The sequence below is a fragment of the Pelmatolapia mariae genome, linkage group LG17 (genome assembly GCF_036321145.2).
Source record: "Pelmatolapia mariae isolate MD_Pm_ZW linkage group LG17, Pm_UMD_F_2, whole genome shotgun sequence".
Taxonomy (NCBI): Eukaryota; Metazoa; Chordata; class Actinopteri; order Cichliformes; family Cichlidae; genus Pelmatolapia; species Pelmatolapia mariae.
Genome location: NC_086242.1, coordinates 12,315,327 through 12,538,083, shown reverse-complemented (window position 1 = coordinate 12,538,083; position 222,757 = coordinate 12,315,327). Strand labels below are relative to the sequence as shown.

The following is a 222,757-nucleotide window of genomic DNA, read 5'->3' as shown; positions in this document are numbered from 1 at the left end:
ATGAATAATACATACATATATTTCTTATTTTTCTTCTACTCAAGCTGCATATTCATTGTAGGAGAAAAAAGTCCGGCATTATTAACGTCACTGTTTGATTAGCAGTTATGTACAGACGATAACACAGACAACAACGTGCAGACCAGCTACTAAACATATATATATATATATATATATATATATATATATATATATATATATATATATATATATATATATATATATATATATATATGAAAAATTTGCATGTTATAAATTTAATTCCTAAAAGCTGTGTCGATGTGGCTCAAGAGTTGGCAGTTCGTCTTGTAATCGGAAGGTTGTAGGTGTTGTGCCAAAAAGTGATTGCCTGCCAAAAAGTGATTTCCAGTGTTTCTGTGTATTTTTTATGTGTAATATCTTTACGTATGTTGGTAAATAGACTTAGGTGAACAGGGTTTACAAAGGGATTATATATAGAATTCAAAAATTATCTGTTTTTCAAGTGTCTTTATAACTCTGTGTTATTGTACTTACATTGTAACCAATCCGGTCCTTTATCCCCACTTAAAATATTTTTACTGAACTATTGTAATATTTGCTGCCATTCCTGCTGTCCTGTTGGCCAGCTTACTCTTACAAAAGACATTTTAATGTTAATGAGATTTTTTTTTAACTGCATAAATAAAGGTTATATAAAAGTCACTGCCAAAAACTGATTGCGGCTTCTACCTTGTTACACGAATGTTGTTTGTGGCTCAAGATGACTTTATGTCATCCATGAGGGATGCATTTGACATATGTTTCACATGTTATAGCCCAACAAGTTATTTATAGCAGTTTAAATACGAGCAATCAGTTTTTGGCAAATACCGGAAATCACTTTTTGGCAGACAATCACTTTTTGGCACACCGGTTCGAGCCCGGTGCTCGGACAGTCTCGGTCGTTGTGTCCCTGGGCAAGACACTTCACCTACTGGTGATGGCCAGAGGGGCCGATGGCGCGATATGGCAGCCTCACTTCTGTCAGTCTGTCCCAGGGCAGCTGTGGCTACAACTGTAGCTTGCCTCCACCAGTGTGTGAATGTGAGAGTGAATGAATAGTGGAATTGTAAAGCGCTTTGAGGGTCTCGAAAAGCGCTATATAAATGCAATCCATTATTATTATTATTATTATTATTATTATTGATATGATACCCTAGGCAGTTTATATAGTAGCATCCAGATTAGTTAAGGCGTCTAGAAGTTAGGGTCCAAACATACATAGCTTACATACGCTATTATTCTACGATAATACATAATCGTGCATAATTTTATTCCATCTGACGACAATAAGTGCAATTTCTGCAATTACTTGCGCATAACACACTGAACTGAGATGGCCTTTGTGTGCATGTGTATGACATTACGCCGCTTGTTGAGTAAAATCCACGAGCATTTTCGTAGGGATGGTATAGCACATCCAGAGCGCGTGTGGCTACTTGTCCTTCAGGACACGCCCCTCAACAGAATGAAACTTTCCTGCAAACTTCGCTCATACAGTCGAGGAATTTCACCGTGGCGCTCGCTGCAAGCTCACTGGTAAGCTGCATCAATTCAAATCTCGATGAGAAACTGGAGGAAAAAATTAAATGCTATTTTTGTGCCTTTATCTCTTTAGTAAGCGTTATTAGGGCGAATGTGAGGCTCATCAGTTAAATTACAACGCTCATGATCTATAATTGCATGCATGCAAGAAAGAGCTGGGGGAGAATATAACAGGTATGCCATGATATTTATTTAAATGCTGTACAAAAGACAGAAAGGCCATGACTGAGGAAACAACCGGGAATGTTCCTGCTGCAGACTCTGAGGCAGAAAAACAGGCTCCTGAGAAAGGGGCTCTGTCGAGGGAAAAATGGGCCAACAACATGGAGTTCATACTCTCTATGGCTGGTGAAATAATTGGCCTCGGAACTGTTTGGCGGTTCCCCTACCTGTGCTTCAAGAACGGAGGAGGTGAGAGGTTGGGTTTGTGGGAGAGTTTTTCTGATGGAAACATTCAACTAATAGATAAGGATTAGGAGCGCCTTCATTAAAAAACAAAGAACGAAACAAAAAACAAACAAAAAAAAGAAAACCACTTGCAGATGAAATAGTTTGTGTCTATAATTTTAGGTGTCTTCCTCATCCCCTACTGCGTGTTCCTCTTCTTCTGTGGCATCCCCGTGTTTTTCTTGGAGACAGCGCTGGGACAGTACACCAGTGAGGGTGGGGTGACTGCCTGGAGGAAAATATGTCCCATGTTTCAGGGTAAAAATAAGGCTCACATTAAGGAACTGCATTTTTCTGACAGCGCTTTCTTCATGGAAATTGCAAAAACAATAGTGTAGCAGTTAGCAGTAAAGAAAGTCACATATGAGTCTATATTTCCAAGCTTCAGATCCAGTAGCTGACTAAGGTGTTATCTAACTTAATTACATAAAACAGAGGATTTATTGACCGTGCATGGTGATGGGAATTGCTTTTATATAATGTTTCTGTCTTCTTGTCATAAAAGAAAAGAAGACAGCAGCCAAAGATGTCCTTTAACTGTCTGAAATGTCACTTGTCCTCTAGGGGTGGGGTTTGCATCCCAAGTGATTGTGATCTATCTGAACATATACTACATTATTGTTTTGGCATGGGCTATCTTCTACCTAATAAACTCCTTCAAAAGTCCCCTGCCCTGGTCTACATGTGACAACTGGTGGAACTCTGGTAAGAATGCTTGCTTAAACACATCTGTATTTGATAAGCACTGATTTTTTTCCCCAAGAGAAAACAGCTAACATTCTCACTTTTATCCCTCTTTCTTTAATCGCTTAGACTCGTGCCACAGTCGCATGAGCATCTTTGCAAACCCCCAGCTGTTTCAGGCTGGGTCCAACTGGTCATTCTTACACAACGTCACCTCAATGGACTACTATGAGAATACAACTTAGTAAGTTACAGTTTGAGTTGTACAAATTAACTGTCCTCACATTGTCTACTTCGCTGAAAATTTATCATGTGGACTTGAAAAGAGTCTGACTATGAAAAGGTTAATAGTAATCATGGGATTAAACAGCACAATAGCATCTCTGAAACGCACCCATGCTTTACAGTAACATCTGTTCATGACACTTGCTCCACATTTTGTTATGTTAAAGCCTTATTCCAAAAAGGATTAAAGTCATGTTTTACATCGAAATGCTACACACGACACCCCATAATAACAAAATAAAAAACATTTGCTTGAAATTCTTACAAATTTATCAAAACAACCTGCAGCCCTTTGTTGCAAGTCTTCCTCTCTCTCTCCTCACTGTCCTGTCTATCTTCACTGCTCCACGGTCCAAAAAAGGTAAAAATGGCTAATTTCTTTTAAATGTCATGGCATTAAAAAAAAGTTTTTAACAAATTTGCAAGAATTACAAGCAAACTACTTTCACTTTGCCATTATGGGGTATTGTGTTTAGAACTTTAAGGTGAAAAAAAAATGAATTCATTTTGGAATAAGGCTGTAACTTAATTAAATGAAGGACAAGTGAAGCACCTTCCAGATGTACTGTAAATGTTTTTCAGGGTAGGAAATGCTTACTTACTCCTACCTTGGGATAATATAAGGATAATATGAGGGTGAAAAGCAACCCAATAAATCTGAAGGACTTGTCAAGCTTTAGTTTAATGTCAAATGTTTGAAAGGTGCCACATTTAAGGTATATTTAATGCAATGTCTTCTCTACATTATTATAAGCACTGCTTTGGATAGTCCTATTATCCTCATTGATTGGACATTTATGTGATATTTCTTACTAAAGTGGACCTAGTATTCCTTATTTTTTGCAATATAGACTCAACTGATGCTTCATCACGTACACCTTGTTACGGGTTCGAAATTGAGGACGAGAGTAAAACAATGATAGTCCAGAAGAGGTCGGTCAAACAATTGATTTTAATGAATGCACGCAGCGTGGAGAGGTGTAAACTGCAAAACATCAGTTGTACATCTCTACCCAAAATACACTCTAGATTGCTTTTATAACATCAGGGTATTGTAACGCCCCCTCATGCGTTTACAAGCACATAATTTGCATGTAGAGAACATCCATGTATTTTAAGAGATAACTGCAGACACAGAAGTTCCCCATCCATCCAAATATGGTAAAGATCTCAGGCCTTTGAGGTCCCCATGGACTGGACATCCTTTCGTCACCTGTAACTAAGCAAACTCAAATACCACAAGAAGCTGAATACATTCAGGCCTTTGCTCAGCTACTATTTTACTGTAACAATATACTCAGGCTATGAGTTATGATATATATATATTAACTCAATCATTTTAAAGTAGTTATAACTGCACCTGTAATAAACATGTTAATATTTAATTATGATAACCCCTGTGATACTAATTATAACATAATGCCAACAGCTTCAATAAATGCTTTGATGAAATGATAATTAATGTAATGATAAGGATGATGGTTATATACAGTTCAGCAGTGACCTAATTTCTTTAAATATTACAACCTGTTCAAATGGTCATTAATGTAATTATATAACAGACCAGTCACGTGACAGGGACTCTGTACATAGGCATATAGACGTCCAGTGAGCAGCAGTTATCTGGATGAAAATACCTTGTTGATGCTAGAGGTTATAAGAGAATGGCCAAGCTGCTTTGAGCTGACAGCAGGACAGTGGTAAAAAATAACCACTCATTACATCCAAGGTATGCAGAAGAACATCTTTGAACAGACAGCACATTGAACTTGAAGCACATGTGCTACAGCTGCATAAGACCACACAGGGTGCCACTCCTGTCAGCTGAGAACAGGAAATGGAGGTTACAATTTGCACAGGCTTGCCAAATTTGGTGAGCCTGTGCAGGCTATTGTTGGTGGTGTAATTTGATATTTTCCTGGCACACTTAGGGCCCCTTGGTACCATCTGAGCATCAGTTAAATCCCACAGACATACTGAGTATTGATTGTTGACCATGTTCATCCCTTTGTGACCATAGTGTACACATCCTCAGATGGCTACCTCCATCAGAATAACACACCATGTCACAAAGGTCAGATTTTCCTAATTTCCATAATTTGGTTTAATGAAGATGACAGCGAGTTCACCGTACTCAAATGGGCTCCACAGTCACCAGATCTTAATGCAATAGTGCACAAAAAGTCACTTCAAGCTTGTTCGTACTCACCCATCTTAGGCACAATAGCCCCATCTACCCTTTAAAGCCTGTTAAGATCCCACTTACCTCTGTACAGAAGTCTGGACTGGGTCTCCATTCAAAGGGTCTGAGTGTCTGATCCTAGGGGTAGTACCACAATAGCTTAGATGATGCACCACACTACCAACCCTGAATAAGGTACAATCAGTTTTGCCAGCAAATTTGGGATCTGTTAATTCTTAAAGGCTAGAATAACCTATAAGAACCTCACAAAAGTGGATGTTCAAACTCATACCAAAGTTTTACCTTTTCATTTAAAAAGAAAATCAAAAAGGGATCATCCACACAATTAAGTTTAATTGCAGATGTGATACTTTATTAAGCAATTTAACAAGGGCAAACCAAGCAGCTCATCAATTATTAAGAATAAAATCATTTTACATTTTAAACATTTCAAGAAAAGTAACACATTTTAAAATATAAAATAATGAAATCTAAACTGTTGCTAATAACTCATTACCAGTTTTGATGAGGTTTTAGTGGAGGACAGAGAGAACACCCTGGCTGTAGATGAGTTCTTTCAGAAATTCTTTCTGACGAGGTAGAACCCATTACAAAGTTCCCAAAACTTCCTCTAAGTCCCAATCTATGATTCCGGTAGTGAGCAGAACAAATCTCAAAAATAGTGAATTCATAGTGGGTTGGAAAAAGAAGGATAAATCCACTGGGTTGTCTTCTAATCTGCTCACTTCAACGATGCCCAGAGGAAAAAAACGGCTAATTGTTATCTGTAGAGGGTTTTTATACATCTGAGACAACCAACATCCCACGTTAACAACCAAGCACCTAGTGTGATGTGCAATCGCCTGATTTGAGACATATCGTGTTGTTCGGACAACAGACAAATATTTAGGCTGGGTCCTTAGATGCACACACAGAGGTCAAGGCCACATCTGCACAGAAAGAGTGCGTGCGCACACACACACACACATGCAGAAACAGTGTGGGTTGAAAGGTTTAAACATTAGATTTATTTCATTTTAAGCATTATATTCTTATTTTTTGATTAGATTTCCGATTACAGCAAGAATAACTCAAACATTTTGTTTGTTTGTTATGATGAAGTAAAGGCTTTTAACAAGTCCCATTATGATAAATATGGATTATTTCAAACTGTGAATCATGCAAAGCTACTCTAGTAGAGTTGAACAATAAAAATCTGAAGCCAAAAATGAGTACATAAGATCCACTTAAAATTAAAAATCCATTTACTATGAAAATAAACGTGTTTGTGGTCTTTATGAAGCTGTTAGAATGTTAAAGGATTAATTTCACCCCTCCTTATACACTTGTTTTTTTTTCTTTCCAGCAATGAAACAATATTGATGAGCACGTCACCAGAAGAGGAGTTCTGGAGGTTAGAAACTCACTCATTGCTTTATTTTCCTTGAACGTTAGAAGAGCTGGACAGTCAACCTCCCTATTTAGCTTGTCTTTGGGTGGAAAATTCCTCAGCAATAGCTTTCAATGCTTCCCAGATATCAAAAGATAATTGTAAGTTAGAAAACATGGTGTGAATAGTGAGCCAACAGAAGGTGAACCGAGGCCACCCAAATAAAGCAAGCAGCCAGTTACATTTCTCAAAAGACATAATAGCACTGAATAATAGCATTTTTATTGGACTTCCAACCCTCATTCAAAGTTGTTTGCTCCTCTCTCTTTTAGACATGTTGAAACATGGCTGCCTCTTTTCACATGATAACCTCCTGATTTGGTGTGAGAACAAATATTGGGAAATCGCTCAGCACTACAACTATGCTCCATAATGAAAACAATATGTGCTCTTTGCTGTGCCCATTTATAATGTAAACCGTATTCATCCAAAATAAACAGGGAGCAGTTTCAACATCTGTATTCATGATGAGATGCTTGGTGGTGTTCTTTTGACGTATATATGAGGATCTGTTTATTTGCAGTGGGAGAAGATTTTAAGAATGGGGTTTTTAGTGAGCATTCATCAGCATTTGGAGAGCATGCACGTGTTCATGTGTTCCCACATGTCTCTTTTTTCATAGTAACCGTGTGTTAAGAATATCAGAAAACATGTCTTTGGGTAAGATACATTGGGATCTGGCTCTGTGTCTTATGTTTGCCTGGATCATATGTTACTTCTGCATCTGGAAGGGAATCAAAACAACTGGAAAGGTAAGCATTTCCTTAACGTGGAGGATATCAGCTGTTAAAGCTGTCCCTGTTAAAGCTTTATAATTGTGTGCAAAGTTATGTGTTACATTTTTCCCGTTTGGTCGGTGGGTAAGAAGGGATTCTCAGTCTGCAAAAATATGTAGCTTATAAACCCTTCCCTATTAAAAAGGTGGCACAAGCTGTCAGTCAGCACTTTTAGCTTGCTTGTGTGATATTTCTTGGGTGTTTGTGACTGTTATGTTAATATTAACCAGAAAATATGTATTTGATGTGCTGTAGAGACAGATATGCTTCAGCTCTGTTGTTTTTACAGACCCCAACTGTGCTTTTTCTGGCTCAGGCCTACTGTTCTCATTAACCCCACTTCTAGCCGCAGACTTTTATCCCTTTCTATTACATGAAGACAAAACAGCTATAAAAACCAAGTTAATGACTACCCGGTATAAACAGCGGAACACATAGCAGTGTACGAGAAGTGTTTTTCCTGCAGGAGGTGGTGGTGGCAAAAATGCCATTACAAAAGGAACTGCCAGACAGTTGCAGCTTATAGCTTTGTTTATTCTAAAACTATTCATGTGCAACTTAAAACCAAAGGATGAGTGTATGAGAAGTATGCAAAACTACAACCTGCATTTATATGTTTGTAGGTGGTGTACTTCACTGCTACATTTCCCTACTTGATGCTCTTTGTGCTCTTCATCCGTGGAGTGACGCTCCCAGGAGCTGGAGAGGGCCTGAAATACTACCTCAAGCCCGACTTCACCAGACTTAGTGATCCATATGTAAGAGCTCACTCTGATTATCAAATGTTTATGTTGAAGTCTTTGGTTGTGAAATGCAAAAATCACAAACACAGCACATAGTACAACCACTTTACCATGATCTGAAAGCCACATTGTGAAGGATGGAGTGAGAACGAGTTCTCCATCTGCACTGAAAGTCACCAACAACCAGAACATCATCTGTCTATCTTCATTTCTCAACACAACACTGTCTGTTGGATTTCTCTCCGCTCTAACAGGATGAATACAGAGTCCTGTTATCCTCAGTTATGCACCCCTCCCCCTCCATTTTCTTTGCCATGACTTCTATTTCCGGTCCCAAGACATAGCCTTAACAAGAAAAGCAACCCAAAGATGATCTTCAGTAAGACTTATACATCTTCCTCACTAAGGAGAGTAAATAAGGGCCTGAAGTAACCTGTTTAAATACCTTACAAAAAAGTATTTTTTGTAAGCTGATTCAGTGAATCTTATTTATATTTGCATTTAAACAGCACACTTAATCTTCATTCTGTATTTTTTAGGATGTTCTGTCACTACGACACTTGGTTGTTCGGGTCCTGCAGGTCTTCAGCCCTCTCCACCCTAGTCTGAGTTGAAGCCCTTTGGTGTTTGTTTTTATCGGCTGTTTTCTCAGCTCTCTCCTGTCCAGTCTTTGTCTGTTTGGCTCAGCTGCTGTGTTACTATCTCATAAAGAAGAATCGTGTAAATCAGGGGAACGATCTGGTCATGTCACATGTGACCGTTTGAGTTAGAAGACAAAGTACTGCTACCCTTGTAGGAACCCAATAGCCCCAATGCAGTGTGGGAAAATGTGTGAAAATAATGTTTTGGAGAGGTGCAGGTGAAAGCGCTTATGGTTACAGGGCAGATTTATGCAGCGCCAGATCTAGTTGTTCTGGTTTCTAGACTTGCTTTAGCGTGCGAGTGTCTGTTTTCCCGTGCACTGCAGAGGAGTGGTTCAGTTCTGGCCCACATCTGCGGTCTGTTTATTGTGTGAATGTTTCTCCTTTTGTCTCCGTGTCAGTGTGCGTGTTTGAATATGTACGCGGAGAAGCTCAGAGGACTTCAAAATATAATTAATTCTAGGGACATAACACTTCCCTCTTTGTCCAGAATAAGATGTAAAGATCATTTGCCACAGTCTCAGACTTCCATTTCTGACCCGAGGCAGGGAATAAACCAAGCCCACCACTGGGTCAGAGTAGAGGCCTCTATATAGCTTTGGAGCCTTGCCAGGTCTATCATGAGCAAGCCAGAGCTGTGGCGTCTCTAATGTTATCCAGATGCTGTCACAACTGTAGCCTGCAGATAGACAATAGTGAAAACAAGCCTGCCCACATCCACAAGCCTCAACGTGCACGCTCTCTCATGTACTTGTAATTTATGACTGGGTAACAACAAAGCAGGAATATGCAAATGCTGTATACCTGGGTAATTTATATATCAAAACACAAAAAAACAGCTCTTAATCTGCTGGATCTGAAATGCCTTCAGTTATTTTAACAATTTCAGCTTCAAAACATGTCAGAAATCTTGTCCCTCTCCAGGTGTGGCATGATGCAGGGACTCAGGTGCTCTTCTCCTATGCTGTTTGTCAGGGAGTGCTGACGGCTCTGGGGAGCTACAACAAATACAACAACAACTGCTACAGGTCAGCCTCCTTAAAGGCAGACATCATCACATTTATTGTTTTTTGTTTTTTTAATTTTTCGATATTTTTGGCTTGTCTCTCTGTCCTGTTCCAGGGATTGCTTGGCACTGTGCTGTCTGAACAGTGCTACCAGTATCTTTGCAGGCTTTGCTGTATTCTCAGTGCTGGGATTCATGGCTCAGGACCTTAACATTTCATTGGAAGAGATTTCAGCCAGTGGTAAGATAATTGCATACATGAAGGAAGTAAAATAGAGTTTCCTAAATAATTACCTGATAAATTATTCCTGTAAAGATGCTGTCTTTAGTTTTTGTGTGTTAAAGTTTAAATTCATCCAATGCCCACAAGATGTCACTTTCTGTTCAGATAGAGTCAGAGGGTTGTGATGCTGTTTTTCTTCTTCTTTTTTTTCTCTTTGGGAATGAAGTGCCTCAAAAGATGAGGAGATACAGTTTTTCCCACAAAATGACCACTAACTCATTTGTGTCTGTCTATAATTTGTTTACTTTTTTTTGCATTAAATCTGGGATTATTTCATCTCTATGAGTCCAAACTCATGTACAGCTTAAAGCTACGACCTTAACAACGCCTTGGAATGCGTATGGCATGTTTTAATAGATGCATTCACATTCTTCTTACAGGTCCTGGTTTAGCCTTCATTGCCTATCCTACAGCTCTGTCATTGCTTCCTGGTTCGTCCTTTTGGGCTGTGCTCTTCTTCTTCATGCTCCTTTTGCTCGGCCTACATAGTCAGGTATTGTATGCAATGCACAATGCCCAAGATCAGATCAAAATCAAAATAAGCTAATCTTCAGTTCTGTGTTCACAGTTTGTGTGTGTGGAGAGCCTGGCCACAGCGCTCACTGACCTGTTTCCACGTTATCTGAGGAGGCCGTGTGCCAGAGAGATATTGGTTCTGGTCATTGCTATTGTTTGCTTCTGTTTGGGGCTGCCCTTCATTACTGAAGTAAGCTGGATGTGCACTATCAGCACTTGTTCAAATAAAGTAGGAAAGTGAACCATTCTGTTAAGGTGGCGTATTCTCTGGTAGTTAAAGCTTTTTCAATTTCATGATGCATGTATAGGGTTCTGATAATGGTGACATTAAAAACAGTACAGGAGAAAACAGCCCTTCTGACAGTTTTATCAGAAGGGTTTTTTCAATTTTTCTCTACTTGTTTCAGGGCGGGATCGTCCTCTTCCAGCTGGTTGACACATATGGTCCAAGTGGAACCAGCCTCCTCTTTATTGCTTGCGCAGAGACCATTGTTATTGGCTGGGTATATGGTAAGTTATTGGCTCTAAACTAGTACTGCAGAATTTATCCATGCAGAAGTAATTATCTTCCTGTAAGTTCTTTGAATCATTTCTCAAAGTATTTTCCTCTAAATGTAAAAATGTTTTTGCATTAAAGCGTACTAATTTAGCTCTTTATTAGTAAGATGACAGTCTTCTATAATAACCTAAGTAATAGGGATATGTGATTCACCGATTTATCTTCAGAATATCAACATCATCAGTACTGCAGTACATCCACAGTAGCCACAGAAAGGAACTTTATTATTATAGTTAGCTCATGCAATTCATACAGAAACCTTTGTTTCATCAGCATCAGCATAGCTTTTAGGGACCAACTTTGAAACAGTTGTTGGGGTCTGTCCAAAGTAAAATTAAAACAGCTAGAGGACCAGCATTAAAAGTGGAATTTTAATGATGATGCAGGGATAAGAGTATTGTCTGTTTATTTATGTTTAATATTATTTAATTTTACTTCTGCTACCGCACACGGTAAAAGCTAGATAACTTCTTCAAAGGGAATGGAGTATATATAACAATGTTCACTGACAGTGAGGCTCACTGACTACAGTTATTCACTTTAAACACAAGTACTGTGTAAAAGTCTTGAGTTGCTCAGGCAATGAGATTGATTATCTCACTCTTATTGCCTGTTCTTACTGTACTTATCTTCAACATTATGCTGCCTCTGTTGTATGTTAATTGCCCCTTGGGGATAAATAAAGTCTTCTGATTCTGATTATATTTTGCTTCCAAGATGCCAGATGTTCTTGTAATTTTGTAAAGTGGTTCTTCAGCGATAGTTCTCCGGGCTTTCTTTGGACACCAGCTGCTTTTTCACTCATTTTCAGTCCAGTTTTTATACCTGACCATTTTCAGAGGTATGTTTTTTTTGTTTGTTAAGGCACTTAACACTGATCTATAAATCATTCTAGCAAAAAACAAAAACAAAATGCATTTTACTCAAGGGATGAACATGTGTTACATAACAGACAACTTAACAAAGAACCAGTTTTAACAGGCTAGAGGCTTTTTTGTGGTTTGTATGCATTTTAGCCAGTCAAAATTGAAAACAGATTTTGCAGAAGAAACACACAATGGAACACTGCGTATCAGTCAAGATTGGTCCCCAGAGCTCGGATCTCAGCATTACTGAAGCAGTGCGGGATTGTTATGAAAGAGATCATCCAACATGCAAAGAAAAATTTTGAATATCCTTCAAGAAGCCTGGAGAACTATTCCTAAAGACTACTCAAAGACATGATAAGAAAGCTTGCCACAGTGCCACCAGCATTTTTGCCAGGTTCCTGACAAAATATAAAGAAATAAAGGTTGGCTCAAGTCTTTTGCACAGTACTGTACACACCCACTTACGGCTTTATTCAGGCATGCCTTTGGGGCCCATCACTGATTGGGCCCCAGAGGTCACAAAAAGTATAAAAGCCAGACTTACACACTCTTCATGATTTCATCTTTCTTGTTTGTGCTTCTTTCACTCTGGTGATAGATAATGCTCCCAGCACTGCTCTGATATGTCACCATATTTGTTTTTTGATAAAATGTCTTCTCTGTTAGAGTCTATCACTTTGAATCTTACCTTTTGCCAATGCTGTATTTTGTAGTATTTTTAAAAGACACATTTGACAAATGTATAGTCATTATCTGGTGCAAGCAGATCAGTAAATGTTACTGCATACACTTTTGATTAATGTTGAAAGTCATATACAAAAGTGTCATGACATGATTGTATAGCTAGTTATTAAGACTTATCACAAAGTCATTAGTGTACAATAGATCATATCTTTTGTCTTTTTTCTGGTTGATTCTCACTTCTCAGAGTCTCTGTATTTTATGGATCCAGGCAGTTTTCTTTCATGAGACTGAAACTAATTATGACTGAAAAGAGTTTTTCAATTTCCTGAACTGCTTGTTCTTTGGTATTCTTATACTCTGCTGAAGCACATGGAGATATTGATGAGTTTCTTCCTCTTCCCCCTTTTTTGTTAGCTGTTTATCCATTCAATTGGCCTCCCTTATTCTTCAAAGTGAGTCTACACAGTGTTGAGATACTCAACACAGCATAGTGCGAGGACACTCTCTTTCTGCCTCCGTAAAGCTGTAGTTAGTTTCAAGGTTGATTACTGTATCATTCATGGAGTTGTGTCTGCCTTCCTAAGTAGGTTTGGCAAATTCTTCAGCTATTATGCATTTGCAAAGAAATCAATATCTGGATGTCTCTCCATTCTGCAGATCGTCTACTTTCCAATCTCATAGAACTTTCCTCCTGTTTTTAAATGTCTCTGCCTCTTTCGGTAGCAAATGAAGGTGAGCTGCTTTCTAATCTTCATCTCCAATTGAACTCCTCCTCCTCAGCTCCTCATTAACCTATACACTGCTGTCCCATGCGTTGTCATTTTCTTCTCATTTGGAAAACTTCTTTTTTTAATACAGTTGTTTTGAGTTTTATTTCATGATGTTTATTGATTTGTTTGGTGTTCTTTCCTCTGCCTTCCTCATGTACTGAATCATCATAGATAAGCATTTGTGTTAGTGACGTTGTATTGCAAAATCCAATGTGACTGGATTTTTTATAGTCTACTTTTATAAACTGTAGTAATTAGTATATCAAGATGTATTCATACTACTGGGGAATATTTATAGTAATGTGAAAAAGAAAGTTTCCATAAGTAAGTAAGTAGAGTCAGGTGCTGCTAATCAAATGTCAGTTATTAATGGGAACAATGTCCTTTGACAGATAAGACTAAAGTGGAGACGTTCGTTCATAATGCACTGTGCCATTCTCGCGGGCGATCGTGGCTCAAGAGTTGGCAGTTCGTCTTGTGATGGGAAGGTTGCCGGTTCGAGCCCTGGCTCCGACAGTCTCGGTCGTTGTGTCCTTGGGCAAGAGACTTCCCCCGTTGCCTACTGGTGGTGGTCAGAGGGCCCGGTGGCGCCAGTGTCCGCCAGCCTTGCCTCTGTCAGTGAGCCCCAGGGCGGCTGTGGCTACAATGTAGCTTGCCATCACCAGTGTGTGAATGTGTGTGTGAATGGATGGATGACTGAATGTAGTGTAAAGCATTTTGGGGTCCATAGGGACTAAGTAAAAGCGCTATACAAATACATGCCATTTACCATTCTTAGTGAAAACCAAACATAGCATATCATCACAAACATGTTATATCAACTGTCAGCACGGTGGTGGTGGTGTGGTGTTTTGAGCTTGTTTTTGTAGCCATAACATCTGGGCATGGCACAGAAGTGAATCAATGTTGTAAAGAAGAGTGGACCTAAATTCTTGTGTGAGACTTAATGGATTCATTTAATACCGTATAAACGACCCTGCTTACATCAAAGTAATGTGACAAGATTGATTTCCAAACTAACAATTTAAGTAACTATTACAGCTACAGTCATGTAGGTAAAAAAAAAGAAATAAACTTAGTCCCGTGAAAATGGAAGTACGTGATATTATTCATTAGCTTGTAGAACCACTTTTAGCAGCGATAACTAGAAGTAACTGTTCTGTATGACTTTAATAAACAGTGTGAGTAGGATATACCATATGTAGGCATATAGTATATCCAGGACGGAACTAATTTGTGATCATACATTGTGTTTTAAAGCTGAAACAAAAAAGTAACTAGTAACTATGGCTAAATGTTGAAGTGAAAGTAAGTTATTAAGATGAAGCTTCAACTTCTCATTGTATTCATGAAGTGCCCTATGTGTTAGAGCAGTTCCTGTAAAACTGAAACAGTTCTGTTTCCCTTGCATTGCTGTGCACATTACAGGCGCGGACCGTTTCTATGACAACATTGAAGACATGATTGGGTATCCTCCGTTCCCTATGCTGAAGTACTGCTGGCTGTTCATCACACCGCTCATTTGCGGGGTGAGTCTTCACTCCTGTATCATATCTCTTTAATCTGATTGATTTGCTTTGTGCCTTTGTTCTGTCTTTCACACTGGATCTCTGCTTTAATGCCAATTTCCTCTCATCTTTTTATTCATATTCATTGTTTTATACCTGTTACTAATTCTGACAACCAGTTTTAGGTCGCTTTACTGCACTCAGATTACATTTGTCAGGTACAGATACGATTGTTGGGGCAGTGAACTAACTGCCAGTGAACTCATGGACTATGTATAAGAGATGGACATATCCATTATGACATCATCCATTGGTTTTTGAAGTCCCAAGGTTAACGCTTTCGCATCAGAAATTAACCTAACACTTCACTCTTTATCAAGATAGTAGAGGGTAAGGCTGGCTAGCTTGGTTAGAGAAATTCATACTCTTTCAACTGTGAAATACACAGACTAATAAAACACTAGTTTTTAATTTTACGCACCAAAAGCTGGAGTATAAAGTTCTTGAAAATTTTGTAATACACAGGAAGTCATATTATTTATTGTATTCTTCCATAAAAAAATAATCCAGAAGGCATTACCTGAACAAACATGAGCAAGAGATCCAATTAAATCTTCCCATAGTATCCCGCATAAATACACATACGGGAAGGAGAAAGTGAGGCTCGTGCTTTTACGTGAACATCGTGTCATTGCAGGCATGATCAGCACAATGTAATTTCAGAGTTGGAGGCAGTGAGTTTATAATCACAAAGCATCAAATGAATCTTAGAAGACAATGAGACTATGTGAAATCTCCAGAGAATTATATTTCAAGTCTCGACCTCCCTTCTTCATGGAGCTGCAGACTGATTTTCAGCTCACGCTATGGTTGGCCTGTGTTTTGATTCTCTGTCACAACTTTCAAGGTGTTGATATCTGCTGCACCAGACAACTGTTTTCAGCTCATTGAGCAGTCACATGTAGTCACACATTTGGTGATGTGTGCTGCGCCTGAGCATGTTTAATCCTCAGTGCAGTCCTTTGCATTATTGGGATGGATGTGTTCTGTGCCTTGACCTGCTTAAGGAGGTGTGTCCAGTCACTGTTGTAGTGGGATTGCCAGTGGCGGTCCTAGCCTGTTTGGCGCCCCGGGCGAACACGCCCTCTGGCGCCCCCCCCCCCCCCCCCCCCCCCCCCCACACACACACACACACACGCACACACACACATATATGACCCTATATATGAAGAGAGAGAGAGTATGCATAGTATGCAAACGGCTACCAAACAGACATCATAATTCGTCATACAATGAGAACAGGACAAATCAACAATTGACACTGACTAATTAATATTATATTATTGTATATATTGTTTGGAGTTTAGTCTGTTACTATTTTTACCATTTCTTCTTGGAGGAACTGTAACCCACATAATTTCCTTAGGGATTAAGAAAGTATTCTGATTCTTAATGTTTTAGGATACATGACCTGCCATTATCCAATGACACATCTGCTTACCTGTATCTTTTGCTCGTTTCTCCTTGTAGGAGCCATAATTAAATGTATTGAATTTTAATGATCACTGGGTTTTCATTTGTTTGGTTGCTATGGTGATGTGTAACGGGAGTCACATGGGTGCTAGCGGTGACATTAAGAGGGCGTTGTCAGTCTGTCATTCACTGGTTTGATTTTGACAGAGAGGAGGGCTGGGTAGCCGTAGTTTTTGTTGACCGCAGCACAACGAGTTTCCCCTTGTTGCATTAGAGCTGTGATGTTTTAAGAGTTTGAATCGCGAGTCGATCACATTGCTCTGTAAACTTTTCAAGCACTTTAATAAACAAGCAAGCAATTCCACCTCTCACATTATTGCGTACAGTTGAGAGCGCGTCAGGCAAATAGGCAGGCTCAATCCCCGGCCTCTATAGCGACTGTGGAAGTCGCTAAACTCCTCCTCTTCTTTTCTCTTTTTTTTAAACTTTAAAAACGGGTTGTGTGTGAGACTTTAAATCAACAAAATATAAAATATACATTTTAAATTGTTATTGATCCCTTTACCCCTGGTCCTAAAGTGTATATTTATTTTCTTACTCTTCTTATATTTATTGTTTGTTTACTTGCACTGCTGTAACTGGAGCCTCGTCGTCTCGTCTCTCTATATACTGGACTGTAGCGGAGATGACAATAAAGTTTACTTTGACTTCAGCAGCGAGCAGGAGCACCGAGGGCTCTCGCGCTCACTTTTCGCGTATAGAATTTCGAAAAAACATCGGTGCAAATTATAAGTCTGTATCATGATGTCTGCTGTTTTCGTGTTGTTGGTTTGTTTTTATTTTGTTTTATTTTGCAAGTTGGTTATTAGACGCTGCTCCAGCCACCCAGAGAATCCCCCGCCGCCCCGCCCTCTCCTCCCTGTGCCGCAAGCAGCAGGCGCACCTCGCAAACGGAGGGCGCCCTTACTCCCAGCAAATGGGAGTAAGGGCTCCCTTACTCCCGATCGGTACCTATGCCATCCCCAATATGCGCTGGCATGATGTCGGGGCAGCATGAGTACGAGCAATTTTTTTTTTTTTTTTGCTGATGCCCGTGATGCCGCCCCCCACCGAGCCCCCCACCACGATGCCGCCCTGGGCAACCGCCCGTGTCGCCCGTATCTAAAACCGCTACTGGGGATTGCTAACATAATGCTATACTGCAGATAAGATTACATTCATTATTTAATCAGCTACCACCACAGTGTATTTGCTGGCAGCTTATAAGGTCCAACTAACAAAGGAGTCAGTAACTTTCTTGTCACACAAAGTGGGCAGATTAAGGCAGATTAAATGGGAATATCAAAGTGTTTATTTGATTTTTTCATTATCCTTTTTATTTTTACTTGATAATAAAATTACACTTCCAAAAAAAGTTAGCTGGTTAGCTGGTTTTACTTGTGCGCATTTGGTTCATACAGTTAGGTCCATAATTTGTTGAACAAGGACAGTTTTTGTAGCTTTTGCTCTCTTGCCCACCACAGTGGATTTGAAATCGAACAATCAAGATGTGATTGAAGTGCAGACTTTTAGCTTCATTTCAAGGGATTTTCCAAAACTATTGTATGAACTGTTCATACAATATTTTCAGCAGCTAAAAGTAAATTGGATAAACTAACATAATTGCAAATATAGGGATTATTTTTAATACTTGGATAAAAAATCCTTTGCAGTCAATAACTGCCTGAAGTCTAGAAGATATGGGCATCAGCAAATGCTATTTCCTCCCTTGAGGTGAAGCCACTTTCAGTTGCTTTTTGTTTGGGGGTCTGTCCGCCTTCAGTTTTGACTTTAGTAAATGAAAAGCATGCTCTTTTTTGGGCTGAGATCATGTGACTGACTTTGTCAGTGAAGAATAAATTCTTTGCCTTGAGAAACTCTTGGGTTGCTTTTGCAATATGGTCATTTGGGCACTGGGAGGTTTGCAGCATTTGGCTGAATCTGAGATGAGAGTACAGTCTTAGACTTGAGAATTCTTCCTGCTACTTCTATCTTCACTTAACACTTGGTATTTCAGTTCCTCTAGCTGCCATACATATCCATGCCAAAACATTAACTCAATTGGTATGGTATATTTGGTATATATGATATGGTATGCTTCAGATAATGCTTGTTCCATTCTCTGTATTTTTACCTTTCTGATACAAGTGCATTTCTTCTTTTTAACCTTGTAATGGCAAGTGTAATATAAATATTTGATATTCAGTTTTTTAGAGCTCTACATCATTAATGGAGAAAAAAAAGAAAGAAAAAGAAAGCACATTTTTAAAATAATAAATAACATCAAAAAAGGCCAGATGTAGCAAATATGATACAAATTAAAACTCACATATGCAAACTGATATTTTATTTTAGTTTTTTAATTCACAAAAAAGCTTGTCATTGTCACCCAATTAATGTAAGCATCTACAAATGGGGAACTGTCTATAAAAATGGCTTTAATTCCCGTCCAAATAACAAACCCCCTTGAGTTAAAGCTCAAAGTCTGTACTTTAATTTCAAATCTACTATGGTGTACAGTGGCAAAACAACAAAATATGGTGTTTTAATCCAACAAATAATGGACCTAACTGTAAATTAAAAACCAATTCTTCCACTGACAGCCATGTACTCATATAGATGGATAAGCCAGTAGGATGTTAGGACCAAAAACAGAGATAAAAGTGAGTGAAAAATTGACTTACATTTGTAGAATTGCCTGAAACATGATTCCAAATGAATGTTAATGTTGTTTCATCTATGCTGTAGCGGTACCACATTTGTTCTGCTGTCTGTCTTTCTAACTTGACTCTTTCCTATCCCCTAGCTTACATTGCTGTATAACCTGGTACAAAGTCAGCCTCTTGTTGTATATGGTTTTGAGCCTGGCACCTGGGGAGTCACACTGGGCTCTCTGCTTGTTCTTACACCCCTGATATGCATCCCAGTATTCATTCTGGTCTCACTATATAGGGTGAGTGAACTCAGATCTTCTTGTATTTATTTCTTTAACTCTTCTATATAAGGTGACCTTGAGTGTTTTAAAAGGCATCTAAAATGAAATGTGTTATCACTATAATAAAATATTTTTTTATACAAATTATTAACTAGGATAAAGCTAAAGCAGTATTTTTCAGCACTTGTAAGATTCTTCTCTGGTGTGACTATCTCATGACATTAATTGCATTTCTCTAATAACAATCAGGATCCCAAAAACATGAGTACACCATCCAGTGACCTGCGCCAGAGTCGGCCACACAACCCAGCGCTCACATTGTTTAATTATGTCATAGTCAAGGCACAGGGGCAGCCAGACATGAGGGTGGAGTATAGAGAAGACAAGCTGGTAATGGAAGAACCTGGTAGTGCTTGATGTTTACTGATGAAAGTTTATGTTGAGAAAAAAAAATATTCCTTTTATATAAATGATTATATCTTAAGGGTCTTCAGGGGTATTTGTTTGTTATTTTGCTAACATGAGTTTTTACCTTACTACTCTTTTGCTTATGAATAATAAGAGTCCTGTGCATTGTACATGTACCTGTATACCTCTAATCCTGCATACTGTAACTGGATTAAAAGAGCACTCTGCTGATTTAACATTGTGCCTTTTGTAACACTCATGGAGTCATGAGGAATAATAGTTTAGCTTACGTATAAATTATCCCCAGTGACCTGCACCTCTCAAACACCAGCACCTCAACTTTGACATGCAAAATCTGTGCCTTGTCACATTAAAATATAATGCATTAAAACACGTCTTAATTCGAGTTCTGGTCAATTTTTTTACCAAAAACTGCAAATTTCTTGTCTTCATTAAATGCAATATACATACAGAACTGTCACATCCAGTGAAATTAAGGCCAATCGCATTGAATATGAATTGTTTGATTATTTTACTGTACAAGTTTTTTCATGAATTTAAAGGTTGCTATTTTGTAAAACATTTTTTTTATTTTTTTGAAAATATTGTAATCTGTCAAATCAATCAATAAAAGTGAACAAATTTGGATGATTTTGTGTTTTATGTGGTTGTAGCTTGTGCAAGCATATAAAATATCATATGTTAAATATAACCTATCAACACGCTAAATATCCCAGTCTATTCTATGCAAGTCAGTTTAATCAATTAAACTCATGTTTCCTGTTTTGTATCAAGAAAAAAAAAGTATTACATTTATCTTCCTACCGTGTTTTTTGTCACGCATGTCTGTGGTTACAAGAAGGCAATAATGCAGCGTTGATGTGTGATGGCACTGGATGTGTGTGACTAGCGAATGTGCTAATGCTCTGTCATTATGCCATGCTCATTCATCTGTGTGATCCAAACTGGCATTCAATTAACTGACAATTCCGCCCAGTTGTCTTCCACCTCTCGTCACCCTCAGTCCCCCCCCCCGCTCGTCCTACACTGACATAAAATGACCCTCACTTCTGAGTGTCACTCAGCATTGGATCCCCGCAGGTCTGCACTCCTAGCCCCCCCCACTGTACGCCTTGTACACCTATGACTGCACACCAACCCACCAAACCAACGTCATTGTCAAGTATGCCAATGACACCACCATTGTGGGCTCATCATTGATGGAGATGAGACTGCGTAGAGAACTTGTCCCATTGGTGCCCAGAAATTAACCTGAAGCTGAACGTCTTTAAAACAAAAGAACCACTCCCCTCCCAATATGAATGGAGAATCTGTCTCCACCTTCGGGTTTCTGGGCACCTATATATCCATCAATCTCATCTGGACCCACAACACCAACACCCTTGTAAAGAAGGCCCAGCAGCGGCTGCACTTCTTCCATCTGCTGAAGAAGAATAACCTAGACCAGAAGATGCTGCTGGGCCTCTACGGCTCCTCAGTGGAGAGCGTGCTCTCCTACTGCCTGGATGTGTGGTTTGAAGCGGCCACAACTGAGAACAGGAAGCGCAGGGTAATTAACACTGCCCAAAAATTAATTGTCTGCCCTCTGCCTGTCTCAGGAAAACCAGGGCCATTATAGGTGACCCCTTGCACCCCGTCCACCACCTGATTGGTCCGCTCCCCTCTGGTCAGCGCCTCAGGTAAATCAGGTCTCACGTCTCCAGACTCACAAACAGCTTCTTCCCCTGGGCCATTCAGACTGTCAGTAAATACTACCTCCTCACACCCCACCCCTGCCCACTCACCTCAGCAGTTTCAGCCATGGTCTGAGCAACCCTCATCACCCAGACCACTCACACATGGACTCTATTCAGACCAAGGCTTTTCTTTGCATTACTTCCAAGAACATTGCAACTTGTTCTCTAATATGTGCCTTGCTCTTATTTTTTGCCTCTCGGTGGTTCTAATCTTGTAGATGATTGTTCCATATTTTTATCAATGCACTGTATATTGACAGATCTGTGCTTATATTAGAAGCAGAGGATCCCTGAGGCCGAATATAGAACTATAGGTTTGCAAGTGTGCAGGACTTCCTGTATTTATAATTAGATCATCAACCCACAGGGCTTTACATAATAAGCCACTACCCCACTGTGACACTGAGCCAGAGCCACTGTAATGGAAAACCTAAACCACATGCCATGGGTGCCAAGAAATGACTAGATCATACCCCCTACACCCCCACCCCTCGCCCTTCAAACACACACACACACATGCTCGCACACACATGTCAAAACAAATACAAAAACAACAAGGTAAAAGGCTGGGAGGTCTTTAACAGATGATATGGAAACATGTCACACTTTAAAACAACCTTTAACCAAAGTGAATCTCTGCCTCAGCAACATAGTTTCCTATTTCCATAACATTTGTAGACTGATAAGAAATAGATTTGACAATGGATTGCTAAAATCATTAACAGAACTAGAAGGATCTTAATTCAGTGTATGAATCAAGCTCCAAAAACATTTCCCATTGGACTTTTCTTTCTTGCTGATTGATAAATGCTGACAACTAAAACTCGTTTCCAAATTTCATAAAATGAAGGGGAACCAAGTTAAAAAAAAAAGGTTTTCAAGTGGAATGCACCTGTAAGATTTCCTGAGAAAAGTCCTGCACCTATTTTCCATTTTCCTAGCAAAATCTAAAGAAATAAAAGATGGCTTAAGACTTTTGTGCAGCACTGTGTACAGGATTTTAAAAGCAGCTCTGTCTTAAGTGGTTCATCCTGTCAAGATAGCCTCCATGTAACTGTTAGTTTCAGACCCCTTTAAAAGAACCATTGGCCTCTGTCCGGTCCTGGGCCCCTTTCCAAGAAGCATCTTAAGACAGAGATTGTAAATCCATTTTATGAAATAATCACAGATTAACGAGTAGTTCGTGTCATATATGGCTAAGAGCATCTCCAAAAGGTCAATAACCCTCAGGATTCACTGTGAACTACAGAATTCATTTTGGGTTTTTATCTCTTTATAGCCAAGGAAAGTACTTCGGCAAGGAGACATCACTTGAAAGCAGAGTTCGAGTAATAAAAGTATTTTGGCCATCAGACTGCTACATAGCTGAAGAAAGGAAATAGGACAGGACCCTGGAGTATCTACACTCCAAGCTGACTGATGATGGAGACTTTGGACGAGACTCTCTGAACATCCAGGATAAGGTGAAGATGGAAAGGAGGAGAAAGGTTTCACGAATGATGGTCTGAAAGTAAGAATGACAGAATAGTAATGAGTTTTAAAGAACAGGGATCGGGGAAAGTTTAGCTCTGGGAAGGCGGGCAAGATCATCTTTGGATCAGAGTAGTGAGGATGAAATTAGTAATGAGGGGAGTGTGACACTGTGAAAGAGCTAATAAGCGAAAGAAAAGCGCAGCAGGAATAAAGGTAAATGTGAATTAACAGATCTTCTTTACTGAACTTGATGTTTCTTTACTGGTGTTATAACTACTAATAATTTGTGGTATGTATCACACCATTTTATACTGCAACATTACTAATAACATTACTAGCATGGAAAAGAATCATTGTATGTTAATATTTAATATAACATCCGTGCATTTTAATTGCATATAATTAGCCTGATGAAACCAAATAGAATAGATTGATTTCATAATTGATTAAATTGAATAGCTTTGCTCTACTTTGGTTTTGGTGATAGCCTAAAAGTCTTTTTATACGGCATGTTGCTTGCTTAGCTGAAATTGACAATGTTTAAAACACAAAACTGACAGTTTTGTTTCTAATTCTACAGAATTTAGCAACTGGGGATTGGCTGTGAGGGCCTCCAACGACCACTCCTCCTCTGCATAGTGGGTCGCTGGAACAACCGGCTCATGTCGATCTTTGGGGCCGACTGAGGCACGGCCACCCCTCATGCAACTTCTAGGATTCATGTGTTTTATTGTTATTCCAGCACATTTATTCACATGAAATGAAACAAAATTCCTGGTTAAGGACAACAACCACAACACACATCAAGAGAAATATATACAAAAACAGCAATATTTATAGTGTAGTATGAAAAAGAAAATGACTAATGTAAATACAAAAATCTAATAAGAAATGAAAGGTAGTTTCCAAGCATCAAAGTTGTATGCAGTGGATAGTGTAAAAGTTATTTGTGGCTGGGGGCAGCAGAGGTTACAGAGGATCACTACAGTTTAACAGTCTTACAGTCTTGAGGAAGAAACTGTTCCTCGGTCTGGTGGGTATGCTCTTGATGCATTGCAGCCTCCTGCCCAAGCGGAGGGTGGCAAACAGTGTGTGCTGGGTGAATAGATCCTTTCATATCCAGGAGGATCTTTTCCTGTGTCTGCTGATGAAATGTCTTGAGCATCTTCAAAAAACCCTTCTCCGAATCACTCTTACCTATCTTCACCTACTCTCATCTATGGGCATGAGCGCTGAGTAGTGACTGAAAAGAATGAGATTGCGGATACAACCAGTGGTAATAAGCTTCCTCTGAAAGCTAGCTGGGCTCAGTCTTACAATAGGGTGAGGAGCTCCGCCATTTGAGAGGGGCTCAGAGTACAGCCACTACTCCTCAACATCGAAAGCCAGCTGAGGTGGTTCGGCCATCCGAATAGATGTCTCCTAGGCCCCTCCTGAATGAGGCATGTCCTACCAGGAATAGACCCGGGTGGAGGTAGCCACGAGAAAATCAGTAGACGGATCTAAAACGCTTCCTTCTAAATACACATGACATTTTCGAGATGAATGACTTTTTCAGTTGCACATGCATCATTATGTGTCACATTTATAGCTGTCACTCTCTGCCAGTGTATCTTCACTGATGTTTAATGATGCTGTTGATTGCTAGCTTTGTTCAGAAAAAAAAAAGACAGAAAGAAATAAAGAAAATGATGACAAAAATCTCTGGCTATCATTCTTAAGATAAAGGCCACACATCATGCATCATAGTGGCAGATTTCTAACAGAATGAGCTGAGGGTTTTAAGGCTCTTTACTTCTTTAGGGCTTATATGGTACATAATGATCAGTAACACAAGGTCAAAAGCATTTGAGACACTTGCAAAGATAAAAATGACTAAGCTGTAATGGAGGAATAAAATTAAAATGAGGCTGTGATATATCTCCATGGGGGACAACACACTTTTTAGTGAGGACTGTGAAACTGTACTGCATTCTGGTATCAAGAAAACTGTAAATGCAGACGTGTCATTGGCCCCCTTCACTTCTCTTATCTGAAGTTCTCTTTCACACAGTTTTTCTTCCTGACTCCAGGAATGGAACGCTCTTCCTCTGTGTCTTACAGTCATTTTCTCTTTTCTTTGTATCTTTTCATCTCACTCTCCTCTTATCTACCAGGCTCGGCTGCAATATATCAGCTTTTCCATTTTTATCTCACTATCTTTTCACTCTGCCTCCCAACTCATATCTATACCTTTTCTCCACTTTCGTAGCAGAGATTGCTCTGCCCCTAGCTCGCTCAACTTTCATCTTTTCACCCTTTCCTTCTCATTAACACAATCATGCTGTCTCTGATGTGCACCTCGCCCAGCGTTTGTCCTTAACCCGTGGAAATTTATGCGCCGTACATCATCTCGCTGCAATTCTGGATGAAAATGTTAGTAATATTAGCCTCCCATCTATGCATGCCAATCGCCTCTGGGTGTTCCTTGCTTTATAATAACCCCCGCATCGATTCACAGACCACGGCACGTGCTGAGAATTAAAGGCAGATTGCAAGGAGGCCTCAAAGACAGCATTTTTCCCCTTAAACTGTTATTGAGAAATGTTTTTCATATAACTGAGCTGAACTGAAACATGCAAATCTACTACTTTGATGATATAATGGTTCAGCACTTGAGTTGCAGTGGTTGAAATTGCCTCATGCTGCATATAAAAATATGAAAGGATAAACTGTATATAGATTGTCTTATTACTATTTTGAGCACTTTTATTGGGGCTCATTTTACTTCACCAACTTTGCTGTTGGTTTTTGTTAAGATGTCTCTTATTAGGATAGAATATGTGCTAATATGTGGATGTGAGTAATGTATAATGTATTGTTATTTGACACCAAGCAATGATGTAATGTAATACAAATACAAATGGAATATATATACCACTGCTATTTACTAACAGTAAATTGTAATATATAATACATATATAATAATAAGTAATATATTCAATTCAATTCAGTTTTATTTATATTGCTCCAATTCACAACAGCAGTCACCTCAAGGTGCTTTATATTATAAGGTAAAGACCCTGCAATATTACAAAGAAAACCCAACTATCAAATGGTGCCCTATGAGCAAGAAGTTGGTGACAGTTTGAAGAAAAAACTGAATAAATAATAAATAAATAAATAAATAAATAAATAAATAAATAAATAAACAAACTCCTTTAACAAGAAGAAACCTCAGGCAGAATCAGGCTCAGGGAGGGGCAACTATCTGCTGTGACTGGTTGGGGGTGAGAGAAAAGGCAAGAGAACAATCTCAGAGTGATGCTGAAAAGCATATTTTTAATGATGTTGCACAAACTAACGAGTAACACTATGCACAACATTTTTTGAGTGTCCCTCCTTAAACTGGACAGTAAGCACATAAACAATGTAGCATGTGCTAATTAGCACACAGCTCAAGGTACAGTTGAAGCAAATGGGAATGTGCTTAGCTTCACTGTTAACTAGTCCCGCATGCTGACATGCCAACGTATGCAAGTTAGCACAAAACCCCTAAAGTAATTGAAATAAATATAAATAAACTTAGTTTTACTGGAGTATGGTCATGATTGTACTTTTTACACAAAAATGATTTTAACCCGTAGCCTTCGAGGTTGACTGCATTATGGTGGGGGTGATGAAGGTGATGTTCCATTTCAAAGACTCCTTCAAATGCAGCCTTCTTTTCCTGCACTTCAAAGGATACATGATGGTACCACTTGGATTTATAATCAGCACCAATCCATGCGTCCATTAGAGTTTCATTTCAAAGTGAACTAATTCTGATATTTCACTATGAACCAAAGCTGGGAACTTTGTTTACAAAGGCCTGATTTCTCAGGTTTGTTACGTGTGAGTCATTACTTTGCTTTACTTTCCTGCAATGAAATAATGCTGAGTCATCACAGAGACAACCACTTAAACAGAATAAATCAGACATCCCTTATCTATTGACCCCACAGGATTTACTGCAACAGAACGCTGTCTAAAGAAAGTTTCCAATTTACAGAGTTTAACTTTTTTTGAAACAGCACACATGATTTATTTTTGAATTGTATATGAGCCATTTATCAGCTTTTTGAGAAACAGTTTGTCGCTATGGGCACTCATTAAGTGGTGACAGGAACAGTGCTCATACATACAAATGACTTTACCATTGAAGTTTATCTAAACATGCAGAGTCAGCAAATGTCTAAAGTACCCTACTCGATAAGGCTGCTGTTAAAAGATTATAGATTTCCCATACTGTAAATAAAACGCATAAATATTTGAAGATGCTCAACAGTAGCTATAAGACTACTGCACTGAACTGCATTTGTACTTGTGTTTAAGCCCGAAGTACTTCTGTTTCAGAAAGCCGACAAGGACCACTGCGGCACTTTTATGGTGATAAACTGTACTTTTGGGCAGCGTGATAATCTCTGCAAAAGGTTAACTTCTCCCTTTATGATTATGAAGTGTTTCCTCTGTGTTTTGCAACCTTCTTTGCCCTTTTCCTCACTGTGTCGTTTAAAAAGAATGCTGACATTTATTTTATTATGAAAAAGTGTGACTAAAATTAATCAAATTGTAAAATAATCCTAACAACTCTGGTAAAGAAAGCCCCTTTAAAAATGTATTTACGTATTTTGATATTCAGCCTCTGTTGTCTACACAATCGCTCTCAATTATCTTTGGCAATAAATGCCCTGGAATTATAATCAGGCTGCACTGATCATGGGGACGCTGTAAACAGATTGATGAAAACCAGCTCTGACAACTCCAATCCACCCAGTTATCATCATGTGGGTCCACATGGGCAATAAACCACAGCAGAGATTGCGCTGAATCTGTTCTTGATGGGAACAACTCACTATGGGTGTAATTAAGCCTTAATATGATCTAATCTCTCACTTTTGAAACCCTGAGTCTATCAGCAATCCTGATCCACCAGCAAACCATTGGGCATTGTGGGAATGTTCATTAGTCACTGTAATTGGCTGGTGATAGAATATCTGGACCAGATATTAAAGCCAGGAGGTTACCTGCCAGGAGAAACAAGAAATTCACATCTCTTATCTAATTCCATTATTAATAACGGCAACAATGTTTTACTGTCCCTTGAGTAATTAAAAAGACAGTGTAGATAACATCACTCTATCATTATTGTAGCCTTTTTGTGCACTTTTGCGAACTTCCTTTTCCAGTAAGAACAAGGCAGTATAGGTACTAGATCCTAAAAAGCATAAAAACAGTCTCATATATATGTATTTAAAGAAGACTCACAATGTGACACACTCTTGCTGGAATGAGCAGCTGCCCTTAATATATATCATTACCAATTTTATGACTCTCTACTTGTGCTTGTAAGCGGTTTATTTAAGATTCATTGTGAGGATGAGCTTTAATAGCAGAATGTGAATTTGTGAACGTGCCTTGGGTTGCTGCTTTACTTAAAGATGCACTCAAAAATTGTTTTACTGCCATGTTTTACTGAAGCAGCAAGCACGTGATGTTGTGTATTTTCATACACACGTCCCTTTTGGTTATCCTATAAACAATGGTCATTTTTCAAACTGGCTGCAGAAATAAAACTGATTTTATACACCCCCTGTGTCCCATAACCCCTTCAAGAGAGGACATTGCAGATGGATATTAGGTCACTTTCTGCATCAGTTTGGTCAGAGTCTGATACTGGCATGACCACATTTGTGATCATACTTTTCCAGGGTCTCTGCCAGCAGCCATTGCTGGATTCATTTTCCAAAACTCCATGAGCTCTTTCACTGATCAGGCCCTTCTCTGTTGGGAAATACCATGGTAACGGCGCTGGCAAGAGCTGACCTTGGCCATCATAACAAACACATATGCATAATGCACAAACACACACTCTGCTGCTGCTGCTGCTAGAGTTCCCCACCAGAGCTAGGCAATTGACATACTGTATCCCCCATGGCCACGGGGCCTCACTAGTCAGAAGTGAACAGTAATCAAAGTAGACACACAGGTCGAACTTTATTATCAACCACTCGATACCAGCTGCAAGTCCTCCAACAGACAGCACACAGGAAAGAACAATTTGGATTTTCAGACACAAGGCATGGAGGATTCAACTTGATCCTTTTGGATGTTGAACTGAAGTTTCAGAACTTTAAGACTGCAAGTGTGGCACACTGAAGCTGATGACCTGACAAAGGACGTGGAAATCTCATAGGTAGGATGGGATTCATTCCCTCTCTTTCACACTTTGTTTTTCACCGTTTGTCACTGAGTCATGAAACAAGCTAAACTGCACTTTTTTAATGGCTGATTTTGTAGCAGCTGGGAAATGCTAAACCTTTGTGCTAATGCACACCAAAAAAGCTGGCATCCAAAAGGTCTGTACTGTCAAAAAAAAAAAGAACAAAAAATCTTTGAGATTAAATGGATAACATCCTCAAAGGGAATGTCTGATATTTTTATATTATTCCTTTGCCTTTGAAAAAACACTTGTTCTCACCTAGACAACTAGTTGAAAGTGAATATCTGATCATTTCATGGTGTTCTGCCCACTGAAATCTGATTAAATTACATAGTGTGGAACATGGTACATTTCACAGCATGAATATTTTTTGTATCCATGTTGATTATATAACATTTTGCTTGTTTTAATTTTTAAAAGACCCAACAGTTCGTTTTTTAATCTGAACATGTCACTATGTGTACTCTTTATGATATTTAGTATACGTTTCCAACAGTTTTCCTCAACATCATCAAAGGCTAGAATATAAATGAGGCACCTATGAACTATGGCTTTCCATTATGTAAGTTAAAGTACTCTGAAAAAGACAGAAAACATTAACTCCAATAACCAGTGTCACATCACTGAGGAACTACAGTTAAATTACCTGGAAAAAACAAATCAGAGTTGAGCAGAGAATGTTTTGTTTTTCCAGGAAATATACCAGTAAACAGTGCTGTAATGTTAATAACCTCCAGCAATTGGCATAAAACAATTTGGACATTTTCTGGGTCAATCAATATTTGCAAGCATGAAACAACTTACACCCAGTGCTTAGATTAACCTTACCATAAAATGCTATTCAGGCATGAAGAGATCATTCCACAGCCAGTAAATGAAAAATTATTACCACTTTCTAACAAAAAAAGCAGGTAATATTCTTTGGGCAGACAATAATGTGTGAGCATTTATTTAAGTTTCTGTAATGACTAACCCACCGGTATGTGCAAAATCACAGAATGTTAGTTTTAATGCTAAAATATAATTATTGTTGTTATCTGTGAATTTTCAAATGTGCTATTTTATAAAAAGGCAGAAGAAAGTAAAGCACTTTTTTTTGGTTTAGGATGTGAAATTACAGTTATTTATTTGCATTCCTGAAGAGAAAAATTAGTTTTAGCAATTGAATGTTAGGTAGTACTACTCCTAGGGATCTATGGGTTAAAGTTAAAGCAAAGCAAGTCTGTTGTCTGTCTACAGAAATCCTCTGCAAGCCTCGATCCTTCTAAGAATGCTGGGTTTGATTTTCGTCCTTTTGTCTAATTCATATTTTCTGGAACTACAGATGTTTCTCAGTAATTTATGTGACAGCCATTAGCTTTAGTTTTCAGAGGCAGTTGCCCAAGTTCATAAAAGGGCTCTAAAAGACTATAAAACTGTTTCAGTGGCAATAAATTTTGAATTGAGTGGTATTTCCCTCCACTAAAATATATGCACCACAAAGCCACAAATATTTGTATTAAATAATAACAGCAGCGACAAACTTCTTCTTCTCTACTTTCATTTTCAAACTTTACATGCGTCCAGTGTCAGCGCATCACCCTGAATCCATCCAACTGAGATCCAAACGCAGTGTGAGGCACTCAACCGCAGAGACACTACAGAAAGGTGGCTTCCTGACCCCATTGGTCCACAGTGGTCCCATAATGGGGAAGACTGGGCAAAGTACAGTGGACTTGAACTCCCCTTCAGAGGTCAAACAAGCAGTTCCCTTTGAGGAGCTGGATCGTGTGGCGCCCCCTGCAGATAATAAGAAGAATGTGGAAGAGCCTCCTGACAGGGGAAGCTGGAAGGGCAAGTTTGATTTCCTCCTCTCATGCGTGGGATACGCCATCGGTTTAGGAAATGTGTGGAGGTTTCCCTATTTGTGTGGCAAGAATGGTGGAGGTAAGAGCTATGTAATTTATTAGAACTTCAGAGTTTTTCTAATTCCTGTATACAAGATCTTACCAAATATATTTTGTTTGTCTGTTTGATGTGTTTGTATCAGGGGCCTTCCTGATCCCATACTTTATGACACTGGTCTTTGCTGGGATACCACTTTTCTTCCTGGAAACAGCTCTGGGACAGTTCACTTCAGTTGGAGGACTTGGGGTGTGGAGACTAATCCCTATGATGAAGGGTAATGTATAAAGGAAAATACGGATTCACATTTCGTTGTTTTCATTTAGAATTCACACATATAAAGTCTGAGTAATCACATCCCTTTGTAAGGATTATGAGCATTGTAAAAGCTATATACATCAAAAACTGTGTTATTTTAGTGACTGAACTTGTTCCCATTCTGTGAGACCTGAATTACCTATACAGGAATTTCCAGCGTCTTCTTATTCATCAATCTTTCCTGCTCCTTTCCATATTATTATTATTATTATTATTATTATTATTGTTGTTGTTGTTGTTGTTGTTGTTGTTGTTGTTGTTGTTGTTATCCACAGTTATCTTTGACATCTTGCTAAATGTGAAATTGCTTGCTCTCCTGTTTGGGGATAGCAATAACACCATTGCCCCCACACTAAAATAACTCGAGTGAGGCACTTCATTGCAGATCCTCAGGCAGCAGAGACAGCAGCAATGCCAGTGAGCATGGTGCAAAGCCAAAAGCAACTGAGCATTAGAAACAGCACAATGACAACTCTGCCAATAATAAAGATGATGATGAGTTACACCATGTTAATTTTTCTCTGTCACGCAACATCATTTTTTAAATTAGTTAGTAACTTGTGTATCTTTCCCCTCTTCTTTTCTTTTCATTACATGCAACCTTGCATGTTAGCTGACCTGTAAAACATTGTATTGTGCAACACTGACACTTGTTCTCCCTTCAGGAGTTGGTCTGGCTGCAGTTGTTTTGTCCTTCTGGCTCAACATCTACTACATTATCATCATTGCTTGGGCGCTCTACTACTTATTCAACTCTTTTGGTTCGGTATGTTACATAATCAGTAGCAAACCTGCAACACAGAAAAGAAGTTGTAAACACTGTCATACATGCTAAGTTGAGTCAACCTGTGCTTGTCTTTGAATCCAGCATTTATGTAGCAACTTCATTAGTTTTTGGCCACAAGTACTAATCTCTGTTATCTCATATTCTGGTCTCCAGCAACTTAGTTTAGTCTTCAAGAACTATCTTTGTCATTGACTTTGTCTATTTGGTATCCACTGAGCACAGTCTACAAATTTTGGAATAATTTTAGAACAAAGTTCCTCAATATAAAACAGTCAAGACTTTGAATATCTCATTGTCTATAGTCCATAATATCATCAACAGATTCACAGAATCTGGAGAAGTCTCTGTGTGCAAGAGATAAAGTCAAAAGTCAGCATGAGTACATGTTAGCTTTGTGCCTTCAGGAAGCACAGCATTAAAAACCTGCATCATTCTGTCATAGACGCAACATCCTCTGCACTAACAAGTAGAGGGATCATCTGGCTTGTTATTAGCACTCAGTTCCTAAGCATGTATCTTGCCAGGCTTTTGGACTGGGCTAATATTGCCAATGCCAATTAGGAATAGGGAGCTTGCTACAAAGGCACTGTCAGTGCTAAAGGATATATGGAGGTTACAGTACAACATAAACTCCCATAACGATGAGCAAAATAAAAACAAAATATGATTTACGAGATTTTATTTCCGTTTTAGTTACATTTTACACAGTGCCCCAACTCTTTTGGAATTAGGGTTGTTGGTCTTCATCAGCAGAAAAAGCTGTAAAACGTATTAAAATAAGAAAAGATAAAAAATAAAATAAAAATTTAAAAGTTTAAGTTTATGCCCTGTTTCACATTTTCCAGAGCCATCCAGTGGGCCAGACTGGAGTCTTTGCCAGGCCAATTCTTGCCCCCGGGCCTTATATTTGATACCTCTTCCTCCATTTATTTTAAAAGTTGATTTAGGTCCAATATGAAACCTGCTAATTTATACTAATCTTATAGTATGTTGGACTCAGTTTTCTTTTATCCCATTTTCCAGACATAGTTTTGCCACCTCGTCCATAAGTAAGGTTATTTAGGATTTGTTTACCATCTTTCTCAGTGTAAAATGGTTTTCTTTCTCTGCATTATCATTCTGCTTTGGTATTTCTCTGCATGACTGGCTGCCTTTAAGAAGCCCGATGGCAGAAATGTAAAGACTTTGCAGGCATGAGTTTCTTTTACTGGGAATAATACGAAGCAGGAAAAAAAGGGTTGTCATTGTTGTTCAGTGTTTTTAGCTGAAGGTCAAAAACAGACTGAGTTCATTAAATGTCATTTTCACTGTTGGGTGGTTTGCCTTTCTGTCTCTGTCGTTGTTTCTTTTGTTTGGGAAAGTCTTTGTGGTGCTGTCTGTGTCTCAAGGAGACTTTTTTTTTTTTTAAATTTACAAAGTTTTGTGTTAACTCTGATGGATTTTTGTATTGGGATACAGGTAATATATTTTGCAACAGTGAGTTTGCAGTTTTGATGATTTGTCCTCCTAGAACCTGTTTTTTTTTCATGCATACTGTATGCTGTGTATGCAGGAGCTGCCTTGGCAAAGCTGTGATAACCCCTGGAACACGGAAAAATGTTTTTCCAACTACAGTCTGACAGACACCACCAACTTGACCAGCGCTGTCACCGAGTTTTGGGAGTAAGTTAATACGAGATATTCTGCACGAGAATGTATAGAGAGGTATATCTGGAAGCTCTTGGTGCTTATCTCAGTCTGGATTCAAAGAATGCCTGTGTGTGTTTCTGAAGGCGTAACATGCACCAGCTGTCTAATGGCCTGGAGGAACCAGGAGAGCTACGCTGGCCCTTAGTGGGCACTCTTGGGCTGGCGTGGGTTCTTGTCTACTTCTCAATCTGGAAAGGAGTTGAATGGACGGGAAAGGTGAGTCTCTCTGCCCCAGGTTCTGTTAATTCTCTTCTTCTGTGTTGTTTAGGCTTTGTGTTTTCATCAGTCTCAGACCACTCGGTTTACACTGGCCAGTATTTTTATTAGCTCCTCTTTCTGCCTTCCACCCCCTGAATATTAAAGCTTTAATCATGAAAACATGACCAGACTTTGAGCTTTTCATGATATAAACCTCATGTTGTTGTTGTTGCCTGAGTTAGTGGGTGAAACCTAATAAAAGGAAACATGAATTCAGAGATATTAAAAGCTGAACATTTGTATTTTTTTTAGGACTACTAGCTGCAGCAGGCTATAAAGTTGGTACCTTCAGCATATTTGAGGGTGAGATGCAAACAGTGGCATGAAAATTAAGAAAGAATCTTCATTTTTCTCTTATCTGACTGAAGCACCAATCAGCTGAAAATTATGTTTAATTTTAAGTTTTTGTTTAAATGTATTTAAATCTTTTACGATTTCCTGACTCTTCTCTTAAATCATCTCTCTGTTTGAGTGCACCCTCTTTCATTACTAAGGTTTTATGTATCTGAATATAAAAGCTAACCTGGTCCGTGGCAGATCATAAAATTATTTTAATAAAACTTAAAAGGAACAGCAAAGTGTCATTATTTATGTCATTATTATTTTATATTATATAATGATGCAGAAGCTGTGTGTGAAAAAGTGCACCCTCACTCACTCTCTCCATAGGAATTGAGAGGGTATGTAGGAGCCAGGTGCTGCTAATCACATTCAATTGATTAATTATCAGCAAGTATGTGCAAGCTTGTTCATGAGTGCAAAACATTCAAGACAGTTGCCAGTCTTCCCAGGAGTGAACCTAGCAAATTCAACCCAAGGTCAGATGGTGCAATTGCAGACAAGCTGCATAAAAAACCAAGAGCTATATTTTAACCTTAGTTAACATTTTAAATGTTAAAATTCATAACAATACATTTAGAATAAATGACTGAAAGAGTTATGGCAGTACAGCTTAGTTACATCCAAACAAACTACAAGATTTCTGGAACAGATGAGACCAATGTGGAGATGTTTGGCCACAAGACCCAGTGCCATGCTTGGCAAAAACCAAACAAGCTTATCAGCACAAACACCTCATACCAGTTGTTGAGGACAGTAGTGGAAGGTTGCAGCCACATTTTGAGTTGACCCTGAACTCATTTGTATAGCAAAATATTCTAGCATCAAATGCAAAACCATATGATAGCTAAAGGTTAGTTGAAAACGGGGTAGTTGATCCTGAGCACAGCAGCATATTTACAACAGAATGTTTGATGTGAAAAAAAAATCAAGGTAATTCAGTGCCCAAGTCAAAGTCCAGACTTCAACCTGATTGAAGAGACTTTAAGAGAGCTGGCACAAAATTCCTTCACAATGATCTGAGAGACTGAAAAGTCATACAGAAAACCATCACTTCAAGTTATTCCTGCTAAAGGCGGCTCTATGAGCTACTGAATCACTGGGTGCACTGTTTTTCACACACTGCTTTTGCATTTTGGTTTAGTTTTTGTTAAATAAATAATGACAAAGTCATTTGTTGTTATTCATCCAACACTGCATTTAATATAGAACCTGCTAAGAACCAGATCATTGTTTAGGATGTCCTGATATCTTAAACCTAAGAACCGAGAGCAGGTATGCTTTCTTTATCACCATCGCAGTGAAGACAAATAAAAATCAATCAGTCAATGTCTTAGAGACAGTATTTTTTTCCAGTTTCAGATGTTTGCATCTGCTGCCATTTTTCTGTGCACATCCAATCTCTCTTTTACCATTTTATTCAAATTGAAATAGAAATAGCTTCAAAATGTAAGATTTGACTACTGCTGGACAATTTAGAGGTGATAGAAAAATCTTCACTTTGCCTACTGCCTGGGATTTCAAATTACAGCAAGTAAAGTATATGAGCAGAAACACATTTACACATTCACCGCCAGGGATAATTGGATTTTAATGTGCGGCATCTGAGAGCAGTGAGAAAAATGAATTCCCCAAAGGCCCTGGCCTTGATGGACATTACCAATTAAGGATAATCATTATGCACAAGAACTACGGGACACATCCTACAGATCTTTTGGCAAAGAGAAACTATGGAAATATTTCAGTAGGTGCCTCTTCTGTACACTGTTTTGCATCTCTTTTGATGTAATTATTTAAAGCAAATAGCGTGTTTGCAATTTTGATAATTTGAAAAGCAAAGCCATCTCAATATCTTAACAGAAATGTATTTAAAAATATGCAAACAGCATACTCTGTCCTATAAAATGTTTTTGACTTTTTAAAATTTTTAATTCTCTTTCATTTAAATACTTAAAAAGCAATCATTCTGTCTTTCAGGTAGTGTATTTCTCAGCCACCTATCCCTACTTCATGCTGTTCATCCTGTTCTTCAGGGGGGTCACACTCCCTGGAGCCATAGATGGGATTCTCTTCTACATTACTCCAGACTTCAATAAGCTCGTCCGATCTGAGGTTCATAGTTTGCACAAATCCACATCTAATCACCCACGCACCTTAACAAACAAACACCAGTAATTACACTATGTTGTCTCACAGGTGTGGCTGGATGCAGCAACTCAAATCTTCTTTTCATACGGACTGGGCCTGGGATCCCTCATCGCATTGGGAAGCTACAACTCTTACAACAACGATGTCTACAAGTAGGAGCAGGGAATCCAAAGTGTTGTAGAATCCTCTTTTGTAGATGATGCACAGACAATGATGTTCTTTTCTTCTCTGACTGATGTTTTTTCTTTAGGGATGCAGTCATAGTATGCTGCATCAACTCTTGCACCAGCATGTTTGCTGGATTTGTCATCTTCTCCATCGTAGGCTTCATGTCCTACATCACGAAGAAACCCGTGCACGAACTGGCAGCATCAGGTGAAAGTCATATTTTATAACTTATAAGAAATTGTTCACTATTCAGATTTGATTACTTCTGGATTAAATATTTTTAATGTACATATTAGAAGCAATATGAAGTTTGAAACTAAAAAACATTTAAAAAATAATAATATAATATTGCATACAGACACAGGCCATCGGTGGTCAAAGAGAGAAAAATATTTGATATGGTTTTACTAAATTAAGCACGAATTGCTACTATGTGCAGGTTTAAAATAATTATTCTCAATAATCAGATGGTAGGGTCAGAATTTAGCATAAACAACATGGAAGCACAGATTCATTGTGCTTTGCATCAACAGTTCCAGCTAAATGCTATTTGTAATATTTTCCTGGCACACATTAGGTCTCTTAGTAATACCTTAGTACCAGCTGAGCATGTTTAAACGGCACAGCCTTCCTGAGTACTGTTTCTGACCATTTCCATCTATTTATGACCTCAGCCATCTTCTGATGGCTGCTTGCAACAGGATTATGTGCCATGTTATGAAGTTTGAATCACCATCTCAAATGGCCTCCGTAGTTACCAGATCTCAATCCAGTTGATTGGTCCAAGTTGGTGCAATCAACAAATCTGCATCAACTGTCTGATGCAATCAAGTCAGTAAGGACCAAAATCTGTGAGGATGTTTCCAGCACCTTATTGAATCTATGCCAGGAAGGATTAAGGTACTTCTAAAGGCAAAAAGAGGTCAAACTAGGTATTAACAATGTGTATCTAATATAGTAATTCATATAATGTTATAAGATAAAGCATTTATAATTTTAATAATTTGTCTCGTTTGCAATTTTTAGGTCCAGGGCTGGCATTTTTAGCGTATCCTCAGGCAGTCACACAGCTTCCCATGTCCTCGCTATGGGCCATCCTGTTCTTCTCCATGCTCATGATGTTGGGCCTGGACAGTCAGGTACCATCAATCCAGATGTTGTAATAGAGATATTACAACTGATTAATTGGTGATTGCTATAAGTTTATAGATGAACTTAACTAAGATACTGGTGCTCTCTTTTAATAACAAACCACATTCTTCATGTCATCGTGTTTTAGTTCTGCACAGTAGAGGGCTTCATCACAGCTCTGATGGATGAATATCCCATGGTTTTGCGAAAGAGGAAGAAGGTCTTCATCCTCATTGTCTGCCTCATCTCCTTCATCATCGGCTTCTCTAACATCACGCAGGTGCTGCACAAACTCTGCATTAGGTCACTATAAAATGAACAAAGTAAAGAGGGTTTTAACCATCCAAAGAATGTGTATAAACCTGTTTAATATTATAAGAGGACGGTCTTGAAACCCAGCTCGTGTGAACTCTTGCACATTTTTCCGACACAAGGGAAAAGAGCTCTTGCATTATGCATAATGACAAAACGATCTCACAACAACCTGCGGTGTACTCTCATCATGTATATTTTATTCAATGAAGAGAGGGATGGTAATATTTGGTCTCTAAAGTAGTTATGCGTGTTCCTGCATGTGTGTTGAAATCTCCTAGGGTGGTCTCTATGTGTTCAAGCTGTTTGATTACTACTCCGCCAGTGGGATGTGTCTGCTCTTCCTCGTCTTCTTTGAAACCATTTCCATATCCTGGTTTTATGGTAGGAAATCCATTTTCTTTTCATTAAAAAAAAGAAGAATTAAAGCAAATATTGCAACTTGAAATTAAATGTAACCACATTGGTAATAATTTGAGTCATTCTGGACGAAATGTAACAATGACTCCAGCATTTAAATTTCCTACTTAGCTGTTCAACAGGAAATTACATCTATCTGCTACCCTTTCTGTGATAAATCTCTGCCATCTTGGGTTCCCTTCCCCCCCCCACCACCATCATTATGGCTTTGTTCTGGCAGTCGATATCTCCTCATTAACACCAACACTCCCTTTGCCCTCCTCTCTTTATGCCACAGGAGCTGAAAGATTTTATAAGAACATCGAGGACATGATCGGCTATCGGCCATGTGGCTGGTGGAAGCTTTGCTGGATGATCTTCACACCTCTAATTTGCTTGGTAGGAGAAAACTGATTATGGATTTGACCTCTATGACCTTCACCTAGAGGTGCTTAATTCTTTAAATTTGTAATTTTCAGTCAGGCTTTGTTCTTCTGTAAGGAAATCTAGGGATCCATCAAGCTAGAGCACTAGCCTTAGGTAGAGAATTGATCTAATTTGTATTCTAATTTGTATTTGACCTCATGGACGGTCAGGTCCTTTGGGAAATCTTGCAAAGCTAGTCCTGTATTGAAAAAGAACACTGAGGGAAATTTGGAAGAAATTGCAAACTAGACAATGCTTTGATAATCTGATTGTCTAAGACTAAGCAGAATGTTATTTTAACCAGGAACACTGTTGGATAGTTTGTCTGTTGTCTCATGTGGTCTAAAAGAAAAGCTAATGACAATTAACCTTGACTGGACTGTTAGCATGCTAACTCACGCAAGTCAATAAAGTACACATTGTACTTGGTGAACAGAGGTATTTCAGCAGGTAATTTTGTGAGCGGGTTAGCATGCTATTAGTAGTATTTTGCTCAAAGCATGGCTAAGTCTAATGCTGCAAACCCCATCAATCTACAGTATGTGCAAAAATCTTAAGTCAATACTTGTTTCTATATATTTCACATCTAAGGAGCTAGACCTTAGTGCCACTTTTGAAAGCATTTCAAGTTTAATCTCAAAATTTTAACTTGTATATAAAAAAATGTTTTTTTGTTTGTTTTTTCTTACATATATTTGCTTCCGTTGCGCAGCCATGTTTTCTGAACGTCTGTTTTGGATTTTGGCTTTTGGCACTCTTTTTCAGTTCAGTCCTTGTACCTGATCATTTTCAGAGGAATTCAGGTTTTGTTGTTGCTTATTAAGACATTTAACACTGACTCATTAAAAAATAAAGTTGGACCTGACAGGGAGCGAAACAAAAGGCATCCAACATTCAAAGAAGAGCTTTGAATGTCCTTGAGAATTAATCCTGAAGACTACTTAAAGAAATTAGAAGAAAGTCACCAAATACTTACCTTTACATCGTTAGACTATTTTTTTTTACCTTATTTGCTGTATATCTATGTATGTTTGCACATGTTGAATAAATTCCTGCAACCATCTCCCATTTTCCTAGCAAAGTCTTGGCTCAAGACTTTTGGACAAAACTGCTAAGCACAAGTTTCCTGGCTTATCTAGACTCTCAGGTTATGAATAATTACTGCACTGGAGTATATTGATATATGAATATTATAATTTTATTTTGTAGGGAGTGTTTACCTTTAGTGCCATTGAGATGACTCCTCTCACCTTGGGGAAGTATGTGTACCCCCTGTGGGGCCAAGCGATTGGCTGGCTCATGGCAATGTCCTCCATGGTACTCATCCCAGGCTATGTTATCTACATGTTCTGCAGCACCAAAGGCAGCATCAAACAGGTACAAACATCTTACACAACTCTCTCAGATTCTGATTTTAATCAACTCAAGCTAAAAGAAAATTATGCAATAAAGTGTTGAAAAGAGAATATACAGGTAACACATGAGATTAAAAATGGAAAAAGTCCTGGAAGGCTGAAGTTCATCTCTTATAAAGACTGTAGTTATTCAGGAAGAACAGAATTGATGGTTTTTGCTCAAGGCCGACATTATTATTCTGGTTTTAGGCAGGAAAGTATATTTTTGAAGATGTGCACTGCTTGTGACAGTAAATATTTACAAAGCAGCTTTACGTCTCCGCTGCTGATTCCTGTGAGATATTTGTAACTTCGGGCTAAAGAGCATATTTTGTTAACTTTTTACATTATTCATGTGCGAATGTAAGTACAATTTCACCCAGTACTCTCACCCGGGTTCAAATCATAATCATTTAATCATATTGTGATGTAATTGATTTTTATTTTTACATGTCCAGCGTTGGCGGAGGATGACAACTGCCCAGGAGGATGAAAGGCGATCAGGGCAGGATGAATTCACACACACAGACAGCGTGGGTGAAGCACCTGTCTAAACCTGATTGTTCAAGCTAAAAAAATCTGTCTGCCAGGACTTAATGTAGTTAATATTGGAAGTTAACAATTTGATGGATGGATAGATAGATGGATGGATGGATGGATGCAGTATTGTCTCTGGACTACAGTGTCTAACCATCCTTCAACTTGAGTTGAAGTAAATAAAGAAGATGAATAAGTATTTTTGATATAGATATTGTTTCCTTTTCAGTAAAAGTTATGGCAAGCAAGTGAATGATACAGGTCACAATAACCTGTATACAAAGCCCATATGTACAATAAACCATCATGAATGTAAATCCACATGCTCTTCATAAATTGCAGCACAATGAAGGCCTTTGTTTATAACGTTACTGCAAATTTAATGAATATTGTTGTACTGCGAAATGGAACTGTCTGGTAAAACTTGATTTCAAGTATAAAACTCTATTAATGGGGAACCCCAATATTTCATTTAAAGAACCAACCAGTTACTGTGATGTAGTTATTCTCAGCAACACAGTATCGCTTCAGTTGTCTGTAGGTCACATTTATCTGAGCAAGACCTAAAATGAAAAGTAATATTTCTCATGATAATCTTTAACATAAATAAGGAAATCTACACGTTATTTACCATATGCTGTTTTTCAGTTAACACAGTTTTGAAATACCTGTTTTTAGTTTTTAATTATGTATATTGAAGTTAAGTATGTATATTGAAGAGTTTGATTAAAATATTAGAGAACTGTAAATATAATTGTTTTGTTATATTTATGCACTGTCTATAAAACGTGGATGTAGGTCCAGGAACTGAGAAGTGAAGCCAATGTGGAAGTGCCTTAAACTTAAATTCATTCACCTGACCAGTAGGGGGCGACTACTCTGGTTGCCAGAAGAAGTTTGATTGTTTAATCTTTATTATAACATTACCCTGTTATTCAAGTAAACACTTTACTAATGGGTTTATGGTTTTAACCATTAGTTTTATGTCTTGCTTAATACAAGATAGTGTTTATTTTGTATATAATGGTCAAATTTAGAGTAAAACAGATGGTAAAATAGGGTGATGTCAAAAATGCAGAGGCGGAAGTCAACAAACTAGTGGGTTGGATACATCCATATTTTATAAACAGTCTATGTTTGTATTAAGTGTATTTTTAAACTATGAAACTTTTCATGATAAATGTTTTCAAACTCTGTTTTATAAGGTGAATGTGAAAACCAAGCATCTTAGAAAAGAAAAGTAAAAGAAAAGACACTTTTTTCATCTCCAAAATTGTGTTTGGTTTTTAAAAGCTTCATTAAGCTTAATTTTATCAATACATAAAAAACACCTAATGCTTAAGTATGTTTGTAAAACTTAAAATTACTGAATATAGTGAAGCAAGGTTTTCTTTGGACTGCAACTTTATGATCTGTATTAAAGATATACCCTGATATTGCTTCAGAGTTCATGTTAATAAAATGTATACCACTGGCACTTGGGATGTCAATTCTTCATTTCTCATCAGCTAGTTAGAAGTCAGTAACTTCAGTATGTACAGCTGTGGTCAGAACTTTACATATACTCCTCACAGTCATCAATGTTATTGTAATTTGACTTTATTTCCAGGGTGTATAGATTTTATCTTCTTATCTCTCAATTTTGCCTAAATAAAAATGATTTCCTTGATAACAATCATAGAATTGACCAACCAAGGACAAAATTCTGGAATGGCTTTCCCAATTCCCCAACATCAACCCTATTGAAAATGTTTGTACTATGCTTAAAAGCTCGGTTCTTATTCAGGAAATGAATCCATTTAAATGAACTCTACCAATTCTACCAAGATGACTGGTCAAATAGCTTGTTGAAGGCTACCAAAGCATGCAGTGTGAAAGGGTAGCGGATTAGAGAAAATCCAAAATAAATGTAAATTTGTGCAAAGAGCTTTTGTTTTCAAGAACATTAAATATGCTGTGTGAGCCCCATATTACCATGACATCCATGCCTGTGAGGAGTATATGTAAACTTCTGATCACTTTATTAAGGTAACTACAACTATATTTGCCTTTTCTCCTAAAATGACTTTTTTCTAAAAACGTCACCAACATGTCTTTTTAACATGGCATTAACTCAAAACAAAAGACCAGCTCAACTTTTCAGTATTTTACTTTTGTCTCCTGCACGGATTCGTGTTCTGAAATAAAAATGAGAAAATGCAAATCGACATTCCTTGCTATACATTGCCAGGTTCAATGTGCTGCGGTATAGCCCAGCTAAGCAATTCCTGAAAGTTCTTTACACTGTGACACTAAGGAAGGTGCTACGATGCAATACCTCCAGCACTGGCACCAGCCATGATTTCTGGTGTTACTTATAGTACAGCATTGCTTTATTTCCATGCATGGACATGCTAGTCCATGCGGTTTGTATATTTGCAACAGATATACTAAGATCAAAATTTTTGTGACAAAAACAAGATAATTTATAATGATAAAAATGTCTTCTTTTGCTGTCTCTTGGTGTATAAAAACAATGAGGTATTCTTACCCACTCCCACTCATGTTGAGCGTAGTTGCAAGTTTGACAAACCAGGTGACTCCTGTTGGCTCTTTTTTGCTCTCCCCCATAATCAAGGTACATATCTTGCTATTTTGCTGCTGTTTTCATACTGTGACATCAACTACTGTTCTATTCACTATTTCTTCCTTGGCAGGTAGTTTACTTTTTCAGAGAAAACACCTGCTTGCTACTGAAAACAATAAGACTCAATAATAAAGATAAGTTCCACATGGTGTCATAAAACTGAAGCCAAACTTACAGTATGTGGATTTACTACTAGAAGCATACACCTCACATAAAAGTAGTGTTATGATTCATTGTTCCATGTATTCTTTAGCTATTGTATTACTTTTCATAAAACTCAAAGTAGGAGGAAAACTATGTGTGCGGGTTTATAGTGTGTGAAGGTAAAATACTGTGTTGTGTGATGTGTAACATTTCAAAATAAGCATTTTCCCAGCAATTCAGAGTATACTGATCTTGCCACTGAATCCAATAACAAAGCAAACCACTGTGATGAATAGACTTAAATCATCTTTAATTGCATGTTAATATACCGCAAAGACAGGGAGAGTTTTTAAAGTCAACTGAGGGAGATGATGGTTCATGTTGCACTCAGTTTCCACCTGTCTATCCATAAATATTTCCTCTATTTGTATTTCTTTTACTAGTATGAGCAAACACAGTGGTGAAAAGCCAGACAAGATTCACATGTCATTCATGAAGCAGTGTACTGGTATGGCAGAGCCCTTTTGTGAGTTTCTTCATGAAAGGTACCCACTACTGCACTTCCATATCATCTGCTACACTCCCCAAATGCTACATTAGTTTCCCTGCAAATGTAAATCTGTCATTTTCAGTGCGCCTCATATTCATGTTTCTTGCACACGCAGCATATCTTTCACCTAAAATGTGCAACCATAAAGAAAGGGTCATAACATACATAGAAATAAGACAAAACAAGCAAAAATGGCCATGAAAGAGGCATTTGATTTGCCTCGAGGCACAAAAACATATTTGCCCAAAGAAGCCATTCGTATTTGAAGGGGTGTTTGTCATCGTAAAAAAAAAAAAGAATAAAAATCCATGTCTGTTTTTTAAATTCCACCACAAGCTTTCATTTTCATCATGACAAAAAGAAAAATTTTCACCTCCCACAGCAAAGTCAATCATGCACAAATTCCAGATTTTTGGGAGTAAGGGTTCAATAAGCTTTGGAACTGACATGCATGAGAAGAAAAAAAAATATCAATCATGTAATTTCTGAAAGCTGATTCAAACAAATAAATCAGCAACCGTACAATCATCATCAATCAAGGTAAAATTCATAATAGTAGAATAGTTTCTAAATTTTATTACATAACCTTCAAAAGTTCATTTCTACAATGTAGCCAGTAAATGTGTTAAATGAATCATCACAGCTCTTGATTCATTTTGAAAGCTGTAATTCCTCTCATTGTGTTATGAAATAATAGCAAAAGCAATTACGGGGATAAACAGGAGCGAGGACGGATTTGTTTACAGGAAAGCTAGGATGCTACTGTGAGTAGGTCACACACACTCATCTCTGCCAACCACAACAACAGACAGCTTTTTTTTTTTTTTTTTTTTGTGCAACCGCTGTCTTTTCACAGGGTGACATCCTAAGTAGAACAGGACAGACAGATGAGATAGAGACCTCCCTGCATTGGCTCTGTGATTATAAATCAACAAATCACACAGATGGAGGTCAGATGAGAACAGAGTTAACTGAACATCCATTTCACAGTACCTGGTGGGGGTTATGTATAAAAGATGAACGCATTCAGGCTAGGGCGGTCGCTGACCTATTTCAGAATGACGGATGCGTGACAGGGCGATAGCAATTTGAAGAGGCTAAAGGTAGCTTGCTTGTCCTTTCTGACTCTTTGAATGTGGTATTTACAATCTAAGCTGAGGTGAAATAGAAAGAGATCAGATAATGCATTCTTTTTTCTCTCTCCCCTCCCTTCCATTCTTATTTAAAGCAGGATAGCCAACAGCACAAACAATATCACTAATGCCAGCTTTTGCAGTATAAGCTCCATGTAGTTTTTGCCTTTTTGAAAATGTCAAAATGAAAGGTTAGCACGGCAGAGAAAACAGTCACAAGGATCTGGAACAAAAGCTGGCAGTCGTACCGACGTAAAGAGACAGCGTCTGGATGTTTTGTGGGTGGACTCTGCCCGACATTTATCCACCAACGGAAAACACACAATGATGGCACAATGGCAAATTAAAATAAACACACATCTCGACATTTAAAAAGTGTAGCGTCCTAACAGAAATTCTCGGGTGAGTTCCCGGAACAAAAAAACACATAGCGACGACACATTTGATAACCGATGACAGCACATCGTGTTGTTTTTTTCTGTTTTTTTTTAACATCTGAACCCACTGTAGCTTTAGAGCCATTTCAGACGATGAGACATTTTCAAAATGTTGAAAAACAAGACAAAACCTTCCCTCCATCAGCTGACAAAAGGGGCAAGAATTCCTGGAAAGCCTTAATAATGTTAGACATGAAGAGTAAGAGACAAGCATCAATCAACAGAAGCATCCTGGGCTAACTTTTTTGGCTCGGCAGTAATCTATATGATTGGTTGCCTTTGGTTCTTGTCATCCTTCACTGCAGAATGATCTATGGAGAGCAACAATTGGGTGAGAGTGTTTTCTGAAGATAGAGAGCCACAACACAACGGAGGAGCGGATGACAAAGACAGCTTATCGGGAGAATGTCATTTCTGCTTCTTTTTTTTTTTTAAAGTGGAGAAGAAGAGAGAAGGCCCTCCATCACATAAATAAATAAGCAACAGCGCAAATGGGTAGATAACTTTTTATGAAATATCAGTTTTGCTATTCTTTTTTTTTTTTTTTTTTTGCTCCTTGAACAAGAAGCCTGAAACGACTATTTTTTCAAAGCAAAGGAGTAGTGTTTTTTTTTCTTCTAGCCCTAGCATTTAGTCAAGTGCAAAGAAGTCAGTGTTTAGTGGAGGCATATGTATTTTGGCACAGAGTTTCAGTTAAGTGTCAGCTATGCGCACGTGTGCACATACAGCACAGTAGGCATGAGGCTTGGGATGATAAAAGCGAACAGAAGCAGAAGATCCTTGATGTCTTTCCATCCATTACAAGAAAAATTCAAAAGATTTGAGGGATTCGTGTGTTTCTGTTGTTGTTGATAAATACTGGAACTGGAAGGAATCCATCCATGAAGTGAATAGCAGTGAGTTTTCTCTAGAGTTAAAACTGACAAAAAGTTATAGAAATTTGTTAAAACTACATAATATTTCAAAATACATGTGGAATCAAGTAAAACTTTATATACGCACTATATTTCTTCTTATCTCTTTTAAAACCTTATTTTTTTTTATCTTTTTTTACTTAAATTTATGCATATAAGTGGGAGTTTTATTTTTTTCATTATAGCTTCATCTGTATGTATATATGTACAATATGTACTGTTAGATAGGAAGAGAAGTGATAGGGTTTATGTGGAAGTATGTGTCTGTTTTTCAGGGAGAAAAATTTGAATTCATTTATTTACACCATGCTCCGAGAGCCACTTGGGGTCCGGTGTAGACTGAGGCGGGGGTCTGGGGGTATGTACTGGTGCGGGTGGTTGTAAGGTGGAGGCGGGGGAGGCAGTGGGGGCTGGTGGCCATCGCTGCCGTGTGAACCGTCCGGCGAGCGGACAGGGGTGGACATGGCGGAGTGACTAAGCTGATGGTGGCTGTGGTGATGGTGATGCTGGTAGTGGTGGTGTGTGGGCGTTTGGCTGAGGAAGGCCTCCATGCGTCCATGGCTGCTGTTGTCGAGCATGATGACCTTGACAATTTGCTGACACTGGATGAGCGCCTCAGGCCGCAGGTCAGCCATGCTGACACAGGGCTGGTGGTGCTGCTGGAGGGGGAGATGATGGGCGGGAGTGCTTGCCGCTGACTGCAGCTGCAGGTGCTGTGGTGGAGGCGCAGGCCCTTGGGTTACCCCCTGGGGCCCCTGCTGGAAAAGCACCTCTCCCCGGTGATTAAGAAGGGCCGCGCTCTCGGGGCTCCGAGCCATGCTGCTGCTGAGCTGGTACGTCTGAAGCCTGTTGTGAATTGACACCTAGTTTAGAAAACAGCCAAGAGAACAGCATCAAATGTTATAAAACTGGTTCCTCCTCTACAATCCGTCAAGCCCTCTTTTTCTTTTTTTTGTGGGGGGAGTGAACGCACAGCACACACACACACACACACACACACACGGGGCATGCGTGGGGGCTTAGGTGTTAAGGATCGGTGGAGGTGTAAAATCCTGTGACTACAATATTCTCCCCTCCCTCCACCCCCACAGGTACTGGGAACAGTGCTGGATGCTGGGAACACCAGTGTGTGTGTAACTGGCGTCATTGGTAATAGTGGTGGGGAATGGGGATAAGAACGATGCTAGAGGACTGTCCCGGTGGTTCCAAAGGGGACACTGAGGGCCCCCGTGTCTCCCTTCCAAACCACTGTGTGGCACTACGGTGACAGCGAACACGAGGAGACTTGTGGGTCGAGGTAAGCAGAACATAGACCAAGGTCATACGAAGAAGAGGGAGAGGTGGAAGAAGAGGAGGAGAGGAAGTGAGCAGAGTGACAACCACAGACGTCCACAGGCAACAATCAATTAGAATGCAAACCTCCAGATGTCCCATTTGTTTCAGCACTCTGATTTCTATAGGCAGTTTCCCTCAGCTTTTTTCCCCTTTATCTCTCTTCCTTTACTATCTTTTTTATGCAGCGTACTTACAGAATTGTATAACGTCTCAGAGTTTCAGAGATGTGTATCTCCGAAAACATATGGCAAGAAATTCAAGGAACTGAGCACAATCTGAAATGCATACTGTGTACGGTGGACATAATTAATGCAAAAAGTACCCCGATGGTGTACTCATATAAATCTAACATTTGAGCATGGAAGTAGTGTGGACTGCTAGACAAGTCTTCAGTGATAGTTCTCCAGGGGTCTTAAAGGACATTGAAAGCTCTTATTTGGATGTTGGCTCCCTTTTGTTTTGTTCTCTGTCAAGATGATCCCACACTGCTTTAACAATGTTAAGGTTCAGGCAGTGGGGAGACCAATCCATGACTAAGAGTTCCATCATGTGATTTTTCAATCAGATATGCTTTAAATGCATTGGCTGTGTTTGGGATGACTGTCATACTGAAGCTATATATGAAAATGAAGCTATATGCCAGTGAGACACATTTCAGAAGGTATTGCATGCTGAATCAAAATCTGGAGATCCCCAACACCACTAGCTGAAATTTTTCTGGACACGCTATGGTATATCCCACGTTTTTGGCAAAAGGTACTTTGGGAATCACTGCAAAACTTTATTTTATTGCTCTCCAGGGGATAAAAGGCATGCGATATGATTGGAATTTTTCATGGATTCAGCTAAAGAACAAAGAACAAATTATGCTTTGACAGGCTACAAAGTGCCTAAAGATACCATTTAAAATTGGTTCTTTGCAGAATTGTCTGTTATATGCAGACACAACACTGATTAATTCCTTGAGTTATGTGGTGGAGTTAGGTTTCTGCTTGGAAGCAAAATATAAAGAAATAAGGTATAACTCAAGACTTTTATCACAGTACGTCGTCTCCTACGTGGAAGTGTATAATAGTGTATATTAAGAATTTGGGACTTTCTACATGTATTTTGAGCTTCTTAACCACAGCACAACTATCTACATTTGCTTCCAGTTTTAATTTCATATACACTTAATGTGTCAATCAGAAAATATTTTACCAACAAACCTCTTCAGAATGCTGGCTGTGTGAATATAATAGTCTTTGAAGTTGAAGTATCTTAAGGTTAGAAAGGTCTTACAGTAGTGTTCGTCCCTTCTTTTACAGCAGCTGGTGTGACTCTTGTGCGAAAGAACTCCATTAACATTTTCTCCTTTTGAATGTGCCAAGAGTCACTTCTTCTTGATTACTTACCATACAGTATCAGTGAGCTCTAAATCACTTCAGATAAAGAGTGAAGGATTTAACTGACTTTCTTGTGCCTTTCAAAAGTTTTTTTTTCTCAGTAAAAAAAATAGATTTGTTCAACAGATGGTCCAAATTAGTCAAAAATCACAAAAAGCTCATTAGTTTAAGCCCCAAATGATGCCTTTGCATGTATCTGTACTAAGCACAAGTTTGTCTTTGGGCTCTAAAGCCATTATTTTGCAGCAGGTGTAATTAGAGATTTGGATTTTTACATCTGGTTCTTCTACACTCAACAAGTCCAGCAGCTTGGCGCAAAAGCGACAAGAGGTGGCAAAAAGTCTTATAGAGTAACAAATCCAAATTTAAAATTTTTGGCTCAGATCATCATCAGTAGCCCTGCGTCAGACTGGTAGTCTGTTCAGGGTATACCCTGCTTCTCACTCTATGGATCATACAAAGACCTGCATATAAAAGCACACAATGGAACACTATCAGACATAGGTCCTCTCAGACCTCAACATTACTGAAGCAGTGGGGGATCATCTTGACAGAAAATAGAACAAAAGCCAGCCAAAATCCAAAGAAGAGTTCTGGATATCCTTCAAGAAGCCTGGAGAACTATTCCTGAAGACTACTTAAATAAATTACAACACAGCTTACCTAAGAGAGTGCAGGCTGTGTTGAAGAATAAAGGTGTTCATCCAAAATATTGACTTTCACGCATGTTAGACGTGCACAAACTTTTTGACTTATATATTAGAGTTCCATTTATTTTTGCACATGTTTAAATAAATCTTCACACGAAGAAATAAAAGGTGGCTCACCTGTGCACAGCACTGAATAAACTTCCTTTTTTTCTCGAAATCTTAAAGGCTCTGACAAAAACAGGATTTTAAAAACAACTAAACAGCCATTTTGTAACAACACAGTCAGCTTATTGTCACTGCTCTGAGGCAGATAGTAACGTTAGAATCTCATCACCTTATCAAATCTGAGATTAAAAGCTTGCCGCAGGATTTGGTATCCTTAGATTTCTGCCTCTAGTATAAAGAGGCTTTTCTGGAGTGGACCCTCCTGGTTTTTGAGATAAATGTGTTTCGACAGCTAGTGGCTCCCCACCAGCCCCTGACATTTAGGCTACTGTAGGCTGGATGGCAGAGAGCAAGATGGCTGGTGAAGGTAGTTCAGACAACCATGAAGACTGACCTGAGGTAGAACTGACCTGAGGCACACAAATGAAAAAAAAAAAAAAATGGAACGAGAATGACCTGAAGCCAACCCTGTACAAAGAAATGATGAAAAAAAAATATTGTTGGGATTGGAGTATGTCCAAATTTACTACAGCTAAAATCTTAGTCTTATAATTTGATTTGCACTCTAATTTTTCCTTGCTAGTTTGTTGAATATCTTTTGTATCACAAAGCACACTCTGGAATCTATAAAGCCAATGATGTGACCGCACGTGTTTTCAAATTAAAGCTGATAATAGTTCATTATTATGACTATGAAGCATCTGATAGAACTTATGAATTATGTTTGCTTGAGCCAGCACCTGAGCAAAAGACATACAGTGTAACATATTACCAGTGGCTGTGTGGAATTAAACAGCCACTGAATGTCAAATTGACCCTGTGTATTTGACTTTTCAATCCAAGCCTAAACTCCAGAGCCACAAAAAAGAGAGACTAATAAAGGTCACCTGATGCTTCAAGGATACACATACTGTGTAGTTCCATTTCCTGTGTTTCTTGCACAAAATGTTCACACGAGAGGTCCCCCTCCCCCCAGAGCTCTGGCAAAAGGGTGGGGAGGTGACCATTCCAGGTCAAATGAGCGTTAAAATTATCCGCCTGCATGCTGCTGTGTTAATTAAGGTCTCAATGCTGCACGCGGGTACACACACAGTAAATGCATTTCACACATGTCCTCAGCTTTCCCCAGCCTTTTTTTCGTTTTCTTGAAAGGCCCCAAAGGAGTCACAATTTCTGCCTGAGCTTGCGAAACTAATTACAACCTATTTCTTTTTTTGGCTTCCAGATAATATTTAAGCCTGATGTGTTTTCAGTGTGAGGACAACCTGCTCTGACCGCTGTGAGTGTATTAATTCTCCCGAGCCATCATATTTATTTTTTACACGACAAAGGAGTCCTTTTTTCTAATATTTTGTTTGATTGGGTTACCTCACATGCCCGCTGCACGTTACCCAGCAGCACTCGTTCTCTCACGCACTCTTCACCCACACTTGCTTGACGCCTCTAATCCTAAAGATACTCCTGAGTTTATCTTGTCCTACCTCGATACTGCCACTGCAAAGACTCTCACTGCACTCACTTACCTGTTGTTTGGGACATACGCCTATTATTAGGCCCTTACCTCTACTGCATTGTGTCCACTTCTGTCATCTATCTCCTGGTGTCCTGCAGGGGGGAAAACATAAGGGAAAAAGGTGGTGGCAAAATCACTCTTTTTTTCCAAGATAAAGATAAGGAATTTTAGACTTGCTTGAAGCAAGCATGCAATCAATCCTCAAACACACTCACAGAGCCTCACATACTGAACTGAAGCCACCGTGTAATCTCATTCAGAAGAGTGCCCAATAAAACAGTGTTTATTATTATATGTCTTTAGCATCAGCATTTTGTAAGAAGCATGAATAGACGATAAGATTTTGGTTATACAACCCTATGTGTTCATGACAAATAAAAGTTTATTTTTAAAATTACTTAAAAATGAATGCAAAACTTTTACTAGGTTTTAGGCTACGTTTTAGGATCTACTGCTGTATCTAGTAACAGCATAGTCGTACCTGGGTCAGTTACCCAGTGTTTTTGTGTTATTAAAAGGCTTTGATTTCATTAGTTTCATTCTAGTCTCTTGGTTTCTGTTTCTGTGCTCCATGTTCCTTGTTCCCTGTGTCTCCACAGTCAGTGTCAAGTCTGTGTCTTTGTGGATATCTGTTTCCCGTTTTACTTTGATAGTCTTGTGTCCTGTGTTCAGTGTTCTGAGTTTTGCTTTCCCTCTGTCTTATTATGTCTGATTAGTCCCAGCTGTATTTCCACCTGTTCCCCATCCTCTTGTCATCCTGCCTGTGGATTTTAGTCCTCAGTCTTCCGCTTGTTGCCGTGTTGTACCACGCCATCTGCTGTGCGAGTTTCTTTGTGTTTCCAGTTTCCATTGTTCATTGTTCCTAGTTTTCCAGTGTTTCAGTTCTTAGTTCCTGGTTTAGTTTAATTTGTCCTGAGTTCGTCCTGAGTTCGTCCTGAGTGTCTGCACAGTGCAATAAAGCTGCTTCTTTAAGTTCACCCTTCTGTTTGGGTCCTCATCCTGTCCGCCACAGCACTAAACCGTGACAAGTGGCAACAACCTTAACAGATACACTCACTAGCCACTTTATTAGATACACCTTGCTAGTTCCGTGGCACAGATTCAGCAGGGGCTGGAAACTTTGGTCCATATTGACATAATAGCATCACACAGTTGTTGCAGATTTGTTGGCTGCACATGCATGATGAGATTCTCATCGCAAAAGCGATCTATTTTTTGATCTCTGGTGAATGTAGAGCCCATAGAGTGCAAATGTTAAAGAAACCAGTCTGAGGTGATTTGACCTCTTTGGCATGGTTGTTATATGCTGGACGGTGGTCATAAAGAAATGATTGGGGGCATTAATGCAAGGCAGGATCGAGCTATGCTTTCATGTTTATGCCAAACTGTGACCCTACCATTGAATGTCGGGGCAGAAATTGAAACTCACCAGACCAAGCAACGTTTTTTTTTTCCCTGTTGTCTAATTTTAGAGCCTGTGTGAACTGTTGCCACAGTTTCCTGATCATAGCTGACAGTAGTGGCACCTTGTGTGGTCTTTGGCTTCTAGGGATGGGTACCGGTGTCCGGTGCCATGATGGCACCGGTTCTGACATAAACGGTAGTAACCAGACCGAAAAGCAGCGCACATTTCGGTGCTTTATTTCGGTGTTTTTTTGTTTTTTTTTCCTGAGCCAATTCTAGCCAATCATTTTACGTTTCCGAGGATAGTAGGCGGGCCCAGGTACGTACGTTCTTTTAGAGCAGAGCAACAGATTAAAAATGCCCAAGGCGAAGCGGTCAAAAGTCTGGCTGTACTTCACAGCAAAAGATGCAAACTCAGCAGCCTGCAACAAGTGCTTTAAGGTGATACTGTGCAAAGGAGGTAACACCTCGAATCCGATGAAACACCTGGCGATGCATAGCGTTTTTTTTAAAGCCGAGAAATGCACCGTGTTTGATAGCTTGCTGCGAGACCTCACACCGAGCACATCTACTGCGGGTGTGGTGCCTGTTATCGGACCCGGAGTTAGCAACATCCCCCAAGAACCCGAAGAGTAGAGTCCTGGCCCCTAGCCCTGCCAGTGTAGCAGAAATGATGACGGATGAGATTGGCAGCAGCAGCTGTTCTTCTCTGCGTGAGTAGCTTAATGTTGTTCGTGTGTAATTCACGTTGAGTAGGCTAACCACGTTATTAAATTAATGCATGTAAGGTGAACTAGCAAACATCATCATAGCTACATGCAGCTGTCTTCTTGTTTGATGGCAGATACTCCCTTCACCCTGGCCAAAAAGGCTAAAATGACCAAAGAAAAAGTGGAAAACAGTTAAACATGAGAGGTTTTTGGACAAAGTTTGTGTTTTTTCCATTGATTAAGCACTGCTTCCAGCCAAGAGTGATACCATATATGCCCTATAGCTGAAGAAAAGGCTTACATTGTTATCTTTTTACAAAAAACAGCTGAACATGAGAGGTTTTTGGACCAATTTTGTGTTCTCCATTCTTTAAGCACCGGTTCGAGCACCGTTTAAGCACCGGCACCGTTTCAAAAGTACCGGTTTGGCACCGGTATCGGATAAAACCTAAACGATACCCATCCCTATTGGCTTCTGTAGCCCATTTACTTCAAGTTTTGACATGTTGTACAATCAGAGATATTCTTCCTTATTCTGGACTTTATCTGCTGAACTCTGGCATCAACAAGGAATTTTAATCCAGAGAACTGGTTGTATGGGAAAATCCCAGCAGATCAACAGTTTGTAAAAGACTCAGACCAGGCTGTTTAGTACCAATCGCCATAACACCTTCAGAGTCCCCTAAATCACATTCCTTCACCATTTTAATATTTGGTTAGAACTTCACCAGGTCATCGTGACCATTGAGTTGAGTTGCTGCCATGTGATTGGCTGATTAGATAATTGTGCTAGCAAGGAGTTGATCAGATATATATCTAATGAAGAGGCCAGTGAGTGTAATTCATAATATGGAGTAGAAAGTATTGTGAGTACTATGAATATTTCATTCGTTCACGATCAAGGGGGGGAAAAAAAATCCCTGTTACACAAAAAAATCTAATTTGAATTCTCATTTATTGAGCTTGTATTCATTAAGTGTAGATCTAAGACCCTTTCACCTGGTTCTCTTTTAAAAATGAGACAGTTTCATAACATTTTGTGACAACTAGTAAGCTGTGAAAGAGAGAAGTAGAACTGAGAAGCCCAGTTTAGTTTACTTTGAGAAAGACATTGTTTGAAAGACTATACCCCATTACATGAGACTTTGGAGGACTAGTAACTACAGCTGAAACTAGGCAAGGCTTAGCTAAAGGTGATTTTTGCGCATTTATAGTCTTTACAAGCATTGCACACATCTTAAATTACACAGTGTTCTTGATGTTAAATGCTACAGGTAGTGCCTAGTTTTTGAAGATATGATCAAGTTCATAAAAACAGCAGCAGGTAAACAAATTAACAGCGCAGTTGGTGTCTCTCCAGTGGGATTCAATAAGCAACAGTACACACACACACACACACACACACACACACACACACACACACACACACACACACACACACACACACACACACACACACACACACACACACACCTGATGGGGAGCCCTGTTTACCGCGAAGCTCTAGCTGTGTGCCGTTGTTCTTTACCGAGTGTGTCTTGGCTCCCTGCTGCTTTTCCAGCTCCCCTGCAGAGAGCAGAAAACAAAAATGATCATCCTCATAATCACCATGACAGAGAGAGAAAAGAAGTTGATAGACTGGTGGATGATGATGGGTAAGAGCAACAAAATTAACCAGGATATGTTTTTCCTTCAAAAGCGAGCACATACACATACACACTCATGCACATTTCTCCTGTTGCCTCTCCCACCCACTCTCTTCTCCATTCTCAACACACCTCTTCATCTCGCTAATTAAACTTCACACTTGATGGTAATTGCATGTCATTTCCAATCATCATGACTAAATGTTGTTTTGTTTCCAACACAACACTGCATTCTAATTTTAATGCTGAGCCACTAAACTGCCAGGTGAGACTTTGAGGGTGCGGTATAACATTTCCGCATTCTGAGAATAAGAGATAAACGGAAAGGGGAAAAAAAAGGTAAGCTCAAGTTCCATCGATAGAAAACTAAAAATATAAATAACAGAATTTGTTTTCATTGTATTGAATCAGTAATTTACTTGCATGTTTCTTGTAAAGTCACATGTGCAATACAACATCTACTATGACTGATGAAAAATCCAACAATAAAACGATTGCTTGGGTTTGAAATGTAGTTGTACTTTCAATAAAATTATTATAGTGGCTATAATTATGTTTTTTTCCATTACTAAACATTATTAAAACACTATGGCTCATTACCAAAGCATTATGATTTTAATATGCACTTTTCCGTATTAAAGAGGGAAACTGTCCATAATGTAAAGTTGGATTAACACGCAGGACTATTCACTGTTTTTAATGTCAGTGATTTGTGTAACTTTAGTTAAACCCTGGAAAGACCAGTCTCAGTATTGACTGTACAGCAGTTGGACCAACCAAACTTAAGCCCAGCTGTTTTAGGTGAATGCATGCCTGGCATAACAGCATCTTAACAATGCCTAGCAGCATGCATTGAGAAGATACTATAGTTAACAATCTCTCACTGTCTTTAATAATAATTTGCTGTTAGCCAAACAGCTGTTAATAGTTTTGCTGCTTTTGCCAATTTGCTTTAAGGTTTGGAGTGTTGTGCATTCAGAAATGCTCTTTTGCATACCTCGGTTGTAACAAGTTACTGTTGCCTCTCCTCTGACCTCTGTCATCTTCACCACACCTGCATGTACTGAGTTGCCACTCGTTTGGCTTGATATATATCTGTGTACCTAAGATGTACCGAAGGTGGCTGGTGAGTATAAGTAGGAAAAAGCTAAAACTCAAAAAAAAGAAGAAGAAATTTTGAATATGCTAATGTACCTGCTGCCATTTGAGTTGTCAGCAGTTAATAGGATGTAACAGGATGATTTATGATGAACCATCAGATAATAAGAATTTTTTTCTGGACGTTGCAAAAGTATTGGGAGCTTAATGTAAGTACCTCAAAAAAAAAAAAAAAGCTAGATAAAGAGACTGAAAAGATATCAGGGACATTTTATTTTTAAAGGCCACAGTAGTAGGCATAAATTGAGCTACTCAGGGAGCCTCAGGATAATGAATTATATATAAAAACTGTCATGTTTTATAAGCCTTGAAAGTCAGCTTTAATATTTTTTAAGGTTTTATTTTGACAGTCAAGTATAATTTGGCTAAAATTATTGGAAAGGTGAAAAAACATGCAGAGTATGAATCGGACTATTGGAAAAGTGTTCAAATGTCATTTTTATTATTAATTGGATTTCATTTTGAAAGTCCAGAACATGTAAATACATTCTGTTTATATAATACTGGTCATAACAGGAACCACTAATGCAGCCACTACCTTTTATTATCCCAGTTAAGTGGTTTTAATATGTGTAAGCTTGTATTTTGAAGAATACATTCTGATTAGTCTTCTTTTAAGGATGAAACAAAGTGTAGACCGTGTGTATCCATCACCAAGTCTGTTTGAAAGCGACAACTAAAAACATCTGATGAAAGGCAAGTTTAATATTCGTGAGCTTTTGTTTTGAAAGTCCTGAAAATCCAGTGGTATTTACAGGCCCTGATAAGCAGTTTTTCATTTGAAAGTCTAGCAAAATTCCTGTAATACCTGTCAGTCAACAAGACTTTGAATAAAATTGATCTTACAGTGAACAACAGTTGTGCTGAATTGCATCAAAGCGTCAATAAAAACAGGACACACCAATCCCCACTGGATCAGCCATGATGAGTTTTAAATTGAGAGAAAGGGTGACACCAGTCACCAGTTGCTATGGTGATTAAAGTCCGTAAAAAGAACAGGAGGTGTGAGCCTACTGTCCAAACAACTGAGAGAGACATTGGAAGTGGGTCTCGAAGAAAAGTTACAAGTTATATCGGAAGAATTGATTCATCACGAGTGCCAGAGACTTCCCAAGTATAAAATACAAAAGTTTCACATTTGTATTGTGAAATTCCAAAACCTGTTTTATATTTATTGGCTATAAGCAAGGTGGTGGGAAAAGGCCGGGATATCTCTACACTGTTCTGTTTTAAATCTAATTCTTTATGAAACTTAAATTGCTCCTGTGGAAAGAAATCCAAAGCCTTGCAATCCAAATAAACTTTGAATTATGAATACGGAAATCTATAAGACAAATTGTTATCAAAAGCCAGAGCGCACTATTCTCGCTGGAGCTGTGGATCTTGGTATAACTTCTGTGGGAGGTTCTCAAAGCTGAAGGATGTCAAAATTTTAGGTGGAATAATAATAGCAATAATAATAAGAAGAAGATAAAATCTGACAGCTAATAAATAGTGAGCTTTAATGCTACTGACACACTCAATAAGAATAATAATGAGAAGAAGAAGCAGCAAAAATCTGAAGAATAATAAGCCTGCATGCTTAATGCTGTTGCACTGGCACACTCAGTCAGTGTAACTATTAGGTTGGGCTTAACATTCTGTGTACAGTAATTTGGTTTAAACTGCGGCGAAACTAAGAAATTCTGTGGTGGCAAAGAATTATGACAATATTTAATTTACCTTTATTAAAAACAGCAGCGAGAGGGGGAAAAAAATTCAAAGAGGGAAACTCGAAACAGAAGTGAGCTTGCCGCAGGCCTGTTTACTAATCTGCTGACAAAATGAAGCCCCTTGGAGGAAAATGATGGGAAGTTTGTCTGTTCAGGTGACAGCTCTTTCTTGTTTTCAAAATGTTTATCTATCACCACCTGAGAAAAAGTTTGTCTTTGCAAATATAATAAATGTGTCCCAACATGCACTCTCTTATGTTTTAGCACAAGTTATTCCAGCCTTTACACAGCTCCAAGAGAAAAATATTTTCCTTCTGTCAACACCTGCCTATCTCCGTATGTTGTTGCCTGCTCCCCCCTGGCTGCAGGGCCTCCCACTCTATCGAGGGTAAGGCAACTGCATCAAAACCCAGCAGGGATCCTCTCTTTGAAGCCCACTGGCAGGAGCTAGGCTGTGGACACCATGTGTAAGTTGCAGTGACTCATTGTCTAGAGAATTTCAGGCGCGAGCAAGTCCGAGCAAGTCAGATGCCTGGCTGCTTTGAGGAGCCCTGACCTATTTTCACCTCCGTATCATTGCCCCCCTGCAGTGTGTTTGAGCTGCAGTGCATCAGAAAGGTTTTTTTTTTTTTTTCAAAACTCTGTCTGAAACTACACAAATGGGACACAGACAAGTAGTTTGCGCATAATACCAAAAAGAAAAAAAAAGATATATTGATTCTCACATCTAAGAAGATCTCTAACACCCCAAGATATGAAATTATTGATTTGGTGCAAAATGTAATAGCATTTGACCCTTCTTCAGTTGTAGGGAGTATTGCTACAAAAGGAATAGACACAAAGTTGCCGATTATACTCAAACGCTCAACACACTGAAAGGCTTTACATCATTCCAAGTAAAAACAACAATTATATAACTGTACTATGAGCACTGATTGAGTGATATGGACAATTTAGAAAGATTCTCACACTCGATGCGTATCTGTTCCATCTCCGTCACTTCTGCGATTGATTCCTTTAGGTCTTCCACAAACTTGAGCAGCTCCTCGGCACTTTGAGCACAGAAGTTTAATACCTGCTTCTTGTCTGATCCGAATGGTGAGAGGATGGTGATTCCATGGGGGTAGTCTGTGGAGTACATTAAACTGTTGAGTGAAAAGCATATCTAAACTACTTTAGTTACAAGTGTGATCATAAAAAGACTTCTAAAGGTCACTCTGAGCTGCAAACTTGGACTTGCTTGCAAAAATGTCATGCAGCATGTACTGAATGGGACTGGGAGAATGACATTTCCAGAAATTGAAATGCAAGATAAAACTGATACTAGCCTGATGCTGTCAGAAAAAAATAAAAAGACTATTGTGCTTAAAATAAGCCCTTTAAGATAAAGCAACAAATTATACAGTCCTTGTTCGCTTCGAATTTCGACAGATATTTTTTTTCTCTGTGCAAGCCTGGAAATGGTAGGTATTAGCAATGACATATGGAGATATCAAGCGGGAATTTTTTTTCATACTAGCATTGTGACTTACATTCATTTTCAAAAAGGTGAAACTGCATGCCAAGTAGTCCCACGGCTTTGCAGAAAGTGTAGGCCGCGGAGCTCTTCTTCTTTGGACAAAGCTTCAAGATCTGTAGAAATAAACAACACCATGAGCCTTGTAGTAAAATGTTTGAATGACAGAACTGCCTATTTAACTTCTTGTTCCATGTTCTGAACACTTCCAAAAATCTTGCCAGAGATTTCCATATCGCATAACAACATCAAAGGCAGTTGCGAAAGAACAAACTATTTGAGCATTTAAAAACATCAAGAGCGGATAGTCAATACTAATGTACGCTACAACCTTCCAAGTGTTTCAGATTGCGCGCCAGTGCTTATATCAGGATATATCGTGGCTGTTAGGGAGCTCTTTTTTTTTCCACTGAATGACCTTCCAGATAGAGAAAGATGAGGCAAATCTGTTTTCCAGCGCTACTGTGAGGCATAATTTACCAGGAAAGGCGTATTAAACCAATACATCACATTGGCACTTTAAACACTTCTTGACATTTTCAAGCTGCTGTAATAGGGGCCAAATTCAAAGAGAAGTCCCCTTCACTTTCATCCCGTAGTGAAAAATGTTCAAAGAAAGCTGTCCCGCTTTCAAAGCTGTCACGAGAAAACATCCTTGCGAAATATATCGCTCCGCTAACTTTTAGTGCCAAATGAACAGAATTGCACTGTGATGTTGGACAATAGCTTCTTTCGTCTTTTACTTCAAATTGGACTTTTAACAACCTCTCCTGCAGGTCCCAATTACTTTTATGCCTCCATAGAAAGTGAAGTAATATGGCTATGCTGCTTTTTGCCTTTCCTGTATGTTGCGGCATTTGACATAATTATGAGGGCAGTTAAATACATTGGATAGATAACTCCTATGCGCCTCTTAATGAGAACATTATGTCCAACATTTAAACCTTTGATAATTCCCACATCTATATAACTTTGGATCAAATGAGCAGCTAATCTGTGCTGTCCTCAAGTGAAATGAAACTATATTACCATCCTTTGAAGCAGCTCTGTAGAGGACAGATCTTTGATTATTATTATTATTTGCTTACTATAATTAAAAGAAATGGCTGGAGACGCCAGAGTTATGAAATAACATAAAAAAGACGAGCACTGCGAAAAGCTGGACCCAAAGTAAGAATTGTTGGACTGCAGCTGTCATAACTAAATAAGCAACTTCAAAGTCTGATTGTGTGCAGAAGAAGGAAAAAGAAACTCTCAGGATGAAAACATGAGTATTTTTATACTGAATATCTCATAATGATTGTCAATTTAATAAAGTGTAAGGCTTTTCGTCTACTTACCACAAGGAGATCATTGAAGAGGAAGACTTCTCTCTGGTGTGCTGCTTGTTTTTGGGCCTTGTTGACGTCTGTCACCTCAAAAAGTCGACTACAGCACACTAGTCTTCTATGAGGGACGGAGAGAACCTGAATATGAACACAAAGGGACACCCAGCCATCAAAAATCATATTACAGACATTGATGGGATGCTTTAAAATAATTCAAAAATCCAGAAAAAGAGAAGCTGGAAGACCTAAATCAAAATTTCCTCCCAAAGCTAGAAGATACAAGACTGGTGCAGTAGAAAAAACTCCATTAAGCACAAAATGAGACAACTTAGTGTGACATGGACACTTGTTTCTTAGTCTTAAGAGTACTTTAAAATGGTAATTTATAGCAACAGCTAAGAGAGAGAATGGTTATAAAGCTTAAGAACAAAATCTGTGCCCTCTTGAGGAGAACATTTCCATAAATCCAGGTTTACATTTTAGGATTCTTTACTTAGGTTTGGTCTGTCTGATGTTCAGCGTTCCCTCTTGGCAAAGACGAATCCCAGCTTAATATAACAATAAAATAAAACACCAAAAGCAAATATATTTTGTATGTTTTCTTATCTAGCACATATCTTTGCAATGCATTGTTTATGAGAGCGAGCTGTTGGCGTCTTTGCACCAGTCCAAACAAAACTGCTTTTTATTGCTAGTGGGATTATAACAGGTTTCTTAAAAATAAAAGATGAAGAAGACAAGAGGAAGATTCACTTTCTGTGTTCCAAATGTCATATTTCGAGCGTTTGTGTTCCTACAGTGATGGTTGTTCTGCTCGATTCTAGTAGCTGTGGTAGTCCTCAAAGAGGGATGTTTTGCCACAGGCTGCTTGTACAAAAAGAAAAAAGAAAAATATGAGTTGTTGCCAAATCCTGTTAGTTTTATTTCTGCAATGTACTTCTTGATGTTTAGTTACTGGATCCTACATAAGACAAAACTCTATTAGCATAGAGGGCAGCCCTGTGCTTACAGGTGTGGGTTGTTTTTTTTTATTCACAAAATGCTCCTTTTGTCTGAAAATGTTTGGCATCCCCTCTTCAACTAAGGTGCTTTTTCAAGTTTAAGCAGATTACACTGCAACCCCCCCACCAAAAAAAACCAAACAAACCCCAAAACAGACTGCCTTCGGAGGAGTGATCTAATCATGTTGTCACCCTTTCACACACACTTGTCTCTGCCTTGTCTGGTCCAGCTTTCTGTGTTCTGCAAAAATCCAAAAAGCAGCAGAGTAGATGTGGAGTTGATCCCTCTTCAGGGTAAAATACAAATATACACAGCCCCTGTGCAATTTTCCCTGTGTGCATTTCAAAGTTTCCTTCCCTCTGCTCTGAGAGAATAATTTGCAATGCATGGAGTACACACATAGCCTCTGTCTCCTTTTCTCCTGCTCTCTCATCACTGCAGGGTATACCGACTCGAGCCCAGCCTTCCACAGCCAGCCCGCTTTCTCATTATACTAATGTCAGAAACATGTAAAGACATCATTAGCCTGAAATGCCTCTTGCTCATTCAAAAAAAAAAAAAAAGTATTATTAAGAAACAGCTTGACAAGAGATGCCAATATATTTATAGGCAAATGATTGACTTCAAATAAAAATATAAAATAAAAACAAATATAAAAAAATATTCACATGTTTAGATATAACGCTACCTCATCTCATTCATCAAAGGCTGTAATACGGCTTTCATCAAATCATCAATTATTTACTAGCTATACAGGAAAATTCATCATATTTGTGTGCCACTTCCTTCTGGAGTAATAGTAGATAAGGCGTTTATAATTCAGAGTACAGAGACTGTTGGCTGGGTTATTATTTCAATAGAAGAAACTTTATTTAAGACTCGTTCTTTTTATAGCAGACGGCCGCCATTGGCAGCAACAGTCACTTCCTATCACAACAATCCATCATTGTTTTGGCTTTGACAGCACTCCCTCTGTCATCCTATGGCTACTCATCGATCACTAAGAGACACTTAAAGGTGTAAGCCGGAAAAAAAAGATGGAGGGAATACTTTCAAAGTCAATGTCATTTGGAAGCAACTGCTATAATTGGTATTGAATTTAAAATTAATTAAAACATGAAGACTCACTCATTTCTTTTTGTGACATGGATGCACCAAGAAAGTTGGACCTTTTTTTATCAGGACATAATCAAACAGATGTGTAAGCACATCTATAAAACCAGAGCATTGGCAGTTTGCTGGTCTGGAGCATTCAGGTGTGTCTAACATGCCAAGGAAGAAAGTTAAGAAAGTTCTTAAAGAAACAAGTGTTGCTGTCCATCAATCTGGGAAGGATTATAAGGCCATTTTTATGCAAATTGAAGTCTATCATTCTACAGTGAGAAAGATTATTCACAAGTGGAAAACATTCAAGACAGCATTTAATGTTCCCAGAGTTGGACATTCTAACAAATTCATCCATGACCAAAGGTCAGACCATGCAATGCTCAGAGAAACTGCAAAAAGCCAAGGGCTACAGGCTTCAGTTAGCATGTTAAATGTTAAAGTTTAGGGCAAAACAACTCAAAAAAGAGAGAACAAGTATATCTTATATTGAAGAGCTACCTTTTCTCTCTAAAGAGAACATGGCAGCATGGCTTTAGTTTGCAGAGATGCATTTAAACAAACCACAAGACCTCTGGAACCATGCCCTTTAACATCCTGCATCACAGAAAAATCTGTAATAGACAGTACATTGTGTCTATTTCATGCTTTGCCTCTTCAAAATGTGAAACGGACACACATGCAGAAGTTGCATAACTGCATGCAGAAGTTGCATTACCATCAGAGGAAGATAATAAAGGCAAAAAACATATGCAGTGCCTTCCAGGGTCCTCAGCGATCAGAAACAATTTAACTAAGTGGCTAATATATATATACACACATGTAAATTTGTTAATAATGTCTGTTTAAATGCTTTCTTCTTATTATTTTCATGTTGGGTTGAAATTAAATATTTCCCTCTGCTTTTACTACAGCTTACTGCAACTTCTGCATTTGTGTCCTTTTAACAATTCAATAAAAAGTGTATAATGGACACGGTGAACCAGCATGATATCTGGTTGCCTTTAAACATACAACACCAAAGTGGAGATGTTTGGCCATATTGCACATCACCACGACTGGTGAAAACTAAACACAGAATATCAGCACAAACACCTCAAACCAACTGACTAGCACTCTGTTTATTATAGATCATTTTCAGACCTGGTGAGGACATTTTTTTTTATTTTATACTTATATGCATAAAGAATTGAAAAAGGGTGTACTTTAATTTTGCCATGACTGTACTAATGCAACATGGTAACGTTGAGCAGGTCAAATCTTTACAACTGTACTCCTCACAGTAGCATGCTAACTTTTGCTAATACAAGTGATTACAAAGCAGAGTTTGGGAACTACATCTGCAGGTTTTTAGTTTCGCTGCCACCCTTTTTGACTGGACAGCAGCTCCAGAAATATGTCTGATAAATTTCATGAGGCATGCTACAATATTTCAGTTGGGACTAAACCGCTAAACCCAAACTGCTAGCATGCCCTATGCTATGTTGAGACTTCACTTTGAATAAACTGAACCTGAATTCAATTTTGAAGGAATATCTCAAGTTAACTCTAGTATTTGGGTGCAATGTTTGAAGTGTTGAATAACCAAGCATACATGAGGAAAAATCTGTCTGTCTTGTCTATATTTCATTAAAAAATAAGACTGGGAGGCCTTCAGCTTTGATCGGATTCAAACAGAAGTCTCTTTATTGTTGCAGCTTTTAAAAAAAAACCTTCCAGTGTTACGAGCCGGCACAGACAGTACATTCCTATATGCATCAGTGCAATTAGTCAGTTATAAAGCTAAAGACTGCCTTTCTGTCTGCCAAGTCTACTGCCTTCAGACTTGTTCAGTCTGAAACAGACAAAACTGTACCAAGTGTCTCTGAAGTTGATTTTTAACTAAAGAACCTCCAGAGTTATGTTCAAATACATATTTCAGTTCATGTGCAATGAGGTTGCATTAAAGTCTTTTAACCTTAAACTGTTAAAAAATGAGTCTAATGATAGCGGTGGTTAATGATGTATCTAGCTCGCGTAATGACCTGAGGTAATGATTGAGCTGCTGATGAGACATTTAATGACTAATAAATGTGCTCTGTTAAAGCCACTAAGGCTAGGTGATAGTGATAAGAGCTTGACTAATGAGCGAGTGACTTGGCATGGAGTTAACAAGTGTGTCTGTGTGTGCGTGCGCAATCATATTCATATTTGGCAATCAGCTCAGTGACTACATTGTGTGTCATTTTTGTGTAAAGTCACTCATCTTTGAGTGAATTAATCCAACTAAAAAAACAGAATCTATAGCAAGCGTATATATATTAGTGTGTCCTTACTGTTTTCATGCCTACGATGGACTGCTCAACCTTGGAAACGTAGGTGACATGGTCTTCGTTGGAGCGCAGCTCTCTCTGTTGTATTCTTTCATAGATTCCCACCACCATGTCTCTGGGGATATCTGCTCCATCATCCACACCTAAGTCAGGAAGAGGCTGATTACTCATAAATACACACACACTTTACAACACGGTTGCTTTACAGGATATGGAGTCATTGCTTTTTTTTAACAGTGGCAGATGAACAAAAAGTGTGTCTATGCTGGCATAAATATAAATAGCAAAAAATGCAAATACTTTGTGTGCATGCTACATTTCTTTGTTCTGCTTCTTCATTTGATTTGTGCAAAAATTGGAAAAATGAATAGCGCTTCCTCGCTCTGTCCCCTCATGTGTCCTTCTGTCGCTTTCTTTTTTCCTTTCACTGTCTCCATTAAGTAATGACAGAAAGCCCCGTGAAAGGAGGTTAATTGGCAAGCGAAAGGTTAAGACCCAGCCTCATCTCTTGGAAGATTTTCTGTCTGGAACACAGTGCAGTTCAAGGCCGTGACATTTTGGAGCAGGTAAAGCTGCATGTCATTAGGCTGAAAGGTTGCCCTCGAGATGCTCCCCATTATATCGATACAGCTGCACCGCACTGTGTGGTACATTGAACCTTCAATGGGGCAGGATGTGTTTGGAGAAAATGAAGCTGCCACAAGTGACGGCGGTGTCAGTGAGGCACCCAGGGACACCGCTGAGACATCACTGCACATTATGGAGTCAGGGGGAGAGAAAGAGATGACCAGAGGGAAAAGTACGTAAACTGTCACATTAATAAGCAGCATTTTTTTTGCTGTTGATTGTCTCGTGTTCTCTCTTTTTCTTTGCCACTTTTTAGGACTTTAAGAAGAGTTTTTAGCCTTGCTAGCAGCAACCACTTTGAGCCAATCCCGAGTAGCTCAACAACAATTAAATTGATTGACATGACATTATGTGTACTTTTTTCTAATAGTAGGTTTCTTTAAAAATGCACTTTAAAAAATAAAGCCAAGGTGGAAGTAGCTTAGACCTGCTTTCTATGCAAAGGCTACCAGATGGTGATAGTTATGACAGCGAAATTACTTTTGGTCATATTGATGTCTATGGGAAAACAGCTATCTGACTTGATTACTATATGATCATCATGACACATAAACTCAGCATTAAAGTGTTTAAATGCTGAGTTTATGTGTCATGATGATCAAAAAATGTAATTCTATTTTGTAAATCTTGGTCACACTATGTTTTAAAATGGAAAGTTTTCTGTGGTATAAAACCACATGTTCAATGGCTAACGACTTGTCAGACTTCTTACGGTTTATCATCATCATGAAGATGTCAGCATTCTGTTAACACAGCCTTAGAGAGGTGCAAGTATGTAGACTCATACCAGACCCAGACTCTAGGAGTACAGGACAGGAAGTTATTAGTGTTTTTCTGCAAGAGAAAGCAATGCACCACTTTGTAAATAGAGACCGTAGGACAACAACAAACGCTAAATGATTCGGAATGACAAAATACTTTGGGGAGATGTGGTTAACAGGGTTTGAACATTCTTCAACGAGAACTGAAGGTGAGATTTTCAGTGTTAATCATCTCTGTCAACAGAAATGCGCTAGCTAACCTCAAGGGCTAGAGTGTTTACAGTTGCTTAGCAACTGTAAACACCATAAGCTGATCCAGACAAACCAGTACACATTAGAGGCACTTGTTGTTTTGTGGCCACTATTTCAAAAAGCCTCTCATTTCTTTCTTTCTCTCCTTTATTTGTGAAGAGTGCTCATATAATCATAATTTTAATCACCCAGAATTAAATATCAGATATGTCACAGATGACTCAGTGAACAGTTTAGGAGGCTTAAATGAGTGATTCTTATATCAGATATCTTGGGACAAACATCAGTACTGACCACAGTCCTGAACTAAATTTCTCTCCTGAAATTCCTGTAGTCCGAGTCTGACATTACTCATGTTTCCCTTGCAACTCTTTATCTTGTTTTTGTGCTCATCATTCTCAAGCTTAAATCTGGCTTTTCATGAGGTGTACTGATTAATGCCAGCCCTCTACAAGAACTTAGGAAGGGAAATGCATATGCTCTGAAAATATGAGACCATCCACCAAAAAAAGAGAAAAAAAAAGAGAAAACAGAAAAGAATCCAATATCTAAGATGTTACAGTTTTTCAGTGAGTTGAGTCACTAGATTAATTAGGCTGGTGTATATTGTGTAGCCCTATTGTGGAATGCTTTAACACTGACAGTCCGTTTTAATTGAGATAATGAATGTTCTATAGTTCTTCATTACTATTGGTTTCTGGTCCATAATTGCTTTTCACCTTAGCCAATTAGCTGAGTGAACTGCATGTTTTCTTCCATCAATATGTTTGACAGACACAGTGGAAGAGAAAAGAGGAGGAACATATTATAAACAAGTAAAGACAGATGAATAAACAGACAGCGTAATACTGTGACTGAAATCAAAACAAAACAGAAGAATGGATAGGGAGACAAAGAAAAAAAATGAGCAGAAGACAAATAGAGCGGCCAAGAGAGAGTGGCGTATCTTAATTTGCATGAGATGTTGAAATTGATTTTCCAACTTAATTTAATTGTGAGGAACAGTCTGGATGAATCTATTAAAGTTGTTCTGCATCGACCTCGGCAATCTCTGATTGATTGCACAGAGTGAGAGCAAAACTATGACGCTCCTGTCTCTTTCTCAGCGCTTGCCGAATGAGCATCTGTCTGCATACTGGAGACGAGATTTACAGGTGCTTTCTGTCGGTGCCGCTCTGAGTGACTGTGTAAAGCGAATCAGGCTGGAAGAGAAATGTAACCTAATCTTTATCCCCTGAATTTATGCAGGGAGGTTTGATTGAAACTGTTGGACACTCAGTTCTTCTGAGTCATGTTGGATTGGCTCCACAACAGGAATCTGTACCAGAAGTTACTGGTGAGGCAGAGGATTTAGCAGCATTCTCATCTAGAGAAATACAAACTTGTGTAAAAAAAAATCTCCTTCTGACTGTTTCATTTTTGGACCGTATGTAACTCAACTTATGGGATGTTGTTTGTCTCTTTCAATGCCCTTGCTCTATAGGCTATATTATATATTGCATAGTGCAACACATAACACAGCACAGATTACAGATTATTGTTCTAGATCTGTACACCCTGCTTGTGCTGCATTAGACACCCTTTTATCTTTGGAACTGCCTTAATTCTTCATGGCATTGATTCACCAAGGTGATGGAAACATTTCTCAAGCAACTGCTGCATGTATGGAGGATTAAATCTGCCAAATTCAAAGCATAAATTAGAAATATGATATAAAAGAATAATAAAATAGTGAAAGTATAAGATGGAAAATTAAAGAAGATTAAAACAAAAGCAATATACACAGTATATTCATAAACTGTACTAACGACATAAAGCTAAAAATTAAAACAGTGCTTTTTAGTCAACTTTCTTTTTGTGGCCATTATCCTGAGTCTGAAGGAAATTCTTCCTTGTTCCTCCTTGCAAAGACATCAGGTTGGGCACAGAAAGCTGAGTATTAGATTTACAACGAGGCCACACTGTCAACTATGCAACTCAAAAACCACCATTCCTCTTCTCAAGCGACCTAAAACATTCACCTACCGGCTTGAGCTGATTATGTCAGGTAATTAATGTCATTATAACTCCCTTAATGCTCATCTTCAGATGCAAGCTGGCCCGTAATGCGACCTCAACGCAACCTTGATGTCCCTTACCTCGTAAATTCCTTATGAAGTCCTCCAACAGCATCTTGCGGTCGGGCTTAATATTCGGGCTGTACATGTCGGTGTTGAGCAGAATGATGGCAAAGGCCAGGATGAAGATGGTGTCTGGATTGTGAAATTGCTGCACCACATCCGGGTTACACATGCAGTACCGCTGACTGTGGGTGTAAAAGAAAAGGAAAAAACAGGGACAGAAAACAGTAAAAATCTAAGGGTTGACAAAACATTACATGTTTTATGTAAGATAATATAGAGTGGGAGTAAAATGAATAAAGTTGGGGGTAAGGATGGTTTATCCATGTAGGAATGACAGAGGGTGGGACAGGAAATAGGACATATATAACTATACACAGGAGACACTTTTTAAAACACTGCATGCTATTAAAATTACAACATTAGCATAAGAGTGTCACACTGAAATGAGAGTTATGGCTTTAATTTTGCCGGTGGCTTCACATGAAGCTGTAAGCTGCCCCTCAGCACCAGTGCGTTGGTGAGGTTGTGTGAGCTCTGCTAAAACTCATTTCTCCCACTGGAATGAATACTTATATGGGTCATGCATCACACTAGAAACTGAGGGTGATGTTGCTGACAAAAACAAAGGATTTGACCTTCTTTTTAAGTGTTTCATCCTCTCTGTTACTTGCACTAAGCACCCCAAAATGCTGAAAAAGTCAAGTCCTATTCTGCAGTTAATCACTGTCTGACGTTTGCGGGCTTAGTTGGATGAATTTTTTGCAGATTGTCGTCGTGCAGAAGAGAAAATACTTGAATACTGAAATGTGAAATCTCTTACCTAGGCACCTTTTCTGCAAACAAAGGCTCAGTTTGATTTATTTTCCTAAGTATAAGAAGTGTTGTGCTGGAGTGTAGATTTGTAGATGCCTACTAGATGCCTGGTAGGTGTTTGCATACATTATATGTGTCTTCCTAGAAGCTAGAAGGTGGTGTGGTGCAAGAATAACTTCATGGTTAGGTGATGAATAATAGAAAAGAACATCCAACATGTATATGGAAGGCATATATAGATTAAAAAAGAAGGTGTGTGTGGACCTTGTGGGCTTTCTGTTGAAATACACATATACACATATATACATATATATATATATATATATATATATATATATATATATATATATATATATATATATATATATATATATATACACACATATATATATATATAGAGAGAGAGAGAGAGAGCATTTTTAAGTAAAGATCAGGGGTTAAAGAGCACAGAAAAGGTCGGGAGCAGCATTCTGGTACTTCTGATTAATAAATAAATACATAACAAATCCAAGTGCGTACATTTTCCTTGTGCTGCTTCCTGAGGTTTCTTTCAGGTGATGTCATTGAGACACATCAGTAAATGTCACCCTGTGGCTTTGCCCCTGCACTCAGACATGTTTCTGCACTCTCCTCCAGTCCCGATTGTGAATACAAGCATACAGTAAACGGCACTGTACTGTTACTGGGACACGTTACTTATCGTCTGCATATGTAAAAAGAGTTGCTTTTTGTGAAGTGCTACGTCTTTTAAATGCAACAATGCAATCAAACTCAACACATCACCAAAAAGTTAGGAAGTTGTTCAAATTATAAATGAAAATAGAACGGAATGATTTGTAAATCTCACAAGCACAGAAAATATATCAAATGTACCAGCGTACCATTTTACGAGAAACATAAAGTCATTTTGACCTCATAAAAGTTGTTTACCACTGTATAGCATGCCGTCTTTTTTTACAAGAAGGAATTTTCTTTCTTTTATTTGAACAGTTTCTTAACATCTGCAAACTGATGAGATTAGTCCCATTCTTGTATGAAATCGGTGTCCAGATGCTCAACAGGCCTGGGTCATTTTTGCAATATTTTTCATTCCATGATGCTGATATGTAATAGTATGTGGTTTAGTCTTGCTGCAATATGCATTTTCTTCCCTGAAAAAGACAACATCTGGATGGGTACATATGTTACTTCGAAACCTGTATATGTCTTTTAAGCTTGATGGTGCCTTTCCAGATGTGCAAGTTGCCAATTCCATAGACATTAATGCACTGCCATAACCATTAAAGACGGGTTATCTTGTTGTTGTTTTTTAACGGAGTGCTGATAACAAGCTGATGGTCTCACTCCTCTTTAGCCCAGAGGATGTGGTGTGCATGTTTTCCCAAAAAGGCTTTTCAAACTTTGATTCGCCTGACCACAGAACAGTTTTTCACTTTACGTCGGCCTATTTCAAATAAGCTTTATTAGACGGCAGTTTGTTGTGAACTGTGCTCACAGACAATGATTTCTGGAAGTGTCCCAGTGGTCACTGAGTGATTTCGGTGACAGAAAGATGCAGTGCTGCCCGAGGGCCCAAAGATCACGGGCATCCAAAATCAAGATTCAGTCTTGCCTCTTGCGTGTAGAGATTTCTCCAGATTTTCTGAATCTACTGATGATCATGATGATAATGATTACTGCAGATGATGAGATATTCAAAGTCATTCCAATTTTATGCTGAGGAACATTGTTCTGAAATTGATTTACAATTTGTAGACAAAGTTTTTTGCAGATTGGTGAATTTCTGTCCAACTTTACTTCTGAGAAATTCTGCCTCTCTAATATGCTCTGTATATATCCGATCATGGTATTGATGACTGTTGCTAATTACTTAATTAGTTGCTGAATGTTCCTCCAGCTGTTTCTTTTTAGTATCCCTTACTTTTCCAGCCATTTGTTGCCCTGTCTCAACTTTTTTGAAACCTGTTGCTGTCATCAAATTCAAAATTACGTTGTCTTTTTTTCTCTCAAAATGCTACATTTTTTCAAACATTTCATGTTATATTCTATTATATGGGTTAATGAGACTTAAAAATAACTGCATTCTGTTTTTAGTTACACTTTACACAGCATCTCAAGTTTTTTTGAATTGGAGTTTTACTACAATAATGGTTTGAAAAACACCCACCATAATGTGGTAGCTCATGTAACATCTAAAAATAAATTGTCAAACTGCAATCAGCATTATTCTACAACATAGTTGATAACTGTCTGTGTACAAAGAGTCTGCTAGAACAGTTTGCATTTTGGGAGTAATTTTTATGGTAGTTAATCCTCCCCTACTTTACCCACATTCTATATAGGTGTGCATGCATGTAGCTTCACGCTTTCTGTGCCAGTTTTGAATGTGCTTTCTAGGGCTCAGTCTCAATGATTACATATGTGCATGTCTAGATATATGTTTGAGTGCCTTAAATGAAATGTTTTGAGTATTTGTGGCGTACTGCATACTGTATTTGATTAGTGTGATAATCACAGGGCACACAGATGCTCATTCACACTCCCTGTCTGAAAACCGTGACTTGTCAGCAACCAATAATTACACCCTTGTCTGTGAATCCTAATGTTGCACCATGCAGTGAGAAAAACCTCCATTTATGTCGCTTTCTGAGTATGCTGTTACTCTTCACAGATAGGCATGGAAAAATGACTAAGTAAAAAACAAAAATGAGAGGGTAAAATGACATATGATGCTTCTCGCTGAATTGATTTGTCAGTTTTGGCAATTTAGCTTTTCTTTCAAATTGCCCTGAATGGTGTAATACATCATCATGCGCTCCTTGGGTGGATTTTAGTGCGAAATTACACAAGATGCATGGTCTTCATCGATGAAGACTGTAATATACAGGGCAGATACATAACACAGTGATTACATAGTGAGTAAATATATACAGATATCACACTGTAATACAGGAAGGAAAACATAAACTGAATATATCTGCTGCATTTGGAGATGATTCATATTTGCTCATTCATTAGTACACTGACGCAGCAGATACTGAGGCTACTGGGTGTTTTTCACTTTTTCCCCTCGCTGTTTTTCACTGCTGCTTCAAATCCCCTTCACTTACTTTTGAGACTTCTCTCTTTCTGTGGTGTGTGTGTGTGCGTGTGTGTGTGTTTGGAGGCATTTCAAAGCCTGGGAGCAAGGGAAGGCAGGCACAGAGAGGCAGTGGCGGTTATGCAACGCTGGATATTTATAAACCATCCTCCCTCATTCCTTTTTCTCCCCTTCTTCCCTTCCTTTTCTAGTCTCTGTCTCCTTAGCCCCTCCTCCCTCCTACTCTCTCCTGCTCCTGATAGCACGCAGAGCCAGCCTGATGTCCAAACATTAGCAGTGCCAACCTCCCTGCCCACTGCTTATGACAATGCAGCCATGTTTCTCCCTATTGGGAACCTTGACAATTGTGGCAGGTGGTTGTTACTCAAGAGGGGCGATGGCAAACAGTTCGCATTAACACACAGAGCCACAGCTGCACCGCAAATTGTCACCCTGTCGCAAATTGTGGCCAGAAATTATACACTGCCTCGCTATTCAGATGGAGGAGTGGATTGTCAACATTTTTTAGTTCAGCCACACAGAAGGGAAAGAGTAAAATGTGTTATAATCTTCATGTTCAATTAATGTTCATGTATGGCAATCCAAGACTACTCCGCTTTGTGTGTGCCTGTCTCTTTGCATGCACGAATATCAAAGTTCTCTGACTGAACTGTTATATACTTGTTTTTCTGTCCCCTCTTAACCTTGCTTCTCACCCAAAAAAGACAACAAATTCATATCTTTGCTTTTTCTGTATGGTACTTTCTTTAAGAATATTTCACGATCAAAACACTTGTAAACTGCATGAACTGCATCTTAAAGCATTACAACAACAACAAGTCTGGCCCTGAAGTAATTTCTTGAGTGATGGTATATAATTTGTTTTTGTTTTTTTTAAAGCTCGTTCTAGTCACACCTAAAGTTACATTTTAGTGGGGAAAAAATGTTGCCAAATGAGGAAAACATAACGTTCAAGATGATAAATATTCATATCCTGCTCTTTTGTTGCCTTTATTCTCTCTGCACAACAATATTTCTGAACATAAATAAATATATTAGCCATACATAGCTAAAGCTCTCTGCTTCTTGCTTGCTTCTTCAGTAAGAATTGGCTGTTCATTCATTCCCTAGTGGCTCTTTTCCTTCCGACACCTGTTTAGCCATCAGTTTTTATCTGTATGACCATGAAATCAAACTTCTCCTTGAATTCAGCAGGTTCATTACTAGGTTGTTATCCTGATTTTGTCAACCAGCATTGGTAGCAAGTAGCTAATGGACTTTAGTCCAGTTAGCTGGATAATAAACACTGTTTCTAGTTGAATTTTTAATATGAAGGGTGACTTACATTTAAACATGATCAAAAGTTTTGACTGCTACATACATAATTGTGCACCAAAATACTGTGGCTGAACCCACATGTAAGAGGCAAAATCATCCAGGAAAGTCAGCAGAAAACGAGTGAAAATGCAGCAAATATCCAAAGAAAGACCTTCAGAAAAATTGCTTAAAAAATTATTAGAGGCAAAATATAAAGAAATATGGGGTGATGGCTCAAGATTTTTCCACAGAACTCTATTCAGCCTGCATGACTTTTTAGAGCTTAAAAGTCATTTTTTCCCTTTTCTTTCCTTTTTGTTATTTCTTTTTTAGAAAAAACAAATAAATAAATAAATAAAAAACCTTAAAAATCATTCCAAAAATCCTTCTTTATCATAGAAGAAAAACATGGTTGCATAGTGTAGTAGTCACATTAACTGGACATTTTAAGTTTTGCAGCTTACACTAGAGTTGATACATACACCTTGACTATACTTTTAGTCTTGTACTTTTGCTTTTGGAGATGTTACAAAATAGCATGCTAACTTAAATACATGACTATGGCTAGATACCTGAATGAGGAGAGGTTTAGGGTGCAGTGAATGAAGTTTTAAAGCAAGACGATACAACTTCAGCTATTTCAGTTAATCATGTCATTGTGACATCACTCACACTTCAATTCTTTCAATATCTTTGATTGTCTTTTAAATAACTGGTATATATATATATATATATATATATATACATATATATATACATACATATACATACATATGTATGTATATATATATATATATATATATATATATATATATATATATATATATATATATATATATATATATATATATATATATATATATATGTATATATATATATGTATATATATATATATGAAATATCAGATTCTTTGATAACATGTCAAGCCTATTTTCCCCAAATTCCCAGACTCTCCTATTACTTAGCCTAAAATTGTGTACTTTGTGGAAGCTGAAGTGACAGTTTCTACTGCTACTTTTAAATTCTGATTCAATTATAAGGAGCTGTTGCACAACTACAAATCCATTTTTTGTTCTATTATTCATGCCCTCCTCTATTTCCCTGACAACCAAGACTTATGGATATTGTAGTGTTTACCTTAGTCTGCAATGCCAAGATGATAGATGAGGTATGAAACAAACTTGATAATAATTACATGTAAAACCAGCAGCCGTAACTCTGTGGAAACAGAAGCTGGTGTGCTCCCTACTTAATGGGCATACCGACTGATAAACATTTTCTTAAAAAAAAAAAAAAACTTATGTGAAAGGCTAGCTGTACTGTAAGTACCTGAAGGCCTCGATGAGACGTTCCACCTTCTGGGCTTCCCCCTGGACACGAATGTGGGCCTGAAACTTCCTCAGCGCTTCGTCCAGCTCCATGCCTGAGAAATCCATCTCATCCACCACACAACTGTGAAGCACAGAGAGGCAGCAATGAGATAAGCAAAGAGCATAGGAGATAGGAAAATATATTACAATTTATAGCCAAATTCAGTAGAGGTTGAGTAGAGGTTGCCCCTTCACTGGTGGGCTGGATGAATGTGTGGATGAACACCCAAGATAAAGGATGCAAAAGTCTCACTCATCTGCTTCCCAGTCACAGCACCACTCTGCTTACTGCAGGTATTAGCCACGCACGGACACCAGGGATAAGACTGGGCCCGGATATCTTCTCGTGCCACAGCTGCCAAGACACACATATACACACACATGCACACACAATGCCACAGAGCAGAAAATCCTCCTATTACCTGACAACCCAAACTTAATTACTTTAATTAAAAAAGCAAAATATCCTGTCCAATGAGTTCATGGGAGATAAATACAAGAAGGGCAATTTGAAGGTGAAATGAGGTTTGAAGTGGAAGGTGACTTTGGAAATACCATGGGGGCAGGGTTAAAGTTTTCCTAGCTTTGATGTGAGTTTGCCTATTGAGGTACAATTATAATTATTTATCCTGCCCATACCAATTCAAGATTAACTAGGTTAACTAATTAACTCACACTTAGTGGTTGTAGTGTAGTAGTAGTAGGGGTTAAATGCTTTAAAGAGAAAAGATAGCGTTGATAGTAAAATCGTCAATAAATAAAATAAGTAGCGGGGTCGTGACATTATCCTTTGCCTCTGATCTTTTCTACTTGCAGTACTGCGGGAAATAGGGAGATGCACAGACACACTCTACATTAAGATGGATTACTGTGAACAAAGGGAGTTAATGAGGTGAGTACTTGACTGTGACACATGCTGCTCCAGCAGAAAAGCATCAGATAGCTGAGTCTTCAGTCCTGCCATACACATACACAGCACTGCAGAGCACAGCAAATTCTGCTCACACCGACAACATCACTTCAGTGTTTGATGTCCAGGCTTTGGGGAGGCCGATCCACGACTGATAGTGTTCCCCTGTGCATGCGTGCGTGTCGTTTTTTCTAACCATGTATGCTTTTACTGCAGTGGCAGTGTGTTTGTGATCATTGTCATGCTGGAAAATGAAGCTGTTGCCAATCAAATGTTAACATTTGTTTTGATAAGACCCATAACACAAATGGATTCATAGGTCAGTGTTAAGTGGTTTAACCAACAAAACAGCATTCCTACGGAAAAGGTCGGGTAGAAGAAATGGACTAAAAATAAGCGAAAAAGCAGCCAGTCTACAAATTAAGACAGTTTTCAGTAAACCTGGAGAACTATTTCTAAAGACTACCTTAAAAATGATAAGTCTGGCTCCTTGTAAGCAACATACAAAGAAACAATTGCACAGTACTGTGCAAAAGAATTACTAACTGATTTACTGTACATCTCTATTACTACTTACAGGAACATTGCTACCAACGTTATTAATATTAATTCCAATTATTAATTGCAGTATATCTTGAAATAATTCTGCCAGTCAGCTCATTAGAGCTACTAATAATCACTAATAATCACTCTATCACAAGTCACTTAAATAAATCACTTTTAAGCATATTTGCACTGCACAAGACACTTAAATATGTGGATTGCACAACCCTGGACATGACATTTCTTTTATTACCATTTATTACTCGTACAGCTGCTCTTATTGTTCTATATTTCTTCATATATTCTTATATATTTTCTATATTGTGTATTTTGTTGTACAGTTATTTTATTTTTAACTTTAATTTTTATATTTTATTTTATTCTTTCCTAGTTAAATTTACCCTTTATTTTAATTTTCATATTTATTTCCTATCCTATTCATAGTCTTTTATTTTAGGTCATGAGCAGTTGTCTAAGCATTTCACTGCATATCGTACTGTGCATGACTGTGTATGTGACAAATAAAATTTGAATTTGAATTTGAATTTAATAGTGTGTAATGGTGTAGAAATTCAAGCCGAACGAGATAAAGACAAGTTTCTTCTTCTTATCGACTAACAAGAGAAGCTAGTTGTTTTAGCCGTGTGTTGCTTCATGCTGCTGTAAAGCACAGAAATAAAGCCCTGGTGTCCTCCCAGGGTGCAACATAACCAACCAAGTGTAAATGAACATAAACAGTGAGTGACAGCAAAACTTAAGTGATCTCAGGCGAGAGTCTCCAGGTCAAAAGTGTGTTTGTGTCCCCTTAGGGCGTTTGAACAGAGACTTAGCTGGCTGGTCAAAAGGCTCCAGGATGGTAGTGCACTGGTAATATATTGGTATTTTTATTTAGTTTTTTGCAGACCTATATTTACATGTTGTGGCTTCCTGCTACTTACATAAGTGAAATATGTCTGTAAATCATAGAGTGTATAGAACGCCTAATGGTTGCTTTGTGACTTCAGTAATTACTTTACTGTGAATTTAGGGACTCAGTCGCTAGTTTTAGATCAAATCAACATTTAAACTAAAGCAGGGTATGTTTTACTCTTCAGTTGACAGTTTGGTTTCACTCAGGTAACCTCTTGCTTGTCACATCTAGTTTCAAAAAACCAAGACAAATTTGTTCAGCCTGAAGCTTCACAATGAATCTTGGGTGAAACCTAGCTAAGCCTATCATACAGTTAATTAGTTGAATGTTAAGCACGATTAAAACATTGTTTCTGTTCCTTTTTCAGCAAATAGAAAGAAGCTGTTACAGCCACAAAGTTGCTATTCTTTGTACACAACTGCATTTCCATGGTTACAATGTTGGTTACATCTTTAAATGTACAGCTAAGCAAATAGACACCAATAGGACACCACAGGTTGGCCTTAAATGGTAACACATTACCATACATTTGTTTCAAGTATATTTGGTTGGGTCATTTATGAGCACAAATAGCAGACACGATCATTATCTAACCTTTTATTATCTATCCCTGCTCATCTTATGCAAAGTCATGGGCGTTTTTAGATATACCAATGAAACCTAATCTGCATGGTTTTAGAGAGTGCATAGCACAGATTCTTTCTGACCTTCACTGCTCAATGCTGCATTAATAGAGATAAGTGTAATTATTAATTGCACTAAGTAACAGACAGGTCAAATTGTGCATATTGTCAACAAATTATAGCACCTAGAGAAAAATTAAAGGCTCATAAAAGTTAAGCTCATACTATGTGCAGTGAGCCTGGATTGATCGTCTTCTTTATCAACTCGTCGACTGTCAGACCACCCTGATCGCCCTCTTCATGACTCACTTCCTTGCTCCACCACCTCTCTCTCCCTTCTTCCCTGGCTGTCACTCCTTGTTTATGTAATGTCAGACGAGATGCTCTTTAGCCTAAGTACATCAGCCCTCTCCTCCCCTCTTACATCTCTCCCCATACACTCTGGCATAATTACACATCTGCATGGGAAAACACACGCACACATAAAACACAAACACAAACACACACTATCGTTGACTCGCTTGCAGTGCCTTGGAGAGAAATAGACACATCTGTCTGCAGAACGCCACTTAAACTGTACTTTATGTTTACAAAGCTGCGATGGCAGGTATGCATACAGATACATATGAAAATAAAAAGACATAAAAGGCCAGATGGAGGCATATTTTAAGCAGCCAATGAGTAGATGACAGGCTGAAAACAAGATCTCATTTTTCATGCTAAACAAGTACACCGTGTTATCAGTAAATGAGTCCTTGGGGTGTACATTTTCTGGCACCCAAATCTATAACCACAAATTGGCTTAATTGTCTTGAGACACTTTAACTATTGTTGTTTATGCACCAAGAAATGTGAAGGGAATGAGACTTAGTTTGCTTTATGAGGAGAGGAGGGAGATACCATAACCACACACGTATTGATGCAAGGCTAGGTCACATGCACACACAGCCTCCCTGTACTTGAAAAATCACATGCTTGCAGACACGTGCACACACGCACGCACACACACACACACACACACACACGTACACACACACACACACACACACACACACACACACACACACACACACACACACACACACACACACAGACTCCCATATCCACACCGACTCATTCAGGCTCAGTAAATCACCATGAGTGATTTTCACATTAGACTGCTATCCCTCACCCGCTCTCCTGTGACTGCACACTTTATCGAAAGTGCTCTCACACACTTTTCACTCTATCACGGTCCTCTTCAACATCACTTTCACCCCGAGTGTTGCTGTTTGAGTGCTGCAGGGAAAATATATATATATACCAATATCACCTGCGCTGAAAATATATCTGTGGTGTGAATTTGAGCTTGAAGCCTTAAGAGCATATTCCTGTTAATAAAATGTCTTTGAAACCATGACAGTGTCCGTTTGAGAAAATATGGATATTAGATGAGCATGAGCTGGAATGAACAACTTGGTAGAGTGCTATGGAGTGTTTGTCTGACCTTGCAAAGACTAAGCCCGTTCTTGGTTTTGTAACTTGTACAAAAAGGCGGGAGATAAAAAGAAAGATCTTCACAACCTCATTGAGCTGATATGCAAATTTAGACATAATTGGTGAAGCGCAGAATTTAACAGAGTAGACACAATTAGTGAGATAAAGCAAGGAAGGTGTTGAAAGATGGAAATAACTGAGGACGAGGACGGGAGAGGGATCTTTGTACTTTAAAAGCAAATAAAAGGCAATAAAGTTAATGACCTGGAATTAATCTTGCAGGGGGAAGTGAGTTGTGTGTGTGTGTGTGTGCATATGAAGGAGACATTAGTTCTTGTTCTCTAAACCCCAAAGTTCATGTGTTTGTTTGTTTTTTTCTTCATTTATCTCATGTATCTATATTTTGTTGCACATAACACTTGTTTTTGAAAAGCATTCATAACCAAAATGCAAATCCATTCAGCTTCCAAATGAATTTTAGTGGACTGTGAGGTTCTTGAGAGGTTCTTGAGATGAATATACCTGTACACAAAGACCAAGAAATGTCCACATCAAATATTAACGTCAGATGAAAAGAGTCATTTTTCAGATCTTAAAAACAATCGCATGATGGCTTCTGTAACTCTCGAGGAGCTCACAATTATCACAATTATCTGGTCTGAGACTTAAAAAGATGTTATTGATGCCATACAGCTGGAGTTTTAGGATCCTGCATTTTGAAGTGAACCACACAGTGGGAACTCAGATATCTAAAGATATCTAAAAGCCTGATTTTGCTCTCAAGATGATCAGACTAAAGACGCTACTGTGGTGCACCATGGGAAGTGACCACATGAACCTTCCAGATGAGTGATAAACCACCAGGATATCCTGGTATTAGTTTCTGGTTTAATTTCAGCTATCCTATCGAAATCAAATTGATAGTTTTGTATTATTTAAATAGAATCTAATTATTGGGAAAATGTTAAAAGAGCTACTTTTGGTCTCAGCAGCGAACCATGTTTTATCTCACTGACAGCCATTGGAAAGCTGCCAAGTCGGCACCACAGAGATGGAAGGACTCAGTAAACAAACCTGTGCTATGGCCTACATGCAGTGCAAAGACTTTCTGCTGTTAGCAGTTATTATGAAAAGTGGACCATTAGCTGACCAGCTAATGAATGCAGCTGTCTTTGCTAGCGACGAAAGCAGTCACAAGGAGGTTTTTTTTTTTTCTTATTTCACCTAGTGGCCAGTGATCAAATTACACAGTCTCTATGTGCCTAACATGCAAACTCCACACAAGGACCCTACCTGAGTTTGAGCCCATGACTCTGGCGCTGTTACAAACTACTGTATTATCAGTCCATAGATTTCATAAGGAGTCAGCCAAAATGTTTTCACGTAGCATACAAGTAGCTATGGAGAGCAAGAAACCAAACACTTGAGTCAGACGCAGCCTCTCAATATGCCCAACACGTATCAGTACCAAACACACACAGATAAAGCAGTGCCTTATCTCCCGCACTTCAGTACATCTACCCTATGTTCTGAATGGAAATGGAAGTTTATGAAATCTCAAAAGTAATATTTATGTTATCAGATCACAGATAAACTGTTCCTTGTTTTTCACTTCTGCTCTATATTAACAACAGTTTTAACATGAATGTGATAAAGATGAGTAAAATGTTATTAGCCCAGGAAAATGTTACTTTTAGTTCATGTCAACCTCCTTTAATTTCTGTAGTAGTTCTTGCCCTACAAGTCAACCTACATTTACGAGCTGAAGAATCAGACAAGAGCTCATTTTTGAATTTTGGATCTTAGCACTTCAATTTGAGCTTATTTCAGATGTGTTTATGACAATGGAAACTATAATGAAATGACCGCAAAAAATCACACATAAGTGGATAGTGAAGTTATAATTTAGGCTTCACAATTGAGTTTCAGAGAATAATAAGACCCCAAGCTAGAGCTGTGCACAACTTGTACCTAATAAGGCTTCATGAAAAAGGATAGATTACTGAGAAAAGATCCCCCCAAATGATTTGGGGAATCAATATCTGCAGTCCTGTGGGCTACTCACTCTAGGACATCTCTGTTGAAGGGCTTCTTGCTGTTGCCGAGGAACTCTCCAATCATTTGTCGACTCAGCCCCTTTCGCTGTAGCAGAAAGTGGGCAACACCGATGGGCGTGTCTGGGATGAAGCCTCTTGAGATCAGGAACTGAAGGCCCTTGTCAGGGTTACTGAGACAAAAAGGAAAGGGGAAACGTCAGTGAACTAAAGTGAGCTAGTGGTGTGACTTGCATGATGTAGAGTGTAGATATAAACCTTCCAGTGGCCAGACTCTACATCTATATTTACAATCACACTGCATACCTCTCTTGTGCTATCTGTAAGTGAACGCCTTTCACAACAGAAAACAACAACAGCAACCACTGCGCTGCCAACTTACAGCACATGCTAAAAACTGCAAGTCTAAATGAAGATTTGGATCATGTAATAAGGCCAACTTGGTTCTTCTTGCAACAGAAAAGCCTTTTTTCCACCCTGTAGCAGAAAGATAATGGGTGCAGTCACACCATTCTCCAGCTCTGACACACTGCTGTGGAGATAAATCTGGCTATGTGAGACTAGCAGTGGTTTGATGCTGTGCAGCTGCAATATTATGTCTCGAAAAATTGGTGAAATTCATTCAGCCGTGACAGATGATTTTTTCTGTATCATATTGAACCAAAATTAGCAGAATTAAAAAGTCATTTTGTTCAGAACAGCGGTTAGAGACATCACATATGCCAGTGTGACAGAAACAGGAACAAAAATAACAAAGGTAATCCTTTGTTGCAGGAAGTTGTAGGAAGTGTTCAACAAGGATGCTATTTTTTGGTTATCTTTTAATTAGTCGAATAATAACTGGGCTAGAATTTATATCCACAATATATACTGTAAGTATTTCTTTGCAAAGATGAGGATTTTGGTCTGACAATCTATAGTTTCTGGGTTCTTACAGTGAACACCTACAGAGTGTTAGTGTAAATAAACATACATAAGGCTGTGTATAGTTACTCCCCTGCTGAATTACAACTTTAATTAACAACTACAACACAACACTCTGCTAAATTTAGAGGATATAACAAGAATCAAAACTGCCGCCTTAGGAAGCAACTTTAAATCCACACATATACACAGATATAAAATATAGCTCTACCATAGAATTTATTTCACCATGAGAGAAAAAAAACCCCTCAAACTTTGACTTTTGCTTACATTTTTCATTCAAATGTGATACAATTTTGATGAATTCATCAGTAAAACTAGACTGGCTATGTTCAAAACGATGCCCTTGTTCACTCATTTGTCACTAGCTTTATAGCGGACACACTTTTTTCAGTATTGAAGTATGTTGTATGAAAAGTAAAGTTTTTAGAGCTACTTTGTGAATGGCTATTAGTTAATGCTAAGAAACTATGAATTGATTCCAAATTCGTTAGATCACATCAGTGAGGCAGTTAGTATCTAACTCGTTGATGTAATTTATGTGCTCACTAAATGGTCTTATTTCGTTGTTTTTGTGTGTTATTAGGTTGAAAAATCTATCTATCTATCCTAGGTCGCTTACTGTGTACAGCAACTAAAACCTAATTACAAAGCTGTTTCTGCAAACATCAGCAACTTAGTGATTCATAATTTTGGTCAATTTTACAAGTGTCTCCTCCTCAAGGTGGCATTTCTGTAAATTTTGCCTATTCTGTTGGTTCGTTTTTCGTGTTATTCTGACATCACATAGATGTATGAACCTCCTTACCAACATGTGCTTATGTCTGTCTCAATCATTTTGAAAGTTTTTGAAGGAATATAAATGCTTTAGAAAGGATTTTAGTTTTTAGGAATAATTTTAGATTCACATCTTAAATTTAACAAGCATTTAAAGAAGATTTCTAAGACGGTCAAGGCTAATCTGAATTGTTTTAAGTTAATTCGGCACTATATATACCACTTTTGCAGCTCAGTTATTTATGCATTCCATGATATTCTCTCATTTTTCATATTGTATGACAGTTTGGACCCAAGCAGCACCATCTACAATTCAGCCTGTGGTATCCTTATATAACCAATCTTTAAAAATAATGGATAAAAAATCTGTTCGGTGGCATCACTGTCACATTTTAAAGAAATATAATCTACTTAGTTTTAAGAGTTTTAACCATTTGTGCTTTCTTAAATTAGTCTTTAAATGTATAAATAGGATGGCCCCAGAGTGTCTTAATAGATACATCCAGAGACAAGATAGTAATCGTATTACGAGGAGCATGGTGAACAGCAACTGCAAGATATCATATCGCAGATCTACATTTGGTCAGTCAGCTTTTTCCATAAAGGCTTGTCATCTGTGGAACACACTTCCAACCGAAATCAAATTGATTACAGACATCAGATCCTTTAAATTGAAGGTTAAAGCTTGGTTAAAGGGAAATCAGAGATGTAGTCATTTTAACTAATGATTTTTAATTTTATTTTAATTCATAGTCTATTAATTGTAATTGTATCTATGATGTAAATTATTTTTATGAAAATGTATGTTTTATTGTAAAACGTATCTATTTTGATTGTAAGCCCAACAAGGGACAATTGTTGAAAATTAGCAATAGCTATAAACTTATGTGCATTACATCAGTTTCATGTTTTGTACTTGGATTATGTTAAACTGCACTGTCCCTTTTAAATAAATAAATTCAAATTCAACTTGAATCTGAATAGTGGAAAGCTCAGAGATTTTGCGCCTGTAGCCTTATTTAAACTAGTGTGACTAGTATGCTAGTTTATGGTGGCTAATCTCAAAAAATGTTAACAAGGTTTGCAAAGTTAAATTAGAACTGGGTTTAAACAGACATCACTGCAATACTTTGTCAACTGTATGCTCTACATTTCCTCTGATACAGTATAGTTTAGATATAGATTGTATATAAAGGAACTTCTATACTGATAATTCTGTGGTTTTAGCATTGACTTTATATCCAAGTATCATGGGATCAAGTTTATTTATTTTCACTTTATTTTTACACCAGCAGCTGGTTTAATCTTAATACTCTGTTGCTCACATATAGCAGCTGCTACTGGCATGGCCATCTGTTACCAAATAAATACTGAAGTATTTTTTAACAGCACTTGTTGCATCACATGTATACTTTGTATTAGTTGTTGGCTAACATGAATTTTTCTTTAATGTACAGTCATTACATTACAGGATATTATACAAATATAGTCCAAGTTCTAAAATGAACACAACCTCAGAACAGCAACACATGACCTATGATAACACATGATGTGTAATTATCTATTTAATAAAAAGTACTGTAAGCCAAAGAAGCAGTGTGTGAAAAACAAAGTTTAACTTATGATTCATCAGCTTTTAGAGCCACCTTTAGGAGCAACACCTTTAAAGAAATGTTTTCTGTATGACTTCATCAGGTTCTCAGATCATTGTGGAGGACTTTTGGCCCACTCATTTTACTTCATTGAGATTTGTGGTTACTCATTTATGTAGGGCTCTCTCAAAAATTAGCTCTCATTTCAATCAGATTGACTTCTGGGCTTTGACTTGGCCATTGCAACACTATGATACTTTTCTTTTTCAGCCATTCTGTTATAGATTTTCTTCTGGGATTTGGATCATTTGATTGGTGCATGATTACATTATGGACAAACATCTTCACTTCGGTCTCCAGAAGTCTTGAGGTTGGTTCAGATGCAACTTTGGAAACCCAACCTGTGCTACCAAAAAAGACTGAACAATACTTGTTCAGTCTTTTTTAATTTGTACAGTAATGAACATTAACATTTAACATGCTAACGCCTGTAGAATCTAAGATGAAGCTCTTGGATTTTCTTTGCAGTTTCTTTGAACATTGCAAGGTCTGACCTTGGGGTGATTTGCTAGTACATGTGCTCCTGGGGGACTGGTCTTGAATGTTTTTCACTTATGAATAATCTTTCTCATTGCAAACTGATGGACTTCAGATTGTTTGGAAATGGTATTATAGCCCTTTGCAGACAGATGGACAGCAGTAGCTGCTTCTTTAAGATTGCAGCATTATGTTAAAACACACCTGAATGCTCCAGACCAGCAAACTTCCAAAACTTCTGCTTTTATAGAGGTGCTCACACTTGCTAATTATCAATTAGTAGCATTTGATTAGCAGCACCTATCTTCTTAGTGGCTTAGTTTTTGTTGTATTTGTATTTAACCTGGTAAGCACTATTTTTACAATTTTTTTTTATTATATCTTGATAGGTAAAATGTTCTTATAATGTGTTTACTCCTTTTCTTAGTTCGCAGTGCTTCATTCTGGTACCTAATGTGTTTAACTGGTGACTGGTGGTAATTCTTTTAACTCTTTGAAGCACGTAGGTATAAAGTCACTGTTACAGGACGAACACATGGTTACCTCACTATATTGCTCTTTTCATATTCCAGAAGAGGCATATCGTTAGCTTCATAGCATAAGTGCCTAAGTGCCTAACACAAAAACATGACTTAGGCAATTATGCTATGAAGCTAACGATATAATTCATCAAGCTAACGTATGTAAATGAATGCCAGTATCCCTTGGATACAGAGACAAAAACTCATTTGGGACTGTATGTGTTTAATGCATGAGTAGTGCATGGAAACATTTATTTTACTGAGTGATGAGGTGCACTCACATGCTCATGCTTCAGAAAATTGTCGAAATATCTCAGCGGGCCTATGAATCATTGTTTTCAAAAGAGAGTACATCTCCCTGTCCAGCATCCGTTCGGGAGATTCAAGAGCTTTCAGTTGACTACATGGCCAAAGTTATATATGAATACAGGAGTAATATCTTAACTATTTATAACCATATAGCTGCTCCGGGGAGGCTGCTGCATTATGGTCACAGCTGTCCCACTCCAGTCTTCATACAGTGTTTAAACTACAGCCTTTACATAAGAGAGTGTGTACCAGAGCTAATGGGTTTAGTGAGGCAAGGGCAGGACAGAGGGGAGGATAAAGGGCAGAATAGAAAGAGAAGACTGGAAGAGGACCAGACTGAGCAGATGTGCGGGAATGGGAGGGTGAGGACAAAGAGTGAGGGCAATGAGCGCAGACTGGACTGCCTGAAAGCATCTGCTGCAACAGCCTCGGCACACTCTCAGCGTCTCAACCTCTCAGCTGAAGGTGCTGTCTCGCCAAATGGATTTGGCAGATATCACTCATTTGATGTTTGCCCAACAACAGATGGATCCCACATGGTGATTATTACTCGTAATCAGAAAAAGATAGTGGGGGGGGTGAAGACTGCAAAATCATGCAGGAAGTGTAAGATTTGGATTAGCAGTGCAGAATAAGCCTGCACACATCAACTTGTCCAAAGAGCAGTTTTATTTTAAAAGAAATATTAAAGAATATTTGCAAACACTATGCTTTTGGTCAAGGGTTTTGCTGCACAGGTAAACTCATTAAGTTTAGATCGTGAAAGCACTGTTGATTCACTCTTGCTTTTTCATCCTTTCATCATGCTGTGGAGTGTTTTGCAATTTATTTTCTTTTCCAGAATGTTCCCTTACCAAATCTGAGCCTTAAGAGCAAAGATGCTATTTTTTTTTTTAAGATTATATGGGTCAGTATTTTATTTGAGGATTTTTGCAAGATAGTGCCGGATGTTATTCACAGCTAAGAACAGAAACCGTGTTCTTACAAAGTTTAGGTGTGACAAAAAAAAAACTGTAAAAAAAGAGCAAGAGCACAACATACACACAGCAAATTGACCCACACTCGTGTAAAGCATGGGGAAGGGAAGAGTAAGTGCCAGACAGGACCCAGATGTCATGCTAAAACAACAACTTCTAAATATAGTGCTACATTCCCAGGCGTCTTTCCCCCCTTGCCTCCTCAGAGCAGGCATAGTTTTTATTTATTTTTTTATTTTTATTTTGCAACATCTCGGTGTAGTAGGACCTCGTCATAAATACACCTCTCCCTTACCACCTTGATACCCTCTTTTATTGGCCCTCTATTTTATTGCTAATGGACAGATGTGCTGTCAAAACTGTGTTTTATGGGCCCTACAAGAGCTTAAGTGTCAGCACTGCATGTTGCCTATTTCTCCAGATGCACACATTTCTGTTCCATTACTAACCAGTGACAGGTTGATGGCCGGTTAGCACCCCTGTGCATTTCTCTGAGTGGAAACACGATTGTGTGTTGTACCTGTAAACGCTTCAAAACCCCAAATCATTAACATGGACCCACTGTTGCACCAAACTGCTCGTGTTCATCGAGCATGCTTTCGCAGAGCTTTTGCAGTCACATGCCTGCTTTTACCGTCCTTAGGTTGGTTGGTTGTTAAAGCACAAGTTTGCTACTTTTTACAACATATACACACAAAGATGACACGTTGAGTTTATTTATCTATTTAAGAGATAGCATTTGATAGCACTTGTTACAAAGTATTTTTTGTTCTAATGAAATAGGTTCACAGTTTTTTAAAAAAGCAGTATGGCCTGTCTTATTCTTTAAATATTGGGAGCAAATGAGGGTAAAAGGTGTTGGGTTCTGTGAGAAATTAAAATTGCTTCCTCTGTTTGACCATCTGGATTTCAGCGTTTGTAATTATGTGCTGGGTCATTTAGCACTGAGGGTAGAATGTTAATACAGGAAAGGTTTGTGTATGCCCAAGTAAACAAACAAGACCCCCCCTTGTGGAGTCCTCGCCTACTGATTGGCAGAAACCCTCTTGTGGAGTTGCTGTGTTAATTAGCCTTGCTTGATATGTCTGTCTCACATGCTCACTCTTCACATCACTGATAAATCTCACATGTCGCCATTTCTTCAATTTGAAAAGCAGTTACGGGTCTCCATTTTTATGCAAGCTGGGCCTCCTCTGAGGTCTAATCAATACTTTCACTACACCAGAATGTATGCGCGGGGAAAAGTGAAATAAGGACATGTCTAACTGAGCCGTATTAAGCTGAGAAGTCATGCATCCAAAAGAGAAATCTACTCAGGAATCTGTCATTAATGTCACACATCCTCCTGTCTCCTCTTTGCACATTTCCCTGTTGAAGACTTTCTACCAGCTCCCTTGTGTGATGGCAGTGTCCTTGGCACACACTCTCCTCACATAATGGAGTCATTGTCATTCCAGCCACACACAAGGTGGAAACTTTATCAAGTGGTCTTTCTCTCAACCTTTTCCCTGCGCTACCTTTTTGTGTCTCTTTCAGTTCCTCTCTGTTGCTTTTGCACTACATTTCCATCACTCACTTGTCTTGCCTTTTTATTCTAGTATGCACACATACAAACACACACACGCACGCATGCACACACCAATGTTTTGACTTTCCTCTGTTTAATTTACTTTCTACCCCAACCCTTCTTGCTCCCCTTGCAAAGGTGATGCATAGACCCCCCGCTGCAAGACAAACACAGACCAGTGCACACTCACTGTTTACACTGCCCAGTTGGATGCATATTTGTGAGCCTTTTTTGTCTGCATGATCAAGCAATACCTAAAGTTTTAGCCTAAAGCAAACAGCCCTGTTTAAGATGCAAAGGATACAACAGCAAAGGTATTAGAAGAAGGATACGAACTGGTGGAACTAATAAGCCACAAGCCCGATTTTCCTGCCTCTCCCTACCTTTTTTTTTTTTTTTTTTTGCTGCTAATTCATCATTCTATCTCCCTCTTTCCTCTCAGCCAATTTATTAAAAGTCAGCTTATCTTTCGAGGTGTTTGATCAGAAGACGATGACTGAAAGGCTACACAAGCTGCGCTCAAAAGTCACAGAGGCTCGTAATCAAACTGGGGGCTGCCATTAAACACTCAGTATCTCAACTGAGCAAACAGATAAATCCTACATCCAGTCTTTTTTCTGCCACTCCACCTGCATGTCAGACTAAAACTATCAAAGCAGACATGTTTGAAAAACTGGATTAAATGTACGTAGCATATCCTACATTCAAAGCCCACCTTTATTGTAACTGGATCTAGCAGGAACACTTTCTACACATAAATAACAGCTTGCTTTATTCACCTGGAATTATATCTATATTGGATTAATCTGCATCATTTATTTGCCAGTGCAGGAAGTGTCAAAGAGGCAATGGGTGGCTGCCATGTTGCATTTTAATGCTAAGAAGACTAAAGGTTGGATTCTTTTGTCACCTGTTTTTAAAATAATTTCGGCCAAAGTCTTTCCAGACGCTTTCTCAGGTGTTTTAGTTGCTTAATTCAAGGTACCACACATAGATATTAATAGAAAGGATTTTAAAAACATTGGCACTGGCATTAGAAATGTGTTTACACAGAATGTGTTCTGGGTTTCCACTGAATCAAGCAAAATTGTAGCTCAGGAAAAATAGTTTTTCAGAGGCTTTTAATGTTAATAGTCAGGTGGATTTTCTCATCATAAAAAATGGTCATCAAATTTGGATATATATTGATGTATTAGTTTTAGCAGAAACATAATAGAAAGTTGTAAAACAAAAAAAACTAAAACAATTTTAGTTGCAAAGCCATAACTACATCTAAATTATTTTCACAATGATTAACACATGCATTGTTGTCTTGCTCTCTTTATATTGGAGCAATGTCATCCTAAAAGACACCAGTCAATATAGAAAAATTTCAAATACATAATAAAGGTGATCACTCACCTCTAAGTAGACTAGCACTACCTCTTGACCCTTTTACTATGAGTGTCAGGTAATCGGGTTTTTCCTTTAATTTGTCACCAATCACAATATTAATGTGTTCACTGGTCTGAGTTTGTCAAATTGGCAAAATGTGAAATGATGTCTGCTGTCAATCAAAAAGTCAAAGATAAAACTAAATAGTATCGTTTGTAGCAAAGACTGCCATTAGTTGCTAGTGTTAACAGCTTTTTCACCTTTTATTTTTTGCTTTCTAAATTTTGGATATTTCCCACATTGGTATTCCTTCTGTGCTCACTCTTCACTAAGAGCACAGCTCGTTCCTTCTCTTGTTTCCATCGTCTCATTCCAGCATTGAGTCAAAGTTAATCGGCTTTATTGTGCACATTTATGGCGCTGCAGAGCTTGGCATTATAAGAAAAAAAGATAATGTGTGTTTATGAGCTCCAATCTCGCAAATATGTGTGACATGGCCTAATTGGGTGAATATCCTCACAAAATCTCACACCCAAGGGAGAAGAGTGTATTTTCCTTCAGTGCAAGATATTTTGGAAAGCGTGTAGAGCTTCTACAGAAATGGCTGAGGTGGCAGAGAGAAAAATCCAATCCTGCTCGGGCTGAAATGTTAACAAATTTTTCATCCCAGTTCCCAAGGTACTGGTTCACACAATGCTGAAGGAACTTTTAATTACATTCGCAACTCGCAGTAGAATGACTAATGAGAATTTTAGGCTTTGTGGATCGCTGCCATTATTTTGGGGGATTCATCATGCATTTAAACTAACTGTTACCCAGCAACTCAATCAGCGGTTGAGCTGAGCTTGCTACATGAGTCCAGTTCATTTATTAGAATATGTGGGGTGTTTAGGCCCTTTAGGGTATGCTCTGGGTGAAAGGCTAATAGGGCATATGGTAAATTTCTCTATTTATTAATGCCTTCCAAGTCTGCTGTTCGGTATTTAGCACACAGGGGTCACGTGGTTCCAGACATTTTTAAATGGGATTGCATAGTGGCGCACAAATTAAATATGGGATATTCATTTCCCTTGGTTTGCTGACATTACCTTTAACTTAAATTCTTCATATGTAAACTCTGTTTATGATTAAATGTTTCAGTAATTAATTTACTGATGGTTGGATGTCACCAAGCACACATCTCCAGGATTCATTGTTTTGTTTTACTTAATACATAAACACAAGTGCATTCCCCATGCACTGCACTGTTACCCTGGTAACATTTTTCTTTCTATCTATCACTGCCATATGACCACCTTGCCCCTGTCTGCAGGGCATTTTGGGAAGTTTTTATCTGGTTTTGACTTTGTCACTCTTCACTAGACAGCGAGGGGAACTGGATTCAGAATGAGAGAAAAGGTGCAACACCCCAGACATAAATAAGCTTTCAGAGCACATTTAGTTTTCTTTTTTTTTTCTTCTTCTGCTGACTTTATGAAGGCACGCAGGAAAATACAACAGAAGTTGCAAATGTGGTTGCAGTATGAATACCAGAGTGTTAATATTGGCAATTACTTTAGTATAAAAACTTGAGCAGATCTGAAAAGAACTATATTACTATGACTTCAACACCCAACAGTTCACTAATTCAAAAGCTATAAATTATACTGAGATTTCATCAACAAACCGGCAGCTGATTTAAATTTCTGTTACCATAGAACCATAAGCACTAATGAATGAATCTGCTACTCACACATTGAAGAGGTTGAGGCCAATGCGGTAGAGGCGTTTCCTCATGACGTCTGTGGACAGAGTGGGTGATTTACAGCTAGCGGGGTTCTCACAGTGGTAGCGTGGCAGGCTGAGGATCATAGCCTGCAACGCTTCCTTGGACGACGCCTCGGACGTCGAGCGCGCCTCCGTCGATGTGCTGCTGCTGCTCATCTGCTCTGAGCTATTGTCTGCCGTCTCAGAGCCACATCTCTTAACATCCAAAGGCTCCACCACAGGAGAGCTACCCAGCACTATAGTCTCCTGTGGTGGAGGGGCCACAGTTGGTTCTCTTGGTGGTGGCGGTACCACCACAACAACCTCCTCTGGGCTTTGGGGGAATGCCATCTTATCCAGAGGGGTCAGAGGAGGTTGCTCCATCTCCCCAAGCTCTTCTTCTGAAGGAGGTGGCGCAGGGAATTCAACATCCTGCTCGCTGCCTTCTATCTCTGATTCTGGTGGTGGTGGAGGCTCCTGGGGTGGTGGTGGGAGTTCTTTGGGCTCTGCTAGGATGTCTGCAGGTGGAGGAGGGGGTTCTTGTGAAGGACCGGGTGGGATAGTGGCTGGTGCGGAATTTGCTGTCGTGGAAGTGGTGGTGACAGTGCTGGAGGTTCCTTCTTGTTGGGTGCTGTTGAGGGTGACAGAAGTGGATGATTCCCTAACTGAAGATGAAACGCGGAAGTTCTGACTGTCAATCTGCACCGTCACATCTCGAAACGCCATCATCAGCTTGCTTGCACTCCTTGAGAGGTCGGTTGGGTCTACAGAGCCCTGATGAATTAACGAGTCTCGCACGTCCCCACCCCCACCTTCTCCACCACCTCCAACCCCTGCTGCCGCTGCTGCCGCTGCTGCGCTAAAGGAATCGGCACTGAACTGATAGTTGCCGCCTTCTTGGAGTGAACACATGGTCTTCAGACTCCAGTTGCTGAGTGCATCATCTATAGACTTTGCTAATGACTGGACCTGCTCAGTGAAGGAGTCTTCCAGGTCGGTCAGGGTGCCACCAACCGTGGCAGGCAAAGATGGTGAGCGTACCAGTGGGATGCCTGCCAGGTTACAGCCTTCTGCCAGGGCCCGTTCAGCAGAGAAACCCTCCGTATTTTGCACACGGACCTTGCGCAGGGAGATGCGTCGAGGCAGTCGACTCTCCAGAAGTGAATTGCGGATCTTCTCAAAGTTTTTGCTGAGCTGGTACTGGCGGAAGGCAGTCTGGATCTTGCAGGCAGCACGGCGGGAGATGAGGTGTCCGCCGTATTTGTGCTCTAACATTTCGATCTAAAGAAAATGGAAAGAGACATACAGAGCGAAAATAAATTGGTGAAACATTTCTTTTGTGTCAGTGATAGTAAAAGTGAGGACAGCAATTATTAAGACCAAATATGAGAGTCATAGTTGTATAATAATTTTTAAAACTGCTGAAAAAATACAAGATACATGCGAATAGGTAAAAGAGTATTATTATAATTCGATGTTAATGCATATAGGCGTGCATTGGTGGAATACTAATCAGGTGGAGATTTAAAGAAAAAATAAGTTTATTTAGTTGGAAAAAGAATAAAACAATGCCTATTTTTAGATACTAAAGATCAGCAAATCTAAATAATATTGTCATGGTTCAGTAAATGTATTTTCCATGCTGTTTTTGTTATGTATCCTGAATCTGTAATCACACTAATAGCTGAGTCATGGCATTCAGCTATTTCTTCAGCAAATAGAGCTCATAATCTACATGAATTCCATAGAGAAGTCTTCCACACAACTTTAAATTGTCTGAAACGGAACAGGCCGTTAATCTTGCCTGTGAAAAATTGCTCAAATGCTGTGGGAAATAGATAGAGATGTAATATAGCCTTCCTCATCTGACAGCAGCTCAAACACTAGATGAAACCTCTTTGAGTTTCCCAGAACAATCAGGGTGTGGGTATCTTTGGAAGTGCCCAGAAAGAGCGCTTATCTTCCAAAGTCCTTTTCATTCGCACCAAATCAATGAATATAATTCTGTTGCTCGTCTTACTTTATCAAGGGCATTAATGTGGAGGAGATTTCAGCTTTGAAAGAACAGCACCACCGTTTTACAAACAGAACTAGCACGATTTTTGTGAAAGTCTCATTCATGGTGAACGTTTGCCTTGCAGGGACTGAAACACCTACAAAAAACATTGAAAGACTCACCCACTTCCTCTCATGAGTGAGTGGGTGACTCTTTCAAAAAACAAAACAAAAAAACCCACTCAAGACATTTCTACACATGCACTGCAGCCCTGAACTTTTCTAGACATGAAGCTGCGTGTGAGAACACAAGTGTCTCTGTCACTTCACTAGAACAAAGTCCGTGTGACGTCTGATGGAGTCCACGTCGGCATTGTAGCAGCTAATCGCCTGGTGGATTCACAACAAATACATCCTGCCTGCTGCACGCTCCATCAAGCTTGTCTAAACAAAACTGAATACTTCCAGGACTGAGAACGTAGCTGAAGTTCGGCTGCATGACAGAAAGGACAGCTGAGGATGATGTCCTGAAGCGATTCTCCTGACTGGAGGTTGCAGATGGGCTACCTTTCAGTCATGTCTGTGAAGCTGGGACGTCAGTTACACCAGAACCAATTGAGTATCCAGACTGGTGAATGAAAGGGTGAACAAGAAACTCAGGCTACCTCTTTGCCTCGATTCAACTACAAACGGATCCTACCTTGGTCAAATGACTTAACAGCAATATAATTTTATGCAAAATAAGAGGTGGAAAACCGTTTTCCATAAAAAAGAGTTATAGTCCATCACTAAGAAACACAACGAATACATAAATGTTCAAAATATTTTGCATGAAAATGTACTTTATAAAAAGCAAAGTATTCATCTGAGAGAATTCACATCTTTGCTTTTTCCTCCTTTGATTCTCTTACGGATTTAGAGCTGAACTCTTATATCAGAGTGATGTGTACAAGAGGATAAATTTGGTCCGTACAAAATAACCTTCCTGTCAATTCAAATGCAATTGAGTGAATGGTTACTGCAGCTAAGAAGGATCAAATTGTGACTTTCAGCTGCTAATCTGCTTTCCTTTTAGTCCTGGACAAAGTCACCAAACCATCAGACTTCTGCAAAAGAAAAAAAAAACACTGATAGGCTGTAATGGCTGTAGGGTTTGCAATTTTTGATAAGTGGTTAATTCAGCAAGATGCAGCCTCTGTCATTGTCATTGGAGGAACCGAATCACATACAAAGCTCTTTAGAATAGTGGAATGACACTGAAAATCTATCTTATCTACTCCATTTACATTTCACTGCAGAGCCTCTGTGAGCAAAGTGAAACGTACTGAGAATATTAAGGTGGAGTCTGAATAGGATGCTGGTTCACAGCTCTACTGTATCTGCTGATGGCGACTTCTCAGTGGCTGTCATCCCTTGCAGACCAGTCGAACTCAGCCTGAATATTCATCGTTTTTTAATCTGGATTGTTCTGTGCTGCATGCACTCTTAATACGACAAGACGTTATCACCATGACTGTGCGGAAACTAAAATAGAGATTGTGTAGTCTTTTTTTTTTTTTTATAAGACAGGCGCTGAGGTAATATGATTGACCTCATTACTCGCAGAGGTGTCCCTCATCAAAACAAATTCTGCAGAGTTCCACTGCAGGGGTGCCCTTGAATGCGCAAAAAAGGGCTGTCAGCTTGGCTGCATTTGATTAAATGTAGCAGTCGAGCTTGTTTGTTTTGGCTTCCGCGTAAGCCGGGTCGGGGATGATGAATAAAGCATTTGGGTCACGTTGCTTTCGTTATTAGAGTGCGTATCTGATACACTGTGCCATTCAGATGGAATTACAGCCACCGGGACGAGCTGGAACATGATGGATGGAGGAAGAAAGTGAGGAAAGTAGACAGGATTTGATGGCAGCTCTAACGAGGATTGTGTTGGAACTGCAAATGCTGTGTACCACTTTCACTGGACAGTACAGTCAAAGGTGCAAAGTGCATGTTTCCAGAACACAATGCACAGTGCTTCTGTCTTTTATTTAATCTCTAAGGACCCATCAGACCCAGTGGAAGATGGACCTTTGCAGATTTAGCAACTCTGTCCTTGACCTTCTATGTTAACACTAGTCCAGCTTGGTTTATGGGTACTGAAGCGTACTAGTGTGGCTCTGTACATATGTCAGACTGTTACATTCTTCCTCATAAGTTTATTTCTCAGTAGTAATGTGAAGATAGAGCATAGATGTAGGTGGTGCTTGTGTCTTGTTTAACTGCACTGCTTAACTATTAACCTCTTAAGCCCCAAGCCTAACTGATCTCCTGCCTTTTGCCCCCGTACCAGGGGGCGTTGGGGCTTAAGAGGTTCTTAGAAATATGACTTGAATTCAAAAAGTCTAAAACCTTCAACCTTTTCTTTCTGCTAGTTGGACAAACCATCGTTAATTTGGAGTCAAGTTTCATGACACAGAGAAAATGTTTTTGATGTGTCTTCCAAAGCCAGCTTTGTTTGTTGGCTCACTGGTGCAGAGAGTAGCATGCAGTGGGTTTTTAACTCACAGCGACTGCCTGCTGTGTCCATTAATGTTACTATAAGACCAGTTACAGTGATGCAAAATGGTTCACTTGGTGACGATTGCACTGGGGAATCTAATAAATTCCAATTTACTGCCGAGTCAGCAGTAAACTGGACACTGATTTCTTCGTGTTAGTAAATCCTTAGCCGTCATTTAAAGGGCTGCATGCTAATCCACTCCAAATGTAATGCACATGGTAAAAGAAAAGGAGACACATGTATAAAAAAAAAAGAATGGAAGAAAGGTATAGAAAGAGGTGTTGAGACAGATGACCGTGCCAAGAATGGCATTGCTGAAAATCTTCCCCATTAGCCCTCTGTCACTTCTACCTCTGATCACTTCACTAAGCGCTGATGGAGGGAGAGATTATTCTGGAGACACAGTGGTCTGAGAAAATGGCGATGGCACCGCTCTCTCACACCACGTCTCTAAATCGATTCTGACGGACAGATCAGCACCATGCTGACCTCATGTTCCCCTCTGAATGAGGCAGACAAAAATGGAGAAAAACTATGCAACACAAAGCGGTGCCACAATGCAGAATACGCAGAATAAAATTAGAGTGTGCAATAACAGATTTTACTTGAACTTTGAGGTGAACAAAAAGAAGAGAAGGGGTATGTAAATATTTGAAGTCAAGGACACCAGTCTCTAATCCTCTTGAAGTCAAATAGACGACCCATGACAAACAGGGGGTTTAATAGAGGTTTAGCACATTAAGATAATGATCTTACTTAAACACAAGTGCGAATTCAAAATGCAAATTTCAAATATTTTTGGGCTGCGGAGGCAGAGACAGATTCTCGGCTTCAGATGCTATGGGGATGATAGATATCTTGGTTTGAAATACTTTCTCTGTCTATACATGAAATATTAATACCCAGGGGCTTTGGAAAAGGAATATGTTTTAGTCTGAAAGTTTCTGCTTCAAATAGAAATGTGTCTCAAAACCAAAAGGTCAACTAAAGGTACACAGCAATACACAGCTTTTTTTTCTGTTTTTTTGTTTTTTGCTTTTACTGGTTGCAAATAAATGCCAGTTGTTGCCATTTAGAGTCAAGTGCCATGATTACTATCTCCACCTCCTTCTACCGTATCATTATCACAAATGGCCTCTTAGAAAAGCCTCATCTATATTCAACTTGTGACATTTAAACCTAATTGTAAAACTATATATGTGAAGGCTTCTTAAAGAATACCGATTACCTTAATAATCAAAAATTAGTTAACCTCACTTATTCATTCCTGCAGAACGTTGAAGACAGCTTTGACTAAAATGCTTTCTAAACACCTTTTTTCAGTGGTAACATTTATCTCCTTTTTATCCACTCAGTTTTTGGGAATCACTCTTATTTGCTTCCTTTCATCTATGAGGCGATATTAGTTTAGCTTAGCTCGACTTTTTCTGAACACAAAATGTGCTGAACTGTACCTGCAAAGCTAAGTAATGTCATAGACTTGTAAAATACTACCCACCCTGAGATTAAATACTGCCTTTTTTTACAGTCCCTATAAATCAAACAGCCCTAAAATACTGATTCGTCGAGTTTCGTCCTTAAACGTGCAGGCACAGACTGAGCTGTGTGAATAAAACTGCAGATGATCTTTCACATGCTGCAGAAATAAGGGGTGGAAATTCAAACCATGATTATTAGCTTTCATGCTCATGCACAGTCTTACAGCGCAGAAACATCTGCATGATTAATGAGATGATTATATAACAGCAAAACTGGGACACAACTAATGCTGACTGTATTAGTAAATGAGGATGACAATAGAAAAGTCTTGATGTCATCAGAGGATGGAAATCTTTTTAGCTCATGCGTCCTTGACCAAAGTCATTTACAGAAAAAGCTCAGCGGTGACTAAATTTTAATGCAGACACTATCTTAATTTAATAGAAAAATAGAATTACACTGATGGGCCTTGGCCAAACAAAAACTGCAAGGAAAAAGTCCCAGCATGGCCAAAATCAGATGTAATCCACTGCTGCGGACATCTGCAGAACAATACCCCCCCTAAAATTCTAAATTTTGCATGAGCTGTTTAAAGAGAAGAAAAGTGATCATCTTATTGTGGAATAAAAAACAAACAACTATAAACCCTAACCTGGGCTTTGTGAGATACATAACATGCATTTGCACTTTTTAGTGTATTTATGAGTGAAGGCAGCCCATCAAATCCATTTTCAGTGCTCTTTTTGATTCTTGGGAAATATGAACTGCTGAAGCAGATATTAGCAGCAGCTACTGAGCAGAAGTAAAGGTCACATCACCTCATTATAAAACAAAGTGCTGTGCATTCTGCATGAGCTGTTTACTTCTTCAAGACCTCTCCATTTTATGAGCAACTTAAAGTACACACAGTTGTGTGTGACTAGGATTGTAGCTAGAAGAGTTTAAATTGACAAAAAATTAACTGAAAGGGCAGAAAGCAAATGTTTGGAGACTGTATTCCCCGCCCTTCCATGTGCACACATGGGAAATCAGCAGAGCTGTAGCAAGAACCCCCCAGGTAAAACAGCAGAACAAGCAGATGTAAGTGTAGAGCAAGCATCAGTGACAACAGATATGACACTGATTAAGTCAGACAGCATGAAAATGCCAAGCCTGAGTGGAGCAGGGTTGCAAAGGGGCTTGCAGGTATGCAGCAACTTTAGGCAGGCAAAGCAAAAGGCTCATCTTATATGAGTGAGCTATGAGCAAAACAAATATAATGTACATTTCCATGTAAGTGTATGTATTATTACATGGATTGACTAGTATTTAAATTTAAACCATTATGTATTTAAATTTAACCCTATTTAGAGAGAAAAAGTAATAGGGGGATCTGGAGGTTGAACGCTAAACTAAAGTGAGTTAATGCTCAAATACTTCATCATGAGGTCCTTCCCCAGTTATCAAGGTATTGCCCCACAGATCCAATTATTCTGACATTGATCTGGAGATCCATCAAGCCCCCTGCACCCCAGGTTGTACAGACAGAAGATCAATCTAGCTGATCACGTATCTCAAGCCTCGTTGACAGGGAGATAGCAGGAAAGGGGGACCTTCAGATGTAAGATTAAAAGAGAGAAAATGGAAGTGAGAAGGAGAAGGTTAAAAGAATCTTGAGCCTCAATTAGAGAAGTGACAACTGAGGAAATGCAATCAAAACTGAATGAAATGGAGCTGACAGAGAGCGAATATGGAAAAACTATCCAGTTCAGACATATTAGTTTCAGTGGCTTGGAATGAATGCTTTGCTGGCTTATCTGGCAGTTTTCTGTGTGTTCTTCTCACTCTGCGAATTTAAATATGTATTGGCAGAGAAGGACACAATCCAAATGACATCTCCCCTGTCACCTGTGAGCAAATTTCCTTTCACAGTGTGTCACTGGTGCTCTGACTCTGAGAAACACTTAACACTAGAGCGACCATGTTTACTGATTGTTCTGGGTTATTGATTAAGCGCAGCCAAGTGTGCCGCACAGCACTTACAGGGACAGTAATAGAAGTCAAGACTTGACCTTGAAAAGAAACAAATTGAACCAAGGGACTCGGCATACCTGGAAAAAATACCTGCAGATTCTACTACTGCAGCTCTTTTTTGCTCATTTGTTTGTTTTCTTTTAGCAGAAAGGGAGTGCCGGGTTCTTAGCTAGTTAGCAGTAGGAAGCTGGGTGAGCAAGATCCATCTACAGTGTTACTTGCTTTATACATTACACCTTGACACACCAAAACTGGAGCACATGTACAGTGTGTTAATACAGTTATTATTCAGATAGCTCTGTTAAAATGGCGCAAAAAAAGACCAGATCCACAAACACGGATTGAGAAGTGCACTTCACCTTAGCAGATGGTGAAGCCTAGCCAACAGCCAGCCCACTGACCACACCCCTAATGATGCATCAGTAACTTCAAGCCCTAATAATTTAACAAGTTAGCCATGAAAACGTCCATCCCCAGTACAACTGTCATGAAACGGAAAATTAACTAGAGAGACAACAGAATATACGGCTATAAACAGGTTTATTTTAGCTTTAAAGTTGGCCATGCTTTTATCAGCATCTATAGTTACTGACTCTCTTTGAAAGGCTGTAAATAAACAGCAGTTTATGGAAATGCATTTTTCAGCCCTCAAGGGTTCTTTTCTTACAGGCTGAATCTAAAAATGGATCTAAAATTCAGTGGAGGGCCCTTTTACATAATTAATCCAGCACAAAAACGGTGAGGAGCCCCACAGGTAGGGGCCTTACCTGCCATCTTACCTTGTCGAAGCTCGATGGACTGAAGAATGTTGTTTAGATGGATGATAATGAAAATTAATGTTTGATGGCTCTTGATGATTATGTAATGTAGATGATATCTGAGCTCCTGATGAACAGCGTGATAAGAACACAGACACGAGAACATGAAAATGCACGTAAAAAAACAGTCACTTTTTACAGTTCAGGACAAAGTCGGTTTAACTCGCTGCAATGAAATGTGCCTTTATTCTCCACAAATGTTAAGGCTTTTCACCATCCACTGATTAATATAAAGCATTAGAAAATATACAAATTTTAAAGGAGTCATGCAAATACAAACTTGCATTTTGTGACATTGTTTTTACATCGACTTTGATGGGTAATTGTGCATCCTTGCTAGAATAGTAAAGCAGCCTGCACCTGAAAACTGTTTAGTGTATTCTCAGAAAATAACAGTTTGAAAAAAACAATCCGGTTTTGGTGATGAAGACAACTGAGGATGTCAATGAGTGATGACATGGCATTGATGATGATGGTTTATGATAAAAGGAAATATTTTTGACAGCCCATAAGCGCTAATAGGGATCAATACATCGAACGAACAAAAACATAAACGAACAAATTTAAAAAATTAAAATAAAATTAAAAAGTCAGACACCAGCTTTTTCCACCAATACCACCTGACCTTCTCTTCAGACAAAAAAAAACGAAACACCACAAAAATGTCAGACCACAGGACGTACAATACACACAAGCCAAGCTACTGCACCTCCTGCCCTCCCCCTCCCTCTCCCAAACACAACACACCAACACTCAGCCCGCCCCCTCCCAACCCCAACACAACCCTACCTGCTTATTTTTGAGGTCAAGCGAGAGCTCATAGTCAGAGGCGGCGGAGTGCGAGCCGGCCCCGTTGCGCTGCACCCTCAAGGGCGAGGCTGTGTGGTGCAGACTGGCCCTCCTCCCCGCGCCACCTCCTTTTGCTCCTCCCCCTTCCTCGTCCTCTTCCTCCTGTGCTGCTTCACCCTCGCGTGGCTTGGCCTGCGCCTCCTCTACCTCTTGCTTTGTCTTTGCCTCCACAACTTCTTCTGACTCTTGATTCTCTTTCTCTGCAACCGTCTGCTCCTCTCGGCAAGGTGAAGGGGCTTTAGGGGCTTCCTGTGGAGCCACCTCGCTCGGAGCCTTGACTTGCGGCTGAGGCTCGGGCTCTGGTGCAGGCTGGGCTTTCGGCTCAGGTTCTGGCTGAGGTTTGACTTCGGGTTGGGGTTGGGGTTGAGGTTGAGGTTGAATCTGCGGTTGGGGCTCAGTCTGTGGTTGGGGCTGTGCTGGCTGAGTCTGTGGCTGAGTCTCTTGCTGCTGTTGTTGGGGCTGCGGTTGCAGTTCGGGTTGTGGCTGTGGCTGTGACTGGGCCTCACTCTGCAGCTCTCCTTCTCCTCCCTTCCCTTCCTGAACCATAGACGAGTCTGGAGAAAGGTCATCGCTGCAGAAAGGAGGAGAAAATGCAGAGTGAGGTGTCTGCTGCATCCGTGGTGAGCTCTGACCTCTTCTCCAGGCTGCCTGGGTTAGTGGTAAGATGTTGACCCTTTCTCTCTTTTTTTCTTTTTTGTGCCTCATCACTCAACAGTTCATCTGTCTGCCTGCTCTGTTATGAATGCCTTTCTTGTCTGTCTAGACACTGACAGACAATGAAAACCAGGAAAACATAGAGCACAGAGCAGCTTATAAAACCACAGTGTACAAAAGTAAAAAAAAAAAGAAAGAAAAAGATCAAGGCATTACTTCTTACAGCAAAATCTTTAGAAGAGAAAATGTGAAAAAAAACAAGATAGTTAACAGCCAATAGTGACACACGCTCCCACACACACAGACGTAGGGGGGACAGTCATGCAGCCAAAACAAATGTCTCACTGCCTCTTACACTAAATGTGTGCCTGCTTGTGTGAATACTTGTATGTTGGAGTGTTCTGGAGGTGTCGTTTTACACTTTAAAACAAAAAGAGGTGTAATAGGCATGTAATATACAGGAACAAATAATATATTTATATAATTTTTGTCCACATAGCAAATACCAGCTGTTTCTCTAATCATCTAATGTATTTGAAGACATTTTGATCTAACTGACATCACCTTGAGAGCAGTTTTCAATGCTCCCCTGTCAGCTGATAGAAGAACATGACTAAGCAGTCATGTTAGTGGCTCAGTAAGGCTGCACTTAATCTGCCAGTATCTTTTATCAGGAGTGCTTGTCAGACGGTCAAGAAGCTTCTGAAACACCTTTCCGTCACACCCTGATAACCGGGGCATTGGGATGTTCAAATGGAAATGCACACACACTGGCATCTGTGTTGAAGATAAAAGTAAGCATGGTTTAAACTGCTCTCACTGCCAGTTTTTCTTTCTTTCAGTTGGACTATTTCTGCCACTTTTAGACGTACAAAAAAGTGCCTTCAAGAAAGAAAAAAAAGTGATATTGACCACAAACCCAGCTGTGTAGAGTGTAGCTGTTATATTTGCAAAAATGTGCCTTTAAATACATGGGACTGACTAATCTTTGATTACATATTGATGAAGTTTGAAAGACACATTGACGTTTCTGTTTATTATAAGAACAACACGTATCAGCAGATTTTCCTGAAAGACTTACTATCAGTGTTTGGAAGGTTACTTTTAAAATGTATTCCATTACAGAATACCGAATACATGCCCCAAAATGTATTCTGTAACGTATTCCGTTACGTTACTCAATGAGGGTAACGTATTCTGAATACTTTGGATTACTTAATATATTATCATGCTGTTTACAACTACGTGAATGTACTATTGCTGTGATTTATTACTATTACTGAAGGTCCGCGGCTCCGAATCGTAGTAAAGGGACATCTGGCTAATATGTCGGGTTCCGTGTCGGGCTCGTAGCTGAAAAATAGCTTTACTTTGTTGTCTGGGTCAACTTTGCTAGCGAGAGACAGAGAGAGGCGTTGAAAGGCTGCTACGGAACTTATTTTTTCCGGAGGAAAACACGAACACAGTGTACAGTCGAGTCTTAATAGCTTACTTACAAATGGGCTCGTCAGGCACTCTTCTTGGCTGCAGTGATTATTATTATATTTACATGCTTCCAGCTCCCGTTTTTGCTCCGTGACAGCTCGGACTTTTCCTTTCTCTCCCTCCCTCGCTCACAGACACATTACGTGTATGGTAGTCCATTCTCGCTGCAGCACGGACTACACTGCCCATGAGGCTACATTCTTTAGGGCCATGCCTGTAGCATTCTGCCTTTTAGCTTAGCACAACAACAACAACAAAAAAGCGCTCTCTCACCCAGGAAACACGCAGAGAGAGAGCGCGTCACCCTGTAACCATGGCAACCGTAACGCCGCCTCCTGGAACAACAGAGCGTAGCTGTCAAACAAACCCAAACAATCCTGACCCGCGACAATATGAAACAGGAAAGTACCGCCGTGTAATCCATTTATTTCAACAAAGTAACTGTATTCTGAATACCACCTTTTTAAACGGTAACTGTAACGGAATACAGTTACTCATATTTTGTATTCTAAATACGTAACGGCGGTACATGTATTCCGTTACTCCCCAACACTGCTTACTATGAATTTGTGCCAGTTTTGCACACCAGCTAAAAGTAACTGTGATAACAACTGGGCATGTTGTTTCCAAGATTAAGATAAGACTTTCCCCCCTGTTATTGGATTTGGTGACAAGAATTGAATCACTGAGCATTAAATCACCACTTTTCATGCACAACTTCAGAAGAAAGTCAACACGATTTTTCTTCAGAGGAAGACAAAAGGCTCTGCAACAACAAACTTTTAGTTTGTGTCTTAAGTTGTCTATCTAAAAAAGCCTTCATTAATAAAAGCATACTTATATACTGCATTTCTGTTAATGTAGAGAGTTAATAATTAAAAAAAAAAAAGATTTGATGGCAACAAAAACCTGTCTGCCGCCTTCTTCTGCACAAGAGGCCTGGGTCTTTATATATATATATATATATATATATATATATATATATATATATATATATATATATATATAAATATATACATATATATATAAATATATATATATATATATATATATATATATATATATATATATATATACATATATATATATGGCAGCACATAGGCTTGAGAAATAAGTATTCTGGGAATGGGTATAGCTAGGTCTGCTACTTCTAAAATAGAGCTTATATGAGCAATGAATAATGAAGAGGGAAAGTGTGCTGCTTCGACATTCAGCTGCAGGTGAGCTTTTTCTCATGCAGAAAATAGACCTGCCTGGAAAAAACAGAAGACTTCTTTTAGGGGAAGAGAGCCTGCCATGATCCCTGCTTACAATGTTTCCTTTCATTGTTATGAATCTAAATGTAGTCGTTCCGATTTGCATTTTGCTAGAGCCCCCGTTATGGTGAGAGATATTAAGACAACCAACAGGCGGCATGCAGCTGGATTAAAGTCAGATTCCGATAAAAGGAACAAAAAAAAGAAGGAACAGGTGATCAAAGGGAATTATTTTTGAAGAGACACAAATAACCATGAAAAACGAATGCAGTCACTGACAACATATTGTATATGGATGTGTATGCATTTATAAAGCGAATATAAGCTCAAGAGTTAGTTCAGTCTCATTTGGGGTTTTCACATTCCTTCAGATGGACTGACATTCCCTCTGCATATCAACTTTTTCTATCCTTTTTATCTTGTCATCCTCTCTTTCCAACCATGCCTCTCGCACACACGCATCCAAACAGATGCACATATGGTATGTACACACATATATATATATATATATGTGTATATATATATATATATATATATATATATATATATATATATATGCAGTTTTCCTGCTGCTCTGTCTTTCCCAGGTAAGGGGATTGAGCTGTTCTATGTATCAAAGTGACTGACAAGGCAAAGACAAGGTCTGGATGCTTCCTCTCGTTTCCCAGTTTTTCCATATGTCAGTTCTGAAGATGGATGAGCGCAGTGGCCTCCATGCTTTTCATCCAGAATATAATTATAGTGTCCACTGACATCTCCAGCTCTCACTGCCGTGATTGCGAACAGGCCGGTACAGTGGTGTGACGCGAGTTTGGGACCGTCTGCTTATGCTGCATGCTGGGCTACAACCGCTAATATCAGGCTCATAGAAAGGGAATCTCCACTTGTCTAAAATAAAAAGACAATCCATGCACCTTAAACAATCTGAATGAAATTCAGTACAGTTTTATAACATTTAGAAGGTAAAAGAAGGCAAAATACTATACAATTTACAGGCGTTAAATTGAATCGGGATGCATGAGAGAGTAGTTTTTCTTTGACTTACAGTATTACAAAGTCTGGAAACATCTCTATGAATATATGCATGTCTTTATATTTAAGGACAGGCCCTTTGTTTCTGTACTGCATGAAGTAATAGTACAGAAGTCAGCAAAATGTACTTACTGCATCAAAGGAAAATAAGATATTCTACAGAGAGCTTGGTGACTGATATATTATCATACTCTACACTCTCTTATAGAATATAAAGTACCATATTGTTCCTTCAGAGGTACAATGGCTTGTCACTAGGGCTGTATCCCCCTAAGGTACTCCTTTTCTACCCTTGACAGGCTGTTTGTATCTCACAGAAACCGATCATAAAGCTCCAGTGTCAATTTTGCACCTTAATGCTACAGCACAAAAATGAACCTGGATACAGGAGTGTGCATTCTATTTTTACAGATTCTTTTGTATATATCATTATTTATTCAATACTCATTCAGATTCTTGGAAACGAACTCACAGCTGTATAGCACTTTCCTTGTCTTATACAGCACTCAAAGCTTTATCACATGTGCAACTACAGCCAACTTAAACTATTTAGCATAACATGGATGTCTTTGGACAGAGCACATGGATAAACCCCACTTGGCACAGGGAAAACACTAAGTTTCTAACTTTTATCTAACTTATCTAAGTTAAATGAATAAGAAAACTGGAAAGCCATAAAATCTCCAAGTACAAAATGTTTTGTAATTTCTGCCTGGGAAAAGTACAGGAGTTACCTTGAACTCTGGTCACTAGGGTACATTTGTATAGAAACTGGACAGAAACTGACTTTTGCTGTACCCTTATTTCTAAGAGTGCTTATCAGGTTACTTAATTGTTAATATTGTGTGTCAAAAGTACTAGTAGTATTTTAGCCCGGTGACACCCTAAAAGAATTAAAAGATAAATCTGAGAAGTAGGGATGGGTAATGGCACCGGTTCTGACATAAATGGTAGTGACCAGATGGAAAAGCAGCGCACATTTCGGTGCTTTATTTCTGTGCTTTTTTTTTCCTGAGATGTCATACACTTTGGATTCTAGCCAATCATTTTACCTTTCCAAGGATAGTAGGTGGGCCCAGGTACGTACGTTCTTTTAGAGCAGAGCTACAGATTAAAAATGCCCAAGGCGAAGCGGTCAAAAGTCTTGCTGTACTTCACAGCAAAGGATGCAAACTCAGCAGCCTGCAACAAGTGCTTTAAGGTGATACTGTGCAAAGGAGGTAACACCTCGAATCTGATGAAGTTAAACTTTGATCACAAGCTAAAAAGGTCAAAAACCACAGGTATCATATAGTTTTTGAGATTCATTAGAAATCTTAGCCAGATGACTCCACAGGCTCATCACAGTGTGGCAATATCCACATTATGGAAGAGTGTCTCTATCCCAGTTACAACTTCGGTATGAGAAACAGGGCAATCCTTCTGTTCATGATAAGAGGCCAAATGAAAGAAAATGTCTGAAATGCAAGAATACCAATCAGGTAGGTGCGGGTTGTCTCTGTTCCAAATGGACTATATAAGTGTCAGAGTCAGTGAGGACCATTTCAGTTTACGATAGCTCACATACAGCCCATATTCTGAAACAATGATTCTCTAGATATCAATTATTGTTTCCATTTAAATGTTAATTACCTGGGCACTCTGCAAGATTTATTCATATTTTCCAATAAAAATTGACCTTCAAGTACTCAAGGTATAGTTTAAATTGGACCTTTTCATTTCATCTCAGTATTCATTTATCTTTTTCTAATCTTCCATTTCCATCACTGGAAAGTTATTAGATTAGTTAATTAGTCTGATTTCTTGCTTTAATTAGACTAATTTAATTACTGCATTTTGGGGCAATTTCCCACCTATAGTTTATTTACTCTGGTCCGAATAGTTGATGGGTTTTCAAACTTGTGGCTTTTCCCCATGATTTGTTGTGTTTTCACACAGTGAAAAATCCAAGTGTATCCCAAGCAAATAAAAATGCGTCACTACACATCAAGTGAGACTATTCAGTTCTTTTATTGCAGAAGCGTCTGGGGCGGGAGCAATAAAAGTAAATACTGGAAGAAGGTGTTGTATCTGCAATATAGGAGAACATGGAGAATTTAGGTTCATTTCACAGCTAGTTGCTAGACCATACAGACCTTTGCGCATCTATAGTACCTTGCTGCATTACATTAAAGCATATGTGGCTATGGGAAGTTTTGGGAACTGCACCGAGACCAGCTCCTCAAAAGGGTCTCGGTGCACTTGCTCAAATGCGATTATTGTGTTAAATGGACTAAACACAGCAGGTGTGAAAACACCCTTAATAAAAGATACAAAAGCAGGTCCATCACCATGCTTTCACCTTCTCGTGTTAATGTTGTGAATTCAATTACGGTGATGCTGCCCAACAAAAAGGTAAAGTAATAAGATAGGAAAAATGACATCAGTAAGTCCCATCAGCGTGTGCCCCTAAAGCATAAAAGTTCTTTTGGCCTCATGGCCATCTTAGTTTCCCTCTAAAAAGCCTCCTGAGTGGCTCAGAAGCAGCTGTGCTCCATTTCTGAGTCCTAGCAAAGGAACATCAAGGAGATGCATTCTGGAGATGCTGCTCCACTGATATCCATTATTTCTGCTGTTAGGTAAAAGGGAGCAAAAGGGCAGCGGCAAAGAAATCTGTGTTCTTCCGACACGAAGCAACACTGACTGCAGACAGCATGGAAGTATATCAGGTTTTAAAGTCCAGGGTATCGGTAATTCATTCACATTGGCTGCCACATCTAAGATGTAAGCAAAAAAGAGCACATGCATTTGGAAGATGTAAAATTATTTAAGTTAAATGGAAGAGAATAATCTGGGGGTACTTTTTCTATATAGCATGGTATTTTTAGTTTCAGGCTGAGATGAAAAAAGATTAAAGGAACTGTCACTTTTTGGAAATACCCATTTGCTAAGCAGTTTTAAAGTTTTTACACATAAAAATTTGTAGGGATAAAACAAATGAGATATGTGGCGGTTCTGTGAGCGCTAGAAGTTTTCTTATGTCTGTGCTCAACTTCTCTAACCAGCTTTTGTGCTGTTTCAGATCAGCTGAAGTGTGAAACTAAAGTAAAATACTGAAAATTTTAAAGTGTAGCTGCTATAGTCTGCAAACTATTACACTGCTGTATATAGAATCTACGCTTTGCTATTCAATGCATCCAGTTTTTTTGTTTCATTTTACAAATTTGTATTTGTAATACAATTGTATTTGCAGTTCATTACATAAAATGAATAAATACATTACTGTGTAAAAGTTTCAAGGCACTGTTTATTTCTTTATATTTTACTTTCAAGGGGCCAGACTTTTTTGTAATTGTAAAGTAATCTCAAGCAACAGTTTTCCAGGGCTTGTGAAGCTCTTTTAAAGTTTTTCTTTGGATGACTCTAGGAATAGGACTAGGAATGACTCTAGTAAATACCAGACTACTAAATACTGTAACACACTGTAAGCAATGTACAGTATGTTAATGTTAATAGTTTTCCCAAAACATCCTGATTTACAGTATTCAACTGCATTTGTGAAGAAAGCTTTACAGTAAATTGTTACAGTTGACTCTTGGCAAGAAAGCAAATATGAAGAAATGTAAACCTATTACAAGTTTAGGAACAATGAAAGTAAACTCGAATGAAGAAATAAGCTATACCAGTCAGTTCTGTTGAGATTATCCATTACAGGGACTGTTTCATTTGGATTAAAGTTTCCACTGTAATGGTGGGTGGTTAGAAGGCGTGGGGGCCTTAATAGATTGATGTTAATGCTTGGGTTACTTTATTTTTCAAGATTTATTCAACTAGAAAAGTGCACCATAAGCACATTTTCACTGTAAAAACTGGGGTTCAGGAGGGTCAAAAAAAGTTAATGTTATTTGGACAGCCGATGACATCAGTGACAACATTCTTTAAATAAGCGATGCACTGATTATGTTTCCGCTGTGAACTCAGTTGCCTCATGCTAGTTTTACTTGATCATTAACCTTGACCGCAGAGCTTTTGCTGCATCATCCCCACAGAGGTGTGCAGCAGGAGAGATGAGTTATTGGACTGTGTGACCATTGGGGTTCAAAGGGTCTATCCTCTGGTGGACTGCAGCCAAGGAGTTGCTGAAGAGGGCATTATGTGAGCAAAACCACATCAGCAGAAGTCACAGCAAATAACATTCCTGAAGAAGAAGCTAAGCTATGGTTGCTTGAATTTAGAAGAGCGGCTTGCACTGAACATGTGTATCGTCAGTTAGCAAGCATTTTATTTTTGGCTTAATATTCTTTGTACTTAAATCATTCCTTAAATTAAACAGAAATGAATTCCCTTGTCACCTCTGCTGAATTCCTCTTCACTCAGTGCCTACCCTAAGTTTCTCATACTGCTCCCAGAGAATTAATCAGTTCATCAGGCAGAACACAAGGGCAGGCTGAAGAGCAGAAGCCTCTGCATAAATAAGCATATTTCTCCCTTCGAATGCATGGTGAGGATGATGTATGGAGCAAATTTGCTCAAGTGTATTTGAAATTCATCACAGTCGCTGCAAACAGGGAATGCATGACTTAGTGTCATATGTACAAAAGAGACTTGAAGCTGAACAGGAGGGCACTGAGGAAAAGCTGAGGAAAAACTGATTTTCTTACGTTTTCCAGGTTATTGTGCTGCACAGTTATGCCAAAGAAATATGCTGCATTGCAGCCAACTGACCTCAGTCTCACACTGATGGAAAGAAAAAGTTTCTGAAGTGTTTCTGAAACTGTTTAGAGGCACTAAGCCCAGATAAAGAAACAACAGCTATTAAAATGCACAATGTCAGCTTTCAGCCAATTAGCAGCAAAGGCCCAGGTCCTCTCTAATCACCAGGTCAAGATTAATCATTTTTCTTCACCCTTAGTAAAAAAGAAAACAAAAACAAAAAACCCAGCATGACACATTTCCGCCTTTTTCATCATTAATCTATGACCTAACCCCTTGCCAACCATGAACATTCACAATGCTTCAACAGGGGACGTTCCACTGATTTTTACTCAGAGTGTGCCACTTTTAAAATGCCATATGCTGATGTGACTGCTCAGGGCTATAAGTGGGAGACCTTGAGTGTGAGTACAGGGAATGATCTGTCTGCTGGCATTATGGCGCAGTTATGAGATGTATATTGCATTGGGAATGAGAAAAATGGGGCAGATTTTGAGGGTGCATAGCTCACTTTATGACTGTAATGGACCCATGTCAAATGCTTTATATATAAATGTTAAAGACAAGTTTCACTAACTTTACTATGAAAGTCAGTTTACTGGGAATGTAAGCTAAACCCATAGAGGCTTATCATTTAAGGACATTTGAAGATTTTGAGTTAAATGCTGACTCTAAAGTAAGTGATTTCCATTAGTTTTAAGAAATTTCTAAATATATCAATGTACATTTGGAATTTATGCTGGCTTAGTGAGACTTTAACTGCTAAAAGCTAAATGGCAATATAAAGTCGCTACAATGCTAACAATGATGTTAACATGCAGGTTTAACAGATACTTAAGTTTTGCAAACACATGATCACTAACCCTTTAAGATGCTTAACTATCAGCGATTTTCCATGTGTGACAAGTGAATAAAGCCCCATTTATTCACAGACCTAGAGACTGGTCTGTGACAATCTGGCAACTGGCTGTTGCTAGCAAAAAATTGTGTATTCTCCAACCAGTGGACAAAAATCTCCCTGTTATTTCATTGTATTATTAATGACCCAACTGCTAGCATATTGCTGTAGTCATAGCTTGAATGTATGGTCTTCAAACACTCAAGCTAATATTTTTTGCGTTCAAACTAAAAGTTACACCGTTTGAAATACGTTGGCTGGAGAACTTTACTTTGACAGCAAACCTCCTTTTCTAGACGAGTACTTAAGTGAGTATTTGAAGACAATGATGGATGGAAGGATGACTCTTAAGTAATTTATGCATTGAATAACACGAGAAACCTCAATAATTTTTACCATGTTTGTCATCTTAGTGTGTTAACACTGACAAATTTAAACCGGAATGATCAAAGCTGTTAAATTTCACGGTCGTATAAAATTTAATGGTGTGTATTTGAGCCCAAAGTCCCGTATGCTTAGCAGATGTTTCAAGTTCCTATCAGGAATACTTGGATGCAGTAGAAAGTCATATCTGATTCCTTCCATGACAGATAGCACTCCATTTTAAAGATAACTCCATGAACTGTATCAGTTAGTTAGTTAGTTAGTTAGTGTGTACATTTTTATTGTTTACACGGTAAAATTGATGATGCAAGTGTATTGGGCTATGAAACTTTAATGTGGTTGTTGATGAGTGAGGTTTACAGAAGTCAAGAAATCATTCTTTGGGTGCAGTGCAGAGGAATCTCAGATGATCTGGAAGTGTCTGAAAGTGTGGACTAAAATGGGCCATAGACAGGCAGCATTGCCATCCCTACAGTCAGGCTGGTAGATTACTAAAAACAAAACCACTGATTTTTAATATTTGGTTTTTGCAGTATTTACACCAAACCATTTTTTTAGTATAAATGCTGTTTTGTTTTGTCGTTTAATGCCTGACTACTTTCCTGTTATTCATACTGTGTGCAATATACAAGTATAGAGAGTTACAAAGACTTAAAACATAAATACTGCATTTTCTCTCTGGAGTTAAAGACATCCATCTGGCCTCTCTTCAGAGCCATATATCTTGTCTTTCAGTCTTTGTTTTCAATGATCAAGGTCAACTGGAGACATTTATCAGCTGCCCACACACACACGTCTGCAGTGCCATCAGTACGAGCCACCTTCTTGTTTCAAAGGAGAAAAAAAATCCGGAGAGGGACAGAGAAATAATTTTTTATGCTTTCTGCATATTGTGTAATTTACAGAAAGCTGGCAGCACTTTCTTGTCCATTCTTGTGAGAGAGGCTTCAGTGTAGGATGGATTACAAATATAGACATGACATGGTTAAATCATGAGATAGCCACAGATGAATCACATGGTTAAAGAGTATCTGTGTATTGTTTTTTCTTTCTTTTATTTTCTTAACAGAAAAGCTCATTTTGAATTCATTTTCTACAAGAAGATGTTATTAATATTGTTATAAGATGCAGTAAAATCTTCTCTTCACCAAAAAAGGCTGTTTTTAAATGGCTGATGAAACCTACCCTATGCAATTCACCTTCAGTGGACATGCAGTGATGCATGGTGTGGGGCATCACCCTTCTTTGTGCTGTGATCAATCTTGAATTGATTGATTATGTAGATGCCAGTCAATACTGTGCTCACTTGGGTGGAAGGACAGAGCTCATAAATACAACTGTTTAGCATGAAAGAGGCAAAGAGAGGAAAACATTTGATCCCTACATTCTGAGCAAGCAGAATAAGCAGACGACTAAGATCAATGCCAACCAGTTTGTGTCTCCGAAAGCAAAGAATGGCCCTTTGGCTCTTGTTAAAATCCCACACAGGCTCTTGGGTCTTTTGCTAAGGGCCAACGATTTGTATCACAGGTTTTGCAGGTTGAGGTGAGAATGAAAAAGAGTTGCAACACAAACAGCGCGTTGCCTCCTGCTATAAAGAGAAAAAAGTCAGAGTTTTCTTTATCGTGTTGAATTTCAAGAGTAAACAAGAGGATATTCACCCCAGAAGGTTGAAGGAACAAACTAGTAGCACATACAGTATGCAAGTACATACAGAGACCAGTAACCACAGGCATTCCCATGCAATGTCAATGAAACAGCTTCCCAGCAACAATAGAGTACAGGGTATAAAAACAGGATGGGCTCGTGAAATATGCAAGCCAGTATTTCAAATTGAATCTCTTCAAAAGCTGTTGCCCCAGGTTGTGGGTAAAAGCGAGAAAGACAGCAAGCAATGCGGAGACAGAAAGAGAGAGAGAGTGAGCGGCAGTGGAAATTGCATCGTAGATATACGGTAGACACACTGCAGTAATATATAGTTATATACACAGCTCAGGAATCATGGGCAGGACTTCAAGGATGGAAAATGACATACACCATCATTCAGTGGCATAAAATGTCCCCTATAAAACTGGTGTCAACCCTTCAATCTAGAAAAAAAAAAATGTTCCTACATTAACAATTTGCCTTGTGAATATGGAGAATTTGCTCAACGCATTAGTTTCAGTGTATGATGGACTTATACTAATTACTGCAAACCATACTATATTCATGAAAACGTTTCAAGCGTCCTGCAGCTTTCAACTTCAACAGGAGAACTGGAGGAAAATTCTAGAAATCATCAAATAATAATGAATGTTTGTACAAAATGTAATTGTATTCCACTTAGGCGTTGTACATATTTCAATCAGTGACACAGAGAAAGTGATTGACATTCCTAGAGTGATGGTTGTAAACATCCATTCTTTAAATCTTGCTACTGTGGTGCAATTACAATCACAATTTTGATTGCAATTACATCAATCAAATCAAAGTAAGCCAGTCGCTGTTACTTTGATGTGATGATTTCTTGCATATTTGCTGCTTTATGCAGAGATATGCAGTTTTCCCTACAAGTGTTAGAAAATGTTTAGACACAGATATATTGTCTGGAAAAAGAAGGGCAGATTGGCAGCACAAGTTGGTTTAAAAAGGCTAAAGTCTATGTGAAGCCATGACTCACTGCTGTCAAGCCTGTTTGGAAGCCTAAAATCAAAAGACTTATGATTAAGTCTCTTGGACGTCCAGGTTATGTTACCCTGAAGATTTTGAGTCATGCATCGCAAACGTCATTCAGTACTTGTTACTAACACACTGACCTCAGCCAAGTGCTTGAAACTACCTTCGCACACAAATGTAACACCACATTTCTTGTAAATGGATTTACTAGCTTCCCGTGAGCATGTGCATCATGTCCACCCTGCAGTCCATGTCACAAAAATCCTGAAAATCTGATAAACACTTACAGTGTGTCCACTGTAAAGAGTTCTTTAGAATCGTTTTCTTTCCTTGTGTTTGTTTCCCTGCTTGTTATTCACATCCTGTTACACACAAGAATCACGATGTTATTTTTATACCTCATGGCAAAAGCAGCTTTTTATGGATGCCTGACAGAAAGGCAGAGAGAAAAGGGGGTGCGTTCAAGAACTACAATGCCCGGAGAAAGATTCAGCGGCTGCTTCGCCTCGTTGCAAGAGGAACAAACAATTGAGCCCATCCCCCCCACCCAGACGATTTCACAAACTAATTGCCTATTATGTGGCCTGTCAGGGGGAAATAAGAGTGTTTTTCCTGTTTTTGGCTCTTTTCCTTTTTCACATATTAGAAAACATCCTAAGGCAGATTCCCCATGCAGGAATTTGTATTTGAACTTGGCTCTCTTTAGCGACACAGAACACTTGAAACTGAACACTTCAAGGATCACACGATAGCATATTTACGATATTTACAGTAACAAGAGAAACTTGGAAAATGCTTGTTTGGTGTTAATATGGAAAAAAAAAGTCCGAGAACTGTTGAAAATATATATTAATCTAAACTTCATAGACATGCAAGCTCTTGTGCTTAAGAGAATGGGACTAAATCACATGTCTCACACTGCCTGTTGTCCAAGTGAATCTGAAATGTTTCACCTTTCAAATTATTAGACAAAGGTGCTTATGAACTAATATGATAACTGTAATAGTTTGTAATATGCTGGCCTCTTTTTACTACCTTGCAACTCTACTGACAATAAAGAAATATGATTATTCAGCAAGCACGGTACTTGTTTCATTGTAATTCATCACATGGTTATGATCAAAGTGCTGGGTGTCAACCTGAGTTTGACAAACTCAGTTACATGTTGTCTGTATGCTGATGTGAAACTGGAACAAAAGAGCAGAAAAAGCCACTGATGTGAAATGTCAAGGTAAGTTAACTGTAAATTTTAGCTGTGAGTCAGTGCTGTACTGTAGTTTGAAGACAGATGTACATTTTCTGCAATTATTCACAGCTGTGTGAGCATATTTGTGGAAAATGCATCAGAGTGAAAAGGGATGGAATGAAGGAACATGAAATGATGTATAGATCATGATTCAATCATCCCCCCCCAACCCCGTCTAAATGAATACCACAAAAACACCACGTAAAAAGTCCGTCCTCTTTTCGCATGGTGCACAGTCATTGGTGAGTAACAATATTTGTCACCACTGAGATCATATTCCCTTTACAGCAAGCAAATATTCAACTTTTGAAAAAAGAATGAACCCTGAACTGTTATGAACCACACGTTTTTTTTACTGAGTATTTTATTACTCATGTACTTATTAAATCAAAGAAGGCGAGCCACCCACATCACTCACCATGATCCTGAATCTCCTGGGAGCTACTTTATGTCATGTGGGCGAGTGAACAGAGAGATATTATACTGGCAAATACAATGAAATTTAAGACTACCCTGATTAAGGTATTCATGTACGTTTTGATTTTCTGGTTGAGCTCGAAGTGTTATTTGTTGAATTAAAGGTTAGGCTTTCAAGGGTCCAAATCAGAATTTCTTTAGCAAACAGCTTTTTGTGCTAATAATCTATAGTCAATCAATCAATAGTCAAGAGGAGAAAAGTCAGATGCATTTGGTTCTTCACTAAAAGAAAGTCTAGGTTACCTGAAACTGCTCAGAACAGACTTGAGTCTAAATGGTTTTATACAAAATATTGACGTGAGTGACTTACTGATTACATGTGTAGTCCAGCTACTGGAAACAGAAGCTCAGCAGACAGACACCCACAATTACCAATAGGCCCAACTATATCACTCCAGCAATACTTCTAGTATTTACTAGTACAGCTTAAATCTACAGTCGTGTTAAAAAGAAACTGCACCCTCTTTCAGTTCTAATGTATTATGTATTAAACTATCATTATTTATTTTAAGTTACGCCGCAATGCAGAAGTAATTTGGAAAATTAAGTACAGTCCACTTTTTACAGCAACAACTTAAAGTAAGTTAAAATAATAACTTTATTAGTCTCAGACTTCAAGTGGAGGAATTTTGTCCCACTCTTCTTTACAACGTTGCTTCAGCTCATCAAGATTTGTGGATAATCTTTATATACAGCTCTCTTATGGTCCAGTTTGTGGCTGTTGCCACAAATTGATTTTCTTCTTCTTCTTTGTTGTTTTTTTTGCCACTCTGTTGTAGATTAGCTGCTGTGCTTGGGATCATTTTCCTGTTGTATGACCTAATTTGGGCCAAGCTTGAGCCATCAAACAGACAGCCCTAGTTTTGAGTCTAAAATTATTTTGTATACAGGAGTTGATGGCTGATTCAGTGACTGCATGTTTCCCATGTCCCGTGACTGCACCATCATGCCCAAGGTGTAGACATTCCTTGTAACATGACTGTATTTATCCTAAATTCTTTAGTGCAGCGGTCTCCAACTGGTACCGGTCCGTGTGTCGCTTGGTACCGGGCCGCGAGAGTTGAGGCTTGGGTGTGAAATTGATGGTTTTCAGGGTTTTTATCATTAACTCGGTCTTTTCCCATGTTGTATTTGTGTGTCTTATTTTGAAAGAAATATTTACGCGTTACCATAGCGGCCAGAGAGGATTAAGGGGCAGAGAGGAGGATGTTACTTTCAATGTTGTTGGCGCATTTTCAGGAGGTCGCTGCTAATAAAGTTACACAATTACACAATGAATTCATGTTTATTATTATATTTACAAAATACCACAGTTTTTGTCATGGTCGTATCATTTTATTTTGTTGTTTTATATCCGCGACACCTTAAAGGCCAGTCCGTGAAAATATTGTCTGACATTAAACCGGTCCGTGGCCCAAAAATGGTTGGGGATCGCTGCTTTAGTGGACTACTCGCAACTGTCTGCCACTCTGTTGTTTGCTAGTTTAGCATTAGCATAATGCTACAGATGCCTTATTGTCTGTTTTGTTTTTTTATCTTGAGAAAAATATAGCCTCACTCAAATAATCAGGAAGTAAAAGATGGTACCTATCAAATCAAGTCTCATATGCATTTCAGCAAAACAGTTCATTGGTTCAAGAATATGAATTACTAACATTACTTCTAACCTTGGTGGATGTTTAAAGGTTAACTAAATCTAAGTTACATTTACATTTGGTTTATAATGGAGCACTGTAACAAAAAAATAATTTCCCCCAGGGATCAATAAAGTATTCTGATTCTGATTGAGAGTAGTCCATTTGTTTCCATTACATTGTGTACGACAAGAATGGCTTTCCTCCTTGCTCCTTAGAGAAATTCATGATATTAATTTAACCTGTTCTAAATATTAGAAATGGTGGGCAGCTGCAGAACCAACTCCTGATATCAGCCAGTGCCTTGGTCAAGGACACAATGATGAGGAAAAAATTGGCCAGGATTTAGAGCAGGTTATGGAGTTGAATGTGAATGTACAATCTTCCTCAAGCAGTGGGAACATGTGTGTGCAACCTGAGGCAATACTTTATGTAGTGTATTCTGCAAAGCTGTATGTATTAGAGCTGTGTTTCTTGAATATTACGTGACTCTGGAGGTAGTTTTAGGGCCATCCAATATATCAGAATTCGCTAAAGTGTATTGGTAATTTGGGTGCTATCTTTTTTCTTTTCTTTTTTTTGATAATCTGGAAGTGTTTTTAATTTTTCGACAGCAGTTGTTAACTATACGTTATAGCAGAGTAGGAGAGTCAGAGGATGAAGCCTTATCAGGCACTATTTAGACTGAGTCACCAATGTCACTGAGAGGCTCACACACGTGTCATGAGGAATGAAAATGAAACTGCTCAATCGAAATATTAATACAGAGCAAAATACTGAGTGAGTGAGAAATTTCCCCAATGGTTAAAAATAACTTTGTTGTATGAAGAATAAAGATGAGTTCTGAGAGGATTATCAATACAGTGCTGAAACTGATTGTCTAAGAGATTACAGCCTAACAGAGAACAGAAGAGTACGGGGGATGAAAATACACAAATTTCCAGAATAATTTAGACAAAAAGGATGAAAGGCAGACTGAGGTACTGAAATGGAGGCTCAACTGCACTGATATACTGTAGAATATGGACCAATGGAGACAGAGATGAAGGTATACTGGGTAAAAATGCTGTAGATGAAAGGCCCGAGCCAGGAACTGACATGAAATTTGCAGCTCCCAATCATTTTTCCCCTTAAAAAATATCAGAATGATTCATCAGAAAAATATGCTACATGACAGATATCACAGTAAAAAGAGAAAATGCATGCATGCATTCAGCATGTTTACTCTTTTCAAATACATTGATTTTAAATCATTCTAAAATGAACATTTTCTATAGAAGTAGCATTGTGTAATGTTGGCCACCATAGTCCAGCAATTACTACAAAGTAATGATCTATGAGCTGCTGCTCATAGATCTAATTAGACTCTCACCAATACCAATGGAGCAACATTAGGCTCAGTGGCTTGACTGAGGACCATGAGGGAGGAGTTGGAGATCTTTTTAGCTTAGTTGGTCTGGCAATATTTTTATTTTGTGTACATGTTTTTTTCTGTGTATAACCACTGAGATACAAATTTTGTCATCAAGTTTGTCTACCTTGTTTAAAGGTTTTGGGCCAGTTTATTCTGAGCAGTAACTGTTGACACAACACAGTCTTATGAAACTCACCCATCCAAGTCTAATATTCAATCACTTTTTAGCTTTGTGTTGCTCTCCAACATCAGTTAAGGGGAAATCTCCAGCTGTTTAACTGAAAGTGCAACTATTCTCTAGCTAGCCACTAAGTTTGACAGACGTTCAGTTGATGCTGGACAGGTAGCATCTAGTGAGGGTATAAGACCTGCAAAATGACAGATGAGAGCAGTGAGAAGAAGCTAAAACAGTAAAGTTGGAAGATATAAAAAATAAACCCTTTTTTACTCTCCGTGTATTTAGACCTGTCTTTGTTGTTCTTGTTTTTTTTTACATTGATTAGCACGGCTTTAAGTAATCTGCTTTTTTGTTAGTAGATTTATCATTATGCTAATGATGCTGCTCAAAGTCAGCCGACGGGGGATTACATCTGTTGGATTTAAGGCATTTGTCTTGGTAGCAGCTGGCTGTGATATTTTTCAGTAATAATAAAAGTCATACAGTTACAAATTAAACACTTTTGCTTCAATGCTAAATATACAGTCATGGTTTAAAGAAAGTACACCTTGTCTTAATTCTAAAGTTTAACATCCCGTTTTACAGGTTGCTGGTCTGGAGCATTCAGGTGTGTGTTAACACAATGCCAAGGAGGAAAGACAAGAGCAAGCAGCTGTTGCTGCCCATCAGTCTGGGGATGATTAAAGGTCTATTTCCAAACAATTTGAAGTTTCCATCATTCTACAGTGTGAAAGATTTTTCACAACTGGAAAACATTCAAGATAGTTAAAACTTTTCCCAGGAGTGTACGTCCCAAACCCCGTTGTTCAACTGAGGTTTGGATAATTTTAGAACCTGGTCTTTTTGTTCTGTACTTATACAGTATGTAAAACCTTGGACTTGAAAGTGCATTTACTTTCTTTTACCATAAATGTAGAAAAGGCAAATATAGAATGTTACAGAGAATTGTCAACACATCGGTGGACTACCCAACACACACAAGGTGAAAGCTGTCCTGTACATACACGATGATCTGCTTGTTGTATGCAGAGATAAAGAGATAAAGGCACAAGCCTATGTCTAATAAAACACACAAGTAGGCATACCTATACACAGACTCAAGCCAATACAACCAAATAGTTGATAAAGCCAAATATATACACACATGGATATAGACATGATACAAATACGCACCTTGTTCATAGTACACACGGCCTCTATGTATACCCCATAGTGTCAAAGCACTTTCTGAACTGTACACTTGCTCTTACCGCAACTGATTAAATGTTCAAGGTCACACTGCTGCCTTCAACTGAGGTCATTTTAAACTGTTTCAGTGAACAACTAACATTAGTTTTACTAGAGAAGATTATATTCACAGAGTTTCAGTGTCAAGTTATTTAATTTCCTTCTTACGGGGTTTATTTGTCACCAGCACTTGGTGTTACGAAAAGGAAAAAAAATTGAGTGAAGAGGTCATTTATTGCAACAATGGAGCCGAGGCAGGAGAGGCATGGTCTAGCATCAGGCACACCATTCGCTCCATGCCACGTTCTCCATTATCTGTCACTGTTCTCACACATTCATACTTCAGTATCTCCTCATCGGTGAAATTGCTTTTAAAGGAATGGTGAAAAAAAATGTTTCACTCTGGTTATTCTAGGGTGGAAAAAAAAGGAAACTCCAGCTGTGGCCAATCTTATGTTTCCATTGACTCCACAGAAAGTGGCAAGATGCTATCCCCTCACCAGGATGATAAGAACTGGGCAAAATTCAATTACATCTCAGTGAAATGTGAAGATTTTTTTAAAAACCAGAATGGGAGTCACTCTGTGTCAGTGTGGGCTTTCACATTTATTCTTTTCTCCAGCTATGGTCTTCTTTGGAGATGATGCGGGCTGCTACTGAGTGGCCAGACTGATTGGTAATGTCAAAGCAGGTCTATGTCGAAATGGGCTTAGCAGGCTCCTAGAGAAACAAACTAATGATGCGTTTTATGACCAGGTGGGCTGAAAGAGTTCAATGAAAAGGAAAGGTCTGATCTGCTGCAGAGTCTCCACATACTAACAATGCCTGGAACATTAAAGACTCAAAGATAAGTTCAGCACAGGGAAGCCACATTAGCGCCACCTATGAGTCAGTAGCACTTTTTTCAGCTTCGTATTTGTCCTTTTATTTGAGGTCTATTAAACCATATCTTGATAAAAAGGGGAAAATCTGTGTAGACTGGCACCACTGGTCTGAAGTAACGCATGATGACCACCCATCACCTCTGCCAAGCAAAGCTAGAACTGACAGGGTATGACAGTCTGACATGCACACTGCAAAGATGACTCAACCCCCACCCTTCCCCCTTCCCACCAAAAATAAATCAAATAAATAAATAAAGAGCATCACTGAAGTCATGGTAACAGCTGCATTGTGCACAAAAGCATGACTAAATGTTGCCTTCTTTCATTTCCTTTCATCAGCAATGAATGGTCTGAAGGTGGCTCACATATTATAAATTAATGGGGAAAGACAAAAGCCAATTTTAAGCTCATACATCTTTCACATAAAGTCTTATCTTACCCAGCTGCTCAATATTTTCTATACTGATCACAGACAAGTGAAACGGAAAAGCAAAGCCCATTCAAATAAGATATTATCTCTCTGGAAACAAGTACCTACATCATTAAATATCTCACTATTCCTTCCAGCTCATTCTCAAAACTAAACCACGGCCCTTCACTCCCACTCACTTTCCTCGTCATCCCCGTCTCTCATTACACGGAGCGAGGTGACAGCAGAGCGAGGTAGCCTTGTCAGCAGTTTTCCGTGTCCTCTCCTCTTCCTCTACCACCTCCTCTTCTCCTCTCTTTTTCTTGTTGATCTACCGTCATGAGGCTGTCGGCTAGCTGTCAAGGACAAGGACTCTACCCGGTGATGTATGCTGAACGTGACAGAGTCACCCACACGTGGGGTACCTAATGTCATTTCACAGAGAATCGTGGTGAACAACCTCCACTCTGTTAGATCACTACATTGTTTAGTGTTTGTGTGAACAGGAGCGAAAGCCGAATATAACACATATTGCCATTTTTCTCTTTTAGCACCTCACTCTTATGATCAAGTAGTTATTTGGAAGAACCCAACAAACCCAGATGTGCAATGTGCCACATAAGCCCAGACACAATCAAGGATGGGTAAGTGCTGGGCTTTGAGATTTAGGTGTCAGAGGCTTAGTAGCAGTTTGAAAACTGTCATGAACTGCCTGTGTTTTAAAGTATAGATTTTTTTTTTAATAGAGGACTCACTGGCTGAAATGAAAAAAGAAAACCAATTCTATAAAATCTAATGTCAGGCTTACAAAGCCACAAGAAAAACAAACACAATAGTAGCATGGCATAGTATTACATGCAGGTGACTCTTAGATGTATTTATTATTAGATGTATTTATTTATTAACTCATGCATTTATTTACGTTGTGGCTGCTTTTGAATATCTGTGTCATGTCTTAATATCAAATCTAGCCATTCTTTAGCAACATAAGCCTGTTTTTACATTTAAATAACCAACATTTTTGTTTGATTACATTTTTAATAATAGTAGTCATAGTGCTTATTTTATTAAAAATTGTACAGCAAGTTTTGTCATGAAAAGTCACAGCCAAATTTAAAACCAGTTTAGTGGCCTGTTGATGTGTGTTTCAAATCTAGGTTGGATTATAGTTGAAAATAAAGTAACTGTCTGTATTGGAAGTTGACTTTTAATAAACTTGCAATAATTACATTTAATTTAGATCATCTTTTTTAAAAACACGTGTCTCTAAACCAAAGGTGGCAATACCACACATTCAGACATAGCAGTAGATGATGTTTTTAAATGTCTATTTTTATCAATAAGTACTATATGCACTTTCTGTTTCCATGCACAGCCATTAAAAATCATATTGTCTTCTAAATATCTTTTCTTTTCTTTTTTTTTTAACTTTCTTTGACCCTCTAGACCAGCTCTCCCCACATTACATCAATATCTTGCAAGTCTAGAAAAGCAACTGTTGGACAGAAAAACGTCAAATAAGTGGTAAATATTTTGGTTTTCTAATATATTCCTAATCTTCAGTGTCTTCAGGAATCATACTTTAGACCAACCCATTTTACCTCTCGTTTGATTTGTGCTTTAGCTTGGGGAAATAGTCTTTTTTTTTTACTGATCTTTTCTATCTTCTGCTATTAGACTTGTACTTTGCTGTTGTCCTCAAAGGAATTCCAGTAGTACTTGGTGTTGACTCCAGTAAATTCTACAAGACCTGCTGTTTAAATAAATACAAACAACAACAGTTTCGTCTGCATTTCTTGAAAGATCATATCCCACAAACTTAATTTAGAGGTACCATACTGTCTGAAATTTGTTTTGTGTCTAAATCATTCTGCAGGTCATTTCAAAGGTATATAGACACCTTGTATTTAAAATGAAAGAAAATGAATTCATTTTACATGTGTAGAGAAGACATTTAGAATGAAACGTTATTGGCCATGTTTGCGTGGTCCTTTTTTAAAAATGCTTTCATGACATTATTGTGCGTTCTGCGGCAGTCAGGGCTTTCGAGGCTGATGAGCGGGACAACTGAATGTCAACTCCGGGGACACTGGGGAGGGAACCTGAGTTAGTGGGTGAGGTTAAGAAATACTGACCTCAACAAACAGCTTGGACATCCGCAGGTGTATGTTCTTGAAAGGTGCTGAGCTATCAACTGATCACCATGAGTTGGATCAGGTGGCGAGGGAGGATACCAAACAGACCTGGCACACCCAAACGTATAGTGAGGGTGAACTGGGGACACGTGGCAGAGGCCCTGGTTCGGGAGATCTTCGAAAGCATTCTGATGGAGGCATTGAGTCAGAATGGATGTCCTGCACCTCTATACCTGAGGCTGCTGCAAGGAGCTGTGGCCGCAAGGTGGTCGGTGCCCATCATGGTAGTAATTCCAGAAGGGAGGCATCAAGCTGAAGGAGGAGTCCTATTGGGCTTGGTTGGCCATCAGGTGATGGACTGTATTATATTTTAGACTGTATATAAAAGTTTGATATACAGTACTCATTTAAAAAACAGTAAATTGAATATGAATTAGCGCTTTGACTGCGAAAATATTGTTTTCTTCTGTGTAATAAGTGAACATATATGCAAGACAGGGTAGTGTCCAAAGTTCCCTATTGCTAGCAAGTCTGATAGCAAGCTGCATCAGCAACTGTGTTTAGTCTAGATGTTCTCTACGTGTTTTTGTGGATTCTCTCCAGGCACTTTGACAGGGACATGCATATTGGGTTAACTGGTAATTCTAACTGGTGTATATGAATGATTCTGTGTGTGTGTGTGTGTGTGTGTGTGTGTGTGTGTGTACCCAGGGTGAACCCTGCCTCTTGCCCTTTGACAACCCTATGACATATGGGCTGCAGCTTCCCCTTGCAATCTTGAATTGGATGGATTGGTGGAGTTTATGGATCAATAAACTGTAGTGGTACAATGCAAAGACACACATACATGCAGACTAGCAATAAATAACAGACTAACAAAATGGTAGAACCTCACTTACTGAAACTGAAGCACTAACTCCCAAGACAGGCTATACTTTACAGCAGGCCATATTATTTGTCAGGTTATTTAATTTAAATGTTCTGAAAGTCACCAGCATGGCAAGGAGGTCTAGTTCAGTGAATTTAGTTAGAGTAGGTGAGTCTTACAGGACATCCAAAAGGGGAAAAAATCATGATGAATACTTAATGATGTAAAGTTGGGAATTTTAACATGGAGTCTTTGGGGACTGACTCGCTTTGGACCCAGCCTGGAGTGGGCATTAGGGGAACTGCCATTTTTGGAACTTTAAATTTCACAGTAATTAATTAGGAAGGAGTTCGGAGAGCACATTCCTCCATTAATACCTATGCCCTATTTTGTCATTTTAGATAAAGTGATCCATACTTGCATTATGGGTTTTTCCTATGCTTATGTTTCCCCCTTTCCCAATACGTTTCATGAAAATTAGCTGGGTAGTCTTGTTGACAGACAAAAGGACACTACCAGGCAGCAGTTAAAAAAATACCTCCACCATGGCTTGCCCTTTGACTGGGGAAAATAAGTAAGCATAATAATGTCATACCAAGTATGAAGTCAGTTAAGAGCAGTGATGGGAATAACGGCGTTACAAGTAACGGCGTTACAAGTAACGGCGTTACTAACGGCGTTACTTTTTTCAGTAACGAGTAATCTAACTAATTACTATTCCTATCGTTACAACGCCGTTTTAGTTACTAACAAGGAAACGCGGTCCGTTACTATTTTTCAACAAACAGACGGTTGAAGCTGTGTTCAGCTTACCGCATCTTATATCAGTTGCACGGAAGTAGCTGTAAGTAATCTGGACGCTACAGCTTTAAGCAGCTGCGCGCGCTCCCGCGGACGGCAATCACGATCACTGTCTAGCACAACACCTGGAGCTAAGGGGGCAAAACAATCGCATGAGTGCTGCTGTTTGACTGAGGAAGAATAAAGTATTCGTGGTAAGTCAATCACATGACCACTTAAAGACAAAGCAACAAGGTGATATATACCAGTTTATAAATTATGTTGATAGGCCACGTAAAACCAGAGTCATGATAAACAATATATACGCGGCGTTTTTACCTCAATAGTTTGGTCACGTTTACTGTCTAAGGACAGCACTAGCAAGCACTCTCAGCCTATGACCAAAACAAAAAAAACAAACAGCGGAAGTTTTAGGAGTGACGGCGAGAGAGAGAGAGAGAGAGCAGAAAAAGAGAGAGAGCGAGTTTTGAGATGTGAGAGATTTGTGACGTTTAGCGAGTTTGGAGTGTGTAGTTAATGTGTTGTCTTGTGTAGTTAGTGTGTAGTGTTGTGGATAGTTTTGTGTTGTGTGTCAGAACAATGAGGCGACTGCTGTCTCCAGGTAGAAACAGGAGTGATACACCTGCTGCTGTCAGACCTGCAGGTATCAGGCTGTGATGTTCTCCTTTATAGTGGACAGAAATATTTGGAGTGGCACAAATATCTTATTGAATGCAGAACAGCTGATTGTTCTGTAAATAGTTTGAAATGGTTATTTAAAAAAAGGGTAAAAGTAAACTTGTGCATAGGATTTTAAAATTGACAATTTATAGTTGCATTTAAAGTTATGAAATATGATTCATTAAAGATGTTTGTGGTTGTTACAGTAAAAAATATAACTTTTTCTACTCTGATTTTATGGTTTTTGTCTGATTTTAGATCAATTGCAGTGGCGGTCCTAGCCTGTTTGGTGCCCCGGGCGAACACGCCCTCTGGCGCCCCCCCCCCCCCACACACACACACACACACACACATATATGACCCTATATATGAAGAGAGAGAGAGTATGCATAGTATGCAAACGGCTACCAAACAGACATCATAATTCGTCATACAATGAGAACAGGACAATTCAACAATTGACACTGACTAATTAATATTATATTATTGTATATATTGTTTGGAGTTTAGTCTGTTACTATTTTTACCATTTCTTCTTGGAGGAACTGTAACCCACATAATTTCCTTACTTTTACTTTTCAAGCACTTTAATAAACAAGCAAGCAATTCCACCTCTCGCATTATTGCGTACAGTTGAGAGCGCGTCAGGCAAATAGGCAGGCTCAATCCCCGGCCTCTATAGCGACTGAGGAAGTCGATAAACTCCTCCTCTTCTTTTCTCTTTTTTTTAAACTTTGAAAACGGGTTGTGTGTGAGACTTTAAATCAACAAAATATAAAATATACATTTTAAATTGTTATTGATCCCTTTACCCCGAGTCCTAAAGTGTATATTTATTTTCGTACTCTTCTTATATTTATTGTTTGTTTACTTGCACTGCTGTAACTGGAGCCTCGTCGTCTCGTCTCTCTATATACTGGACTGTAGCGGAGATGACAATAAAGTTTACTTTGACTTCAGCAGCGAGCAGGCGCACCGAGGGCTCTCGCGCTCACTTTTCGCGTATAGAATTTCGAAAAAACATCGGTGCAAATTATAAGTCTGTATCATGATGTCTGCTGTTTTCGTGTTGTTGGTTTGTTTTTATTTTGTTTTATTTTGCAAGTTGGTTATTAGATGCTGCTCCAGCCACCCAGAGAATCCCCCGCCGCCCCGCCCTCTCCTCCCTGTGCCGCAAGGAGCAGGCGCACCTCGCAAACGGAGGGCGCCCTTACTCCCAGCAAATGGGAGTAAGGGCGCCCTTACTCCCGATCGGTACCTATGCCATCCCCAATATGCGCTGGCATGATGTCGGGGCAGCATGAGTACGAGCAATTTTTTTTTTTTTTTGCTGATGCCCGTGATGCCGCCCCCCACCACGATGCCGCCCTGGGCAACCGCCCGTGTCGCCCGTATCTAAAACCGCTACTGATCAATCGTGTTAATACAGTATGTCAAAATGAAAACATGACTGTAAATTCAGACACATGAGGTTGTGCTGAAAAGGATGATACCAAACAAGGCAAAGTAAATAGTTTTTAAAGGTGAAATGTGGAGGGAAAATCAAAAGTAGTTAAAATGGCCAGTTATACCCTGGACCCCAGAGGGTTAAACTTTTTTTTAAAGTAACACAATAGTTACTTTTCAAGTAATTAATTACTTTTAGAATATTGTAACTCAGTTACTAACTAAGTTACTTTTTTGAAGAAGTAACTAGTAACTATAATTGAATTACTTTTTCAAAGTAACTTGCCCAACACTGGTTAAGAGTCGGAGATTTAACAACAGGCCACCTCACTGATCATGGAATTTTGGAGCTCTATGCTTACAAATCACTTTGCTCATAATACAACCTTTGGTAGTGGCTAACAGACATTCTGGCTGCAGTTGCCTAGGTAACCATCTAATATATTTAACACCAGATCATACGTCAATCAAGTGTCCTACTTTCCTACTTACAGTAGTTTTAATTACTCACTAATTAAAGAAAAAAAAATCCTAAAATATTACTGAGGTAGAATCAGTTTTACTCATAACGTATTACCAACTAACTATATTTACTAGCTAACTATTATCACTTCAATATGTCACTAGATTGTCTTTTATTCTGAATTTCGTTCTCTAATCTCATCCTTCCATTTCCGACCTGGCCGTTCTCAGTCAAAAATATTTACCAACCTGACACACGATTCAAATCAATCCCACATCAAATTCACACATTAAAATCAGAAATATTCAAAACCAACATTGAAAAGTATGGTGACATTAGAATAATACTAATGCTATTTCCAACACCTTCTTGTTTTTACTTAAACTAATTTAGATTAACATTTTAATATACCCAATTAGTAATCAAATTCATTTCCATATGAAGAACCTGATTTAAGATACTACTCATACTACTCCTACTACTAATAATAATAACAATTTGGAAGGACCAAGTTAGAACAAAGCTCACTTTCTTAGAACATCTTAGTACCGTAGTACCTGACATGTCCTGCAGGAAGAAGCAGATTGTTAATCTGAGCTGACAGAGATAAACAGCCCACACTCTGTCCTCTCAGTTACCTCTGGAGCAGATGGGCAGGGCAAATGAAAGTGCCAGATGTCTGCTTTTTGGAAATTTGGCAGTTTTTTTTGTTTGTTTGGTTATTTGCACAGTAAGGCAAGAAGATTACATTAACTATAAGTTAAAAAGTGATGGCCACTGGACTCAAATTTAAACAGTTTAACAGACGGAGCAAAGATTGCTATATGTGGGAAGGTGGTGGTTAAAAAATATAGGCAGATGGCCAAAAACTAAAAGGTCAGGACAAAATGTGCAGCCAGCATGTGGACAGACAGATGTCTCTGACTGGCAGACCGTCTGCTCCTCATCAGCACCCCCTGCTGTCCAGAGGGGAAATGCTTTGTCCATTTGGGGAGCTGCAGACGAATTTAGAGGGACAGCTACATGCAGAGATCAGATAATTATCCTTGGATATTGTGCTCCCTTTTATTTCCAGTCAGCGCACAGTGTCTCTTGCATGCACAGACAATCACCTACTCGCAATGTGCATTTTATCACAGCACCGTCAGACTGTTGACCTGTCTCTAAAATAGAACTATGGACATTCTGGGACCGCTCAAATGATCAACACTAATAGGAGAAAGCAACAAAAGGAAAGCATTAGTGCTGCCAGAGCACATCGTGTGGATCTGTGCGCTTGCAGGTGTGTGTAAGGGGATTTGTAAGATAGTGGGAAAAAGAGGGGTACTAAGTTTCACAAGCCTATATATCATAAAGCTCTGACATTGTACTCAAAATCTTTATTATCGAAAGTTATAGGATGGGGTTCGAGAACACCGCATCCATCTGAGGTGCATGTGAATCAATAATCTGTATTCAGTTTGAGAACCAAAGGCACCATAATCGAAATAGAAATTCAGCTCATGATGACCGCCTCGGTTTTTTCTCAGAAAAATGGAAAACATTAAGGAAAATGTATATTTATTGTATTATTTCCCTGCGGTGACTCTGCCAGCACAGAATGGTTATTCCTGCATAACAAGTCATCCTGCGGCATATTTTAGTAGATATTATGGCAGTTGCTGTGCCTCCAGGGAAGTGTGAGCCAGTTTCTAGAAATGACCAGAGCCATTGCAAACATGTGTCAAAGAGTGGTAACGTATGATCAAATCAGGAAGGGTTGGAAAGCCCTGTATTAGGTATTTTTTTTGTTTCCTTTTTCACATTCCACCTATATAGAAAATCAAAAATTAATGTTGCATTTGTGACTGATTACAGAAGAATTTCCAGCAAAATGAAGCACTGGCTCTGCAGCAGAAATATGATCCATTTATCATACAGAATTATGATTTCCTGCTTAGGATGTGTTTTATTTGTAGCAGCTTGAGGTTCTCTCAGTTGCTGAGTTTAGGAGAAAAAAGGGCCTCATTTACTCACAGTGCGTACACAATTATTTTTAACATAATAACAATGATAATATTTATTACTAATGTCATTATTATTATTTCTTTTATGTACCGTTTTCCAAAACACTATGAATCACAAAATGCTAAGAATTATATTAGAAGATTAATAATTAAATCCCATCTTATCTCATTTTAAATTCTGTATATCATTTTGATTTTTACAAAAAGTGGCACATCATGGCTGGATTTCATCACTTACACTCTTGTCTTGTTCTTTTTGGTGAGTTTCTCATCTAAGGCTGACAAATCATGTGCTCCTGGTTTTTTTCTTTGTAATCTGTTAGTCTTTTTCATATCAGCTTTGATAGTTTTCATGTCTTTTTTTACTTGAGTCACACTGACTGTCGTAGGGGAAACAATATTCAAAAACTCTGTTATTTAGTCTTCCTCTTTGGACACAGTTGTTTCAGTTTCTTAAGGAACACCGTGCAGATTTAATAAATCCAATGCTAAATTTGCAAATTTTTTTGTGTGGGGTAAGAACATTTTCATGCACATATTAGTAAACGAGGTCCAGTGTCTTTTTGGAACAAGACAAAATAAAAAAAATAGGCCATTTAGAAACTGGTTTACTATAAAAACCCAAAACTACAAAAAGAGTAGGACAATGGACTGCAGTCAAAAAGATGGTCATATATTCATGTGACATCTTTATCCGAGAAGTAACTCTTACCAGATATATACAATATACAGTAAAATAGACTAAACACAAACAATTTTTTACCTAAACCCTTTCCTCTAGGCAAATCTTCAGTTAGCTGACATCATTATGACATCATTCGAGTGGTAAATTGACTCAACAGTTTTAAAAGACGGAGCTGCACTCCAAATGACCTGTAAACTAACTTTCATTATCTACTGTCTTTTATTTCAGAGTGCCTCTTTAAAAGTGTCAATCTGCTGCATTACTGTCAGCATTCTGGCTTTCACAGCAGTTTGCATGCATCAGGGAAGATCTAAGGACCCGGCCTTGGCATTTACACAACGGCTGAAACTTAAAAGATTGCTGATACACACTGAGATGCAAACATTTCAAAGCTCAGGCACACTCACAAACACACGCAGGCACTGGGTGCATGAAAGATCCTGCAGCAACTTCATCAAAATGTTGTGGTTTTATTAAATCTCCTCTGCAATAAAACCTTCCACTTGCCTCACAATGCTGAGATAAGCAGCAAAGCCAAGAGAAAAGAGGAGGAGAAACTCTCAGATCAGAAGAATCCATGAGTACCTACAGGCTGACACGACACTGTGCACGAATGCACCATGCAAAGTCTAAGAGTCTTCTTTCTGTGTGCTTGTGTATATTAAATGAGACAAAACAAGTGCACAACATCTCTGATCATGCAGCTGAGCAAGAAGAGATCTGGTGTCTTAGCTGTTTTGCATTAAGCAGGCCTTAGGGTGAAAATAAATTAGTCGGAGCATCACTTTAATTAGAAATTACTCCAAGCACTCGCACACTTTAAAGCTCCTTTCATTCATTTACAATGCTGTATTTCAATTTTCAAGCGAATTTAGGCTGCGCAAGTCCCAGAGGATGTGTTTAAAGAGGAATAAACTGGAACAAAACCAACAGCTGAATGGATGGACCCCAGAGGATAATGACACTGACAGAGTGCTTCTGATTGGCCAAGAGGCAAAGCCCTTTACGCCAATGGGAAGATGGCAACAGAAAGACAGGAAAATAAAAAGCTAAGGCTTATAACGAGGAAGTTTTTTTTTTCCTTAAAAAGGAGGATCAATGCATGTGAATGCTTAGACACTCAGGAGGTATCTGAATGCTAGGCTGTATGTTTCTGCTGTGCCCTCTGTTCCCATGACGACTGCCGACAAGGTCACTTTCGCTAGCCGAGGCAACGCGGTAGCCCAGCCATGGCAGGCAACACAGAAAGAGACAGAGGCAGAAGAAGGGGAGGACAAATATTAAATTATGGTGTGAAGAGGGTGAAGGAAATTTGATGATTAAGGACACCACGTGTGAAATTTCATTCGCAGCTGCACAGGTGAGACTAGCGCCGCGTGTGAGGACAAAAGCATCTGCGATCTCACACTTTAACGAGTTCAGCCTCGAATAGGTGTGCTGATGAGAGCATGTGCCCCACTTCCCCCACGCATCTCAAGGCCAAGTCCTGAATGACAAAAAAAAAGAGGCTCTAGGCATACTTTTTAACATGCCCCTGAACGTCCTCCAACAAAACAGATCAATCACTGAATGAGTTCCCCTGTCTACCTCAATGCGTCATGGTCCCTGTATTCCTGCCAGATTCTCTCAACAGATAGAAACTCTATTTGGGTTTCTCCCCAAAGTGGCAAAGCATAACCTGTTGTGTCCTTATTCATGCCGCCTCACCTTTCCATTTGGCAGACAGCAGGACTCCGGTAATTAGTGTAGTTTATTATTAATTCCAGTGATTAATTACAGAAAAAAGATGTCTTGTTGAGATGACACAGCTGTCTTACTCATGCCATGATCTGAGGTGAATTAATTTCCCGCTGAAACACCATAATTCTCCCCAGTGCCATCTCTCGGGGTGTCTGCTTCATCTTAACCACTCGTGGCATTTGTTTTATTAGTGCTGGCGATAAAGGGCATTGGATGGGCAATGACCCAAATGTGTTGTCCTTCTTTTTTATATTTCTCTAAAGTCATATGCTTGCAAGGTGTGACCCTTCCTCTTCTCTACTTAATCATTCTTTATAACCCATCATAAAAGATAAGGCTGTAAATTCTGATTAGGCTATGGGATTTAAAAAAGGATTGGGTCTAATTTTATCTATAAATCAGACATTTAAATTTTGGATGGCGGAATAGAGATACTGCCCAGCAACAACCAAAAAAACAAAAGAAACCAAACAGCTTCCTTAAATAAACTCTTTTTAATTGTCATGTGTTCATTAAGATGAAACTTCACGAAGAAGCTAATTTGCTCTCTGAAAATTAAATGGCAGATTGTGTAAGCTAATTAGCATTGGATACCTCATTAAGATGTTGGTGTGCGTGTGTGTATGTTTGTGCATGTCACTTGTAAGATGCACTGCAGGATAGCTAATTTAAAGGGGCTTTAGATAGTGAGCAATGTGTCAGTCTTCCTGTAAGCACTGTGAAGTGGTGGGGAAAAGCAGTCTGTTCGGCAGCCGAATTGCCAACACGATCACATATCGTGCCAAAAATGTGTGCCGTCACCTGCCAAAGGCTGACTGGTCAGTTTATTTTTAACTCTGGGACCAAAAGAGTGTTTACAAACCTATCAGCATCATCATTACGGTTCCAGCATGACACAACAACGACAGGAAAATTGTGTCTCTTGAGCTGTGCTATTTCTTTTACAAGGACAAAAAGTGACAGCACTCAGATTTAATAAATTGTGCCATATTTTTTGCCCTAAATGGTTTAACTACAGTAAAATGGCTTTATATTGCAAGAATGAAAATTGCATTTTTATGCTAATTGTGGTGAACTGCAATGCATGAATGAAATTTGTTTGATTAAAAACGAAATATTTGCTGTTACCTTTGAATGCTTTTGGGCATTTACTTGAACTGTTATTTTGAAGTATTTTACAAGGTTTTTAAAACTCTTTCTTCCTTGGAAGTTATAAAGTTGTGGTAATCTCCCCTTGACTTCAGTTCAGGATTCTTGGAGGAGTATGTCATTCTCTTATAATGTCGCTGAAAGAAGCTCACCACTTGCAACGCCTACATCTGCAGGTCTTAACTGGTATTGACATTATTCTCCTTCCCTACAAGGCCAGACAGCGGTATATCAAAATCATTTTCCATGCCTTTTTAAAGTATCTGGCTTTCTAAGCTTGTTAAGAAAGCAAGAGCCCCCTTGTTTGGATTCACCAGCTTTCTAAGATAAACACTGTCAAAACAGCAGGCGTTGTCAGATTTACCAAAGTGCTCGGTGTGATAAATCTGACCATCTGCAAGCTCTGCTAATGTATTATAGCTGGCTGCATAATTAAAATATGCTTTGAAAAACAAATCATTAAATAAATTGTGTAAATGAAAAGAAATAATCTCAGATAAAAAAATATATAGCTATCTTCCAAGTATTAATTCAGTTTGTTGCTATTATAGTGTGGCTTTTTAATGATTATTGAAGGATTGTTACGGGAGCAATAGCACAGAACTAATATAGTGCCAAACAGTGCTATACCATATTTCCTCAAATGATGGTTTAGTTTACCACAACAGAATAAGACAATCAGACACATGTTTGAAACAGGCTTTTAACAGAGGCGAGATTTCGTTCCTCTGCTTGACTGCAGAAAATGGTCAAGAACATGCAATAAAGGCCTGCTCCGATATTATTTCGTTTGCCCTATTAAAGTAACTGCCTACGCTTATTATAACATAACAAGTGACAGCTCACTCATTAAACAGATAAATTAGCTCCCTTGAGATTCTCCACACAATGACTTTATTTTTAACAACAAGCTGGGAATCAATTAACTCACAGTCATCTGCACTAGCATGAAAGGGGAAGGTCATCAAACTGGTGACTCACTGCACTCATGGTGTCACTTCTTTGTTAATCCAACATAATGGAACAACTTATTATGGCAGAACATGTTTAACTTTTCTTTATGGGTGCTTTGTATTTGTGACTAAGTGAGCAAAAAAAAATAAATAAAAAAAAGTGAACAAAGTAATATGGAGTATACCTAACAAAGCAAAAGCAGTTCATATTTCAAACTCAGCATGAGTGACACTGACTGACACTGACATGTGACATTTTGTGGGAAACATGGTTTGATATATGAGTTGCATTTATCTTTTCCAACTGATCTGGTCTTTTATGACGGATGAAAGAAAACAAACAAGGACTAAATGTTGAATGTACTTCAATAGTGTCTCTAATATTTTATATATTTAGTCTTTTCTGTGTGCGGTCTCTATGGTGGCTCTGTGTTTGGGACATCCCTGCTGCATTAGGCTGTCAGTCTGCCAGAAATTGCACAAATGCCTTTATAAGTTCTAGGTGACGATTATAATCAACACTGTCTAGCAATTTATTAAGCAGAGCAGAGTCCAGAAAGTTAGTGTACTGTCACTGATCTACTGGGAGTAGCAACACCACCCATGTACCTGCTGACAACAGAACAGAACAGCACTACTGTTAGCACCTTCTGCAAAAAATAATTAAACAAATAAATGAACAAATAGTTTGGAAGCAAGAGTGCAGATTCCCTGTAACATTTGTAACAAATGATTTTGGATATGATCCCAAACACTTGAGTAAACTTCACACTGTGGCATCAAAGTGTGAATATAAATGTATGCTCTGGGAGGGGTTTTTAAGAGGAAGTGCATACTGTTTTTTGTTGTGCTTCCATTCAGATCAAACCAATTGACTATAGGCTGCTGACTAGCTGAGATTTCAAGATTGGTATGCATTTGTAGTTACAGGCTTAGAGACTCAAATAAAACTCAATCATTGTACACACAGCAAATTCTACCTGCAGCTTGTCCATTGGGGATCTTTCCGAGTGCCATCTTCTGCTGTGCCTTTCTCTGTGCTGCAATATTCTAATAATCATGTTTTCCTTCCATTTATTAGGTTCCCGAGGCCCTGTGTGTTGACTACAGCACTTCTCAGTTCTGCTGGAAAGCAGAAAGTTAAGCTTAAGGTACCCTATGGGACTGTAAAAGTATCAACAGTACTCCCGAGTGCAAGTTTAGCACACTCCAACAAAAGATGGCTCACACTACTAATTGAAAGGCTGTGGCCATCCCTTCCAATCACCCCCTCCAATGACTGATTATATATCTGACTTTGTGACCCCGAATACAGATCACCTATCGTCTCTAAACCCTCTGGGGCCTCCTTAATGCATGGCAAGAGTGACCACACTGTCACAATGAATTTCCAGCCTCCTTAGAGTCCTCATTATATGTGACAGTAAAATCTTCACTTTCCTTTTCAGTTCTCAACTTTCCACTCATTTAAATGATGCTATATACACAGCATTGTGAATGCCTGTGTATTCCCTGCTTCCTGGCTAATCAGAAAAAAACTCCTTAGGTAAAGACGTGCACAAACCAAGAGCAAACAAAGCTTCAAATCAGTACAATTAGTTCTTATAGAGGCTCATGGTGCTGCCCTTTTCTAAGTTGACCCCTCTGACACAGAGGCTTGAATTACTCAGAGTAGAAAGAGCGGTGCTAATGAAACATCAATGATTGCACTTTGTCTGTCAGGTTTAGTGAGTGAACGAAGGCTTCATCCCGAAGCGGAGGCAATGCACAACGAGGCAATGAGTTGTCTTTTTTATATGTTAATGAGGTCTTTTCTGCTGTGAAACCCTTTTATCACTGAAGACAACTCGCTCTTGTTTCAGTATAGTCTGCACCATTTGCAGTTTGCATCAGATTTCACACTCCTCGTCAGAGTCATAACTCTGTCAAATCACGACAGACAGACATGACACCAATATTTTTAGATTAAATGTAATTTGTGATTTTCGATTATCTCTCATGTCATGCATACCATGAATAATCCTCCACAGAATGTCAGCTTGTACGCCCACTGCTTCATTGCCAATAAGTTCAAGCTGACCTTATTTGACATAATTGTATTGTTATTAATTTATCAAAAAGCCAAAAAACTCAAAGCTCAAGTAGCCCATAGTTAAACAAACATAATCGACACCATGAAGAATTAAGGTAGTTCTGAAGGCAAAATAAGATCCAACCCAATAGAAATAGGTGTAACTAATGAAGTGGTTGGTGAGTGCATATATGGCATGCTTCACCCTTAAGGATTATAAGTATGGAAAAAAAACAAGTAAGAAATCCAAGTGTTCAGTACAAGTGACATGGCAGCCTATTTTTAAGGATTTCTTTGCTGATCGCCAATGTTGTATGTTTTCCTGCATTTTATGCATTATGTCTAATCTATGCCATGTGTACCATAGTGAAATACTACTACAAACATGTATGTCAGCACACACAATAAGTGGTGCTCCTGGCATTAAATTCAAAATGAGCATCATCATCATCAAGACAGAGGTAAGTCAAAAATATAAGGATTATCTCCTAAAAGTTTCATGATTTCTGAATTACAGCCTTCCCTGATAGAGTTACAAACATATACTCATTAGCCAGTTTATTATTATGTCAAATATCTAATCAACCAATCACACGGCAGCAACTCAGTGTACTTAGGCAGGTAGGCTTGGACAAGACAACCTGCTCAAGAACAGGGAAGAAACGTCTTTTAAGTCACTTTGAACATTGCATGGTTTTTGGTAGCAGACGGGTTTCTCTGAGTATCTCAGAAACTGCTGATCGCCTGGGATTTCCCCACCCAATCATCTTTAAAGTCTGGAACTGTCTGAAAAAGAGAAAATATCCAGTAAAGTGGAAGCTATCTATGCAAAAATGCCCTGGTGATGTCAGAGGTCATCCTCCTTTGAGTTGACCCAAATAAACTCTCATTACAACCAAGGTATGGAGAAGAGCATCTGTAAACACACCCAATCTTGAAGCAGATAGGCTACGGCAACAGAAGAGCACCTTTGGGATGCGGTGGAATGAGAGATATACATTATGGATGTGCAGCCAGCAATTCTGGAGCTAAGTTGTAATGTTATCCTGTTAATATGGAGCAAACTGTCTGAGGAATATTTTCAGAAACTTGTTGAATCTATGCCACGAAGAATGTAGTCAGTTCTCAAGGAAAAAAAATATGTAACTCTGAATAGCACGGTGTAAAGAAAAACGAGTAAGAAATCAAAGTGTTCGTTACAAGTGATAGGGCAGTCTGTTATTATGGATGTCTTTGTTGATTAGATGGACAGTGTTGTATATTTTTCTGCATTACATGCATATTAATTAATCCATGATGTGTGTACCAAAGTGAAACGCAGCCACTCACACATGTACATCAGCACACACACACACACACAGACAGGGAGCTATGTTCTGATCACTGCCAAGCCGAAGCATGCAACATGATAAGAACTTCCTTTTTTCACATGAACACAGATGCAATACATGTGTCGACAAGGAGGCGCACCAGATTCCAACATGGGAAAGACCCTACTGTACACAGAGTATGTGTTATGGCAGTTTTACAAACACACTCAAGACTTCAGTTACATGGTAATATTCATACATGGCTCTTTTGAACTTAGTGTGACCACAGTGAAGAAACAAGCCCGAATGACGTGAGCATGAATGACGATGGATGCAATGAGGCGTGGGTGCCATGTGGAGTTATGTGATGCGAAGATGCCATGTGAGTAAATGATCGACCAATCACTGACAACAATGCGGACATATAGAAATCAACGACAACAGAATACAGCTTTCAAAAACAGATAAGACACAACAAGAAGAAACGAGAAAGGGCAAAACAAAACCACAAGCTGCTTTCCGTGTGGGCCCCAGAGAGTCCTGCTTTGAAGTGGTTTGCTTCAGATACTGGCACTGAGGGGAGGGGGTGTTTTGCAGGGACAGAGGGGTTGACAAGTTAGCAAAGACCTTCTGCTGTGCACTTTGCTTGTACCTTTTGCTAATGGCCCCAAAGCACAAAACAATCACAAAACACAACAGCCCCAAACACCCTCTATCAAGTAAAGTTCAAGCCGGTGAACTTGATCAATTCTGCTCTTTGAATTGCCCCACCCCTCACCAGTTTTAAACCCATGAGGGTCACTCCTGTGAACCTTTAATCCCTTCCAGTAGAATCACAGCATGTATTAAATAATAAAGGCTCTGAAGTGACTTTTGTAACAACAGATCCAGTACAAGATGTTGGGTTTCAGTAAGTCGGCAGGCTTTCTGAAGCCCATTTTTCTGCTTTGTCAAAACAGCAAATAAACCTTGTATAATATTCACAACTCTTCCTTCCTCTGCTTCTCAACTACACAGCCCTGAGAGGTATTTAGAGTGCGATTGTGTTGGTCTGCAGCCTTTTGCCACTTACTGTGTCCAGCACTGCAGGGGCTATGATTTGCTATCAATGGGCGTTTGCTTATCTGCTATTTTCTGCCAAGCTCAGACAATGCGGCAAAGCAATTCTGTGACACGTGCAGTCAACAACAAACAAACCATTTTGGGGCGGATGGCTTAATTGCTATTGATGTGCCTTGGCTAGATGAATATCATAATTTTCTTTCAAATTCTGGTGGTAGAGTGCACTTGGGGAAAATATAACCAGGAGGCACTGTCAATTTTGCTTGAAAGGGGCCAGATAATACCTTGTCAAAGCCTTTCATTAATTTTTTTGTTCCTACATGTCTAATTATATGTCTTAGAGACTGCCTGTACAACATTAAGTATTGATTATTATGCGTCCTCAAAACTGCCTAGCCAAAATAGTCCTACAAAAGTACAGTCATTACAGCAGCTAATTATTAGTTGCTGTGTTTTTTCATATTTCCCAGGACAGTGGGTGTAAATTACCCCATCAAACTGACTTCAGAGCTTTCAAATTACATGGAAAACTTGATTTAAATTAAAGAGCCTATTTGTAATTTACCACCAGTACTAAGTAACTGCATGGGCTAATCTGTCATAAAAAGATATCATCAGCATTATCATTCTGCTTTGCCTACTAAATCCAATGTAATATTTTCCCAGTTGTTCAGTTTTCGCAAGTACTTGACCATTGTCCAGAAAATGGGATGTTACTGATATAGATCGTATTACTGTGTTTCATTGTGTTTATCGCAGTAGCCTGACAAACATGGCACTAACAGTCGCTGGAAATAACAAATCGTATCCAGTGTATCTTAAATTCACTCAGGAAACAAGTTCAATCTCAACCACAACAAGACCCAAAACCCAAGCTGTTGTGACAAAGGACATTTAAAACCATGGGGAGTGACTCGCTCTCTGTGGCTCGGTGGCTATTTAAGATAGATGAGATCATGAAGGGGATGGAATGCACCTTGTCCTGGAAGAACCTGAAGCAGTTACAACCACTTCAACTTAGATACCACTGCTGGGGTACTTGTGTTGACTAGTGTAGCTAGGGCAGCACTGCTATAAACAGGATGCATGATACGTGGCTGCAATCAAAGTTGAACAAATAAATAAACTTAAATTAAAAAAAATTGAAAAGGGACAAAATAAACATTTGTGCAGATGTTACAAGGATGCAGTCATCTTACCTGGGAACACAGGCAGTGGAGGTCTCCCCCTCAGGAGCCTCTGGGGCTGGGCAGCAGAACTGGTGTAGTACTGTTGGGTTTCTGTGTGAAAAAAGAGTGGAAACAAAACAGACAATCATAGATTTTGTTTAAACTTTAGTTATTGTTTAAATGTAGAACAAAACACTATATATGACAGCAACTTTTTAATAGTGGCTTAGCCAGCGTGGCTAGTGGCTAAATCCCTATACACCATATATGTATAACACCATGAAAGTGTAGCAGAGTATTAAGGTTAGAGGATGAGGTTGGTGTACCTAGTTGCTAGTTGGGGTGTGAGCCCCACGTCCATCCTCTGTACTGTTCATGGTCTTAATGGGGTGAACTGTGTTATTTCCTTTACAAACATAGCTTGGTTAAAATGCATTAAAATGCATTATTTTTTATATGATTATAGTAATTGATATATATATATATTTATGTTTTTTGTTTGTTGATTTGTTTGTTAATATAGTTTAATGTCTCTTTCTTGTAGCTGTGTTTTAAGTGCTGCAAAGTTAGTTTGACATTACTTAGTATTTTTTTTGTTTAAATCTTTGTCTGCCTTCCTTTCTGACCAGCCAGTCATGAACTCATTTGACTGGTGGTTATACTATATAAAATAAGGCAGATAACCTTTGACCATGGTTGGATGGTATCACGTGAGAAACCTTTATAGTCAGGTGAATTTATCAGTCTCTAAAAGCCCACAAAAATGTTGACAACAGCTTGCAAACCCTACATTAAAAACTTTAATGTCTAAAAAAGTTTTTAAAAAATCCGGATGCTGTTTTAGAGAAGATAGACAGTGAATGCATTTTAATTTTCGACCGACATAGTGGTTAAAAGATCCCGTCAGTGTCTTATGATTTGCATCAAAATCTGTTTCCTGAGATCCTGAAGCCTGCATTTCCTCACTGCCCACTGGTTTTCCACTGTGGATTTCCCATTTTAGCTCATCACCTGATTAGTTTCCCACATACACATCTGCTTCCCATCAGTCATCAGCCCTGTGTCTCATAGCTGTAGTCCACCAGCACCTGCATATTTCCAGCTTCCTAGCTAATCAAATAAAACCAATGCCAGCGGGGGAAACAAGATACCAGCATGCACCCTGTTTCGCCTTATTCAACTCCTTGCAGTCCTTACAACCAGAAATGTCTGCTTTGTCTGTGTTTCAGAGTCACTCTCTAAGATACTGCTTTACTCAACCCAAGCTCAGTGTTGCTACAGAGTTTATTTATGGGGAGACTTTCAGGATTACCCTAGCATGAAATCACTGTGCTAGCATTGGTTAGGATGGCAATCTGAAGACAGCAGTGGCCTGAATTTGAGGCACTGACAGCTGACAGTGTGATTTTCAGCAGTCCACTAGCACTGAACTGCAATGAAGACTGATGTCTTTGGCCAAAATTGAGTCAATATAGTTTGAATGTTGGTATAAGCACTCATTCACTTTCTCAGGCTTTTACAGTATTCACAATTGCTAAATATTAATTTGTTTATGGGACATTTTTCTTCCTTTTTATTAAAAAAATACAAATAAATTATAAATGCATTTCACAGGTGGCTTTGTGTGGCTAGTTTGGTTATGCCAACAATCTCAGATATATTAACTCTGTCGTGAACAGCTTATTTAGCCTGAAACAAGCATTTCATAACAGGCTTACAGAGTTGAAAGTTAGCATACTGTCACATCATGTGATGTCTGATGGTGGGAAGGAACCTTCTTTACATTGTACTGAATGCATATATTCACAATGTTACAGCAAACTGGGCATATTATAAGAGTGCCACTGTATGTTTAAGTCATTGTTCTATGTTGTGAACAAAAGCCTAACTTTTTAATGCAGTATGCATTTTTCTTTTGAATTGAATTATAGCCCTGCAAATACTTACTCAGTCATTTTATACTCCATTTATTAAAATAGGCACTTTTTCTAAAAAAAAAATTGATGGTGGCGGGCCATGCTGAAAAATATATTACTTGCACTTCCTGACCTTGCTCCTTGTCGTTTGTGCAAAATGGCCACAAACCTGTTAATGTCAACTGTGCAGCAATTTGTTTTCGGAGAAGTCTAATTTGTTTAAGCGTAGTTAGTCGCACAGTGGCATTTTAAATTATGTTTGGCAAGCAAAGCAAAAAAGTAGTGCTCAAAAGAGGAAAGCTAGAAGAGAGCAGGATGTAAATGACTTTGATGAGCAAAAGGCCCCAAAACTGGAGTTCTTATAAGTGAGTAGTTTGTTTTTCTGTTTTTGTAAATGACTGAAACACTGTTATCATTTATATGTGGAAATTATGCACTCATACTGAAATATGTGTGTGTGTGATATATCTGGAAGCTGGTCCACGGGAAAAAAATTACTCAATGATATATTCTGTAAATGAGTTTGGATGTTATAAGGTGATCTTTCCAGTCACTTTTCTCTTTTGTTTCAAGCTTATTGACATTACAGTTGTCTTTATGTTACTTTAGTGAGAGAATGTGAGATGCTGTGTTTGCTCTTGTACAACAATATCTGCCCCGGAGCCTAACACAGGATTGTTACACTGTATCTATAATGTGAGTAAAGATGGTATTTGTTCAGTGCTCTGGGCCCTATTCCAGGAAGCAGGTTCAGCAAACTCTGAGTCTACAACTGACAACTTTGAGTTTTCAGTTCAAGAACAGCTGATCAGATTAAGTTCAATCAGCTCTGAGCATGTTCACCCTGAGTTAAGTGCATGAATGAGTAGAGACACCAAGCCATTAGTGAGTGTCACCAAGATTACGAGATTACATACAATTTTTGTACGAGCTTCAAACTAGCTGCTGAGCAAGACTTTTTTTGTCAAAGGACTTTGCTAACATCCACAACGAAATGAAGCATTACTACATAGAGCAACGCAGTTATGTCCATTATGGTAGTTCTGCCACATATTTTCCTGCAGGGCATCACAGTTAGCTCCTTTTATAGCAAAGAAAGGCAAGCACAGGAATCTGAGAGTGGATGAGTGATAAAAGAGATCCCTGCAAGCTCCTCAGAATTCCTAGATAAAGATGAGGAAATCATATTAAGGTAGCACGGCGAGTCAGTGAGCGTGGAACGAGGAAAGGGGAGGAGGGTGTGGAGAATATGGTTTAAAAGATGTGTATGCTGACAGAAATGATCAAATCAATTTAAAATAGCATGTATGAAATAAACAACCAGGGAAAAGAATATATCATTCCTCATCCAAAACATATTGCAGTGTTTGGATTTTTCTTTTAATCTTAGTAACATATTTATTTTAGGAAATTCAACTCAAGATTAAAAACATTACTTAGGTGAAAAACTATCTAATGATGTTTCATTTTAATAATTGTCCCCCATATCCTTTTCCATTCTTGCCTGTTTAGAGGTAACACAGGAGAGATGTCCACAGAAGCACAGAGTTGATATTTTGAATAAATCAGCACCATGGACAGAGACAGACCAGGCAACTGCGTCTCTGGGAAAAAAAACATCTATTCTCAACTCAACTGAAGTTTCTGAAAAGTAATCCCAGATGAAAAAAGTGCAGAAAAAAATTGTTCAGTTGTTTACAGAGCAATACAATGGGTGCAACAAACGGTTGTTTTCATTTTAAAAAAGTGCGCTCAGAGAGCGCAACGCCCCCAGAAGGGCAAAGACTATACTTCAACTTTGATGCTTTATGATGTTTATACTACAACATGCTGATGTTAGCATTGTTCATTTCACTGAATATCTGATGTTTAATGATAATAAAAGGATTCTGATTCTTATTCAAATCTAGTGTAGTATATTTTGTGTGATGTTGTGTGGCGTCATACTGAGAGAAAAAAAACTGTGTACAACACTCTTGATATGTTTTCTTTTTCAAGGCGAATGCTGACCTTTGCTTCCAACAGTGACGACAAAGATCAAATGCTTAAAGAATCTAGGTAGCTGTTACCAGGGTCTACAGTCACACAGCATTTAAAAATGATATCTTGAAAGCTGTGGACACTGGACTGCTAACAAACAGACAAACAAACAAATAATCAGAACCGATTACATATTCCCTCTCTTTGTCTTCACAATGATATTAAATTGCAAAAGAAATAATAATAAATTCCTGCTGACACTTTCAGTTTTGTTTTGTTTTTTCTAGTTCAAAACCAGGATGGCCATGGCGTGTTCCTTTTTTAACGGGTGAGAACAATTAATTGATTATCATAATAGCAGAAATTTTTGTCTTCTACCAACAGACTATAAGAGTCAGGCCATGCACTTCAAACTAATGCATTAGCAGGTTGGGCTGTGAAATGGTAAAATACTCCTCTCAGAACAAAGAGTTCTCATAAAGTTTTAGTAGAAAGACTGATTAGATCATTTGTCTTTAAAGCCGCTGACCAAGAACTCACTGTGTAAAAGTGCTTTTATTATACTAATACTGTGAAATTTTCCACTATTAGCAGTTCATCAAAACCTCTAAGAGAAAGAAATACAATTGACAGGACAGTGAAAGTGTGGCTCCAGCAAGTCTACTGATAATGCATCAAGGCAAGACATTCCCCTCCTTTGCTGGAACAGTCAATGGCCCTACAGTCATAGATGAAGGCAATACTGGCTTATAGTGAGGACAGAGCAAGGACTTAAAATTTTAATGTCAAAAAGCTTTGAGGGCATTTGCTTTTCTTTCTTCCTCAGTTTGCAGTTCTCTTTCAAAGTGGAAGCTACTTCACATTGTCCACATTCCTGACTTCCAGTCTCCATCATCCATCTCTTACTCCAATACCCCCCACACCCACATCTACCCCCATTCCGCTCCTTTCCTTCTGTCCTTTTAACACTTGGTTTCCATCACTCTCGATGACTCTCCATCCCCCTGTTCTGGGCGCGTTGAGCTAAAGAAGAATTTGCACAATTACTCTTGCTGTCAGAGGGTGTCACTGGTAAAAAGAGCAACCGGCCTTCCGTATGCCTTGTCGCATCCCTTGACCCAGGACACAGGGAAGGACAGAGAGATGAGAATCAAGACATAAAGGTGAGAAAGCAAGGCCAACATTTACAACAGCAACAATCCCTCAATCCCTTATTACAGCATACTAGTCTTTTGATCACTGACTGGAATCACAAGGAGACCTGTACGCCCTCTTCCAAACGTCCTTCAAGAGCATGACTACAGGCTCAACTTAGGAGTACTTCAGTCTGTTCCCTGTGAAGTGCCTTTGTGAAGTGCAATAGTTGCACACATTAAACAGCATCCTTGGGAAAAAAATTAATAATCATTTTTGGACTTTCCCAAAACGGCTCAGCCATGAAAGCACAGATTGTTGTACTGCTTGTGCTCCATAAAGTCAAGAAAAAAGAAGTGGAGACAGGGCCTCAAAAAAGCAAGGCTGGGGTGGAGTGGCAGTGGGGTGGGGGGACACAACAATAGCAGGCAGTACAGGGAGGGTATGACAGCAAATTAATTTCCATTGTTAATGGCTCCTCTAATTGTGTTCGCCTTAACGAGCATGACACCGCTGTGGCCGATTTTAATAGGTCCAGAACACAGGCGGTCTCAGAGGGGACACAGATTAGTAAGAGTGCTGGAACAGCAGAGCCACTTGTTCACATAGATAAAGGTTTTATATTCTGAAGGTCCATTAAAAAAATTATATGCACTTTGATAGTCACAATTCAGACGGGTTACATTAATGTTTAATTAACCTAATAAAATCTGTTTATCACTTTTGTACTATGACATTTTCAAAAAGAGCAAATCTTTTTTATTAAGAGTCGCACAAACAATGGCTGGCATGTCTTCACTTCTTGCATTTATGGCCAAATTGCATTAATTTTCTAACTAATGCTTATGCGCATTGTTGGCAAGAGTAAGATGAAAACAGTGTATGTATATGCTTGAAATGAAGTTGGAACCAGCTGCTTGCCTTAACACAATGTTGTGAATGGGTGGAGGGGGGAAGTTATCTGCCTCTGTCCAAAACAAGCAGCAACCTCTGGTGCTGAAAATTTAAGCCAGAGCCAAAATGTGCATTTTTACTAATGACCACTAGAGGCTGACCTGACTTTCCAGCAGAAATTACCATTTTTACAACCTTGCAAAGAGCAGCATGGTGGTGTGGGGGCTTCGGTTTCCTCCCACAGTCCAAAAAAACATGTTTTTTGGGTTAACTGTTTATTTTAAATTGGCCATGGGTGTGGATGTGAGACTGAATGGTATCTCTTTGTGCTAGCCTTGCGGCAAAATGTTGACCTGACCAGGGTGCATACCTTGCCTCTTGCCTGATGACAGCTGGGACAGGCTCCTGTGTGACCCTGAACTGGATAAGTGGAAGTAAATATACGGATGAACGGCAAACCCAAAAAACCCAAGATATTTTGGTGTTTTTAAAAGGCTAGTTTGACTAACGGTGACCCCATGAAGCACTGAGTGACACCATAAAACATTTTACCTTAACACTTTCATAACAGCTGTCTTAAATAAACGAATTGGTAGTTGAATACAATTAAATTTATTGTTACAATGTTTCTAAATCATTAACAAATATGGGTATTTGTCATTCGTGCACAAATATCATTATCTTATGAATTATTTCATTGTGGATCAGTGAGCCCCTTCTTAGTCAGTTCCCATAGTTTCAACTACCATGATTCAGTCAAGCTGCTAGCTTGGTTTCTTTTACCATTAGCCTTTGACACATACAGCTTAGTGAGGACAAGATCACTCCAGATTTATCATAATTCAATGCAGAAAAAGATGTTTTGGTGCCTGAACCTAGTTGAACACCTAAAGAAAGCCAAAGATTTTTTTTAAGTGAATGAGTTAAACAGGAAGTCTTATTATTTAAGCCATGACCATCTCAAGTGCCTATGTGATCGTTCTATCATAAACATAATTTACTACTTTATTGTAGTCATTGCTGTAATGTTTATGTTTATGTTTTTGACTTTGTGTCCCGATCGGTTCATGTACAGATGCAGGTAATAAACTCTAGAAAAACAACAGCCACAGCATGTGTGAGGCAGATCAGTTATCTCTGATGTGTGCACAGACACAGTCACATCTATATCCACGCAGAGGCAGACTGTTTCGATACTCTTAGGACACATACTCTTGATTTCACATAATTTGGGGGGGAAACACTGCACATGAAGGTAATGTGGGATGGAAAGAGGACGAACTCTTTTTATCTTTTAAAGCACATTTCCTTTCATTCATTTATCTATCTCTGCCTGCTTTGATCTCTGGCTCCTCACAGTTTTCTCTCCATTACTTTTACCATCTCTCTGCTCAGTTTTACTATCGCCTCCATCTTTCCAAAACAGCTTGCAAGCTTTTTATAACCGTTCTGGTTTATGAGGGGACTTCTAAAAGGGACGACTGCGCAAGAGAGATAGCACATATCTGACCCTGCGTACAAGTTAACTATGGCACCATATATCCTGAATCTATTCATGGTGGAAACAAGTTGCACTGATATGACAACACTAGCAGCTATAATTTCCTAATTAATCTCTATCTGTCTACGGTTGATGGCAATCCACTCACTCCCATGTTTAGGCTTAAGTGAAAATTTCCTCTACAAGACATCAACAGGACTTCTTCTCCACGCGTTTGAATTAGAACATTTGCAAGACTGCAAATCCTTGCCTCTAGTTTTGTACACACACACACTCACACACACCACCGGCAAGTAGCGGACTGTTTGATCAATGCGGGCACTGAAGATTAAACTGAACTCGCATGACCTGCTTTCTGATCTTCCACACCAATGACTCAGTTCCCCCCCTCATGGCCTGAGCTCACTAATACCACCTATAAAAAATCTATAAGCTTTTATAAGCTCTTCCACACACTGGCTCTGTGTGAGGGAGAGCGCAATTTGCGCACAGCAGTATCATTGTATTTTGTTTTAACTTGTGGTGTCTAATGTGTTTGTCGATGCGCTCCTCCCAGTGTTGAATCCAGCTTTACTGTGTCAATAGCTCTCTGGCTGAAGGCTCAAGGCGGAAAAAAAACCTGCATGCGCTGAAATGATACACTTCACAGCGAAGTGGTGGTGGTCTGTGTGTATAGGGGGGGGGGGAGGTAGATCAAAGCATGTGATAACTGATAGATTAGGTTTCGCACAGCATGTCCTGGCAGTCTGGAAATAACATATTAGGCAGAGTCTGCCTCTGAAGGCCAAACATGGTAAATACAAAAAGAATTAACCTTGGGGGGAGATATTAAGGCTAGCCGAAGACTTTTAGTTAGCTTTAAAGGGGATTAATTTCTGTTTTTTGACATTATTTTACACTGTGACATAAATGGATTTAAAATTCAAGGTGAAATCTATATGAAGCAACAAAAAAAATCTATATAAAGCACATTCATGATGTGTTCCATTGAAAAAAAAAGGCTTTAAAGCCAAGCAGCTCTGTCAGTGCTTCACACAGAAGGGAAAAAAAGAGAAAACACTGGTACTCTGCACCGCCATAGCGATCCTCTCAGCCCTTGAGATTAATTTAGGTTGGCTAATATATTATATGCATTTCGCAAGTCAGCTCATCCTGTGGCAGTATTATTGGAAGCACTTTGATCATGTTAAATAAAAAATAGAGACCCAAAATGTTTTTGCAATACTTCACCTCCATTTGGCAAATTGGCAGCCGCTCTAAGTGCTAGTTTATCACCGTGTTTTACAGGCTACAAGTGTGTAAGGCTTTCTGTGACGAATAAATTCAACACACATACCCAGTGCTTGCATCTGGGGGTGTGTTGGGGCATTAAAATTAAACATGATAGTGCAGTGGATTATTAGCAGGAAACTATCCTTAAACTAAAGCAGGCATCTATTATGAGTAACGCAGTGATCTCACTCTTCCTCTCTCTCTCTTTCTCACACACACACACCTTAAAGCCTGCTATATTAATTCCTCTACACATACAGACAGTGAATTAAAAAAAATCCCTGAAAGGTTTACGTCAGCATGGACTTATGGGCTCTCCCAAGCGGCTTAGCTCGCCTTCTTTAAACGGAAAGAGCTGGAGATGGACGAGAAAAGCAAGTCCAATTTTTCCAAGATGAAGCTAACAAAGGAGTTGGAAAAACATTCCATCCGCATATTCAGGCCCTCAAACAAGAATAAAAACCTCCAGGATTTTAGCTTTATATATACACTCTCTCTGTGTGATCATAGCCTATGTGATTTCCAGCATTTGACAGTAAACCAGTTCACTCTAAAGCTTTGCGTTTATGCCAAAACAAACCTCCAGTTGGTGGGAACCAAGCTTCCGAATGTGATGAGTAATAATCTTTGTCTGAACACTGAGCCCATTTGAAAGCTTCATTTGAATATAAACCAGGTTTTTCATGGTGTGTTGTCAGTTTGGGCATATTTTAGCAGCGACATGAGTTATGTACAAGGAAAAAAGATGTACGAAATATCAACAGCAAATGTCAAGTTTTGATATCACACCCCCTGAAATCAAAGCACTTTCCAGGCTCTCGACATTTTATGCTCTATTTTAACTTCACTCCCAGCTGTTGGTCCCTCTTCAATAAAACCTAAAAACCTTCTGATGAATAGAGGCACACCCAGTAGAGCATGAGAGAGCCCTTTCGACGAACAGGAGTGAACCACTTTCCAGAGTGCACGCTTGTCAAAGAGAGCTCCATCTCAGCGAAGATTGACACTGAGCTGGATTTATGTCATCTGGAGATGTTTGTGTGAGAAATGTTGTTCTTTAGCCAAATTTCATGCCACACTAAGACAGTCCTATGTGGCTTTTACTGCCAGAGAACACACAGGCTTGTAACCGCAAACCAGAAACTAGTTCATCTTAGAGCAAAATGGACCTGAATCAGCTGCTTCTTAGGCTTGAAAGCAAACGTTGAAGTTCTAAAAGTAGCATATGCAAAAAGGAAGACAAATTAATGGGGTGAACAAATGTGCACCTGCAAGTGTGAATAATGTAGTCTCACAATTGTAAAGTCTCTGAGTGCCACGTGTATCTTGATTATGTCACCATGAACTTATCGCTGCCTGAAATGCCCGTATGTGTGAGTAAAAGAAAAATTCCCATTCTTAGAATCACCTAAGTGCCTCAAATTGGACATCTCTTACATCTCATCTTGACAAAGCTTAATCTTCCTACAGAATGTAGGAAGAGTTATATCTCATTAACTACTATGCAAAGTCTTGAGCTACCCATCATTTCTTTATATTTTGCTTCTAAGGAGCCCCTTTTTTAAGTGGTCTTGAGCAATAGTTCTCCAGGCTTCTTGAAGGACATTTCAAAGCTCTTCTTGGGGTTTTGGCAGCTTTTGATCCATTCTCTGTCAAGATGATCCCACACTGCTTCAATAATATTGAGGTCCAGGCTCTGGGGTGGCTAACCCATGACTCATACTGTAGTATTCTATTGTGTGCTTTTCAATCCACGTATGCTTTAACAGTACTGACTTTGTGTTTGAGATTAAGATTAAACTGAAAAATTAAGCCACTGCCATTTACACAGATGGCTGCGGATACTCACTGTTGTCCTTCTTACCTGATTTTCTCTATACTAATTGATGACAATTTGAATCAAAAATGTCAAATTTGTATTCATCACTCCATAAGAACCTGGGACTGGTTTTCAACCCTGTTCTTGTGTAATCTTTTGTAATCTCTTGTAAGCTTTTCCTAATAATGAGGGTCCACATGCATCTATCAGGTCCTGTGTCAGCTCTTTGCTGGGTTTTTTCTATTTCTTTTTAGTTAGATACTTTTTTTTAGACAGACTCCTCCTGGTTTTGTCTTTGACTTGGCCAATTCCCTTGTATTTCAGAGGAATTACTTCACACCATGCTGAGTTTTGATCTAATAGCTCTTTGGGAATCACTTTTTGGGGGTAGCAATGCTATTTTATGCCCATCAAACACGTTTTTGTGACTGGCTGCGACTAACACAATGACCTAAAATTTAGGTCATTGGAAGGAAGAAATCCAGAAACAAGCAATGGATCGAAGAAATTACAAGAAAGCTTGCCTAAGAGAGTTCAGGTTGTGTAAAAAGGTGGTCATACCAAATATTGACAGTAAAGGCTGTTAGAATTATACTAACATAGTTCCTGCTTCCTTATATACTACATTTCCATAGGCTTGCACAAGTTTCAGCAAATTGCTCCACCTATTTCTCATTTTTGCATTTTATTTGGTTGACTCCTTTTATAGCAAATCATAAATCAATTTTCAAAATCAATTATGGACACAACTGATTTTGCTAGACTGAACTCTTTTGTCAGCCTGAATAAATGAAAAAATTGACAGATTCTCAGGCGCAATGCTAAATATGACAGAAAGACATTTCATTTCTCTGTCTCTCATGAAAGCAGCATTTTTTACTTATTTTTTTATTTATTTCCATTGCCGTCCATCTGACCTCCAGCTGGCGCCTCCACTATCGAGCCATTTTAGCAGCTCATATCGAGCATCAAACTGCACCGTATTGCTGCGGGGCCATCTGCTGAAGACTTGGCAGCGGGTCAGATTTTACAGATATTTTCCACACTTCATGCTGATGCTATCAAAGTGACATGGCTGTCATATCTGCAGATTTAATGCTGATGAGGAAAATGCCATGTAACAGATCAGCAGCAGTAGCTTTATATTTTCTGCGGATGTAGCTTAACTTATTCTCATGGATACATTCAGACAGCATTTGTGCTTTGGGATTTTCGCATAATTTGTACATTGTGTTTGTACGGTGGGGAAAATGAAGGCGTGGAAGCTCGGATCTCACATATATGACTCATACAGCATCCGTGTCCTGATTACCTCATTAGCTCGTTTTTAGGATTTGCTCCAAGTCGAAGCATCCAAAGACAACATCGTCTCCTCCCTATGGGACTGTGTACCTGATGATGTAATACTGGCGTCAAAGGGTTGACAGACAGGCGTTGATGATGTAACCACAGTGCAGGGGAAGGACAGAGTGCTTTTATGGTCGTACAAATGTGCGCACAGGCTATGATGGCTATGAAATATCACAGATCACAGCTGATACAAGTCACAAACGTTTTAGCAGCTATAAATTCTAAAAGCTTCATAAGTGAAAAGTCAAATAAATCAGGTGAAAAAATTGCACCTACAGCTGCAATAAATAATGCAAATGAGTGAATATGTGATTAAATTATTACCTGAATGAAAGTATTTCCTGTATATTTTTTCTACTACACAGCACAATAAATCATGGGTGAGGCTTGGTGGATCCGTTGAGAAGACCAGGAAAGGCGATTGGACATGCAGTGCCTGTTCCGATCAAGTCCAGAGTGCCTCGCAGGCTTAGGTGGATGGCTTTGAACATTACTCTGGCTCGTAAAGTTAACCATACCTGACATTTCCTTAGGCTAGCGTGCGCTTGTCCACAAGTGTTTGTGTGCGTGTAGCTGTGCGAGTATCTAATGCTGTACGGAGATTATGTTGGATAGAGAGCAACGGCCGATAAACGAACTGCAGTAATGTTCAGATTAAACAAAGTTTAAAAGGCAGGAAATGCATATGTTTCATACTTCATATTATGAATAAAATAAAAAAATATATAGCCCCTGTAAACATTTCCCTTTACTGCATCTTCCCTGTTATCTGTGTGCATCATCCTTAATCAATCTATATATCTATCTATATTTCTCATATTGCTTCTTTTTTTGCTTTTACTTTTTTGCTGAACTCCTCGTCTCATTTTTCTATTCCGTGCCTCCTTGTCTCGGGTAACCTCCATCCTCCCGCAGTGACACGGACATCAATCCCACACGCCATCTTGAAGGATGTCTCAATTCTGGAAATGCATCTAGAGGAGAGAGGACTGAGGGCAGAGGAGGCTTGCTGGGTGAGCTATGATTGAAGATGCACAGGTTTATCCTTTGCAAAATCATTTTTTACCCTCAACATATAAAAGAAGCGTAACACACAGCTGGACAATAAACACTCTGTAGTAGCACAAGTGGATCATATATATCTTTAGTTCTTTAACTAAATCTCACTACTGGACTCAAGAATGACACAAAAATAAATATTTTGTTAAAACTGTTCACCTCCAACACAACCCCATAATTTAACTGCTCGCCTAGGCTCGTTCGGACACACACGCCGATGCAGACGAGTGCACGTGGTGCTAAACAATCACAATTGTCTGTCGAGGGATTTTCTCTGCTAAGCTTTCGGGAGGTGAAATCTCTGTGACAGATGGGAGGACATTTTTCCACAACTGCTTTTACTTTCAAAGAACATTTTCAGGAGCTCACTGACCACTCGCAGACATGCCACAGCGCTGTCTGCCCTTGAGGAATTCCAGCATCTTAGCATGAAGGGCAAACACTAGAGCAGCACAGATTTAAATGAAGCATAACGTTGAAGACATTTAGAAGTGTTACGCTATGGTCAACAGATTTTTAAAACACTGCATATGTTAGCAGCTGTTAACTGACGCCTAAAAGCACATTTTAAGTTGAACGATAACACAGATTGCAATGGATTTTAAGGAGATTTCTTTTAAAAGCAAGCCACAAGGCATGTATTAGTGCTACTCTAATGACATCTGCACATCACTTATTTTCTTAGCTCCACTATAAAAAAAATAGTTTTAAATCATACGATTGGTAGGCAGCTGCTAAAGAGGCCAGCTCTTTGAAATATTATATGATTGTAGATTTTGTTAATGTACCATTAACATAATAAAAGTTATCGCAGTGATGAGAAAGCACAGATTTCAGAAGCAACTGATATTGATGCAAGCTTTGGTTACTTCATGACGTTATCTGTTTACAATATGCGATGGGACTGAGTGACACCAGATGATAACACTGATGGCATTTCCATTTGCAAACACAACTCTGAAATATGTAGATTGCATACTAATGGCGCGCGTGCACTCTGCTGATTGCTCATTAGGCCTGCTGTTCATTTGCATGGAGAAGAAATGAAATGCATCCATCAGATGTGTGAATAATTTACCTCCAACCATGAAGGCGGCAACTTGCTGCGCAGCTAGTGTAACATGACAAACTACAAAAACATGTCAAAATCCTGGGCAGAGCCACATTGTGGGTGTGCAATATTTACTAATGGAATGAAATGTCATATGAGGCATCTGGATGCGTCAAGAACGAGAACGGCACGTCTGTCTTTCAGCGAGTCGGCGTGTTGCCTGGGAAACAGTTGGAAGCCATGTTCAGGAAAAAAAAGAACAAGAAAAAGAACGGCTGAGCCAAAGTTTTTCATTTTGATTGATTAGGGAGCACGCAGATAGAGGACAATGAAAGGAAACTGTTTTGCACTTCAGCCTTGAGGAAAGTGGGACAACATTTGGGCTCCTCAGCCCTATGGGGCTTCTCAGTATGTGTTATGCAATTGTTTTGCCCCTGTTTTATTTTTTAATCTGTCCAATTATTTAGCCTGTCTGTCATTCTGGGGGTTTTTTTGTACACTGTTGTACTATGTGCCACATTATCACCCCTCTCACTGTAGCTTGAAACAAAACACCTGGCATCACCTGGAACGCAGTCAAAATCACCATTAATCAAACCTGACATATACAGTTACTGAACGGATCAAGTTTTTAGCTTGTACTGAAAAAATGGTTTCAGATTTTTCTGTGTAAAATAAATTAATTAATACATTTCTGCAAAAAAATCCAGGAAAACCTGTACAGTAACATATTGTTTTTGTGGTATAATACAGTTTCTTTTCTTTTTCAGAAAAAGTCACGCTTGAGTATCTCTTTTGCTTGAGTCCACATCAAACTCATCTGTGCACGATCATTTTTCATCCATTCCCAGAGTCAATGTAATGATACGAACTGGGCACCACCAGGATGACAGTTATGTACTGGAGAGTGCAAAAACTCCTACTAAATGTTTAACATCACACTGCAGTTCAGTTTTACAATATTTATATTGAGCAAATACATAACAGAGGTCATCTCAACTCTACTTTAAAAGTAGTGCATAAGTCATATTGGTCACAGTTATTTTTGTGAAAAGGAACATTTTCACAGGACTCTATGCAGGTCTGTTAACAGGCATAACAGTTAACATGCTAACTGAGGTCTGTAGAGTCAGAGATGTAGCTCTAGGGGTTTTTTTCTCTCATTTTTTTCTCTATACAGTCCTGTGAAAAACTAAGTACACCCCATAAAATTCAATAAGTTGTAGAACCAACTTTAGTTGCAGTACCTTCAAGTAATCATTTTTCTGCATGAATTTTTCAGTCTCTCATATCAAAATGTTGTGGAGGAATTTTTGCCCCTTTTCTGCGACATTGCTTTAGTTCATCGAGATTTGTGGGCTTTCATTTTAGCATTTCAGATTTAGATCTTGTCACGGGGTGCCGAGGCAGGCCGTGTGTGGATAGTTACGGACCCAAGATGCAGACTGCGTAGTAGTGAGTGAGCTTTATTTACAAAGGGTGAAGTACAACACAAAAGAAAGAGTGGCGAGAAGCAGAACCGAAAACACTCTAAACTGGGAAAACTAAAACTTAACACAAAACCAGAACACGAACGAGGGTACCTTGCAGGGAGAATGACCAGGAAGACGGAGGAACAGACACAGAATGACGGAGGGGAATAACACAGACGAACCAGCAATGAGGACGAGGTAACACACACTATAAATACACACGCCAGGAATCAGGGGATGGGAAACAGGAGGGGAACACACCTGGAAGACATCACAGCTGACGAGGCAGGGGGAAACGTAAACAGAACACTGACATAAGACACAGACCTTCACAATAAAACAGGAACTTACGCATGCAAGGACACAGACTAAGAAACGCGGACTTAACACAGGAATACATGGGCAGAACCGAATAAACACTAAACAGAGGAAGAACAGAACCAAAATCACAATAGAAAACACAAAACGCTGGGTCAAAAGGACCCAGGATCATGACAGATCTGGACTTTTACTGAGTCATTGCAGCACCTTTTTTAGACATTCTGTTGTAAATTTGCTAGTGTGTTTGTTGTGTTCATTGTCCTGTTGCAGGACAACAGCTTGTCCCAAACTGGGTTTCAACTTAGTGAAAGGCACAAAACCTCCTTGCTTACAGTTGGTTTGAGGTGTTTATGCTGAATTACTGTGGCACAGTGCATTATTGTGAAATATCTCCATGTTGGTCTCATCTGTAAAAGGACATTGATCCAGAAGTCTCTTGGTTTTTTTGCAATTTCTTTGACCATTGCACGGCCCACCATGGGACATCCACTTCTTGGTGTGCTGCTAACATGCATCTAAATCCTCCAAACCAGCAAACTGCCAAAACTTCTGCTCTCATAGAGGTGCTCACATTTGCTCAACGACAATCAGCTACATTCGATTAAGGGTGTACTTAGTACACCCTTAGTACTTAAAAGAACTGCATAGAGTCCTGCACTAACTGTGTTAATACATTATTGTCAGTGGGTAGTGTGTCACCATAACAAAGACCCCTTTACCAATTAAGAAAAGATAAGAAACCTAATGCATTAATAAGAACATACGGTTAAGACCCTGTTCACCAGGAAAGGTATAGAGGAAAGTATTTTTCATATATTATATTTATATTCATGGCACTTTAATGTAATGTTGATGGAAATCACAGACAGAGTAGGGACTCTAAATCAATAGTATGATGGCAACCAAATATTATGTTCTATACAACACAGTAATGTAACAGTTTTACGGTAATAAACCATTTGACACTGACAAATGCAACTGCCAGTAATTTGTTTTCATTTAAGTACTGAATTTGTTACAGAGAAAAATTGAACTGAAACTCTTTTAAAGGTGAATGTTTTCAGTCAATTATGCGAGCACAACAGAACTGATCAATTTCCCTGTGCTTCTCATCACACTTGTGAAGAGAACTGCCCATTCCATTAACTGTAATTTTATTTTATACCATTTGCAGAGTATGAGCAGTGCTGTCCTATTTATTTGCACTCAGTACAATATAATTCAATTTAAATTCAGCCACAGTTACAACTAAATTGGATCAAACCAGCACTGTAGACCAACAGTCCAGTGTCCGGCGAGGCAAATCCTAAAGAAGTTACACTCTGGATTACTACACATATCCACACACTGAAATAAATGTAAAGGCTTTGATATGTATCCCGTATATCTCAGAAAACAGCACTTTATGTAATTTTCTTACACCCTAACGCAAAAACAGTCACAATCCTAAATACATATGCACACATGAGTGAACACGGTTGGATTACAGACAGCTGGGACAGTCTTTCGACCCGCTCAACTTGTGCATGAAAACAGCTAATATTCTACCAGTGAGTCAGGAATCACCCCGCAGCTACATCCTCAGAGAAATGAAGCAATTTAAAAGCACTACGCACCAAATGTGATATTCATGATTTGGATTCCAGCAGCAGCAGTCACCCTGTCATAACCGAACAGACATGATTCCCATACAGAGAGGTGAGGGGGAAGTAGAGTAAAGAGCTCCAGTAATGGTACAAAGGGAAAAGGCAAGAGAAAGGGGGCTGAGAGAGAGAGAGCGAGAGAGCAAGAAATAGAAAGGACCATTTACCTCCTAAAATCCATCATCCACCCATCTACTTCTCTTGGAATCACTCCCACTGTTGTTTTCCAATACACAAACATGCTTAGAAGCAGTATTACTTTTCTGTCAGGCTCCAGAGACAGGAAATGGTTGTTCTTGAATCATAAATATATATTTTGCCATTTACCACCACTGGCTTTGAACTAGTCACATCACTTTTTGTGCCAAGGTTTTTGGTCTAGAAACTTGGGCAATCACAGAAGTGCAGAAGTGGAGCTACAATGAATACAGGTTGTATCACTCACAGAAGTTGAAGTTACGCGACTTCACTGAACCATTTTAAGCAATCTTTAAATCTTTTTTTTTTAATTAATTAATTTATTTTTTGCACTACAAAATTAATTTTCTTGTCATTTTAATCTTCAGGGGATTTTTTTTAATCACCTACTGGGTAAAGAACCCATAACTAAATTTGTATAAGCTGCTGAAGTGAAAACTGGATGCATGCAATAAGAGCAAGCAAACACTCAAACATCCTGAACACATTTTGCTCCAGCTCTATCCTGATAGAAAAAATAAACCAGCACTGACAAGTGGTAAGTTGAGATGCAAAGGTATCCAACATTTATTACGCCTAAAAGAAGATTTGCTGCTAATGTAGTGTTTTTCTAGTCTTCTTGACCACTCAAAACACTCTTTCACTGCAAGCTACATTCACAGACACACTTCCTAAGGACCCTTTGGCAAGCAGGCTGATTGAACCCCCAACTTTCCAAATAAGGGATGATCTGCTCAGTCTCCTGTGACACAATCACCCCAGAAGCATTCAGCATTCATCAATTTAAACACTCATTGTCACATATCTTTAGCAGTCTCTTTGGCTCTTAACCTTGTGTTGGTTGCACAGTGCTCCTGTAAAGTCATGATGAAGAATATTATTTGGAGAAAAGGCAGACAATAAATTTTGATAAAAGCAAAAGTCTAGCCTTAGAATAGAGATTTAATAGGATCAAGGCTAGCGGGCCTTTAAAGTGATGGCTTAGGTGTTAGAGCATGAACTGTCAAGCTCCAGGCTCATTGATCTGAGAGCATCAGAACAAGGAGCCGACGCGGCATCCAGCAGGAACACGGCGGGGTTACTCTAATGTATGCTACAATGTATTTGTGAGTGTATGTGTGTTCACTGAAATCCCGATCTAGAAGAGTTATGTGAAACGGTCGCAGGCAGGAAATGGCATGTGAAATGTCATACATTCTGCTCTCCAGTTGGTGCAGGCCCGGTAGGAGGGAAAACGAGGGCACGGTGGGTGCAGAGGGAGTTGCAGCCAATGTGGAAAAACATGCAGGCTGCCATGTGGCATGTCAGGGTTTTATCTGCATTAGTGAGCATTTTGTGTGTAAAGGCGAGAGGCCTATTATATCTGTAAGAGTGTGTGGGAGGTACAAAAAACGGTAGAGAAGCACCTGGAGCTAAGTGAGAACTCAGGGATTTCCACCTCAGTCGCCCCTATGAACACAAACGCACCACCTCGCCTACTCTTAATGTCACTCTCCTCGATTCCCTCCTGAACATACGTTTTAACACACACACACACACACACACACACACACACACACACATACTTGGCAGCCCCTATACAGAGCAGGCAGGGTGAACTGAAGTCTCCAGTCCAGTCAGGAGATGGTTTAAGTGGTGGAGAGCCTGATGGTTTGAGGACTGGTCTGAATACTGATTCAGACTGCAGAGGTGGCTCCTGAAGCATAAGCTGCTGATTAAGGGGGAAACGGGAAGTGGGGAGGGGAATGATGATATGAAGGCATGTGGAGAAGAGGAAATTTAAGAGAGGGAGTTTGAATGAAGGGTGGGAAAAGACAAGCAGACGGACAGCTGAGAATGGAAAAGAAGTAATGAGGAAGGAGTCAAAGATTGGGAGAATATGAACAATGGAAGCCGAGAAAGTTGGAGGCGCAGTTGACGGAGAAAGGGTGACAAGGAAAGAGGTGTAGCCAGGATTGCTGCGTTTAGATCACACAGGCCCTTTATGAATCTGCCTCAGACTGAGTAACACAATTGCAACACTTCAGACTATCTTTCTGAGAAGTTACTAGAAACAACTTTTCAGCCAAGTTCAACGCTCAAAGCTGAAAACAGCCTCGATTCGCAGTGCTAAAATAATGAAGGAGGCGAGAAATGCATGATGGGAGCAAGCAAGCATTTAATTTTTAATTTAGAGCTTTGCAAATGGATTTTCTGCTGTCTTTTAATCAAACAAAAACACCTAGTTGAGCTGGGAAAATGGCGGCTAAGCTGGAAATCCATTACATCTCAATAGTCAGGAATTATTTGTTTAATTCTGCAGTTAATGAACCTCTTGATGCTATTTGGGTTATTTTTCCTGAGATTTCTATGCATCTGTTTTGTGCAACTGTGCAAAATACGTGCATGTAAATATTTATGTCAAAAGACATACTGAGATACCGTGAAAATCCCTCCACATCAGCACTTTTGACTGCTAATTTCAGCTTGTTTCTTTGGGAAGCATACCTAAATGTATGCTTTTATAAATAAAACATGTTCATTGTTTTCACTGATCAATAGGCATGTGAACTTTGGGGAAATATATTTATTTGCTTTCTTTCCGAGAGTTAGATAAGATCAATACCACGCTCATAATGTAAAGCTACTGCAAGCAGTGGGGCAAATCTGAGTTAGCAGTATCACTGAAAACAGCAGAAGACAGACACCCTAGCGATGTCAGGAAGAAAGCCTGTACCCTGTTCTTTTGCTTAAGGGTGTGGCGGGCTTCCCTCATCATTTATTTTCCACAGACTTCTCAGGAGAAGCCACTTGTTACACAGCATTTACTGTGTGATAGGAATAACCAGAAGTCACTGACCAGCAAATAGAATAGATAAATATACAGGCACATTTACATGCACGGCTTATTAGGATGCTCGCAATGTGTCCCTGTCACCCTCCCATTACTCGAAATGTATCTATTCTCCTGCAGCAGTGACAGCGCAACGACTCACAATCTTGCCTGACCGGGATCAATGCTCTAAGTGGAAATTACGATGCTGCTTCACGTCTCGCGCATTTTATGTATCACCGCTTTTACATTAACGATGGGATATTGTACCATACGCTCTTTTGAATTCTGTCCCTCTCTTCATCTCTCTGTCTTGTTGTTCATCACCCTAGTGGAACTGTCAGGGGGCATGGTTACTGAATCAACAAATGAACCTACTTACTGAATCACATGCATTGTGTACAGTTCATACTGTGTGGGTTTGTGTGTTGCTGATTTTTTTTTTGTGTGTGTGTTTGCATGTGTGTGTACCATTCCTGCCCTGCACTCTTTAGAAATTGCGACTTAATGGCATGATGAATCAATCTGGATTAACAGAAACAATGCAAATGCAGCCAAGTGGAGCAGATGGGGCTCAGTGCAGTGCGCTGTTTCTGTAACTGTGCGGATCTGGAAGAGTCAATTCATGTGACCTTGATTGCAGGAGGCAAACAACATCAGCAGCACGGACACCTCTGAAGCGACTCCAGCGCTTTTTAAATGCGAAAGGTTTGCAGGTTTTATTGTTTTACAACACTGAATCAAAGGGGATTTTTGTAATGCCGATCAGAATATGCCATGTGAGCCCTGCAGAACCTGTGAGCTCGAATGTATGCTGTAAATGACAAAAAGGTACTGGGAAAAAATGATGCAGTTGCACCATACCTGGAATTTTGTGGAGGATTTGTTATCCAGCAAGAAGGTGACACAGAGGAGAAACTTTAAGATGCACAGAAATGGCATAAAAACAGTTGAAATGGTCAAACTAGTAATCTATTCAAGAATGAATGGCCTTACTCGCAATAGAAAACTGTAAGATTTACGTGCATACTAACACTCATCAGTCTTCTCTGTACATTTTAACTAAAGCTGCATAAAAGGAGGTCACAGACAATATGTATTTATTATACCTTTATCCATCATATGTATTGATTCATTTCTGATATAAGACATGTAAATATTTGATCCTTATTGACCTTTTACCGCCGTCCAAAATTTCACCTAATGCAGACAGTGTTTATTTTCATTTATTAATTTTTGCTCCGTTAATGTATTTGTTGGTGAAAAGTGCTTGCAGAGCCAACGCTTGTGTCTTTGTGTAGGTTATAAGCAATTTACTGTCAAGTAAGACAAAGACAAGTAGTAAATAATCAATGTGTAGAGAAATAGCTGCTGATGATTTACATTTTGGTTTATATGTTTTATTCGCGGTAAAGATGCCCGTAATTGCAACACTTCTATAAAAAGCAGAAAATTCAGCTTCAATCTGACGTGGCTGTTAGGCGATTTATAAACAGCCCCAAAATGTCTTTCTATCTTTGCTTTTATTCCTGCCAGATTGCTCCTCTTGTGTGTTTCCGTTTCTGTCTTAATGAGGAATATGCTGTTTTTACCCACAGCCTGCACTATCAAAGTTCCATGTAGGTGTGTTCCAAGCAAAATTGCTGACATTTCGTCTCAGAGTCAGTGATGTGCCTTTAGGAGTTGCTTGATGTTTTAAGATGGGTGTTTACGATGTCACCAGGCACTCCTGGCACCTGTGAAACTGCTACCTCAGCCGTGCCTAAAAACAGATGCATTTTAACAGATGCATTCTACAGTCAGAATGTGGAAACACGAGGGGGCACAGGAAAACAGAGCGCTGTAACCTCATCTCAAAGAGAACAGCTTTTGTACAGTGTAAAAAGAAAAAAAACGTCCTTTCCACTGTTGACCACAAAGGTGGTCACGTTCTACCTTGGTGCAAAATTAACCCGAAGTTAAAATGCCAGTCTCGGTCCTCGAAATCAATGTCCATTAAGTATTCATTTGATCTAATGGGACCGTGACTGAGTGAACAATGTGAAAATACAGGAGGAACTTGAATGAGAAAACTAGGCCTCAGCTTGAAAGCGGGATGTTAAGTAAGTCAAAGTGAAATCACATGGAGTCCAGCACTGAGCTCATACAGACACTGTGGTCTGTTATAGTGTGTGCGTGCACTGACTTGACATGATGGCTACTTAGGAAGGGACTCTATATATGCTATATTTAGACTGGAAAAACGGCAATAAAATAGGTAACGTCACAGTAATGTAATATGTAGAACAAATTACTCAGGTCACTGAATCTCATGAGAGGCAAGAAAGTCTGCAGATCTGGGGAAGTAGTGTCACCTGTTTGACACACAGAACAGTTTCTGTCATTTTAATTAAAGGTCATTTGGGAAAAGGCACATGGCTACACTTGCGTCAGGTAAAGGCGCTAAAAACAGAAGATGATTGGCTCTGATCCCAATATTTTTATTATCATCATCATTATTATTAATGTTCCTTTTTCGTTGAAAGGGAACTTTTTTATGCAGTGCACGCAGCACGAAAGCTACTTACTCCGCTTTCCTGGCCAGACCCACTGAACGGCAGAGAGTGGTTGGAGTCTGCGGAACAAGCGACTTGCAGCAGGGGCTCCTCTTGTCCTCCTCGGCGGAGTCGGGGCTGGCTTGGCTCGCTTTGGGCGACTGCGGCGAGGTGGGAACGAGCTGCAGCTGCTGTGGGTGGTGGGAAGACGGTGCAGGAGGAGTCGGGTGCTGCTGCTGCTGCTGAGGCTGAGGCTGGGCCGACAGACCGGTAATCTGCTGATGCTGCTGCTGCTGGGGTGGTGGTGGCTGCTGATGATGCGCCTGCTGGCCGAGATGAGCCGCAGCTTTGTTGCTCCCCGGGTGTTGGTGAAGGTGGGCCGGCGCCTGGGGACTGGCGCTGCGGTGAGTCGGGTGGTGGTGGTGGTGGTGATGGTGGTGCTGAGAGGGCTGCTGGACGTAGTGATGGGGGTCCCGCAACTGTCGGTTCTCTCCGATCAGGTCCTCCACCTTCCGCTCGAGTTCGTCGATGCGCTGGCGCTGCGTTTGGATCAGGCTTTGCTGGTTCTGGACGATAGTGGTGAGCTCCTTCAGATAAAGAACGGCTTTCATTGGATTATCCAGCAGGCTCTCCATTACTGACTGTAGCTGTGGCAACGCGCCCGGCTATGTTGACTTCTCCTTTAGCTGGTTCTGGAGCGGTGATCGGTCGATGGGGCCTCTGAACAGTGCGTAACCGGGATGCTGTGGCGGCAGTCTGACGCCTCTACGTTCTGGTGAGGTTGAGTCTCTCTCTCGCTCTCTCCCTGTCTCTCTCCCCACCCCCCTCTCTCTTTCTCTCTCTCAGTACTTTGCAAGGAAACCAGAAATGGTGCTGATGCAAGGGGGGATCAGCATCACCGGAGTGCGGAGGCGGGGCCGTAGTGGACCAGTGATGTCAACACGCAGGGCAAATAATCTAGCAGCTTTCACGTTTAACGTGAAAGCTGCTGCCCAACCCACAGGCAACAGTCCAGTCAGTTATTTATTTATTTATTTATTTTATTTATTTATTTTTTTTTTTTTTGGGGGGGGGGGGGGGGGAACTATAATGCCCCTCTAACGTGGAACCACCTCTTGTTGCATATCATTAGCTTATAGTCTTTTATCTCCTTGTCTGTGCTTTGTCCCATTTGTGATTCGTTTGTTTCTTGTTTCTTTCTCCCTTATTCTGTGTTTTCTACTCTCTCCCCACGTTTTCCTCCCTTTCTTTTCTTTCCTTTCTCTTCTCTTCTTTTCTCTTTCTCCTCAATGTCAACCAGCTGTTACAAATGGCTACACCTCCCTGAAAAGGGAGTTTTTCCTCCATACTTTCACGAAGTGTTTGCTCTAAGGGAGAAATTGCTTGGTTATTGGGGTTTTCTCCAGAAATAGGGTCTTACCTTGCAGTATAAAGTGCCTTTATATTATATATAAGCAAAACTGAACTGAATTGAAATAATACTGAACGTTAAGACAACCGTTCACACTCACGCCCACACCTGACATCTGTTTCATAATGACATACATGTCTTTGGGCTGTAGGAGGACAGCAGAGCACCCAGAGAAGAAAAAAAAAACCCAAGCAGGCACGGAGGGAAAATGCAAACTCCACACAGAAAGGCCCCAGCCAACCAGAAGGTTTGAACCCAGAACCTTCTTGCTAGAAAATAACAATGGTAAACACTGCACAACTATGCTACCCAGAAATTAAACATAGATCTTCAATTTAAACCAATTAGTGTATTCCATTTCAGCTCTATTTTGAAAATTGAGCCTTTTCTTTCCATGAGAGATTGCAAAATTGTTACTTATGCCCTTGTTTCCTCTCGCTTGGACTACTGTAATTCACTTTATGCTGGTCTCAGTCAGTCCGCTCTGTCCCCTCTCCAACTTGTCTGAAATGCTGCTGCTGGGCTCCTCACAGGCACCTGAAAAAGAGATTATATTACACCTGTTTTACCTTCTCCCCACTGGTTGCTAGTGAGCTTTAGAAACAGTTTCAAGATCTTCCTGTTTGTCTACAAAGCCCTTCGTGGTATTATTTCTTCCTCCATCTCTGATCTTTGAAATCAGGTAATATTTTATCATAATAAAAGCTGGGAGTTGCTGGATGTTTCGACGTCAGCATTTGAATTAGATGCAATTCCCTGCTCACCATATGAATGTGTGATGTGATTAGTATCGCTCATGGTGATGTTTTTGTCACACAGCAGTCTTTGTGTTTTAGATGGTGGCTTTTTTTTGGGGGGGGGGGTCCTCTGCTGGGTTGCAAAAGAAAGGCACAGTGGAGGATGTAATAGCTTCCTCCACATGCTCCTCACTTAGCAGCACAGTGATGATTTGATGAAATATTCATGTTCACCACTTTTTTGTTTTTATGCAAACAAATCTGAAGGTTTGTGGAGAAAAAAAAACTACTCTTCCCCTGCTGTGTAGATGGCAATGACCCCCCCTGAATTGGATCAGGAGACGTAGGCTGATTTTCACTCTCTGTCTTGCTCAGTCTTTGAAAAGAAAAAAAAAACTGTCAACAAAGCAGTTAGCATACAGGCAGAGCAAGGAAGGGAAATGCAGTTTTTAAACTTGTGGAGGTGATTCCTGGCACATATTAAAATGCATCTCACTGAGAGTGTCTTCGGGCGGTATTCAGGAGTTGCATTTAATCATTGCATTTTCATTCACTGAAAATGTGTAGGCAAACTTACTGTAAAGTTTTTTATGGCCTAATTAGTTTTTTTCTAGGACAAAACATTTGTCAAAATCTCAATTGTTTGTTAATCGAATACAGACGGTTCTTTATTAATCAGTTGAAGGTTTTATAATTCACCTCATTATTGACACCTATTCCTCTGCTGGAAGTCTTGCAGTGCCCCCTTCCACACTCAGCAGCTCTGTGATGTGATGTACTTTCTTGAACTTGATAAGATCAGCTATTCTCTCCAAGGCAAATCCCAAAAGTTCTTGGTTAAGTGGCAGCTCTTCCTGACCTAATTTAGTTCATTATAACCCCCATCTCATGACAGTGACCCTGTTCTAACTCTAACCCTAATCTTTTGTCCATCCTGTATTTATTGACCCTTTCTTAAACGTTATTTATTTATTTATTCATCAATTTTTTTCTTTCTTTTTAATTTGTCTCTGTGCAGTTGTTGTTGTTTTTTTGCTTTCTTTATTAGACTTATGCTAAATTAAAGAGAAGATTTAATATGCTCTATTAAAGGTTCTTTTATTTCTTGGTTTGTGAGAAAGACTTTTTACTATGTCAAACCATGTCTCGTCTTTTGTTCCCTCAATAAATATGTTGAAGAAAACAAAAAAACTCAATTGTTTATTCATTAATCACTTTTTATACACTATATTGCCCAAAGTGTTCACTTGTCTGCCTTAAAAATGCATATGAAATTGAGTGACGTCCTATTTTCTGACTATTCTTCCAGAAGAAAGTGTGGGGTCAGACACTGGCTTGCAGTCTCTACTCTAATTCATCCCAGAGGTCAGGACTCCATGCAGGCCGGCCAAGCTCTTTCCACCAAACCATTTCATTCATGTCTTTATGGACCTTGCTTTGTGCACTGGTGAGCAGTCATGTTGGAACAGGAAAAGACCGTCCAAAAAACTGTTCCCACAGAGGTGGGAGCATCAAATTGTCCAAAATGTCTTGGTATGCTGAAGCATTAAGAGTTCAAGCCAACTCCTGTAAAACAACCCCATGCTACAATCCCCCTCCACCAAATGTTATACTTGGCACAATACAGTCATGTTTCCCTGGCAACTGCCAAACCCAGACTCATCCATCAGGTTACCAGGAAGAGAAGCTTGATTCGTCACTCCAGAGCATCTCATGTCTCCACTGCACTAGATCCTATAGGCAGCATGCTTTAAACCACTGCATTTTGTGCTGTTTGCGCTTGGTGATGTTAGGCTGTATGCAGCTTGAGCAAATCTGAAGGCCACATAATGTTCAAAGGTCTGTAGCTATTGAGTTGCCGTCGTCATCAATAACTTCCACTTGGTTATAATAGCATTAACAGCTGACTGTGGAATATTTAGTAGGAAGGTAATTTTACGAATGACTTGTTGCACAGGCGGCATCCTATCACAGTACCGAATTCACTGAACTCCTGAGCACCACCCACTCTTTCACAAATGGTTGCAGAAGTGTGTCACAAAGTGTGTGAGACACTCACCTGTACAGGAGCGGCAATAACGATATGGTGTGATTAATGCTTTTTATGAGATCAGAGGAAAAAGTGAACTAGGCTCTTTTTTTGTCTCACAAAGCCATTTTAAACATTTGATTAAACGTTAGTGAAACAGCTTAGGGAGAAATATAAGTATCGTATGACCTTGAGACAGTGAAATATTATTACTGTAGTGGTGAGCCAGTGTGGGTGCAGCCAGGCCCTTCCTTCCATATGGCTGCTTTACAAGCTGCATGAAGTGAAAAATGGCTTTCGCGCCTGACCAGCGACACATGGCTGAATAGAGCCAAAAATGAGTTTTGTGGCTGGATTGTAAAAAGGGAAATAGTGCCAGTAGTGACTTTGGAGCTGGGCTGACATCTGCATGGTGCAGCCCCCTATACTTATTACGGACTCTCTGCTGGAAGAGGTGCAACCCACCTTTAACACCAATTATCTCACAGAGCAGTCTGAGGCCTGAGAGGGTTGCACATCCTTGATCTGAAGCGACAAGGACGGGACACAAAGTGTGACATGAATAATCAAGTTACCCTCCATCGACAGATGAGGAAATGCTACGTGCCTTTAAAAAAAATTGACAAAAGATGGATAAAAAAAACATCTCTGAACATCCCATTTTTAAACCCCATACAGGCATCAGGAGATCACTGATTGCAATTCCCAGTTCAAATTTCACATTAATAAAAGAGAAAAGTTTAAAAGTTGGTTGGCATTGTTAAAGTTTTGCCCCCTCATCGGATCCTCCTCCAGAACATCTAATTTCAAAGCTGCGTTATATCAATATAGGCTTACTCCCCAGAGTCCTGATGTGTCTCGGGTTTGTTGCTAAGTTGAAAGTAGACCAGCTGTATTCTCTCTCATTATTCAGCAGCATTTGATGCAGAGTCTAGCAGATGGAGACAAACTGTTGTGAACCCAAAGCAAGATTCAGAGAAACTTTTTTATCTGTGTAAAAAAAAAGTGTCATGCAAGGACTCTTCGTTGGTTTGAATAGCCATGTCACTCAGCACCTACATACATATTTAAAAAGTTTCTCCTTCAAGTAATGCCCCATCCCCTCCCCCTCCCCCCAACATCACTGCAGCATTAACAATGATTTCTTACTCTTCCCTGATCTCCAGACTCCACAATGAAGGAAAGCTGCTCTATTCTTCTGCTCTTTTTGGGGCAGGGCTTCTCATTAACACTGATAAATGGCTTGTTGCGTGCACTTGACTTGAGTCTGAATATGTGTGATTTTGCACCTCAAGATGACTTGGCATGAAATGTTTCAGAGAAAAAAAACACATTAAAGAAGGAATGAATTATCAAAATGGAGCTTTCATTGGCTTGGTGTGCTCGTAAATTATACCACAGAGGCAATTTCACATTGTAAATACCTGATAAAAAGAGGAAAGTTAAATCCTAATGGAGTGAAGAAAAGAATGAAACATTTTTCAAGGACTTTAGAGCATTAACGACATTAAAAGATGCGATAAGAGCAACCGACACGATAAAGCAATTAACGTCAGGTAGAGATTAATTACTGGCAATGATGCACTTCATTAGTGACGCTTTGCGGTGGTGCCAGTACAGATGAGCAAGTCAGCAAGTCACTGACACTATGAGCATCTGGTAAGAACACCACATTTAAAGGGATTGTTTAGTATTCACACACAGTGCACCTGCCTACAACAGTTAAAGGGTCTTAATTTCAACGTGAATATTATTACAGGAAAACTTTGGGCTCTAAAGGTCATCCTTAGCATAAACAAAACCAAGAGTCAAAAGCAATGCAAGCTGCTGTGAAGCACTACTTAGGCGCAGCAGGGCATGGAGTAGATTTCTAATGTCAGTATGTTAATATTCTAAAAAAAACAATGTTATGCTAATGATTAGCGGATATAATGTTTACCCTGTATACAACCTGAGGCAAGTCAGTGTGGTAACATTTGCTAATTAGCACTAAACATAGTGCAGCTGAAGCTGATGGGAATGTTATTCATCTGATTAAAACCAAAGTAGCAACAACATCAAATATGGATGTCAGGAGACACAATAAGATAATAGAAAAATTAGAAAGAGGTATTACGGAAATAGTTTATATTAAGGGGTAGAGGTGAGCACACATTATGCAGATCTTATCTTCCCAAATTAGGAACATAGTGAAATTCTGCACTACAATTGTGCAGCTTGACTGGGGATTTGGAAGGGCATAACCAATGGTGGCAAAGAGAAGACAGTCAGGTCACTGTGCCTCCAAAGTGCCTTTCCAAAATATAATAATGTACCACTGTAATACACAAAGTGTGTCTGTCTATCAGCTCCTACACGATCAAGAGTTGAGCACACAGGTACATCATAGGTCCCTAAAGGTTCTTATCCAAATCAGACTGTTCCATCATGTTGCCTAGAAACCATCTACCTAGCAGAGGGCAAAAATTACATGTTTTCTAGTATTTAGACTATATCTATAAAACCTTGTTAAAGAATTGTGTCATTGCAACATCATTGTTTTTTGATTACAAAACCATCCCATTTATTCCACAAAACTTCAGTTATGCATCTTTCTGTATTATGAGGTTGCCATGCGATAACCTTGCAATGAGTAGAAATTGCTTGTTTTTTGCCTTTGTGCAACTACAGCAGTAGGATCATATCATTTTAATTATTTATTCACAAAATCTCAGGCTGTGTAAAATGCAAATAAACAAAAGGAACAGTTTGCATTTCTCATAAGCCCAAATTTTGGGGCTCTTCTGTGTTCAGTGTAGAAAATAGAAAACATCAAATGCTTAAACTGACATATTTTAATGTTGGGTCATTTTGAATTTGCAATAACATTTGAAAAAAAGACTAAATAAGAAAGGGTAAAAAAAAAAAAGCTGGAAAAACAAGTGGTACTAAAAATAAACAGCTGGCACATTTTGCAATTATTTAGGTTAATTGGCAAAAAAGAACATCTCAGGAAGGGAGAATCTGCGAAACTCTGCATCTAAAAATTGTGAAACAATTTCAGAAAAACATTCCTCAAAGTAAAACACTTTTTATTACATGTCAGGCATCAAAATATTCAGAGAATCAAAATCAATATTGATTGACTGTCAACAGGCACGATTCCTACATGAAAATCATTGCATGGGATCAGGAACACAGTTCACTGAGCCATGCATAAATGCATGTTAAAGCCCTATCATGGAGAAAAAAGAACCCATACATTAGCACAATCTAAGAAGGCCCTGTGGCAACTTTTTTGAAATTTGTTGCTGCCATAAAACTCAGAATAACTGATTTTTATTTCGTGATTTTCATAAACTGGTGCATTTTTTGTTTAATAATTTGATATGTTTTCTATTGTTAATCAAATGTGGGTTCATGAGATTTCTGTTTTTACTGACATTTTGTGCAGGATTCAAACTTTCTGCAATTCAATTTGTGCATGATGTGTTATACTGTCATCATATGCCCTAGGAACCACGTAGTAATGAGCTATAATTACCATTTTTTTTATTTATGCACCTCATAAAAGCATTGTATCATTTTCACTTCATGGCCAACAGAATGAACAGGACAAATAGGATTGCACTATGATTGCACATTATTCTAGTATATAAAATATAATAATTGCATGCAATGGTATAAAATTGTAGAGATCACCAAAAGGCATTTCATTTCAGCCTGATGGGAATGTGAAAGATTTAAACATAGAGTTAATTATTTTAAGTAATTTAACTTCAGGACAAGTGTCTAAAGAAACAGCTGTATAAACAAATATGTAACATATAATACAACGTGTGTGTAAATGGATAGTATTGTTAATGTTATCCATCCTCACAAAACTGAAACTAACAAACCTATTAGATAAGCAGAGGTGTATGGTTCATTGAGAAAAATAATACAATATAACAGTCAAAACAGAAATTGCAGTTATCACTCTCAATCCATAGATGTGAACCTCTGCAAAACATAGGATTTTATCATTTATAAGATGTTTACAAAAGTAAACTAGAATAAGGTCACAAAGTCACATAATATGCAATATTACCAAATATTCTACTAAATATTTCCACAGTCAACTGTTAGTGGTATTATGATAAAGTGGAAGCTATTGGGAACGACTGCACTTCAGCTACAAAGTGGTAGGCCAAATAAAATCACAGGTGGGCATGTGCTTAGACACGTAGTGCACACAGGTCACCAACTTTCTGCAGAGTCAGTCGTGACAGACCTCTAAACTTAATGTGGCCTTCAGATCAGCTCAAGAACAGTGCGTAGTAAGCTTTATGGAATGGGTGCAGCCAAGGCTTACATCACCAAGCGCAATGCCAAGCCTTGGATGCAGTGGTGTAAAGCAAACTGCCACTGGACTCTAGAGCAGTGGAGATGTATTCTCCAGACTGACGAATCATGTTTCTCCATTTCACAATCCAAAGAATTAGTCTGGGTTTGATGGTTGCCATGAGAACAGTACTTGTCTGATTGCACTGTTCCAAGTATAAAGTTTGGTGTATGGTGTGGGGTTGTTTTTAGGAGTTGGCGCAGCCCCTTAGTTCCAGTGAAAGGAATTCAGCATGCTTCAGCATACCAAGACATTTTGGATAATTTCTTGCTGTCAGAATCATGGGAACAGTTTTTTTTTAATGATCCTTTCCTGTTCCTACATGATTCTCCAAAGGGCACAAAGCAAGGTCCATAGAGACATGGATGAGCGAGTTTGATGTGGAAAAACCTGACTGGCCTGCACAGAGTCCTGACCTCAACCCGATAGAGCACATTTTGAAGTGAGTGGAGACAGTGAGACAGCCCTTATCGCCCAAGATCAGAGTCTAACCTCGGAAATGTAAGTCTGGAAGAATGGTCAAAAATTCCAGTAAACACACTCCTAAACCTTGTGGAAAAGCCTTACCAGAGGAGTTGAAGCTGGGATAGCTGACATCATATGAAACCCTTTGGACTAAGAATGAGATCCCACTCATATAGTGTACATGTGAAGGCAGAAGAGCCAACACTTTTGTCAATATAGAAAAATTAGATTAAAGATCAGTGATTTTTAACAACAACCAGTAATTTATGTAAGTAAATTATGCAGTTATTTATTTAAGGCTCAAATGAAAGGATGGTAGGCAGGATAGGATGATAGGAAATGAAGAGTTAAAGTGAGAAATGAAAGGCCTCAACTTGAAAAACAGACCCTACAACTTTTCCATAGCATGGCAGTCGATGAAGTTGATGTGGCCGTGCTGATAATGTTAGATGAACAGTTTGGATCATCTGTCATCTGTATTAAAATTTCAGGTACAGAGGTATTTCAGTGGATAATTAAGACTGACAATGCTGAGTAAAAGCCAGGGGGTGTTAAAGGTGTTAAAGTTATTACAATTCATCGTGAAGAACAAAATAATGTTTACAGCACATTTACTGGCATAATTGTCAGAATGCGTCACTCAGAAAAGTTCATTACGTTTGGTGCATTGTTTTAATTTTGTTGCCACCTGCTTTTTGCATTCATTTTTGCTTGCCACCCAGGTTTAGCAGTGAGCAGAGAGATTACAATTTTAGATTTTTCACTCATTTTTATTCTGCTTTTAATTGTTATTTTCACTTCAGTCTAGTTTCACTCTGTTTCCAGAGTTAGTTTGCTTTTTTCCACATTTTTTTAAGGTTATAGGATATATTAACCTTGCCTTGATCAAGCCAGAATCAGCACTAAATGCAGCCAGAGGAAGCAATACATATAAATAATAGCAAGGTGCCCTAAAGATCAATACCTGGCAGGCAGAACAAACTCCTAACATCTAACCATACCATTGCTACCCACAGTTCCCAACTTCATGAAACCCAACAGTCCTACAAGGTCTCCAAAACTAACAGCAATCAGGATGAAGAATAAACAGTCATGCTTTGTGAAGTACAGCAAGCAGTGAACAGGCTGAATAGTGATTGGTCACCTGGTTGCAATGGAATTCAAGTAGAACCCCTCAAGCATAGAGGGTCAGGTCAGTCTGCAGAGTCTTATTTAACATCTGCTCAAAAGTGTGGGACTCTGAACAATGGCCAAATCTGTAGAGTGAATTGACTGTAACCTGTGAAAAAGTAAACAACCTTATGTGAGAACTACAAAGCAATACGGTTAATAAGCCAATCAAGTAAAATTCTACTAGAGGTCACAAGCCAGTGACTGCAACAGCATGCTCCTGGTGATTCCAAAACGTAGCAGAAGTAACACTGAACAAACTCTCACCTTGGCAGAGAAACATATGAAAGGGAAGGCAGAACTGATTACAAGTAGGCACATGATCACACACAGCTCCAAGTGCTTTTCAAGGTCTTGGACCACTGGAGCTTCCCAAAAACCTTGGCAATCTTAGTGTCATGAAAATAGTAGAGCTGTTTAGCAGCACTGTATCCTATCAGACTTATTTAACATTTGCTTGAGTAGGAGTGCTCTTCAGAGGGCACCTGTTCAGCAACTTCCACTTTGCTGATGACATTGCCTTTATTCCAGGGACATCAACTAAATTGCAGCACCAGCTGAAATCAGTTTGCTTAGTCGGTACTGGACATGACATGGAAATAAGCAAGTCAACAGCAAAGCTAATGTTCACCAGCAAAGAATGTGAGCTCTTAAATATCAAGCTGAATGGAAACGTCCTCGAACAAATGACTTACTTCATATATTTGACATCATGCTTAATACAGAACAACTCCAATGATAGTGGCATAAAAAGAAGAATTACTAAAGCATGTAAAGAGTGTTTAAAGTGAGAACCCAAATGCAGGACGCAAAGGCTGAGATCAAAAATAAAAAGTGAGCCATTTATGGCTGATAAAGATCTACGCTAAAATCCAAGACAGAAGGAAACCAAAGTCCAAGAAACAAAGTAACTCTATCCAGGCAGCACAGAGAAACACACACGGGAAGCAGGGAGGCACAACGCAAGAATGTTTAAATGAAAGTCTGGGGTGTATATACAGTATGCAAGGGGAGTGGAAACAGCAGGGAAACAAGAAACATGTAAAAATAATCAACATTCAGCAAGACAAGAAATTAAACTAGAAATAAGACCCCTAAGTCAAGAGAGCCAAAAAAACCCAATCATTATGGAAAGAGACAAGACCCGAACACACATAATCTTGACACAGAAAGATACAAGAGGAAAGGCTAGAAAAATGAGAAACAATTACACAAAATGATCCAAACTACAATACTAATAAATATTACAACTAGATAGCAACTGAAACAAAGAACTAAAGGGACAGAAAGGAATATGACAATCGAATATAATTGACATACAAACCAAGAGCCAAATAGCATTTTAAATAAAAGTCCACAAAAATTCTGGGGCTAGGACCCAGGATTATGACAAATAAATATGGCAGTTGGTGTGTGGATCTTTCTGTCTAGCTCTACTGCTACTACAAGAGTAGCAAACGATAATTTCTATTTTAAATCCCTATTTAAGAATATTTTTAAAAACTAATGGGAAACTGATTTGAGGAAAACCAATTCCAGACCCAAATTAGCCAAATATTTTAAGAAAGATTTCCACCTCTTCAGAGTGTGTTAGACATTCTGTGGTGCAGTTTGTAGTTGTACATCATCTTTATTGGTCTAAGGACAAATCAAAAATCCAGACACACCTTGATCATCCATGTGACCAATGCAGAGGGCTCCAGCTATACTTTTACATACGTTTTGATTATGTCCAAAGCTATATATCATTTGAAAATGCATTTTTGAGACTTTCTCTAAAATATATGGCCAAATGGTACATTCATCTCTGCTGATTTCACTTTTTTTTTCTTTTTTTTTTTTTTTTACATATTTCTCTTAGTGAGCATGATGCTTGTGATTTCCTTGTCTTCGTTTCTCTATTGCCCAGAAGGCTCATACTTTCTAAATAGAAGGATTCTCTGCCCACCATTTTTTGCCACTGGAAGAAAGGTAATGCCTCATTTTCATCTAGAAAAAATTATATATCATTAGAGGATCTTTTGGGAAATTGTATGTTACCTGGCAACCATTCACATCCTTTGTCGAAAGCATGGCAGCTGTCGTTATTAACACATAACTGTAATGTTATTAGAGTACTGAATGCATATGGGGAAAAAAAATGACAATTTATTTTTATATATGATTGAGTAAATATGTTAATGATGTCTGACTATGTTCATGTCCTTGATCTGCAATTCTAGGGGTAGAGTGGGAGACGTTTATAAATGGGTTCAAACTGGTTTATGAAGGTCGGTATTATATTTTTCTGGCACGAAATACAATTTAAAAAAATGACCTTGATAAAATAATGTCAATGCTTATATCTACGTTTTTATATTAAGATTGCCTTGTTTGAGCCACATATGCGTCTTTTTATTGTCTGCTGTTTTTGGTATTTCTATGGATATCACCCTTTATCTTTTACAGTTTCCTTTTAAAGAATGCAGCAACTCAGCCAAAAACATTAGGAATGATCATAGTAACAATGACTACTTATCGAAATTTATGGCAGTTTCTGGAGTAGTTCGATATTTTATTCCAGATGATGCAGGCTGATAAAGCAACACCGCCACCCGAAGAGCAGCCATGCTGGGGAGCAGAGTGAGGGCAGAAATACTGCAGACTCTTTCTATAAAGTGCACTGCTGAGGTGAGTCTAGGTAAAATCCATTATTCTTTATTGATTCTCCAAGTATCTCTACACGGAGGAGGAGATGGAGATAAAAGAGGAGCAGATGAGTAACAGAGGGAGTTTTAAGCTTTGTTACAAGTGAGATGTGGGTTATAAAAAAAAAGGGGGGGGGGGAGGCTGGGATTTAATGTTCTTAATATTTTGTAGATTCAGTTTAGTCAGCAGTTTTATTTAGTCCCAGAGCTGTCAGGGGTTTCTAAAATATGGAACAACTTATTTTAATACCCACAGAGACCTCTTGAGGTTTTGGAAAACAATAGCTTACACAATGTTTGGTACTGTTGCAAGAAAAAAGAGAAAGTTTGAACTGCCCTTTTCCAGCATTTTTCATCCAAAAATATCTATTAATAATGTGAGACAGGCTGTTCACACGGTTGCTCCAAGGAGACCTGAGGCAATGCAGAGTCAGCCTGTGAAGTTTCTCCCTGTGTGTCACAGGGATTTGAATCCAGCAGCAAATGTCAGGTTTCCCAGAGATTTCCATTCATTTTAAAATGTCTCAAATAAAGTTGACACTTTATTACTTAAAATTAAATAAAACTCAATTAAACCAATATATTTTATCAGAACTGTCTCCTTAAGTTAAATAGTAGATACTCCAATTTTAGTTGTAGGCCTTTCGAAAGCTTCCACCTGATTAAAAGAAGAGGAATCTATATTGGCTGCATGTTGTTGACTCCTGGCCAGCTTTGGTGTCCAAAACCAATACCCATCAGCCCCTTCTCCCTCCCTATTGGCTCACAGGAGATCGATAGTGAGAAGGCAGCAAGGCCACAGGCACGGATTGTAGATGAACCTAACCCATTACAAGTGACAGGAGGAAAAGTGAGGATGTGCTGGATGTACAATGGCTGCTTATATTTAGTGGAGATAATATGTTCTGAAGGTCTTTCTTAATAAGTCCCTGAAAACATATCGCATTGTGTGGCACTGTAAATCTTTGGTGGGACAGATAAGGATTTTTTTTCTTTAGAAATATATAAAGAAAGCAATTCCAAGAGTCCATTAAAAGGTGTATTAATTCTGCATGTCGCAGAAGAGAAAAAGTGTGCAGCTGCTTCAGATATTGACTCACTTTCCTCAGTGATTTTTTTTCTCGTTGTGCGGTGAATATATAACAGGAACGAAGACAGACCAAAGCACACCAAGGGTGTGGTGGTCGAGGCATGGCCTGCTGTGAACAACAGCTGAAGGTGATGAAACAGCCCTGAAACAGCTTTATAGAAGATGAAATAAATACATAACATACTCAGATGTGACAAAAGGCTTCTCACTCTTGTCTCTCTAATGTCTCCCTTCTGAAACCTCATGAAATATTTAAGCATTCATAAAAACATTTAAAGAAAATCAATGTGGACTAACTTTAACTTTTCTTCTATATATTAAAAGGAAAGCATGATAAACTGCCCAACTTTACAGCAGACATAAACATGTTTACAGCCTGGTTCATAACTAGTTTTTTTTGTCTATAGACAATATTACTTATTCATGAAGGGTGAATTTATGAAACACACCTGTAAACTTTACTAAGCTTTGAATTTACTGACAGTTGCCTTCCGAAGCATAGCTGAATGATAGGCATTACCTCGGCTAATAGTGCTCTTAGTGCCTTTTGTAGCTTTTTAATCCAACTGGCTGACATATAACATGGCTTTTCATATGGTTATTTCTAAAAACAAAACTAAATATGGTCACTTCCGAGTCAAAAAACAATGGAAATGGCCATAAAGCTCAAACTGAGGCCTGCAAATCCATAAACTAATAGACAAAAAGCTATATCTATCTTTGATACACAGTCTGCAAGTTGTTCTCATCAATGCAGTGCTTTAACCTCTTTTGTTTTTTCACAGTTAAGTACCCATAAATGTTTTTTTATTTATTTATAATACTTTAGCATATGAAAACTTTGACTCAGTGACGACAAGATGGCCAGGTCCTATATCCTTAATACTTTTTTTGACTGAGGGGAACACGGTGCAGTTTGCCCAAGTATGTGTGTGTATTTTTATGTCCATTTAAACCCTTGAATTCACAAGTTTAATTCTACATTAAAGCTGCTTTTCTGTGTCATTACCTCCAAATATAGACTATCGTTTAGAAAAGAAACAGGATTTGCCTCAAGCTGCTTATTTGACACATCACCCCAGGAAGCTATGAATATATACAGCTTCTAGTTAGTGCAGCAGAAGACCAGAAGCTAAAGAAATGGGCTTTACATAAAGGAAGGTTGCTAGTTTGCCGCCCTCAAAGTAATGGGAGAAAGTTGAAATGGTGATTTAAATGAATAAAAATGTATTAAAAACACTTTTTTGCTTTGCTATGAGTAAATGTTGCAACCCTAAATTCAGTGAATGACTGATAACTTTGTATGTAAAATGTTTACACTTTGGGGCCACTTAAGGCACAAAACACAAGACAACCTTATGAGAAAGGCAAACTGATAACCTTGAGATAAATACAGTAAAAACAAATAAAACCAAAAAGGCAGGTTTTCCCTGATTTAAGGCTGTATTAGACAGACAAATATCTGGCGTTACGTCGCATTGTGAGAGAGGCTTTAAGGCCTGCCCTTTAAAAGTTTCACTAACAAAATTGGCCTGGAACAAAAGGAAAGGACAGAGTTGACCTACATCTATCAATCCACCAATCCCTATCCTGTCTTAAAGACCTCATAGTATTATAACAGCCCACTTCTCTCTCAGGCTGCTGATTTATTTGTGATTCCTATGGTATTTAAAATTTATATATGCAGTGCAGCCTATGATTTGCTATCATTGTGCAGTCTACTTACGTAAAGCTTGATGCTGTGCCCAAGTTTATTAAATCCAAGTTGCACAGTTTGATTTGGAATAAGTGAAATCTCAGAGCCTGTAGGCATTTCTACTCCTCCAAAGGTTTTGTGTTCCTCATAAAACTTTCCAGATCATTGTCTTTCTTCATTAGTTTAACTGTTACCCAGCTAACCAGCTTCACACCAGGTGGATAGTGCACTTTATTGAGTTATTAAGTGCAACTTTATAACTCACCTCCATGCTTCCTATTTCCAAAGCATCTGCACATTCTTACAGTCTTTCAACCACAGTTCAGTATAAGCTACCGCTGTTTTATTAAAACCTGCTTGCCTGTGACCGTCCTCCCCATTGTCTGGATTGTTTGTCTGATTCTTTCTGTCCCAGAGTTCCAGACTGTCGCCTTGCTTATTGATCACAGTGCCTTCAATTCAGCCTGCTCTCACTGACTTTTTGCATTTTGTTCTTCTTTCCAGTTATTGAGTAGTTGCAACAAGGTACTGGCTGATAATATAATTTCATGATGTTTTATCTTTAGTACAAAGTGCTTTTCCATGGCCTGTGGGCTGAATGTGCCATACCGCTGAAAGAAACTTAGACAAGACTTCATACAAAGAACTGAGCCTGAGAGTCTCTGTCATAGGGCAGTGTGTCTAATCACCAGACCACCCTCTGTTACTGTCAACCCACCCCTGGTCCCTGCAGCAATAAATGCAACGCTTGTGCTTTATGTTGAAGATTAATGGCATCAATCATACCTCCTCATCAGGCCACACGCACATACACATTGCAGACACTGTAATCAGCACTGGCATTTTATTTTTTATTTTTTTTGCAGATCAACGCTCATTTTTTCTTTTCCTTTGGGTTATTCTGTGAGTGAAATGAACTGGCACTGCTTAGAGCCACAAGAGTAATTATTTATTGTCAGGCTCTGCTACTTCCATCTTAGAACTTACGAACTGTCTTTTACTCTGTAGAAGAACATGTGAAATAGTGGGAAGTTTCTTTAAGTTAGGTAGTTTCATTGACGTAATCCAGAATCACAGAGATCTGAGCCATGGGCAGGACCTGAGCCGCATACCCCAAAGACATGGAATGAGGATAGACTAGTCATGATTAGTCTAAGCTTATTCCTGGCACCACCCATCGGTAACACTTTAGAAAAGCGGTCCCCAACCCCCGGGCCACGGTACCAGTCTGTGAGTCGTTTGGTACCGGGCTGCGAGAGTTGAGGCTCGGGTGTGAAATTTATGGTTTTCAGGGTTTTTGTTGTTTTTTATCGTTATTTTTTTAATCGTTTTTATCATTAACTCAGTTTCCCTGGGTCTTTTCCCATCTGTTATGAATAAATCTTCTTTTTTGGTACCGGTACTGGTTTTATTTTGTTGTATTTATCCGTGACACCTTAAAAGCCAGCAAAAAAGGTTGGGGACCGCTACTTTAGAATAAAATTAATATCATGTATAGGTGACATCAATTATATTATATATTAATTATATATTAGTGCTAATAGTACTTTTTAAGCTTTCTGCATTGTATTTATTAACTGTATTAAGCCTTTAATGTACATGATATTCACCAGTTGTTTACAAACCTTATTAACAATAATCTGGATTTTTGAATGAGAATATGTCAATGTAGTTTCAAGTAAATTTTCAAAGCAGTAATTACTTTTCCCAGCAGTGGATTTATTAATGCTGTTGTGAGCTGCCACCAAGTGGCGCTGATAATGAAGTGCAAGCAGCACAAACGTGCTAACATGAGCCATGACTAATGCTTGGATGATTTCAAAAGTGCTCAGAAAGCTTTCTGACCTTTGCACTTAACAGTCATCATTATGTGGTGCTGACAAGTTGGGTGTCAGATCATATCTGGAACATTTGTGGTATATGAAAATAGGCACTATCTGTTCCTTTACATATACAGAGAATTTAAGCCTGTTTGTTTTGTTTGTTAATTTGTTTGATTTTTATTTATTATTAATATTATAAGATTGGTTTAAATGTAGAAACCATTATAAAACAGCTCTTTAACAACAGAAAGTGTGATTTTTTTATTTATTTTTTTATCAGCCGTCCTTTACATGCAACACTGATATGCTGCGTGCAGGCCTATCAGCTTTATTTAAAACACACACAGATGTTTCTAGTCCATAAAAGTATAAAACAGACTCACCACTTCCAGAAGTCATGAAACTATTGCTGGTGTTACTGTCACGCCTCAGATAACAATGTCTGGCTTTCAGCAACCAGACATCCCAGTCAAACAAAGAAGCAGTGCATGAATGCATGAAATGTCTAGGATGACAGTGTTAGTGGTCTTCTGAAGCTTTCTGGAGCTTTGATTTATAGAAGATGACATCATGGCTGAATATACTTTGTCAAAGTCTAAGGTGGAACATGTGCTGGAAAGCCTCTTTGTTTTACTTCTGCCATTAAACTGCTTTAAATGTTACTTGTCATAATGAATCCCTGTTAAACTTGCTTTTTTAAATTATTAAATGCTACTGTATGTCGAAAGCAAAATTATTTCCAATTTGAAAAAACTATTTTAAAAAAGGAGCCTTTTTAAAAAAAATTTTATTCATTTGCTTTGAGTTTACTTTAAACACAATCTTTTGCTTTCACACAAGGTCTATTTAAAACACTGAAACAGATACACAGAATGCAACTGCCACCTGTTGTTCCCCCTCCCTTCACTTTTCATCTTTCTTTTTTAATCCATCAACAGCCAAGCTGCTTGCCGTCCTTTGACGTGCCACACATAATCCTTCTGGTGCCAATAAAATGAAACACGATAAAGTCAAGTACAGATATGGAACATCACAGATGGAAACAATATGTGTTCATTTAAATCCTCTTTAATTGTCTTAAGGTGACATAACAAAACAAAATATTCTTTGGTAACAAAAAAAAACATGGGCTTCTACACTTTTATTTTACACTTTAAGTGCCTTGAGTCGTTACACTGAGTGACTATCAGGTAAAATGCAGCACAGGTGGGATTTATACTTGCTTTTACCTCAAACTAAACTCCAGCAGCTTTCGGGTCAATTTGTCTCCCGTTAGGTATTCCACTTTTTCTGTCTAGACAGCTTAACTTTTCCTGCTTTTAGAGGTGATCTCACTGTGCTCCGCCGCCTGTGTCGAACATCTTCTTACGGCCCTCCATACCTGACATGGCCTCCACATTCTTACGCCAGTCGCCTACTTCACTGGTAAGCACCTGAGAATGAAGAGAACCGGGAAAAAATAAATAAAAATCAGAAAAAATGTTTTGATACTGAGAAACACAAGAGATTAGGAGCTAAGATGTGAGAGTGGTGATTCTGGTACCTTGTCCTGTTTCACATCCTCTTTCTTCACAGACTTGAGGTTGGCTCTGAGGTCCATTGAACCTTTGTGTTTGGAGCCCAGGAGGGCTCTCATCATCTCGTCTGCTGACACCCTCACTTTTCGCAGGGCAGGCTTTTTGAACTTGCCCCCAAGGTCCTGTACCTTCAGCTTCAGCTCATGGATCTAAAGCATTATGACGCAAAATGTATGAAAAAAAACAGAAACAGGAAAAAAAGCTCACTTTGTCTCCTTATTCTTTAGTTATTAGGAGAGTACATAGTGTAAAAGTGCTGCAATAATATTTCAGGAATGTCTTTCTGTTATATTGGCCGGCCTGTTCTGGCTTGACCTAAATATACAGTTAATAGAGAATTTAACCCCCGATTTCAATGCAGACATTTGTTCAAATTATTGTTATTTTACAGATATAAAGGATATGCAGAGGTCTGGAGGATAAAAGAGACTTACATCTTTGTTATGCTTGCTCACTTTGGATTCACAGTCATATCTCTCCTCATCCACAATATCAATTTTTGTATGAAGCTGCTTGCACAGTTCCTAAAAGATCAGATGTTGATAACATATTATTATTATTATATTTTCTTCTTTACAAAAGCTGGTCTTTTGTGGCTTTAGAGAGCTTACTTGTAGTTCTTGCAGGGACTTTCCAGACAGTTGCAACGGAGGCAACTTTTCTCCTAAATAGCGTACTTTCTCCTCCTCCCTCTCTTGCCTCTCCTTCTCCAAATCCTCACAGGCTCTTGTGAGGAGCAGCATCTGATTGGACACAAATGGGTATCAATCACAGGACGAGGAAATTTTAGTCTGACCGTGACAAAAATGATAATTTATGTTGGTGTTCATAAACAGTATGTATTATGTTATATGGCAGTGAGTCAGGTGTGCACCAGGAGTTAATGAAACTTGCAGCATGTGCATGGCTCGTCATATTGTTCTTATATAAAATAGTATTAAATTAATATCAAGTTTTGTTGTCATGGGGATATATAGCAAACAAAAAAAGGTGTGTAAAGGCAACTCACTTTGAGGGAGAGCTTGCGAGAAGCCGAAATCTTCGACTTCGGCTGTGGAGAAAGCCAAAGCACAATCAGCTCAGTGATTCTAAATCAAATATTGATTATTTAGGTCTGTAAGGTGATATTTACAGTGTCCAGTACAGTAAATAAAAGGCTAACAAAGTACACTGTATCTTTCAACTAAAATTAAACATTGCACATTGTATGGAAAGACCTGCGAGTGTCAAACTTGACTCCACTTACTGCAGTCACACATAAAAAGATAACGCTTTATTATTAGGATGAAGTCAAGGGGAAAGCTCTCAGGGATGCAGATAACAATTCTGACAGATAACCACTGCCACATCTTTGCCATGTGTGCAAGGACAATGTGTCCCCTGTCCATGCATGGAGGATTAACACTGTGGAATATAGCTGGCTCACCTTTTCCCCTCTGGGATTCATCGCTCTGGATCTGTCGTGCTCCTGAAACAGCAAGCAGGAACAGATGAAGACGATGATCTTAAAGGCAATGGCAGGTTTACATGAGTGCATTATCTATTCTTATCCTTTTAGGAAGCGAGCACAACTTTCCCTTAAAAAACAGTTTCACAAATATGAATCATACAGCAGGCATAAAAGGAATTTTCTTACCTCACTTCAACTTCTTGAGCAGAAACAAACACATGGAAGAAAAGAAAGTTTGTATAAGTGACGTTTTGGTGTAATATGTCATGCCATTAAACTACACTGAAAATTGACCATGTATAGCAACCAGAGAAATTTACTCCATCATGTTGATCGTCATCCCAAATATTTATTTTTTCATTCTGTATTTTTTACAGTTTAACTAATGACAGCTGAGCAGATTTGTTAAGCGAGTACATCAGCTACAACATTTGTTCTGACAAAAAAAAGCGAAGCCAGACAGCAGCAGTTGCACAGAGATTTTTAAGATCAGCTCTTTGACAGCATTTATGTACAAGTATGTACAAATTACTATATTGTACAGCTTTAACCAAAACAACTCTGTCTAAGCACTGTCTTATTGTCTACAACATCTATTTATTTTTTTTATTTTCTGTTCTAAACTTGTAAGAAAATTAAAATTATATTAGTACCTTCTTATTAGACACTCTGGCAATATTCTGAGAAACCTTAACTAGGTAAAACACACAAAACAGCATCTGTTCTTTTACCTGTAAATGAGCGTCTCTGGAGGTGAAGAGAGTCAAACAGCAGCTGCTGAAGACAATGGGCAGCTTTTTATGTGGGGTCGATGGCGAGTGGACAGCAGATATAACGTCTGGTCCCAAGAATGTGCTGGCAAGAGACCAAGCATTAAATATCACCTCCCCTGACACTGACAACAGAAGGAAAGTGTAATAATAAATCCGTAGCATTGCCTTAATGGTATTGTCTAGAGATCAGCATTTGAAATGTTATCATTTTTCCCAATTAGAATAATTGGAAAAATACACAAGCTGATATATTAGTAACAAATATTGACATTATTGTATGTTCTCATAAAAAGGACATTCGAAAGCTTGCCAATTCTTTTATGTTGGTGAAGCCAGTAGCTATATAACCTAAGCAATTACATCAATTCATTATAGCTAAAGAGATTCTCTCAGTAATAAATATGCTGTTTATGAGAAACCTAAAGCCTTTACTGGGACTAGCCAATGCAGACAATCATACTCTAAGAATAGATCAGGCCTCTTCGCCATTGTACTCTGCTTTTAACCGAGTTAGCAGTGTCAACACATGCGGTAAGGTTTACTGCAAGTACAGTGAAAAAACAGAGTTTAATTCATTTTTTTTCTTTTTACAGACAGTTGCAAAGAATCTGGGGTTTTCTTATCCAGGGTCTTTACATGACTAAACGGTTTACAGACTCCAGAGAAATCTCTGTGCGTATCACTGTATGAGCTCAGGAACACTTCTAAAAGCTTTGTAGAAAGCAAAAATCACTGCAACCACAAATGGTCACTTGAGTCATCTGGATTAAATCTGGGTCCTTCGCACATCTGTCAAGACCTTGTTAATGCTGGGATATATAGACAGCTTGCAAAGCAACATGCTGTTCTTTAAAATTTCCAGGAAACGGAAACAGGAAGTTGGTAAAGACAAGAAAAATCTGCTGTGTGATAAGGCATGTAACAGCCATTCATTTCCTGGGGTGAAATAAGCATCTTAGTGTAGAAAAGTATGAATTTCAAAATATTTGTCGTTTCATTTTAGGGTCATTTTTCAGTGACATTTGAAAAAATGGCAAATTCTCTCTGTGAGAATCTACCAAAACAGTCGAAGAAATCCCAACAGAGCACACTCTTTAAATAAACTACATTAAAAAGCAAGGCAGTTGCTCAAAGCTGAAGAAGGCGCATATACAAAGATTTCAAAACGCAAACATCTACTGTCAACAATTCTTTGGCACAACCTTACAAAGACTCCAGAGTATGAGTGCTAATCTTGACCTGAGCGCTGACTCTTCTTGCAAATCACTTAACCCCTGAGCATCAAGTTTCTAATCTTTCCAGTGGCTTATACTGGAATAAAACTGATGCAAGCGCTAAGGTGTTTTTGGTAAACTGAGCATTAGCTACAAAGGGCATCTTCATATAGAGCCACATGTAACATGGAACAGTCAATGCTTCTTTGCTCTCTTGAGGGCTTCTCATAGATTAGAAATCATTGTGAAAATTAGTGAGAATATCTGTCAGCTAAAAGATGAGCCTGTCAGACATGGTTCCTTCTGACCCTACTTGACTTCACTGTAACGCCATTATAGACCGACCACATAATACCATTCAAGTTTAGCATCATGGATGAGTTTTGCATTCTGTGGCTTTAAGAGCAGTTCATTCAGCAGCTCTTAAGTTCAAGATAGAGTATTAAATATTCATTGCTAGAAATCTGAAAATTGCTTGCCAGTATTATTGTTCAGTTTGTTACATCTCAAACTTCTTTGTCTTCGCAATTTGTAAATTAAATCAATATATATCTTGCGTCAGCTTTTATTTGAATCATTTTACCCCAATAATTTCCATTAAATTCATAGACAACATAACTCTAAGAGCTTGGGGGTTTTTGTGCCAATAAATATTCTTATGGCATACACTACCAACTTACCTGTCATATTAGCAGTACACTGCTTTCAGCGGTGGGCAAGCTAAAGAGACAATACCTCAGTGCGTAACGAGTGTCAGTAAAAGGAGGAAGATGAAGGGGACAACAAATGTTCTGTCATATTTTTTTTCCAGTGATCCTCAGCAGGTGGGAGTGCTATTTCTGATGCAACCCAACTCCCTCCTGTCTTTGCACAGACACATGGGCACCCAAAAAGAAAAACTAGGCAGGCCTTGGTATCGGGGAACTGCTTGTAATGCACTTTCTACTGGTGCTGCTTTCACAAATAGGTCAGTTACTTTTGGGCTTAAAGGAAAGAAAAAAAGGAAAATTATTTTTTTGAATTTAAAGAAGATATTTCAAGTTATATTTTGCATTTGTTGTATTTGTCATATGTTCCATAGTCCACCTGAACCCATGGTCATGACATAACAAATTAAGTTATTGTGTGTATTGTGTATCAAATGTACTACATTTTAGGAAAAACAAAAAAGAAAGTTGGTTTTTTTTTTCATTTACAGCCCTAAAGTACAACTTTGAGTTATTTTAATAATCACGTATTAAACTTGAGCATCAGAATGAGGGAATACCATTTAAGTGACTTTGACCGTGGCATGGTTATTGGCACCAGATGGTCTGGTCTGACTATTTCAGAAACTGCTGATTTTCCCCACATGACCCTCTCTAGGATTTCCAGAGAGCGCTTCAAAAACAGGAACATAAAAAAACAGGAAATGAAGAACAGTCCGCTAGAAAAAAATGCTTTCCTAATACCAGATGTCAGAAGACAATGCGCAGACTTTTCAAGCCAAAATGACAGTAACTCAAATTTTTTTTTAAAAAAAGGTAAATGGCCTGCATTTGTATAGCGCTTTACTTAGTCCATAAGGACCCCAAAGCGCTTTACACTACATTCAGTCATTCACCCATTCACACACAGATGATGGCAAGCTACATTGTAGCCACAGCTGCCCTGGGGTGCACTGACAGAGGCGAGGCTGCCGGACACTGGCGCCACCGGGCCCTCTGACCACCAACCGCTTGTTACAACCAAGGTATGCAGAAGAGCTTATCTGAAGGCACAAACACTTCAAACCTTGAAGCAGATGGGCTACACCAATAGAAAAACCACATTGTTGTCAGTTAGGAACACAAAACTGAGGGCACAGTTTACACAGTTTACACTGACCCCACCAAAACTGGTTAATAGAAGATTGGAAAAAATGTTTCCTTTTTTCTGTAACATTTGAGTTTGTGGGGTCAGATTTTGACATAAACTGCATGCCAGTATGAATCCACCCTGCCCTTTATCAATTGTTCAGACTGGAGGTGGTGATGTAATCGTCCGGGGACTTTGGGTGTGTTCTTGTCAAATGAGCATTACTTGAATGCCCCAGCCCTCCTGAGTATTTTTGCTGACCATGCCTCCACAGTCACCAGATCTTGATCCAAAAGAACACCTTTGGGATATCGTGGATGAGCAGACTCACATCATGGACGTGTACGGCTCACAAATCTGCAGCAGTTGTGTGATGCTATCACATCAATGTGGAGCAAAATCTCTGGTGAATGTTTCCAGCACCTTGTTAAATCCATTCCATGAAGAAATAAGGCAGATTTGAAGATAAAGGGGGGTTCCAACTCAGTACTAGCAAGGTGTATCTAATAAACAGTGAGTATAGCTTTGGTCTAAAGACTTTTAATTTCTTTTATCAAAATATATTGTCTGCCTTGTCTTTACATAATATATTCCAGGGATACTTAGAAGGAACAGTGTGCAACCAAAACAAAGTTAATGTTTGGAACTGAAGAGTGTCAAACTGAATGATGCATCCTAATGCTTTTGGCTGTGGCTCAGGAAATAGTGCAGGTTTTCTAGTTATCGGAAGGGCTTCAAAATGCAAATCAAAGTTTCCCTGGGCATGGTAGCTGGAAACCATGCCCAAATACTCATTGTAAACACAATTACAAGCTGTTTTAATCAGGTACTTCATGTTATATTGTACTTCTACTCCACTACGTTAGTCAACACTTACTTTTCAGATTAGGATTATAAAATCCAAACTATTGTTAATTCACATAATGAGAATCATTTTTACTTAAAAAAAAACAACAACTCTCATCTGAAGCTACAGCAGTACAACTTGACTTTTTCACAATGAATTAATAAGACTTTTAATTAAGTGATATTTCAAAGCAGAGCTTCTACCATAGCAATATCAACATAGCAATAGAAATAGTGATTTTTTTATTTTATTTTGTTTTTACATTTTTCCATCCTTCCGTAGTGAATGCCCTTACACACTTTTTGGGTCTTGCACATACGTCCATAGTCTGCCCTTTTGTTTTCCTTTCTTTTCAAGGCACAGAGAACCGCTCACACGTGACTTCAGCCAAGTGACCAGACTTGGCATCCTTTTCCCCCTTCCCTTATCAAGCTACACTCTGATAAGAAACATTTGTGAGACTCTTTTTTCTTTCTTGTGTATTTTTAGTATCTTTTTTTAAATATATAAGTGCCTTGTCTTGAGTTCCCTTATAAGTATGTCATAACTGTCAGGGACCAGGTCAAAGAGGCATCCTGAGAGAAAGCACAGCTGGAAGCAAAGTTAAAAAGTTCAAGTTACTGAAAATCTGGTATGCCTACGCCCACACACCGGATTATTTTGGTGGGGATAAAGCAGTTACATAGCGAAGGTTTATACAGGAGGTTATACTGCAGCTGCAAGTACAGTCCAACTCAATAGAAAAATCCTGGGCACATGGCAAAAAATTGACGTTTTTGTTGAAAAGCAATCGTCTGAAGATGGTTAAGTCTGGATTAAAATGAGATCGCAAAGTGGCTTTAGTGTGGTGTTGGGGTGTGCTAATCTCACAGCTGCAGCAGCGTCTCATGTGAAATCCTATTTCGCCTGTGCAGGAGATGTCCGGCAGGGGGCGACAGCGATTCACATCAGCGAAGATGCTTGCTTTTACGCGTCAGTCATTGACAAGTCAGCGGTAATACAGACGTGACTCTGAAGCAGGATCTTTAAAATAAAGACTCTCACTCAGGAAAATTGGAGAAATATGTTGAAATATGCTGTAAAAGAAAAGTCAAAAGATTAAAAAATGTACAGGTAATATTATAAACAGTCACTTGTCACAGTGAGAAATGTAAATTACTTAGCAGAAGCCTTTCAGTGAATATTACAGTAGCATGTGGATGCTGTGCCTTTTACTTTATGAAATCAATCATCAAGATAGTGCCTAATAATCGAAAAATGTTTCAAGGCAAGTCCAAAGAAGAAAGAGAAGCGCTGATGGCTAAACTTGGTACAGCAAACTTTGGAGTCGCACGCTGAGGTTCCAGCTCCTTGAGATAAGAAGTCTTCTTTGGATTTTGATGTGTTTATCTGCTCTTTAAGCCAGAATGTTTAACATTAAGGTTGACAGTTAACATTTTAGTGTTAAAAGGACAGTACCTTCAGCTTCACCTTCTTATATGGGATTAGAATAGCATATTTTTCATGTAAAATAGATTAAGACCAACGGTAAAATGTGCCGTGTAACTGGTATCATAACAGATACAAGATTACACAATATGCTCTAAGGCAGTGGTCCCCAACCTTTTTTGCGCCAAGGACCGGTTTGTGCCCGACAATATTTTCACGGACCGGCCTTTAAGGAGTCGCGGATAAATACAACAAAATAAAACTAGTACCGGTACCGAAAAAAGAAGATTTATTCATAACACACGTGAAAAGACCCAGGAAAACCGAGTTAACGAAAAAAACGATAACAAAATAACGCTAAAAACCGGTAAAAACCCTGAAAACCATACATTTCACACCCGAGTCTCAACTCTCGCGGGGCCGGTACCAAATGACTCACGGACCGGTACCGGTCCGTGGCCCGGGGGTTGGGGACCGCTGCTCTAAGGCATGTGTTTTATGGCATTGCTTTATCGACACATTTGCAATTTTAAGATTTGAATTTATTCCCCCTTTTTTATTGACATTATGTGAGTGTGTTGTATGGTCTGGCAGAATGCACTGCACGCCTAGAAGCATTATAATCTTATAATATTCCATGTGCTCCTCGGTTGCATGTTTGCACATAAAAACATCAAAAGCCTTTGCTCAGCATGCTCTACAGTGCGGCATGCGTAAATATACTGTTAAATATTTAGTCAGGACTAAACCAAAGTTGACTTTTGCTTTATATATTTGTAGATTTATAGAGAGAGAAACGTGGCACTCCAACAGTAAGAAGATTTGTTGGAACATTTTAAAGGGCAAAAGGAACTTTCAGCAAGAGGAGAAAATCTACTACAAAGGTTGCATTACAACGACAGAGACCATAAAACCATTAAAAAAGGGTTATGTGATTAACTTATATAACATCTACTGTTTGGGTTATCCCTAAATAAACATGACGTGCTGGAAGAGCTATTTATCCATGATTTTATCTACAGTTTAATAAAATAATTTCAATAAAATTCAAACCTAAATTGTGTTCAGGTCCTTCTCAGCTTGCTAGGTGCAGGGGAAAAGTGGACAAGCGTGAGCCGTAAGGATCGCGTGTGCTTTTATTTTGAAAGCCGTTTTCCGTTGTCGCACGCGGTACTATTGGCATTGATGCGCCTCCGACTGCACAAGAAGCACTTTGTCTGAGGGAAAAGGGGTGAGGGAGGGGGCGGTGTCGATAGAAGAAAGACGGGGAGGTGGAGGGAAGCTGAGTGGGCTGACTGGGCTGGTTAACTTACACCGCAGACCCCCAGAGCAGGACCTGGGCGATAACGCGCGGTGATCGTGGTCGTGGGGGTCGAGAAAGAGATCCAGGTGGAAAGGAGTGGAACATACAGAATCGGGATGCAGCAGGACGCGGGGTTTGGAGGGAACACGCGTGCCTCCTCACGAACCGCGCGCTGTAATGGAGATGGTGATGCACCAAGAACAGAACAGCAGATTCCTGCAGAGCCACACACGCTGCCCCACAGCCCCGCGACCCAGCGCCAGCCGTTGCAGGGATAGACGCTGCCGCTTCTCGCTGTTAAAACCTCGCCAAGAAAAAAACGGATTTCCAAACTGATGTTTGAGCCAAACAACCGGATAACAGACTACCTTGCTCCTCCATTCATACCCCCACCGCGTCTGCGGGATGAGACGGGGATTCGGGACGGACAGAGAGACCTGCTTTGAAAAGACTGCGTTTCACACCACAGGCTTCGCTCTGCTGGTGGTTTTGAGAAACAAATAAGAAAAAAAGGAGAGGGATAGAGGGAAAATAAAATAAAAGGGAAAGATGTTTCTGCGATGCTACCGGGCCAAATTGTCGGCGTGGGCCGCTCTGTGCGTGCTGGTGCTTTGCTGGTTTTACGTTTTCCCCGTCTACAGACTGCCGAGCGATAAAGAAATAGTGGAGGAGGTGCTGAGGCAGGGGGAAGACTGGCAGAAGAACCAGACCGGCATCGATTTGTACAGGTTCGACTCAGAGCTCTGAATTTCCTTTAATAAGCTTCAAGCTGTGATTGGCATGGTGCCCCCCCGCCTTGGATATAAGTGTGTTTCAAGAGAAGATGAAATGATTAATAATAATGTTAAGGCTCATTGCTAAATGTAACAGATTCCCAGGAAAAATTAGGCCTCTAATTTCAGTTTCAATTTCGTAATTAATACATGCTTTTAATATTTTGGTGCTTTAAGACCAACAATTATGACAAACAAAACCATAATTCTAAAGGGAGTAATTCTAGTCTATTACAGTAGTGTGTCAGCCATAAAGATGACCACAGACAAAGCAAAAACAGAGCTCTGAGTGTGTTAGTTACACAGTAGCAGCTTTATTTATATCTTATTCAACATTCTCAGAGGCAAAGCTGATTACAGGGTAATCAGAGAAAGTGACCCCTGAAGAGCACGCCTGCTGGAGGATGTGATGCTCACTTGGAGCTGGGTTGTTTCTGTGGTTCTCTTTTAATGGAGCTATAAAGACCTTTTATATGTTAATGACTTAGGTTTGCTTGCTTCTTGGGAATTAACAGATGAGAGAAAAGGCAGTTTAAAATTAGCCTGATGTAATCATGTAATATAGTTAAAGTATCTAATTTAGTTTAGTCCTATGCACTAATCGTCAGGTGCCTTCCTTTGGGAAGATAGCTACAGATGTGTTATTGCCTGTCATTGTCTAGTTATTACCAGAAAGTATTTTAAAAACAGTCACCAAAATCGGTGTTTCCTCCTCTCTCCACAGGAAACTGCTGTCAGAATGCTGCGATCCGAAGCGGATGTTTGCAGTGACCAAGGAGAACTCCCCTGTGGGCAAAGTCCTGTGGTACGATGGCGAGTTTTACTACTCGCACACCGTCAACAACAACACGTACTCTCTCTTTGTACAGGTATACTGATAAGTAACACTCTTATGTTTCTCAGAAAATAGTGCTGTCTGAGTTGCTGTAACGGTCAGTTCACATAGGAGTCCTTCCTCTTGGTTTTATTGTGGGGTTTTGATTTTCCCACATCTAGAGACGCATGTTTTTAAGACCGGCAGCTGTGTCTTTGAGATGTGACTGAGACCAAATAACTGAAAATTGATTTCTGTCCTACCCGGTGCATTACAAATGTGTTGTGGTGACTGGTTTAGTGTGAAATCTAGCTGATCCATAATGGAGGAGGGGAGTGGGCAGGGGGGAAGATGGACATCCTCTTAAGGGGAGAGGATTACAGGTCTACAGCTCTTAGTGTGGACAGGAGTCAATATGAAGATGTGACGGGATTGGTGGTTTGGGGCAACTTGAAAGCTGAAAAAGATAATACAGAATATTTCGTTTTTTAAGTTATTCCCTGCAATTTCCTTTTTAACTTTTTTTTAAACATTAAAAAGGCTCCTGCTCTGTTCTTTTATAACACTCAACTAGATAAGTCTTGTTCTGGTTTTCTTTCTCCACTTAAGTCTAGGACAGTGTTGTTGCAACACTTCTTGAAACTGGAAAGGGGCGCGGCTTCAAGGTCTTTCTCCTTTGCTTTCTATTTTCACTTAGGAAAAAAGGAAATAGGGCTTTTTGTGTTCGTGAGTAGAAACAGCAACGAAAGGGGAGCTATAGGTGTAAGTGCTGTTGCTGTGTTTACCGTATTGAGTTCTTTCTCTGAGGCTTTAGATCTGCAGTCAAATATCCTTCTTGGTACATGTGATGAATATTTTACCCTAATTTCCAGGCATGAGCTGTGCATGTTCTTTCATGAAGGACAGGGGGAGGTGAGTGTGAATAACTAAAAGAAATGAGATTATGACAGGGACCAACCTAGGCACATGTGTTTGTGTGCATTTGCATTTAATATATTGGTTTAAACATAGACTTACTGTCACCGGACACTTTATTAGGTACAGTTTGTTAGTACTAGCTTGAACTGCCTTAATTATTTGTGTATAATATATTCAACACGGTACAGGTAACATTCATCAGAGATTTTCATCCTTATTGACATGACAGGATCACACAGTTGCTGCATATTTGTCTGCTGCACATCTATGACGAGATTCATCCAGTCCTCCACATGCAGAGTGCTCTGATGCATTGAGATCTGGTGACTGTGGAGGCTATTTCAGGACAGTGAACTTATTGTTATGTTCAAGAAACCAGTTTGTATTTTATTCAACTTTGTGAGAAGGTTCATCCTGCTGAAAGCGGCTATTAGAAGATGGATACACTATGGTCATAAAGGAATGGACATGGCCAGCAACAATACTTGGGTAGGGTGTGGCCGTAAATGATCCTCAGTTGATACAAAGGGGGCCTAGAGTATGCCCATAAAACGTCCCTCACACCATTATGTCACCACCACCAGCCTAAACTGATTTTGTTGCTACAAGCAGAATGAATTCATGCTTTCATGTTTATGCCTAATTCTGGGCCTGCCATAGTGTTGACATGCTTCACGGTCTGGTTTCAAATTGCAAAATAAAAATCACATTGATATTGAATCGTGTCGGAAGTATTGCGATCGTATCGTGGTGTTTCTGGGGATTCCCACCTTTAGTACATCAGCAATTGTGAATTACTCAAACCAGCCTTTCTGACACCAACAACTATGCCATGTTTAAAGACACTTAAGTCACCCTATTTCACCATTTAGTTTGACCAATGAGTTGCTGTCATGCGACTGTCTGATTAGATATTTGTGTTCACAAGCAGTTGACTGTACTACATGCTGCAACAACGCGATTTCATTGCAGATAAATCACTTGCAAATGTAAAAGAAAATGTTGAGCTAAAGAGAGAGATATCATCTGCGCTTAGCAGTAGATTGCATACTTCACCTCTCCTATTTCCTGTTTAGCAGAATCTATGCATTTTTGCTCCACATAATGTTCTAAAATCAGACTACATTGCTTTATCCAAATTAAATCTGGCACTGTGATTTCATTTGTGGAGATAAACCCGCAGCTGTTTACACAACCAATTACAGGAAAGATTTCTTAAGCAACAGTGGCATAGAAAGACAGGATCCTGTTTTTCAAATATAGATATGCTGGTTTTCTTTTTTTTTTAGATGATGGCAAAATAAATGTATGTGTTTTGGACAAATCAAGCAGTTTTCAAGACTTCGCCTTTTGTTTTGGTGATGTGTCAACTATAATCCAAATCACTGTTTATTTTTATTTTTTTAATTCTAATGGAACTATATACCTTGGTTTTGAGATTTCCGAAACAGCCCTGTTTCAATTAAGTATACTGGGAGCGTTGCTTTGTTTCTTACATTGAGAGCAGGGGTCTCAATCTCAGATGAGCTGGGGTCGTTTCATTGGAGGCCCACGGTAGTGTTCGAAGACTACAAAAAAAAAACCACAACGCTGAGTTTTACACAGTTCAGTCTCATAGGCTGTTGTGATGAGCTGTCCGGGATCCTGTAGATCTAGGTTCAGGATTTTTAGCTCCTGTGTCATGTCTACAAGGAATGCCAAATCCATTATCCATTTTGGATCATTGATCTCAGGAACATCCAGTCTTCCAATTTCCATGAAACGCTTCACCATGAAATCACTTCAGCTCTTAACTTAAAAAAATCTTTTTAACACGTTTCCCCTGCTGAGCCAACACACTTCTTTAAATTACAGTACATACAATGCCTTCATTTGTTCCCAAAATGCTCAGAATTGGCAATGTTTTAAACCTCTGCATCTGGTGTAATTTACACATTTCAGGAGAACAGACATGGTATGTTTACATGTCGAGCATTTGCTGCATGTTGATGTATAATGCAGTGCAGAACCACTGTTGGATCTCCATTTTCCTTCTCTAAGTTTCTCGGTACCAGTGCTAATGCCGGTGGTAATGCCCACCAATCTATTCCACTTCATACCAAGCCACTCAATAACAATACACAGCTGCTGAAATCTATCTTTAGCTTTGGTCTGGCCGTACAGGGGACACAAACTCAGCAACTTTTTTTCTCACCTCAAACTTGTCGTTAACACTTTTGATGAAAACTGCAAATCTGCTTGTTGCACATTGAATAAGCTCTTTTGTCAGGACATAGGAAACCAGCAACTCACAACATGCAAAGAGAGCAAAAACAAAAATCTAAAATGAGGTTTTCAGCTGATATCTTTAGATGTACAGATAATGTGTTAGAGTCTGATTACAGGCAAAGATGATGGAGTAGTTGTTTATTACATTTCCTGCAATGTATAGTATGTATATTAAACCAGTTTTCCACTTCATGTACTTGTTAATCGACATGTGTGGCAGACAGTGCTCAGAACATTGTAAACAGTGGAGCTGAACATTATTTCTTTAAGAAAACAGTGTGATAAGGTAACACGGTGGGTTTTGTGTTTTTAAGTGAACTGACTCTATAAAGTGACTGTTTTGCCCAACATTTCTCTTATTCCAAGTGTGTTTTTCTGACTAAATACTATGATTAGGTCTTTATATTCTATGTGTCATCTTTTCATTTCCCTGCTCCTCTCTAGAGCTGTGTCCTTGTGTCTATTGCATATTGTTATGGAGACCGTTTCACTTCCTTAAACCTATATTGGGGCTAGTTATGGTTCCCATTAAAAAGACAACTAATAGTTAGGTGGGATGTACTGTGCTCAAATTCAAACACACAAGCGCTCCCTTCTTCTCAACTCCCATTGCTGTGATTGCAGGTCTGAATGCAGACAAGCAGCCACGCTGCACCAAGCTGGCAGCAGCTACAGTATCTGGGCATGTGCCAGGGAATGTGCCAATTAGGGCTTTGACAGTTAATTGCTGGTTAGTTCAGTGACTGAAACAGAGCATATATACATGCAGCTCAGTGAACTGAGCAGTAGAGTCCTATAATTTTTTTTTTTATGTTTACTTAGTGATGTCTTTCCTTTTCTCTAGACCTTTGACAGTGTATGCAGCACAACTGACTGAGTGAAAAATCTTACATGCACATTATAACACCAAAAAATAGAACAGAAGTCCAACACTAACTACTTAAACATGCTTTCTCTTTTATATCATGGTAAATTTGTCTGTTCAGACAGTTGGATAAATCAGGTCAACTTAACAAACCAAAGAAAAAATCTGTCCACGTATTAGTAAAAGATTTGGTTTAATGTAAGTAGTTGGTGCTGTTGCTAAAGAAACAAGTGTCTTCCTTTAGAGCTTTACAGCTTTAGCTTGTTTTTCTGGTTCCTGTCCTCTTCTTGGTTTGCTGTTAAAGGTCTAAAAGAGACTCTAAGGGCAAAGAGTCTGTGTTTGCGTCTCTATACGTGTGTGTGTGTGTGTGTGTGTGTGTGTGTGTGTGTGTGTGTGTGTGTGTGTGTGTGTGTGTGTGTGTGTGCCTCAAGCCGGTGCACTCTGAGGGGAATAATGAGAACAATTGTTTCCACTGTCTCACTTAATCCATTCCCTTGAGTTAAATGCAGTCAATGCACAAAGAGAGGACATTTCTTTTGGGTGGTGTTTCAGTGTCTTCTGCAGCAGCTTTAATCCTGTCCTTAATAAGTTTTCAGCTGTGGTGATGGTAAGATAATGATTCACTGCAACAAAATTGATTACTGGTAGTGACATTTTTGTTGTCACTTCCTTGTTGGTTGTTTATTTCAAATGGACTACAGTAAAGTGGAAAACTGAAGATTTTAAAGTTGAAATTTTGGGGGGAAAACATGGACACCATATCCTCTAGATTAAAAAGGAGAGGGACTGTGAGGTGTATTGTCAGCGCTCACCAAAAAAGTCTGCATCTCTGTTGAAATGGAAGTGCTTTAGTGGAAATGGTTCCATGGAAAAGGCACCAGCAATGTTGAAAGGTTAGAGCAGTGCTATCCATCAATTAGAATATTGGTGATGTGATCCTTGGCTGCTCCAGTCTGCATGCCAAGATACTGATTCATAATTTGCTCTCTGATGCATTTATCAGAAAGTAGGAATATGTGTGTCATCACACACAGTTAGAAAGCACTTAGACGTTGACAGAAGTGCTTATGTGAATGGCTGAATGAGTGAATGAGGCATGCTGTGTAAAGCAGCGGACCCCAACCCCCGGGCCATTTGGTACCGGGCCGCGAGAGATGAGGCTCGTGTGCGAAATTCATGGTTTATCGGTTTTTAGCGTTATTTTTTTTATTGTTTTTATCGTTAACTCAGTTTCCCTGGGTCTTTTCCCTTGTGTTATGAATAAATCTTCTTTTTTTGGCACAGCTACTGGTTTTATTTTGTTTTTGTTGTATTTATCTGCGACACCTTAAAGGCCGGTCCATGAAAATATTGTCGGACATAAACCGGTCCGTGGGGCAAAAAAGTGGGGACCGCTGGCAGTGGCGGTCCTAGCCTGTTTGGGGCCCTGGGCGAACACTCCCTCTGTTGACAGCGCGTCAGGCAAATAGGCAGGCTCCATCCCCGGCCTCTATAGCGACTGAGGAAGTCACTACACTCCTCCTCTTCTTTCTCTTTTTTTAAACTTTGAAAAACGGGTTGTGTGTGAGACTTTAAAGCAACAAAATCTAAAATATACATTTTAAATTGTTATTGATCCCTTTACCCCGAGTCCTAAAGTGTATATTAATTTTTTTACTCTTAAATATTTATTGTTTGTTTACTTGCACTGCTGTAACTGGAGCCTCGTCGTCTCGTCTCTCTATATACTGGACTGTATGTAGCGGAGATGACAATAAAGTTTACTTTGACTTCAGCAGCGAGCAGGCGCACCGAGGGCTCTCGCGCTCACTTTTCGTGTATAGAAAAACATCGGCGCAAATTATAAGTCTGTATCATAATGTCTGGTGTTTTCGTGTTTGTTGGTTTGTTTTTATTTTGTTTTATTTTGCGAGTTGGTTATTAGATGCTGCTCCAGCCACCCAGAGAATCCCCCGCCGCCCCGCCCTCTCCTCCCTGTCCCGCAAGCAGCAGGCGCACCCCGCAAACGGAGGGCGCCCTTACTCCCAGCAAATGGGCGATAGAAAACCGATCGGTGCCTATGCCATTCCCAATATTCGCTGGCTGATGTCGGGGCAGCAATTTTATTTATTTATTTTTTTTGCCGATGCCCGTGATGCCGCCCCCCACCACGATGCCGCCCCGGGCAACCGCCCGTGTCGCCCGTATCTAAAACCGCTACTGACCGCTGGTGTAAGGCATTTTGAGTCCTCCAGTAGAGTAGAAAATCAGTATGTGAGAACTAGTCTATTGACCATTTACCATGCTGTACCCATCTGCTTCAAGGTTCAATGTGCTGTACATATAGAGATGCTTTTCGACATACTATAGTTGTAACAAGTGATTATTGAGTTATTGTTGCTGTCCTATCAGCTTAAAATCTGGCCATTCTCGTTGGATCTCTGGCATCAACAAGGCATTTTCGCCAGAGAACTCCTGTCAGGCAGTGGTTGTGTGGAAAAATCTCCATAGATCAACAGTTTCTGAAATTCTCTTGCACCAACAACCATGCCACGTTTAAAGTCCCTTAAATCACCTCCTTATATGCCATATGCCAGAAAATGTGTATGATCCATAATCTCTATTACTTCAGCCTGCCTCAACTCTTCTTATCACTTTGCTGGTTTTGTCAGTCAGCACCCGGGGGCTATAAAGGCACATTAGCATTAGGCCCGGGGTGTTACAAGGTGACTTGTGTTTTGGCCTCTGAAAAATTTACATTTGTATTTGTGCATCATGTCTTTAGGAGCTAGTGGCTGTGTGCATTCTAACAAAGCTTAATGTTGTCTCCTGTGCAGGAAAACCCTTTGCAGCTTCCCCTGAAGAAGTGTGCGGTGGTGGGCAATGGCGGCATTCTCAGGCACAGCAAGTGTGGCAGGGATATCGACCAGGCCGACTTTGTTATGAGGTAAGAAACAAAAACCGCTTCAGCGATGCTCCAAATTTGAATCAGCAGTGCCCCAGAGAGCTGCTAGATACCATCAGTGATTATAAGAGCTGGTGTCGATTTCAACAAAGAAGGAAGAACAGAGACAGAAAAATGGGCCACAGTGAGGATGAGAAAGAAAAAAGGTTAAGCAGCAAAAAAACCATCTGATGGGGTATTTCAGATATTTAGCTTCCGTTACGTTATACTAGGACTGTCGATTGTATTTTGTAAACAAGCTGATTGTCTTGGCATTTTTAAAAAGTAATCAAAGACTTGAGACTGAGGAGGAGACCAAAGGGGGAAAAGGTCACATTTTCATCAGTTATAAGGGCAGTAGAAGTTCAAGTTGAAGAACTAATGTACCATCAATAGTCAACAGACCTCGTGCATGCCGAAAAATGCATGACATATGCATTTCAACTAAAGGATGACCTTTGAGAGCGCCAGGAAATAGTGAATACTTCTGGATAAACACTTGATACAAGCTGCATTTGCACAAACGTCTTTTAATTCGTGGTCACTGACGTACTCTGGCTAGGTATGTGTCAGTCTAAACACAAAGCACAGCTGATTGTCCACCTCGAGAAAACACAACAGAGCATTTCTTTGCTTTAAGCGACAGTGAAGTGAAACTGTTTCTGTCTTGTTATGTTTAAATTAGGTTGTCTGTATAATGTTGAGTATGTGTTTTTTGTCTGTGTGCTTAGTGGTTATCTTTTGAGTCACCTCCTAAATTTACTTTGATTGTTGGCCCTTTTCCAGGAAGAAGGTTTAGGTAACAGCTGTATGTCTGTTAGGCTGTCTGTTAGCTTTGAGTTTTCTATTCCAGAAAGGGAGTTAACTTAAAGGTACAGTAAGCATTTTTTAGGTTATTTAATAGAAAAAAAATACTCTACTCATAAATATTCATTGATCCGTGTGCAATTACATCTTCCAACAAATCATGCATTTGCATAAACTTAGATTTCCGTCCATTAAAAATACAGAGGAGCGTCCCCCGATTTGTGGAAGCCACCATGTTGCCCCACCATCTTGATTGCTGTGGCGAAGATGAACATCACTTTTCCACCTAATTGCATTTTATTTCTGTCTAGAAACCGGACACATACATAGTACATCTTATAAATTACTCTTAACTTAAAAATCACAAATAACTCTTTCAAACTATACATGACTGTTTAACATTTGCACATATCATCATCTCTTTGTCATTATGCCTCTTCCTGCTCCAGCTCTGCTCTTTCTTTCTTCATCATTTCCACCTCATTTTGTTCTTCCTATCCGCGAGTCCTGTCAGCTCTGAGCCAGTTACCAGAGTTACAGACATTTTCTTCTATAAACTCGCTTTCTCTCTGACTAAATTTCCTTCCTCATTAAGTTGCTGTCACACTGCATAATACTAGAGTGAATAAATAGAGTGAATTAATTTAATTTACCACATTTTCCGCACTATAAAGCGCACTTAAAATCCTTACATTTTCTCAAAAATCAACACTGCACCTTATAATCTGGTGTGCCTTATGTATGAATTCTGGTTGTGCTTACTGGCCTCAAACAGATTTTATGTGGTACACGGTGCTCAAAAATCTGTCAAAAAATGTTTTGTACAACTTTGTAAGCTACGAAGCTGCACCGCTTGATGGATTGTTGGCGCATTATGGCTACCGTAGTCAGGAGCCTTTCTACTGAAAATAACCTAAATCAGTCTCAGGTAACAAAGGCTACGTTCACACTGCAGGTCTTAATGCTCAATTCCGATTTTTTGATCAAATCCGATTTTTTTTGTCTGGTTGTTCACACTGTAAATATAATGTGACAGCAAACTCGCTCTAGAGTGAACGGTTCACGGCCCTCAAAGTGGCCCGCATGTGCAAAAGAAGACGTCACACACAACGCGCTCTGTTTACGGAAGTAAAAATGACGGCTACAGAGCTAGTAGGTGTTTCTGCAGCAGTCTATCAATTTCTGCACAGTCATAACCGACAGAATTTTGACAAATTAATTAGAGAAAGAAGGACACTGAGAAAAAAAGAGAGCCCGTGCTTTAACAATGGCTTTGTTTGGAGCAGTGGCTGCTACCTCTGTGCAGAGGTTTGTCTTCTCCGGCGCTGATAATTGGCGTCTGTCTTGTGTCAGTGGCGTAAAAGACGGATTTAATGCGACATGACCATTCAAACAGCAGTCGCTTTCTAAAATATCAGATATTTATTGGATTCAGTACCACATACGAAAGTGACCTAGGTCAGATTTGAAAATATCGGATTTGTGCTGTTCAAACTGTCATACCATAATCGGATATGGGTCGCATAGGGTCAAAAAAGTCAGATTTGATGCGCTTTCGCCTGCAGTCTGAACGTAGTCAAAGTGACTCTCTAAAAAATTAAGTTTGGTAATAGGTGACCACAGAAAGTATAGTGTCTGTGATCATGAGCGGAACAAGCAATTTGAAATGACTCCTTTTTCCCTTCCTGTTTATTTAAAAAAAAATTTCATAGCCTATAGTGACCACATTGTTATTCCTCGGTCCACTGGATTAAAATGGATGCTCTGCTCTTTATTTACCTGTTGCTATGGTGAATCTCAGTATTGGAGCTCCATTAATGATGGCTTTCTTTCTCTGCTCACGCATGCATTTAACTTGGGCTAAACATGTCCAGAGCCATTGTCCAACTGAAAACTCAGACTCGTGTTTGTTCTGTTCATTTAGGTGTAACCTTCCACCGATCTCAAAGGAATATGCGGAGGATGTGGGCACAAAGACACATCTGGTTACAGCCAACCCAAGCATCATAGAGAAAAGGTAAACAAGTTGGAAACTGCACCCCTGTCGCAAACACTAAGCAAATGTACATTTGTCACTTGACCAGAAACACTCAAAGTCAAAGTCAGCTTTATTGTTAAAGACCATATGTACAGTCTTACACAGGAATTTGAAATTGCAATGCTCCCATGGCCCTCAGTGTAGGGCTGTGCGATATGACCAAAATCTCATATCCCGATATAAGACATCTATCGTCCCGATGACGATATAAATCACAAAAATTTAACATTTTCGGTAAATTCTGTGAATCTCGGGCAGCTCGACTTGCGTGAAGTGTTTCCAGCTGGGCGTCGTGTACCTGGAGTCAGGTGTTTTAACCAATGCATGAAACTATACATTTTTAGACATAAGTTGTAACGGCCGCCGTTTTCTTTGTGAGTATTTATTACACAGCATGCTGCGGGGAAAAGCCTGTTCTAACGTTTGAGCACCTGGCGGCTCTTTTTTGCTTCTCATCCGTAAACACTCTGCATACTCTTTCACGTGGTTCAGTTTATTTTGAAAAGTCTCAACAGGATCTTGAGCTTTATTGTGAAAGGTTTATGTGGAAAATAAACAAGCGGACACACGATGGTTTTACTGTCCTTGTTGCTAATGACACACGCATAAAAACAGTCGCTTGCCCGTCTGTAGTGTGGTTATATTAAATATAAGAGAAAGAGAGAACTTTAAGAAATTAATATAGCCACTACAGTAAACATCAAAACGATGAAAAAATATTGCCGTAAACACTTTATTTTGCAACACCACGAAACAAACGATAGTGTAAAATGAAACATAGATGTTTTTATATCGTCATCCGATATATATCGTTATATCGAACAGCCCTACCTCAGTGTACGCTAAAAATATAAAGACAAAAAAGGAAAAATAATAATAATAAAATAAAATAAAAGTCTTATGTAAAACACAATACAATACTATACAATTATTTAAACAGCAGTGTCCAAGACAATCATAGTGATTGTGGGCAAGTTTGTGTGGGGCAGTCAGTGAAAGGGCAATGGTGGTGGGCCAGAGTTTGTATGTTTGGGGGGGGGGCTCGAAAGCATGTTAGCCGGTCGAGTTGAATGGCGCTGTCGGGAATGTTATTGTTAAGCCAAGTTTCCACAAAGACGAAGACACAACACTCTCTCACTGACTTCAAGGTGGACCGAAGTAAGTGTACATGATCCAGCCTGTTGTCCAGGGAGCGCACGTTGAACAGGCGAGGTCTTGTGGCAGGGTTCGCTAATGGTAGATGCCCCCGACGTTTCCACTGTGGGCGAGGTGTAGTAGCAGGGGTCGCCGATGGTAGATGCCTCCGAAGCTGCAGTTCGTCTGTGTGGTTCGTAGCTCTTCTGTGATTAAAAAGTTAGTGGATTTGCTTCTCTTGATTTTGAGAAGGAGCTCACGACTATATGAGTGTTGTGAAAAACAAGAAAAAGAGCAAAACAAAGACAGGAACACTGTTTTCCGCGCCGCCATCTTTGATCATCACACAGATTGTAGATGGGCACAGGAAAGCATCCGTCTGAGGACCCAGGCACAGACAGATGGAAAAGACTAATGGACTGAGTTGTGGAATGAATGTGAAGGCATGAGATATGCAAGAGTTTACACATGGGTTTTGCAGAAGACACAAATTACAGCTGTAATATGCATAAGACAAGAACAACTCAGCCCAGAGCTACTGAACAATAAGTAGAATATTTGCAGAAGCAACACTAGGCATTGTAATCAGGGTTTAAAGAAACATAAAATACATCAAAATAAAAAATAACTTATACTAGCAGTAGTAGTACAAAGCCTTTTTTTTTTTCTTTGTCACATTGTCTGTTTACTCGAACCTGTTAAATGTACTTTTAGCAGTACTTAAAACCTGAATTTCCCCTGAAATTGCTGACAAGTGGTCACGAGTGTTAGTCCAATAGGCCATTGTAGTTTATAGATTTATTGCACCAGCATAGCAAGGTCGTTTCCTTTAACAACTGGCAGAAAGAGAAAGCAACTGAAGAAAGCAATCTTTAGTTTGCAGAGAAGTCACCAGGTTAGCAGCCACTCTAAAGTATACAGTTACACAGTTATCTTTTTATCACTCTTTCTCTCTTACTCAGATTTCAGAGCCTTCTGTGGTCAAGAAAAGATTTTGTGGATAGTATGAAGGTCTATGGCTCGAGCTACATCTACATGCCTGCGTTTTCCATGAGGCCTGGCACAGACCCATCACTGCGGGCATATTACACACTGGCAGATTCCTCCTCCAACCTCACAATGCTTTTTGCCAACCCTGAATTCCTACGCACAGTGGGTAAATTTTGGAAATCCCACGGTGTGCACGCCAGGCGCCTATCCACAGGGCTCTTCCTGGTGAGCTTAGCCCTAGGACTGTGTGAGGAAGTCACAACCTATGGCTTCTGGCCGTTTTCCGTTGACCTGGATCAGCGACCGGTCAGCCACCATTACTACGACAACATCCTGCCCTATAAATGGTTCCATGCCATGCCTGAGGAGTTTGTCCAGCTTTGGCATCTGCATAAAAGCGGCACTCTTCGTGTGAGGGTGGGACGTTGCGCCCCTCAGGAAGGAGGAAGTTAGAGCGCCTTGAAAAGTGAAGCGATCGCACACAGCTCGAATTTATTGGTCATGAAGAACCTTTAGTTTATGAAAGTGCCGGAAGTTTACATGAATAAATAAATTTGTGCTCGTATTCCTGCTGAAGAACCTTGGCACTCCATCTGTCTCCCTACGCATTCCTGCTGTAAACCCCCAATCCCCACCCCCACCCTGGCCCAGCTGATCCCTAATTACTATGAGAATGTCCTCCACCCATATGAGCCACACTAGGGAAAAAGGAACACAGTGACACATGCAGGCACGCACTCACACAGCGTAACATATTTACACATTCCTGAAACTAGCCATATCTACCTGTGTTTCTGAAATTGTGTGTGTGTGCATGGTTGAGTGTCTGTATGGAAAGCATCATCTGGGACTAATACATGTGAAAGTGTGGGAGTGGATGGTTGGGGGATGGATTTTGTGCACTGACTGTGTGTAACTGACAGAAGGGGCAGCTGGAGCACATTCCCCTCTGGGACTTTGTTAATCAAGAATAAAAGAAGTGGAGGGCGGAAGGGGGGACAAAAAAAAGACTGAAAGACTAGAGATAATGGTAGTTCCTAGTAACTTGAATAGAAGCTAAATTTAATAGAGGAAGGGAAAAAAGTAAACTTTGAAGTTGAGTCATTAAAAGCCGTCGGCCAAGATTTTAAATAGTCTAAAAATTTTACGTTTGAACCTGGACCTCTCTTCCACTGAAGATTACCAAATTCAGTTTCCGAGGGTCCGAAGTCCATCATTAAAATGTCTTAGCTTCACTTGCTGTCATCTGCATTTTATCCTCGTCAAGCTACATCTTTTATTGTTGGATTTAAATGTAAATTTCTTCTAAGGATGTCAGCTTTATCTAATAACGAAAACTCAATTGAGTGATGAGGTGAATAAGATGACTCTTGATACATATTCATACTTCAGAGTACACTGGATTAAAACAGGTGCTCTGCTGTTTATGTCCCTGTTGCCAGGATAGATCAAGGTATCATTAGCTTGATCAAGGAGGGCTTTTTTTTTCCACCACTCACATACATGTCTAACTCAGGGTGAACATGCTCCGAGTTGACTGAACTAAGTGTTATCATCCTTTCTAGAGCCAAGAACTGAGTTTTCCATCTTTTATTTAATCTGTTAGACTCAGAGTTTGATGAATCTGTCTTCTAGAACAGGACCAAGGGGAACATGGGAAAAAACTAGAAGTCACACACACACATACACACGAGGGGGGGTGAAGAAAGAAGATTAAAAGTTGTGTTTATAGAAAGATTTTTCTCTGCTTTCCTTTAAACAAGCACTGGGGTGCCAAATAGAGCTTTAGTTCAAAGTAAAAGCCATTAGAAATGTTGTCTTAAGTACGATATTCCCTAGAATGTTTAGCCAAGATGCATTTTAACCTGGTGTTCAAATGGTTTTCTTTGCCAAATGGGATTTTTCAGGACTATGACAATTATTTTTTTTAAGGTTCATTGTCAAGGGGAAAACATCTATAAGCAAAAATGAACATTTGCTAAGTAGACAAAATGAACACACACACATAAGTACCTCACCTTTTATTTGACTCTAATCATCAATGACTGAATCTTTGGTACGTTTCAACTGCTATCAGAACCTGTAGACCAAAAGAAGAAAAAGAAAAATGCACAGACAGTGCATTTCTTCAGAGGGGCTGCTGGAAATCGTCTCTTGGTAACTGTACTATACTTGTCAAGTGCCAACAGTGGTCTCTTTGATACATGATGTTGAATTGAGTGAGGGAGTGACAGAAAGAGACAGAGAAATCCTGTCACTAAGTTACATTTCAATCAGTGTTGTTTTTTTGTTTTTTTTATCATTACCTGAACTTATAAGGTAAGTTTTGTGATTTATTCATGCCGTTATTGTCATTTTACATTGTAGCACAGGAATAACTGAGCCTGTTAGAACAGTTTTTTTTTCTTTTTGTTTGCACAAGGGAAAAGTAACCTGCTGACACACAAGCCAACACGGCATATGTTTGTGTGGACTTGCAGCCCTTGCGGATTGAAAGTGGTGTACTTGTTTTGAAAGAGCTGTTTCTTAAAAATGCTGTAAATGCTATTTGAGAGTGATAAATGTGATCATGACATGCTGTTATTTAGCAACAAAGGATGACTAACTGGCAAGTGCATGGAGTGTACCACAATACTATATTCCTCTGAGTCAAAGTTGAACTATGTTCATAGGTTTGTGCTTTATGTTCTTGTCCATTCTGATACACTGAACAAGGTCCAGTGCCTTTATGCTCTACTAAGGCGAAAATAATAATTTAAACAAGGGATATTTCTAATGCTAATCATGTATCTTGATTTTCTTGGCTAAACTTGGATCAGTTGGACGATATGTGATATGTAATAATGGCTGATGATATGTAAATGTAACTTAAAATGAGTTGAACACATAGCTAGACCATGTTATAATTTGAAAAAAAATATGTCTAGTCAAAATACATCTGTTGCTCTATAAGACTTTGAATTTGGCTGAAATTAGCACTGGTCTAGGTAGGTGATTTATTACTTTCTTGTACTTTCTATTGGGATGTTTCATATTTGCACCTTTATTTCATGTTGTGTTTCCTGTCCAGTGTGGTGAATGAATGATATGTGACATATTTGAACTTTAGAAAAGCATGACGATCTTTGAATACGTATGTGCATTTGGTACCCAGAATTTTTATGCTGTGATGCAAGTTTTCATTTGATACTATGAGTGATTTGAGCAAGTGAAAAGACTATAAGCAAAGCTGCACTCGTCTGTGAAAGTGAAGTGAATGTTAATATGTGTCCATTAGCAAAATTGCAGGTCTGAAACCAGTTAGCTAGCCCTGTACTAAAACACCTATTTCACTAAACTGAGGGGACTCTATCACTAATTGTAAGAAATCTATGAGAAATATAATTTAAAACAATTTTCTTGTTTTCTGTGGAGTAAATATTTATCTACAGAAAAGTGTAACTAGTAGCTTAGTATACAGCTACATATCCCTGGCAAAATCACACCTTGTCCCATTTAACTACCCAAGATAAAACTAAACTGTGCAATTTCTGAAGTAGCAACAATACTAGACTTGGTCTGTTGCTTGTTGCAGAAAGTTGGGGGTAAAAACATTATAGGGAGAAAACGCATGATACTTGCATCCTAAAAAGTTGTTTGTTTTTTAATGAAATAGGTTTCCAATTTTAAAATGTGGCACAATGAATTTGACAAACTCTATTCTAAAACTCTTAATTATCAGTGTTGTTAATTTTATAAAAGAATTAAGGGCGTTTGTTTTGAAAATTACATATATATTAAAGCATATTAGTCTACTGTTAAGATACAGCTGGCTTTTATTTTGAAAATCCAACACCCACTTGGCCTTTCTGTTAATCATTGTCAGGGTTTGATGCTGTAGACTAATTTCCATCAGTATGTGTATGTGAGAAAGAGGAAGACAAGAGCAACTTTACATTGTGATTGGAAACTAGAAGTACTTTTGGGTTTCCCATACATAAATCAACCAGTCGGATCATGTTTAATCAGCATGTCAGCTGTCAAGTTGCTTACACTTGTGTCAGTGACACAGCACTTAAATGTACCATTGTGATTGTATTCTGTGTAACTGAAAAAAAGAGACGGCTAGTGGTCAGAATAACAGCTAATATTAATATTTATATGTAATGTTCTTTTATGTTAACCAACCCAAAAAGTGACTTTACAGATCTGTGTTTGGGTTTTGTTTTTTGTTCTTTTACCCCTAGTATTAAAAATTTTATCGTTTCTGGGTTTCTTCAAAAATTGCAACAAATTATGAAATAATTTACTCTTAAACTATTCCTAGATTGCAATTGCAAGTAATTGCCTCACACAGAGGAAGTCACTTTGGTGTGAAAATGGTGTTTCTGCAACAAACAATGTAAGGGAGATAACCATTGAGGAAAAAGTTTTAAAAAGTAATCTAATAAAAAAAAAAAAAATAGTGCTTTGTAACAGACCAAAGAGCCAATTAAACCACTTCACAGATCCACGCAGGTAGACTTGACAGAACCAATTTAACTGTTTTTAAACTGTTTTTACTAACCCAAGCTAAGTAGCACTAGCTGTAAATGTATCTTAGATTAGCTTAACTTACTGTAGCTCAGAAATAACAACTAAAGTAACTAAATTAAATCCACTAATAGTTAACTCACACTCTAATTTAATCTTTGGTCATCTGTGTATTTAAAAAAAAATGGAAAACAAATTAAAGATACCATTTTTATAGCTCTAGCCTATGGGCTTTGTAGCATTTGGACAAAGGCTGCTTGCCTGTTTTTGCTAAGCTAAGGTAACATGCTGCTGATTGTACCTTTAGGACACAAATGATATATATATTTCCTAAAATGTCAAACAAAAGACAGCATTCTCTGAGGTTTTTGAAAAAAGTGCAATTAAAATGGAGCATCACAGCATAAACACAAAAGCAGTATTGTTAGCAAATTCTTTCCTGTCTCCGTCCAGCATTTCCCAACAAGCGCCAGTATGTGTGGCTGCAGTGCACACTGTTAACACCCTTGTCATAGAAAGGTTACATGCTTTATCTGCAGTGTTTTTAAATTAGACACCTCCATGTGATGACAAAGTGAAACCTATGATTAGCTCTTAGTTCTGTAATACAGTTCCACGCCATCATGATAATGATATCTTCTGCTAGGAAAACAGTGTTTTGTTGTCATAGTGAGGGTTTAGTACTGCAAATCAGTACTCAGAGCAGTTCCAGTTGCTTGTGAAATCTTCACATTCGTGTGTAAGGGGAATAGTAAGGTGGGTCAGCTAGCACACTAAATAAACCAGCTGTGATCTGATCAATCTAATCAGCAGTTTCGCTAAGAAACTGCACAAGTTAATCACACTGTGTATAGGAGTTTTTGTTTTGCTATCTGCATCCTCAGTTCAAATAGGAAGACATTTTTATGCAACCCCTGAGGGTATTAAAAGGAAATCTTTAAAATTCCAAGACACTAGTCAAAGATCATTGAAACAGAAATAATCATGTGTAAATACAGTTTGCCTTCCCACACCCCTGTGTTTGGATTGAGATGTGTCCATAAAGTACAGCTTTTCTACACATTTAAATATTCAATGTTATGCAAAGCTTTTTTTTTATTTTTTTTTAATTGCCGTGTACATGTGTCTTATCTGCCTTGACTGAGTACATTTGATATAAAAAGATGAAGAAATCCAAACTTCTTGAAGGCGTTGCATTTTGCTTCACTCTGGCTTGCTCCTTGTCCGCTCATTGAAGTTATGACATGTTCCTGCCTCAGCATGGTAAAATAAAGGACTTCTGTTGGACTAGAACCAGTTTTATCTGCCACCTGGAATAAACTGTGAAAGATAAATAAGAGGGGGAAAAAAAACAATGAATCCAACTTATCAATAAACAAGGTGAATAAAGGAATCCAATAAAAAAAAGGAATATGCATTTTTTGTGTGGTTTTCTTTAAGAATATGAGTGTTGAAATGGTGCTGATGGTGGTGTTCTATAGCTACACACTAAGAAGGGCAAATTTTTCCCTTTTCCCATCCTTAGCGTACTCAATCTGCACCTAACATGTTTCATATAAACTTCCCAGGCTGCTCATACTCATATGTAAGGCTTTTCATCTTACAGTTTCACTGAAATTTACTTGCTTATTTTCTTTAGTTGTTATGAATATATCTGTTACACCTTCTGCTTGCTGCAGCCTACAGTCTGCATGCCTTATTTTTTCAGGCCATTAATTTTTTAAAAATGTGTCAGGAAAAGCTGCACAGTTGTCTCCCAGGCCCCTGCCCCCTGCTGGACCAACATTAGTTCAAGGCCCTTTGTCTGATAAAAAGAGAGAGGTAATAGGATAAAGCCTATTAAGAATGATGAAGATTTATTTAGGGAGGTTAGAGGGAATGTAATCTGAAGTAATGTGGCTTTATTTTTAACATATTCAAATACTATGACAACAAAGAAAAGCATGAAACAAACATAAGAAAAACCATAATCATAATTTAACACTCAAAAAGGAGTAGAAGGAAGGCAACTGCCCCCTTGCTGCTATATATATTATTGCTGTCAATAGATTTTAAAAAAAATTAACTAATTAATCTCACAATTTTCTGTAAGTAATCGCCAGTAATTGCTTACTTGATCTATCCTGGTTGTAATTACATTTTTCAACGATATATTTAAGCTTGTAACTGACATTTATGCAATATAATGAAGTAAATGCAGAATAAACACAAAGAATGTATGCTTAAATTCAAAGAGAATTTGAATAGTTTTCTTCAATCTTTTAGCACAGGTTCTCTCCTGTGAAATACAACTTTTTAAAACTCTTATATACTAATAGGTAAGTATACGCTAATATATATAATATACATATATACCAATATATATGTTCCTTCTTCCTGATGTTGCTGTCATTCGGAACTGCTACATCTATCACCACGGCCGTCTTCTTCTGTTTGTCTACCACCACTATGTCCGGTTGGTTAGCCATCACCATTTTGTCCATCTGTACCTGGAAGTCCCACAGGATCTTAGCTCGGTCATTCTCCACCACCCTAGGGGTTGTCTCCTATTTTGACCTCTTGACTTCCAGGCCATACTCGGCACAGATGTTTTTATATATACTATGACGGCCACTTCTATTACGGTCAAAAATTGACCTACAGTGGGGCCTACTGGGGGCCAAAATAATGCCATCCACAGTAATCTGTTAGCTTCAGCTTCGTGCGAATGTAAAGGTAGAATTTTTTGTTATTTTTCAGTTATAAATGAATCCACAGACCTCTGGGGAACTCCATGGCTACATTTTGAGGAAGACTCATTCATGGCCAAACTGAGAAGGCTTTTCAAAGAAGCACGGGGGATTTCCTTTAATCTCTGTCTCAAAATCCTGTGATGATGATGCATTACTGAGTCATAAAATAATACAAGACTAGATGAAACCTTTGCATGAGGCTATAAGAGGCTGCTGACTTTAACTTGTTAAATAAACTGCTGGAACAGTCTGACCACACTGTATACCTCCATATTTTAGTTTTTCTCTACTTGCTATATCCATTTCTGTTTTTACTTTTTGTTTCTGGACATTGAAAAACCTCCCCAGACACCCAACAGGCACCATGAAAACCTGAATAAAGGGGGGTTTGTGTGGTGAGCACATGCTGAAAGTTAATAGGCTAAAGAAGTTAAAGTCTGGTTACTCTGAAATTAGAGCTAATTTGATCAATTCAGTCTTTAAATTTCACTCTTACACAAGTTTACCATGTTTCTTTTTCACTGCACATTAATTTTGTTGATGTGTTACAAAGCAAATCTTCATTTTAGTCCTCAAAGGTGGTGCTGTGAAATATTAACTTGTGCAAGACTCCGGGGGATTCTTTCTTGAACTCATTTTAGATTAATAATTAGTTTTATTTTATGGTTTCCTCTAATGTGTTTTGATGCGATGTTACAGAATACAATCACACACCCAACACGCCCGTGCAGAGATGGTATGTTTTTCAACAAGTTCTCACTCCCTAAGTGTAATATTTTACGCTACGTGACGAATCCATGACATTTTACGCTTTCGGGTACCCAACACGTTCCTAAATGAGGACATCGGAAAAAAAAAATCTGAAGACATGAGAACCGTTTGGACTTAATCTACACATGTTCGTTCATTTTCTTAAAATCGCTTTGGAAAACACTATTTTACGTTATTTCAGTGCTGGTTAACGTTAGGAATATGGTTAGGGTTAGGGATAAGGTTAGGCTTGAATACATGGTTGGAACATGTATTACCGCGGGACCGTCATTCCACTGGAATTCATCCATAACCCAGCGCGTACCATAAGAACGCGCAAGGTGACAAAACGTCGGTATGCTACGCCCCGGGAGTGCACGGGCTGGTTTTTTAATTACAAGCAGCGTTGGTCAAGTTATTTGAAAAAAGTAATTTGTTACTAATTACTGATTACTTCTCCAAGAAAGTAATCCTGTTACTTTACTGATTACTTATTTTCAAAAGTAATTAGTAACTTTATTACTTAGTTACTTTTTATTAGTTTTAATCTTCTAACTTTATGCACATTGCATCAAGTAAAAATTAAATTATATGCAACCTACTTTCTGCATATTCCAGCATATAAAACAAAATAATTTTTGTGTTTATGCTCACTCTTTCAAATAGATGCAATTAAAACACAGCAAAAGATATAGATTTGCCTGGTGCCGCAGCGGTCATGTCAGTGGGGGGGGATCCAGGGGCTTCTCTATGAATTTCACATTCCTGTGGCAGCGTGCTAGGTGCTTGCTTCAAGTTGAAGTTTAATTTTTCACTTAAGTTTTCTTCCCATACAGAGTGCACAGTGGACACTAATGCTTTTGTCACTTTTTCCGGAATCAAACTCAAAGTAATGTCAGTATTTCAAAGTTTTAAACGTCTTGCTCTCTCCCGGACTCCATATTATCCATTGTTGTTTTACACCATTTTAAATCTAGACACGTCTGTTGCTGCCATGGATGTAGCACGATCGTACGTCATTGTCATGAGACACTCTCACAAACAAAATCACTGTTTAGTAACGCAGAGTGCTTACGGGAAAGTAACAGTAATCTAATTACTTTTTTGCAACAGTAATCCCTCACTTTACTCGTTACTTGAAAAAACTGATCGGATTATGAATTACTGCCCATCTCTGATTACAAGTATGCCAGATAACTGTTAAAACCTTCATGTTTGCAGTTAGGGCAAGGAATAATATTACAAAGTACAACTGAAAGTTCAATATTGCATTCCTTGCTAAGGATGTTGCATTTATGTTTATTAAGGTCATGTGATAATAAGCATAGTGTCTTTATTGCTATTTATTTCTCTTCCCACTTTATTGATTAGGTCCAGTTAGTCTCCTGGGTTTGTAAATGCAAATGTCTTGAAATATGCATGACTGTGCAGGGTTGACTGCAGCTCGGGAGGTAGAAGAGTAGATGTAGTGACATCTACTAAGCCTTCAGTCTGCATGTCTATATCCTTGGGCAAGATACTACCCCAAGTTGTTCTCCAATGCCTCCATCAGAGTATGAATGTGTGTAAATATTAGATAAAAAGCACATTAGAATGTTATGCCACTTTAATTCCTTCCAGTGTGAAGAAAGCTTTTAAAGCTTTTAAAGGCATGTGAAGAAAAAGACAATAGAAAAAGCTATGAAAGAAAATACATTTCTACTCTGTGTGTGTTTAATTTATTATGTTAATACAGGGCAGTATGCACACTCATATGCACATATGCACAGTGCATACACACACTCATGAACAGTGCCCTTGCCTGAGCTCCGTCCTTCTAATGCACGAGGGAGAAAGAAGAATGGGACAAGCCCAGTGAGGGGCCTTCGGGACATGCAAGCGCAAATACATTTCCACCACAGGCCCCTGATGTCAGGTCCGATTACATCCAGCATAAGGTCCTTGGGGCAATTAGGGCACATGGCTCTATTCCAAAAAGATTGTCACCCTTATTCTTTGTCAATATGTCTATATGTCCACACAACGGGTGGCTCTTGCTAACATTACAGACCAAAAATGAATAAGTTGACATCACAGGCCAAAAAAAACTATAAAGAAATAAGGGACACATGTGGAAGTAGAGCAAAGTACAGGAATATTTTAGTTAGACTGAAAGTTGATGGTTGTAGATTTAATGACCTTTATTCATTTCATTGACACTCATTTGAAAAGCAAAGAACAAAAAAATCATCTGTGTAGTTAATGCACTACTCATATATATTTCAGGGTTAGTTTAGTAGAACAGCATTCAGAGCTTCATCATTCATTTAACTGAGGAACAAAATGCAAATACTGACATCCCTCCACACACACAGACACAAAATACACAAACAGGATGCGGTTGAATTTTTCCTCTTTTCTGTGTTTATTTAATGAATGCCTTTGTATCTCAGAAACATTTTTTGTGAAATAAAATTGTTTTTCTTCTTACAAAAGCAACCAATACTAATGAGACAAAGAAAAGATCTCAACTGTGTCATCTATCCGTCTCTTCCTGGTGGCATGCCATTTACCCCTCCAACTAATCCATAATGGATCATATAGCCAAGTTTACGGGGGAAATAGAGGGGGTTTCAGAAAGCCTCTGGGATGCTTTCCAAGGCACAGAGCATAATTTGGAGATGGCCCATGTGGTTTATGTGAATGGACTACAGGAAAATTAGATTTATGGGATGCAGGACAACTTGAGCCACTTTGGTAATAAGCTGATTAAGCAGACTGTAATTCTGGGGCCATAATTCAAACCCAGAAGGTCTAATAAGGGTGTAGTGCATTTAGCAAATGCACAAATAAAATAATTAAGGCTTCTCTAAATGATTCTTAGGGTAATTTTAAAAAGAGAATGAAATCTAAGTCTGGTTTCCAGACATTTTAAACATGTTTCTCTAGTTTCACGTCCTCTTTAGACATTTTTAAATGCAAATTGGTTCCACATCTCCCAGCTGACCTCAGTAACTACTTTTATCAGTAACTTTTATTACCTGTTATGGTTTCTGAAAGAAAAAATAATCAGATTTGGGCAATGTTGACTTAAGCAATATAGAGTTTGGGATCTTAAGTAAATATTCAAAGAACTTATTCCTACATGTCTCAAACAATGTAAAGTGACAGTGGATAAGCTAACTGCCTTACATTTAAGGAGTATTATAATGGCTGACCAGGTTAGCAAAAACAGAAATTATACTGCACTACATCACATTTAATTTTCCTCATAACCTAGCAACAAGCATCAACATGGTATAGGCACTAATTACAATACTAGACTTAGAGCTTTTTATTGTCATTGTGCAGTTTCTTGCCCAGCGAAATTGGGTAGCTGGACCACAAAGGTGCAAAAGTAAGAAGAGAAAACAATATACAACGAGGGAAAAAAATGAAATAATAAAATAAAAAGCAATATATATGTATACACATACAGTGGCTTGCAAAAGTATTCGGCCCCCTTGAACTTTCCCACATTTTGTCACATTACAGCCACAAACATGAATCAATTTTATTGGAATTCCACGTGAAAGACCAATACAAAGTGGTGTACACTTGAGAAGTGGAACGAAAATCATACATGATTCCAAACATTTTTTACAAATAAATAACTGCAAAGTGGGGTGTGTGTAATTATTCAGCCTCCTTTGGTCTGAGTGCAGTCAGTTGCCCATAGACATTGCCTGATGAGTGCTAATGACTAAATAGAGTGCACCTGTGTGTAATCTAATGTCAGTACAAATACAGCTGCTCTGTGACAGCCTCAGAGGTTGTCTAAGAGAATACTGGGAGCAACAACACCATGAAGTCCAAAGAACACACCAGACAGGTCAGGGAAAAAGTCATTGAGAAATTTAAAGCAGGCTTAGGCTCCAAAAAGATTTCCCAAGCCTTGAACATCCCATGGAGCACTGTTCAAGCGATCATTCAGAAATGGAAGGAGTATGGCACAACTGCAAACCTACCAAGACAAGGCCGTCCACCTAAACTCACAGGCCGAACAAGGAGAGCGCTGATCAGAAATGCAGCCAAGAGGCCCATGGTGACTCTGGACGAGCTGCAGAGATCTACAGCTCAGGTGGGGGAATCTGTCCATAGAACAACTATTAGTCGTGCACTGCACAAAGTTGGCCTTTATGGAAGAGTGGCAAGAAGAAAGCCATTGTTAACAGAAAACCATAAGAAGTCCCGTTTGCAGTTTGCCACAAGCCATGTGGGGGACACAGCAAACATGTGGAAGAAGGTGCTCTGGTCAGATGAGACAAAAATGGAACTTTTTGGCCAAAATGCAAAACGCTATGTGTGGCGGAAAACTAACACTGCACATCACTCTGAACACACCATCCCCACTGTCAAATATGGTGGTGGCAGCATCATGCTCTGGGGGTGCTTCTCTTCAGCAGGGACAGGGAAGCTGGTCAGAGCTGATGGGAAGATGGATGGAGCCAAATACAGGGCAGTCTTGGAAGAAAACCTCTTGGAGTCTGCAAAAGACTTGAGACTGGGGCGGAGGTTCACCTTCCAGCAGGACAATGACCCTACACATGAAGCCAGGGCAACAATGGAATGGTTTAAAACAAAACATATCCATGTGTTAGAATGGCCCAGTCAAAGTCCAGATCTAAATCCAATCGAGAATCTGTGGCAAGATCTGAAAACTGCTGTTCACAAACGCTGTCCATCTAATCTGACTGAGCTGGAGCTGTTTTGCAAGGAAGAATGGGCAAGGATTTCAGTCTTTAGATGTGCAAAGCTGGTAGAGACATACCCTAAAAGACTGGCAGCTGTAATTGCAGCAAAAGGTGGTTCTACAAAGTATTGACTCAGGGGGCTGAATAATTACGCACACCCCACTTTGCAGTTATTTATTTGTAAAAAATGTTTGGAATCATGTATGATTTTCGTTCCACTTCTCAAGTGTACACCACTTTGTATTGGTCGTTCACGTGGAATTCCAATAAAATTGATTCATGTTTGTGGCTGTAATGTGACAAAATATGGAAAAGTTCAAGGGGGCCGAATACTTTTGCAAGCCACTGTATGTGAGTGAAACTATACACATGGTGTATGCGTAAGAAACAATGTGGGTCTGTATACAAGGGCAGTTATAAAATATAATAAATAAATAAGGGTGGAGGGGCTATGGTCATTTAGGGTGGAGATGGTAATTCCACTGAGACCAAAATATTGCACAGAACATGGAAAGACTGTGATGTTGCACATAGATCAATAGCAGTGTCAGAGTGGATGTGTTGGAGAAGTCTGATCACACTCTTAGTTTGCATTAGGAGTTCTGACAGCCCACAGGAAGAAGCTGTTCTTTAGTAAGACTAAAGAACAGCTGTTCAACTAGACTTATGCGTCCTTACTACTATGAACTACTACTATAACTATGTTGAAAGAAAACATCAGTAAAGTATGTAGTGACAGAAGCAAGATGGGTCTATCCCATTCAGCTTCTTTCACTGTGTAGAAATATGCGTGATAGTTGTAAGATCTAATCCGAAGGTTATCCAGTGGTATCTGCAGCAATTCAAAAGACATTTATAAACAAAAGTCAGCGTAAATGTTTATGGTGTCATTTTGTGTCTCCCTATTACTCCTTTTTTTATTTTTAAATTAAAAAGTGTTATCTAATGTTACTTTAAATTCAGCCCGTTCTCACTCCTGAGGCGTAATATAGTGACGATTTGTCAAGTCCTCAGGAATGCGAAAGGTGACCTTCCGCTTTCATGCTACATGCTCATGGTTATAGATTAAATCCAATAGAAGGATGTTCCCACGGTAATACACATTCCAGCCATGTATTCCAGCCCTAACCATAACCATAACCTTATCCCTAACCTTAACCAGCACTTTAATGAAGTTAGATAGTGTTTTCCAAAGCATTTAAGTAAAACGAAAGTACATTGTAGATTCATTCGGTTCTCATTTTTCCGATTGACGATTTGTCACCTAGCATAACATTTTACGCTTTGGGAGTGAGAACATATTGTTAAATTAGGCAGCTCAAATTTTATTTTCTTTCATCTACAGTCCTGTGCCCTTCGATACTTTACTGTCATCTTTATTTGTTAAATTCAGTATCCTAGATAGTAGCCTGAGAGCATGGCCAATAGCAGCAACAATGGAGATGGTCATCTTATTCCTTGCAGGACCCAGTTTCACCTCTCCACCTTCTCCAGATCATTAGCCATTTTAAGTGGTAATGTCAGGCTCACTAAAGGTTTTGGTTTTTCCTCTTACCTCTGGTTCTCATTTGACCCTCCAGTATGTTGTCGCTCTTACTGCTACTATACCTGGTAATTAACCATATAGGTTTGGACTTAATTGGACTGCAGTTCTGAAATTTGCTTACTTGCCTGCCATTCAGACATAAAATGTCCATGCAGTAAATAAACTTTCTGAACTGTTCCTTTGTTGGAGTCTGCATTGAAAAAATGCTCTTAAAAGCATTTTAGCCATAAGAAGAAAGGTGCCAAAATGCAACCCTTGACATATAACGCCATCCATATTTCTATTAGCAGTACTGATTAATCAGTAAGAGAATTAAGAGAATTGATGCTTTGGAAACTTGGAAATAGAAACTTTTGACTCAATCAGCTTTGTGTCGTAACTTTCAAAGGCTCTTCCAGGGAAGCAGCCTTAATCAGTCAAGAGGGTCCAATCCAGTCAAACCGACTTTGTGTGTCAGAAATAAACAAAATTAAACTTCTGATTCTCAGCTTTGTTTTTTTTTTTTTTTAAAGTGCTTTAAAGAAAAAGAGAGCTTTTCCAGTGAAGCAGATTTGAAGTTGAGCAGTTTGCCTTCACGTAGTTAACACAAGGTTAAAATCCATAGTTTCTATTTAAGGAAATTGACTAGACAAACATCAATTTGCAGCTGATAGGTGGTTGCAAGCGGACATTACAAACAACAGTACTCTTAATTATTACAGTCAGTCCCTTTAATCCACAGGCGTTGTACTCCAGTCCTGGAACATGTAAAAGTTTCAGGATACCACCCTTCAAGGACTGGAGTTCAACACCCCTGCTTTAATCAATCGCCATCACTAAAATTCACCTAATTTAATCTACAATGTTTGGCTGCCACGTCATTGCTAATTTCTTCCTATGTGTACACCCCTTGACCAAGTATGTTTGGTGCCTAAACCTAAAGAAAACAGGCTGAAGAGAAAACTTGAATAAAAGTTAAAGAGTAAAAATAGTGCCAGAGATGAGCTGATTCATCTTCTTTTCATAAGCCTTGCTTGATCTGATGGCATTCCATCAGCACAAGTGAGGCTTCCCTTATTAAATCTAAATATAAATTAAAACATTTCAAAGTCAAATGATTGCTCTCTTTTCACCCCAAACAGCACTGTCATTAAGCTCCTCACCTGTTTGTATGGACATCTTGTTTCCGCAGTCAGCTATTGTCACTGAAAGCTCCACATCTTTTGTGCTCATAGGAAACTCTATCTGTCTCCATTTTACCAGCAAGTTCATCAACCAGCAATCAGTTGACCTGGGCAAAGCTGAGATGCCAGCAAGTTTTTTCCTGCTGATATCCTCTTGCACATTTTAGATAAACCTCTCGTCTTTCCAGCCATTAGGAGAGCAGTGTGTGTGGTAAGCTGCTACTGGCTCTGCTTCCACTGCCCTGAGATCTGCGCTTTGTGTGGAAACATAGCCAGCATTAGCAAGTAAACAAGCTACAGTGATTTACAGTGAGGAAGAAACATCTGGAAGAACCAGGCTGAGGTAGAGGCAACCATCCGCCCTTTTGGGGGTAAGGGATGTGATAGGAAACATTTTATTTTTTATACTTTCTGCACAATTTTCCAATAATACAGTGTTATTTGCAGTGATGTCTTTTTCATTGCCTTTTTTCTGAAAAAAAAATTGGTTTTAAAAATTTCTCCACCACTGTTATTGTCAGCTAATAATAAATAATTTTTTTGCAATATAGCAGATACAATTCTTCAGCCAGGCAGGAGTGCAGAAAGATAAAAGTCGTCCATGACGCATGCAGACAGCCAGTGCAAGTACTATGTTTAATCTGACCTAATTTATCTGATTAAACTGTTAAATAGTGCAGGAAGATGTTTTCCTGCGTGTTGGCACTGGTGAACTGACTCAGAGATGTAGAGTCATGGTTGAAGATAAACTTCCTGAATCTGAACAAAAATCAAAGCAGAAATGATTTTATTTGGGGAAGCCATTCTTTTAGATGAGTATGACAGCCCCACTGGTCTTTTTGCTTTTTACTGTCACCCAGATGCAAGGAGCGATGGTGTGATTTTTGATTGTACTTTAAAATTTGATTAACAGATTCATTCAACTAAGGGTCCTCAGTAAGGTGAAGGCCTGCCTCCCGGCACATGATTCTGAGAGAGCAATTCACATTTTTATTGCCTCTCATTTAGACTATTGTAATTCTTGTTTGGCTTTGATGAGTTGTTACTTTTGTCTTCGTGCTGTAAAAAATGTAGCAACACGCCTTTTGAGAGAAAAGAACCTCTGTGATCCCATTTCACCTGTAATGGCCTACTTACACTGGCTTCCAATCAGTTTCAGGATCAACAGGTTTAAAATTTCATTACTTGTTTTTAAGAGTCTCAGTGATTT

General features: G+C 39.0%; 5 protein-coding genes across 8 annotated transcripts; 3 read left to right on the top strand and 2 right to left on the bottom strand.

The window, feature by feature from the left end:
* Positions 1-1,449: 1,449 nt before the first annotated feature.
* LOC134616048 (sodium- and chloride-dependent GABA transporter 2-like) lies at positions 1,450-23,835 on the top strand. Of its 2 annotated transcripts, none has more exons than XR_010091400.1 (16): positions 1,450-1,560; positions 1,777-1,977; positions 2,137-2,271; positions 2,578-2,718; positions 2,827-2,941; positions 6,531-6,578; positions 7,237-7,366; positions 8,014-8,148; positions 9,699-9,802; positions 9,897-10,021; positions 10,444-10,556; positions 10,632-10,769; positions 10,987-11,089; positions 14,890-14,990; positions 22,861-23,044; positions 23,635-23,835. XR_010091400.1 is itself a non-coding variant. In XM_063460819.1 (16 exons), the coding sequence occupies exons 2-16, from the start codon at positions 1,788-1,790 to the stop codon at positions 19,831-19,833; spliced, it is 1,893 nt and encodes a 630-aa protein (XP_063316889.1). In that variant the 5' UTR covers positions 1,450-1,560; positions 1,777-1,787; the 3' UTR covers positions 19,834-20,230. The 2 variants fall into 2 exon arrangements, 1 of the variants encoding a protein (XP_063316889.1); XM_063460819.1 differs by lacking the exons at positions 22,861-23,044; positions 23,635-23,835 and adding exons at positions 19,288-19,434; positions 19,666-20,230.
* A 5,222-nt stretch (positions 23,836-29,057) lies between these two features.
* slc6a1l (solute carrier family 6 member 1, like) lies at positions 29,058-42,555 on the top strand. Its single transcript, XM_063460826.1, has 15 exons — positions 29,058-29,268; positions 30,862-31,221; positions 31,325-31,456; positions 32,163-32,263; positions 33,837-33,946; positions 34,057-34,189; positions 36,548-36,682; positions 36,767-36,870; positions 36,969-37,093; positions 37,913-38,025; positions 38,166-38,297; positions 38,611-38,713; positions 39,027-39,127; positions 40,364-40,531; positions 41,007-42,555. Exons 2-15 carry the CDS (start codon positions 30,981-30,983, stop codon positions 41,100-41,102), a joined length of 1,794 nt encoding a protein of 597 aa, XP_063316896.1. The 5' UTR covers positions 29,058-29,268; positions 30,862-30,980; the 3' UTR covers positions 41,103-42,555.
* A 1,593-nt stretch (positions 42,556-44,148) lies between these two features.
* Positions 44,149-165,596, bottom strand: iqsec3a (IQ motif and Sec7 domain ArfGEF 3a). 3 transcript variants are annotated; one of them, XM_063500386.1, is made up of 14 exons: positions 164,737-165,595; positions 141,778-141,858; positions 102,642-103,272; positions 92,998-94,292; positions 82,699-82,860; positions 76,131-76,253; positions 69,608-69,774; positions 65,833-65,972; positions 61,424-61,549; positions 60,100-60,199; positions 59,537-59,695; positions 55,525-55,617; positions 51,986-52,029; positions 44,149-47,752 (listed from the first exon to the last, which is right to left on the bottom strand). In XM_063500386.1, the coding sequence occupies exons 1-14, from the start codon at positions 165,336-165,338 to the stop codon at positions 47,189-47,191; spliced, it is 4,287 nt and encodes a 1,428-aa protein (XP_063356456.1). In that variant the 5' UTR covers positions 165,339-165,595; the 3' UTR covers positions 44,149-47,188. The 3 variants fall into 3 exon arrangements, with proteins under 3 accessions (XP_063356456.1, XP_063356458.1, XP_063356457.1); XM_063500387.1 differs by having other exon boundaries at positions 47,565-47,735; positions 164,737-165,596; XM_063500388.1 differs by lacking the exon at positions 102,642-103,272 and having other exon boundaries at positions 164,737-164,763.
* Positions 165,597-183,505: 17,909 nt separating this feature from the next.
* Positions 183,506-185,198, bottom strand: tnni1d (troponin I, skeletal, slow d). The gene is made up of 6 exons (XM_063500497.1): positions 185,178-185,198; positions 184,761-184,802; positions 184,363-184,494; positions 184,186-184,275; positions 183,718-183,900; positions 183,506-183,607 (listed from the first exon to the last, which is right to left on the bottom strand). Exons 1-6 carry the CDS (start codon positions 185,196-185,198, stop codon positions 183,506-183,508), a joined length of 570 nt encoding a protein of 189 aa, XP_063356567.1.
* A 7,373-nt stretch (positions 185,199-192,571) lies between these two features.
* Positions 192,572-212,046, top strand: st8sia1 (ST8 alpha-N-acetyl-neuraminide alpha-2,8-sialyltransferase 1). Its single transcript, XM_063500496.1, has 5 exons — positions 192,572-193,330; positions 194,100-194,244; positions 201,057-201,166; positions 203,895-203,987; positions 206,105-212,046. Exons 1-5 carry the CDS (start codon positions 193,152-193,154, stop codon positions 206,583-206,585), a joined length of 1,008 nt encoding a protein of 335 aa, XP_063356566.1. The 5' UTR covers positions 192,572-193,151; the 3' UTR covers positions 206,586-212,046.
* The last annotated feature ends 10,711 nt before the right edge of the window (positions 212,047-222,757 follow it).

Excerpts from the sequence above, each read along its gene's own strand:
- iqsec3a (XM_063500386.1), bottom strand. The coding sequence starts at position 165,338 with ATGGAGAGCCTGCTGGATAATCCAATGAAAGCCGTTCTTTATCTGAAG. Across the intron at positions 103,273-141,777 it reads TCCACTGCCTGTGTTCCCAG|CGATGACCTTTCTCCAGACT; the intron begins GTAAGATGACTG and ends TCCTTTCTGCAG. Across the intron at positions 60,200-61,423 it reads TCTTCAATGATCTCCTTGTG|ATCTTGAAGCTTTGTCCAAA; the intron begins GTAAGTAGACGA and ends TTATTTCTACAG.
- st8sia1 (XM_063500496.1), top strand. The coding sequence starts at position 193,152 with ATGTTTCTGCGATGCTACCGGGCCAAATTGTCGGCGTGGGCCGCTCTG. Across the intron at positions 194,245-201,056 it reads CGTACTCTCTCTTTGTACAG|GAAAACCCTTTGCAGCTTCC; the intron begins GTATACTGATAA and ends TCTCCTGTGCAG. Across the intron at positions 201,167-203,894 it reads CAGGCCGACTTTGTTATGAG|GTGTAACCTTCCACCGATCT; the intron begins GTAAGAAACAAA and ends CTGTTCATTTAG.
- slc6a1l (XM_063460826.1), top strand. The coding sequence starts at position 30,981 with ATGGGGAAGACTGGGCAAAGTACAGTGGACTTGAACTCCCCTTCAGAG. Across the intron at positions 33,947-34,056 it reads GCTGTCACCGAGTTTTGGGA|GCGTAACATGCACCAGCTGT; the intron begins GTAAGTTAATAC and ends GTGTTTCTGAAG. Across the intron at positions 37,094-37,912 it reads GCACGAACTGGCAGCATCAG|GTCCAGGGCTGGCATTTTTA; the intron begins GTGAAAGTCATA and ends TGCAATTTTTAG.
- LOC134616048 (XM_063460819.1), top strand. The coding sequence starts at position 1,788 with ATGACTGAGGAAACAACCGGGAATGTTCCTGCTGCAGACTCTGAGGCA. Across the intron at positions 1,978-2,136 it reads GTGCTTCAAGAACGGAGGAG|GTGTCTTCCTCATCCCCTAC; the intron begins GTGAGAGGTTGG and ends CTATAATTTTAG. Across the intron at positions 2,719-2,826 it reads TGACAACTGGTGGAACTCTG|ACTCGTGCCACAGTCGCATG; the intron begins GTAAGAATGCTT and ends TTAATCGCTTAG.
- tnni1d (XM_063500497.1), bottom strand. The coding sequence starts at position 185,198 with ATGAATCCCAGAGGGGAAAAG. Across the intron at positions 184,495-184,760 it reads CTCGCAAGCTCTCCCTCAAA|ATGCTGCTCCTCACAAGAGC; the intron begins GTGAGTTGCCTT and ends GTGTCCAATCAG. Across the intron at positions 183,608-183,717 it reads AGGATGTGAAACAGGACAAG|GTGCTTACCAGTGAAGTAGG; the intron begins GTACCAGAATCA and ends CTTCATTCTCAG.